Here is a 288,358-nt window from a genome sequence, read left to right on the forward strand (position 1 = left end):
ATTGAAATCTTCTGCTGATGCAATGCGCTCATTTCGGAAATTAGGAAACCAAAGCATCTGGTCACAGAAGATGACGTGCCTCTTACGAGATCACTGGCGTGCTGACAGACTCAATGGAAACGGTTTCACGACAGCCATATATAATGGCTACCCAACTCAGTTTTCATCCGTTATATATGTCCCGTTTGGAGAAGGATGTCTTAGCTATATCCTGAACAGATCATTGGTTTTGTGTTGCGCTAACAAAAGGGGATTGTGGTTGCAGTTGAAAACACCAAGATGATGATATTCCGCTGTGTAGGTGTGGTTCAAGAGCACACCAGCCCTCGCACCATTCATTGATAAACCCAGGTATTTACGTTCCAGTGTGGGCACATTAGCTGGTGGAGTTCCTCTGTTCTCTATACTGAACATTTGGCAACCATTTCTATGATTCTTTTTACTCCAAGGGTGAGACTCAAGCCTTTGGTAATGTCCCGAAACACAGCTCTCCCTGTGTTTCATTGCCTTTTTGTCTTTCTCTTCTTTCATTAATGCCTCCTGCTCACGTTTTACTGCCCTATCACTGGTTTTCTGCTTAAAGAAGGATTGAATCTGCTGGAGATATCAAATATTCTAAGTAAACTAACCATTTGTGGCTCAACTCCACCATGTCAAAGATGCGGCTCAGTCAAATCAAAAAATTATGTAATTGTGGGCAACAAGCCTAATGAATGAGGCATAGTGAATGATAATCACAAATGGGTCAAGTCCAGATTTTGCTACAAACCTGCCCTGATTTCTTTGATATTCCAAGACATTTCTATGGTCCCCCAAATCAACACTTTTTTAAAAAAAAACTGACATTATTTTAATACTATCATTTCGTAAATGATAATCTATGTAAAATTTGCTTACAAAAAATGGAATGACCTAATAAGGTTCTTAAAAACTATTATTAATAAGTGAAAAGATATTAGTAACAATATGGCCAAGATTTCATCAATCAGTGTTAACTATAGGGCTACTCATGAATATAGGGCGATTCTGAAAGGCATATTGTATATTACATAGTTGTGCAATCTAGTTTAGAAGAGACTTTTTTTTAAATTCATTTGACAGAGAGATCACAAGTAGGCAGAGAGGCAGGCAGAGAGAGAGAGAGGAAGGGAAGCAGGCTCACCACTGAGCATACAGCCCGATGTAGGGCTTGATCCCAGGACCCCAGGATCATGACCTGAGCTGAAGGCAGAGGCCTTAATCCACTGAGCCACCCAGGTGCCCCTAGAAGAGGCTTTTAAATATAGGTATGTTTTTAATTGCAGTAGAGTTAACGTATACAGTGTTACATTAATCTCGGGTGTACAATACAGTGATCCAACAATCCACGTTTTACTCAGTGCTCATCCTGACAATGTCCTCCTCATCCCATCACCTGTTTCCTCATCCCCCACCAACTCTCCAGTGGCAACCACCAGTTTCTTCTCTGTAGCTAAGAGCCTGTTTCTTTCTTGATCTCTTTTTTTTTTTCCTTTGTTGGTTTGTTTTGTTTCTTAAGTTGCACACGAGTGAAGTCATGATGTTTGTCATTCTCTGACTTATTTCACTTAGCATTACATCCTCTGGATCTATCCATGCCATCAGATGTGTCAAGACTTTGTTCTTTTTTATGGCTGAGTAATATTCCATTGTAGATGTATTCTACATTCTTTTTTTATCCATTCCACTACTGATAGACTCTTGGGCTGCTTCCATATCTTGGCTTTCATAAATACTGCTACAATAAACACAGGGGTCCATAGAGCTTTTCAAATTACTGGTTTCATATTTTTGGGTAAAATACCCAGTAGTGGAATTACAGGATCCTGTCATAGTTCTATTTTTATTTTTTTGAGGAACGTCCATACTGTTCTCCAGAGTGGCTGCACCAGCTCACATTCCCACCAACAGTGCTCAAGGGTTCCTCTCTCTCCACATCCTTGCCAACGCCTATTGTTTCTTGTGTTACCGATTTTAGCGTTTCTGACAGGTGGGAGGTAATTTCTCATTGTAGTTTTGATTGGCATTTCTCTGATGATGAGTGATATCAAGCATCTTTTCATGCTTTTCATGTGTCTTCTTTACAAAATGTCTATTCCCATTTCAGGTCTTCTGCCGATTTTTAATTAGATTATTTGTTTTTTGGATGTTGAGTTGTATAAGTTTTTCATATATCTTGCTGGAGTGCTGATGGGTGGGTGAATGGTGTAAGTGGGTGATGGCCTTTAAGGAGGACACATGATGTGATGAGCACTCGGTATTATATGCAACTGATAAATTATTGAACACTACATCTGACACTAAAGTACTATAAACTGGCTAACTGAATTCAAATTTAAAAAATAAAATAAAATAAGGGACTGGAGCAACAGAATCTGGTGCCTTCCTATTCTAAACTTGTAGGACTCTGCAAGTCTAGGTGAGCTCCAAACACTAAAACAGAATCTGCTCAAAGCATAGATCTGAAGAATTCATACCATACCAAAGAAACGTAATGATGACGACAATGGTAAAGAATGTGGGAGGACACTTTGGGAGGTGATGGACACACTTATGTCCTTGATAGTGGTGATGTTCCACAGATGTTTGCTTACTCCCAAACTCACTGACGTGCACACATGAAACCTGTACCACTTTCTCTATCAATCACATCTCAAGAGAGTGGGTTTTAAAATGTTTTGGGAAACAGTCTCACTACTGAAAGAGGAAGAAAAGGAAGGAAGGGAGGGAGGAGAGAGAGAGGGAGGCAGAGAGGTGGGGAGGGAAGGAGGAAGGAAGATGAACACAAGACATTTAGTTTGTTCAAGTCACAAAACTTTTGTGAAATTCAGGCTGTCCACTGTCTGAGTGTGTCCGGTGGATCTTAATGGAAACTTGGCAAGCTCTCAGCGATAGGTGTCTAGTCTTCACGGATGGGGACCCTCCTCGTACGGCAATTCCACATTTGGAAATGTATTCAAAGGATATGAAACATAAAAAGCTATCATCATGTCAAAATGAACACATATCAACAAACATCCAAAAAATCTGTGAGGGTCTTAGTCAAAATAGTAAATATTAGCCAAAGGAGAAAAATCCCTAGCAGCAGAAAAGTGCGTAAGTAAAAACCTAAGACAGTCTATTATGCAATTATTAAAATGTTTGTCCTGGACACGGTAACAGAAACTGAGAACACAAAGAAGGGTTTTGATCAATACAGAACAAATACGCAGCAGTACAATTAGTAGATGTGGAAGGCCGTTTACGGTAACCATCAACAGCTAGCTGACCAGCTTTTCAAAATTGCTTATAAGTAATATGCATTAATTTTATCATGTAGCACCATTAAATTCATTTCATGTAGAAACAGGCTCTATATCAAACCACGTCTGCCTTTCCAACACTGCTTTAGACTTTTTGTGTGGCCAGGAGTTTGTTGTGACATTGGCCCTCAGCCCTCATTCATAACACACACGGGGGTCCAGGCCGACCTCTAGCTTTCTACTCCATTTGTTTCTCTCACTCACTTTTAAAGGAGATCAATGAGTCGTGCTCCACAGGCCAGCGTGACAACCCAGAAGCCACCTAGAAGATGAAGGGAGAAACCATCTAACAAGGTTTTCTCCAGTTGCTTGGAAACCAACCCTAAGCCAGTTGGAGTCCGTTCATTTCACCCAGCGGACAGACGGATCAGTCCTTGAACTTGGAAGGGTGTGGTTGCACTGCGGGGTGAATTCAAGCAAGCTTTGTCCATTCCTCCCTTCTGTGTTGGTGATGGAGCCACGTCGCTGAGTGCGCTGCTACTGCAGGGGGACTGAGTCTCAGCCTGTAATCCATCCCTATGGCTGGTGTCGGACGAGGGCGGCGTAAAGCCCGAGTATCAGACAAGAGACGGGAAACGGGGGGGTCTCCTCTTTACTGCCCCAAAGGAAGGGGAGGAAACACAGGGAAACTCTGTGTCACTGAGGACTGACCCCTGCCTAGGCTCAATCTACTTTAAGGCACAGTTGCGAGTACTTTGGTTCCGGCTTTCAAAATCACGTTTCTTCAGAATATTTTGAGAGTCACTGGTCTCACGTTTTATGGAGTTAAATGGGACTTGGTTCAGTTACGGCACGTGAATACTAATGAAGACTAGGACTGACAATCGGACAGCATGACATTTGTGTTCTAGCTTGAAACCTGAACGTTACTATCACGTTATGTTGTTTGGGTTTCCCAAGGACACGGTGACATTGCTATCTCTTTTCCACAATTTTACAGGGCAGAGAAGGCACGCGGGAGGTTTGTAGTTTCGTGTTCTTCACAGAAACACAGAGGATGCCATATGGCTTGTATTTTCTTAGGAATTCGTACGTTCAATTACTCAGAACTACAGAGCGTCGCTCCCAATTGGCCTTTGTACCCTGTCACCCCCACTCATCTGTGTGCCCTACAATAAACTGTGCAGAGCCTGGCACACGTAATGTGGGGCATGTTTATCCACAGACTGAAATCCGTGCTGGCATTGACGGACGTGTTTTCTCTGCTACTTGGTATTAAACCACTTTCTCTGAGCAAGGACGCCATATCACCGAGCTGCCCGTTCTCAGTAGCTCTTCATGTGGACATAGATTTCTTTACCCAGAGCTGCCGTGTCACCATTTCATGAAGTTGATTATTATTATACTTTTACAAAACAGTGTTAAAAGAATTTCTGTATGTTTGCCTTGTGTGATTGTGGTTAAGATTTCTGGGAAGCAGCCACGGAGTCACTCCGTCCCAGGGATGCGCATTGACAATGAATACTGTCCGGACGTGCCCTCCGTGAATGCCACGTCACTTTGCACTCCCACGAATGGTGCATAAGATGCCCGTGTCCCCACCATTTCCAGTATTGTCCAGTACCTGTGTATGCTGATTTTCTTCAAGCTGGATTATATGGTGTCTCCTGTGTTAACGCAATTTTAGAAATATTTTATTTATTTGAAAGAGAGAGGACACGCACTCTCGAGGAGTGGGAATGGCAGAGAGAGAAGCAGACTCCCGGCTGAGCAGGGAGCCCGACGTGGGACTCGATCCCAGGGCCCCAGGATCGTGACCTGAGCCGAAGGCAGACACTTACCGAATGAGCCACCAGGACCCTATGTTAATGTATTTTTAATTCTACTCATTTTGTTGTTGTTTAACCATATCTTCAATAAGTATTCTTTAATAAATACTTTATTTTTACATAGTCTCTATACTCAGTGTGAGGCTTCAACCCACAACCTCGAGGTCACGAGTCACACAGTCCCCTGACTGAGCCAACCAGGTTCCCCTTCAGTAACTATGCCATATGCAATTTGTAATTTTGAAAATTGTCTCTTGTATCCCTCCTTTCCTTTCCTAGAGGGTTTACCTTTTTCCTACAGATGTATAAAATCCTCTATAGAAAAGTATGTGACTTGGGGCGCCTGGGTGGCTCAGTGGGTTAAAGCCTCTGCCTTCAGCTCAGGTCATGATCTCAGGGTCCTGGGATCGAGCCCCGCATTGGACTCTCTGCTATGCGGGGAGCCTGCTTCCCTTCTTCTCTCTGTCTGCCTCTCTGCCTACTTGTGATCTCTGTCTGTCAAATAAATAAATAAAATCTTTAAAAAAAAAAAAAAGAAAAGTATGTGACAGAATGAAATTCCAAATTTGATACTCGTAATTACCATCTCCCTTGCATATCCCTTATGGTCATGTTATCACAAGAGAAGGGGAAAGGATGAATTTCTATATACTTAAAATCTACCCAATGTATGGTAATTTTAATTTATAGAATGATCAGAGAAAATCCCAAAGACACTTATCAAAATATTGTTTGCAAAGTCTCAGACAGAGACATACTTTTAGTGACAAGTTAGCTTTTCCTACTGTCTTGTGTGGCCAACAGATAATCAATTCATAATGCTAACCAAATTCAGTAACACCAATTTATTAACTAATGAAAAAGAAGTAGCCAAACTATTTCTAGAAAGAGAAAACTACTAGTAAGTCACCTTTTCCCACTTTCTAAACCAATATTGCTCGTATTTAAGAAAAATAGGTACAGTGGAGGATACATTTTTGAAAATAAATCTGGGGTTGGGGCGTCTGGGGGGTGCAGTCAGTGGAGTGTCTGACTCTTGACTTCGAGTCAGGTCACGATCTCATGGATTGTGAGATCGAGCCCCACAGTAGCCTCTGGTGCCAAGAGTCTGCTTGAGTTCTCTCCCGTTCCCTCTTCCTCTGCCCCTCCCTCAACTGGTGTTCACATGCACGCTCTCTTTCTCTAAAATAAATACATCTTAAAAGAAAATATATGTAAGATATGAAAAGATATGTAAGCACTGAAATTAATATTTGAGTCTCAAACACAGGCTTTCATCAGTAACACCTAACCTGGGCATGACGGAGTTTGCAAATGCTCTCGCACTCCGGGACCCGCACGGCACCTCAAACTGGCCGCCAGCCTCTTGTAATCAACCAACAATCAAGAACTCTTTGTCAAGGCATTTCTCTAATGTCACCAGAAACTGCAGTCCCTCCCTTAGTTTTATTGGCTTTAAGGGGGCAACTTGCAATGTATTTTTCATGGAAAAGACAGAAAATATATTTCTGCTGTGATTACAAAAACCACAGCTTGTAACTCTGCCCGTTATTTTCCCTGCACAGCGTTTGGTTCATGCTCCCAGACATCTATCTGAACACAGCAGAGAGGCACGGGGACCATCAGACAGGTCTGAGATTTACAAGGGCATCCAACATGTCTGGTCTGATTGATCCAAATTGAATGGAGTTAAATGGAGAAAAAAATCTGAAAGCCTTTCCATTTTTCCAATTTATTTAAACGGAACAACAGGAAACTCCAAGCAAACAAGTTCAGAGCTGTGACGTCATGTACCACATGAGCTCCAGGCTTTGCTACAGCCACCAGCATGCAGGGAAATGATGAAACAACTCACTCTGCAGTTATGGGCACTGACTTTGAATCATCTGGCTTGTTCTCCACATACTACAGAATTTCCCTGAATAAACACATTCGAGTGGAATCAGTCATTCCTTGAAACATGGTCTCCACCACTGCAAATCACAAAGCCTACCTCCTTGTGCTACGGTGTGTCAGCCATTGTCAAAAGTAGTGTAACTTGTGTGTAAGGATTTGCTTCTTCTTCGGGGTACGTGGAACACTTGCTGTGATAGAAATGACCAGGGCCAAGTGTATCATTTGATTCCTGTTACCCAGGTCAATTCATTTGCCGATGTGATGCCGTTTTCCGTCTGACCTAGAAAGGAGCTATTTCTGCCTTGCTGCAAACGTGTGAAAATGGACAGTGAGAATTCTTGATTGAGAGGAATGGACACTCCATCAGTCTAGCTCACAAAAGGGGGAAGGTGGTATTAAGAAATTTCATGGGAATCCAGAAAAAACTGAACAGTCTGTACTCGGAAAACTTAGGTACCAAATGAACCATGTACTCACTCATCTGTCCCTGCTATCCACACCTCAGCTCTTGGAAAGATCTGCTTTATTTTTTTCCAAATTGGGACCCTTCTCAAAGTCAACCTTCTCCTGGTCCCAGGAAGACCGTACTCAGTCTTACCATAGTCCAACCTTAAGTCAGAAGCCAAATTGGAAGACGTGTTTTTCAACATGATAGAAAGATTATGACCAATTCTTGAAGACTTCCCCCAGACCATGTTATATACATACACACACACACACACACACACACACAAACACACACAAACACACACCCAACATGGGGCTCAAACTCACAACCCCAAGTTCAAGAGTCACATGCCCCACACACTAAGCCGGCCAGGCATCCTTCTGTGGTCATGTTTTTATGGCAAGAATATTAATACAAAATAGCATGTATTTGGGGAAAACACATGTCAACCTCCTTATCCCGTAAGACAATTTATGAAGGCAGAGGGTGTGAATCCTTCCTCTTCTGGACCAGAAAAGAGGACTGGTTTTCAGGGGATACTATATTTTATTCTCCAGCACAGTGATCCGAACGTATTGGGAGAAACACAACTGCAAGATGTTAGTAAATGGAGGCTGCTTTCCTCACCATGAGGTAGACATCTCTTATATTTCAACTAAAGAGCATGTGTTTTTCAGAGACTGTGGACTCTGAGAAACAAACTGAGGGTTTTGGAGGGGAGGAGGTGGGGGGTTGGGTGAGCCTGGTGGTGGGTATTATGGCGGGCAGGAGGGCTCGTATTGTGTGGAGCACTGGGTGTGGTGCATAAACAATGACTTTTAGAACACTAAAAAGAGATACAATAAAATAGGAAAAAATAAAGAGCATGTGTTTTTTACTCTTCTGGACTCAACTTAAAAATTCTTTTCTAAGTGTTCATTGCTTATTTTGCTCACACAAACCTTGCCTCCCCAATGACTACAGAATAGATGATTTTCTTATTCAGATACTTTCACTTGAACCATGCCTATTATTACTTCGTTTTCTTGTCCTCAAAGTAATACACATATATGTAAAGACAAGTTTTTAAAAATTCTAATTATGCACTCATATTCCCCCATAATTCTTCCTCCTAGATACAGACACAGAATATGTCGTCAACCTCGATCTGCGACACTGAATCTCATTATACATTCTCCTAAAGATACACTATTCATATCTTTCCATAGCATCGTTCATTTTCATGGCATCACCTCAAAGTTCGGGGCACTGTTCTATTGGATGAATATAAAATAAGTTATTGAATAATACTCTATTGTGAACAATTACGGCTTTGCTTTTTTGCTGTATAAAAATAAACAGCTGGATTTGTGTGTCTTACATATTTTACCTATCCTTACCTTCTAGATAGCTGTATGTTTGGGCATTTTTGCAAATATTTTTAAAACTAGCTCATTTGAGGGTGTCTTTTTTCCATTGGACATTCTTTCCTGCTTTGTCGAAGATGAGTTGACCATACAGTTGAGGGTCTATTTCTGGGCTCTCTATTCTGTTCCATTGATCTATGTGTCTGTTTTTGTGCCAGTACCATGCTGTCTTGATGATGACAGCTTTGTAATAGAGCTTGAAGTCCGGAATTGTGATGCCACCAACTTTGGCTTTCTTTTTCAATATTGCTTTGGCTATTCGAGGTCTTTTCTGGTTCCATATAAATTTGAGGATTATTTGTTCCATTTCTTTGAAAAAAATGGATGGTACTTTGATAGGAATTGCATTAAATGTGTAGATTGCTTTAGGTAGCATAGACATTTTCACAATATTTATTCTTCCAATCCAGGAGCATGGAACATTTTTCCATTTCTTTGTGTCTTCCTCAATTTCTTTCATGAGTACTTTATAGTTTTCTGCGTATAGATTCTTAGTCTCTTTGGTTAGGTTTATTCCTAGGTATCTTATAGTTTTGGGTGCAATTGTAAATGGGATAGCAGCAATGTCTACAATAGCCAAACTATGGAAAGAACCTAGATGTCCATCAACAGACGAATGGATAAAGAAGATGTGGTATATATACACAATGGAATACTATGCAGCCATCAAAAGAAATGAAATCTTGCCATTTGCGACGACGTGGATGGAACTAGAGGGTATCATGCTTAGCGAAATAAGTCAATCGGAGAAAGACAACTATCATATGATCTCCCTGATATGAGGGAGAGGAGATGCAACATGGGGGTTAAGGGGGTAGGAGAAGAATGAATGAAACAAGATGGGATTGGGAGGGAGACAAACCATAAGTGACTCTTAATCTCACAAAACAAACTGAGGGTTGATGGGGGGAGGGGGGTTTGGAGGGGTGGTGTGATTATGGACATTGGGGAGGGTATGTCCTATGGTGAGTGCTGTGAAGTGTGTAAACCTGGCGATTCACAGACCTGTACCCCTGGGGATAAAAATATATTATATGTTTATAAGAAATAAAATTTAAAAAAAAAGAAATACACAATCAGCTCATAGTAATGATATCAGAAAAAAAACTAGCTCATTTGAAACAAATCACACTATCAAAAACTATATACGCTTTACATATACTGTGTGTATATGTGTGTGTGTATATATATATATATATATATGACAGAAATTTGACTATATTCATAAACTTAACCCAAGATTGTATAAAGTTTTCCATTTTCCCCAGGTTTTTTTTTTTTTTAAGGAAAATCATGTTACTACTACTTTGTTGATTTTTTGCCAAATAATAGGAGAAAAGTAAAATCTTGCAAAATTATTTTCTGGCAGGAGGGAGAGTAGTGAGTTTGTTTTTTAAAAACGTTTATTAGTTAATTTCCTTCTCTTTTTCTGGAAATTGCCTGTTCACAAATTTGCTCATTTTTGTTTTGCTGACTGTGAAGGAGTCATTTTTGTTTGGCTGACTGTGAAGTGGTAAATAAGAGATAACAACTTTTTGTTTTTTGACATAGGACCATTTGTTTCCAATTGTAATTGTCCGATTTGATTTTTACATCCTTTATTTTGCATACAGAATAAATAAAATATCCAGGTTTTTCTTCTCACTTTCATTTCTAATTGCCATGCCTAGAAATGCCTTCCTCAGCAGAACATTACCATAATTTCTTTTGGTACTGTTGCAGTTTTGTTGCATGTAATTTTAAAAAATCTATAATTTGCTTTGTTGGGTGGACTGAGATAGGAAACCAATTTTCATGAGAATAATCCATCTTTTCGTGACAGATTTGGAGTACTAGCTTTATGACCTTCTATTTATCTGTTACTCTATTCTTGTTTGTGTGATCTATTCTAGCATATGCTTATTATTGCTTCAATTTTATGGTCCTATATGTTTCAATGCCCCATCATTTCCATTCTCAGGGTGTTTCTGGCTATTCTTCCACTCTAGATGAATTTTAAAAGTCAATAAAAGGAAATTGGCTGGGGTTCTTTGAATTTTTATAAATTAATTTAGGGAAACCAACATTTCTACAATACTGAGGCATCTCAGTGATAGTTTATGCCTTGTTTCTGAGGCACTACAATTTTCTTTAGCTTTTTGGCTTTCTTTATGTTCTTCATTCATAACACTTGCTGAGTTTACTCCTGAGAGTATAATTATTTTGTTTGCTACTGTGAATACAATATTTCATACATGCTATTTTTTGACTGTCATTTGGGGATAGAAACGTTTTCATACAAGCACCTTTCATAAATGAATTCTTGAGGGTTTTTTTTTTTTCCCCTAATTCCTTGTCAAACTCTTTGAAAAGGTTTTTTAGTTACTAGCCCTTTTCAGGGGATTGTGTAAACATTTTGGTGATAACAGAATACTTCTCTTTATTTCTATCATGCTTAGAAAGATGACCACGTCTCACTGTCTGGCATGAGGGTGTAATTTGCCCCATGTCATCTCTCCGATTAAGAAAATAGTAAGCTCTTCTGACTTAACTGAGGAATTTTGTTGAATGTTAACTTTTTTTTCAGAGGTCTATTTCTGTGCAGCAGCAAGAGAATCTTATTGCTTTGACTTTATCATTATGACCAATCTCATCGTGTTTACTAGTGTTAGCCTGGACGGGTTCTCAGATATCTGGAATGGAACACTGTCATGACATGCTCTTTTTAAAAAGTATAGGCTATGCATGATTTCTGTGAATGCGATGATGAGAAGGATCTTGCTTTGAGCCGGCAGAAGCACTCTGAGTTGAGAATGGGTCTGGCCTCTTCCATGAGCAAGAGGAGTGTGAGTTTGGTGGCGGGTTACTGAGCAGTGCTGGATTTACTATCACACGGATGAATCTTCGCAAGGCACCTTTTAAAACATCGCACCTAGATTCAGGTTGTGTTATTTTATATTCTTACTACAAATAGTTCTTTGAGCTTCAGATGCCAAGAAGCCTGCATATGTGTCTGCGGATAGATAAGAGCTGTGAAGATGAGTTCCGATTAGCGGATGGCCAGATGACACAGACGACTCAAGACTTTCCTTGACAGATAATGGAAGTCTGATAAACAAGGGAGTGGGCTGAGTAAATATATGTATACTTATTTACTAAATTATACACTTAGTAAATATACGTAAATATATATTCTTAACTATATCCATACACACATCGATTTCATAGCCTATTTTTAGAGCAGTTTTAGGTTCGCAGACAAATTGAGGGGGGCAGGTGAAGAGATTCCCCATTCTTCACTGTCCACGTCCCCACCAGAGCGGGACACTTGTTACAACTGACGGGCAGGCACTGGTACATCATTACCGCGCCGAGTCCAGAGTCTGCGTGATGGCTCCCCCTCAGTGTCTCCCCTCGTGGGTTTAGATGAAGGTATCATGCTGCGTATTCATCACTCTACTGTCACCCAGAGCCATTTTCCCGTCCAAACGGTGCTCTGTGCTCTGCCCAGTCATCCCTCCTGACTTCTATTTTAAAAAGATCATTCTGGATGTCAGTCAGTAATTTATTTTATAAGGCGGACATCAGAAGAAGGAAACATGCTTCTATGAGGTGTTATTTTGGTTTGTTCCTTGCTTTACTATTAAAAAGATAAAATTAATATGATTTTTTAGGGGGGTCAGATTTGACACTTTGAATACTTCCAAAGGAGGGAATTTTAAACCCTTCCTCCAAAAGAAGGCTACGTCTGTGTGAAATCGTGGGCATCACAGTATTCAAGACAGTATTTCCAATCTCCTCTCTACTGTTTAGCTTCAGCGGACCTGAAGGGACCAGACGGTGGTTACTGTCCTTGTCTCCTCTCAGCAGGCAGACGTGCAAGCCAGAGGGAGGCCGTGCTCCCCAGATGAAGCGGACAGCGGTTCCGCCACTGGGTGTGGATGTGATGGAGAGCTACGCTGGGCCCTGACCATGCCCTTCCTTTCCCAGGTGGGGCTGTTTCGTGTGCTCCCGTGCTATCTACGCACACTTCCAGTAGGATAGTCCCGTACATGCACATACATGCGCACACAGGAATGCTCATATACATGTATCCGTAGACACACACACACACACAGTCAGTTCTTATTATCTGTGACACTCGTGCTCTATACATCAGCAAGCACACTGAATTTGCAAATCCTGAGCCATTGCTCCTAAGGGAAATGCAGAGGGGCTGCCCCCCACCCTCTGGTCATGTTCATCAGCTGATCAATACATCTCCTTGTTTTATGTGTTTCCCGCTTAAACGTTCCTTACTGAGGGGCACAGGCAGGCTGAGTAGGTGCAGCCTGTGGCTCCTGATCTCAGGATCATGAGTTTGAACCTCATGCTGGGTGTAGAGATTACTTTAAAAAAGGGAAAAAAGGGGGTAAAAAGAAACAAGACAGTTAAAAAACAACAGATTCCTTATGGAATGTCTAATGTTGCCTCATCCACACGGAACACACATCGTTCAGCCCCGCATAACGCATGCCTGAACCAAACTGAGGTCACACCTGTTCTCCCGTGAAGGCCCATCACAGCCGCCCTACGCGCGGGAAGGCCAGGCAGCACGCCAGCACGGTGCTCCGGTCCCTGTACACCCCGCAGTCACCCACTAAAGACACAGAGCTGAGAACGACCTCAGACCGCACAAAGGACACCCGCTAACAGTACAAGAGCGGAAAGACGAAGGCAAAGCCCAGACTGGCTCCCACTGGGCGGGGAGCGTGGGCGTCTGTCGATGACCAACGTTCACGGCTCGCCGTGTCCACGCGTGACTACAAGGACACTGCAGGTGTTGGTCTGGGGATCACAACGAAACACCAGCGACTAAGCAGACGTGCACGCACAGACTCCACAACAGCGAGGACACACCGAGTGTCTCTTCTGCAGCGTCCCGCAGGCTTTCTGAGGGCAGGGTGCAGACGACACCGTCCTTCCCTGTTCCCGGGCCAACAGCCTCATGCCTTGCCCCAGCTCACCCGCAGACAGACCCGTTTCACTCAGGCGCCAATTACAGACACTGAATGCTGAAACTCAATAGAACAAAGAGATCAAAGTTGGTTTTCTCTGCTTGATTTCTGTCCTGCTCCGTGCCCCCTGGGAGGGCATCACGAATGGTACGAGACGTGACTGCGTCGGCAAGTGCCGGCACTCTAGAAATCACGCCGTTCAGATCGGAATCCTGGCGTGGTGCGTGCCTCCTGACCCACAGCTGACTCACTCCCCAAGGGCTCTTGCAGTAGAAGAGAAGGATATTTCCTCCCCTGGAAAACGGGGGATCAGACACCACATCCAGCTCCCGGTGACGCGCCAGTCCGGAGCTATCTGTACCGCGCAAGTGTCTGAGATGCAGCAGCTGGTACCGCAGGAGGGTCTTACCGCCAACTGTAACTTGTACACTCGGTGTTTCAAATGCTCCTTTTCCCAACAAGAACCACTGGGTAGAATGGCCTCCTGGACGTGAGTCGTCTCTGCTCGCAGTGGAGCCCAGTTAGGGAGATGTGACCCCACAACCCCAGTTAAGACGCGTGATTGAGAGGGAGCCGCGGGGAAACCTGCCACAAACACAGCCATGTACGTGGGAGGTCCGCTGCAGTGTTTTCAACACATTTTTGTGTTATAACTCACCCTGTGATAAGTTATAGAAGGACTGCTGACACAACTTGAGGTTTGATAAAATAAAATGAAGCAAAATTAGACCTTAATCTGTGTCAACACCGAGTCCATGAAGTTTTCAACATACTCCGTCCAAGCGTCTGGCAGACCATCAGGGCACCACCGCCAACAGCCTACACGGCTCTGCCAGCGCTGCCTCTCCCTGCCTGGGAGGGCTGTGCTAGAAACTATTCCCACAGATCCCGGGGCTCCAGGAACTGTGGCCACACGGCCCTTCCCAGAGCCAACGTTCTGGAAGTTGTGCCGACAAAGACACTGTGAGTCCAAGAGCCCTGGTCACCCATGTGCTCATTCTTCTATCCCCTGCAAACCCACATGAGGAAGCGTCTGGGGCTTCCTGCTCTGCAAACGCGAGGACTCACAAATTCTTAAAGAGAAGATCCTAAGTGAACTGTTCACAATGAAGGAACCAACTGGAGAAGGCCAGGAGAGCTGGACGGCCCAGTGACCGGGAGAGGCAGGGCGTGCTCCATCCCGTTACTGACAGGTTCAGAGCAGAAGGCCCGTTCACAGCAGGGGGGCTGGTGGCCATCTGCGTCCTGAGACAGGCGTCCACTGGATGGATCACAGCAGACCCTTACGGTCCCTGCAGCGAGACACATTCCACATCTCAAGTGTAGGCAGGGCTGGGCTTCCACACGCCAGGAGCCATAAGCAGGACTGGCTCTGGCCTCAGGAGGGGCTGAATTCCCCCCTGGGCCGGAGCTGGACAGGATGGGAAGCTGCTCAGGACAGACGACACGGAAGTCAACTGTGCCCCTGCTTGGGTCCCTCACGGGACTTGCCTTTGTTTCTGTTTGAGGGGAAATCAACTGGCTTCCTAGAAAAGTACTCTAGATCCACAGTTGTCCTAGGACTCGAAACGAATGCTCTTTGAAGTAGGAGAATTCTGGCACTCACACAGTCACCTACGGCTACTATGTTTATGACACGATTACAGTGCACTGGGACACAGACACGTTGCTGCTAAGAAGAAATGCCGATGAGATGCTCCCCTTCCTGGTTTTGCCCAGTCCATTGCACGATCACGTTAACGTTAGCTGACAGTAAACTTCCAGCGGGGCGAAAATAATTACGTACACTGAAAATGTCAGTCCAGAACCAAGAAAATTAGGACCTTGCTTCCTCTTCATTCTCTAGTCTTAAACAGTTCCTTGTGGCGGAAAAGCATGGGGGCAGACTAACGTATCAGTCCTTTGTTCTTTACTTTTCAAATTCCACTAAGTTTACCATTTATAAGGCTGTATGGATCAAACACAGAATTTAAAATTTTGTTTTTAGGAATATTAGTTTTTATCATTCAAATTTATTTTTATTTCTGATGTAGGCCCGTAACTCCTTTCCCTAAAGTCCCCTAAACATCTGATACGTGAACTAGTGCCGAAATATCTAGTGGTGTACTTTGTTTTCTCAAATGCTCTATCTCGTGAATGATAGGGTCAACCAAGAAGATTTTTTTTCCTGTTTTGTTTTGCTTTCTGTAAATCTCAAGGGTTAGACTCCTGATAATTTTGCCACAAAAGCATGTTTTGCTAATAAATCTCTAGATATATCTGTCTTTGTTCTTGTCAGGGGGCAAAAAAACCCAGCTATGACACATTTCTCAGCATTTTTTCTAAAATGTGTTTTGAGAGGTCAGAATCCTATGGAATTGTGATGTTCTTGCATCGTACACGTTTTCTGGTGCTATTTTAACAGGATAGATTTAAATAATATAAAATGAGAGCTATTTGGGGGTTGATTGAGTTTGATTAATAATTTACTTCTGTCAAATGACAAATGCACGTATATAAATGACATCCATACAGAAGAAAGCTGAATGAAATCCCCCAAATATAAGTCAAAGATGTTGCACATTATTAAACCACCTTAAAGTTTTTTCTTAAGTCAATGAGCAGAGAACATGTGGTATGATGGGTACTGAGATCTTAGTCCCCAAGGTGACTAAGCACAGCACCACAGGGCTACATTTCCCAGGATCAAGAGTATTTGAGGCACTGCCTTAGGTGACTTTGTCTCGACACAGAAATCTTCACTTGACTCCATCTGATCTCCGATCAACGTTACTCCCACAGAACATGAATCCTTGATTCCCAAACGCATGCCCCCCAAATTACCCCATCTTGTCACAGAATGGATACATAATTCACATTTTAAAAATCATTTGCTTAACCTTTGATTGACCAAGAGGCTATACATTCCATGATGCAGAAAATGGAACGTTTGTTTGGATTTTTGGTTTTACTCCCTCTCTTCTCCCCAATGCTTCCTCCTTGGTACACAGTAACTGCTTGACAAATACTCATGGTAAAACGGCCAAGCGAATGGTGAGTGAAAGAGTACTCACGGTTGACAATAGCTGTTCCGTTTTCATGCTGAGGAAAAAACGCTAAGTGGCATTTTCCCCGGCAATCAACCACACAGTTTTTAAATCCTTTTCTCTATGACTACCTTTGTATCTGTTATTTTAAGGAGCCAATAACCCTCAACAATTTGCTTCTCACGAATGGGTGTTCATAACACTTTTTCTGGATGAATGCCTTCCCGTGTTCCTTATCATCTGAAACACCAAAAGGGATGGAGCCAATCTCCTTTGTCTGAGTTCACCGATTTCATCCTGACCTTGGAACTTTCCTGGTCCTTACCTTTGGGGGGGTGATTCATGTAACACAGACCGAGGTTCACCCCCCCCACCCCCCCGTCGTGCTTACATCAAGTCTCCATGCTGTCTCATAGTGTGTCTACGCCTACTAGCACGGTAACGGCATAACTCATAGGATTGGTTTTTCAAATCCCATCTCTAAGTGTTATTGCCACCTGGCCTGACCCCATTCATGTGTTGAAACTGTAAGCCCTAGTGTTAGAGACGAGGTTCTCTGGGAGATGACTATGTGGGGATCGCACCCTAGTCAATGGCATTGGCACCCTTCTCAAGGAGACCCCAGAGAGCTCCCTCGTACCTTCTTCCATGCGAGGACACCAGGAGAAGACGGCTGTCCTTGACCCAGGGAGCTTGCCTTCATCAGATACTGAGTATGCCAGTGTCATGATTGGGGACATTTGGCCTCCAGCCTGTGGGAAAGAAATGTCTGTTGTTTATAGGCCCCCCAGTCTATGGAGTTCTGTGGGAGCTGCCCTAACAGACTAAGGCAGTAGCACACTATCATCATTCAGAACGGTCCCGGGCAGAGACAGAGGCAGACCAGGACCAAAAACCTCCTGACATGCACCACATTGTGGGGTTGGGGGAGAAAAGGAAAACAGAGAGATGACTCATTCCTATCTCAGTCATTCATCAAACTGTTGTATCTAAGAAAGTGTTTCTCGCTGGCCGCTTTCTCTAATTTTAAGGGGAAATGACTATCCAAAAACAAAAACCCAACAGAACAAAAACAAATCACCAGGCAATTCTTTGCAACAACCTTCCTGAACAATAATTTAAAATGTCAAGTGGCAATTTAGCCCCAGTGTCTAAAAGCACTGGAACCACTAGCTTTCCATGGTCAATGGCCATTTCAGCCGCTCTAGGGACTACACTGATTCAAGCCTTGGACACTTGCGTTTACTTTTTTGGATATTCTTGTTTCAAGGTCAGCATTTTTATGATTACTGTTAGAAAGCTCCTTTCTCTGGGCTTTAATGAAGTCCCTGAGTTTGCAACCATGAGAACCCAGCTTCTATTAACCTTCCTTCTTTCTATTCCTCGCTAACTCATACTGCGAGAGAAAGGTGGACACAGGTTCACCCACACTCTGTAAAACATTTCCTTGCGTCCAGGGTGAGGGATGTGGCTGAGAATCCGAGAACTAAGCCTGCAGGAAGAGAGCCACAGTCACAGAGAGTATGACCTTTGCCGATGTACTCACGTCCGTCGGAAACGTCGGCCTCCCAGTCCTTCAGCGAGGTGGCGGAGACAGAGACAGAGCTGGCTTCCTACAATAACCATCTTCCTTCTGAGAGTCATTGCTCTTCTGTTGTATCTGTTTTGCTGGCTCCCTGAAATAAAATAATAGATAACATCATATATCGCCATATATGTATATTATAAATATGTAGTATTAGATACTATAAAATGTGTATGTAATAAAGTCATATAGATTTGCCTACAATCCACATACACATTTGGTATCTAATGTTACTTATACAAGAATTCAACTACTGCCCAAATCGTGTTTTTTGTATACTTGGCTCTTGATTGTAATATTTTATTTTATTTTTAAGTTTATGAATTTTTTTTGCAATGTCTATACCCAGTGTGGGGTGGACATTCACGACCCTGAGATCAACAGCGTCATGCTCTTCCAACGGAGCCAGCCAGGTGCCCCTTGATTGTACTATTTTACAGACCCTATTCGAATGAAATCATGGTGTCCACGGTCCCTTGGAATGCTCTGACACTTGCCCAAGTCTAACAAGGAAATGTTTCCGTGGGACGAAAACATAAGTGTTTCATGTTTATGAGTAACTAAAATGATGTGGGGCATTTGATAAGAACCTACAAAATCATATATTGTTTATGATGAATATTTACTCAAACCCACACTTAATCTCACATGAATCCCTGTATGAGGCGGCAGAATACACAAGAGGAGATAACGTTTGTGAGCCTCTGTTTACTTCACACGACAGCACCGCTTACATCTCAGCGCTGGAAAAAGAAGCTTTTTAAACAGAATAATTACAATAATGTATCCTTAGGTTTTAGGGACATAGCAGACTCAAATACTGCCCACACTGCATTTGCTAAGGTGACATGTTGGTGTCAAATCTTCTGTGAAAAGAGAACAATTCACCTTATTTCCTGAAATCAGGGGGTGTAGAAGGGGACTGGTTACTCTGAGATAAGAATGAATGTTTTCTATTCCAAAGCAGATAAGGCCTGGGGTTTTCCACTGTTCACAGGTGAATCATGACTCTATAAACGGGGAGCACTACTGGAGATAATCTCAGGGGCATCTGGGTGGCTCAGCGGGTTAAGTGTCTGCCTTCGGCTCAGGTCATGATCCTGGGGTCCTAGGATCAAGCGCTGCATCGGGCTCCCTGCTCAGCTGGGGAGTCTGCTTCTCCCTCCCCGTGCACCGTCTCCCCATGCTCTCTCTTTCTCAAATAAATAAATGAAATCTTAAGAAGAAAAGATAATGTCACTCAATTCTTTTATTTTTTTTAAAGATTTTATTTATTTATTTGACAGACAGAGATCACAAGTAGGCAGAGAGGCAGGCAGAGAGAGAGGAGGAAGCAGGCTCCCTGCTGAGCAGCCCTGATGCGGGGCTCGATCCCAGGACCCTGGGATCATGACCTGAGCTGAAGGTAGAGGCTTTAATCCACTGAGCCACCCAGGTGCCCCTCAATTCTTTTAATTACAGGACCTGAGACCTCCTGAAATTTGGGCCTCGTCATGGAACGCGATCCCCAGCCAACGGATGTCAAAGGGAATGCAGAGAAGCTTACTGACCACCTTAGCCAGGAGCTTGATCTCGCTGCGTCTCTGAAGTGTCCCCACGCTGCCCAGTGGCGCAGCCCCCGAGTTCACCCCCCTCCCGCCAGCCTTTCCTATGCTTGCGGTTGGCCCAGGAATCCCAGGAACTGCAAGCCTGCGGCAAACACTGCTGACAGGCAAGCATGTGCAGCAGGTAAGGGGCATAACTTGAAGAAGGTAAACGTTAGCTCCACTTGGCCTGACGTCGAATAAGGTAGGCACTGCCCAAGCTCATACCAGGGCTGTGGAGCGGGGGACCGTCCACAGACCCCTGCAGCGTCGGGAAGCACACCGCTCGGGCTTCCCTCACGACCCTGCCAAAGAGCTACGACAACGCTCTGCGGTCTGGACCCGGACAGCTAGCGAGACCGTAACACACCGCTGAGAACTGAAATGTCCCAGAACCGTCCCGACAACGGGTCGAGTGGGAGTCAGGCTGTGCCCTAGCAACACAGACAGCTGTCCGCAAACGAGGAACAGGGACCTCCCGTCCACGGCGGACGTGCTGAGACACAGAGAGAGCTGCAGGACGTCTCCGGGGGCTTCATGTGCTTGAGGTTGGGCCCAGGGCCAACTACAGAACCTGAACAAGGAAAACAAAACACACGTATATGACTATGTCCTAGGACAAGCCTTATCTACATCAGCCATTGTGAACCACAAAGAACAAACCACGGGGGTCCTGGGGGCTCAGTCGGTTAAGTGTTGCCTTTGGCTCAGGTCATGATCTCAGGGTCCTGGGATCGAGTCCTGCATCGGGCTCCCTGCTCAATAGGGAGCCTGCTTCCCTCCCTCACTCTCTGACCCTCCTCCCCTGCTCGATCTCTCTCCCTCTCCCTCTCTGTCTCTCCCTCTTAAATAAATACACAAATTCTTTAAGAAAAAAAACAACAAGCCATCGCTCCTGTCCTTCAGGAGCCTGCATGTAACTAAGGACAATGAGCCTCTGATGACCAAAGAGGTTTTTAGTAACAAGCTGGACAGGCCCCAAGAACAGACAGATTTTAGTCGGTCTATGGGAGCCTCCGGGTCATGGGACAAGGAACATAGAGTGTCTAAGCCTCGGTTTTCTGCAGACTGAACTAGTTTGGATACGTGACAACACTGGCCCCGCTGATCTCCGTTCATCGGATCAGTCACGGAAGCCAACGGACTGTCAGGAATAGCTCATGTCACCTCCTAGAACACCCGTGAGAGTTCTGTCCCCAGAACTACATCGTCCATGAAGCCGAAAGGGAGAAGGCATCCTCTCTGACGCTCAACCCCGTCAAATTCCTTCTCCCGGTTCTCATTTCTCATTGCCCTTAGACCTGCGTGTCTCAAGGTCCGTGGGGGACAGGGAGCCCCTCCCTCCCCGGAAGGCATGCCTCCCACTACACCATGCCGGGGGGGGCCTCTGCTTCTGGCCCCAATGGACGGATTTCCTCCCAACACCAGAACTGGCTCTCTATTGATTCACGCTGGCCCATTCGCTCATTGAGTATCCACGAGATGCTTAAGAGAAAAAGCTCCTTCCCCACACAGGGTTCTACAGGTACGATGTTGAACAACACAGGCAGGGCTCCTGCCCTTAGAGATTTTGGTGTGGCCTCGGTCTGCTTTCCAAAGAGCAAAGGTGTGGGTGCCGCAGTATTTAACCATTGCCTATGGTGCAGCCCAGACCCTTACCCTCCACACATCTCTCTCAAGTCTTTGCGTGTGGAAATGACGGTTTGCACTGGGACACACACAGCTGGACTAAGACCACGAAACACCGGTGACTGAATATCTTTCATCATCACGGCTTTTATAACCATATGGGGAAAAAGCATCATCCTTCTGAAAAAGACACGCACATTCCATCGCTTTGGTTCAACAACTGACTTGGGTCACAGCGAATCTTATGTTCTGGACCTCGCCACCTCCAGAGAAGGAGTTCTTAGAAAACAGTCCCGGAACTGCTTTCAGGAAAGGGCAAAGCGTCGGGAAGTGTCCTTCTACCCTGACGTGAGCCTGGCGCCATCGTGGTAGGGGGTCACCTGGATCCAATGAGGAGGCTGCGGTTCTGCGTGGGAAGGAGTCTGCGGGGGTGGGGCTGGTCACGTGGGGTATGTGGCAGGAGAGGATGTGCTCCAGAGTCGGGACCAGGCTCACCAACAGTCCGTGCACGGGGACAAGCGCTAGGAGGTGACAGTACACCCCAAGGCTCGACCAAACCAAGTCCTGAAAGTCAGACCCCCTTTGGCTGCTTTTCACTTCTCCCCGAGCACTCTGCAGTCTTGCCTCTCGAGTGCAAGGGTGTGGCTTTCTTCTGGAGAGACCGAGGACGCAGGAAGACAATCCCGAAGCCATCCGAGCATCAGCACAGGAGGGACGTGCCTGTGTGCCGTCACCTGTGGGGTTTCCAGGACCACCCGAAAAGGCCGTGGCCTCGTGGTCCATCCACCGGCCCGTGTCCCGGGTTGCTGGCCTTTCCCCACCCGGTTTCCTTTGGACACACAGTAAACTGAGGGCATCGGTCTGCTGCAACTTCCTGTTTGCGGAAGAAATCCTGAGCAAGGTGCTTCAGGCGCAGAGCAAGGGCCTTCTGACAGGTGCTTTACTGGAAGGGCCCGTTTCACGCTGGTGCGAAGCGGTGAACAAAACAGGTCAGGCCCGCGCGGACATCCAGGCACGAAGAACATCGTGGTGACCGTATGTGTCCGCACAGTGACATAGTCACTGCTGACTCTTCTTTATTTGACACTTGTTACCCAGGACGGTGGTAGCTCCTTTCATAAACCGTTTTTTCATCTTTCTGCCCAATGAGACACCAGTTAGCAATCAAGTGAAATACGGAAATCGCACAGAGAGAACCTCGCTCCACCCCTGACCGTGTTTTGCTGAGAGACTGCACTGACGGGAAGGAAGGGAAGGGCAGTCTAGAGCTGCTGAGCACCAAGGTCAGGTCCAAGTAATTGTCTCTAAGTGTGTGTGTGTGAGTCATTTCACAGGTCCCCGAGACCCAGCGCTTGAAGTCTTAACGGGTGAGCTCTCGGGGTGCAGGTGTGCGGGAGAGACGTGTGCACACCACCTCCCCGTGCCAGGGCTCAGGCTGGGCAGGCCGAGGACCACCTTCCTAGCTGGACGGTTACAAGGCCCTCCAGTCCTTGCAGGCTGAGGACCTGTTAATGAGTGTGTCCCTGGGGCCCCAGGCTGAAAGGGGCACTACCTATAGCTTATAAAACAAAGACCTTTTGAATTGCAAATTTGGAGGTAGACTCCTGACTCAGGAGAAGGTTCCACCACATTATTTGCAACCTGGGATGGAAAAATACGCAGCAAAGTCTAGACCTGTTCTGTTTACTTTTTTGCTGCTGCAGAATTTTTTTTTTCTTTTCTCTCTTTCTTCTCTTCCCCTTAGAAGAAAGTGACGGGGCTGGCACGTTCTTCAAAGCAATTTCGCGAGAATGCACTTTGACAGACTGCATTAACAATGTTGACTTGTGAAAACAAAGGGGGTTTTTATAATGCACATAAATTATATGCTTTTAAAAAACAGAAGGTTCCGAATTCTTTAATGATACTCAAGCAGCCCAGAATGGAGTTTTGCCTATTTTTCATATTAGCACTTCAAAAGTTTTTTTTTTTTTTTAAGGATTCCACGGCTGACAAAACTCAAACAAAAAAGCATAGCACATTACGGTTTCCTATTTTCACTTATTAAAATTAAGTCAACACATATTTATTAAGTATTACCTGTGAGCCCAAGACTGTGCTGCATACTACTAGGGATACAAGGATGGACCCCACGGTGTCAGGAGACACTTAGGGGAAAGGATGTCTTCCCATGAGTAGTCTACATGACGCAATGACAAACGTAAACTATATGACTCAGAAAAGTTTTTTTTTTTTTAAGATTTTATTTACTTATTTGAGGAACGGGGAGTACAGAGAGAGGGAGAAAGGGAGAAGCAGACTCCCCAGTGAGCAGGGAGCCCGATGAGGGGCTCGATCCCAGGACCACGACCTGAGCCGCAGGCAGATGGGTTAACAGACGGAGCCCCCCAGGCGCCCCTGACTTGGGAAAGGATTGCACGATTTCGAAGAAGCACTTGACTGTATTTGGTTGAGGGTTCACAAGACAGTTTACTCAGGACCAAGCTATGATCTACACATTTCCTCGGGAACGGGTACAAACGAAGCAGATACGGAGAGAGATTCTGGGAGCACAATCAGCGTGAACCAAGGGCACGTCCAAGCCGCGGTGGGGCGGATGTTCCGATTTCGTGTCTACAGCACATTTAGAGGAAGCAGCAGAGACAGAGCTGAAATAAAGGGGGGCAACGAAAATGCCAGAATGCCATGAAGAGGTGGTAAGGAAACGCTATGATCAGAGCTGGGCTACCGAGTAACTACTTAGAATGGTGTGTGGCCGGACTGCTGTGCGACAGGGCGAGATCCACCAGGGGCAAGGTCCGAGAGTCCTCTCAGGATTTAAGAACCTGAAGATGCTACAGACCACAGTGAACTTGAAACGGACAAATAAATACGTAAACAGACATAATTTAGAGCAACATCAAAGATACCAAACACCAAGAAATAAATTTAATTATACGAAAACTTTTACATAGGAAACAACCTAAAAATGCTGAAAGAATTTAAAGAAGACCCAAGTAGAGACAGATATCATGGTTACAGATGGGAGGACTCGGTATTTTTAAGGTACTCACTCCCCCAGCTTGAGTTACGGGTCCAGTGTTATCCCAATCCAGATTTCGCTGGGTTTTTGTGGCAATTGAGAAGCTAAGTTCTAACATTTACACGGAAAGTCGAGGGCCTAGGTCCTCCTGGAGATCAAACGTCAAGGGCTTATGTTACCAGATATCAAGACGTACAATGAAGCTGCCGTGATTAAGACAGTAGCACATTTGTAGAACCCACAAAACGGGAAAAAAAGAAGTAGCCCATGAGTGGACAGAAAGATGTGTGAACAACAGTGTAGACTCTGCATGATGACCCATTTACACAGTCAGCTCCCGTACGAGAAGGTGCCACGTCAGTTCCCTGCGGGAGAGCACGGCCAACTAAGTCATTTTGGTTCCGCTGGACATCAATCTTTTAAGAAAGAAATCGGTACCTTTACATCAAATAATTCGATACGAAACAGATCAAAGACCATCTGTAAAGTATAAATAGTGCAATGCATAAACCAGGAGAATATCTTTACGAACTTGCGGTACACAATTTTTAACGAGAACACACAAATCAGTAGGCATAAAAGAAAAAAAATAGTAAACCGGTTTTCGTGAAAATTAAGAACTTCTGCTCATCAGCAGAGATCAATAGAAAAGTTAGACGATAACACAGAAAGTAGGACATCATAGTCTCAAAAGAAAATACAAATTAAAAAAGCCAAAACCCCGTATCCATAGCACATAAGCTACTACTCCCACAAACCACAAAAAAGACAGCTGAATTAAGCATTTTCAGAAGACCCGGAAGGGACACTTTCCAAATGAGGATTTCTGAATGATCAATAAGCATATGGGAAGTTCTGCACATCACGACTCAGCAGGAAAATCCAAATGAAAGCCAGAACGCACACCACAGTCCAGACACGAGAGTGGGTGACATTGCAACCAGAAGTCAGACCCCTTCAGGTGACCCCACGGCTGTGAAGGACGGACACCACGCATGGGGCGGGCAGAGCGTGGACCGGTACAAGCGCTCCGGGGGAACCGTGTGGTCGTTTCAACGAAAGCCAACACGGAGTGAGCCCCCAGGCAGCAGCTCCCATCCCGGGTGTGCAGCTACGACCGCCACAGGCACGTGTCCAAGTAAGGCAGCGGAGCGCTCCCTGCGCCTTTACTCCAAGAACCCAACTGGAGGCCAACGTGCAATGGGGAAGAGCCGCTGCGGTCTGCTTTTACAAGGAACGATGCCGAGCGCCGATGAGAGCAGAGTGAACTAGAGCTGCAGGAACAACGTGGACGGTAGACACAGACATGACGCCGTGCACACGAAAGCCAGACACAGACGTGTGCCGCATGACAGTCCTCTGCAGGGCATGGACGCCATGCTGGTCCGTCCGTGCGTGTGGGGACGACGGTGATCCGGGTGGGAAGCTGACACTCCTGGAAAAGGAGCACTGTGGAGCCTCCTGGGGCCCTTGGGATACTGACAGGTCAACCAGGGTGACAGGAACATAGATATATTCAAATGGAAAATGACACTGAAACTCACACAGATTTGTACGTTGATGGAGGTTATGCCTCAAACATGGTAACTTTGAAAATCTCTTTCGATAGTTTCGATAATCTTTTTGATAACTTTGAAAATCTCTTGATAGTTTCAATAATCTTTTTGATAACTTTGAAAATCTCTTGATAATTTTGATAATCTCTTTGATGACTTTGAAAATCTCTTGATAATTTTGATAATCTCTTTGATGACTTTGAAAATCTTGATAATTTTGATAATCTCTTTGATAACTTTGAAAATCTCTTGATAATTTTGATAATCTCTTTGATAACTTTGAAAATCTCTTGATAATTTTGATAATCTCTTTGATAACTTTGAAAATCTCTTTTCCCACCTACTACGTTCCATTTGAACAACAACAAAAAAGGTTTGTAAAGGTATTTTTTAAAGAAAGGGGACAAAACAGTGATTTCTGGTTTTTCTTTCCCAGAATCCCACGCACATATACATTTTCATTTTCAAAGACTGTGCATTACAACAAAATGATGGAAAGCAAATACATTTTCTTCACTTTATTGAGGAAAAGGGGGTTCTGAGGCTATTAGGGGTTATTACGGTCGCTGAAATGAGTGGATGCATAAAATGAAACTATCTCTTTTTGTAAAAATGATTGCCCCGATGATAGTATATATTGATATTTCAAAGGAAATGTTACCCAAAAGAATTATATTGTACTTGACCATTCACAGCCCTCATTTCCTTTCAAATACATCTTAAAGTCATCCCTGGAAAGAAAATGGCCCTTGGGTAATGAATGTGACATCATGTGCTGAATTTGCAATGACAGGCAATTCTGACAGAATAAATTCATAATAGCAGTAATCGCTTTCAAACAGATAGGCCAATATTCACGTTATATGCCTTCCCTCCACTCTGGGGCACATAAAGACATTTATGGAAAACTTCACGGCGCATCGCAAGGCTCACACGTGGTTCAAATTCCACGGATTTTTAAAGCACGTAAGTGATGATGGAGAATGCAGTCGCATCCATGGAAACTTCCTGTTGGCCAGGAGTTTCGGGGTTTGCAGGACTTTCAGTATATTCTATAAGGCTCTTGCCACCGAGAGATATCATCTGAGGATTTTTTTATTAAGGCTTTTGTTTTATTTCCAGTATTCTTACCACACTGTGTCGAATCAGTCTCAGGGGTCCAATACAGTGATTCCAGAACTCTGCACGTTACTCAGTGGCTCATTGCGGTCCGTGCGCTCTTAATGCCCATCCCGGGTTCCCCCATCCCTCCCTGCCCACCTCCGCTCTGGCGTCCACCACCTCACTCTCTGCAGGGAGGCGTCTGTTTTTCAATTTCCTCTCCCTCACCCCCCCCACTTCTCTTCCCATCGCTCATTTGTTTTGTTCCCTAAATTGCACATCAGAGTGAAATCGTACGGTATTTGTCTCATTGACTCCACATAGCGTCCCACTCTGTAGATCCAACCGCATGGCTGAGAATGGCCATCTCAAGATAGGTGAATAAAAATAATTTCAGATAAACAGAAACAAACAGTATCAGAGGGCTCGCCACGTGCAGGCACGTCAGATGTGGGGACGACAGGTCCGTATGTGCAAGGAAGCAGAGCCCGGACTCCAAAGCACGTCTTCCTGGGGCCAACCCTTCGACGGTCGATTCTGTCTTCCCTCAGATCATATCGAGAGGCAACAGGGCACCGCAGCCAAGATCGAAGGTGGCAGTTTTCAGGTAAAGCTGGCCCCCTTCCTGGCTCGGCCACTCATCGTTTCTGGGAACGTGGGCAGATCTCCACCTAGCTCCTCGTATAAAACGGGCCATGGTCATTCTCAGGAGTTATCCTGAGAGTCTGTTGGCATAGCGCGTGGCAAGTCGGTGGCAGAGTGTCCTGCCTCATTCATTACCCCATTATGTTTGCGTGGGGGCAAGTCTTCTGTGTCCCCAGAGGGCCTTTCTTCGTGGGCACACACTTCTGGTGTCCTTCTGTGTGTCCCGATCGCTTCTTAGAAGGATGCCAGTCGTGCAGGATGCATTCTACCCTCATGGTCTCGTTTTAATTTACCCCTTCAAAGACCCTGTCCCCCCTAGCCCGGACAGCAAGCACACTCTGAAATACTAGCAATTTTAGGGGGATGCAGAGAGAAATTAGGGACTGCATAGGGACAGGAAGCTTAGGAGAGAAGAGGGCGGTCTGTGTCACAGAGTGTGGTCAGTCCCTTCTGATAAAGGGACACTTGGTCCCAGATCTGGGGACATTAAGGGCCAAGTCAGGCAGGTGTCTGCAGAGAGGCTCTGAGCAGAAGGACGGGAGAGGGAATTTCAGAGGCAAGAGGAAGCGTGGGTTGGTCACGAAACAGTGAGGAGAGCACGCGGCTGAGCCGAGCGCGATGCTGGTTTCCTGGACGCCTGTCGTGAGTCTGGGCTTTGGTATCCATCCGTGGAAACATCACCACTACCACGGACGGCCGCGCTCACTGGCCTCCACGTGCCACAGGGAGAACGGAGCCCGGTGTCGCTAACCTCCTAGGACACGGAGGGAAACCAAGTCTTCTACTTGAGGCCACCATATGATTTCTTACTATCGTCTCTGTAGGTTTCCTTGTTTTAACCAAAGCAATGATTGGGTCTTCCAATAACCTGTACCACCCTATTTTACAATATGCAGGAGGTATCTTGTAAGCTGATCCCTGCATTACAGCTGGTAAACGCAGAAAGCAAGGTGTTTCCACGGGCCAGTGTACGTCCGGGGGTAAAATGTATCTGTGCTTTACAAGACAAGACCCACCCTACCAGGCCAGAAAGTGTTACTGCTCGGTGATGTCTAGAAGAGATCTGCATTACAGCGTGGCATGACTGAAAACCCGGTAGATGTCGACTTCAGTGATTTTCTCCCCTGAAATACGGCAGATTGTCAATACACCAGGTTCTTTATAGAAGAGCTATATTTCACTTGAAACAAATAGTGTGTCCCAGAAGCTTAGACTGGACAGTGTAACGAGTGAGACTCACCATTTCCTTTCTCTTAGAGTAGTGTGATAGGCAATTCAATGGCACATCACTGCGATTAGTAAGTCTCCCTTTATACTATGCTCCTGAAATTAGTGGGGCCTGCGTAAGCTGTTTCAAGCAATGAGAATAAGTGAGATGTTGGAAAAGAGAGGCTACATCAAGGCTGGGTATCACCACCATGAAATTATGTACGGCATAACCTGATTCTCCTGTAAGCTTCTTCTATAGAATTCTTTGGGGAGAAGGAACCAGTGTTTCCATTACAGGTCCAAGATCTTCCCTTGGCTCGCTGACACAACCTATCAGCGACCCTGATTACGTTCAAGAGACTTAGGGAGACTCTGGGTTTCATCGTGTTTGCAAGACGTTACTCGTAGAGCAAAATGCCCGCTAGCATGGCAGCCTGCTGAAAGTGTAAGGTCACTCTGCTTAAGCTGATTCAAAGCCGTGTGTTTCAACACACACTGGAAAGGCTATGCTATAGGAATGGTAGACAATAAAGAAACCGCACTCACACTTGCTCCCCGTCACAGGGTATCGTGCTCCCTCCTTACAAAGATGGCAGTGACATTTCAAGATTCCTTTCTCGTCTGGATTTTGTAAGACAATGTGCATCCACGTTTCTGAAAGCATCACTCACGGTGAAACGGCCGGGAGGATGGTTCGCACGGCCGACTTTTAATCAAATATATTCTGTGACGTTAACGCACGTGCGTTTCGAATCGCAAAGGCCATCGTTCAAGAAACTGGTTATCTGTCTAGCACTGTTTTCCAGCTTTTTCAAAAGCTGCCTCTGTGGGTGAGTGGCAGTGCTGGCTGGGGGCTGTCTGCATTCCCAATGTCGTTTCTGGACATTAGCACCAAATTCAGACAATGCTGTACTTTGGGTTTTTTATTATTTTTTATTACGATGGTAGGATAAGATATACCAAAATACCATGATCTGCTGAGTTTAAGCACAGTAAGAAGTAAGACCATTTTGGTGCCCACATTCTCATAAATAGTCAACCCAGGAAGCCTAAATTTCTATCCATTTGGTGTGAACTGGAGTCTGTTTTCCTCTTCTCCTTCTGATGAGCCATTAAATCCTGCCTTGGGTGGCACCTGCCCAGAGCTGTCCTGGATCCATTTCTTGGTATCAAGTAGCTATTTCTCCTTTCTTTCCCTTCCTTTTACAGAAGAACGAAAAATGCCACTGTTTCTGCTGCCTCGTGCCCTCAAGCAGATTCTTTCTAAAGTGGGCAAACATTTTCCAGAAACCATTTGGAAAAAAACAGGGACCCTCAGAAAGCAGCTCAGAGTTCTTGACAAGAGAGAGCTGTCTGCCTTTATCCCAGAAATGACCCGATAGGGGAAGGGAGAAGCAGGTGCCACGGTTGCCACTTTCCACAACAAAACACGTGCAGAGACTATGCAGCTGGGTGACGTCCAGGCAGCCACTGGTGGGGCGGACGTTCGGGTAGACGTGGCCTTTGGACGCCTCACTTGGAGAGTTGTTCTGATTCTATGTACTCAAGCCATAGCTTTGCAGTTTCAGAATCCGTGGTTTGCAAGCTTTCCGCTCAAGTTACATCTGCACCCGCCGGTCTACGTGGTCAGAGATAGTGCTCTATCCCCAGATTCCTATGTGGAAGCCCGAATCCCCAGGGAGACTGTATGTGGAACGAGGGCCTGTGGGGAGGCAATGCAGGGTCTGTGGGGTCCCGTGGGTCGGTTCTCATCGGACAGGGCTGGCGCCACACTAGGAAAAACAACTAGAGACCGCGGTCCCTCCGCGCCCGAGTCGGGACATTCTGAGAAGCGGCCAGCGGCCAGCCAGGAGAGCGCTCACACAGCAGACCACGGCCGACCTGCACCTCGGACCTTCCAGCACCCAGACCTGCACGGAAGTCAGTTTGTTCTTCAAGCCACGAGGTCTGTGCTATTTTGTTACGGCAACCGGAGCTCTCTAATATGCACGCGCTGGTACGATTACAAACCTGTCCACTGTTTTCTCACATAGGAAAGTCATGCATTGTTATTGCATCTATCATACACACACATAGGTATAATGTGTATAATAAATACACACACACGTACATGTGTACGCACACACCCACGGAGTCGAGGTAGGCAGAAGGACAGCCTCCAAAAACGTCCATGTCCTAATCCCCAGGACCTGTCACTACGTCACCTTCTGTGGAAAACAGACTCTGCGGGTGTAATCCCTGAAGGACCTTGAGATGAGGAGAGCGTCCTGGCTCCCCCAGACAGCCGATGCCATCACGGGGCTCCTCGCAAGAGGGAGGCAGGAGGGCAGGAATTGGACAAGGACGCGTGACAGCAGGACTGCAGGCGAGTGTCGGGAGGGGACCCATAACCCACGGCAGACAGGAATGCAGGAGCTTCTGGAAGCTGAAGAAACAGGACCTCACTCCTGCCCCGGCCTCAGAGGGAAGGCAGCCCCGCCGCATCTCCCTGTTAGGCCAGCTCGGCTGCACGAGCTCCAGGACCCTAACAGTGTGTTGTTTCTCACCACAGTCCCCGTGGAGCTATGAAAGCAGCAGCAGGAAAATGGTCCATTACTCCAAGAGGACATCCGGGGGCATCTTCGGGGCTCAGTCTGTGAAGCGTCTCGTTAAGGCTCAGGTCGCGATCCCGGGTCCTGGGACGGAGGCCCGTGTGGAGCGGGAGCCTGCCTCTGCCCCTCCCTGTGGACCCGTCCGCACCCGTTCGTGCTCCATCACCTTCCCTCTCCAATAAAATCATTAAAAAAACAAAGAAAAGGAACTTCTGGGAGCAGACTTATTGAAATAAAATGCTAAAAATTACTGTGAATTCAGAACCACCATTAAGGCTGGAGGAGGAGCTGTTGGCAAGCGTCACCTACAAAGAATCGGGCGTCCGCCTGTTTTCAAGGGTAAGTGAGGAAAAAAAAAAAGATGTAAACTGTCAATGCACGCTCCCGGTCTCTTCAGAAAACGACAGCTCGAACCTTCAAAGCCACACTCTGTGTTTCGGTAGCGTCGGGAGAAGCCGTGGCCACACGCACGGACGTGTGCTGGGATGGAAGGCACAGCAGGGGAGGCAAACTGGGACGGCCTGACCTCCGCACTGCTGTGACCAAGGATCCAAGCGTGGCCTCCTCAGTCACACACGGAGCCTCTCTGTTGCTGCTTCGCGTGGCTGAAGAGGGAGAGACGCCCCTTCCGGATCATTCTGGAAACCCGGCCCATCGCGAGCTCGTCATTCGTCTGAGTCTTGCCCCTGGGGGAGCGTTTAAAGTCAGCAGGAGGCGGTGTGAGAGGAAACACGGCACTTTTAACACTTCAGGTGATCTTTCCAACCTTGAAACCCTCACGCCAGTGAAATCAAGGCCTTTGGAAGAGAAGAGAGAGCAACGGGTGCCGTCCTCTACGGCAGATGGGAAGAAGGAGGTCCTTGGAAAGCAAAGGTCAGAGGTCACAGACTTTCAGCCCTGACCCTGAACTCTGCGCTTCTCCCTGTCTGGGGCCTTGCCCGGACCCACCATTACTCCACATGCCTGCGGCCGTCCGTCGTGACCTCCTCCGTGATGGCTCAGGCCTTGGGGATCCTCCAGTCGTGATGCTGAACGTAGCCCACTGCCTTGCGGTGACCAGTTCCGAGTCCGTCCCCCTTGTTGGCCGGTTCGTAAACCAACGGCCTTTAGGGAACAGGGTCTGTGTCTGAATTCTGCAGGGTTTTCCCCATGTCTCTCCATGGCACGTGCGTGTGCAGTATTTGGTATACAGCAGGCACTCGACAGTGCCACTCATTACCTGCTGTTCCTGCTCCCTGCAGGCTGGCGTGGGCCCTGCACTGCTCAGTGCCTGGGAGCCCCTCCCCAACCTTCCTCCTGGGACCTCTGTGCCCACATAAGAGGAGGCACCAAGCTTCTCCTGCATCAGAACCGGGGGTCCTGGGAGGGACCCAATCCTGGTCCCGCCGCCGCGCTGTTCTCGGACTCGGAACCCGCCTTCTCGGACATCGTACCCGCCTTCAGCCCAAGGTTTTGAATTTCCAGCTTCTCCCCTCACTCTGGCGCCTTCCAACGAGATCATTCCGTTAGATCCCTGAAAGAAGACCCCGGCCCTCACAAAGACGGTGTTGGGGATAACACGCTGTCCACGCAGACACTGAAAGACACCGAAGATGCACCCAACCTCCCTCCCTTTCTACGACGCTCATCTGTGAAGCATGGTGGCCGGGGAATCCCCACTGCAGGGAGCGAGACAGACAGGCTTTGGGGAGACGGCAGGGTAAGAGGGTCCCGACCTGGGAAAAGTCTTACGGTTCCGGGTTGCCGGGGGGCGTGCCGCCTGGTCACCGTGGGGAGCAGAGAGCCACCAGCCAAGCACCAGACAGCAGCTGGAGGCGGGGAGGTTGTGGGGATGCGGGGGAGGCGGCCCCGAAGGACGCAGGGCCCTGCTTGGGGCACACCGGTCCACACAGCAGGAATCTTCTAGACTGAGAAGAAATATGCCAGTGACCTTGTGAGTTCAAATACAGGAATTCAGAAACAAGCGTTACAAACAGAAATGCCTCAGAAGAGCCCTGCTTGATCCTCAGCCGGCCACTGCCAAAGGCAGGGACAGAAGCCACCGCTGGTGCGCTCATGACTTTCTTGAGGACCAAATGCTCTCCGGATTGCTGTCCGTGTTGGTGCCCAAACTACAGGTGCACTTTCCCACGCCGGCAACTGTCCTAGTGTGGAAACGCGCCTCCACTTCACCTGTCACCGTGCAAGTGATCCCATGCTTCCAGCTCTGAACTTCTGAAAGAAGGGACCAGTTCTAACGTTTAACAAACACGTTTCCTTTTTCCAGAAGAGTCTAACATCATCACATCTTGGCCTTTTGGCTAAGATCAACTGTAGAATAGTGTAACATCACGATGCCTATCGGTTGATGATTTAATACCCCGTTACATCTTCACAAGGTAAAGTTTCATTTACTGTACTGTATAAATGCATTTTAAAATACTGAGAAATCACTAATTCGGAAATGCATCTGATCGTTCTTTTTTTTTCCCCCAAAAATTTTAACGCAGGTTTGTTTTTCTGTTGTTGTTGTTGTTGTTTTTTCTTGTTAACATAGTCTCTACACCCAACGCGGTGCTTGAACCCAAACTTGAGGTCAAGAGTCGCATGCTCTAACAACGGAGTCAGCCAGGCACCACCCCATCATTCATTTTAAAACTTGAAAGAAGTTCGACAGAGTAAGAGAGAAGATCTAATGGAAAGGAGTCTCTTCAACAAATGGTGTTGGGAAAACGGGACAGCCACATGCAGAAGAAGGAAACTGGACCACTCTCTTACACTTTTATACACAACAATAAGCTCAGAATGGAGGAAAGACCTCATATGAGACAGGAATCCACCAAAATCCTACAACATAGGCAGCAACCTGTTTGACATCGGCTGTGGCAACTTTTTACTAGCCATGTCTCCTGAGGCAAGGGTGACAAAGGCAAATACAAACCATTGGGATTTCATCAAGATAAAAAGCTCCTGCACAGTGAAGGAAATAACCCAAACTACAAGGCAGCCTACAGAATGGGGAAGATATTTGCAAATGACCTATCTCACAAAGGGTTAGTCTCCAAAATATATAAAGAATTAATACAAGTCAACACCCAAAAAAACAAATCATCCAGATAAAAAATGGGCAGAAGACATGAACAGGCATTTCTGCAAAGAAGACATCCAGTTAGCCAACAGACATGTGAAAAGATACTCCATATTACTCATCATCAGGGAAATTAAAATCAAAACCACAATGAGACACCACCTCACACCTGCTAGATGCCTAAAATTAACAGCACAGGAAATGACAGATGTTGGCGAGGCTCTAGAGAAAGGGGAGCCCCCCTACACTGTTGGTGGGAATGCAAGCTGGTGCAGCCACTCTGGAAACAGTATGGCGGTTCCTCAAAAAGTTAAAAATGATCCTATGATGTAGGAAATGCACTAGTAGGTATTTAACCAAAGGATTCAAAAATACTAATTTGAAGGGACATACGAACCCTGATATTTTGAGCAGCACTATGGACAAAAGCCAAACTATGGAAAGAGCCCAAATGTCCATCGACTGAAGAAGATGTGTGTGTACACACCAGAACACATCTCAGCCATCAGAAACGATGAAATCTGCCATGGGCAACACCAGGGATGGGACTAGATAGTACAATGCTAAGCTAAGTAAGCCAGAGAAAGATAAATATCCTATGATTTCACTCCTACGTGGAATTTAAGACACAAAACAGATGAACACAGGGGAAAAACAAGAGAGGGAGGCCATCAAATGCATTCTTAACTCTAGAGAACACAGTGACGGTGACCAGAGGGGAGGTGGGTGGAGGGGTGGATTACACAGGGGCTGGGTATTAAGGGGTATCCTTGTTGTGATGGGTGTTGGTCATTAAGGAGGGCACCTGTGATGAGCACTGGGTGTGCATGGAAGTGATGAATCACTCAATTCTACTCCTGAAAAAAAAAAAAAAAGAAAAGAAAAACCCAAACTTGACAGAAGTCAACATCTTTAAATGGAAATTTCCTTTGCACTCCTAATTATTTACAGTATTTGTAATTATTTTATACTTGTATTTTCACCAAGTTTAAAGTCTTTTATTAATTATAGTTTCTCGGCAGGTGGGCTCGTACATTTCTCTGAAGTGCTGGGAAAATGAATAAAAATTCTGTATAAAATGAATGTAAAGCCCACTTTTACACTTAAAACAAACTTATAACAATGTAATAATAAATACTCCAACAACTACTGTAACAGCTCTGCTTTGCTGCTCGTGTCTGCATGTTGGACACGTGAGCTGAGCCATCCTGAGGCCACAAGTGGGCACGACTCGTCTGCGGGGAAGGGATGATGCTTCTAGTGAGTCACCGAACATCCACTCGACACACTCAGGCGACACACTGAACTTGGCGGGCCACTGCAGCGGGTCAGGTCTCGGCCGCCCTCTTTCAGCCCGGACTCGCGGAAAGAGCAGGTACCGGCCTTCTTGGGGCCTTTCCGTACAAACACAGAGGGCAGCTGGCGTGGGAGCCCTCCAGCACCCTCGCCCCGTCCGCACGGGAAAGCCTGGAGAGGAAATTGAGATCAAAGATCCCCGACGCCCCAGAGCAGAATCAACATTACTAGGTCAGGGGGGCCATCGCGACTGCCTCTCCACCCCACCCCGCTCTGATTTTCATGGTTTAACGTCAAACTCGATTAGCATCTCGACCCAACAGCGGGTTTCTCCAGACGCTACGATCACCGTTTCTTTCGATCGGCTCACAAGCCCGATTCCGGCTCTCACTGTTGTACAAGAACGCCGCCCTGGAGCCTCAGGAGTCCACGTGTGAGCCGGCGCGAACAGCAAGGGCACCTGCTGGTGGTCTCCATTCCGTCCAGACACAACACGGCAGGTCTGTGTGTTTGTGTCGGTGGAGGACACCCCGGAGACATTCCTTTTAATGGTCATCCTGGGTATTTGAGTTCGGTTTTTAGTAACACACCGCCCTGCTCACCCTTCCTTCAGCCCTCTGCTGCTCCTTCTTGGGACCCTAGAGGTCACAGCCACCTGCCCCACCTGCCTGCCCTCTGTGGACAATGTTCAGGCCTGGCGTTTTCCAGCTCCCCTCCTGCATCCCTGCACACGGCTTCTCTCACTGCAGTTTTTATAGCACAAGCAAGTGCAGGGAAGGATGCAGAGATCTCAAGTCCCTGTCACCACTGCCCCCAAGGTAACACCTTCTAGGACTGCAGCCCGAGCCCCCAACCCCCCAGGGCACTGACGGCCACCCCCCTCACGCATGCTTCTTGGCACCCCACGTGGCCAGCTGTGTGCTGTGTGCCGTGCAATGCCATTTTCTCCTTCCTCCCTAAATCTGTGACCCTAGTTCACTGACCACTCACTTGCACTGTCTCGACATTCCCCGTTGTCAGAACCTCCCCAAACTCTCAGGGACCCAATGCCCAGCGTGTATCCCTCCGGAGGTGGACAGGAGTATTTTTGGACTCTGGAATCCTTTTCACTGGATCAGCTGTCAGTCCTTTGCTGAGCAGGATCCCTGAGGAGGTGCAGACAGTCATCTGCCCCGATTTCTCAACTGTCATTCACCGTGACCCACACTATCGCTTTTTAAAAACTCGGCCACGGTCTGGTTTTGGACCACAAAACACACATATGCCAGTACAGAAAAGTGTTGATAACTGAGGACAAACGTTCAGAAGGTGGGGAAGGAGACGCCTCACTATTGGTTTCAAAGCCCCAGATTATGACGGGGACAAGCTCTACTATGGGAAAAGTTTTAAAGAGACCATTTCAGATTCCACCCAGAGCACGAGACGCATTCTGCGGGTGCAAAGAAACACACACACAGGATTCGCTCTGCCCTCCCGGCAGGAAATTTCCCGGATGTGCCAGAGCGAGGACAGACTCACACAGAAGACACACCCCCTACGTTGGGATAGGTGTAATAAACTGTGTAATAAACTGCATGTAAGACGTGGGGGGACATTTGTGGGAAGTCAGCGATGACTTCCTCTAACGCTGACAGGTTAAAGATCTCCCCGGAGACAGACAGGGGCTCTGGAGACGCACAGACCCAGCCACACTCTGGGGGGCCGGCACAGAGCGCCCCCTGCTCCCCGGGGTTGAACAGCGGAGGCGGCATGGAGTGACCTACAGTAACAACACTTCTCCACCTGTTTTTTGTTCCAGATGGCTGTGCTCACCACCCCCCGGACAGCCTGAGCTCGAATGGTGTTCTGACGGAGCCACGAGATTTTGGCTGAGTCCGTCCCTTCCCACCCGGTGTCTGACCCAGGGTCAGTCTGCTGCGCTGAGGCCTGGTGAAGCGAGTGGCGGTGTCTGCCTGGGCGCGAGGGCCAGCAGGACAGGGGGGCTGGGACAATTCACCTGCTGCTCTCTTGATACGAAAGACTAGCACAAAATACTCTATTTTCAAGAATACATACCCCGGGCACAAGATAATTATTAAAGCAAGAACAACGACGACAGAAGCCAGTGCTACATTTTCATGGTTTCAGTGGAACTATGTGGATCAAGGAGTCTAAATTTCTAAGAACAACTCCTCTGATGGAGGGAAAAAAAAAAAAAAACAGGGAAAAACAGAATCAAGGATAATCTTTAGGGACACCACATATACTGGATACAAATGATCTTCAATCTGCATGACCTTGACTCCCGAACCCTCTACGCAATGACATCCCCCTATGACCTCAAGATCCCAGCCTTCCATGGTAAGGTTCTCTAGAGAAATAACAGCTCAGACATCCTGTAGCACAGCGTTACAGGACGGCAAAGACCATTCTGGATTTCCCTTTTGCCCGGCCGCGACATGAGCACTCCAGAAACTTCTCTGCACACACAAGGAGAAGAAAACGTCTTGCCAAAGGACATGATTGGCCATGCCAGTTGCGGTCAGAGCCGAGGGGTAGGTGATCCTTAACACGGAGGCTCCAGACACAGGACAGAAGTGTCCTTTCTTCCGTGTCCAGTGTTTGCCCTTGGGGACGGATACATTTCGTCCCTGCATCACAGGTACACTGGTGTTTCTGTCAGAGGATGGGAGCCCAGCTGCCGCAGTGCCCACCTAGGAAGCCCCATCCAAACAGAACACAGGATGCTTAGTTTCCCCGGCAGGACCTCTGGAACTCGGAGAAGGTGATCAAGGAGAACTCGCCAAGCTGTGACCTATAATTTGAGAACGTCCCTAACGGCCAGCATTTTGGTCACTATGTCCCCAGAGCCAGCCAGCAAGCAACGGACACATTTTTCCTTGGGGTGGGCCTCACGTTCTCACCTTACAGGCAGGGCGGTGCTGGCTCCCACCCCATGTTATCAGGAGGCTCGACACATTGGGACACATTCTTAGGTGTCTTCTTGGCACAGGGGCCCGTAATACTTTGGCGTCCTAATCTCTGTTGCCTTTCAGCTCAGCAAACACGGGCAGCGGCTTCAAGAGCGAGGCTCTGCCTGGCCATAGGGCTCTGCAGATCACGCTGCTGGACAGATGAGAATCACCGGGTACAGATAAAGTTACATCAAGACACACATTTTTTTGTACACTGTAGGCCTGGCAGGCTGAGAAGGAGACGGTTTGAAAACAAGAACCGGAAAACTTTTTTTTTTCTTTTTGCCAAAATAATATTTGTTTCGGAAGCTACGTCTTCATGTTTAGGGAAAGATTTTTGAGGGAAAGGACACTCCTTTTAAATATTTCCCGGGAGACACAGAAGCATGGGTTTGGGATTTTGAGAACACCTTAGGGGATGCTGTTCCTCATTTGGGGATTTTTCTGGCAAGAAGCCACCGGCTTAGTTTCTTAGAGAATGGGGCCGCTCTTAGAGCAACAGAAAGAGAGCAAGTAGAAGGTGGTTTTGTTACTATGCCAGAAAAAGGGGTGTTTTAAGGACAACTTTGACTAAGAGGTTCTTTAAAAGGTTTGAGGAAATGAAAGAGGCCTGTTTGCTGAGTTGAAAGAAAATCCCTCCTCCACCTCCACAAATGTGGGGTTTTGCCCATTTCTGGAAGATGGCCCCGGAACATGGAAACACTCCCTGGTATGAATGAAAGATTGTGTCCAGGTAGGGTAAAGGAAAAAAAAAAAGAAAAGAAACACAGGGTCTGGGCAGGTTAATTTTCTGCAGTTAAACTTAGCTGTTGGAAGAAGCTCCATCATGGTCAGAGGATGCGTCTTTGCACCAGAACCCTAAGACACAGACTCCTCTTGGATACCAATCTCACAATGGGTGAGGGTCCACGTGGGCTCTCCTAACCTCATGCATACTTTGGGGACCCCCAGACTGATGAACAAAGCCATTCCAAGCTGTGACTGATGGCAAGACAACTGCCTGGCCCGTAAAGGGTGCGGAAGTCCCCAAGCCACGGGCATCTGGGCCCTACAGAGTGAAGCATTCCAATTATTATTCCAATAATGCCCTGGTGTAGGCATTAGGCTCAGTCCTGGACAATTTTAATAGCTCCAACTTGGGATAATTTCAGTAAGTTCTTTTTCCTTTGCTTTCCTTACCTCACATCCTGAAGGAGATCTTCCTTTACATTTGTTCACCTCAGAGTTTAGGTTAAAATCTTTATTCATACCCTGGTCCAAAAGTTTTTGTGCAGAATTTTCCTGCAAAGCGCTAGACAATAAATAGTTTAGGCCTGGAAGAGCAGCTACTTGACTCTGTCATCATAGCACGAAAAACAGCCGAAACAATGCATAGAGCAATGACCGTGGTCGTGTCTCAATAAAACTTAATTTAGTAAAACAAGGGGTGGGCCGGATTTGGCTCACAGACTACAGTCTATTGTTCCTTGCTGTAGAAGCAGGTATTATCCAGGTGTCCTAAGTCTGGGGTCCTAAGCACTGAGATCATAGCTTCCAGCAGGAGTGGGTCAACGATGACCCGCCAGCCAAACGTGACCAGTTTACCCAGTGAAATGTTACACAACGAGCAGAATAAATGAGCTACGGTCCACCACAGCAATGTACAATACCTGAGAAACTTGGTACTAAAGGAAACAAATAAGTCACTACACACTGCATCGATTGGGTACTGTTTTTTTTGTTTTGTTTTGTTTTTATAAAGCACAAACAAACGTGATCTGTTGAGGTGTTATCACACGTCAGTTCCCCTCGTCACTGCTGGTTTGGGACTAGCGTGACCACGGCTGCCATGACATTTGCGTAGGCATCTTTGTGCGGACCTATATGTTACCATCTCTCGGGGAAATCAGGAGATGACTCTGGATGGCACGGCGGGGTAGCACGACAGGTAGCATGACTTTTTAAGAAAATGCCAAGTTGTTTTTCAAAGTGCTTGTGACAATTCTCATCCATTCCCACCACGCGAGGGGACTAGCTGCTCTAAATCTTCACCAGGGCCTGCCATGGTCACTCTTTTCAATTCTAATCATTTGGGTCAGTGGGTACTGATATCTCACTGGGATTTACATTTGCTTTTTCCAATGATTAATGAGAATGAGAATTTTCAGTCAATGGTCTCTGGGAGGTAAAAGGGGAATGTTGGCTATTATTCCTAAAGGAGGAGGAAGTAACATGTTGGGGTGATAGAAATATGCTCCCAGCACATTACGGTGGTCATTACCAGTACATACTCATGAACTAAAAAATAGATGCATCTCATCATACAGGAAATAACCTCAACGACACCAGTACCAATATACGAAAGTGATTTGAAAACCCAAACAAAACAAAATCTAATCAGGGACAAATGTACACGTAATAAAACTCTATTAAAAAAACCCCAAGATATGGGCGCCTGGGTGGCTTAGTGGGTTGGGCCGCTGCCTTCGGCTTGGGTCGTGATCTCAGGGTCCTGGGATCGAGTCCCACGTCGGGCTCTCTGCTCGGCGGGAGGCCTGCTTCCCTCTCTCTCTCTCTCTGCCTGCCTCTCCGTCTACTTGTGATTTCTCTCTGTCAAATAAATAAAAATAAAAATCTAAAAAAAAAAAAAAAACCCAAGATAATAAAAAGCACAAAAACTCACTGCAGTGTCTGTCACTAGGAAGAGGAAAGATGATATGAGAGAAAAGGAATATAGAGATAAATTTAGTTCCACGGGTGTTTGAAGGGTTCATAGGGGTTCCTTTTATTCTTATGGCTGGTAACTTATACAGATGTAACCCATATGTTTTTTGGATACACAGAACATTGCATAATAAACTGTACTTATAAAAACAAGCTCTTCTTAGCATTTGGGTTAGAATCTTACAAATGGTGCAGTCCAACTAATTTTTGTAAATCCCACATCTATGGGATGCGGGACACACTGTGGTGGTCAATGGCGTTGGGGTCTTTCTAGCAGGACAAGCTTGCCCAGAAAACATGTTGGAAGACGCTAAGGACATACTAGTAAGTTTTCAGTTAGTAAGTAATTTAAAATTGAAGGGGGTCGCGGAACCTGATCCATGCTTTTAAAAGATCACTAGGGACACGGAGGAAATTTAAAAACTATTACTAAGCGAAAGAAACCAGTTTGAAAAGATGACATGCATCCTGTAGGACTCCAAGTATAGGATGTTCTGGAGAAGGCAAAACTATGGAGATGGAAAGAAAAAAAACAAGTCGTTGTAGGAGTTGAAGGGGAGCCAGACATGAGCAGAACACAGAGGGTTTTAGGGCAATGGAAATACTCTGTAGGATTGGATAGTACGATGATGCCCATATGTCATCCCGCGTTTGTCCAAACCTCCAGAACGTACACCACCTCGCGTGAACCCCAGGGTCAACTATGGCCTCTCGGCGAGGACGACGTGACAACATGGCTTCACCCTCCACAAAAAATGCCCGGTGACTGGTGACTGGTGACTGGTGTTGACCACGGTGGAAGGATGGACGTGTGGGGGTACGGCAGTGTGTGGGAAACGTCCGTATCTTCCTTCCAGTTTTATTAAAAGCCTGAACCTGTTCTAAAACAAAAAATGCTTACAGAATCACGAGGACTTCCCAATCGTGACTGGGCACAGCAGAATCTGCGAAGTTATTCAGGTGTCTCCTGTGCTGTGGCCTTGAAATGGGTGGGAGCCGTGAGGCCAGAGAAAGGGAGGTGGACCTCAGTCACCACTCCAGAGTGAAAAGTGTCAGGATGTGCTGATGCTAGAATAGGACTTTACAATCCCTCTCCTATGATCCGCATCGCCTTGCCCTATCAAGCCTCTGTGTAATGTTTGACTTTCGTCCGGACCCGCTGGCCGGCGAGTGAGGTCACTGCTAGAATTCCTAACAGTCGCTTCTGTTTTCTGTCAATATGAGGTTGCGAGTACAGATTGGACAGCAAACAGGCAGAAATGATAACCAAGTGCCAGTTCGTGGCTTCCCCCGGACATGCATCTTCTAGGTCTCCTAGAACAGGCGCAGGTGACAGATGGCCTCTTGGAAAACCCATCAGTGCGTCCTTCTGCATCGCTCTCTGCAGCCTAGTGAGGAGGGACTCCCGTTGCTCAAAAGTCATGAACCCGAGCTCCACCTCTAGAGACCACGCTTGGCTCCACAGGAAGAGAATTGTATTAAAATCTGAACTTTGCACATTGTAGCACCGCAGGTCGTCACAAAAAATGTCTTTTTCCGACGCTCTGGGGCCAGCACAGCGGTTTTAAAATGAGGGCGTTGACACACGTTAGTACAGGACAAGAAGAGTGACGCTCTGACACTTTCCGTGCCTGCAGCCCCGGGGCCGCTGACTCCAGCTGCCGTGCCCTCCGGCCCCCGCGCCACACCGGAGAAGGCCGCACTGTCTGGTCCCCACGCGAGGCTGACGGTTACGCAGGTCCACGCTCCGGTCATGCCTTCTAGGTGGGTACGTGGGTCTCAGACTCGGATGCTCAGGTCCCCGACTTTCCTGCACTGCCTCTGGCCCTGGCTGAGGGGTCCGTGTTCGGGGAAGGCAGGGAGGACATGGGACGTTTTTGCAGGAAGCACCACTTTCCATTCAGTAAGTGACGACCTTCAGTAAGTAGGTGTTTTCTCGCAAGGACGCTTCAGTTCCGGACTGAGGCACGGAGCCCCCGGGGGCGCACCGAGCACGAGGGTCCCCGCGAGAGCGGAGTCGGCCACCGCACACGGTCGCGCTGCCGGTGAAGCAGGGGCGGGCGGACGTCAACGAGCCCCACGGCCCGTCCCCCCAGGCGCGCGTGCTACACTCTGGCTTGCAGGTTATGAAGCTTGTGCCGAACCCGAAGGCTGCTCTGTGGGTGAGGAACGTTCCAAGTGAAGAGGGACGTTTGCTGACTTAGTTGTGTGGAAACGACGGGGGGCGCGGGCGCGTTCGGATCTCTTGCCTGCCAGCGGCTACGGGTGGGCGGGCGGCAGGGAACGCATCGTCCACCCGCGGCGCAGACTGGACGCAGACGAAGCCCCACGGCCTCGCAGGGGACACTGAAGACAGAGCACACGAAGGCTTAACGAAACAGCGGCCGGCAAAGCAATACATTTCTCCGAATAACCACCACCCGAGGTGGCATCCCGAGGGCTGCGGCCAGCGGGGGCAGTGAGAATTTGGCTCCGAGTCGTGTCATCTCATCAGCAGCGCAGGTGCACGAGCCCGACCGGCATCTGCCCTGTCTGCACTGGCCGCAGCCACGTCTGCTCTCGGGGGTCGGGCGGTCCCGATGCCACAAAACCAGACACTCCCGCAACGTGAAACGCTTTATCTGGCTCTGGAAATACCACGGCCTCGTCTCCCCCACCCCGGGAACGTGCACCCGTCTTCGGTGTGTGGCACTGTGAGCGCTACGCGTGTGCGCTCGGGACCACGTGACGTGGGTGACCGCACAGGACGGCTCCGTCACGCAGAGGAGCACGGCTCTTGTCCCGATACGGCACCAGATACCCCCTCTCTCTGGACTCCTGTCGTCATGGATTAGTCCAGACGGATTAGAGATTTCCAGTGACTCTTCTGAACCGTGCTAGCCCCCACGCACATGTCCAGAAACTTGCTGATGTGGAAACACGCATGTCTGCGCTCGGCTGTCCAGGAGCAAACGTGGCTGTCTCCAGCTAACCCTGGCGTGGATTCTTCTGGCCTCTTGCTCGGTGGCCTGCACCGTCCACTCCGACAGACAGAAACGGGCTCCCACCACACAGCGCCTACCTACTCTGCGGCTCAGTTCCAGGACACGCATATCGCGGTATCACAACCTTCCCCTTATGCTTGCAGAGAGAGCTGTCCGTACCCAGGAGACTGCTGTTTCTCTTGCCTTCAGCCTCGGAACCCCTCCTCGTTTCCAAAGTGACCGAGGTGAGCACCTCCGGTCCCTTCCCCGAGGTCAGGTGGTTTCTCAAACTTGTAACGCGCTCAGGATGTGTCGTTCTCAGTTTTCTATCCTGAACCTTCCCAATGTCCCATGACTTTGGGAAACGTTGCAGATAGCCAGTGCACTCTGTGCTGTCCTGTTCTATGGGTTCTGTCAAATGGGCAGTAGCACGTACCCTCATGACTTACAGGATCCGTGCCTTACCCGTTGGTCCCCCCCTGCAGTGCACTGATGCTCTACTGTATCTGCAACGTTCCCTTTCCCAGAACACCCCGTGAACGGAGTAACACGGACGCGCCCTTTCAACCCCGGCTTTCTCGCCCGGCAACATACATCTCAGATTCACCCATGTTCTTTTGTGGCTCGACGGTTTGGTCTGTGTTTTTCAAGCTCCAAACGACGTACCACGGTCCCGACAGACTGACGTACCACGGTCCCGACAGACCGACGTTGGCTCAGCATTCACATTCTCAAGGGCATCTCGGTCCCTTCCACTCACTTTGGACGATTATGACTAAAGCTGCTCAAAACATTTACGGGCAGGTTTTCGTGTGCACGTGTTTTTAAAATGGGTTGTGTAAATATTTAGGGGCATGGTTCGCAGGCTGTACAATCGCCCGATGTGGAACTTTGTTAGAAAACACTGAACTGTACTTGAAACGTTTCTGTGCTCCCGCCACACGGAGCAGAAGCTCGTGTCATTGTACGTGTTCTCCAGCAACTGGAGTTGTCGCGTTCTTACTGAGCGATTCCAGCAGCGTGGAAGACAACTCATGTAATTTTTGCTCCCTACGAAAACGGGGCTGGACATCCTTTCTCGCACTTGTTTGTCATCTGCGTATCTTTTTTTGGTAAGGAGTCTGTTCAGGTTTTTGGCCAATTCCCCACTGAGCTGCTTGTGCTGTGAAGTAGAGTTTTAACACTTCTTTGTATATTTTGGACGTCATTTCTTTTTTGTTATTGTTCTTGAAAGATTTTATTTATTTATTTGACAGGGAGACAGAGAGAGCACAAGCAGGGTGAGCGGCAGAGGCACAGGGAGAAGCAGGCTCTCCACTGAGCGCGGCTCAGACCCAGGACCTGGAGATCACGACCTGAGCCGCAGACAGGCACTTCACCGACTGAGCCACCCAGGCACCCTGGACGTAATTTCTTTATCACATACGTGCTTTGCAAATATTTTCTTTCAGTCTGCGTCTCCTAGTTTCATTCTTTAAAAAGTGTCTTTCATGGACTGGTTCCAAGTTTCACAAGGTCCCACCAACGTGCTTCTTTTACAGACCAGGCCTTTGAGGTCACATCTAAAACCTCATTGGCAAACCCACAGTCCGCAACGTTCTCCCCCTACGTTACAAGTTTTCCAGTGTTGTGCCTTACACTGAGACCAACGCATCATTCTCAGATGGTCTGGACGGCCATCGCTTCCTTGACAGTCTGGGTCTAGGTCTTTTCGAGTGATCCATGTAATGACGGCTAATTGTTCCAGCCCGGACGACACAGTCCCACAGAGGGACCTCTGCTCCCTTGTCAACAGAGCATTGACTCTGTCTGTGCAGTTCCGTTCGTTGGCTCTGCATTCTGTCCCCTCAGTCCGTGTGCCCTGTGTCGCATGAGAGCCCACATCAAGGGTCACGCACATGCTACGCCGTGTGCCCTCTGTGGACGTCAACCACGATGATTCCGGCTCTTCTCAGCTCAGGCTCTCCTGTGACCGGATTTACACAATCTGACCTTAAACAATCCGTATGTCCGGCGATTTTTCCTTCAGCTCAATAGTGATCACAAGCAGCGTTAGTAGTTGATGCCCTATTCTTTACTTCGTTATAGAAATAACGAGATCCTGGGGGAGACTGGCAGGGAGTGAACACGAGAAAGCCAGGCTGGACATTCACCGCCCGGAAAGCACGAAGGAAGTCGCCTCTCGAACCTGGTGGCAGAGATTTTAATTCTTGCCTTTGCTCCAAGTTTTCTAATAGGACCTTTTTATCTCATTTTAGACACGGATGCGCTTTTCTCGAAGACCCAGGCATGGAAGGCCCCAGGTTGCCTGATCCCACTTATATTCGACCAACCCACAGAGACGGGAAGGAGACTGGGGGCTGCCTCGTGCTGCCGCGGTGAGGCAGGGGTCACAGCTCAGTGTGGCGGGTTCTTTCTGGGGTGACGAAGATGTTCTGGAGTTACATGGCGGTGAGGACCGCGTAGCTTTGGAAACAGACAAGAAACCCTACACTGTGTACTTTACAGCAGTCAATGATGTCGCATGTGGGGTGTATCTCAACCAAAAAGAAGATCAACAAAGTATTTCTTTTAAAAAAAATCCTCTTAAATCAGCCAAAACTCCATGAGTTTAAAAACATATTAAGTGGGGGGCGCCTGGGTGGCTCAGGGGTTAAAGCCTCTGCCTTCGGCTCAGGTCATGATCCCAGGGTCCTGGGATCGAGGCCCACATCGGGCTCTCTGCTCGGTGGTGAGCCTACCTCCCCCTCTCTCTGTGCCTACCTCTCTGCCTACTTGTGATTTCTGTCTGTCAAATAAATAAACAAAATCCTTAAAAAAAAAAACATATTAAGTGGCGTGTCATTTATCTTTACAATAAAAGGGGCATTTTAGAAAAAGAGAGGTAAGAAGATACCACGGATACTTACCTCCGTTCGTTTTCCCAGTTCTGTGTTGACTCCCGGTTGAGGGCGAGCTCGCCGTCACACTTCAGCCTTCTGATTTTCACCCGGGGGACTGAGCGTTCTGAACAGAAGCCATGATCTCGGAGGCGCTCCCGGAAGCCACGGAGACGCAGTGTCATTTGCCTGGGCCACATCACGTGGCGGGCCTCACCACAGCCCCCCGGCCCCAGGTTTCCCGCTTTCCTCCGCGGGCGAGTCCACCACGTGTGTATTTGAGCTCCCTTCCTTCCCTGGCCTCCTGCCTTCTGTCTGAACAGGGCGGAGAACAATGGAAATTAACTCTCCATCTTCTGTGTGCTCCAGACTGACGCCCTCTGCACAAAACAGAGGGCTGGAAGCAGTCTCTTTCACGCGATCAGGTTAAAGAAGCCACAACTCTCTCAACCCAACTTTTCTTTCCGGAGATGGGTCTTGCCACGGAAACCGCAGCCACGCAGTGTTGGGGGTTAAGGCTGGAAACATGGGACACGCTACAGGGGTTCCGCTCAAAACAGCTTTCAACAGAACATCGGAGCCTGGAAAGCATGCGTCACCCAACACCTTACCATGGCCGATGCGAATATAATTAAATTTCCTGACAGAGTTTTGTGCCAAGAGTGCACTGAAGCCACAATCAACGACTTTTTGAAAGATGTCCCACCATGCTAGTGCTTTATTACGCAGAACTGCACTGAGCTCGCGTTGCTGCAAGGCGTGGGCTAGCAGAGGACCGTCTTCATGCTACCGTCGTTCCTCCTTTCCCAAATATGGGACCGAGGCCTTCAATGATACGGCCGAGGGCGTGCATTTCTCCTCAGTGAGAGAAGCCAGAATCGTAGTGCACGTCGGAGGGGCTCCAACACACCGTCCAAGCCACGTGGGACGGCCGCACTACAGAGTCCTTGCCTGACGGAGAGACATCAGCATCTCCATAGTTCGGAGGAGAGCGTATCCTAAATTACCCGAAGCCCCTGGGGCCACAGGGGGATGTGAGAACAGAAGGGTCGAAGCCACCTCAATTGGGTGGGTCTACTTTTCAACGGACCATTCCCCCAGCCGAAACAGGTTCTAGGACGCCTTGCTCTGGTCTCTTGTCCAGCTGAAGAAGACAAGTGCAGTCGACAGAGAAACAGGCAGACCCTTCCAGGTGTTTGTGACTAAGCCATGTGTCAAGCGAAAAGCAGAAAAGCATTTTCCATGAGGTGAAAAGACTGGTGTAGGAGAGCAAACATATATTCAAACTGTACACTGCGTTCGGAAAAACATTTTTTAAAGATATGTGTTAAGTATGCCAAGTGAAAAGAAAGTTACCTTCACGGGCCTTTTCTGTGTTTTCAGGAATAACTCGCTCCCTTGAGACCAAGAGATGTTCAGAACGGTGACATTACAATCAGAACGGTGACATTACAAAGTTTGTCTCTGTGGTCCAAAACGGACAAAGTAGGAGAGCGCTGCAAAGAGTGACGTAATTTATTACCATATTGACGCACTGGTGGGTTTCATTTCCAGCCGGGTAATAAGGTTAAAAATCTTCATGGTGACCTTGGTATAAAAAAGACGCCAACACTTACTACCTAGGATCCATATCTTATACTGATGGGAGGTAAGCTTTCTACTTGACGATGAAAATAATGTCCCCAATATGTAAAACCGAGTAGTTTTCACCTGCTGGGAAGAATATTATTAGTGCTGAAAATCCGGTATCGTGGGGAGCCTGCAAGTCCTCTCCTCTCCTAAAGGATAATGAAATCCAGCAGGAGAGGGTTTCAGTCATTCACCTAGCAAGCAAATAAAGCAGGCACTTAAAATTTAGTGTCCTTGTAAAAAGGAGACTCATTTCTGGGTTTAATTCTTCTTGCCACCCCCTAAAATGTATATCGCCTTTTACTGTTTAAACAAATGAGATTTTCTTTATTACCAGTTTTATGATAAGCAAGTTGGCCGGACGTAATTGGCCACAGCAAAAGTGAAAGACATGGGTTTCATGAATGAATAGCGTCAAGAGAATGTTCTATCAAACGAGAGAAAAGACAGCGGCAGCCTATACTTGCCAACGAGCTCCCAGAAACTAGGAGCTATGGTGAGGCCACTGGGTGTGAAGTGACAGACGCCACCATTCGTGATGCGTCCTTGACGTGCTCGGTGCATGCACACTTCCTGGAAACCAGGACTGGTGGACGCCACCGGATGTCACGTATCACAGCCGTGTCTACAGGACCACGGGCACTTTTCCGGTGGCCACCGTGGAAACGGCGGCAAGAATTAGGCAGACTTCAAAGGCACATGAGAACTGTCCCATGGATTTGAAGTCCAGAAGACCATGGATACATTCATTTCCACAAAGTAGACATTTAGGTAAAAATGCTACTTTTCATTCCACTGCCCAGCAGAAAGTACGATCTTGAGGATTCTGAGCTGTAGCAGGAGTTTTAGGCCATGTTTGCCAAAGTGCTAGTGAGTAAAATATTTCTGCGGAAGGTTGCTGCGAACAGGGGAATTAGGAGCTACTGAGGCACTTATTTCTAGACAGAAACCTAGGACCTTCCTCTTGATCGTTTCTCCTGACGAAATATTGTTGGTGCGCACGTGTCTTCACATCTCCCCAGGTTAATAAGCAGAAAGGATCAAAGGCACCCGATAGGCTGTAAGAGGCAGTGCTCTCTAACATTTTTAAAGCAGATGCAAAACGCATAAGTGGACGGAGTTTCGAACACTGAACTTCCCCACACTGTCTCTATGCAAGGATTAAGGCTGACCAATCACTCTATTTTTGGGGGGTGGGGGTAGGAAACAAACACTTTTTCAGAAGAAGCATTTTCTCTTTGCCTTTCTTGTCTGCACACAATCACCGACGTTGAACACGTAGAGTAGGGATCCGAGACTTTGACCACTGATCCGGAACAGGACTGCTGTATGGGAATGAGCCGTTCTGTGACACAGAACACGGCGACGGGAGCTCATCACTTCGTTGGGGAGCACAGACCAAACACAGTCCGAGGAGGGAGAAGCGTGGACAGGAAGGTGAACGCCGGGAGGCAGGCTGGGTCAGCGCCATTGAGAAGATGCTACATTCTGTAAAGTACAGACCACGCATCTTGACTTAAAAACTTGCACTTACTTCATACAAACCCAAATTTACATTTTCCCTTGGGATGTAAAGAACTAGAATTTGTGGATGGAACAAGCGATGGTTTTAAGGCTTGTGTGTGTGTGTGTGGGGGGGAAACCAGCATGTCTTAGGCTCAAGTAAGAGTACACATTCTCTTAGAAATATGTTTGGTCCTGCCAACTCTGAGATGTGCTGTGCCAAAGTCAAAATTCCTCTCACTTCCAACTCTAGAGAATTCTCAGGAAATTTGAATCACAAAGCTCTTGTTCATTCCTTTGTCAACTCATCAAATATTTTCCTGGAAAAGCTCTTTAATGTCCAAAAATTATTCACATCGGATTTCTCACAGACAGAGGGACATGACTGCCAGGAATATATCAAGTTGTACACACAGAATTTGGGGTTTGGTTTCTATTTCCTACCTGCTCGGAAAGTTGGATGTTGGCCCTACACTATTTGTTTACAATTCTGTTTCTCTTCAAACCCTTTCTAGATATCTAGATGTCTGTTCTTGTTATCCACAACTTACGTGAAAAACACCAGCAAAATATAAACATAAGGACAATCCCCAAATCAATCCAGAAGCATAAGTCCCTGAAAAAATAAAATACGAGGAAGGAAAACCCAAATATATTGGCTATCTTTTAGAAACCATCCCCCAAGGATGCCCATGGATGTCTCCTTTCCTTGTCTGAAGGACCTAAATGCTGAACGTTTCCATCTCGCATTTGCATGTATATAATGAGGAATCTTCTCTCAAAGCCAGGAAATCACACCTCAGAACCCTTGTCAGCCCTCTCTAATAACTGCTTATACATTGTTTGACTCTTGCCCTACCTTGGAAGAACTCTGAAATCCCATTAAGAGGCCCCTGATCCACAAAGAAGGAAATTAGATCCAAGAGGAACATGGCCTGGTTCTTGGAGTCTGAGCTCCAGAAAGTTGGAACAAGAGTTCAGAGCATTAGACCCAAACCCGCGTCAGCAAAGCCTTCTTTAGGAGAGGAATGTGGAACCAGAACTGCATTTTAACCATGAATCTGCTATTGTGAAGTTGGGAATTCTCATTAACATCTTAAAATACTGTTTTCTACATCTATGATAATAGGAGTAGCGAACACGTCGCCATCACTTACTATATGACATCAACTGTCCTGTCAACCTCTGGTTTCAGGTGCTTTCACGACAATGCCTTGTGTGGGGCTACTGCCATCCTCCCCACATTACAAATAAGAAAATCGAGGCACAGAGAGATGAAGAAAGTTCCTTGTGGTTGCTCGGTGGATAAAACATGAATACAGTGTCATCCCACAGTTTGTGCTCTTAGCTGGTATACCCGTGTCCCTTCCTTGCAATCCAGGACGAGTTGTTTGAGAGTTAAAACACGAAAGGAATTTTGAGACATAAGGTAAATCTGTGGGCCTTTTCTTCCTTCCTTAAGAGTGAAGCACTCGGGCTAACGGGACATAAAAGATGTCCCTCAACAGGTACCATCAGGAACACTAAGTCACAGAGACACATGCAGCCCGTGTCTACGGCAGCATTATGTACAACAGCCCAACGACGGAAGCAGCTGTGCCCATCAACAGACGGATGGATAAACAGGAGGGGGTCTTTCTATACAACGGAGTACTACTCAGCCATAAACAAGAAAAAGGAAAGAAATCTTGGCATTTGCAATGACATGGGTGGAGCTGGAGAGTATCCTGCTGAGATCAATAAGTCGGTCGGAGAAAGACAAACACCACATGATCTCACTCATATGTGGAATGTAAGAAACAAAACAAATGAGCAAAGGCACAAAGAGAAAGAGAGAAAGCGAGAAACAGATTCCTAACTCTAGAGCTCACAGTGACGTGAGCCGCAGGGAGGGTCACAAGGGTGATAATGGGGGACAAGGGTGACAGGGACGAAGGAGGCCACTTTCTGGGATGGGCCCTGGGTGTCGCAGGAAGGTGCTGAGTCACTCTCTTGTACACCTGAGAGTGATACGTCATCTGTGAAGTCGCTGGAGTTAAAAATAGAAACAAACAAAAGGGCACACAAAACAAACAAGAGGTTAAGAAACGAGACGTGAACGTTTCGATGTAACTGTGTCCGTCCCTCCACCCACACCGGGATCGACTCATCCGTCCGACGGCGTCGCCCACGCAGGGATGCCACGCACGTGGTTCCACAAAATGGGAAAGGAAAGTCTGATCCCCTGCCATCGACAGACACCAGAAATTCAGGGGGGTTTGTGAAAGTTGCCTTTTCTAGAAGACATCAAAGCCACAAAGCAAATGAATAAACGAGCTATTTCAATGAAAGAAAATCCAAGACAGGTCAAGGCATTTCAAACTCTCAACGTGAAAACATCGTCCATCTTAGCTCTATCAATACCCATCGGGAAGTTAGCAGAACCCCAGTTCCCTTCCAGCATGCACTGGCTTGCTCTGCACCAGAGTAAAGACAAACGAAACACACCATTGGTAATTCACGGCATTTACTTCCCAGGACACAGAAGGGCGCATCACCAAGTTTCCTGAGGCACGCTGAAAACAAAAGAGCACTTTTCTTATTTGGGGACTGACCGTACACATCACGCTGCACACTGAAGACTTGATATTTGCTAGAAGTGGTTGGTTTGTTGGTTTGGTTTGCTTTGCTTTTTCCCCTCAGAGTCAGAATTTTGACCAGGGAGAGGATGTCAGTTGTGTTCAACCCTCCGTCCCGCATCTCTCTGGCTCCGTCTTGGACCTGGAGTACCGCTGCCTCACCAGGGGATCCAAGCTCCTCACGGAGGAGAGGCTGGGACAGGACAAGGCACCTGGCCTTCGCGAGGGCCGTGTCCGTGGAGATGCACTGCCCACCACAAAACCAAGTGCCTTGGCTGTCCGTCTCCGAAGCAGATTAAGGACAAAGTTTACAACCTACGGCACTGACAGCCCCCCAGCGCGACCCGGACTGGGTATGACAAGTCTGCGTTATTAAAAAGTCCACGGTGGTTTGCCCATATGGTACCTTCAGTGGCACGGACCATGGAATTTGTCGTTCTGCAAGAGCATCTTTCCGGAGGGAGCTTAGGTGGGAAGCGCATACCCTGGCATGGGCCCCTGCTTCTTGTAGGAACTTCTGTTTGACGGTTGAGCTCCGCTGGCCTTTCCACGGGGGAGCCTGTACCCGTTTCACAGAGCTGCGGGAGGCATACACGTGTTGTGCAGAGGAGTCGGTATTTTACTGATTTTAAATGACACCTTTATTTAGGACTCATTGTTCGGAGCTGACGCTTCATGCTAAGAAAGCTAGCGGCTCCCGTACACCTGACTGAGGAGACATACCGGCACTTACAACGGCTGTAGGTTTGTGGTGTTACTCACTGAGCCGTTAAAAAAAAAAAAAAAAAGTGAGCATTCCAGGAAATAATGCCAGAGATGTTTTATAAGGAATACTATTCTAGGTCCTGAGGCTTTAAAGTATAATCCTTTAATTTTTTCCTGCTGTATTTTTCATAACTTTGATAGCTTTATTCATTTTTCCCCCCTGACGAATGCTCTCTATTCTGACAAAATGAAGTGAGGGCACTTCTGGCCTCTCTGTGAAGTCATCTGGACGGCCTTCATCCTCCCGGCACCAGAAATAACAGAGATGACATTTAATTGAATGTGACAACTTTGAGGCAAAGCCCCGTTTGAGGAATAAACAAAGAGATTAACTCTTGATGTCGCTATTAAGTTCCTGACGGTGTTTCTCAATGTCTGGAATTCAGCCTTTGTGCAAAAAGTCTGGCTGAAGTAGAAGCATTAGAAGAAGGAGAAGGAGGAGGAGGAAGAGGAGGAACAGCAGGAGGGAAGGAGAAGTGACAGCCTGGGTTGCCACCGGCAGCGTGGGGAAATGACAGCATCAAGCCCCGCTCGGGAGAGAAGCTGTGAGAGAAGCTGCTAATTAGCGCAGTCGGCCACGTCCCGTCCCCCAGTCCCGAAGGATGCCCGCGGGCGGCACGCGCTGGTCTCTCCCGCTCTCCTGACAGGGCGGCGGGCCGGGGAAAGCGCTGACGCTGGCAGCGGGGTGGGAAGCGTCCCCTTGGGAGTGGCTCGCTTCCTCCCCCCCAGACGTCCTTTCATGATGCGGGGAACGGAAAGGCAGAGCCGAAGCCTGTTGGGCTCTCCCCAGCAGACCTGGCGGCCTCCACACCACATCAGGTTCTCCCACGGCCTGTGCTGTCCCTGAGCCCTTGGTGGAGGGACACAGTGCTCTCGGGGACATCACTTCTCTTTGGGACCCATATCAGTGAGGCCCGGGACCAGGGAGCCCCTCAGGGTGAGCAGATGACTAGAGGAGCACATCTGGGGACCTTTCAAGAGCATCAGTGCCAAGGCGGTGTTTCTGAGAACTCCTAAAAAGTGTCTTTGAAAAACTCCATTCTGAGGCATGAATTAATGCAAACTGAGTCTACACAGAAAAGGAGGGTAGACGACACCCAGTATTACAGCAGCACGATAACATTTTCTGCTTTAGGAACTCTTCCAAATTACTCAAATCTGAAAGTTACGTCTCAGACACGAACTCATCAGTCCACAGATACAGGCAGAGCAGAACTTTGGCCAAACTTTCCTAGCAAAGAGCATGGCTGTTCCAGTTATCCCTGGTTGTAGAACAACGCAGTGTTCCCCAAACACTGGCTTCGGACCAGAAGAGCTATTTGGCTCAGATGGTTGGCTGACCAGGGTAATCTGGTTAGGTAGGCTGTTGTCCCCAGAGGTGCAGTCCTGCAGTCGCTGTCCCACAGGGGCTGGGGCCAGGCCACCCACGGGTCTGTCCCCCTGTCACTGTGGGTGTGGTCAGGGATGGCTAGCGCAGCGGGGACGACTCACCAGCTCCCTGTCCTGCTCTCGTCTCTGCACGTGGTTTCTCTGCACAGTGGCGTCTGCATACCAGACCCCTTACACGACGACGCAGAGCTCCAGGAGCCCGTCCCAGAGACCCCAGCAGCAACGCACTGACTCATGTAACCGGGCCTCAGAAGCAAAGCACTGAAGGTTCGACTGCACCCCGTTTCTTGATGGTGTCCCCAATGCCCGGCCAGGCTCAGCCCGGCCAGCTCACAGACACCATCCCTCACGCCCCACCTTCCGGACGGGAAGGGGTCAGGAGTCTGTGGACATTTGTTAAACCAGCAGGCTCTGCTCCTCAGTGACCAATTATTTCTATTCTTCATTTTATGTTCCTTTTATGAACCGTTCTATGTTGACTTCTTCCTTTTCAAAACACTGCAGGTGGCCCGTCTCCTAGAGCAGCCAGTGCACAGTCAAGGCCCAGGATGCCAGCATGGAAACAACAGCTGTGGAGTCACATTGTGATCCAAGGATCTGCGACACAGATCAACTCACTGTCACAACACAGTGAGAGCCTTCCACGTGCCGGAGTGCGGAGAGAGATCTGGGCTGATGGAGCAGGCCTGTGGGGCCGTCCCCCCCCGAGTACGGACAGTCCTGGTGTGTGAATGCATGTGACATCTGTGGAGATACGGTCCAAAGACGTATAGCTAGAGACACACCTGCACACATAGCAGTGCTGTGATACGTGTGTGTGTATACATATGAAGACACACGCATGCGTGCATAGATGCATGTGTACATACGGAGATGGAAGCATGTGTATGCGAGGAGGCTGCGCAGTGAGGAAAAGTGACTGTGTCTCCCCGTACACGGTACCAGGCTCTAAAATAATTCATGGAACAACCTGCTTTGCTCACTTGCTCCCTTCCCTTTCCCAGTTCTGTGTAGGCCGAGGCTTGTGTTTTTGGTGAATACAGCCACTTTCCAGGACTTGGTGCAGCTGTCCGCGTGCGGTTTCTGAAGACACGCGGCAACAGGCGTCCAGTGCTGCCTCGGCGGGTGACAGTGCCCACCACACAGGGGCTGCCTCAGGGTGGCCCGTGCAACTGCTGGTCACATGCGGCTCAGAGGGGCTGCAGGCAGGTCTCGCCCACCTGCCACGGACGGCTGTGAACCACCACTTCTCCAGCTGGGCCCCGGGGCAGGGTCCCCGTTCGCTCACACGGAAGCCCGGACGGCGGGAAGGGTGCGTCCTCGGAGGAGAGCCCCCAACTCCCGCTGAGAGCCGCCGGCGGACGGGACATGATGGAGATCTTGAACGTGACGGAGAGCGGATGCATTCACTAAATGAGTGCACAGCTTGATCTCCGCGCGAGCAAAGACGCCCGCAAAATCTGGAGAACCTGGATGACTTCAACGGTCATAAACGTCATAGTAATAAGTAACGGCTGACAACGCTCTCCCTCCACCCACGAATATACACAATCACTTTATATATTGTGTCTGGATCCAACTTCCAGACCATGACATCAGCGTCAATATATCATCCCCCTTTGCCGGCCAAACACCATCATGTGTTGCTAAAGAGGAAATATGTTCCCGGCGAAAGGGGAGCTCACGGGGCAGATTGGTAATTGTGATTTCAATGGTAAGACATATGCAAGCTGTCAGGAAAACAGTATTTATTGACTCTCCCCGGGGTCACGGGATCCAAGAATTCAACAGTTCTCCATCCGTTACTGTTGGAGACAAAGCAACAGGCAATTTCAGGACGTTCCTTGATTTCTTCTTGAATGTGACCTCACATCTCAGTATTCTTTCTGTCGGGAACAGCTATCTGTATTCTACGCCCGTTAGGAAGGGATAGATAGAAATGAATGAGTCTATTCAAGCCGCAAGGACCTGGTTCCCCCAACCAAGGAGAAGAGATAAATTCCGCCATAACTCTAAAAAAAAAAAAAAAAAAAAAAGTAAGTTCTAAAAAGCGTTGTTCAGTTCCTCAAATGTCTCTACGGATTCCCATTTCACACCCCTTGCTTGTCCAGCCTACGGTCCTGCACCGTAAAGCCAGCCCTCCACGTTCCATGCTCCGTCTTCACCCGAGTCTACACCGAGCGAGAGGAGGCCGGTGGCTGCTGGGACGCGCCGAGGGCTGGAGATCATCAAACACGTGGGTCCGTGCTCATCAGAGGGTCTGAGCGGCAGGGACGTGGACGTGGAGGGTGGGAGGAGCAGCTCTGGGGGTCGGAGATGAAAGCCAGGGTGACCCCTTGAGACCACTGTGTCAGGGAGGTCCTGCTGCGGCCACCACCGGGGGCTCATCTAAGAGTGGCCTGGATGTGCCACAGTGGGGAGGACAACTGGAAGCCACGTCAGGCCCAGGAGCCCCAAGGAGCGGCACTTCGTCAGCCTGGCACCCATCCGCCGTCCTCTGGCTAGGTCCTCCGCAAACCCCCGCCCGGAGAGAGAAGCCAGAACCAGTCGCCTGAGCCTGGATGCCAATCGCCACCACCTGCAGCTTCCTTCCTCCTCGACGCGTGCCCCCTCTGCCTCACCCCTGCTCAGTGCGAACCACATGACAGTGGGAACACGGTGTGGACCCGTCACTGCTCTTCTCCCTCTGCCCACCACGTACTAGCGGCCATAAACCTACTTCTTAAAAGGACGGCCCCTTCATGCACGAGTGATACATGTGGCTAATAATGAATTCTTCCTCACCCAGGAACAACTGTTTTACCCTCCCAGTCCCCATGTTGCGATTTCAAACTCTGGATCAGAATTTTACTGCTACATTGTTACGAGCATCTCCGCTCCTCCTTGTAAGGGACGCGGAATTAAAGGGAATGGCAGACGGAGGCGAGGAACTAGCGCGTACGGAGAGCCAGTCCCACGCCCAGCTCCCCGCGCACCACCTCACGGAACGCTCACGACAAGCCTTGGAGGCGGGGATCCGTTCAGAATGTGGCCAGCCGAGGCTCAGGGACAATAATGGCCCCTTTGCACCTTATAAAAACCCAAGTTATTATCACCACTCCCATGGGTTGGAAGTTGGGTACGCGCTGCGTCATCCCAACATATCCCAGCTGCTTCCACAGTTTGGGATGGCGGATTTTACAGGGCATGTGCCAAAAGGGGTAGGAGGTCCCCCTGTCATATTAATCATCTGAAAATATATGCGAGATATAAAGCTCAAATCCTTAGGCGTGTTGCTGGGGGGCCCGTTTTCAGTCTCCGGGAAGGACTTTACAAACGGCCAGTGCTTCTAAACAAGAGTGGAGTGAAAACAAAGCCGCGCCACTGTGTCCAGTCAGGTGGCCCCGGGGAGAAAGGGGCTGCACTCGGGTGGCTTCCCGGAGCAGACTTCTGGGGCCAAGTTAGCTGGACGTCAGACACGCACTCCAGGGCCGTGTGGGGCATCTCTTGCTACGGCCGAGCCAAAGAGCAGGAGGGTCTGGACCCACACGGGCCTCTTTCCCGGAAGGCTGGGGGTCAAGTCTCCAGGGAAGTGGTCTGTCGCCAGTGAAAACTCAAAGCCTCAAGAGATGAAAACCAGCCTACCTCTGGCCTTGGGTTTCTCATCCTTGGACAGTTGGTGCTGGGACTGCCCCAGGCATTTGAGGACACTTAGCAGTGTCTCTGGTCTCCGCCCACTGGACGCCAGCAGAACCCCTACTCCCTTGGGGCAAAATGTCTCCAAACGTTGTCCCCTGGGAGAGGCCTTAGGTCACCCCCAGCTGGGAACCTCTGCTTTAAGCAAACAGATTAATTCTATTCTCGGTGCCCACAGAATTACAATATAATGATCGAGCACGTATGGGATCACACAAGCTAAGGAAGGTGAGGACTTGAGATGTGTTGCTGGGATTCTGCAAGGTAAGACTTTCCTACACGGGCCACACCTCACGGTTCTTTTAAACTGCTTCCGTGACTCTAAAGACAGAGCCAAGAAACAAGGTCCCCGATCGTGGCTATGGGTTTGCTCTCCTCACGGGTTCGTGGTTCAAAGTGCCGACGCGCTTTGCTGCAAAGTGTGCAAGCCTGACGGTTCACAGACCTGTACCCCTGGGGCAAATAATACATTCTGTGCTAACAAAAAAATAAATAAATTTAAATAAATTTAAAAAAAAAGTGGAGACTTGCTTGTGGATGTTCTAGGGAGGAACCGACCATGAGTGAGAACCACAGACTATGCAACGTCCACATTTCTCTGCAGCATCCTTCAGAGGAATCCCGTTTTATTTTCCAGAATTAACTGCTTTAGCAGATAGTGCCCTGTCTTCCTTGTAAAGAGGGTTATTCTCTTGGCCCACATCATCAGCTCTGAATTGGGTAGCCTGAGTTCAGGTGTCTCTGTGCTACGTTCCCACCAGAAGCCTGGACCTCGATAAAGACGGATTGTGAGGACATGAGTCTTGGTCCTTGGGACACCAGAATCATAGTTCATCACATTCGCTGTCCACATAACCAGGAAAACCTTTACACGTCCTTTGGGGAAAGTCAACTCATTAAGGTTTAACTATTCCCATGCACATCTTTTATTTTATTTTAGAAAAATGGGAAGCAGTTTGGTATATGTTGTGTTCTATTCAAAATTTTCCAAAGCAGGACACAAAAGCAACATGGAAAGGAGGTTATTTTGAATGACTTATTTTAGATGAGGTTAGTATTATCTCAAGCTGCCATGCTGAAATGGCAGGAGCATTCTGATCCTTGTTGGACCTACTCCTAAAATCAGTACATTTCTTTCTAAACTTATTCCCACATCGATAAATGCATATCACAAGTATGTGATGGCATGTTAAAATATTCAATTATGTTTGAGAGTCTATTTAAAATAGACTGAATCCCAGAGACGTGGGTTTTTATTAATAGGATTTGCCTCCTCGCTTGAAGCAGCCTGATGCTATTTTCGGATTGAGGATTGAAAGTACATGTTCAAAAGAGAGAAGGGAAAGTATCTGTCTCTAGCATAGTCATGGTATGGGTGGACAGAAACTGGGGGTTGGAGGATTTCTCTAAAGTCATGAAGTTAGATGTGGCAGAATCTGCCCATATTTAGAAAAAAGAGAGAACGAGAGAGAGAAATAGGAGAATCCATGCACTACCCACTTGATTTGCATCCAACAGCTTACTTACCGACGAAGCACGAATATCGACATGTACGACCTTCAGAATAAGTACGCGCCTTGCACTGAATTCTGTATTTCAGACCCTTTGCCCCTGAGCAGCTGACCTTGGGCATTTGGCTGTGGAGCAGTTCCCAGCCTCTTCTGCTCAGAGGGACAAGGAAGCGTGGTCTTCTGCCCCTAAACTTCCCCACATGGTGTATCACAAGCACACAAGTTTTAGACTGGCGTCGGCCAAGCACGCAGAATCCACCAGGCAGACCGTGCTACCATCTCAGGACTCAAAACCATGCTTTACCACCAAGACTCCCCTCCAGCCAGACACCGGGACTGTCGGGGTAGGAGCGCACCAGGGAGCAGAGGTTGCAGAAACAAGGGCTGTTCCGACCCAAGCACGGAGCTGAGGGCTGTGGGCTGCGTGGGGGGCTGCTGTTCCCCTGCGCCCGGCCCGGCACGCCTGCCCCGGCTGTCCTAACCGACACCATCGTGCTCTTGCTGTGTTTCTGCTATGGCCAATGCTCTTTAACAGACTAACCGCTATGGTTTTAAATAATGTTCAGTCACAACACGTAGGTGTAAGGAACCAGGTCTGCACTGTGGCCTCCTTATGGGGGCCTCCTGCGGCCACGGATCCCCGACCAGGGTCGTGAGTTTGGCTGATGAGAGTCCTTCAGACGTGAAGTATCCATCCCTGACATACATAGTGACTGAGTTTTTTACAGAAAATTATAGACAATAGAACATTTCTCCTTCCTGTACTACAGACACAGTCCTAAGACCCCAGTGGAGGTCCCTATTTCTATAAATGGGTCACTTAGAACTAGCAGTCAGAAATCAGAGTGTGTAAGCACGCGGCACACGGCCTTTCCCTCCGTTCAATCCATCTCTCAGAGCGTCCGGTCCAAGCGCACCGCTGTGCCGGCTGGGGTACCGGAGCGCTGGAAGCCACATCAACCCCGCAGGTAAAGCTGAGGACGTACCCGTAAAAGGTGGGATTTCTGGCCATCAAACAGGAGGAACGGCTGAGCCCAACGACAAAAAGAAGATGGACAAAACGTTTCAGGCGAAAAGAATGTCAAAACGGCACATGATTTAGGGGGAGGCAGGAGAGCCAAAGGGATGCAGGGATGGGAAGAGTCGTCACTTTTCAAGTTCTGCCTCTTTACCTAATTTGAACTTACGCACAACGTGCTGCAACGTTGTCAGCTTTGTTTTCAGTCTGGGATACGTATGGACACGGTGCTTTCATCCCATGTTAGCGACTGTAGACTAGTAAGAAAGTAGCATGGAGAGGACTTCCTCAGGACACGTACAATTTGTGACGTGCGGGTACTGAGCGAGGTTAAGGTCCTGTGTGAATACTGAAACCAGAACCAACGGTTGTGCGAGGGAAAAACGGAGCAGAGAATGGGAAAAGAGATTTGCATGACTTAAGTGAAAAAAAAAAAAACAACAATAGTGCTTGCTTCGGCAGCACATATACTAAAAAACAAAAAAACAAAAAACATTTCTGGAGGAGTTCAGACCCCAAACTAGTTAGAGTTCTGGGAGAAAATTTTAGCTATCACATGAAAACATTTAAGAAAAAAATAATTTTTTTCCTCTAAATCTGAGAAAAAGGGGCAGATGGCACTTTCCACTAGGATTACAAAGGACAGAGCTCTACGAACAGACCGCATGTTCACCTGTCTGAGACAGCCTGTAACTTCTCAGAATACCTCTTTTTGGCTCTTTTGAAGTAAACCACTGGCACATATGTACCCGTTCACCAAAACCCATCCTGAGTGCAACGAGCTATTAACCCAAGGGGGCCGGGAAAGCCAAGGGCATCAGAAGAAAGCAGGTCTCGGACACACACGAAGCTGAAATTCAGGCACACCGAGGGCCACGGAGCAGCTCCCTCGAACACTGCCGCACGGCCAAGTCCCCAGGCTCCTGAGTCCGGGCAGACTGACAGCCGCCCAGTGCAGTACAGTTAGAACGGCTTCAGTAAGCAGAAGCTGCTTGCAAATAGGAAAAAAATTTGGTTGTGACGCAGTTTAAATCAATATGATTTCCTAACAATGTGTCCCCACGTGGCCCCTGCCTGTGAAAGGGTGAAGAGGACGTACATGGGACACAGATATCCCCGGCCTCAGGAGATCTGGGTCCTTTGTGGTTTCTTCCCATTTCTAAACCATGACCTTTCTGCGTCTGTCACGGATCCCGAGTAAACAGAGTCACCAAGAAGCATCGTTAACACGGAGCTCACGTGTTTACGAGTCTCTCACGCTGGCTCATACCACGAGGACGGTTCGAGGTCGGTTCCCTAAGGAACATCAAATACTTCAACAGGCAGTGGGGTTTCCCCTCCCCTTTACGGAGGCACATAGAGCACCTCGACAGGAACGGCGCTTGGTCACGTCTTCACGACGTTGGCCGAGAGGGATGAACCCTGGCTGTCCGAACACACGTGGCCACTTCCACACAAGACGGAGAGTTCAGAATTCAGACAGCTCCCCTCATTTGGGGATTTCAGGGTGCGACGGCTGTCCAAGAGCGTTCTCCGGAAGACTGACTCCTGGGGTGGTGCTGGGCGGGCGTGGGGTGTCAGGTGCGTGGTTTTTTTCGCACGTCCCCAACTCTGCTTTCATCTCGTCCCTGTCTTCCTTGCACACTTCAGACAGTGCCGGCAACGGGACTCACGAGGAAGAGCGGCTTCGACGCGAACAGCATTGTGCTCGCTTCAGCAGCACACGTACTACAGTTGGAACGATAAACACGAACGGTATTTTCTGAATGAAAGTAGCTCTCAGCAAGTGCAAACATCCACGCTGCCTTGACGGGGGTACGATCGTTTCTTAGATCAGTGATTCCCAAACTGTGGTCCCCGGACGAGCGCAGCGTCATCGATGGTCCTTTCACGGCCGCCAGAATCCTGGTGCCCAGCCCGGCCTTCGGCCGCAGGGCGTGTGTGCGGGCAGCTGGGCGGGTCCGTTCAAGACCGCAGTTTGACACAAGTGTGCGACAAAGTTTAAGAATTGCCGTTCTCCGTGCGAATCGGCAAGGTAGGTCTTGAAGAAAGGACCCTCTGGGAGGACCGGAGGGCTCAGTCGGGTAAGCGGCTCACACTTGACGGAAGCTTAGCTCGTGAGCGCGGGTCCGGCTCTGCCCCGCGGCAGGCTCTGCGCCGAGTGTGGAGCCTGCCCGGGATTCTCTCTCCTTCTGTCTCCCAACCGCCCCCCAAACCTGCTCACGCCTTCTCTCTCTCTGTACGGCTGAAAAAAGAAGAGCTTCCATGGCAATACAACGTTTTCAGAGATACGCAGTGAGATTTCTCTATGTTTAATTCACACCTACATCTCCTTTTCTATAAAAGAGACCGTGTGTTTCTACATGTAATGCTGACGTGACTGATCCTGAGGTGGAAGTCGTGACACGTATGTGGTCCTCCAATGACAGCAATACCGGACAGCCTGCACGACCTTCTCTTCCTCGGACGCTGCTCTGAAGAACTCGCAAAACGGAAGAAGGACGGATAAGATGTGCCGCGTCAGGAACCAGGGGGTGCACCCAGGATCTATGCCGTGCGCAATGCTGGGTCACCGCGCTACGGGTGACGGATACTCACACGGCTTGCATCGGACACGGAGGAAGTGAGCTGCGGAGGGGTTAAGTATCCCGCATGGCCAGCCCACAGCCTTCACAGCCCAGGCCGGAAAGCCCAGGCTTTCCCCCTCTGCAGCTGCCCCATTCATGAACAGAACTATAGTCACCTTCTTTCCACCACCAGGTCACGATTCTGTTTTCCTCCCCTGACCCCTTCTGGAAAACGTCGGCCTTGCTGTCCTCGTTCTGACTGAAAGCACTGGGGCCAGAAGCACAATGGGGCTTTCCAGCGGCACTCAAGGTTACGGTTTCGACGTGAAAAGAGGTCCCTGTAAACTAGGGCAAAGCAGGTGGGGAGGTGAGGACGGGGAGTTCGTCCTTCCTCTGCCCTGCATGGGGCAACGCGTCTATGCCCCCTATGCCCCACGATGCTCTTAGCGCACTCTGGCTGGGAAGCGGCTTCTCTCGGAAGCAGCGTCTGCTCTAAGGTGTCACCTCTCCCAGCCACCTGTCCGCACCTTAACCTCCAATGACCCCTAACGCAGAAGAAAAATTAAGTTTATTCTAGAAGTAGAAAAAGCCACTCGGATAAGGCAGAAGACTGTTTACTGAGAGAGCGAGCGCGCACGGGCAGAGGTCAGAGGAAGAAGGAGAAGCTTAAAGCAGCCTCCACGTTCAGCGCACAGCCCGGTGTGGGCGGAAGCTCACGGCCCTGAGATCACGACCCGAACTGAAATCAAGAGCCAGACGCTTATCTGACTCGGCCACCCAGGTGCCCTGGTATACGAGTTTACATGAAGAATTCAATGAATTCAAACGATGGAACATGGGGCATTTGCAGACACGTGACTTGCACCGTTACTGGTTGAACAACTGGATAGTTTGTACTTAAACTGTATATAAAGCGATCTAGTTTGAGCTTAAATTGCACAGGTTTGTGAGAGTATTTTATAGGAGAGAAGATACGGCCAAAATACACATCACCAGGAACCGTTACTTCTTCCGTCTTAATGTCTGCGATATGCTTAGGGACGCCTGATCTGCTGAGAAAGAGAGAGAGCGAGCACACGCAGGGGAAGGGGCAAAGGCACAGGGAAGCCGATTCCCTGCTGAGCAGGGAGCCCGATGCAGGACCCTGGGATCGTGACCTGAGCCGAAGGCAGACGCTTTACGACTGAGCCACCCAGACACCCCTTAATCTCCTTTCTTTTCTCTCGCTTACTCTATTGCAAGGATACAGTACATCATACACGTAGCAAACAAAATACGGGTTCATACGCTGCCTACATTACCGGTCAGGCTCTGGTCAGCAGTGAGCACTTCATGACTAAGTTTGCGAGGCATCAATAGTTACGTGAAGACTTTGCACTGTGAGGGGTGGTCAGCGTTCCTAACCCCACATGATTCAAGGGTCCACTATAACCTGGCCAGATGCAAGTGCTGAAGGAATGCCAAGTTTTACTGAGTGTAACCTGGGTTGTTGGGTTCGCGGCCCCATTGTTGGTAAATGCACCGGGAGGGGTGGGTTTCTCAAGCGTGGAGAGGAGCAGGGCCTGTGGCGGGACAAAAGGGAGAGTTAAGGGAAGTGATCCACTTTGTGGGAGGGAGGAAGGTTACTCCCCAGCTGGGAAGCATTTCCCTCCCTGAATTTAGGTTGCGTTAGATTTGAGAACTGTTGTTGACCCTGGAAAGTGTGCGTGTATGTGCACACACTGCTCGTGCCCGATCCTTCATTGTCTAATAATTATCCTCTTGAAGATCCAGAAGGTTCAGGAGCTGCGTCATCCCCTCCAGGGACACAGAGACCTTCAAAGGGACTTAGCCATGGAGCATGTCAGCATTTCCTGGAGCTGTCCTGTGCAGTCTCACGGCCGCTCACCACCCGCAAGCGGCAACCTGTACTCAAACCAATCCCGCTGGAACAGAACGAGGAGTCCAGTTCTGTCAGACCGGCCACACTCCAGCGTCTCAGCAGCCGGGGGACGGCAGTGGCTCCCACACCGCACCACACCGGGGTTATACAGCGTGGCCGTCACCGTAAACACCTCCACCGGGACGTGTGCTCCTGGACCGGTCTCGGGGGTGGGATGTCCCACCCCTTCTGCTGTCTTCAGCATAACCCGGTAACTCAAGGCTTTGCAAAAGGGAATAGATTCAACACATTGCACTTAAAGCAACAAGGACAGGTTCAAGGTGGGAGCAAGGCTGGTAACAAGGCTGGGCAGCAGGGCTGGTGTGTCCACACTGAGCTGAGGTGGGATCCGCAAAGGAGGGCTGACGTGTCTCTCTCATTTCTCTACCTCTGTCATCTCTCACCTCCACTGTCTTTCTCTCTTACCGTTCCTCTGTCTCCTTAGTTCCTACCTCGAGGTTTCAGCTGAGGTCTTTGACTTGGCCTCTTGCGCAATGTAAAGAAAAAACAGGTAACCTCTGGGATCACTACACATGGTTAGAACCGGAATATACCAAACGGTGATGCCTCATGGTCTTGTTTTCTTTCGTTTCTTTTCCTTGGGGCAGAAGCACAGAGCATGCAATCACAGGGAAGGCTTATGGACCTTTCCTGTCATTAAAATGAGCCCTAGATATTCCCAAGTCTCTCTTACACAAGTATGCAGGGAAACCGAGGGAGGAAGTGTGATGTAGTACCCCGTGCTACGGAGGTGAACAGCGATGGTTCCAACAGAACCAAGAAAGAACAGTGGTGTGTGAGCGTTCAGCCGCACAAGGTATGTTTAGACTCTGATTTCTGGAGGAGGAGTTGGGATGCAATTTTCTATTTTATACAGTTGTCAATGTTATTTCAAAACAAATGTACTGGCTCAGCCTTTTCTTGTTCAGTGTCATTACCAAAAAAATGGAAGGAGGAGTAGTTACCTGTGCTGACTTCAAATTTTCTTCTATGTATCCCACTTGTTTGGAAAACTTTTAATGAGAGCTACTGTTGGAATAAGACCCTCACTCTATCTTATTTCTTTTATTCTTATTCCAAAGAACTTAGAAGTATAAATTTCCAAAAACTTTTATGGGAGGATGCAAGTCAGAGAAGATTTTACTCACCAAATATTTTCATGATAGATTAGTTATGAATAGATACTGAACTCCTCAATGAAGATGAATGGTCAGAATTTTGTTATTGATCTCAATTTTAGGATTACATAAATCAGAACCAGATTTTGTGCCTGTTTGTTTGATGCATAAACTGCCACACAGGAGAAGTCTGAGGCTGGTTCCTCTCTTCTCTCTTGGACCCTCCTCTCTTTGGCCGACGGAGAGCCAATGTCCCAGCTGGCCTTGCTCTTCTTCTAACTGGGAACGTGAAACCACGGCAATCTCACTTGTGCACCCATGCGGTCGTGACCCATCTCACCTTTAAGAATTCAGGTCCCACTGTGTTCCTACACATTTTAACATCCAATATTTGGAATCAGCAATCCTTTGGGTATCACTTCAATATCCTTTTCTATATCTAAGGTTAAGAAAAATGCATTCATTCATTCCTATCTGTATCTCTGTCTTGCTGCCGACCCTCATGTGCCCGTGTTGAGCCAAGTCTGGAAGGACGTCCCCTGCACACTGCTGTGGACTGGGCCTGAGATGAATTTTGGGTGCATTGCTGTAACGTTTTATTCCCCCAGTACTGAAAAATTCACAGAACGGCCTAAGTTTTATACAAACAATAGAGCTGTTTGATGTGAGATATTTTGTTTGACTTATCTTTTTTTTTAAATAACAAATCTTTACACAGAGAACATCTTTGCATTTAAATCTTGGTCTACATTATTGTTTAAATGCGCGATAAGCCGGATTCCTAGATATGGAATCCCAAGGGCAAATACAGAACACACTTAAGGTATGTGCAACGCTCTTTTCCAGAAACGTGCCTTCCTCACCGCACTCCTGTTTCCTTTGACTTGGGAGCTATTGAGCTAAATCTTTCTTCTAAAATAATAACGCTGCTTGAATCAGACGACAAAACATGCAAAACATAACTTTCTTTCATGTTTTGGTTTTCTAAAGATGCGCTGGTGATGTGACTTCTCAACTGAGATCTGGAAAACCAGGTAAGGGGGGAAAGCATGCTTTTCGGTACTCCTGCCAGAGTGGGCGTCTGTCTCTGAACTACGGGCCCCTGGTCTCCAAGGCCATTACCTTACCACCTTCCCAAAGACTGCCTCTGCCTCAACAACGTACAGAAACATGCGGAGATCACACTGTTTTAAAACATTATCACTTAAAATATAAACATACTGGACCAACCAGTAGATACCAAAAGTGTCCTTTTAGGTGTTAGAACGTCAAAGTCCTATATACACACGGTGTGGATCTTCTGTCTAAACCCCTGCGATGTTCAATGTAAAGACTCACCACGGAACACTGAAGACTGTATTTTTACTAAAGCAACACCTAAGAAGTAGGCAAATACCTAAATAAATAACGGATACCTGGAAAACAAAGACCTACAAAGCCTTTACAGTAAATGATGTAAATGTTCATAATTACTCAGAATAGATAGCGCTATTTTCAAATGAGCACCGTACTTCCACTAAAACCCACATTTTATTGAGGTGACTGTTGTCATTGGTGGTGTTAATTTTACAGAGGCTCCATATCAGTGTGGAGCCCAACACAGGGCGTGAACCCATGACCTGAGAGCAAATCGTGAGCTGAGATCAAGAGTCAGACACTCGCCTGCCTGAGCCCCCCAGGCACTCCGAAACCCACATGTTACATTTAACTATTTTCACATTTCTAAGACTGTATCAAATAAACAGGACATTGAAAAGGATCATATTCAAATGACATACTGTGAGGTGACAAGTTCGTGACATAAAATGACACAATTTCTTGCGATCTGACAGTTCTGTCTGTAAATGCAGAGTTGGGAAAAGCAGAAGGAGATGTGTAAATCCCAAGAACACACTGAGGGCCACTAGGGTGGGCAGGGGGCAAAACGGGTGCCGGTGGGTGGGAGGAACAGGCTCCCAGTTATGGAACAAATAGGACACGGGAGCCAATGGCCCAGCACTGGAACCACAGCCAATGGTGGCGCAAGACTGCGGAAAACGGACAGCCGGGGGTGTATGTTCGGGGAGCACGACGTGCACGTACACACTTGTCAAATCACTACCGTGTACGCCCGGAACTGATGTAACTTCGCGTGTCAACTGTACCCAAAATTAAAGAAATGAATGTAGCGTCATGATAACCCGCTCTGCGCTTACTAAGAATTACCATGTGGCCAACGATCTGCAGTTTCATTGACTTTTGTTCATAGGGAAGCCCAAAGGGCCACAGCACGGGCACGTTTCTTTCCGTTCTCTGATCTCCTTCAGAACGGGCACAGTCCACCACCAGAAGCAAACTCGCGGGAGCCGCGTCCACCACCACGAAGCTTTCTGTCTCCACGTGCGGACTTGGCGTCTGATGCTGGGACAGGCTACAGGTCAAGGCAGGATTGAAAGGAAGAGTCGGGGCGCCTGGGTGGATCCGTCGGTGATGGGTGTGACTCCTGACTTTGGCTCGGGCCATGAACTCAGGGCTGTGAGGTCAGGCCCCAGGTCAAGTCCAGGTCTGTGGTCAGCGTGGAATCGGCTTCATAGTCTCTCTCCTTCTCTGTCTGACCCTCCCCCACCCTGATGCATGTTCTCGTCAAAAAATTTTTTTAACAATTAAAAAAAAAAGCGAATAGTTTCCAATGTATGTGCCTTTTTTTTTTTTAATCTACAACCCTGATGAGCCCCTCATGGTCACCCCCTCAGTACTATTGAGTACAATCTCACACGGGACAGTGTGGAGGGGGCTTGTGATCTGAGCATCTCAGCAAAATCCAACGTGATCAAAAAATTCTTCTTAGTTTTCCCCTCTCATCTGAGTCTTGTCGAAGCCATTTAAGTCTCTCCAGACCGACAAGGCTGGTTGGCCGTGCGAGCCAAGAGAGTGGGTGGGGTTTCAAAGCGTTAAGTTGTGCGTGGAGAGCCAGAGGTCTTCCAGCAGAATTTGGGAACCTCACCGAACTGCCTGAATTTCAACCACCCTGGAGGAGAAACAGGAAACCTATACCACATCCAGGGAGAGATTCCCTGAATTCCAAACGGACTCGGAGGATTCCTCCATTCCTTGAAGTGGTACTGGGCCCACATGCACCGCCTAGAAATTAGCGATTCAGTGTTGTTTCTGGACAGACAGATGAGTTAGTTTTAAAGCTCGTACCACACAAAAAGAATGGACTCTTGTATGAAAAGACACAAAGTCAAATTGTCATTTGGCTCAAACTTTTCTTCACATTAGGTTATTGGAGTTTATGTGAAGTCTTTCTGGAAACAAAGTCTGCTGCCACCTGGGGGCCCCAGGAAAGCGAGAGTTTGCGCTCCTAATGCCTACCGCCAAGCCACCCACGGAAGCACGGTCATCAGCGCAGCCCAGAGGGAACTGCCCCCTTCAACTCCGGGTAAGGACGTGAACAAAATAACAGACAAGGCTTCGTCCTCACTTCTGAACGGTGGACACAGCTCTCAGGCTTTCCCTCCATCTTCACGTTTGCCTTCAGTACTGTGAACGTTCAGTAAGATACACTAGAACGGGACCATCAGAAAAGACCATAACACGTGTAGGTAGGGGTACGGAGAAACCAGAGCCCGCATCTGCTGCTGGGAGGTAAATACCAGGTGCCACTGTGCACAGGACTTTGCCAATTTCTTCAGGAGTGCCACATCCCATGTGCCCAGCAATTCAACTCCTAAGGGTCCCCCCACGAGAAACGAAGACACGTGTCCACACAAAGACTTGCACACCAACGTTCACAGCCGCATTTTCCCAAAAGCCCAGCAGAAGGAAACAACGCAAGGAGCCCAGCCACTGAAGGCTGATTAAACAGTGCTTGCTGTGTCCGTTCAACACAATCGTCTGGCAGTCTGGGTCCATCAGGACACGGGAAGCATGGAGTAGGTCGGACAGGGGAAGTTCAATGCAACAAATTCTCAGCTAGGACGGATGAGGAACGAGCAGACATACAGACATGCTCCATGGTGCTCCCAGCCTCGGGGAGAGTGCCCAAGCAAAGGCGGACTGGGAAAGGGTTTAGAACTTCTTGGAGGGAGCACGGCTCTGTGACCAGCGCGTGAACACGCGTGCTGCTTTGATCAGGCCGGAGCTGGTCTGCAGCTGCTGAGCACAGTGCAGGCCGCCCCCGGAACGCAGGTGGGGACGCAGGTGGTCAGCACCCAGCCGGCAAGGCCACACGGGAGCTCGCGGAAGGATAACTGCCTGCGGTGGGACCCTGGGTGATGACTCAGGTTTCGGGGTTGAGGGGGCTGGGGTCAGCTTATCGCCAGGCCCAGGAGTCAAGGTTGCTCAGGGTCAGCGTCCCGCGGCTGGGGAGGCTCCCCGTGACGTCCTCACGTCCCCACCTTCCCTCTCCCCCATACACCTGCGTGGGGAGCTGCAGGTCCACTTCTCCTGGCCGCGTCCCTCCAGCGCCCCTACTGAGATAACTGACCACGGCGCTCCCATGCCACAGAGAGCTGCTCAAAGGGATTCCGTGGCTCATGGCGGAGCCTGTACGGAGGGGCACACCGGGGCTGAGGGGCCGTCGAGAAATGACCGACGAAACCTCTTTCCAGCAGTAAAGAGCAAGGCAGCTGGTACTTCCTCAAATATGGATGAAATAGAAAAACACGCCGAAGGAAAGAAGCCTGTCACCAAAACCCACATATCGTGTAACCCGATTTGCATAAACTGTCCAGGACAGACAAATGCATAGAGACAGAGAGTGCACGAGGGGTGGCCAGGGGCCGGGAGGAGGGACGACAAGGGTGACCACTAAAACTTCCCGGTTGGTTTACGGGTGATGAAAATATTCTGAAATGAGAGTATGATACAGGTGGTACAACTCCAAAAAATACCGAAAGGTACACTTCAAAGCGAAGTTTATATATTTATATTATATATTTATATTATATACGTAAATATATCTCAGGGGCGCCATTACAGAAATACCACCATGCGCCTGGGAAAAAAGGCTCTGATGAGACCTGTGTTAGCTATGTTGTGTTGTGCTAAACCCAATCAAGGGAGTGTTGGTGGCAACATGGAAACATTCTTTTTTTTTTTTTTTTTAAAGATTTATTTATTTATTTGACAGACAGAGATCACAAGTAGGCAGAGGCAGGCAGAGAGAGAGGAGGAAGCAGGCTCCCCGCTGAGCAGAGAGCCTGATGCGGGGCTCGATCCCAGGACCCTGGGATCATGACCTGAGCCAAAGGCAGAGGCTTAACCCACTGAGCCACCCAGGCGCCCCAACATGGAAACATTCTTTAATTAGTGTTTGGAATCCTGTGTGAGCTGGTCCTGGCTACTTAGAATGGTTTCGAAAGTCCTGATGACTTGATACTTCCCCGCATGATTGCGATGTAGACGCATGCTGGCTACAATCCCGCTTACCCTTTTCTCTCCTTTTATGCTACTACCACCTTTCAACAGGGATATGTTTACAGGACACCAATCTGTAGACGCCACACGGTAACTAACAAGAAGTCACCTTCATTCCTGGGGATTTTCTAGCACACACTGCACAGAGCCAACAGAAGATCTCGTTCGCTGAAGTTATCAGAAGAAAAGACAATGAAGACATTTGGCTCTTACAACTCTCTGTTCATCCGCTGCGGGAGAACAGGAAGGTTCTCCTTCCCTCAGGCCACCCGAGTATCAGTAGTGGAAGGTGAGCACAGGGTCCGCATCCGGAGTGCCAAGACTTATGCAGAGAGGAAGAAAGGTACAGATTTGAGAAAGACTTATTTAAAAAAAAAAGGGGGGGGGGGGAGAAGAAAGAAGAAAAGGCTGCTTTTATCCAAAGAAGATGATGCGAAAATATGCCTGGAAACTCAGAAATTCCAGACACAGGTCTTCTGACTTGAGCAGAAGGCAAAGATCCTATCGCCTGATCAGGCTTCATCACGACAGAGGCCTGCTCCCAACAGATGAGGGGAACTACGAGGGTAGACGGAGAAGGGAGAAGACACGTCAGTGAGCTGTTGTTCCAGAACCAGCAAACGGGGACTTAGTGGCGTGGAGAGGACCTGCACTTCCTTTCTTTCCAGGTGCATGCCCACACACGAAACACCACTCTCGCATCCTCTGGGCCCCTCAGAAACCTGCCAGTACCTTCAGTATAGGGCACATTGGGTTATGGTCTCACCTGCTCTACAGCCATACGTACTATGGAACAAGGGCCTTCAAACCCTTCATTCCTTTGTCCAGGGAATGACTCGGGTTGGGGGGAGAGAACTTCATGCCCAGGCAGGGCAGAGGGAAAGACACTTGGGAGCAGACGGACCTCTTAAAAAGACTAATTATAAATAGAACCAGAAGAATGCAAATCTGTCATCTCAGTGGACCACAGTAATAGCATCAGAGTTACCATACTCTGTCCAGGCCATCTGGGCTTGATTCTCATCGTTTGAAATCCTGTGGGAGCTATTTTGGTTCTGCTTGGGAAAGTTTCGGTTGAGCTGCATGCAGGACGAGAACGTACTCCTGTCGCTGAAATAGAAAGATCTCCCTTCTTGTCTCCGCCCCTCACTCTTAGTTTGAGAAAAGTGGTTTTGGGGATAATGTAGAAAATACTGAGGAGAGGAAGGACGCTGCACATGCCACTGGCTCTCAGTGTGGAGCTCAAACAGGTGACCACCATGTACGCGTAAGGCACACTATCCCCTCCGTATCAGAAGACACCCAGTCTCCCAGACCCCGGACTCTTCTGCGGCTCCTTACCTCATGCGTCTCTGGATAAGTTTCCTCCGCCTTCCTAAGAATGTTCTGGAAGACAACACAGGATCTATGGCGACAGACTCAGAGTGAAAGAAAACAGTGTCTCTCTCCTCTCTCTGTGTGACTCTCTCCCCTCCTTGTTCTCCAACTCTGGGGAAGCTCCCAACATAGGTTGTGAGTCACGGATGTAACAAACACATTTTCTTTTAAAACTCGCACACATGGGACGCCTGGGTGGCTCAGTTGGTTAAGCAGCTGCCTTCGGCTCAGGTCATGATCCCAGCGTCCTGGGATCGAGTCCCACATCGGGCTCCTTGTTCTGTGGGGAGCCTGCTTCTCCCTCTGCCTCTGCCTGCCACTCTGTCTGCCTGTGCTCGCTCTCTCTCCCTCTCTCTCTCTCTGACAAATAAATAAATAAAATCTTTAAAAAGAAAAAAAAAAAACTCGCACACATGCTTTTATAACATCAACATACGACTTCTCAAGGAAAAAAAATACCATCTACAGTCTTCCCACCCTAACACATTTTTCCTTAAAAAAAAAAAAAGAAAAAGAAACCATCTTGTCTTTGTCCCTGTGGATACATACTTCTTAACCCAGTTCGATTATAGTGCAACACAGAGTAGGAGCTGATTCATTCCTTTGTTTGTTTTAAGGAATTCCTTTTACTTGACTTGGCCTCTTGCAGAAATGGAATTTTTGCTCAAGTCATTTTGTAAAATCCAATAAATCCAGTCATATTCACCTAATACTCCCTAGGAGATCCATTTACTCAAACATTGGGGAAGAACAGACCTTTGAAATGTGTCTTTAAGGAAGAAACAGTTTTAAGGTTCTAGGAGGCATTTCAACGTTAACACCAAAGTCTTGAGTAATGCTCGAGTTTCTGAAAATACATACCACGCAGAGTTGTTTCCTTACCGCACAAGAGGGTGCGTACTTTCAAATGCATGTTCTGTCACTCTGCAAACTGAAGATGCGACGTTTGTCTGTAGAGACTGACGGCGGCCACTGGCACGATGTGAGTGAATGACAAGTGGGGCACGGGTCTTGTAAGCTACCGTAGTTGTATGAACCGCAGCCCAGAGTTGGGTAGGTGGTTCTTGCTGCGGATCCGGAGCTCTGGTGGTCCTCCGTCTGCCTCGTCTTTCCTGCTGAGCACATCGAGGGATGGAACCCAGACATCTGCCCGTACCCTTCAACGGGCCCTGCGGATCGTGGACGTGTGTTCATTCGTGCCCGTGCTTTTCTCTACAGCCTCCTACAAGGCTTGCTAACAGGGCTCTGATTTTTTTTTTTTTTTTTTTGGGGCAACTGACTCCCACCTCTTAACACACAATGTGGTCTGGGAGGCAGCAGTAGCCCTGAAGGGCCTTCGACCACCCACAGACCCTGTAATACTAACCACCGTGGCCAGTCCCAGGACAGACAGGTTACCCGATACGGGACACAGAGACAGAACGCGTGTCAAACAGCATCTCCGGCCATGAGCTACGTGAGACCCTCATTCTCCCCATGGCTGGTGTATGGTTATGGCGGATGTGGGGCCGCTCAGAGATGCTGATATAGACCCGGTGGACTGAGCAGCCACCCGTTAGTGCCTCCTGTTTACAGCAGCACTCGAAGAGGCAGAGCAGCGAGACAGAGATGTCCCCAGTGACTGGGCTGACCTGAGCTTGTTGATCAGGTCTGCTGTGCTGAGAGAGACCACGGGGTACTCCCCCCGCCCAGTCAGCCTCAGTTCCCACACATTCAGTGTGGCTCCCCGACAGTCCTGTACGCTGAGCGCGAAATACAGACTAGATTCCGGACGCCATAAAACAAATACTTCCGTACCGACTATGGGTTGAAATCATAATATCTTAGATGAACTGGGGCAGTGAGCTGTGCTGCTCAAATTACTTTCGCCTGCTTCTTCTAGAAAACGTAGAGTTATGTAAGCGGCTTGTCTGTGTGACTCTCAGTGTATGGGACAGCACCGGTTTAACCCTCTTGCAATCTGTCTATGATAGGAAACGTGAGGCCTCTTTACGTGCACCGTGACTTATCCCTAAAAAGTCAGGTTCGCTAAGCAAGCCTGCCCTTCATCCTTGAAAACCACTTGTGAGTTAGAGGCGATGTGGACAGCCGCATCCCACCAATCACAGTCTGAAGTCGCGTTATTCTGCACGTGGTCTGATCCGCCCTCTGCTTCTCTGGCCGACGTGCTTTACCTGTAAGGCCGTAGAAATGACAGAGGCTTCGTCATCCCTCAAAGTGCCGTATTTCACTTGTTCCCAAACTCACAGCAAGGACAGAAAGCCTACAGCGATCCCTCTTGCTCGGTGTCCGTGTGCCTGCAGCGTCCCCTGCCTTGCCGGGTAGGGCTGGCTGGCATTGGCAAGACTGCACAGATGACAGCATGTGACCGTCCAGCCTTGGGTGGAGGGCACTGTAGTCTCCCTTCCGCATTCTGCTGGATCTCTCGCTTGGGAGGACACTGGGGGCCTCGCTGGGAGAACACTCACGCAGGTCTGATGGGGAAACCCACGCAACGAGAAACCGGGGGCCAGGCCATCAGCCACAGAAGCGGAGCGCCGTCTTCCTGAGCCGTCAGAGACTACAGCCTTGACCGGCGACTCAGATTCACGGTCCCCAGAGACTTCCAGCCTGAACCACACGGCCACGTCTCTTGCAAATTCCGGGTGCACAGACTACGACTGTGTATTCCTAGCAACACCGATACATGAAAATATATACCCACACCAACGTCAAATGTGTTTACGGCTCCATGCAAAGTGCTGGGATCATCGGCTACACGGTGACATTCACTAGAGCCCATTTTTTACTAGAGGGAGACATTCCATAAGCGATTGCTGGTTTTCAAGAACAATTCTCAAAGTCGTGGGCCCCTTTCCCAAGCCACCTCCCCTTGTCCCCTGCCTCTGCGTGAAATTCCGTCACCCTAGATGTGCGGCTACATACAGGCTCCAGACTTCAGAGTAGTCTGGGCTACTGAGAAGCTGTTCCAAGGAGCCAGATACCGTATCTCCGTAAGGTTTCACGGGACTGGAATTGGGGACAAATTATTTTAGACTTCAGCGGTCTCTTAGTGGTGAGTGAGTCCACTGACCCCTCCAGATGCCTGAAAATCGTCATTATTTCTCCCAGAGGTCACTCAGAGTGTGTTGAAGTAGGTGTCAGGGCCTCTGCGCCTATCACAGCAGCCTTGTCTCTGTGCGCACTGTCTCAGGGGGTACGCATGCTGGCTGACCAGGCGTCCTGGGAGCGTGAGGAAATATACAGACAGACTAGAAGCCTCTACGAGCCCCCTTAAGATGGCATCTTCATGCTGTGAGACTGGGCTGCTGGGAGTGTTTCGTGGACGTTCATCATAGCTTTACCAGTTCATGAGATTGTCAAGTGCTTTAAGAACCGATATACAGGAAGCGATTGCATACATTAAGTTAAAATCAGTTCTGCTACTTTTATATATGAGGGCTTCATGTTCCTTAGAGAGACACATGTAATAATCATTAATAATAGTAATGATGATGATGATGGTGATAGCAAAAATCCTTCTGGCCTTGCCTGGTTCCCACATTCTTCTCTCCTCCCGTTAGAGATGTTTGCGTCACCTCCATGTCCAGCTGTCCTGGGGTCTTGTACTAATCTAGACCTCCGACTCAAGGGACTGGAGGACCCAACCCAGCACACAGAGGAGGTCACTCTGTGGCTACAGGGAATCCCATGTTGACCCTTTCCTGGACCACCACCTTTTACGCTAGACCAGATGACTGGCCTATTGGGTCTAAGTGCTTGTCTTGGAGTATTCCTGATGCCACAGTCCTCTTAATACCGGTTCAGCTTGCTCTAGTCAGTCACCGTCCATGCCCCGTGGCCCCGTGACCCAGCCGGGGCTTCCATCTCAAGATGTGAACCCCACTTCCTGTGGACATGTTTTGCTGGTGTACACTTCTGTCTGCCTTAACTAGTAGTTCCTTCAGTTTATTAAGGTGCCCCCCCACCTCCCGTTATCTTCCAACGGGAATGCAAGTCATCTCCACCATGGGAGACTGAACCAGATCCCTTCCCTGATCCTTAGGTTTGTGTCATCACACTGCCGATTCCGGACCCTCCCATCCCCGCTGACGTTACGCTGACCGTGCCACACAGAATCCTAAGCAGACATGGTATAATCCTTATCAACCGTTTGAATATAATCATGGACGAATTAGAGCAAATCATTTATCTCATCATCATAGCTAGCAAAAAAGGCTGGGGTAGGTGACTGTTGAGATTTTCTTAAAAACTCTAAATGTCTAGACTCTTCTCAAATTTTTCCACTGATCTCTTCCCCCATTATTCTGCCTGTCCTGTCTTCTTCACACTTCCCTTTTTGACAAAACAAAGTAGGTCGGAAGAGTAAATTACAGTGCTAAGTGGGCTGTATTTTATACCAATGCAGCCCCTTCGCCGTGGTAGGTCTGCTTGCTAATTCCTTATTACAATGCTCTATTTATCTCCATAACGCACGCGTGCTCGTCACGTACTCTTGGTTAGGACTCGAATAAAAATAACTTGGCATCCATTCCCTGTCAGGTTCGTACGAAGCTCGTCTAGTGTCACGGCAGTCAAACTGAGAACAACAAATAATTATATTGGGTTTGAGAGACAAACCAGGCAGTATTTAAATGTACACTGAAGATAGCGTTTTATCTACCGTATACTAAATAAGATTAAAATAGTCCCGGATCCTAGCAGTACATACTGGCTTGATTATAGTCCTTAGTCCCAGAGGCCTATCATTACTGATCCTTCCATGGCCACCTTTCAGGGTCGTTATTTTTCCTTTTATTAATGCAAAGAACGTCCACATCCGGTATTGTGAGCAGGCATTGTTTAGGTGATAGCTGAGATGCAGGGAGAAAGCAGATGAAGACAGGGGCAGAAAGCCAACGTACACCGTAGGGACAAACAGAAAACAAAGCAAAGTGAAAACGAACAGAATTACTGGGGCCGAAACCCCAAACCTGTGAAAACACATTCCCTAAACTTCAAAAAGCAAAGAGGAAGAGACAAGCGTCCAATGAACTCAAGTGTCAAAAGGCATGGGATACTAGTACCTTCGCTTCTCAAAAGTATCAGAAGTAATGGAGCTTGAAAATGAAAAGCAGGTAGAGAATTCGCAGATCCACCGAGTTTTTGGCAAAGTTGATGAAAACGCATGTATGTGCTCTACGAAGCTTTTTAAAATGAAGTAGAAAGGAACGCAGTCGTCAAACGCCAGGTGAACCCGTTGAAGGCGGTGTGGGATGAAGCAGATTATCTTGGTGTAAACGAGCACCAGTGAGTACCGGAAGACAGAGAGCCCATGTAGTCGGAACTTCGACAGGAGGACGTTACGCCATCACGGTATGTGTGTGTGCGCGGAAGAGAGACACGCCAGCCTGGAGGAGACCACAACTCGGTGTGTTTCATCCGCCAGGACGCACACACTTGTCCTCTCTGCAGACGTGTTTACTGAGCACCTGTTATGGATGCGACACCATGCTGGAGCTACGACACAGGAACAAGACGCACTGACCAGGGGCAGGTAATAACCAATCAGTAACCAGTTAGTTCTACTTCCGATTATGAAAAGTGCTGTCACGAAACAAGTCCTACGGTGGGGGTTAGCGATGGCCACGGACGGGAGTATGGTGTGCGTCCGAGGAAGACTCATTGCTTCCTGCTCACACGGGACGCACGGAATGCTCTTCCCAGAGGCCGAGTGCATGCTCAGGCAGGAAGTGGCAATTCAGTGAAGTCTCCCGTGCAGACGAGGTACCGTTCGGAAAGAGAAGGCTGATGCAACGTGATCCCAGAGAGCAAGAGCCCAGAGAACCGGAGGCCCAGGTTCTTGAAAGCTTAGAGACCATGAGGGAGGCTCAGATTCACCCGAGAAACTCCAGAACGTCTCAGACGACCTCTCGCTACTGCAGCGACCAGATGTGTCTTGTGTGTCTAGCAGATCTGCCTGGCGAGCGGACAATGGGTTGAGGAGTGGAGACAATACTGGGAGACCAGTGAGGAGGGGGCACAGGTGCTGTCTTCAAATGGACAGGAGCAGGGGTCCCATGGGGCACATGCACGGTCCCGGAATGAAGAGGAGGAGGTGTCCCATCACTCCAGTGAGCCCGCTGAGTCATGAGGAGTATTTGCAGCAGGGATACCGGTTGACACATGGCATTCCCGACACTCTCGGTCACTCGGTCCACACGCAGAGCAGCGCCATGTGAAACTGTCCTTTGCACTCATCATCTTGGGGTGTCGGGGTCGAGCAGACGGTGAGCTCTGTTTGTTGGCTGGCTGTCTGATTCACTCCACAAGCACTCACCTAGCCGTCGGACCCTCGTCTGTAGGGTTCCATATTGACCCTCGAGCCCCATGTGCACATCGAACGTGCGAGACAAATCCTTGTAGAACACGCATGCAAGCACACGCGCACAGGCAGGCACATACGCACGGCTGTGTGTACGCCAGTCCACATCCTGCTCGGTGACGGCGGTGGACAGGAACACCGTTCTCAAGAAGCCTTCCATGGAACAGACCTGGGAAGACAGCTCCACGAGCTGCAGGTAGAGAGGCGAGCGGCAGAGAGCAGGGGCACGGCAAGCAGGTGGGCGGTCAGCGAGCTTTCTCGTCCCCGCCCAGCCTTATGGTGGGCTCTGGGAGGACAGAGGATCAGTAGAGAAGTGAGGGAACAGCGATACCGGCAGGAGGAAAGGCCTTTCATGTGGGTCTGGAGGCATTTATGGGTACAAGGGAGAAGCCGGTGGTGTGGTTTTCCTCGTGGGGAAAAAAAGTAGCAGACGCGGATGCTAGACCACATGGGTCACGGGAGAGTCAGAACCCGACCCTGACACGGCACTGAGCTTCTGAGAGGGAGTGGAGCGTGGCAGAGAGAGCAGCGGTGAGGGGACTCTGGCCTCCTGGTCTGGGGGCTGGATGCACACGTGTGCTCAGTGCAGCAGCGTCACTGACCTTCCTGCTCACGGCACGTGCTCTTTCCACAATGCCTTCCAGGAACATGTTGGAACAGGCAGGCACGCTGGAGCACGCATCCCGTCGGGGGCCAGGGTGGGCGAAGCATGTAATGAGGTCCGTGCTGTGTGCAGACGGCCCGACTGCAGGCTGGAGAGTGCATAGGAAGGCTACCAGGAAATCCCCGTGTGTGTGTCTGCAGGGGCGGGGGGCGGGGGGTGGGGGGGGAGGCGAGGAGCAGGGGCGGGAAGCAGGCAGCACTTTAATGCAGAACAGGGGAGGGGAAGTGCTGCGGGGAGAGCTGGCAGCCAGAGGGACTGAAAGACGAGGGTCCCCTCCCTGCACGTTGGTTCATCTGGCCATGCTCCCGAGCACAGACGCGGACACCACTTTGCCACGCGGCCTCGTCGGGAACATGTGTCTCCCTGTGCGTGTGACCACGAGCGGCGCGGAGCATTCGTGGGGTAAATCTGTCCCTGTCGAGTTGAGCTGGTGGAGCTTGCCGTCCTAGAGCGGTTAGTACAACCTGCCGGTGCGGGTATAGATGCAAACGTGGTGGGTGGGTGGGTGGGCGGGTGTGTGTGTGTGTGTGTGTGTGTGTGTGTGTGTACAGGCACGATACGCAGCAGCAAGAACACAAACCGCTCCAACACGCTCACACTCAGGGGAGCCCACATTTGTTCCTACGACCGTCCCACCGCGACAGTCAGCCGGGTACTGTGTTCTGCACGAGCTGACCTGCTCCTTCTTGGAGGATGTCTGCCTGTGTCCGCCCCACGGCGAGGGGCTCCCAGCACAGGAAGCCCCCAGGCTCGCGCTCCCAGGCACCATCTAGGGGTGCTCCAGACTTAGGCTTACGTGCGGGGGTTGCACGGGAGAACGTGGCACCCGCAGCAAACAGCCGGGTCCCTCGGGTCTGAGCAGGGGCCCAGCGGGCTACAGCAGGTGCAGAGAGGGGACAGGCAGCAGGACAAGGAAGGCTGGCGACGCGAAGAGACGCTGACTCTGGGCAGCCCGTGTGAGGCAGACTCCACACCTGGGCGGTGGTGTGATCGGGAGAACAGGGATGTCGTCCCGCGGCCGCCAGACCCCAGCTCCAGCTGCTGAGAGAGAGAACACTGCGTGCGCACCCCCTCTGAGACGGCTTCTCCAACAACGAAAGGACATCAGTGTGCTCAACAATACACCGGTCTGAGGACTGCAGTTGTGAACAGGCCTGCGGTCCTTCAGGGGCTTCCTTTAACAAAACCAAGACCTCCGACGCGTGCAAACGAAGTGACAGCAAACACTATATTCACCAAAGACACACACCTGCCGGACGGCACAGACAACTCCCAGCGTCAGGCAGCCCCTCGCCTTCTGCTGGGGTCCACTGGTGTCATGCTGCACGGAACAGTCACCTCCGCCCCCAATCCGTGTCTACCTGGACCCTCGGAGTGGGACCTTATTTGGAAACGGGGCTCACAGACGGGATCAGAAACACCAAATCAGCTTATACTGAATGAGGTGCCCCTAAGCTCCATGACTGATCTCACAGGACACAGAGAGACAGAGGAAGACGGCCGCGTGCTGCTGGACGCCGAGAGAGCACGGCTGTGTCCGCAGGACAGGACAGGACAGGCACTGCAGGCAACCCTCAGAAGCTACGAGACAGGCTTTGTCTAGAGGCTCTGGATAGAACCTGCCCCCACCAATGCCCGCATTTTGGGCGTCCAGCCTCCGGAACCTCGAGACGGTAAACGTCTGCTGCTTAAAGCTGGGGTTAGTGGGAATTTCTCCCGGCCTCCCTCGAAAGCGGACATTTGTCTCTCCGTCATATATATCACACTGCAGACCTCCTTAAGCACATTTACGGTAAACGAGTTCCCATCAGCGCTGGGGAGGAGACGCACCAGGATCCCCACAGGTGCTGAATGCGCAAGAGGCCCCAGGCCCTCAGCAGGGGGCTGACAACTGTCACTTCTAAGAATCTCCGGGAACAGCTCTTCCCGGGATCTGTCTTGTCCCCATGGCTGAGACGGAAACACAGATGGCCACGGCACCATGGTCCTTTCTCAGATTTCACAGGCTGGGTCCCGAATCTGGTTTTCCCAAATTCCGACCCACATCCACTTGTCACCGGCGACAGGTGTCCCGGCCATCTTGACACTGTGTATTGCCCAAAAAGTTCTGATTCGGATGGATGTCATGTTTGTAAAATTGAAACAGAACAACATGGAGTTTGTTCAAGAATACAGAGCAAGTCGTCAAAAACAAACAAAAAACACCGGTCAAGTCGTATCAGCTTTGTTTACTCTGTCAGCTCCTCGGATCAGGAGGCCGTGAGCTCCCGGGGAGAGCTTATCAAATGGGATCAAACTGCAGAGACTTCTAAATGAGAGCCACTCATCACCCTGGCAATGCCTGGGTGCGGCATTTTAACTAAGAACAGCGCCTCACACTTCACACAAGCCAGGAAGACAGGGGCCATGGGTGGAGACATGAGCCTCCTGGCCCCAGGCTTCTGGAATGATCTGTTCCCCTGCGAGACGTAGGGTGGGAACTGGGCTTGTATTCGAATTCCTTTCCCGGGGCTGCTGGAACACACTACCCTTACAGGAACACAGATTTCCCTCTTTCACGTCTCTGGGGGCCACAAGTCCGAGATCAACGCATCGGCAGGACCGTGCTCTCTCTGGAAGCTCCAGTGGAGGGTCCTTCCTTGCCTCTTCTGGGTTCCTGTGGCAGCTGGGAGCCCGTGACGTTTCCTAGCTTGTAGAACCTCCCCGCGACGGGTGCCCCGCTGGTCCTACAGCGTTCTCCTCCATGTGCGTCCACGGTTCCCTCTGCTTGTAAGCACAGCAGCCACTGTGTTGGGGGCCAGGGTCACCCACCACGGCCCTGTACTACCTTCATTACATCAGCGTCATTACGTTTTCCCACATGAGATCGTTCCTGGGGCCAGGGAAATGTGAATTTTCGGTGATATCCAATCCAGTCCAAGACTGTATCATTTTTTTAAAAGCAGGAAACGAAGGTTTACTTACTTGATAGAGTCTAATTAACCTTTTACTTTCGACCCGTGCACAAAATTGCATGTTTCCCATCAAAACTGTCTTCAGATTCCTTGAGGGAAGAGAGAGGCCCAGGTGGGGACCTGAAGGGTGTTCTCTCTCCCACATGGAGGGCTGACTGTCCGCTCCTACAGAAGAGCTCTACGTTCTCCCGTTCCGGCACCTGTCGCGGGCTTGTCCCAGCTACCCGTCCTCACCGCTGCGGGCTTCCTGCAGGAACAAACTCTGCTTCCTGCCGTGCCACACCGGTCCCCAAGTCTCCTGACCACCTGCCAAACCCACCTTTTTCTCACCACAAGAAAACATGAATCCTGTGGTTGTGTTTGTGTCCCAGAATTGAAATTATTCCTCCCTGCGACCGAATGGGACTGTGCTGTGAGACAGCTCACATCCCTGTGGAATAAATGTAAAGCACATTTGATGCACGTCCACATTTAATATGGTCATCAATTACAAATTCACAGCAAACAAGACTAGAGACCTCACAAATGTTGTTTTATACTTGTATTCCTCTTGTTTATTTTAAAAAGCTTTTATTTATCCACTTGAGAGACAGAGACAAAGCACAAGCATGACAGGCAGAGGCAGAGGAAGAAGCAGGTTCCCTACTGAGCAGGGAGCCTGACCTGGGACTCGGTCTCAGGACCCTGGGATTATGACCTGACCTGAGCTGAAGGCAGACGCTTAACAGACGGAGCCACCCAGGTGCCCTTGTTTATTTATTTTAAAGATTTTATATATGAGACAGAGAGAGAGAGAGAGAGAGAGAGCATGAAGAGGACAGAAAGGCAGATGGAGCCTGACTCGGGGCTTGATCCCATGATCCTGAGGTCATGAGATCATGACCTGAGCCGAAGGCAGATGCTTAGCTGACTGAGCCACCCAGGCACCCCTGAGAGCAGAAATTTCTTAGGAGTCCCATCTCCAGCATAGCAACTCCATTTCTGAAGTGACGTACACCCCCTGGGGAACAGAGGTTAAGGGTTTAACCATTAACACGTATACGTCACACACCACCACGCCTGCAAACCACATGCCACCACCCAACCAAATACAACAGCTGTGACTTTATGAGGCAGACAGCATGAATGAGATTTCTTATTCTGAGACATTTCTTGCTCCGTTTTAAACCAAAACTCAAAAAAAAAAAAAAAAAAAAACATTTCTCCTCCTGTCTGTGAATTACTTCGCTGATTATGCTCTGCCTAAAGCATCATCTATATACATATGAGTGGAGAAATGAGGAAAATTTCCAACTTCATCATTTCTGGAAACAACCAGATGTGGAAAATCTGATGTTGCCAAAGCGTTTCTAAATGAGGTTTGTATAAAGCAGAACACAGAGCTTAAAAGCTTCACGTGCTGGGGTACTCTCTTCAACACCCTGAATCACTAGGAAGGCTACAATTTTTTAATCAAGTGAATACATATTCTCTTAATGGAGGATGCGTGGCCTTTTTTTTTTTTTTTTTTTTTTTTTTTTGCTGGGAGTGCAGTGGGCTGAAAAAAGGTAAATAAGGAGTTAACGTTTTTATCATTTTTTTTAAGAAAAAAAAAAAAAGCCATCAAACTTCCTACCCTAGTATGTTCGTGGGCTAAAAGAATATTATTCCAAGGGCCAAGAAAGACAGTGATGAGATACAGAGAATAATTCTGCCATGAATTCCCTATTTCATCAGCCCCAGACAAGCAAACACAAACAATGATACAGAGAAACACTGTTCTTTTGTGAAACGATGTCTTATAATTACAGTGATTAGGTCCAGAAAATTCTGTCCCCTTACGGTGATTTCATGAAAGCAGAAACTCACCTTGTCTTGAAAGTTTCTTTCCAAAAAGACGACTCGACCCAAACACACCATTGGCTACCCAGTCGGCAAAGGAAAGCAAAGAGGCGACCTGGGGCCACTCAGGAAGGGAAGACATTTCAGACAAGATAAAGTTTCTTTACCCTCTGAGATGACCAACGAGAATAATGTGGTAGAAACCCATGGGAAGACTTCCCCGGCCCCCACATCCATCCCAAGTTTATGTAGGGAAACAACCACACATTCACTGGGTCCCAGGAAAGAGCAGAATTAACACGCGTCTTTTAAAAAGTCACTACTGGGGCGCCTGGGGGGCTCAGTGGGTTAAGCCTCTGCCTTCAGCTCAGGTCATGATCTCAGGGTCCTGGGAGGGAGCCCCACATCAGGCTCTCTGCTCGGCCGGGAGCCTGCTTCCCCCTCTCTCTCTGCCTGCCTCCCTGCCTACTTGTGATCTCTCCCTCTGTGTCAAATAATAAGAAAAAAACAAAGTCACCCTTGTCATGGGTAAAGGTACAGAGACCATCGCTATAGAAACACGCTGCTTGATGTCCAGGGAAAGCAGTACGAGATTTAGTACGAGATTCTGGAATCAAATAACTTAGCTGTACACAAACGGAGTGTTTTGGAACTATTTAAAATGGAAACACCTCTAACCTCATGAGCAGAAACAGGCACATGGTCCGCAAACCTCTTCGCGCAAGAGGGTGAGGGGTCATTATGCACCGTCGTGCAAATGTGTTCACTTTTGGCAGATTACTAAACCCGAGAAGGCCTTTCCTGTTGCAAGCGGCTGAACGCTGGCTGTGGAAGAGAGATCCCCTGCTTTCAAATTCCAGCTCCGCACGCTTGGCGGGGCAACGTGAAGTTGGCCGTTCATCTCCAAGGCCTCAGTCTCCTTACTGGTATGGTTGGGAAAATAAAAACTGGCATCCCCCTGATAGTGTCGTTAGGATCAGGCACATACTAAGTACTTGATGAAAAGGTTATGTTTACAACCATTCCAAAATGCTACGTTTCTCTCTGATTTAAAAATGAAACACATTTGGTGGTTCCTCAAAAAGCTGAAAATAGAGCGACTCTATGACCCAGCAATCGCACTACTGGGTATTTACCCCAAAGGTACAGATGCAGTGATCCAAAGGGGAACGTGAACCCCAATGTTTATAGCAGCAATGTCCACAATAGCCAAATATGGAAAGAACCTAGATGTCGATCAGCAGATGAATGGATAAAGATGTGGTTTATATATACAATGGAATACTATGCAGCCATCAAAAGAAACGAAATCTTACCATTTGCAATGACGTGGACAGAACTAGAGAGTATTATGCTGAGCAAAATAAGTCAATCAGAGAAACACAATTATCATATGGTCTCTCTGATGTGAGGAATTTGAGAAACAAGACAGAGGATCATAGGGGAAGGAAGGGAAAAATGAAACAAGACGAAACCAGAGAGGGAGACACACCATAAGAGACTCTTAATCTCAGGAAACAAACTGAGGGTTGCTGGGGGGAGAAGGGGGTAGGGATAGGTGGGCTGGGTGATGGACATAGGGGAGGGCATGTGCTATGGTGCGTACTGTTAATTATCTAAGCCTGATGAATCACAGATCTGTACCCCTGGGCAAGTAATATATTCTATGTTAATTAAAAAAAAAACTAAGGAAAATTTTTAAAAACCACATTTGCATACCCGTTTCTGACAATGTCATTATATGAATACTATTTAAATAAAAAATCTTCAGGAAAAAGATATGCGTGTACCTTTCCCTAGACACTCCCCTCTTGTAACATAACATGATCATGTTCCTGATCTTTGGGAAGGGGTTTCGATCATGTGGGCTGAGGGATGAACAAAATTCCTTCGACGGCCAGTTGGCGCCCTACCAGGAATCTCCATCCTGTCGATCTCTGAGCAGAGTGTTGACATTCGGGAAGTTACAGTGTAAATGAGGTTCATCTGTAGCATCCTTTGCCTTGTTCACAAGACCACAGAAAGCATTCCATGGTTTTTGAGGTGAATTCCAGCTCGACAATGTCTCTTGGCGCTAACATTTCATTGACTTGCGAGTCTTTGCTCATCAGCTTTCTCTGCTAGTTTTACTACCTTTAGCCTGTCTTACCAAATGTTCTTACTGCATTTTTATTTATTTATTGTTTTTGGCCACAAAGCACGACAGTATTACATGCGCTACTGAATCAGTTTCAAGCGACTGGTCCATCAGGGAGCTAACGCCAACGGCCTCTTTCCACTGGGGGCTGAGAGGACACGACCCCCTACCATAGCTGAGGCAGTCAGGGATCCCAGGGGTACAGCCTCTTCATAAATTGGACCCCACACATGCATGCTCCTTGTCTGAGTCCTTCCACGTGGACCCACCTACAAAGTATCCAGTTGAGCGACCGGGCGAGCTCTGCTCCCCGTGACCTGCACAACCGTGCGGTACCCCTGCACCAGGTCCTTTCTTACCTGCTCCCGATTTTCACTCAGGCTCCTCCTGATGCCTGACCACTCATTTGCAGTCAACCCACGTCTCTCGTCAAAGACCCAGTGGTGTGGTAGAGCTTTCGGCACCTCTTAGGCCCACGCCGCCGTTCCTGAACTCCATGACCGGGGGTTTTCCTTCCGTGACCCCTCCTGGCACAGATCGCGTCCTGTGTCGTGTAATGCAGACCTGTATCTGCAAGGTGCATGCGCAATGGGACGCCGCGTGTGCTTCTCCAACTCCGGGCCACACTGGAGCTGCGGAGATGTCTTCAAATCTGGTGGAACAAGCCAAGAAGGTGTACCGAGCAGCCAAGGGCTCCTGACACGGAACTGCTCCGGGTGAAATCTGTGTTAACTGGGTGATCAGGAGGAAGTTATGGAAAGGTAACACTTCTCAATCCCACGATCCTGACCGGGATTTCGCACAAGATTTTCCGAGTGTTTTCTTGTTCATTAAGCAGTGTAACTGTGTAAGTGAAAACTGAATCTTGACGGAGGCACTGAAAATTCCAATGGTAAGATTTTCTTCAGGCCAGGCTACGTTTCAGAATTACATGTGGGATTAAGAAGAGATGCAGGGCCCGGGTCACCCAGAGGACATGATGAAATCAAACGCTACAGGCTCTTCTGAGTCAGTCAAGTTCGAGTCTGATGAGCATCTAGATTTTGCAAAACAGTCATTGAACACCCAAGTTTGAGGTGTGCACTGTGGTCAGAGGAAACGGAAAAAATGCGAGAAACACTGATGAATTCAACAGCTGATTTCAAGAGCCGTGAGTGTGTGAAGCCCAGAAATCAACACAATTGATTCATAATTACAGGAAAGATTCACCGTCAGGGGGGTTGCTGGGCTGTGCTAAGGAGCCTAAGGGCGAAAACACAGCCAGGTCATGTGCAGACGCTGCTATTTCTACTCAACAACACCAGCAGGTTTCCACGGCTACACTTCAAGGGACCCTGACCTAACTCAAGATGTCTTCACGACAAACCAAAGGTCTGTCTGCTGGGCACCCATCGAGTAGGTTGAGAATTTACTTTAGGATCTTTAAGTTTCGTCATAAATTATCATCATGGCACTTACTTTCCTGATACTGAGACGACATGAATGATGCCCCTTGAGAACACAGGGCAATGGGGGCGCCTGGGTGGCTCAGACGTTAAGCGTCTGCCTTCGGCTCAGGTCACCATGTCAGGGTCCTGGGATTGATTCTTGCATCGGGATCCCTGCTTAGCAGGGAGCCCGCTTCTCCCTCTGCGTGCAGCTCCCCATGCTTTTGCCCACCCCCCATCAAATAAACCAATCTTTAAAAAAGAAAAAACAAAACAAAACACAGGGCAAAGGGACAGTTGGCTGAGTTCCTAGTTGTTCCAGACCAGGGCCGAGCACCCTACCTGTATCACTGGGGTCTCACCATGGTCTGACAGCTGAAGAATCATTCCATGATACAGACAGGTAACATAAATAGGGATCTCACCACGGTCCAACCGCTGAAGAATCATTTTGTGGTACAGACAGGTAACATAAATAGGGATCTCACCATGGTCCAACCGCTGAAGAATCATTTCGTGGTACAGACAGGTAACATAAAATGTCTGCACTTCAAGTATTAATCAGAAAGTAAACTTGGATAGCTTCCTACATAACTTGACGCAAGGAGGTAGTGCACGTGGTCTATGCATTCCAGACATTATTTAAATTTCATTCATGCAACGGGGTGGGTCACTACCCAGAGACCATGCACGTTACGTGGCTCACATCATTTTCACAGAGAAAAGCTTTCACAGAGCTGTAATTCATCACCATGCTTTGACTTTAACGGACATCTGTCTTAGCCTGGGATTCCCCAAAGGAGACCCCGTGTCCAGGACATAAGAGCAGACCGTTTACTTGGAAAGGCCTCCTGGGAGGTACTGCTGAGGAAGCGAGAAGGTCTAACACAAAAGGAAGCAGAGCTACAAAACACTCTTACCGTCAGGATAGAGAGCTTCCTCCAACTGAAGACTGTCCAGAACACTCAGAATCGTCCCACTGAGGGTTACCTAACCCCTGGGGGCGGCTACAGGGGAGCTCACTCCTCTCCACTTGCTATTCCCGACTGCCTAGGGTAGATTGGGCTCCAGTGAGCCCAGGGAGAAGCCTTTCCGAACAACAAAAAAGTAACCCAAGACTGAGCAGAGTATCGGCTTCCAAGAAGCCGAGCTCACGGTCAACTCCTACAGCATCAAGAGCTTCAGCTACGAACCCACAGAAGTCAACACTATGCTGCATTTGGAAACACCACCATTGACCAGATCATCTCTGCCTAGCTTCCATGAAGTATGTGCCATATATACTGCTCAGACCCAGATTTGAGATGCGTCACTGAAAACCAGCACTTTCAAGTCATTGTTTCTCTCCTTGCCGTTGCTCCCAGAAACTTGAGGTTAACTTTCCAGCAGCCCTGCAGTAACTCACATGTCCTTGACATTTTTCTGTAATTACTGCTCATCTCTACCTTGATGTGGAGGTGTTGCCTACATGTTCTAGATTGTCTATGCCATCTTGGGACTTATCTATTGCCTCAAGTACCCTGAGAAAAGAGAGCTGGATTAGGAATCATAAATCAAAGGGCAATAGGAAAAGAAGTAATTTACTACATATTTTATAGGAGTCAAGAGAGTTCAGTCGAAATGGAAAATAGTTGCGCTATGTCCATACTTTGTTCAAGGCATGATGCATTACGTTTCCCTTAAACCCCACGTCTTCCTGGTGCAGATGAGAAACTTGAGGTCCGGGGTTCAGAACTACCTACCCTGAAGTTTATCATGTGGTGGATGGAGAGCTAAGACAGGAATACAAGTCCTTCTGGCTCTGTCTGCTTCATGCTATGACCTACAAATACTGAAGATGGTATCAGATGACTGCTAATAATGGAGAGATGTAAAATACGTACATAATAGTTCACTGCCTAGTTTTCTTTCTCCTTTCCTTCCAGCGTTGGAATTTCTCCTAACATCACAGAGATGGTGGGGAATGAAAGCTTCAGTCTGGAGTCAACATTGCAGCTGCTCTTGAAATGCTTCTAGAGCTCATGGATCATTGTAAGATGGCACACTACCCAGTTTCTCATACTATTAACAGCTTTTGTAGGCTGTATATATTACTGAATATAAACATTTAGAGGCAGTGGCAAACGATTCAGAATATCAATCATTTTAATCTAATGTTATTTATTTTGGAAAGCAGATTCATGATGGTGGAGTGCTTATGAATTTCAACTGACATCTGCTCGTGTTTTGGGGAATTTGGCTCCTGCACAGGCTTGTCACAGGGAGAAACAATCCCGAAGAAATCACTGCTTCCCGCTGGCCTGCACCATTTGTCCCGAATAACGCTCAGGCGAGGGGGGCCGCCCTTCTCAAAAGTGAACATTGCCAAATCCCATGACGTCGCAGCCTGGGCTTCACAGTGAGTATTAACAGATTTCGATCTCATAAGGCCATTTCACGGAGGCTCCCGGGTCTTGATTTTCAGATAACGTTCCTCCGTTTGTTGGAAATGGACATTACTTGTTCAAGAGTTGTCTGTGAAGCATCAGTCGGTTCCAAAAGACTTTTCTGTCTCAGTTACTCAAGGTACGTACGTTCGCAAATACTTATACTGGATTTGAGGCGCTCCTGGTGGAGTTGGGAAAGTCTGTGTGAGAACGGAGGCGTGGAAATGAGCACCAAGAGCCAGGGGGGACGTCGACTATCCGGGAAGTAAGAGATTCGGGGCACGCAGGGATCGTGATGGCACGGGCTTGAGCACCACGGCCTGCAGGACAGACCAGAGCGACACCCGTACCCGCATATGCAGCGGGGACAGCCGCAGAGGAAAACACAGCACAGACCCCTCCTCACAGGCTGGATTCCATGGAACTCAAAGAGGCAGAGGGGTTCAAATGCGTGACTCAAAGGCTCAACAGGAAATGTGGGCTGGACACGGTTCCGCTTCCATGCTGGACTGAGGTGTGGAATGTGTTGACCCGCTGCTGTGCAGTCACCCAGGGCCGCGGTTCGCCCAGCTCGGGCAGAACCCCGTGGGCCTGGGAGGGGCAGCCACTGACCATGCGTCAGGTCCTCTGTTACTTCTGAACAGCCGGCACGGGTTAGAGACCAGCAAAGGCGTCTCCCAGCCACAAGCTCAGCGTCCAGCTTGATGGATGAGCGCAGTGTATGTTCCCACCTGCCGGCCATGTCCGCAGCGGACGGCTGACACACCGGGGTAAGCTCAGCGCTCGTCCCCACGGGCGGAAGGGGACGAAGCTCGCACCCCAGTCCGCAACATGAAGGTGCCGTGACACAAGAACCGCCGTCCCACAGCTCAGCAGAGGCCGGGGAAACACGGGACGTCGCCTTCCGCTCCAGCTATGGCCAGTGTTGGCGGCATTCGGTGCTACGGCTGGAGACAGCAATCCCGGGGGCCTTGGCCGTTAACGGGATCGCGGTATAAACGGAGAAAGACATGAGGCAATCCTATGTGTCCAGACCACACAACGGTGCACGGTCGTCCGGTTTGGAGAGGAAGATAGAATCGAATTTCTTCACGTTTGCGTCAAGAAACTAATGCCGATAGTGGCTTAGGATGCCAGGGGTGCTGCACGGAGAGGACAGGGGTGGGCGTCACGCCCTCCACGAACCTCTTTATCCTCCAATCTCTGTTCCTTCCTGTCGAGGGCTTTCCAGACACACGGTCCCTCCCATCCAGGTGCTGCTTCCCAGACAGTAAGTCTCGGGGAAACGCTGCTCAAACGTTTGGCCCGATCGCTTCACCAGTTATGGGAGCCCCGTACTTTTTCTTCCTTGCAGTGCAGGGGCGTGTGTGTGTGGATGTGTGTGTGTGTGTGTGTGTGTATGTGTGTGTGTGTGTGCGCGTGCACGTGTGGACTGGACACTCCTCTTCCAACACGAGGCTATGAGCCCCTGGACGAGGGGTCATGGCTTCCGCCATCTCACGGCGGACTCTCCAGCCCCTGGCACAGGGTCTGAGTCCGAGTGGCTTCCCTGTCCCACGTCTGTCCTACGGACAAGCAGCACCGTGTCCACACATCCCAACACAGACACACCGTCATGGGTTACCTGTATGTGTTCTCACCCGTTTAACTGGAAAACGAGAGGACGCACTGAGAGCCACAGAAAACTCTTCAGAAACACGTACTCATCACTATCCTTTTGTGTCCCAAATTTTTTTTATCTGTACAGTTCTGCATATGTACCTTGTTATTTAGAAAATACCTGTTTTATTTTATTATGAAGTTTTCAAATGGTTCCAGAGAATAGGCTTACCATAATCCCTTCTTAAATGCTTAATTTTCCCTGTTATATCCTTAATTTTATTTCAAATTTCGGATTTGTACTTTAAACAACTTTTAAATCATATTATCTACTGACTTTGTGTTACTTATTTTCCCAAGGAGACAACACTGGGGTTTATTTATCATTTGTCTGTTTCCTAATATTATTTTCATTTTACTTCTTCATTTCTTGTCTTTTCTTTTTTAAAATTCAGAAGTATTTTAGTTTAAGGTTCACAGCAAAATCAAAGGAATAACAAATTCGCATTTAAAATGTGAATCTACTGTTCCAACTGCAAAATTTACGAAATCTAAATACAGATCAAGCATTTTTGATGAAAATTTACTGTTCATATCGAGCTATATTGTGCTTTCTATATTTATACACACACACACACCAGATTTTGAAGACTTAGTACCAATAAAAGAATGTAAAACAAAACAAAAACAAAAACCAAACCAAAAAAAAAAGAAACAAAGGAAAGTATTAGTTTTATTTTCAACTAACTTTAGTTGAATTTCTTCACCTATTTCCTTTCCTATTTGCTAATTATTGAAAGTTATGAATTTCTTCTGAGCATGTTTTAGCCACCCACAATAACATGTGCTATTTTCTATATATATTGAGTTTTTATTTCCTCTTTTATTCAGCAGTTAATTAGTTGGACTTCATTTTACTTTTCATTTTTCAGGTATTTTTAAAACTTTCCGTTTTGTTATTGATTTCCCATTTTACTGTTTGTGAAGACATGGTAGCACTTACTGTTTCTGCTCTCCGGAATCTTTCATGTTGTGTGTGCATGGGCGTGTGTATGCGTTCGTCTAGGTGCCAGGAGCTTTTGTTTTGGACACGGGGATAAACTTATCTCATGTACATTTACTGCTGTGACGTACATTAGCTATTTTTCTATATTTTGAGTTTTTACTCCTTAAACTTTTTTCACTGCACACACACACGCGCGCACACACACACACACACACACACACACACATTTAATAGACTTTTGACAATGGTAATAAAAAGAAAGGCGTTCTGGAAGTATTTTCAGTAAGAAAGGGAGGGAAAAGCTGCTATTGGGCCCCTCTAATAAAACAGAGCTAGAAACTAGAACTGAAATGGATTGCAAGGAAACTTTAGAAACTGTTTGGAAAGGAGGCTAATCTGCACTTTTCTTTTGTTCTTGATATTCTACTTCTTTTAAAGGCAAACATCACTAAGGGTGAACCTCTTCTCTTATGTAAATAAGACAGGAGTCATATTGGCTTTTGATCTTGACAATAATTCACAGAGATTTCAGAAGGAAATCACTTGTATGAGATAGTTTCTGAGTTTTTAGGAATAGCTTCCTGTTTAAGGGAAAACAATTTAGTTTTGTTTTTTCTTTTAAGTTGCTTATCACTCTACCCAGATGGGCATAATTGATTTCTCAAAGGAACATTCTTGCTTTCTACCTGAAACGACCTGAAATGTGCTACCTAAGAAATTCTGTACAAAAATTCACTGTCTTTGACAGAACTTTACATTGTTTCCTCTATCATGATGGCGCATCACCTTCTTTTGCTGTATTAGTTGGTTTACCATCCAATTATTCTGCCTAAATATCTCCTTTATATTGAAATTCCCTAAGCATACAACTTGTCTAGCATTTCATTATGCTCCATTGAACCCGCTGTGTTTAATTCATTTTTCATTATTACTTTTTCAAGGCAGGTAAAAAAAACAGAAGAAATGAAGCTGAGGGTCCTGCATTTAAGGGTGCATGTAAGTCTGCATTTAAACCCACATTGTTCTTAGAGGGTCCATTCTTACAGAAAACTTTCAATAAATTTCATCGTAAGACTTAAAAAAAATCAGTATTTCACAGACTCCTCTGACTTACGGATTAAAAATATTTAATAGGATCTCTGATGTTGAATATGTGTTTTAAAGTGTTTGCTAAAAGACAGGTAGCTTATATTATGAAAACAATCATCCATGGCATACCCAGGGCCGGTTTCCTAACTTCTCTGCAGTCATCTTTCTCTGCAAGTAACAGTTTCAGGCAATGGTTTCCTTGCTCTCTAACGATGTAAGGGGAACAGACCCTGACTCTCCGCGCTATGCCTGTGGGGTGTAAGGATGACCTTGAGGCTTGTTACTGCTAAGAAACAGCACAGATAGGAGCTCAGAAAACCCAGCAGAAGCTGTCATTTTGTAAGAGAAATTTGCATGTACTAGAGGCATCTCCCTTTGTCGGGGCGTCTCTCTCTCTCCGCAGCAGGACCAGAAGGAGGACTCAAACTTTCTAGAGACTGTGATGAGCGGAGAAGACAGAAATATCGTCAGACAGTAAGTAGCGAAGCAGGGGGAGATATTACTTCCCAGGCATCTAAAGTGAAAAAATCACTTTCCATTACTGCCGTTGACCATATGCATTAGGATAACAGTGATTAACACGAAAATGGCAAATTTACGGTGCAGGCATGGACCGTTCCCAAACCTGGTTAGCATTCCACCGGAAGTCACAGCTAAAATCTTACCAGCGAGGATTCAACGTGTTACATGCTGCAGACACGCCGTCATGGAAAACGGGGAGAATGGGCGACACCGTTAAAATCTGTGGACATATCCCCAAATCCAGAGATGGGAAGTGATTCAGTCCCCTCAGAAATGATTAAAAAGTATCTGCTGGAACAATAACCTAGTCTATAAAGAAGGAAAGAGTGTTCTGAGTGTGAATACAATGACTTTTCTCCTTCGAGGCTGAGGCCGAGGTGTGGTCGTCATGTCTATGTCGTGGGGCGCTGCCGTTACAGACGACGCCTGAGTGTCCCTGGATCCCAAGGAAGAACCCTAACACCGAGATCCGCTGTGGGATGAGAAAAAGAAGCCATGTGATGAGCAAGGGAAAGGATCACGACGCAAAATTTAAAGAAATCCCAAATTAAAGAATTTTTACTTTGCCACGTTTGTTTAAAAACATTTTCCCCCTTAGAGACGTTCTCATCATCCTTGGGATTTGGCCGGAAGGATAAAAATAGCGAGGTGTTTTAAGACTTGCTGACGTATGTTATAAAAAAAAATGGCTTTCTTTCATGAAATGTGTTTTCCTAACCAACACACTAGTAATAATTCAATATCATCTCTGGGCTACGCTTCATTTAAAACATTAATTGCGAAGCAACAGGTTTCCAAAGAGGTTTGTCTGTGAGCTGTGGCTCTCAGAACGGGTGCACGCTGGAGAGGCGTGCTCTAACGGTGGCGAGCTTTCCGCACGCACACACTTCTCCAAGTGTGCACAGCGCTTGTGCTGTGTAAGCGAGCGACAGAAAGATAACACGAGACCGATCTCATGAAAAACCGACCACTGCGGGAGTGAAACACATCACACTTCCAGGATAAAATGAAGCGATGGGAAACGGCACCACTGAAATGGTGCCTCATGCATTAGGTCAGAAAATGTGTGGTTTTCATAAATGTTTTAATTCCTTCGAGTGGCTACAGGTACAATCGTGTGGATTGCAGAAACACAGGATTATCAGCCCTTCTCAGAGATTCGTGTATCTCAGGAAGGAACTCTTCAGCTGGGCTAAGCCTAGAATTAAATGATTTTTTATACACGCCTTTGGACGATGGAAGAAATTAAGGGTCTTTAATCTAGGTCTAAAAAAAAAACAGTAAAACAGGCCTGCTCATGATTTAAAAAAAAAAAAAAAATCCCCTTTCCCTACACCTCCCATTATGTACGCCACTCCAAGGATCAAATATGATTAAAAATAAATATTTTTAATTAATCTACCATTCTGTCCCACTAACTCTAAACATGTATATGGCTATTTGTTGATTTATTATCTTGACATAGACGTTATTAGCTTCTAGCTTTTCCAGCTGCCTTATGTCATCCCCTCTTCCGTCCCACAATCCTGCAATTTAGTTAACTCAATAATTACAGTGAGTTATCTGTCTAAATTCCCACCGCTATGGAAATCCATACAGAGAATGACTTGTAACGGCCACTTCCACAGCTACGCACGTTGATAAAGACATTCCTTTCCCTTCTTTGCTGACCTCCAACCGCTACCTAAAAGAGTCCTGTGCTTTCTTGAACCCACTGACTTGAACACTGTCAATGTTCACACCATGTATGTTTATTTCTGTATATAATTATTCTGTATATAATTCTATAATTATATTTATGTATATTATATTTACATATAATAATTCTATAATTGTATTTTCTGTGCCTCCTATGTAGGTTGATTTTATATATGGAAAAAATCAGTCAACACGACTAACATTAGCATTATAAAGACCACTGTCGCATTTCTGCTACAAGTGTAATAAACAAATTCAATAAATAGTATATTATAGATTCAGAGTATTTAAAGACTCAAACAATATATTTAATTATATTGTATCTTTTTGTAGAATGCATTTTGTATTTGTATTTATTTACTTTTTTAAAAATTTTATTTATTTATTTGACAGAGATCACAAGCAGGCAGAGAGGCAGAGAGAGAGGAGGAAGCAGGCTTCCTGCTGAGCAGAGAGCCCGACGCGGGGCTCGATCCCAGGACCCTGAGATCATAACCTGAGCCGAAGGCAGAGGCTTAACCCACTGAGCCACCCAGGTGCCCAGCATTTTGTATTTTTAGGTTCATAACTGTCTTTCCTTTCTCCTTCGTTTCAGTATATTAATCATATTTTAAAATTCTTCCATGTTTCCCGATTACATACAAAAGTGCATGGGATTTTTTTTTTTCTTAATAAATGAAATTCCCCCTTGCTGGAGACCACTGCGCTGTACTCCAATCACAGCTTGTCAAGAGCACGAACGTCCTAGAACATCTCACTGTTGCTCTTCCATTTTCTTAAGAGTATGAGGCTTCTTTTCTCCCCAACTGTGTCATTTTACCAAAGTGCAAATCTAGAAAGGATCGATGGCAGGTGTTTTCGTCACCTATCTTTGCACCTCCAATGAGCACTGGACGTCAGCAGGGTTCCACAACGAGGATGTCACACGGTGTGTGAGGTCAAGAACGCAAGCGGCTTTGCTGGGCCATTTTTGACCGGGGTGTCCGCTGCCGCTGCCTGTGAGCTTTCGGCCGGGACCAAAGTCACCCAAAGCTCTTGTGAAGGCTCACTCACTGGGCGGCCAACAGGACAGCTCTGTCCCTTGCTGGCTGGTGGCAGACGGCTGTCCGTCGTTCCTCACCCCCACGGCCCCTCCGACCCCAGGGCTGCTTCAGGACATGACACCTGACTTCCCTGAAGACAAGGGATCCCCGAGAATCGAGAACACCCATGTGGAACCCGCAGTGCTTTTCTGTGAGCAGGACTCAGAATGCGCACACCGTCTCCTCTGCCTTCGGTCATCCACATGAGGCAAGTCATTCAGAACAGCCCCGGCTCAGAGGACAGGATCAGGCTCTGACTTCAGTGACCTCATGAACATCAATTTAAAGCCACCTGACTCATTCCTCTGTTCCAGGTTGAAGAGGAGACTGAGTGGGTCATGACATGACAATCTGAGCATCAATGTCACCCAGAACATGGCAGGTTCCGCCCCATGGTGCTTTTGGATGAAGTTGTGCCTAAGAAAAGTCTAAGTTGTAAGACATGAACAGACATTTCTGCAAAGAAGACATCCAGATGGCCAACAGACACATGAAAAAGTGCTCCACATCACTCGGCATCAGGGAAATACAAATCAAAACCACCATGAGATACCACCTCACACCAGTCAGAATGGCTAAAATTAACAAGTCAGGAAATGACAGATGCTGGCGAGGATGCGGAGAAAGGGGAACCCTCCTACACTGTTGGTGGGAATGCAAGCTGGTGCAACCACTCTGGAAAACAGCATGGAGGTTCCTCAAAATGTTGAAAATAGAGCTACCCTATGACCCAGCAATTGCACTGTTGGGTACTTACCCTAAAGATACAAATGTAGTGATCTGAAGGGGCACGTGCACCCGAATGTTTATAGCAGCAATGTCTACAATAGCCAAACTATGGAAAGAACCTAGATGTCCATCTACAGACGAATGGATAAAGAAGATGTGGTATATATACACAATGGAATACTATGCAGCCATCAAAAGAAATGAAATCTCGCCATTTGCGATGACGTGGATGGAATTAGAGGGTATCATGCTGAGCGACATAAGTTGGTCAGAGAAAGACAACGATCATATGACCTCACCGATAGGAGGAACTTGAGAAACAAGACAGTATCATAGCGGAAAGGAGGGGAAAACCGAACAAGATGAAAGCAGAGAGGGAGACAAACCATAAGAGTCTCTCAATCTCACAAAAGAAACCGAGGGTGGTGGGGAGGAGGGATGGGGTGTCAGAGTGATGGACACTGGGGAAGGTATGTGCTATCGTGAGTGCTGTGAAGTGTGTAAACCTGATGATTCACAGACCTGTACCCTGGGGCTAATAATACATTCTATGTTAATAATAAAAAAAACAATTGTAGTAAGTTTTGTTTCTCAGTTTTCTTCCTGTCTGGATTTAGGATACACATGCAGTCAACTCTCATGATTCACGGTCACAGTGTTCCATACTCTGTCTGTGAACACAGACGTGCAAATCCCGAAGAGTGGCTTGCATGGGGAAACACCGTGTCCGCTCTCTGTGGCCCCTGGCCACCGCATTTTCATCAGCCGGTAGACACAGAGCCTTGTCTTACACGCTTTCCTGTTGACGGACACCTCACTCAGGACGTACTGTTGGTGCAGGAACGAGGACTGCACAGCCAGAAGCACGGTGATGGCCCAGTGAGGCCGAGGGAGCACGGTCAGCTGCTCGTGCTTAGGAACGCTGCCTAAGCTCATCAGCCCTGCATCCCGGGGCCGCCTCCCACGACAGGATCACGGCCGCAGAGCACAGAAGCGCAGGAACCCGGGGCTGACGCGGCCAGATGCGCAGGCACCGACCACCGCAGGGAAGCTGCCACAGGATGGCGGAGACTTGCCTCGTCTGATCTCAGCTGGGCCAAGTGTGAGTCACACGATACAGAATTTTCCCACTGTGTGTCTGCAGGGAACAAGCTGGAGGGATCCGTGGTGTTGGTGCGGAGCAGTTCCATGGTGACGCGCACGAGCTGGGTCTGTTCCAAGTCACCGTACCTGGCTTACCGCAGTTAGGGGGGCAGCAAGTACATCCACTTGTCCGCAGTGCCGGCACTGTCCGCTGCACTGATGGTTTGACATGTGCCCCTCTGTTTTCTCCGATCACCCTACGGAACACACGCGGGGCCCCTCTTCCTAAGTTAGAGGACAGGAGCGGTAAGGAAAAGAGAAAAACGTTTGCAAAAGATGTGCCGGAAAATGGGGAAATGGTACGACCGTGCGAGAGGGGGACAGTCAGGAGACCTTCAGGCAGTCAGGTGTAATCCTATTAACGAAGAAAGGAAACGTGTCTTGCTTCCCATGTGGCAGGCAAGGAGCCCACCCCACTCCGTGAACGCACGCATTCAATTCTTCCTTCCGGCTCCGAGTGACGGATGAGGGAGATCGGGCACAGGGCACAGTGGGGCTTTGCCCACATCACAAGCCGGACAAGGCAGCGCTCTGCTGGAAGCCAGGCCCATCGGACCCCAGTGCTCACGTGCTGACCTCACTCCTCATCGACGTGCACGTGTCCTTCACATGCAGGCCACCACGTGCAGCCAGACCCTCTGGCCAGACGGGGACACGTCTGTTATACACACTCCCCGTTCTCCAGTGGGACTGGCCTCAGTTCTTCCTGTGGTCACTCATCCAACAGCTCGCCCCCTCGGGGGCTCACGTCTCCTTTCTCCTACCAGTCTTTCCGCAGCACGCCAGCACGGCACCGCGGGGTCACTTTAAACAGTGAAGTCGCTGAAATCCGGTACAAACCTCCAAACCTAGCCCCCCCCACACACTGCAGAAAACGCACTTGCTTACTGCGGGCAAGCGGAGACAAGAAGGCAACCTCAGGTGGGAAGTGAGTGTCGAGTGACTAAGTTTTCACCACTCACCTAGGTCACCTGTCTAAGTAGCTACTTGTACTCAAACCCCCTCTGTGGGTCCTGCTGTCGAGAGAACCCAAACGATGTGCGTGTGATTCCTGGGATTCCCAAGAAGCTAAGCAGAGACAGCGATGTCCGTGCAGGCAGAAACCGTGACTGTCTTGGTCTTCATGGTGTGTCCCTTCTGCTCCACGCAAAGTCTGGCTGGAGGCAGGGCCTAAGAATTATTTCTGAATGAATCACCTGCAAAAACTAAGAATCACTGGTGTCCTCTGTCTCTCCCGCATCGTGTCTTTCTTTTGTGCACAGGAAGCCACAGCAGCTTGGGATTTAACACAGAGCGCAGAGCGGACAGAATCCCGTCGACGACGTGGTGGAAAGTCTGAACACAGCAGATACAAGAGTCTGAAAACCCAATGCCTTTCATTTCCAGTCACGAGACTCTCGTCAGAGAAACAACAGCGTCTGTGGGTTTTAAGGAATCAGGGTCAAGAAAAGCCAAGTCTCTTTTTCACACGCGCAGCAGAGCTCAGGGAAAGATGGGTGATAGCAGCAGAAGTGTATTTCCTTCCGCAGAAGTAAGTGTTTGCCCTAAAAGCCGGAATAAAGTAACCCACTAGAACATGCGGCATTTGGGCACCTGGTGATGGCAAAGCCATCTCGAGGGCTCCTGCTCTGTGTCCCGTCCACAGCCTGGACACGCGGAGGCCCTGCTGCTGTTCTCTGCATCCTGCCGCACAACGTAAGGACATGCCCACACGTGCCTTTCCTCCCTCCCCAACGGGCCTGCCTTCAGGTTTATTTCACTGTCCCTGCCAGATCGGTACTTCAGTCTATGAGCCCGGACCTCCACCTCGGCCTCGCGGCTGTCCCACACGCATCACACCCTGCATCGGGCCTCCCTTCGCGGCCGGTCTCCGCAGCACACACGCCGCCCTCCTCGGCTCCCCGGCTGGCTCAGGTAAGGGAAGCCGACAACACTCCGGCACCGCAGACGTGCACGTCATCTCAGCGTCCACCGCGTCATCACACTCCAAATGCAGTCGGTCACCGAGTCCTGTGAGTTAGGCCAGAACGCGGACATACGGGTGCACGCCGGGATTTTACAGTGGAGGCCGCTGGGCGTGCTCTCACCCCCGCGCACACAGAGCCCGCGTAACTGTCTCTTTCCTGCCCTGCCGGCCCCGCAGGTGTCCCGCCTCTTTCTCTGGCGCATCCTCCGCACCGTTCGTAAAAGAGCCGCGCGCGTCGGTGAGGATGACTGAGCTGGGCTCGGCTTCACGAGTCTGCAGCGGCTGAGGCTTGGCAAGCAAGATCCCTCGCACGGGGCTGTCTGCGGCACAGCCTATCTTTCACGGACTGGCCGAGGAACTTGTCTTGCTTGCCGCTGCTGCCCTGTGTTCTGTGCCACACCCGCACTGAGCTAAGCCACGCACCCAGCGCTAGAAATACACCCCCAGGTCATGGAGGCACAGCGCTCCCATCTTAAATCCCATCTCCCCTGGCCAACTTTCTCTATTTCAGGCTTGGCTCAAAACCATTCCTTTTCGGGTGTCTGGGTGGCTCCGTGGGTTAAAGCCTCTGCCTTCGGCTCAGGTCATGATCCCAGGGGCCTGGGATCGAGCCCTGCGTCAGGCTCTCTGCTCAGCCAGGAGCCTGCTTCCTCCTCTGTCTCTCTGCCTGCCTCTCTGCCCGCTTGTGAGCTGTCAAATAAATTTTTTAAGTCTTTAAAACAAAAACAAAAAAACCCATTCCTTTTTTTTTTTTCAGATTTTACTTATTTCAGAGAGAGTGAGAGACCACAAGCAGGGGGAGCAGCACAGGGAGAGGGAGAAGCAGGGTCCCCGCTGAGCAGGGAGCCCGATGCACGGCTTGATCCCAGGAGACTGGGATCATGACCTGCGCTGAAGGCAGAGGCCTAACTGACTCAGCCACCCCGATGCCCCTCAAGACCATTTTTTAAGTCAGTTTCTCTGTGAATATGGACGTCTCTGTGTCTCCTCTTCACGTTAAACACAGCGCATGCAGTGGTGATCACTTAGCCTTTCCTTTCATGTGAACCATCCCACTGGGGACTGCCGTCTACGCAGAAGGAACCTTCTGTACGTCTACTCCTTTCCATCTTGTGTGTGCCAAGCACACGCCCACTGTTGTCTCAGAGAGTCAAAAGGGATGTTAAAGTGCATATTATCTGCATTTTTTCCCCCTCACCTCGAACTCCCGTCATATGTGGAAAACCAACAGAGAAGTCTGCCTCACTGATCACAGAAGTACCTGAAATCACGGAAGCCACTTGTGCGGACTGAAGCTCACGCCGGCTGCCCTCGTCCTCCTCTACCGCAGGTCCAAGGCCTAACACTCACCGACAAGCGTGTGTACGACTTGCTGAGGCCTCTGCGGGCCCACGGTGTCCCAGCGTGAGTTTGGCTAAGTCGGATCTCATCCGCACGCGGCCTTCGGGCCAGAAGCAGACGCTCACGCGGCTCCTCTTGCTCTCTGCCCCTCCCTGCATCTGTCCCGAGACTGGGGTGCGGAATCTTCTAGAGGGTGTGATCGAGATCAACCGATACAGCTCTGACACCACGGAGGCCAACGGGTCCGGCCCAAATCCGCGATTCACATCAGCGGCCCTGAGCCGTCGGCCGCCCTCGTTCCTACGACGCGCGCTGCGGGGCCCGTCCTGGGGTCGCGCCAAGGACTGAGTGGGCAGCGCAGCGACATGGCCACGCCTCACCCTGCACTTCCCAAGTACTCACGGGACGACAACAGCATGACCACCGCTTAGCCGAACTTGGGAAAGACTGTGGGCTACCGAGAACACTGGGTTCTCAGCCGATCGACGCAGACGCTGAAAGCAGTAAGTGGAGAGAAGGAGCCCCGTTATCTGAAACCCATGAGGAAGGACCAGGGAAGGAAGACGAAGGGACCGGTGACGCCACCCCACGTCTGCAACGGAGGGCGACAGCACTGGGTTTCCTCCTGATGGGCGGCCCTCATTGGATCGACAGGAGTATCAGGCACTGGCGGCATCAGGCCCCTCAACCGGAAGGCAGGCTCCCCTGCACCGGAGCAGGGGGACCGCTGGGACAGAGCGCAGTGTCACCTGGGACCCCGTCACTCACTGCACGGTTCTCGGCGGGGAAGGTTCATGTTGCTGCAAAAGCTTAAACCTCGAATGCGTAACGTGTACGTGCGAACGCGGCTAACTGAAATCCCTCACTGAATGACGTGACTTTACACAACTGCGTGTGTTCACGTGAGAGGGGGCTGCAGAGGGACCGCTTCTGAGCACCAAAACTGTGGACAGGAGCGACCCTCGTTGCTCCTTCCCGAGGCCTGCAGGCATGAAACATCTCTCCTCCTTTCCTTGCAGGACTTGGCTCCCAGTGGCAGCCGCTTCTCATGGTTCTGATTTCTGGGTCTGACTCCCTGTCCCTGAGTTTGCCATCAACACCATCTTCCTGGGGCCTCGCTCTATGATCTCTGCAGGGATCATACCCGAAGGCCTCCTTCCTCCCATAAAACCACCCCACGGTCCTGCCTAACGGGCACTTTTGAACAGGATAATGCACGTGTGTCACAATAAGACCAACCTTGTCATGCACCATGGTGGCGGCAGAGACGTGTCAAGGTGGTTTCCATTATGCAACTCGTGAGTAACAGCATGGGAGGAAGCAGAGCCCTTGTCCCCGGGCAGCATGCTGCAAAGATGGGAACTGTGCCCAGAGCGGAGGGCAGAAACACAAGTGTTCTCTGTTACACAGAAGTCATGGTATCACGTCGGGGACAGGGACTATGACACAGGCCCCCCCTCGAGCTGTGTAAGTAAAAGCTGACTAGCACACAGGCATCCCAAAGTTTCCTTTCACGCAGTCCATACTTCCACAAGCTCACCTGCTAGGACGGCGGAGACTGTCCTTGGGCAGAAAGCCCAAGCTATTGACTCCCTGACCCTTGACATGAACAGCAGATGGACCCCTGCCCCGGTTTTGGAACCAGCGAGGACCCCGCTGGGGCAAGAACTTGACCTTGTAAGGTGGAATTTTTGACTGGACCCAAAGAGACAGAACTAGACCCAGCCCACAGCATGAAAGTTGCTCTCTGAATGACAATTATTTTCCATTCCTTACGCAGATAATTTAACAAACAGTAAATCATGGTTCAGTACCTTTCAGTGGGTGTTACCTCAGAGAAAAGACGTCACTTGTCAGTGCTCTTCTGCATCAGCCAAACACGTATTTTGTCCGTCAGATTCCCTAAATGGAGGTCCAGCTGGGAATGTCCCAATATATTAGACCCTCAGGATAGACAGGCACTACATTTCCCGGTAATTTTTTGCAGGAAAGCGTCATGTGCGTGGGACTCAAATGCAGGGGAAGGTTTACTGGAATGTCAAGCTGGATGACGACTGCTGCTGTCCTTCGGTGAACGGGATCCTGACAACATCGTTGGGGCAGAGCACCTGTGAGCCTAATCTCTGGTGTTAAACTGTAACGTACAATTTCAGGGGAATCAGGGTGACTGTGTGGTTGGAGCATGGGAACACTGAGAAGCAGAAATTACTAGTCACCAGAGGGGACACTGGAGAGAAAGTCGCACAGAACACACGGCAGGCGTTGGTAGGATGTGGATTCTGCGTGATGGGCCAGCACAGCACAGGTGCGCCGCGGCTCCCGGACCAGCAGCTCTGGGCACAGCCCCCTCAGCAGCATGGCTAGGATGACACACGGTGCTCTTTGTTACCTCCCCCATTCGACTGCACTTCAGCAGGGACGCCCCCAAAGGAAGGTGACCTGCCACGGGCACACCTCTGGTGTACGTCCCGAAGCCGCCTCTCACCTCCGGGACTGAACGCAGCTGCTCCCCCACCCGGCACATCTCCAGCCGCACTGCCCTCGAGGGCGCCGTTTCTGTCCCCCCTGCTCATGCACAGTGATGTGTGCCGGCCTGAGCTTCATCCTCACAGCCAGGGAAGGGGACACTTCTCCAGAACCGCTATTCAAACGGCCCCAGAGCCCTGTGAAGGGCTGCCAGTCCGGGGACACAGGGCTCATTCAGGATGCCTGGCCGGGAGAATGCAGACGGCTAGAGCTCCCTCTGCAAGGACACGGCGGGCCGCGGCTCCTGGCGGGGACTCAGGGACTCCGTGTGAGGGACTCTGTCAAGCTTGTCAGCTGCCCCGCCCCTAGGGGAGCCAACAGGACCCACTGGGCCGGGGAGGCCGTGTCTGTCCCACTGGAGGCACTCCAGCTGGACGAGACAAGCATTGTGCTACAAAGTGCCCACTGGGACGAGGGACTTGGAACGGAGACGCAGCTACGTGAACACGGGCGGACGTGCCGGGCGGGAACGTGTGTCCGAGCCCCACTTCTCCGCGTCTGCACTCACCCGAGTGTGGCTGGCTGAGCCGTCGGGGACGGAGGCGTCCGTCCTGGCTTCGGTCTCGCAAGTGTGGACTCTCTCCAGCGATGAACGGGCTGGGCTGTTTGCGTGCCAGGCCCCTCGGCCAGGATGGGGACACAAAACAGCATTGTGGGCAGCGGACAGGAGGCGCCCAGGGCGTGAGACTTTCCAAAGACTGGGGGCACAGAACTCGATTCACGCCAAAATACCTGAAAAGCAGGAAAACAGGAGGAAAAAAAAACCCACTTAGCATTTTACATGTGTTCATTTTAGGTGAAGGACGAAGAACCATATGTGCGGCAGGAGCCCCGCGGGAAGGCGCACTACCTGCACGGAGCTACGCTCTGGAACTCATCTCTCTTGTCTTGCAGCACGGAGTTCTGAGCAGTGAACCAAACTCAATCCATTTTTTCCTCTGGAAGCTTTTCGGCCGCCAACATAATAATAATAATAATAATAACAACAACAACACTAAGCTGCTCTCTTTCAAAAGAAACAAGCAATGCTCTGTGCAGAAGAAAGTTGGCCCATGCCGCATGACCCACAAACTCAGGAACGAGAGTCAGATGCAGAAACACGACACAACAGAACACAACAATGAACGGTATAAAGGGAAAACAGAATCCAAGCGGCACATCTGGGACCGGACTACCACGAAGACAGATTCCATCCCGTGGTGGGGTTTGGGGATCCCGAGGAAAGCTCTCTGCGAAGATCTCCCTGATGACACGCCTCGAGTCTGCCACTCGGGTGTCCTTGCTGGGACTGGAGCCTCGGGCTGCGCCGAGCTCTCAGAGCAGGTCCGCCACCCCCGGAGCGCAGTGGCTTCTAGAAGAGGCCATAGCTGTACTTGGGAGGATGCTCTGTGCACAAGTTTAAAAGCTGCTGTGCAAACCGCAGGTCTCTGGGGGCCCTGAGGAGACGGGACCCGTCCAGGACATCTGTGTTCACAGTCCTGGGAGAGTTGAGGCTGGGGACAGGGGAGGCAGCCGACCTGGAAGACGGGCTGGAGGAGCTGAGAGGGGCCGGCTTGTTAAGGAGACGCTGGCCAGAAGTGGAAGGGGTAGCACCAGGGTTCTAAGACCAGACACGCCCAAGCTCGTGACCGGCTTTATGCCTCGTAGCGGCAGTTCTGCTTCTGCTTCCTGGCTACATCCCGCGGAACCCTAATGCACGGTGCCTGACAAACAGCATTTTTCCTTCCCTTGAAAAAGACGCACCTGATACGTTAAACAATTTAAATTTACTTAGTTAGGGTACAGTTGAATTTTATCACACTGATTTAGAATTTATTACGTCCAAGAAGTCAAATGCTTCCCGGTGGCGTAAGGAACAGTTTAAAACACTGGATTTTAAAATTCAGAGTGAAGTCAGTTGGCCTAAATAATTAAATGAGAGTGAAAAAATATTCCCGTTAATGTAGTTAAATGCCTTCACCCAAACCTTGCCATGAAAAACAGGCCTCAGGAACAGGCCACTGTCACTGTATCGGCAAGCCCAGTGGGGCTGAGCGTGGCAATCGGGAAGGATACATTCACGAGAGGAACACATTCCTTCATTCATTATAATAAAGACGGCAGCCCTGCGACTTCCTCCCACTCACCCACCTCTTGCCCATAAAAAAGAGAAAATTGGGAATTCAAGGGAATTTGGTGACCGCAGTGAGCGTCTGCTTGTAACGGGTTAACCCCCTAAGGGACGGCTTGTGGCACTAGGTAGGGAGGACAGTGCCTCTATGACGGTGACTCAAAAAATCTAGGGACCGAGGGATGACAGGCATGCCGCGTCTTAGCTGCGTGCCTGCTGATGTGCAGAACGTGACTTCTTCTCCCGCCCCGTGCGCATGGCCATGTGTGTCGAAAGGTCTTAGGAGCCTCGCCGCTGTCGCTGAGAGTTTGAGGGTCTACACGAACACAGGGAGGGGTGCCTGCTGACGAACCGGGAAATCCTGGGGGCCAGAGCGGCTCTGGATAGCGACAGCAAGGGCAGACGGCCTGGTGGGGGTTGCCCACCTCCCCTCAACGAGGTGAGATGAACAGGCCTTTCCTTAGGTTACAAGGACAGTGAGAAAGGGCACCAGTGTCTGCTCTGTCTTGACAGTCATACACTCAGCTGGCACAAACCCCGAGCGCTCCAGCGGTAGCGCCTGTAAGGGGAGCACTTGCTGAAGGAGCGTGAAAGGTCAACGGGAAGCCAGCCTTGTTGGTAATAGGGCAGCTGTGCAGTGCTGAGGACCACACGGGTCCCTCCAAGAACTCGCACTGGCCACTCTGGAGCAGACCAGCATTCCCTGCTCAACCTTCTGCTACAGAGGCGCCCAGATGGCTCAGGGGGTCCAGCGTCTGCCTTTGGCTCAGGTCACGGTCTCAGAGTCGTGTGATCGAACCCCGCCATCAGGGTCCACACTGGGCAGTCAGCCTGCTTCTCCCTCTCCCTCTTGCCTCCCTGTGCTCATGCACATGTTCTCTCTCTCTCTCTCTTCCAAATAACCAAATCAAATCTTTCAAGGACAAATAAAAAACCACCTGCCACGAAGTCAGCTCTGACTACCAGCCAACATGAGGAAAGAGAACCCTGAAACAGCAGGCCCGGTTGGGTGAACCTGTATCTCCACATTCCTTAAGTTCTTGTCTCCCCTGCTCTCAATCTGTAAGAGGCAAAGTGGGAAAAGGAGGCAGGAGAGGGGGAGTCAACCATGTACACTTCTCTTCTGCCCATCCTTGCCCTCAAGACGGCGTGAGGAACAGAAGCTCAATATTGTTCCAAAGGCGAAAGTGGATGAGGCTTTTTTTCAGACCAGCAAATGAGACTTGATGGTAAAAAATGAGACATTTTCTCAGAAATGGAAATGTCTCGAAAGAAACAGGATAGGGTCAAGGTGTGTTTAAGGATAGGGACAAGGTCTCTAAGACGAACCATGCTGCAGGAGACGTTAAAGGCAAACACAGCTGTTAGTACAGAAGTGCTCAAGTCACTCATTCTCTAGCAGACCCACGGGGCATTTCCTCTCTCTGGTGTCTCCAGGAGGCCAACGTCTCCAAACGGGGTTTTCTCACTGTCCTTCACCTTCTGTGCAATCAAGCTTCATGTTCCAGGCAAAGAGCCTTTCTGTTTCTTCATTACCACCTTCCAAGAAGACTTCAGAAACATTGTTTCCTAATGAACACCCCATGAGATTTTCATAGCAGGATATATGATATCTGTTTGTACATTGTATCATATCTTGCTTTATATGTATATAAGCAAGATTTTTTGAGAATGCCTGGGGCAAATAACTCACTCACTTGCACCTTGGGTAAAATGAAGACGTGGGTCTGGAGTCAGTGGATTCCACGGGGTTGCACCGCGTTGTCTCCAGGAACACCCAGAGGGGTGAGGGCCAAGCCAAGAGCGAGTGCCATTTTATACATCACCCAGAGGGCCCCATCCATACAGTCCTCTATGTGAGGACAATGAGCGGCCCCTGCGATTCCACACGACCAGCTCTGTTTTTATATATCCGCCCAATGGGGTTTTACCCAATATGACACTGTATACCAAAGCTTCAGGATTTAAGATGAAAGGTGAAAAAATCCTTGTCTCAATGAGCCAAAACGTCCTCTACACGATCCGCTTCTGGCCCTGTGGTTAAGGAGCCCATCATGCGTACTGGAATTTTAACAGAAAGGCCAGTACATAGTCAGGAAGACTCAAAAATGTCTGTGGGATTTCATCCGACAAGGAAAACACATATTTTATGGAGATGGTTCTGTCTGCCCCTTGAAACACTCCCCTATGACCGTTTGCTGATGAGTCTGACTCCATTAATTTATGAGCGAGTCCTGCCACTGACATATATTCATAGCTTTTTATTTTTTTTAAAGGAAAAGAAAAAGGAAATGAAACCTATAGTATAGCATGTAACTTTTGGGGGCTGTTAGTTTTGTTAGTTTATTCAATGCAACATCATGTGGTTCATTGAAGTTAAAATAGGACAGTTCCGTGAAATCACGTTATGATATATTTGGGCTCTATTTCATGGTGAGAAAAGCTCTGTACAAGAGGTCAAGACCATATTCATGTTTAGTGCTCTCCCCACGTGTGTCGCATGCAGCGTGATGATCCAACCAACGACATCATTCAGCCTGTGACACAGAACCAAAAGGACGGTAGACACAGATACAGCGTATGAGTCCAGCTGACATGTTTGCCCTGCTGTGACGTGCTACCACGTAAGGAAAGAAAAGAGTCACTTGTTAACACAGGAAACGCTATGGACTGAGGGGACACTGAGTAATGGGGTTTAAAGGCGCTTCCAACAAGGTCAGGTGACCTTGAGCTGGTCTGGTCTTGCCAAGAAGAAAGTGGAGTCAGATCCCAGAAACAGGAAACAACTTGACAAACGTGTCTCTTGTGTTCGTGATTTCCATCTTGTTCTTGGCTTTCTCGGGTGAAGGTGATAGGAGCCATGGCAAGACCAGTGGGGGGATGGGGGAGGTCCTGCTGGACACAAGAAATAGGTCCACACGTGACTTCTCACATGATGCCAGCATGGCGGAGAGTGCCCCAGCCATGATGGCAAGGGCCGGGAAGGTTCAGGAAGGGGCTAGAGCTGTCGTTCTCTCTTCCACTGGCAAGTCCGAGTTATGCACAAGAAAGAACATGCACAGAAGACAGCAGACACACAGTGGGGCTGTGTCACGGTGCGAGGTGGCGATTCTTAGATCCCGGAGGCAAGGTTATGTGCAAGTTCAGGCCACTGAGATTTCTGTTGATAATAAGAGAATTCAGTTTTGCCTGTAATAAAGTCATTTGAAACTGTTTAGATGTGAGTGACACACTGTCTGGTTTAAAGTGCTTCTTTGTGGGGCGCCTGGGTGGCTCAGTGGTTAAAGCCTCTGCCTTCGGCTCAGGTCATGATCTCAGGGTCCTGGGATTGAGCCCCACATCGGGCTCTCTGCTCAGCGGGGAGCCTGCTTCCTCCTCTCTCTCTGCCTGCCTCTCTGCCTACTTGTGATCTGTCAAATAAATAAATTAATTAAAAAAAATAATAAAGTGCTTCTTTGTGCACAGGCACATGCATATAGACCCAGGTGTAAACCAACAGCTCAGAGACAGAGAGGGTATACATATAGATATCTATCTATAGATAGATTTTTTCAAAAAAATTTTTTATTAAGATTTTTTATTTATTTCACAGAGAGAGAAAGATCACAAGTAGGCAGAGAGGCAGGCAGAGAGAGAGGGGAAGCGGGCTCCCCACTGAGCAGAGAGCCCGGTGCGGGGCTTGATCCCAGGATCCCCCTGAGATCCTGACCTGAGCGGAAGGCAGAGGCTTTAACACACTGAGCCACCCAGATGCCCCTACATAGACAGATTTTTAAAAAAAACAATTGATTTTATGCTATTTTATTTTACTAATATGTCTTTGAGTGAGAAGTTTTGAATTCTATATTAACCCACAGAATTTAAATCCCAAACAAATGCCCTGAAATGTCAAATGTAAAATGACTTCAGGCAGAGTCCTAAAGATTGTTCAAACTTACAGAGTTACAGAAAGAAAAAAAGAGCAACCTTCTTAGCTAAGATCGAACAACTACCAAGTGTATTTTTCATGGATGCCAGTACGAGACTGGATCTTTATGAACACAAGGATACAGCTAACTCACGAGCTGTCTCAGTTTCTCTTGCTCTGATGAGGACAGGGACGGGGATTGTGCTCTACCCCTGCTTTATGCCAGCTAGCCAACCCGCAGTCCTCTTACTCTCTCTCGATGGTAATAAATCAAGCCTATGAATCAGCGCTACGCACCCATGTTAGTAGCCAGTAGACACAGCCTGGGATGTATTCCGCTGGGCAGGACACATCTCAGGATTGCTGTAAATCTAATTCCTGCTTGAGTATCACACTCTGTGCTGAAAAGTTCTGAGCTGTTGCCAGACCATTGCCGATAACAGTGTATTTATTTTACACGTTCGTAGATAAGACCTGTTCCCAGACAAACCTGTGTGAACATTTTCCAAATACAGGCCTGATGGCAGGTGTACAGGTGAGGTGGGGAGGGAAAGTCTCCAGGGTAAGGACTTCTATCTACAAGCTCCATTACCCTCTCGACTGAGCAAATACCACTGCTCTCTCGTCTTTAAAATGATTTCCTCTTGACAAACAAAAGAGAGCTTTGTGTCTTTGCGATCTCTAGCAAACTGAAAGTAGTGATTCTTCCAAAAGGAAAATGATTTTGAGCTAAATTTTCAAGTGAAATTAATGTTTGAAGTGGCTCTTTCTTAAGAAAATAAGACACAGGAGCACGAATGCAAGTTTACTGGAAATGAGACTGATGACTGACATAAAAGAATGAGAAATTAATGTTTGAAGTGGCTCTTTCTTAAGAAAATAAGACACAGGAGCACGAATGCAAGTTTAATGGAAATGAGACTGATGACTGACATAAAAGAATGAGTTCTTCCTGCATGGGAATGAGTGCCAGCAGGGTCCCTTGACATAGAGAAGCTGCCTAGTGCCCATACGGACGGACAGAGTTCAGACTCATGATACGGGCATCCAGCCTTGCACTCTATCATCAAGTAAGTAAGTTACACGTAAATGCAAAATCTCGTTTCCACTGAAACTGTAACAGCCTCTAGCAATTCCCATTCTTAGTGTTTGTCCACATCAACTGGGAATGAGCATTATGACCCACAGCTGCTTATGAGCTTCTACAGTGAAGATGGCTCCAGAGAACCCATCTCAAAGGTACCCCAGGGTAGTGCAATCCATGGTTTGAAGAAACGGCTTGTAGGCTGGAAGGAGCTCCAAACCTGGAGTCTCTGCCTTACGTCCCTCTCACGAGTCTTGAGGCTGGAGTTTCTGTCCGTGATGTCACGTACCACGGCTCCCCGTCCAATCACTGGTAACCAGAAATGACAAAGCTGTAGCGATGTCTAAGACAGGACCGTAAGCTCATCATACGGAACGGGATGTTATTGTCCGAGGAGCTTATAGACATGACATCGCATATAGAGAAAGGCCAAGCATAACCTCATTTGACTCGCACTTCGCTGACAGTCCACGTTGACACTAGAGGTACTAGGCACGCAGCCCATGGTCCCAAGACAAAAATCAAACTTAAAAAGTTTGTGAAAGTACAAGCAGCCAAGAAAGCTGCAGCACTCTTGTTATGAAAAGAACATGGGACTGTGTTTGGAGCAGGGAACCCAGAAGAGGCGTTCATGGCTCACCTTTGCCCGCGAACAGCTTCCAGGGTAAGGTAGAGCAGACACAGTACCTTGTCCCATGACGCTTTTCTCGCCCTGTTCCTTTAAACAACAGCTGTTTATTACATCTGGACTCAAAGTTCTGTCTTACAGAGGTTCTGCCATTGACCTTTTGACCCTCAACCCACTCAGATCTCCTAATTACAATGCGCATGTCATCTTTCTTGAAATACAGAGAAATTTCGTGTCTCCGGTCAGGCTGCTGTAGGAGAATGCCACAGGCTGGGAGGCTCATATGAACTACGGGCCCTTCTTCCACTCCGGTTCCGGACGCCGGAAGTCTGAGCTAAGGATACCACCACGGTTGGGTTCGGGTGCGGGCCATCTTGCGTGTCCTCTACGGTGGAAGGGCAAGAGAGTTCTCTGGGGCCTCTTTTAGAAACGCACTAATTATTTATGGGGGCTTCTCCCTTATGACCCAATCACCTCCCAAAGACTCCAGCCCCAAATACCATCGTACTAGGGGTTAAGTTTTAACATATGAATGGGGGGGACATAAATATTTCATCCGTAACACTCGGCCTTTAACAAACTTTAATAGCTAAAAGAAGAATAGATGAGAAGTCATCCCTTTTTTACTCACTCGTATAAAATTGCCTTAGTACACCAGCAGTCCTTGAAAATGACTCCGCGGAGGTTTATGTCTCTATCATTTTGCTTGCAGATGACAGATAGGATAGATGAGATGACAGATTACACCGCGGATTCTCTAGAGAGAGAGGGAGAGAGACAGAGCGAGAGAAGGAGGGGGAGAAGAGCGAGAGGGAGCGAGAGGGGACATCGAAGAAGGACACAATGGACATCAGATCGTCCCGTGCTGTTCGTCACTTCTGGACTAGCACGCATGGCCGGAGGTCTCCCCTTGGTCCTACCAAGCACAGGCTGAGAAGGGCCAAGGTAGAACACCTAAGAGGAACACCGTGCCCTGGGTGGGAGGCGCTGTCGGGCAGAGTGTACGACCCCTTGGAGGAGTTCCCAGGTAAGGTCAGAGCTCGTGCGGCTGCCCACAGAAGGGCGGGGAACGGCAGGTACTGGAATGGACTCTTCTGGGTTTCTCTCGACAGTAGCGCTCGCGAGAGGACTTCAGGCTGAAGACCATTTCTTCACAAGTGTCATTCGCAGACGGAGATGCCCAGCTCCCCCTGGAGCGGGCAAAGGTCAGGGGCATTTGGGGAACAGTTCCTGGGCTATTAGTGCTAAGGCTTGACCATGAGCACCAAGAAAACTAGGTGAAATACATGCTCTTCTGGTCTTTAAAACGGACAGAAATGTTCAGTATAATTGCTCTGCATCATAAGTACAGTGAGCTCACCAGGGATAACCTATGCCGTGTTCTGACACTGGTAACACGTTGGTCATGTCGTTTTTAAGACAAGGAGAGGACTCAGAAAGGTCACTGGTCAGTCTTGAAATTTAGGATTCCAACAGAATTGGAAACATACCGCGTTTCTACTAGGCTCCACCAACAGCAGGCAGGACCGACACGAGTTCGGTGCTGCCCGAAAACAGGAAAATTACTCACACTTTCCCAAAGTTCAAAATGTATCATTAGGAGCCCAGAAAAATAAGTCAGTCACAGAAAGACAAACGCCATGGGATGTCACTCAGATGTGGAATGTTAAGGAACAAAGCACATGAAGAAATTTAAAAAAGATGAACCAAGAAACAGACTCTTAAACACAGTGATGGCCGCCAGAGGGGAGCTGGGGGTGGAAATGGGGGTAGGAGGTGCTGGGGATGAAGGAGGGCGGCTGGGATGACCACTGAGTCCTACAGAGAACTGTTAAATGACTGTGCCGTGTGCCTGAACCCAGTACCATACGGTATGCTAACTATACCGCATTTACAATTTAAAAAATAAAGATAAAATCTATGGGAAACAAAAAAATAAAATTAGGTTTCAGTTCTTAGGTTCTGTGTCCGAATGATGCCAGGTTGTGGATACATTGGTCGAGCCATCATGAAAAATGTGAGGAAGGGACAAAACCAGTAAAAGCCAGAGTCCTGGTACTATGTCATCTGTATTTTCAAAAGACTGGCACGATATAAAATTAGCTTGTATATTTATATGCATTTATCATAAAATGTGAACATCTGCTCTTCAGTGAAATTCAAAAACAAATCACAGTGTTCCCGCCAGAAGCTCTTGCCTGTCAATGTGCAAGGATGTGAGGGGCAGGCAATTGTCTTGGAAGAGACGAGTAAATAATTCTGCCCTGTAGCCAAAAATGTGGAAAACGACTTCAGTTTGGGGGTTCTGGATGGTTGAAATTCATGTTCGGAGCCCACAGAACCATCTCGCGCTCTGCCTGTAACAGGTTATAAACGTTATGCCTTAATTATGGTTCCTTGGTCATTCAGTCCGTCGATGGGCTCTGGGCCTTTCGGCTGACGTTTCCTTAAAGGGGCCGGCGGGCCCTGTGGGCACTGCTCAAACGCCCCGGGGACGGGCTGCCCTCAGGAGCTACTTTCAGGGACAGAAGAGCGTCTGTGTTCCGGTAACATCGAAGGACTCCTACAGAACGCAGGCCCCGGGCACACACTTGCCTCCCGCGAAGTACCTAGTGGAGTTCTCTGTGTTCGCCTTTGTAAGATGCTTTGCAGGCACCAAAAGAAACAAGGGAACGAGGTCTTCTGGTTTCCCAGGAACGACTTGGGGCTGAATAGGACGTATGTATGATTCAGTGTCATGAGTGTCTACCTACGGCTTCTCAATTTTCCGCGGATTAGAAAACGCACGGCCACTGTCTTATTCGGGCTTTTTTCCCTCCGAAGCGCTTCTTGGAACAAGGCTGTGAAGGCAGCTTGTTCCCCGGAGGTGATCAGGCGCGTGGGGTAGAGCAGCGACCTAAGACAGAGAAGGAGGACTGCGGATGGTCACGGAGTTGGTCCGCGAGGGACCAGGACGATTTGTCCAGCGCCGGAGCAGGGCCAGGCAGGGCCGTCGTCCCCGCCACGTGCATGGGCCCGGCAGGCGTCCAGCAGCCGCAGAAGGGCCTCGGCTGGGGAGACGCGGGTGCGGGGCTCGGAGCTGGGCGCGGTTGGGAGAGCCGGGGCACCCGGCGGCCCACAGGGCCGGAGACAGGACTTGCCGGAGACCCGCCGTGGGCTCCGCGGACATCACCAGTGCGCGGCCAGCATGTCCTGCATGGCCGAGCCTCTGCCGCGGTGGGACGTGAGAGGAAATGGACAACTTCATTGTGTTCCTCCCCTCCTGGCAAGTTTCTGATGGTCTGAAGGAAACATACTCTTCCTCTGTCCCGTCTTTTCCCACTGTCCAAACTGAGGACACTCGACCTTCCGTGTCCCGCAGCATTTCTGCCCCGTAACTAAAAGGGTAGGTAGGAAGCATGTGTCATGTGTCCAACGCTCAACATGTTTTTTGAACTAACGAGTGGCATGTGTCCATTTTCTATCCCAGCTGTAACTAATTATCACACATGTAGTGGCCAAAAAGCCCGCAAACATTTCACCTTCACAGTCCTGAAGGTCAGAGAAGGCCGACACAGGCCTCACGGGCTCCAGGCGGGCGGTGGGCAGGGCCGTGCTCCTCTGGAGGCTCGAGGGGAGGGTCTGTCCCTGTGCGGCCGGCTGCCGGAGGCTGGCTGCGCCCGAGCTGCACGACCGCTTCCCCCATCAAACAAGCAGCGATGCTGCACGTCCCTGACCATTCCTGCCCAAGTCCCGTCTCCTCTCGGACTACGGTTCCACGGCGTTCCAGACTGCCTGCCGGGAGACACATGGAATTCACGAATCCCACGTTTTACGCACAGAGAGGAAGTCCATGATTCTGTTCTTTGGGCAGAGGGGTGCCACGCACAGCACACGGCGGTTCCTGCTTGCGGGAACGGGAGGCCACCACCGCCCCTGGCTTCTGACTCCTCCTCTTTCCCATACCTTGGCCCGTCTCTTCCTTCATGCCGTTCTGCTGAAAGAGGACCGTGACAATAATGCCTTCTTCGTAGTTTACAGCGCATGGGACGATTCCTTCCTGCTGCTCACCCCGATTCCGCCTGCTCTGGTGCGACACCACTTCAGGGGCTTCGAGGGAAGAGCAGGGACACAGCAGGTCAGAGATCATTTGCTTTTAACACTTTGTAATGAAGCGGTGCGGTTCTCATGAGCCCTGACGATCTCTTCTTAGGGAAGAAGGGATCCAGGAAAGAGCAGTAAAGTAGGGCCGTGCTCGGGGCTGTAAAGGTGTTTACACCGTATCTTGCCGACTCTGCCCCCGATTCTGCCCCCACATGACTCGTGTGCCACCGCGCCGTTATCGCTCGTGTTAGAAAGAGACCAGACACACAGTCCATGGTTAAACACACACGGACACACCATAAGGCGGAGGTAGGACATTTAGTGAAATATTTTTCATTCTGCAGGGAGTGATAACGTCATGTTAAGAAATTAAATGAAATACGTTGCAACTGCAATATTAAATGTTAAGCAATATTCTTTTAAAACACTGGTATGAATTAGAATAAAAACGTTAGATATTAAACATGTTGTAAGAGGAATTATCAATTGTGATGATAGGAAACTTAGCAATGGGTATCTTATAATCAAATATTTAATTCAAAAGGTCATTAACTGAAACTACTTCCATTTATTCAATAATGCCCCTGTATGCATTTAAAATGACTTTATGCGTATTATTTACTCCCTCTATGTCACACTTCTTCAAGCTAGCTCCCATTATATGGACGTGAAAGTGGACACAGAGAAGTCAAGAAACGTCCCAACGGTCACATAAAAACCAACTCCTCCAGCTCTATGTATGTATATATATTTATTGAAGATTGTATTTATTTATTTGAGAGAGGGAGACAGCGAGAGAGAGAGACCGCGCGCGCCTGAGAATGAGCAAGGGGAGTGGTAGAGAGAGGGAGAAGTAGGCTCCCTGCTCAGCAGGGATTTGATCCCAGGACTCTGAGACCATGACCTGAGCTTAAGGCAAATGCTTCACCGACTGAGCCACCCGGGCTTCCCCCTCCAGATGTATTGAAAAGGACCCAAAGAGACTGAATCAGTTCATTAAATTTTAATAGATGTTAATGATGGCAAAAGACTATGAACCATAATAAGAACTCTTCCTTTCTTAAAAACAGACCTCATTTTTTGGAGCTGTATTAAAGTCACTACAACACTGGGCAACAGGCACTCAGAGTTCTCATGTACGTCCAGCCCCCACACCCCCACAGCCCTCTTTGTCAACACCCTCCGCCGGAGTGGTGACTTGTACCATCGCCAGCTTACTGTCAATAACCTTTCACTGACACATCAGCATCACCCTGAGTCCACAGGCTTCATCAGGGCTCCCTCCTGGTGCTGGGCATCACATGCACTCTGACAAATGGGTAATGACACGCATCCACCATTCAGGTACAATGAAGAACATTCTGGGGAAGATGGGTGAGTGGGAGGCTCCTAAGCACACCCCATCCCACGGCTATGTCTAGATGACACCCCATCAGTGTAAATAACCCAGAGAATGACCCTAGCATTATAATGGTCATAAAGATCCACACTGGACTTGAGAAAAGAGTGGAGGATCTCGGTAGGACCCTCAACAATGAAGTAGAAAATATAAGTAATAATCAGAGATGAAGAAATCAATAACAGAAATTAAAAATACAATAGAGGGAATGAATAGTAGACTTGAGAAAGCAGAGGAATGAATCAGTGACCTAGAGGACAGAATAATGGAAAGCAATGAACACAACCGGTACCACACACCCTCCGTAGCCTATCCCAGCCAAGAGGCCACACTGAAAATGGTAGGAATGGTAGAAACATGGTCTGGAACCAAAGCAAGCAGCAGGACTGACCGCAGGAGGGAGGGACTCCACAAACACAGAGAAAGGAGAGCGGGAGAGGAACGGACCCCACACCAGGCACTCCAGGCTCAAGGACCCGCTGGGGAAGATGAATTCCTCAGTAACAACTGGTTTGGAAAAGCAGAGGGGATTAACACTGCAAGGGGATTAACACTGCAAGGGGAATAACACTGCAAGTTTTTACAATCAGTGGGGCTTAACACCCAGAATTTAAAAAAACAGAGGTCTCTGTCTTTGTGTTTGTGGAGAGCTGGGGGGCCCAGGAAACTGAGGCCCCATCCTTAAAGAGACAGCATACCAAACCACCCTGCTGACACACAGCACAGAAGCAGCACTTTGAAAAATGCCTGGGGTGTCCTGGAGGGAGATCCATTCATTCACCTCAGGGCGTGTGCTGGAGGAGCAGGGATCTTTAGCAGACTTCTCCAAGAAAAAAAGAACTGGTGGGTACCATCTGCAGCCTGTGTACACCAATACCAGCAGGAACCAGCACAAACAGTGTCTGCTTCACTTGCCAACAGCGTGCCCCTTCACGAGGCTGTCCTGTGCACCCCCCACCCCATCTAGACTGTGTGCAGCAGAAATCCCTCCAGAGCCACTCCAGGTCCCTCCCACAGCACACCTGAGTTCTCAAAAGCAGTGCCAAAATAATGGCAGCGTGCAAGCAGCCACAAAAAGGGGCAGCACCACTCCAAAGTGACTCCTGCCGGGGGAGAGAGAATGATCACCGCACGCACCAGCCCTCTGCAGCAATGACAATGGACCAAGGGCAGACTTCTGGTCCGACTGCTTGACCCGCCCACCAATGAAAGCGTCTCAGGGGACAACACAGGGACAGCGCCCCGCAGTCTGGTGCTACCACAGCTGTGGCAAACACCTGACCTGACCCGACTCAAGCCCACAGCAGCCCCAGACTGGTCCACTAACGACACAGGGACAAAAACCTGTCCACAGCAGCCAACACAGCTGTTGGAGATGACTGGACTGAAGACAAACACAGATTAACAACAATAGCAGGGCTCACGCAAGATACCTAGGGACACCCCTGACGTGCCCGAGTCTGGTAAACAGAGGACACGGACCAGCAAGGGCCCTACAGGAATGCTTCTTCAACAGGCTACTGCTTTTCAGAGCAGGAGATGCAGCTGACTTTCCTAGTACATAGAGAAGACAAAGTTAGACAAAATGAGGACGTAGAAGGAAATATCCCAAATGAAAGAATAGGACAAAATCACAGCAAGGGAGCTAAAGGAAACAGAGATAAGCAACATGCCTGATGAAGAATTTGAAATAATGGTCATAAAGATCCTCATTGGACTTGAGAAAAGAGTGGAGGATCTCGGTAGGACCCTCAACAATGAAGTAGAAAATATAAGTAATAATCAGAGATGAAGAAATCAATAACAGAAATTAAAAATACAATAGAGGGAATGAACAGTAGACTTGAGAAAGCAGCGGAATGAATCAGTGACCTAGAGGACAGAATAATGGAAAGCAATGAACACAACTGGAGAACTAAATAAGAATTACAAAAAATGAAAATAGACTTAGGGAACTCGGTGACACCATCAAGCCTAGTAACATCTCTACTATAGGAATCCCAGAAAGAGAAAAGAGAGAAGAGCATGCAGTCAATTTATTTAAAGAAATAACAGCTGAAGAATTCCCTAGTCTGGGGAAGGAAACAGAAATCCAGATCCAGGAGGTACAGAAAGCCCCCAACAAAGTCAACCCCTGGGAGGACCACACCAAGATGCACAGTAATTAAAATGGCAATAGGTAGTGACAAAGAGAGAATTTTTTTTTTAAGATTTTATTTATTTATTTGACAGAGAGATCACAAGTAGGCAGAGAGACAGGCAGAGAGAGGGGGAAGCAGGCTCCCCGCCAAGCAGAGAGCCCTATGCGGGGCCGATCGCAGGACCCTGAGATCGTGACCTGAGCCGAAGGCAGAGGCTTAACCCACTGAGCCACCCAGGCGCCCCAAAGAGAGAATTTTAAAAGCACCAAGAGAAGAAAGTTACATATTAGGAAAACCTATAAGGCTATTAGCTGATTTTTCAGAAGAAACTTGGCAGGCCAGAAGAAATTGGCATGATATATTCAAAGTGCTGAAGGGAAAAAACCTACAGCCAAGAATACTCTATCCAGCAAAGCTTTGATTCAAAACAGAAGGAGAGAGAGTTTTCCAGGCAAACATAAATTAAAGGAATTCACCACCACAAAACCAGACTCACTAGGAATGTTAAAGGGGATTCTCTGAGTGGAAATGAAAGACCATAAGCAGGAATAAAAAAAGAAGGAATCACAAAAGCAGTAAAATCAAGTATCTCTTTAAAAAAAGAAATCAGTCAAGGGATTCACAAAATAAAGGATGTAAGGTTTTATACCATATGCCTATAATGTGGGAGGGAAGAGAGTAAAAATTTAGTGCTTTCAGAATGGGTACAAACTTAAGTGACCACCAACTTAATATAGACTGCTATATAAATAAGATGTCATACACAAACCTAATGTGAGGCCACAAAGCAAGCCTCAACAAATTCAGAAAGACCGAAGTCATAGCACCAAACCTCTCCAACCACAACCCTATGATATTAGAAATCAGCCCCAAGAAAAGAATCTGAAAAGAAGACAAATCCATGGAGTTTAGTAATACACCACGAAACACGAATGGTCAATAAAGAAATCAAAGATGAAATTTAAAAATCAAATGAAGACAAATGAAAATGAAAATACTGGCCAAAATCTATGGGATAGAGCAAAACTGTTCTAAGAGGGAGTTTTAGAGCAATACAAGCCTACTTCAAGAAGAAAAACTTCACACAAACAACCTAAGCTTACATCTAAAGGAGCCAGAAAAAGATGAACAACAACAACAAAAAAAAACCCAAAAAAGGGGCGCCTGGGTGGCTCAGTGGGTTAAAGCCTCTGCCTTTGGCTCAGGTCATGGTCTCAGGGTCCTGGAATCAAGTCCCGCATCGGGCTCTCTGCTCAGCAGGGAGCCTGCTTCCCCCTCTCTCTCTGCCTACTTGTGATCTCTCTCTGTCAAACAAATAAATAAAATCTTAAAAAAAAAAAAAACAAAAACAAACAAACAAACCCCAAAAGCAGTAGAAGGAAGTAAATAAAACAGAGCAAAAATACATGAAATAGAAACTAATAAATACATAAATAAACAAACAAAACAGAAAACCCAGTAGAACAGATCAAAGGAACCAGGAGCTGGTTCTTTGACAAGAGAAACAAAATTGATAAACCTCTACAAAGCCATGAGAGAGAGAGAGAGAGAAAACTCAAATAAAATCAGAAATGAAAGAGGAGAATTAGCAACCCCCACCACAGAAACACAGAGGATTATCAGAGAATATTATGAAGAATTACACGCCAATAAACTGGACAACCTGAAAGAAATGGGAAAAATTCCTAAAAACATATAAGCTACCAAAACTGAATCAGGAAGAAATAGAAAATTTGAACAGGACAATTAGGAGCAATAAAATTAATAACTTCCAGGGGCACATGGGTAGCTCTGTTGGTTAAGCAGCTGCCTTCAGCTCGGGTCATGATTCCAGGGTTCTGGGATTGAGCCCTGCATTGGGCTGTCTGATCAGTGGGGAGTCTGCTTCTCCCTCTCCCTCTGCTGCTCCCCCTGCTTCTGCTCTCTTGCTCATGCTCTGTCAAATAAATAAAATCTTAAAAAAAAAAAGAAATTAAAAACTCCCAACAAATAAAACTCTAGGACCACATGGCTTTATAGGTAAATTCTACCAAATACTTAAAGAAGAGCTGATAATTATTCTTCTCAAACTATTCCAAAGAATAGAAGAGGAAGTAAAACTTCCAAATACATTCTATGAGGCCTGCACGACCATGACACCAAAACCAGAAAAAGGCATTACAAAAAAAGGGGACCTGCAGAAATTCCTAACAAAATACTAGCAAACTGAATGCAACATAGATTAAAAGAAAATCATTCACCACAATCAAGTGGGATTTACTCTTGTCATGCAAGCGTGGTTCACTATTTGCAAATCGATTAACATGATACATCACATAAACAAGAGAAAGGATACAAATCATATAATCATTTCAATAGATTTGCAAAAAGCATTTCACCAAGTACAACATCTGTTTATGATAAAGACCTCAACAAAAGGTTTAGAGAGAACACACTTCAACATATTAAAGGCCATATATGAAAAACCCACAACTAACATCATACTCAATAATTAAAAACTGGGCTTGTCCCCAAAGATCAGGAACAGGACAAGGATGTCCCACCACTTTTATTCAGCAGAGAACTTAAGTCCTAGCCACAACAATCATATAAGAAAAATACATAAAAGACATCCAAATTGGTAAGGAGTAAAACTTTCACTATTTGCAGATTACACGATACTCTGTATAGAAAGTCCTAAAGACTCTACCAAAGAACTATAAGAATTGATAAATGAATTCATAATGTTGTAGGATACAAAATCCATATACAGAATTTTTCTTCCATTTCTACACACCAACAATGAAGTAGCAGAAACAGAATGAAGAAAATATTATCATTTACAATTACACAAAAAATAAAAAAAGACCTAAGAGTAAATTTTTTTTTTAAAGATATTAAGGTACTTTATTTTATTTATTTATTTTTTATTTGACAGAGAGAGATCACAAGTAGACAGGCAGAGAGAGAGAGAGAGAGAGAGAGAGAGAGAGAGAGAAGCAGGCTCCCTGCTGAGCAGAGAGGCCGATGTGGGACTCGATCCCAGGACCCTGAGATCATGACCTGAGCCGAAGGCAGCGGCTCAACCCACTGAGCCACCCAGGCTCCCAACCTAAGAGTAAATTTAACCAAGCAGATGAAAACTTTACGATACTGATGAAAGAACTTGAAGATGGCACAAATGGAAAGACACTCCACGCTCATTTATTAGAAGAACAGATAGCAAAATGTCCATACTACCCAAAACAATCTACAGATTTAATGCAATCCCTGAATAGCCAAGGCCATCTTGAAAAAGAGGAACAAAACTAGAGGTATCATGATCCACAATTTCAAGATATACTACAAAGCAGTAACAATCAAAAACAGTATGATACAAAAGTAGATACACAGATCAACAGAACAGAACGGAGTGTCCAGAAAGTAACCTACAACTATATGGTCACTTCATATACAACAAAGTCAGCCTGGACATGTAAAAAAGTTCTTTCAACAAACGGTGTTGGGGAAAATCGGACAGGTACACACAGAAGAAGGAACCTGCGCTACTTTCTCACACCATACACAAAAATAATGTGAAACCTGAAGCAATAAAAATTCTACAAGAGAGCCCAGGCAGTAATTTCTCTAACATCAGCTGCTGCAACTTTCTAGATACGTCTCCTGAGGCAAGGGAGACAAAAGCAAAAATAAACTCCTGGGACTGCATGAAAATAAAAAGCTTCTGCACAGCAAAGGAAATGATCCACAGAACTATAACATAACTCACAGCATAGGAGATATTTGCAAATGACATATCTGATAAACAGTATCCAAAACATCCAAAGAACTTATATAACTAGAACACACAAACAAGCCCAAGTAATTCAGTTAAAAATAGGTAAAAGAGAGTGTCAGCCTGAGGATTCACAGACCTGTACCCCTGGGGCAAATAATACATTATATGTTAATAAAAATAATTAATTAAAAAAAAAGAAAAAAGAAAAAAAAATGGGTAAAAAACCTGAACAGACATTTCTGCAAAGAAGATATACAGATGGCCAACACACATATGAAAAAGAGCTCAGTATCGCTCATCATCAGAGAAATGCAAATCAAAACCTCATGAGAGATTACCTCACACCTGTCCGAACGGCTAAAGTAAAAACAAGACGTTTTGGCAAGAATGTGGAGAAAAAGGAACCCTCGTGCACTGTTGGTGGGAAAGCAAACTGGGGCAGCCACCGTGGAAAACAGTATGGAGGTTCCTCCAAAAAATAAAAATAGAGCCATGCTATCATCCAGCCATCGCAGTTAATACTGGGTATTAACCCAAAAATACAAAAACACTGATTTGAAAAGACACATGCACCCCTATGTTTATAGCAGCACTGTCTATACTAGTGACGATATGGAAACAGCCTGAGTGTGCACCGACTGTGAATGGACAGAGGGGGCACGCGTGCGTGCGCACGCACACACACACACACATACACACGCAGTGGAATATTATTATGCAGCCGTACAGAAGAAAGAACTCTCACCATCTGCAAGGACATGGATGGGCCAGAGAGTATCACAGGAAGTGACCAAAGTCAGACAAATAAATATCGTCTGATTTCACTCACGTGGCATTTAAGAAACAACACCCACTCAGAGGAAAGAAGCCTAATAATAAACATGAATGAGAAATAAACACAAAACAGAGACCTAACACAGTAATAAACATGAAAAGGAATACACGTGAAATCAGACTCTTCGCTATAGGGAACAAACTGGTGGCACCAGTTGGGGAGGGGAGGGGCCCGCAGGTGCCAGAGATTAAGAGGATACTTACCATGATGAGCAGCGAGTCACGTGGAGAACTGCCCAAGCACAACATTGCACACCTGACACGAACAGGACACTGCATGTTAATCATACCGGAATTTTAGAAAGTAACGAAAAACGGAAAAGGAAATACAGTATCACGCGGAACAGTACCACTGCTCTGAAACTCCTGCGCTCAGCCTACTGCCGTATACGTCCTCTCAAATGTTCTCTCCTACAGCATGTTGTAAAACATCTTAGATCGCCGTTCCCTCAACTGTAAAATGAGGACTCAAACTAAATCATCCCTTGGCTTCCTGCGAAGATACCGCGCATGTATTTCCAAGTGGAAAAAAATGGATCTCATCTGTAAGGTTTTCAAAAAGATGTGGGTATGTCTCCTTTCATCTCACAGAAATTACTCAGTAAAGCTATGGATACATCTTGTTTACTCTCACAGAAATTATTTGGTATCAGCTCCGGCTCTGTGACCACCAGCCCCGCTGCTGCACAAGGGTAGGAAGATGTGGAGCCGCAGGCTCACTGGTCTCGGACAGTCCGAGATGGGAGCTGAGCCCCGCCACGGACAGCATGTCCAGTCAGTCAGTCCAGTATGACTGACGGCACCCGCTGAAGACACCAGACTCCTGCAAGGTCTCAAATCATATATCGGTGTCGACACGGACCTGACTAAAGACAGCATTAGTTACGGGAAAATAAATCATTTTATTCCAAGCATGGAGTTAATAACACGGCCAGAGGGAGCTGCGGCTAATGGGTTTTTCATAGTCAACCCAACCAAAATCTACCAAGTGAGCTGTATGCAAGGGAAGTGGGAAAATACTAAAACGGGAAAATGGAGACTTTAAATAAAGTACAGTCCACACACTTAAAGAACAAAGTCCACAAATAAAGATGTAATTCATTCAAGTATGTCAAACTTCAAACAGACCATGTTGTTGAAGAATAATGCTTGTAACAAGCAATTTTTTCCTTCAGTGTGCAATGGAGCACTTTGATTTGGAAGTTGGGCGCTTCCAAATAACACGGACAATGTTGTGAGGTTCATGCCTAGCCCCGAAGTAACTCAGTAAAACTACAGGCATCATCTCAAAACGGGCCATGGAATGATCACGTGCACGAAGCCATAAAACCTCTTCCACTTCCTGTCCTGTGGTTGAACAGTGTCTGAATTTCCTTCCATGATCTTGTCTTTGAGGCAAGTCAGTGACATTTTGAGCAGGATTAAACTCATGAGAACACGATTAATTATCTAAATCGGTATAGGGCTCCATTGTCGGTTCTATTAAGCAAAGAAAATCACTGAAGACAATGGTATCTGGAAGAATCACGGTGGTCCCCCCTGGCTGATTCACCGTAGATCATTTTCATGGGGCCATTTCGTTCGAGGTAGAGGGCATAAGTTGCTGCTTCTTCAACTTCTTTTCACTGTCACTTCCCTAAGGATCCTTGCTAGGCATTCTTTTCTCTACTTGCCATTCCCAGTGAAATTTTAACCCCTCCGATATTCTGTATATTTATTTATGTATTGTAGGTACACCTGGATTTTACATATAAAAGAGTGTGAATTTTTTTTTACCCACAAGAACAGACTCATACCCCGTCGGTGATGATATTGGTCCTGCTGAGAATGCGTGGCATGGAGGAACCACCCAACAGCCACGGAAAAAGGAGACACCATGCAGAAGTCTTCTTCAATGTCTACAGCACTTGCGTATACTTACTATGATGTGAATGAGTAAACCACCGAGGGTCTACTTCCGGTCAGATATGGTATCACATCATAGAAAAGTGCCAATTTATTTACTTGAACATGATAGATCTCCTATCGGAACAAACACTTCTTAAGGCAAGCAGTACCTCATTTTCATTTTTGCGTTCATCAAAGATCGAGAAGCACAGTGCACAAGTCAGCTCTTCCTGAATGGATGGAGGGAGGGAGGGAGGGAGTGAGGGACGGAGGACCAATGGATGGAGAGACAGATGAATGAGTGAGTAACTGACCTAACAGAACACAGAACAGCATTTACAAAAGCTCACTCATCCCTGGGAAGTGAGAGGATGGGACTGTGCGTTGGTAGGAAGGAACATCTATCGAATTGTGTATCCCAGGACTCAGTAACAGATCATTTCTAAAGCAGATTGCGTGCCTGGGCTACACTAGATGGGCAACCAAAGTCAGTGTGGTCAGAGGAGTGTATGTGATGCAAAATCCTTCTTTTTGTGCGCATGACCACGAGCCATTCCCAAGCACCAGTGCTGCCTCTTTCGCCTGACGAGCTTATTAGAACTCACTTTCGAAAGACACTTGTATTTCTCTATTTGATAGACTTTAGTTTTTACAGCAGTCTTAGGTTCCTGACAAATGAGCATAAGGAACATGGAATTCCCATACGTCCCCGCCCCAACTCACACATAGCCTGTCCTGGTAGCAACACCCCCTGCAAAACAGCTTCATGATGTGCCTTTAGACCTTCACGGACACATCATCGTCCCCAAAGTCCACAGGGACCGTGAGATGCTCTCCTGCTGCTGCACACTCTGTGGGTTGGGACAAGGGTAGAACGCCATGTAGCCAACATGACGGCATCATATGGAATGGTTTCATGACCCTGACGACCCTCGGTGCCCTGCCTGTCCATCTTTCCCTCCCCGCACTGCCGGGCTACTACTGATCCCGTCCATCATCTCCTACACAACACAGAGAGCTGGAGACATACAGTATGCGGGCTTTTTACACTGCCTTTCCTCACCTACAATAGTCACTGAAGGTTTCTCCCGATGTGTTCACGGCTTGATAGCTCATCTCCTCTAATGCTAACTAACATTCCATTGTCTGAACCTATCAGTTCATCCATGCAGCTACCGAGGGACATCTCAGTTGTTTCCCAATTTTGGAAAGTAGACATAAAGCTGATAAGAATACCCACATACAGATTTCTGTACGGACACAGAGCAGATGCACGAACCGTGAAATCAAGCAATATTGTTCTTTCGTTGTTTTGGCAGAGTTTTGAGGCACTTACCAAAGTCATAACCCTGGCATCAAAAATATATGTAACACACACACACACACACACACACACACACACACACACACACAAACGTGACATACACACACTTAGTTTTGCCATATAAATGTATTTCATTTAGTTTGTATTTCTCACTGGAAGGAACAGATTGTCACAAAGTATATGTTTTCTCTTTCTTTGGGAAATAAATGAAAGCCTGTTAGAAATTACGAGGATTCCCCTTTTGTAGGGTGTGTCTTTAAAGTCTATATTTTCAGGTCAAGAAAATTGTTAGGCAAAAGTGAGACTTGACTTATTTTGAAATACCTAGTGTTTCTAGAGTCAAGACAGACTACGAAAATTCTATTAAAATGCAAATTGTCCACAATAAAATCACAGATTTTTGTTGGGGTTTAGGTTCCCTGATAATTCAAAATGCTGTCATTTTAGAGCACTGGTGTGTTGGTTTTTTTGATAAATATCAGACAGTACTGTAAATATATTTCCTCTACCTTATGATTTTCTTAATCATACTGTTTTTAGCTTACTTTATTGTAAGAATGCAGCATATAATATACATATATCATTAAAAAAGTGTAATAATCTGGGGCGCCTGGGTGGCTCAGTCATTAAGCATCTGCCTCCGTTCAGGTCATGATCCCAGGGTCCTGGGTTCGAGCCCCACACTGGGGCTCCCTGCTTGGCGGGAACCCCGCTTCTCTCTCTCCCTCTCTGTCTTCCCCTGCTTGTGTTCCTTCCCTTACCGTGTCTCCCTCGGTTAAATAAAATCTCTAAAAAAAACAATGTTCTAATCTACTGTTTATGTTATGGGTCAGATTCCCATCCACAGTAGGCTATTGGGAAAGCTTTCAGAGAGTCAAAAGTTATCTGTAGATTTTCAGCTGTACAGGGGACCAGAACAACAACTTCTGCATTCTTTAAGGGTCAAGCGCCACTGTCCTTAGCACAAAGAGGTCAGAAGAAACCTACCTTCTCTCATCAGTATGATTTAAAAAGAAATCCTCTTTCACAAATGGAAACTAGCACTAGGTGAACAAATGTTCGCCTATCAACTGATCCAAAAATAAAATGTACTCTTAAGATTTTATTTATTTGACAGAGAGAGAGACAGTGTAAGAGGAAACACAAGCAGGGGAAGTAGGAAAGGGAGAAGCAGGCTCCCCTCTGAGCAGGGAGCCTGACCCGGGACTTGGTCTCAGGACCCTTGGATCACGACCTGAGCCAAAGGCAGATGCTTAAAGGACTGCATCACCCAGGTGCCCCAAAGATAACATTTATTTTTTAATATTTGTGACTTTCCCTTAACCTCTTTGAAGGAGCTGTAAAATATATTATTCCATGTCCCTTTTTTGGAATGTACATAAAACAAGGGACTTCTTAACTTTGTAAGTTATTCTTACAGAATACCGTTTTATAATAAAAGAGGAAACAGGATAATACGGCTTCTATTCAACCTTAAAGCTCTCTGAAATTAAGTAGAACATAAAATGGAACATAAAATAATGTCTCAAAAGCATTGCAAATTTGGAATTTCATGAAGAAAACTAATACAAAATTAGATTGACTATATCATTCCAGATGGTGTCAAGTAAACTGAAACCTTTTTTCTTTTTGTGACTCATTACCTCCCCACTCTGCCATCACAAATGAGACTGTCAATTACTATTTTTGGAATTATGTTAATGATCTGAATGGTATTTGCTGGTATTAAAACTTCTTCAGAAGACAACACAATTAGGAAAAATACTATGACAGTAAAGATTTCCAGAGCAGACATTTGATGAGGAAAAAGAAGATGACAGGCGTGCACATTCCGTTAGGATTTCTAAGTCCTCAATGCAGTAACTGTCAAATGATACGGCTTCAAGCAGGAAGCAACCTTTCCAACCCCTTCACATCACAGAACAAGCAACAGTTTAAAAATTGATTTTTAAACTAAAAGGTACTTCCCAGAGGAAAATAAACAGTCGTAATTATCGGGAAAGGAATTTTTCTGTAGAGCATCTTCTTATCCTGTATTTTTCTGGGTTTAGTTTTCCCTCCCCTTTGGGGAGTTCCCACGTTGTTTTAACCTACGGAATATGGCGCCTTCTGAAACCCAGCGAGAGACGTCTGAACGTGAAGAGACGGGGAGGCAGCCCTGCTTCCGAGGGAGTTATTAACGGGCAAAGACCGGGTTCTGTGTCTTGGGTCTCACTGTGCGTCCTACTAAGGAATGAGAAGGGTGAGAGGGATCCATTGCCCCTTTCTACACTGGGTGGAAGATGGGGAAAATGTGTTTTTGTAGACAGAAACCTGAGGAACCAAGGAAAACTGAAATTATTGATGAAGGCACTCGTGACGGGAGACCGAGCACGCCTGTCCCCCATCAGGGGCCCTCCCCAGCACCTTCACCACCACGTCCCGGAGTCTCTCCTCTATCCCTGATTTCCCCCTGGCAGGAACCACTGGCCAATCCCTTCATGAAGAGTGTTAGCCCTCCAATGGCAGTGCCACAGACAGAGGAAGTCAAGTCCGGCTTCATCACCCAGGATCTGCGTAACCCGGTCCAAACCAACCCACAGCGGCTCCGAAGATGAAAGGAAACATGAGTGCTGAGAGTGCGCCAAGTACCGGCTGAATCCCATGTTCAGACAAGGGGCGTTCGTACGCAGGGCAAATGGGGGGTTCCATGACAAGTGGATGGTATTACCAGTAGACAAGGTTGATCCCATTTTCATCACATAAAACCATGATTTATCATCTCATGATCAAAGAGATTGTTTCTCACAGCACTGGAAAGGCAAGGTAAGTTTAGCATTAAGAAAGCACTGGTTCCTGAGACTGGAATGATGTTTGCTTCTTTGCAAGAGCTCCTCTGTCCTACAATCTCTTCTGAACATTCCCTGAAGGCTGCGTCATTTCAGCCGTTCCCTAGGGCGTGCGAGCCAGGGCCAGTCGCGGCCTACCGCTGACCGCTGCATCAAGTAAATACGGGGTCCAGCGCTAGGAGACGTTTGAATGACCAGTAAGAGCATCCCAAAACATGCTTCCCTGCCCCACCACCAACCACAAAAGGCTATCCCAAGAGGAAATGGCCAGAATTCTTGTGGGTATTTCCTGATCATTTTGATTTTTAAAAGAAAAAATTTGAAGATTTTATTTATTTGCCGGAGAGCAAGAGTTGAGCAGGGGAGCAGTGGGCCCCACTGAGCGGGGAGCCTGAGGCGGGGGCTTGATCCTGGGATTCTGGGATCATGACCAGAGCCAAAGGCAGATGCTTCACCGACTGAGCCACCCAGGTGCCCCCTTTCCCGATCATTTTTAAATTCACCCACTTGAGGTTCCCATGAAACTATGACATCGATTTCTTTAAATTCTTAAGATGAAAACCTTAATGGAGGTGAATATTTTAGATAAGAATATTCCCTCAAAATCATCCAGAAACCCTAGGTAGAGTGTTTTAACTTTATCTTCACTCATTTTATGCTTTCATAAAGCATAATTTCATAAAGCTTAAGTCAGTAATTAATTTTTGAATAGAGTATACCTGGTTATCAAAAATACAATTATACTGAAATATTCTTATTACCAAAATTTACGAGACACAGTCGTTTGACCATCAAAACAGTGGAAGTCTTAATGTTTTCAGGCAAACCTGGTACCAGAGAGCTGTAGCTAACTTCACAGCAAGATGGATTTTGTACATGAAGCGACTGTATTTGAATTTGTCCATAAAGCGATTGTATTTGATGATATTTGGTTAACAGAAAAGGAGAAACTGAAATATTTCAATTTCAAAGACACCACTTAGAGTGTCTTTTTCTTCATCTGCAGAGCAAAGAACATAATAGTTTTCTCTCTGACAAACTGCCTGTGAAATTCTCTGGAACTTATTTATTTCCAACAGTGTCTGGTAACAAATCTTTCCAATGACGATCAGCCCATCTTTCCCAGCAGAGGACTCCTAAGGTGGCTCTGATACCAATTCAAAAAATAAACAAAAAAGGTTTCAAGAGTGCTTGGAGCCATGATCACGTTTTTGGAATCCACATGTCCAAGGAAAGTACTCGTTCGCAGGTGCAAGTTCTCACATACCTTGTGAACAGTCATCCCGGCAGGCGGACTGCATTCCAGAAGCCCTTGTTTGTAGACGTGAGACTGAGGGGTGCTCGGTATTCAGGGCGCGTAAAGGGAAGGTTCTGAGAGGTCAAACCTTTCTGCTGTTCCTCATTCTCACTCTCCTGAAACACGTCAGGAATGGGGAGGTTTAAGGACCGACCAAACCTAGGAATGCCTTCCCTCCTGGAAGGACCTTGAAGTTTTGAAATGGAGGTGTGGCTAGCAAGAGCATTTGTACAGACACCGTGTGCGTGCAGGGCTCAGGACTTGGAACCTGGCGGCTTCCAGATCCCTTCCGCAGGTGAGTGTCTGCTGCTGGAATGGTCCAGGCCCCGCAGGAAGGAATGTTTCACGGGGAGCGTGTCTGCACGTGACATGACCTCCATGGGGAACGATGTGAAGATGCTTGTCATCCTACGCAAGTAGCAAAGTTCCTCTGTTCTCCAATAGGGCCATCACACAGCAAATACGTGTCTTCTGGGAACCAGAAGACTCCTACCCCGGCCACACTGCACTACACATTCTCTTCCCTCATTGCGTGTTCTCTTTCTTCCTCTGTTTTGTAGAAAAAGACACACAAATCCTCGGAGTAGCTTGCTAAGGCAATTCCATCTGCCGCATGAAGGAAGGACGGGAAAACCACACCATGGGGTACGCCGCAGCAGATTCCAGAGGTTGTCCCGGGAACGACTGGTAGCAGCAAAGAACTCTGAGTCACTCAACAGACTGTTTTGATTTAAACGTCCCAATCGTATTTATGCTCGTATTTATGGTCGTTGGGGAAATGGTTCAGTTGCATTTTTACCTGAGATCGTTCTATTTACGTGAGTGGCTTTCGGACACTTTAATTTCCCCTCCAGAACAAGTTCTGTGCAAAGATACACCCCAGGGATTATCTTTTAATTAACCCTGGACCTGGTCTTATTTAGCCTGGTGTTTCTTTCCTTGTTCCCGGCTTCTTCCAGGGAACGGACTGCTTGTGGACTGCAATTTGATGACGAACTCTTGCTTATGTCGTCCTTGGCTTTCCGAATGTCGAGAGCGTGACTCTGCTTCTGCTGCTTCTGGCGTGGCCTTCCTGCTTTATGCCGACCTCCCGGAAGCTGGCGCACCCCGTCTTTCTCACCTTTCTTCCCCGCCTAGTGTTAGACGTGACTTTTGGACCCGAGGAGCAGGGACGGGCTTAGTACGTTAACCTCCCCTGAGTGCCCTGTCTCTGGACTGGATGTTGCCCTGAACTCACATGAAGACTGATCACTGATATATGTGCTTTCCTCCTCTTCATCTCATTTTATAGTTTTCTGCACGTGTGCGGTTTTGGTGAGGCACCGTTTACAAGCAGTGGAACGCACAAATCATGAGTGTGATGGTCAGTAACTCCCGGGAGAAACCAGCTCCAGGAACTGTGAGCCAGATCAAGATGCAGAGACGGGACCATGACCCCCGAGACCTCTGGTGGCCCCATGCAGTCAGCATTCCCAGCCGAGTCTCCACAAGTTTCTGTAGAATGTGCTGTGGGAGTTTATCACACACTGTGTGGTCTGCAGCAGCATCTGGGTTCCCTCAGAGCACGACTGTTGGCATTGCTTGGTTCCTCTTGGTGTCTAAGCATTACCCTGCTGTATGAAGGCATGACAGCTCTTCATTCTGCAGGTAATGACTGCTCCACTCATTTTTGTTTTGGAATCAGAGGCTTCTCTCTATATTCTCATCGACCCGTTCTGTGGTGGATGGCATTCATTTCTTTAGGGTACCCGCCTAGGAGCGGAATAGCCGACTGTTTAGTGAGCAAATACTGATAGACTGTCAAGTAATTGCCCAAACTGTATCACTGTATACTCCCACTAGCAAAACACAAGAGGTCCACTTTCTCTGGATCTTCCCCAACACTTCATATTGTCAGGTTTGGTGTTTTTTTGTTTTGTTTTGTTTTTAATTTTTAGTTACCAGCTGAGTATGTTCTGTTATCTCACTCTCTCTTTTAAAAAAAAAAAAATATTTATTTGACAAAGAGGAACAGCGAGAGAGGGAGCGCAAGCAGGGAGAGTGGGAGAGGGAGAAGCAGGCTTCCCGCTGAGCAGGTCCATTTCCTCCAGTGTGGGGGGGCACTATCCATCCATTGGGAGCACCAATATAAAAACAGGGTAGCGGGGGAGGGACAGACGTGCTCTCTGTTCAACCAGAGACTTTCCATCTCCTGCCTCTCAGGCCTCTGGGTTTGGAACCACCCATCACCTCTCCTGGGCCTCCAGCTTGCACAGGGAACATCAGAGGACTCGGCCTCTAAAACCACAGGAGCCAGTCCCTCATAACACATCTCTTTCTCTTCATTATCAATCTCCTGTTGGCTCTGTTTCTAGGGAGAACCCTGACTAATGCATTACCTTTTCCAGTGCCCTAGTTTTCTTTTTGGTTGGGTCAAGTCTGCTATACATCCTGTCAACTGAGCTTTTCTAAATTTCAGGAATCCCAGTTTAATTTAGAGGAGCTCTTTTCTTAGTATTCAAATGTTTGTTCTCAGGCCTAACAATCTCTAGTTCCATTCATATTTATGTGAACCATTTTTCTTACTTCTCTAAACATCTTCTACCCATCCGTACTATATTTGATATCTAAAGGTTGTTTGATCTATAAGAAATCTCTCTGTGAACTCCCACCACTGTGGCTTTCTTTCCTTCCTGGGCACCCAGAAATCTCAAAGTGTGAGCTCACTGCTGATCTCAATCATTAGAATTTCTGTGGGCCTAATCTAAAATACATTCTTTCAAAATTCCATAGCCACTTGTGAGAACAGGTATATTATTTTCCCATTATTTTTGCACCATTCAATTTTTATTCTGAAATGAAAAATATGTAATCATATTGCAACATTATATATCACACTGCACATGATAAGTAGGTAAATACAGCCCGTTATAATGGCATACTTAAGATTGTATCTGTTACAAGGCATAGGATACATTTTATACATATTAGATAGCACCTATGTTAAATCGGAATCATTTTAAAGTTTACTTTCTTTTCTTGCATTGTTTTTCCTGTATTTGATAATACTTTCTATGACGACACAACACCCTATCAATTTTCTTCTTCAATTCCTAGAAATAAGCACAATGCTATATCACAACAAAAAACGTATTTTAAAATGAAATGTTTGAACTTGTGATGAATTTTTTCATTCTAAAATTGTATACTTTTATGAAATACTTATCAACAGTCTGATGGTCTTAGTGTTCAACTTTCCTTTACTCATTCTATTAGGATAAACTTCTCTGGTGGGTGGATTGGAGGGACTTGATAATAAAATTATCGCTTGGGGTAAAAGTTAAAAGAAAAAGTTTTTTCTTTTTTCCTTTAGGCATTTATGGAGTGGTTTGAATTTGTACTTAACTGGAACAATGTATAAAGGACATCTCCTGATTTAAGCCAGGAGTTTTAACAATCAGAGCCCAAGCAGACACGAAAGCTCTTTGCTTGGTTAGGTCCACTTAACACAACCCAAAGGGAGAACTACTGTGGATCACTTTGAAGTGCCTCCAACGTTTAATCTTCCAAAAATGGAACTGACACTGAACTCATTATGTAACCCCAAATATCAGAATGCCACTGCTTCTACACAATTTTTATCGTAACACCTTCAAAAACATCTTCATTTTATCATCCTAAATGTCTGGATTATTTCTGTTATCAGCAATATTTCATCCATGGCAGGGCTTAAAGTATATTATCCAGGAAATACAAGTTTACACAATCTGTCACTCAAGAACACTTGTGGATAAGTTAGATAGAAAGTGAAAATGATAAAAACTGTGTAAGAAAATCAAATCTGGCTCTTCTCATTTGGTATCATGCTCATTTTCTTCACAACAAGGTCCGCCTTTTTAAAAGTTCAAGTACTAGCTTTCCAATGAATATGATACTTCAACAATATAGAGTGTGGAAGAAATAATGGAAATAGGCAGCTTTACAAATGTTTAAAATCATTTGAATTGAATTTTGTATACATTTATAGGCAAAAAATAAGACCTATGGAATTTTTCATGAAGTAAAACAGTGAAAAATGACCAAAATAGAGTCTTCTTATTGATTACGATTTTCCTAAAATTTTCATCTCTCGTTGTTTAAGCAGCAAACACTGAAATGTTCCATCATTCAGTTTTAGGTTGTGATATGAGCTGTCTAATGTATTATACAAATTCTGCTGGCAAGTTCTTTCTAGCTGGGTTAACTGCTCATCTACTCAATTTCTTCATGACAGTGCTGTTCTGAAAGCATCTTTTTTTTTTCTTTAAGATTTTATTTATTTATTTGAGAGGGAGAGCATTAGAGAGAGAGAGAGAGACCGTGAGCAGAGGGAGGAGCAGAGGGAGAGGAAGATGCAGACTTCCCGCAGAGCAGGGAGCCCAATGTGGGGCTTGATCCCAGGATCCTGGGATTATGACCTGAGCTGAAGGCAGATGCTTAAGTGACTGAGCCACCCAAGAACCCCTCCCTCTCTTTCATTTATAATAGGGAGATTTCATAACGTTTCCAAGGCTCATCTGCTTTTGGTTCTAGTCTCATAAATTCACCTGTGCATGCATGCTGTGCAAACATTTTGAACCATGCTTTAAATACTGGTGTCTCCTTAACACCAAGAAGGCTGGTGCATCTTGCAGGCTGGCTATTTTGAGCCAACAAAACATTAAACTCAGAACAGGACACAGCAAAACTTATACACGGCCTTTCAAAATATTTCTTCATATTTGTGCAAATGTCCCAAGATTATTTTATGAGAGATTATGGATTTTCCAGTTTTGGCCTCCAGATCTTTCTTCCATCGCATGTCTGAAATGGCTCTTATTCCTGGCAGGAGCACAAGGCGGTGCACCAGCCAGAACTTCCATATCCCCACCACCCTATGCACGGGGACGTGAAACTCTTTGTGGCTGCAGAGGGATTACACTACCTGCAAAACCACACAGCGTGTTCTTCAGGCTCACATGTATACCTGTGCAGCAGCCCAGGTCCCTCAGGAGCATGGCTCACACATGCAGCACTCCCCCCACCTGCTGTGGTCTGACTGCGTGACCCATCTCGGGCCAGTGCAGGTCTTCCTGAGCTCACTGGTCTCTCCTCCTTCACTAAACCTAAAGGACATTGTCCCGACTTCATCTGGTCTTACTTTTTAACAGAACCATCCCTATTGGGTGACATTTCCTTCTTGAAAGATTACTCTTCTTCCATGTGTTGGGACAGATAATTTGGGAACATTAAGGTTGCTTTGGGCATGTATAAAATATCCTTAAACTCTCAAAATGTTGAATTGATTGAAGGCCACCAACCATACTCGTTCCCCATTTCAACTGCCTTTCATGAATTATTCAGTCATTTCTACAGAGTAATGTGACGTTATTCTCAATCTCAGGACTTAATCTTAAATCAAGGAGAGTAATCCATGGTTTCATCTAAGCATTCATTGAAAACCTATCCTTAGGATAGTATCTAGCACATAATAGCTTCTTTATAATTATGATGTCCATTTACCAATCATACCTTAAAGACACTGTTGAAAGACCCTATTTCTGGCAATGGAGAGATGAATCAGATATGAATACTGAACTCGAAAGAGTAACGTCTAATAAAGAAATTGAAACATATATGACAAAAAGCATTCATTCCTATACTACACACACATGTGCAAGCATGCACACACACAATTTATAAAGATAAATAGCACCTATAACATGGCAGGTCCTGTCCTAAAAACAGACATAGATCATGTGTCTATGGTCCCTACAATATATATCCTGGGGCAAACAACTTAATAAAACCAGGCTAACACATACGAAGTTACAACTATGATGAATTCCCTGCCGTGGCAGGTGCATGGTTCTTTGACAGCTCGCACGGGAGCTTAACAGGAGCATCCTTTTAAGAAGGGACACTGATTTGGTCTCCAGTGTCTGACTAAGAGGTAATGATGGGTGGAGGGGAGGCAAGAACAAGATTGGATTTAGAAGACATGACGTGGTACAAGAGAAGCACAAGAAAAGCATGACTGACTCATAATAAATCAGTCACCCAGAGATACAGAATCAACAGAATGTATGTATATATATGCAGAGAGAGAGAGAGAGAGAGAGAGAGATCGTAAGGACATAGTTCACCTGATTGTGGGAGCCGGAAAGTCTGATCTCTAAAGCAAGGCTGGAAGCAACCCCCAGACAAACATGAAAGAGTGTTGGGTCCGAATCTGGAGGGATGGCTGGCATTTGAACAGAATGGTTTTGGGGTGTGAGCAGAGGGACATACTCCCACTATTCCAGGGGAGTAAATTGGGGGTACACAGGAGGCAGAGAAAACAATCCAAACCAAGAGTGTGTGAAGTCAGTCTTGGGAGGTGAGAATGGAAAAACATGAGGGGCCAGAATGAGGTTAAGGAGTTTGGATTAATTCTGTAGGCAATGATATATATATATATATATATATTTTTTTTTTTTGAATAGGGAAGTGACATTGTCAAAGCCAGAGAGATGGAGTTCTGTGCAGAAGATGTATTTAGATAAAAAACAGTGACTGAAGATAGATAACTCATTGGTACATGAATTATTTAAGGAATAGAAAGAAATTTATTGCACCTTATATACCTTTCCAATTTACTAGGTAACTCAACATCTCTTTCCAAAATGCAATTATTAATTTATTTCCCTCAACAATGGTGTCTCATCCTTCCATGTCCTCTCATACTTATGAGACATTTAGATTTCAAGCCAATCAGTATTTCAGCATAGCTTAATTTGCATTTCCCCATTAATAATGCAAATGAAACATCTTTCCTTGTTTTTGTTGGCAATCTGTGTTTCTTCTATGAAACACTTTCTATTTTGCTATTTTTCCTTTGACTTGTATGAATGTTCCTTATTGACATGCAGATATTATTTACCCATTTTGAAGAAAAATTCTTCCATTGGCAATACGTTTTGCAAATATTTCTTCTCAGCTGTGACTCGTTTTTTTTTTTTTTTCTTCTCTTGTGGTACCATTTTCATAAACTGAATCATGCCTTATGAACAATAAAATCCACTCATCTCAACTGCCACGTTCAGAGAAGTTTGACAGATACCTTCAACCCAGTAAACCATTTATATTTAATATGATAACTAAAGTAACCATTTATATTTAATGTGATAACTGAAGTAACCATTTATTACTTAATGTGATAACTGATATGTTGAGGTGTAAGGGTCCCATCGTGCTACTTGTTATCTATCTGCCTATTCCTTATGGCCTCTTCCTCTTTACCTTCTTTCTTTTGGCTTGTTTTTATGATTCCATTTTCTCCTCTTTTTAGGGTATCAGCTATAACTTTTTTTTTTTACCTGAGGGTTGCTGCCAGATTCGTACAACGGATCATTAACTTATTATTCTCTACCTTCAATGCTATTATGCCTCTTCACATTTAGTATAAAAACCTTAAAATAGTTCACTACTTTATTCCTCATCCTGGAATTCATGCTGTTTTTGGGCGTTTTACTTTTACAGGGGTTAAAACCTCGTAAGATATTCTTATTAACTTAGGTAAAACAATCGACTGTATTATAAAGATATTTAGACAATTAAAAAATCATACATTTACTGTCATAATTGCTATTTCCAGTGCTTTTCATTCCTTTGTTTAGATGCACGTATTATTCCAATAACTGACCTACACCATACCAGCTTGGGCCTAATACCACACTCTTTGTGACTTCTCTTTGTTTCCCCCAGTTCTGTTTTTCTCGCCTCCTGATCTTTCCTTGTATCTCATTCATATTCTTTTACTGGCTATTTTATGGGACTTAACTTACAAGTTTACCTTAACAAAGCCTGGAATTAATGATTATCTTCACTTTTATTCTACCTGACCTGTTCTAAAATCATATGCGTAATATCTTTTGAGAGCTAAAATTTAAGACAAACCATCAGAGACTGTAGACTCTGAGAAACAAACTGAGGGTTTTGGAGGTGAGGGGGGTGGGGAGGTTGCGTGAGTCTGGTGGTGGGTATTAAGGAGGACACGTATTGCATGGAGCACTGGGTACAGTGCATAAAGAATGAATTTTGGAACACTGAAAAAAATTTAAAAAAGAGAGCTAAAATTTAATAAACAAAAGAATATAGTGGGAAGATTGACTATAAAATCAAATAGTTCTGCTTTTTAAAAAGACTTATTTATTTTAGAGAGACAGAGAGTACATGAGTGCAGGGGAGGGGCAGAGGGAGAAGGTGAGAAAAATTCCAGCAGACTCTGCATTGAGTATGGAGCCTGATGTGGGGCTCAGTCTTGTCACCCTGAGATTATAACCTGAGCTAAAATCAAGAATCGTTTGCTCAACCAATTGTGCCCACCAGGCGCCCCAGATAGCTCTGATTTTTAACCCAAGATTCCTCTTTTCTTGACTAGAAACTTGCGTAAATAAGTTACCTTCTTTGAGACTTGGTCTTCTGACATATAAAAGTGGGACATAATATTTAATTGCATAATTTACAGGATAGGATTAAAAGGCACAGAGCAAGTGCTCCTAAGTGTTAGTGACTGTTTCTTTCCTATAAAATTTAGTGAAGCAGATTTTAATAAGGAATAATAATAATAGATTTTATCCACCTAATTTGAAATACTCAAGATAATACTGAAACACATTTCTAACAACCCATGATATAATGTGAACCTGACATCATGGTTACACAGAGAAGAAAATACAAAAACAGTGCTTCAGTGAATTTAAGAATGAATGAATACATGGCATTTTAAGTACCAATAACCTACCATCCTTTAAAACTAGAGACAGGATCATGGAAACGAGTCTATTTTCATCTTGTTTGTCAGATTATTACACTCGTGCCTTTATTTCAATTGGATTCAGTTTCTTAGCCTATGAAATGCAAATACTGAATTATGATACCTTTCATATAATGTGGATTTCTAAATTTGGGGGATTCTCTAATTTGACTTGATAATTTGGGAAAGTAAACTATATGTCTCATTGTTCAGAGAAAGCGTGAATATGTCAAACATGTCAATCCATAATATAAACCCACAGATGTAATTTTAGAAATGATGTTACTATAAAGGAATATGTTATGGAAATACAACTACTCTCTGTGTTTTAACTATTTTTTTAAAGTAGAAATCAGTAGCTTAGAATCAGGAAGCACCTTACTTACTGTGCTCTGACGTCTTACAAAAACAGGTTTTACTGATGTACGTTACAAGGCTGTGAAGTTGCGTCTTTCAAACAGAAAACTGCACACTTTGATGAATATTTGTTATTTCTCTTCAGAATGCCGGTGCAGTGAGGCCTCCTCTATCTGACAGTGCGCCAGGCTGTGCCTTATTAATTGCTTGTCCACGTTAGGTTTACATGGCGTCGGACATTACTGATTTCCTTCCTGATGAGAGGTTGAACCCATTACCGTCCTAACTCATGATGATTTCTGCAGATTAGCAACTACAAATGAAAGTATGTTGTTACCAGTTGACTGAATGCCTCAGAATATGACACATTTTTAACATCAAAGTAAAATCGTTTTATCTGATTCTTTTTCCAAAAACGCAGTACTGTTTGAACACCTTATTACAGAAGTTGTGCCAGTTTCCCCTACTATGGCTTGCTCTTAACCATACCAAGTGGAATAAATTAATAATTTATTGGCCAAAATAAATTATTGGCCAAAGAAATTTTTGGCCAGCACATATCTGTATGACCAGACTGAAGCTTCAGTTGAGTTTGTTGTCTTGCTGTTTTGGGTTTGATGTTTTAAATCTCGTTTCATAGCATAATAATGAACAATTTTTGTACCACTGAATAATGAATGCTAATTCACTGATACTCAGGTTTGTGTACAAAACGAATTCTATTTTTATAGAATTCCCATTGCTAACTTCCCCCAGATTTGAAGATAAGCTCAACTTCTCTGCGTTGAAGGAGCTCCACTTCAATTCCTTTTCTTAAATTTTTGCACCTGTTCTTCTACCCTTTCAGGAAAATAATAAAATTGTGAAATGGCATTCTAACGTCAGCAAAGCTGTGCTTTCCCCTTTTCAACACTGTTAGCTTTCTGCAATACAAAGTCCTCCTCTACTGTAGGGCTGAAACTGTTTTTGGAGTTTGCTTTACAAGATGATTTTTTTTTTTTAACCTATCAATGCTTAACCTCATCAGTTTGGCAGCATTGGAAACCATGGACTACGCTTCTCTTTGATTTCTGCTTTTCTCCAGTTTCCCTGCCTTCTGTCATACTCTGTGACTGCACTTTCTAAATCTTTCCAGCTGGATCCTCTCTCTTCCACTCCCACCTGCCCCTTAATGTTGACACTGATTCAGGATTTATCACCAGTCATCATCCTTCTCTCTAAACTCTTGGCAGTATCACCCACCTCCATGGCTACAACTCCATCTCCCAGACAGTGGATTCCTCTCCTAAGTCTCAGATTTTCCTTCCAGACTTTTCTTTCCCAGCTGCCTCCTTTCTCAATTGCCTCCATCCCCATCAGGCTGTGCCCGCAATGACCATCCTGAATTCTGCTGAGGAGAGAATTCCTCTGCATCTGTCCACACATACTCCCCTTCCTGGAGTGTGCCTTGAATATGAGCACCACTAAACACCCCCTAGCCCTGAAGAAATGCAAGCTTGCGTTCCTCTGATGCTCTCTTTCGAGGTCTACTGAGCCAGCTGTGACTCTGTCTCCACGCTCCCATCTCGCTCCCCATCCTCCCTAACAGCATTTGTCTGGGATTCACTACCTGCTCTCTGGACTTCTCCTCATTTATCTGTTTATTCATCCATAGGCATTAACTGAGAGCCAACAAGGGGATTTGTGTCACTGCACACTCTACATAGAGAAGAACTTTAGGGGGTAAGAGAAAAGAAGAGATAAATGCAAGTAAACACACAAATATAAACACCAGTGTGAATGCTTGGAGGAGACATGTGTAGGGCAATAGTGGTGCAAGTATGGAACCAGTGTGTATACCCACAAAAGCTAGCCAGGGAGGTAAGATTTAAGAAGAGATTTAAGGATGAGCATAGATAGGTAGAGAGGGAGACTGCAGGAGGACCAGAGGGGCCTCTGGGTTGCACTGTCCGTTAGGTGTCTGACTCCTGGTTTTGGCTCAGGTCAATGATCTCAGAGTCATGATTTCAGGCTCATAAGACTGAGCTCTGCATTGGCTGTGCTCAGCATGGAGTCTGTTAAGGATTTTCTCACCCTTGGCCCCTCCCTGTGCAAGTACGTTCTCTCTTGCTCTAAAATGAATAAATTGTAAAAAAAAAAAAAAAAAAAAAAAAAAAAAAAAAAGACCAGAACACCCAGCTATGGAGGGCAGAGTGGGATAGGTGGAAATTTATAGATTGTCAGGGACAGGATTATAAAAGTTCTTTTTTGGGGTGCCTGGGTGGCTCAGTCATTAAGTGCCAGCCTTCAGCTCAGGTCATGATCTTGGCGTCCCAGAATCAAGCCCTGCACCGGGGTTCCTGCTTAGCAGGAAGGCTGCTTCTCCCTCCCACTCCCCCTGCTGTGTTCCCTTTCTTGCTATCCCTGTGTCAAATAAATATTGAAAATATTTTTTAAAAAATTCCTTTAAAAACAAAATTTCTTTCCCAACTATATTAAAGAAGCAGGATTTTATCTTAAAGTTAATAAGGAACCACTGAAAGAAGTGAACAAAGGGATTTATGTAACATTTCTTTTTGCTGCTCACTCCTATAGCTGCCTGGAGTATGATTTGGTGTGGGAATAGTTGAAAGATACAGAAAGACATAATTTGGAGTGTGTTACAGTAATCAAAATTTAAAAACTGACAGCTGGTGCCATGCGGAGGTAGCTTGGAGAAATAATAAGGAGGCAGAATCTTAGGACTTAGAATGTGATTAAACATCAACTTATTAAATGTAAGGGGGAAGACAGAAGGTGCAGATTTGAAGGAAATAATAAATTGGTTTTGAGAATCTATAATTCAAGGGACTCTTGGTAAAACCACAGGAAAAGTCTAACAGTTTCTGGGTTATAAGGATGAGTAAGTTAGAGGGTTTCATGACAGGGCTAGATATTTGGGACTTTTCCAATCAGTGGTATCTGTGTGCTACCGGGAACTGTGAGGTTTTGGGAGAAAGTTTCCATTACTGGAAAAATATGGAATGTTTCTCAGTCTTAAGGGTGAAAGTGTAGCTGAGAACACCATTCTGCTGAAAGCACGATTTACAGGAGTTTGTAAAGAAGTACATCTTGAAAAGAAAATTGAGATGGAAGAGCCAAAGAAGTAGAAGGGAAAAAAAGCCTTCCCAGAAAATAAGAGTAGGGTCACCGGGAAGAGGTCAACAAAACAGAGCCTGGGCAGACTTCCCCTCTGACTCGGATCTGCCTGACTACACATCTCCATCAGAGCTACCCCCATCATCCTCTGCCCCAAGCCAGTCAAAACAATCCCACAGAGATCCTCTTCCTCCAGCGGAGGGCTCTGCATCATATCCCATCATACAAAACGTAATATGGTTCTGGCAAAGTTCAGGAATCGGCTGGGATCGAGAAACTCCTTAAGTCAATATTCAAAGCCTCTAAACACTTGGCGCCAACAATTTGTACGTCTTGTAAAAAGCAATCCCCCGTGCCCCTTTCCTCTACCTGTGCATCCAGGTCTGTGGAGACACTCGGACAGAATTAACAGTTTTATAAGCCACTGTGTCCAGACGCATCTGTGAGTACTTCTCTCTGCCCCACTGGAGATAGGAAAGGTTCACTTGAGTGTAGTGTTTTTGCACTTAATAAATGGAGAAATTACTGTCAATTTTATTGTTTCAAGCAGTGAATCCCACCCGTTATTTAGAATTGTAGAAATTTTAAAAGGCAAAGGACTTCAGAGACCCTTTAGTGCAAACAGCTCATTTTCCAGACAAAACCAAAGCCCAAAAGTTAGACATAAACACCAGCTCCCGATGTGGTGCAAAATGGAAGTGAAAATTATTTCAACTCCTGTGATTACTGTGATTTTGGTAAAATCCGTACTGAGAGATCTCAGATAAAGTGTCATAAAGTACAATACGTACGAAAGCCTTTTGACTGAAATATACTGAGAGTTGTCTGTAGTACAGAATAAAGTGTGTTACTTAGACATATAAAATTTATTATGATTACCTTGCAAACCAGACCTTACAGGTTAGAAAAATATACGCTTCTGGTTTAACTTTTGTCTAATTTTAGGGATTTGTAATTGCATTTACAAAGTGCCTGGTTTCACCCAATATCTTAAAAACCTACTTAAATTACTTCAGGGTCTTAAATGACTGACAAAGGTCAGTTATGTGTGTCAACACTGATAAAGAAATTAGTCCCAAACCGCACCATTTGCCTTCAACAGAAACAGCTATTTCTTGCAAAGTGGAAGAAAGATAGTGCTATGTGTTAAACCACAATTGCCTTTTATAAATATCACTGCCTCTCGGAAAACATCACTATAGCTGGAAAGACCATACCCACGACTCACTCTCGATCCCCGAAACGACATTCTGTCATTCTCGTATGTGGAGTACTTCCTTCTGAGTCAGTGGTTTTATCCTGGACGCCCTTTACAGCCCTATTCCCGGATGTGGAAGTGATGTCGAACTTTTTATTACACTTACAGCCAATCTGCTGATACACATACTATATCCAACAGTCCCCTTTCTCGAGAAGAAAGCCCTACTTTCAATTTGCATGTTTAGAAAGTCATATGCTTGAAGTTTTACATCATGTGGTTTTACAACTTTAGCTGGTGAGTTACATGTAATCTTGTGAGGCAGAAAAAGTTGTATTTTAATGTAAATGTAACTTCATGGGCCCCCGCTGTCATCTTGGATTTTGCAAAACAGAAAATGAGTTCCTGTTTTTAATCTACCTCCCTGCGGTCTCTCGCTTACGTTCACGCTGACGGTCTCTGGAGAGAAAGGGGAGGCCCTCAAGTAGGTAGGTTGTCTGCAACCTATTAGTTCTAGAGCTGAGTGTCGACACTCGGCTGCCTACTTACAGCAGAGAAGAAGGTAATTACCTAGTTAACAGGAAAAATAAAATTTGACCCAAATTATCAAAGCGACTGCTTTGTTTGAAAGTGGAGACCGGACTGGTATGTATACGACATGGAAAGACTGAGAGATAAAAGTCCGAGGAGGAGATCAGGTAACAGAGCCATGCGAGGACATCCCCTGCTTGCTCCCAGGACAAAGTCCCTTACAACACTGTGCTAACAAGGTCAAGGGTAGGTCAGAAGCCCCTAGCGGGAGGCTAACCGTGCTCTGACCCTGGCCATACGCTGCACGTTTCACTTCAGCTGTTTCACAAGTCACTGCCGGAGAAAGCGATGCTTCACGACAGGAAAACACGTATTACACAGGTAGGCACAGGTACGTCACTGCGAAAAGGTAGACGTGGCTTTACCATATAAGCGCAGGTAACTGGGACATAAATTATAAAGTCATTCCATTGCCACGGACAGTTTCCTCCATACGGATACTGTGTGAAGACGGTTCTTCAGTCGGCTCTCTGCTGGGCTGCCCACGGACACCCACTTAAAATCGTATGTTTTTGTCTCCAGGAGCAAGACTTTCTTTAAGAACGTGATGACTTGGCCCTCTGTGTCAGTCAGGGAAGTCACCCAGACCATCCTTTCATCGTGAATGTATGACACTCCAAACTCCTACCTGCGCAGCAGCTCACAGCCTCTTTGTGCCACCCAGGTATCCTCGAACCAGGCTGGGGACTGTCACGGTCACCCAGGTATCCTCGAACCAGGCTAGGGACTGTCACAGTTGCCCAGTTCTCCCTGAACCAGGCTGGGGACTGTATGGTCACCCAGGCATCCTTGAACCAGGCCGGGGACTGTCACAGTTGCCCAGTTCCCCTCTAACCAGTCTGGGCACTGTCACGGTTGCCCAGTTCTCCTCAAACCAGGCTGGGGACTGTCACGGTCGCCCAGGTATCCTCGAACCAGGCCAGGGACTGTCACAGTCGCCCAGTTCTCCTCTAACCAGGCTGGGGACTGTCACAGTCACCCAGTTCTCCTCTAAGCCACGTTGAGGACTGTCACAGTCGCCCAGTTCTCCTCAAACCAGGCTGGAGACTGTCATGGTCACCCAGGTATCGTCGAACCAGGCTGGGGACTGTCACAGTCACCCAGTTCTCCTCTAACCAGACTGGGGACTGTCACGTTCGCCCAGTTCTCCTCAAACCAGGCGGGGGACTGTCATGGTCGCCCATGTATCCTCGAACCAGGCTGGGGACTGTCACAGTCGCCCAGTTCTCCTCTAAGCCAGGTTGAGGACTGTCACAGTCGCCCAGTTCTCCTCAAACCAGGCTGGGGACTGTCACAGTCGCCCAGTTCTCCTCTAAGCCAGGTTGAGGACTGTCATAGTCATGGAGAAGTGCTCGAAGGACACGGGGGCTTCCTGAGCTTCTTGGGTCATCCCCGGCTCCTGCCTTTAGAAGCAGCATTCAACAGTACAGCTTCTGTCACTGCAAGCATTGAGCTCCTCCTAACCTCACTTTCCCGTACTCCAATTACATTATTTCCCGAGGCCATTGTAAATGTTTCTGCAAGTTACCACTAACTGTTTGAGGGTGAGGTAAGCCGTGTAAGCCCAACTGAATACATGAGTTAAAACCAGTAAGGAAAGTAACTGCATACACAGTGCCCTTTGGGAACCAGTAAGATCAACTTATCCATCCTTTCCTTTCCTGCTGCTCTGCCTCTGAAATCACAGGGACTCAAGAACACTGGTTACTTAAAACGCAGTGAAAGGGGCGCCTGGGTGGCTCAGTGGGTTAAGCCTCTGCCTTCGGTTCAGGTCATGATCCCACGGTCCTGGGATCGAGCCCCACATCGGGCTCTCTGCTCCGCAGGGAGCCTGCTTCCTTTCATCTCTCTCTGCCTGCCTCTCTGCCTACTTGTGATCTCTCTGTCCAAAAAAAAAAAAAAAAAATTAAAAAAATAAAACGCAGAGCAATGCACCTTAGAAAGAAGGTTTCAAACACACTGACCCTGACAGTGGAAAAGCTGGGGAGAGGGCAATGCTGGCATTCTCACGGTCAGCGGCCCTGCCTCCTGGAGGAGCCTGGCACAGCTCTGAGTGCTGGGAAACAGATCCTTCACCCCGCTGGTGCGTATCCACACTGTAGCAACAAGACAGTGTCCTCCAGTTCACACGATTCCATCAAGAGGGAAGGCAAAGTGTCCTTAAAAGAACTCCTTGGTTGCGGAAGTTGACGTGACAGGAAGAAATTAATTGCTCCTTTTAATACTACTGGTTCCAAACACACCAGCTACTGGAATAGCACAAGGAGGAACCCTTCCAGGGGTTGTCCAATGGAAATCTCTACAGTGATGGCAATATTTTATCGCTGCACTTTCCAAGATGGAATCGCATTTGGAAAGGCAGCTAGTACCACTGAGGAACTGATTTTTAAATTTTACTTAATCTTGAATAATGCAAAGGTGGTCCCAGGTGGCTAGTGGCTAGCACAGCGGACAGCACAGGGGGACACTCGAGATGCACGAACACGGACAGTCCAGTGTGACGTCTCACTGCTTACGTCGGCTGCCCGTCCTTGCTATCTTCTCTAGTTATTTAGTAGTTAATTGGATTAATAAAATTCTCCAGTCCTGTATTCTTTTTTTTTAATTATTCAATTCATTCCTAGAGAGAGAGGAGAGAGGGACAGAGCAGGGTCTGGGCAGAGGAAGACGGAGAACCCCAAGCACAGTCTGTACTGTGCGCTGGCCCTGACTCAGGGGGAACTCAGGAACTCATGCACAGATACCCTAAAACCCCCTTCAAGTAAGCCAGGTCATTTAAGCTCTAAGATCAAGTCCACTACACCTATCTGCTTGGTTCACACAGATTTGAAAACAGAAAACACCTGAAGATATTCCAAGACTGCAAGTTGTGCCTGAAGACTGCGCCTATCACTTTACAAATATAAAAACGCACACGACGACGAAAATGTCTCCCTGCTACAAATCTCTGTGCAGTCTGCGTTCTGGGAAGCCACTCCCCTTCCACTTGTACGACGCACTAATGCAATCTGTGACAAGCTGATGAGGTCCTAGTTTCGATGACTCTGGAGTATCCCTGAGATGCGGCTGACGGCGCTCACGAGTTACATGCTGGCGTCCAGCTCTTCAGCTCTGGTTTTGACCGAAAACTGGAATTACCTGTCCTGGGGTTACTTACAACTTTCCTAAATGGGGCTAGGGTGTGGCGGCTTTTCTATAGATCCAGCCTAGAAACCGGAAAGCCATTTGACTCCTATTTCACGTTTCTCCTCGCCCCACGAATCCACACACGCCCATCAAGTCCTCCCCGGTCACTGGGGTCTGCACCGCCCCCTTCCCGGAGCCCTTGCTGTGCTTCTGTCTCAGCACGGACTGTTTACGCTTCCTCAACACCAACCAGCCTCTGCTCCCGTCCTCCGCAGGACCATCACCGAGAGTTACTATCGCTTCCTCAAGGTACCGTCATACCATCATCTACCGTGTTAAAAAGTGAACAAAACGAAACACACACACAAACTTTACTTCCAGAATAAAACACAAACTTTCCTCTTTAGCTTCATATTTACTATCCTCCAACACACTAATGATTCATTAACTCCTTCAAACAACACCTTTGCGTAAAGACACAATTCGTAGAACATGGGATAATAATAATGAGAACGAATGTTAAGGAAAATAATAATAAAATTTAAGGAAGTTTATGGACTTTGTTAAATAGCACACAGGAAACTGAACAGTGTTGACAAAAAGTGGGCAGCCTCATGGCTGAATTTAGGAGCTCAGAAGGTCCTTTATGGAACCTGACCTTAGAATGGAGATCTCATGAATGCACAGACAAGCAGTCTTGCAGAGGAAGAAGGGGGAGAAGAAGATTTCAGGGGTAGGAACAGTGTTTCTGCGCAAAGGGGTTTAGCCGGAGGAAGCAGGGTGTGCTCAAGAAAGTGAAAAAAAAAAAATCTATGTTGTTGTTGTCCTGAGAGAAAGACCAGAACGTCGTACCCAGTGAGCCCGGAGCGGTCCCTGGGAGTGAGAGCCTCTGCAAGTGTGTAGGGGCGGTGTGCAAGATGAAGGACTTTTCCAGCCGACACGGGAGAGAGGTGGGGTATAATCGCCTCTGCAGAGATCCTGGTTTCTGCGGGACTGAGAAAGCACTGATCAGTGGTGTCCAGAGGAAGCCCCTCCCAGGAAACACTTGATGGCAATGAGCGACACACTCATGGACATGGGGTAGCAGGTGGCTGTGAGAGGTATTTAAAGGGTAAAACTGGCAGGACTAGCAGATGGATGCAAGGTGACCAGCAGGAAGTGGGAGAGACAGTCAGGGACTTTGTCAAGGTCAAGTACTGGTTCACTCAGTCAGGTTCAAGTGCCAGGTGCTGCAGAGATACCCAAGGAGAGATGTGAGGGACACAGGAGGAAAGGAGAAAGCACAGGGCAGACATCCACATGTGGACAGCAGTTGAAGCCTGGGGCATGGAGGACACTGCCTGGGAAGAGCATACAGAACGGGGACGAGCTCTAGTCTTGAGGCTGGTTTTCAGAAGGTGAAAGTGGCATGTGGCATCTGTGGTTGGGGAAGGGGGACCTCCACCTGCCCCATAGGCCTGCTTTCTGGCCACCAAGCCATTATAAAGTATGATTTCGCTTTTGATTAGCTTTGGATGGGCCATGTAATCTCCCTTGGACCACGGGCCCCCAAATTCCCAATCTCATTGTCTACTTCACCAGCTCCCCGTTTTGCTACCTCCTTGACTCTATAGGTTGGCATCTGCCTTTCAACTTTCGCTTTTAATCGCCGTAACTTAATTGTTCAAGTACGTCTCATCCAACAGTCTTTCTTTGCTCGTCTCAGGTCCTGCTGCCAGAACTTTTCCATACTTTCCTGAGCACGGCAGGACGTTTCCCGATCCTTCGCTCACTCTGTCCATGTTCAGATGTCTCGTTTCCCATCTTCCTATCCTGGACACCTTCCTTCTGCTTCAAGACTCTGATGAATGCATCTTTTCTCTTAAGACTCATTGGACTCCCGTCCCAGTCAGAACGTTCCTCGTCCTCCCGTCCCACGGCGGTCTGCCCTTATTTTATATTTAACTAATTATACGTTTTTGTGGACATGCGTGTTTCACACACTGTGAAGCAGAGTGTGCCAAGGGGACAGGGAGGTGTCTGAGCCAAAAAGTCCTTCACAGCACTCGTGTAATGTTAGGCTCAGAACTCAACAGCTGTGCACTCATTCAGCTTTGCGGCAACTACTAGGAACACTAGGTTCCTGAGTCCTGCCTTTGTGTCTTGGGACAAACAGCAGAAATTACAGTGAATGAGGCATGGTCCCTGAATGCTTTCATGCTCCTCATCTGTAAAAGGGGGATTTGGAATTATCCTGGTGGGTCCTAATTTCGTCAGTGTGCTGAAGTCTCGTGAGAGCTGGAGCGTGTTTTCTCTTAAAACATAGACTGTTAGGAATAGCATCAGATTCTGCTAATGTGGAATTTAAGAAACAAAACAAATGAGCAAAGGGGAGTAAGAGAGAGCGAGATAAACTAAGAAACAAGCCCTTAACTCTAGAGAGTAGGCTGAGGGTCACCTGGGGCGAGGTGAGGGGGGAGATGGGGGAGACAGTGATGGGAAGTAGGGAGAGCACTTGTGATAAGCTCCAGGGGACGGACCAAAGTGCTGAATCGCCACCTTGTACACCTGAAACTAATATTACACTGTATGTCAGCTAACCGGAATTAAATAAAAAATACAGATTGTTAGGCTCCATCTTGGACTTTCTACATCAGAATATCCAGGGTTATGTCCTGGGAATCTGCATTTTCAAAGATCCTCTACAGGACCGTAATGTGGGGGGCGAGTGGTAGTTCTGCTTTTTAAGGCTTTCCTTGCACAATTTTTAAGCTATCCATCTATTCATACTCTAGCCTCCTTATATATATTTTTAAAATAAGATTTTAATTATTTACTTGAGAGAGAGCACGGCAGCAAGAGCATGAACGCAGAGGGAGAAGGGGAAGCAGACCCCTGCTGAGCAGAGAGCCCGACGTGGGACTTGATCCCAGGACTCCAAGATGATGACCTAAGCCGAAGGCCTATGCTTAGTCGACTGAGCCACCCAAGAGCCCCCATCCTCTTTTTCTTTCTAATAAATCATTTTCATCACACACTCAAGACAGACAAGGATAGTGTTAGACAACTAGTCTTGGCCATTTCTCCTTTCATAAACAAAAGCTGTATATTCTAGAATTTATGACCAAGCAAACATTACTAAGGATTGTAAATGTATCCGTTCCTTCCTCCTCTTCCCCACAGATTTAAAAACACAGACTATCTCCTTTTAACCAGTCAAGCAACAGTATTTGCGTGCACGGTCTTGAAAGAAAAAGAATCCATCTGAAGATATTAAGAGAAACACGTAGGAATAATTCCAAGTAATAGTTATCCTATGGAAACCGTAGATTCGTAATACAGACTGATATGAACGGTTTCCTGAATTTCACAACTGTACAAGTCTAAGTTGGATCTGACTCCTGGCCATTTCCTTGGTTACACTGGGCCAACGTGAGCGCGGAAGGAAGCAGTCAAGAAATACTCCTTTAGCTAAAGGCTCAAAGGCGCAAACATTATTTCTCCCAGGGTGCTTTGTCCATGAAAAATACATCTGAGATTTCCTTAAAGTTCCGTACGATTCGAGCAGGATCGTTCTGGGCCACTCTTTTAGTCTTTGGTTGTGCTAGGATTTCGATGTGCTTTCTCGGGTTTCCACGGAGTCTCCAGTGAGTTGGATGAGTCTAATTTCTGTGTTCCCATGGCTGGAGCCTAATGTGATTGACAAGTGTTTGCAGAGAGGCTGCTGTGTGCCCAGGAACTTGGCAGAAGGACCAAGAAATAACAGACAGCCTCTTTCCACGAGGAGACTCACAGGTCCATGCCCTAACCACAGCGCAAATACTTACTGTGACCACTAGTGCTGAGGCCAGGTAGGACTACTGTGTTCTAACTGAATTATTCGGTCCAAGATACACAGAAGTGACGGGGAGCACATGCGACGACATGCGTCCTCATGGACACGGCCGTCCATCCTCCCCAGTCTCTGTGCGAAAATGCAGCAGTACTGAGCACTTACCTGAGGGAGGGCTCCCTTGTGGATGTCGCCATTTGTTTTGTCTCCAAACTTAAAATTTCAGGGGTGGAAGAAAGTAAACAAAATTAAAATACAGGACAGGGTAAACCCTAACTTTAAAGTTACAGTAGTAAACAATCAGTCCGAGATTCACGAACGTTACACCGTAAGCTGACACACAGATCCATGAACAAGAAAGAGTTCTCTCTCGAGATAAGAGATTCTGAGGGCTTCAAATTTCTCCTGGGATTTCACGAGGTCTCACTTCCTTATTGATTATATATTAAAAAAAAAAAAAAGTAGTAAGTTTTTCTGGCAGTTCACTGCAGTCCAACTGCCCGTGAGGCATTTGCTGACAACTTTGTCAGTGGGCCCCCCTGTTAATGGACATACAGTGGACACACAATGGTCTATTAGTTTCAGGCGTACGACAGAGTGGGCTGACAACATGATATGTGATGCTGCATTCACATGTGTAGCTATCACTCATCTGCCACCCTACCAAGCCATCACCGCCCTACAGACCCCGTTCCCTGTGCTGAGCCTGTATCCCTGAGACGTGTTCATTCCACGCCGGAAGTCCGTACCTGTCACCCTTTCACCCGTTCTGCTCACCCCTACCACCCTCCCGTCTGGCAATCATCAGTTTGTTCTTTGAATTTATGGGTCTGTTTTTGCTTTTTGTTTGCTTGTTCATTTGGTTTGTTTTCTGGGTTCCACATTTGTGCTTCTCTGTCTTATTTCACTAAGCATAACACCCTGTAGGTCCAGCCATGTCATTGCAAATGGCAGGGTTTCATTCCTTTCGATGGCCGAGTAATATCCCATTCTGTACATACACACCATCTCTTCTTTGTCCAGCCACCAGCAGACGGACACTTGGGTTGCTTCCCTCTCTTGGCCACTGGAACTAATTCTGCAAGAAACACGGGGGTGTTTCTACCGCCGTGCACATCCTTTCCTACAGGTCCCCTGGAGTATCCATCATGTCCCTTTAGAGGATTATGATTTTTCTGCCCCTGTATCCGAGGTTTTCCAAGACAGAAATCATGCCTTACTCATTTCTTCCTTGGTGTTTGCCTCTGGGCCTTTTGTTTAACTCATCATTTCTCTTATGAAGAGTCTAAACTCCTCCAGTGGCCAAAAAGCCATTTCTGGTCTGCCCGTCGTCTTCTTCCTCCACTCTCACTGGTCATGAATCCTTCCCAGCCCAGCCCCTTTCGACTCCAAAAAAGCCAACAATGCAGTAACCGTTCCTTTGTACTCCCCCCTGCCACACGCATGTCACCAGGGACGCACCACTTACTCTCCACGGCCCCGGTTAGACATTAAGGCTTCAGACAGTTCTCCCCATCCCCGATGGCGATCCTTACTATATCCCACGACAACCCATCATGACACGTGATGCTGTGTAACGTCTTCTCACAGCGCTCAACTACACATGGAGGTCAGTGATAAAGGTCCTATCTGTTTCTCCAAAGTAACTGCAGGTTCCTTATGCATGACCTTATTTCTTGCACATTTTTATTTTGAACCCTCGAGCAGAGTGAATGGGCAGAGGAGGTGCTCAGGACACGTTTCTAAGTGAGTATGAGCATCTATAATATCACAACGTATGTATCAACCGATGGCACATCCGCTCCTTCACAGTGAACTTTCAGACTTGAATTTAAGTGCCCCTCGGACAACGACGAACCAACTTACAACTCTGACGGAACGGAACTCATATGCACCTTGACAGCTCTCTGCACTTACTAAGTAATATCCACAATAAAAATTGAAAGCACGCCTTCTCAAAGTGGTCAAGAGTGTCACTTCAGATTTTAAAATCTTTAATTAATAGGCAAATTATCAGGAATTTCAGGAAATGTTTGTCTTCATTCATTTGTGATCAAGATTAGGCACTGAGGGGCGCCTGGGTGGCTCAGTGGGTTAAAGCCTCTGCCTTCGGCTCGGGTCATGGTCTCAGTGTCCTGGGATCCAGCCCCACATCCGGCTCTCTGCTCAGTGGGGAGCCTGCTTCCTCCTCTCTCTCTCTCTCTGCCTCTCTGCCTACTTGTAATCTCTGTTACATAATAAATAAAATATTTAAAAAAAAAGAGATTAGGCACTGAAATTATACCAGATTGGCATAAGCTATCTTCAACTTTTAGTTGAACAAAAAAAATTTTTTTTAATAACCTCATTTTATATAAAAATAAGTGAAAAATTACATATGCAAAACTGTGTGGAATTTTCCTTTCCATCAGTGATTGTTACAGAGCATGCTGGAATCCATTAATTACTTAATCTGTCCCAGCTACATAACTATACCCTAGAAGCATGTGAGGAACCTGGCCAGGCCGATCCTCGGGCTGCTAAAAGGCAAATCTCTGAAAGATGTGACCCGGGCACCTGTGCTCTGAAAATGTGTAGGGTGAGTCCCGTGCGCAGCCAGGGTGAGAAGCGTGGGACTTGGTCTCACACTTCTGTGTGCTCACACGTCCCCCGGGCAACTGGCTGAAATGCAGATTTCGTGTTGGGGTGCAGCCCGAGAATGTGCATCTTAATGAGCTCCGAGGGATGCACAGCCTCCACTGTGAGGAGCAGGGGGCTGGGAGATCCTATCGGGGGAGAGACGGCCTCATTCCAGGCACATGGAGAACAAGTGCTTCCTTTTTGGGGGGAGGACACGTATGATTTATGACCAACCTACTTTAGGAAGGAGCTTCCAGGAGGGAGGTGTGCACTGTCAAACTGTATCACGCAACGTGAGGGGCTGTAACACAAGAGTGGTAAGCCAGCTGGAAATAGAGCCCCTCATGACTCTCACCTCTGGCGTTCAGGCCTCCGTGTCATCCCCTTCTTCTGCGTGGGCTTGTCCGGTGACCGGAACAGGGCGAAGGCCCTCCTGCAGCAAGGCTACCCAACGCCGTGGCCTGCACCTTCCGAACACACACTCTGCACTATGTTGTCGGACTGCAGACTTCGGTAGAGCGAGGCGCCATGTTCGAGAGGCCAACAGGGCAAGGAACGGGGGTGGTTCAGCCGCCGTCTACCAAAGAACTGACGCTCGCAGCCCAACCCGTGGGGAGGACGTGAGGCCGCCGACAATCACCTGCGCTTACACTCCAATCTTGGCACTCAAGCCCCGAGACTACAGCCCTCGCAGACACGAGAAACCCCAGAGCCAAGGACCCGTCAGTCATTCATGAGTGGGGGTTTTTAAAAGTTTTTAAAAAGATTTATTTGATGGGGGTGGGGGAGGTCGAGGGAGAGAGAATCTGAAGCAGATTCCCTGCTCAGTACGGAGGCCAAAGTCTGAGGCTTGAGGACCTGAGGCTCCATCTCAAGATCCTGAGATCATGATCGCAGCTGAAATCGAGTCGGGCACTTAACCTACCGAGCCACCCGGGGAGCCCGATGGGTGTTGTTTTAAACACTGTGATGCTCTGTGGTAATTTGCCACACAGCAACAGAACCCTGGTACGACGGGCAACATATACGGTACGAGAGATGCGTCCGGACAAACATAAAGTCTCGGGAAAGCGGCAGTGGTCTGTTCGGAAACGGAGCGTGCATAAATTTGATACACTAGGCACGCTCGTCGGCCCCCGCTCCGGCCAAAACGACAAGGACAAATGATGAAACAGTTCCTTTTGTGCAAAAATACAGTAGTGGTTGTGAAACAACAGAGACGGACACTGACGTATTACCGACAGAATCCTAATAGGAAGAGAGGACTCCTAGTCATGGGGTCACGTACATGAAGAAATAAAATGGAAAAACGAGCAGAAAACATGCCCTGCTTTCGTCAGAGTTCTACAGGGAACGTACAGGCCCAGACCCGCATCCAGGAACTGAGAGGGGAGCCAATATGATTGATCCTCAGCTTAATTTTATCTGTCATTCTCTATCCATTTATTGATCTATCTCTCTATCTATCATCTTTTTTAGAAGTAAGCTCCACGTCCAGCACAGAGCCCAATGTGGGCCTTGAACTCACGACCCTGAGATCAAGACCTGAAGTGCAATCTAGAGTCGGATGCTCGACTGACTGAGCCACCCAGGCACCCCTCAGCTTAGTTTTAAAGCCATAAACAATGATGCTGTAATTGACTTGGATACTACGAAACATCCAGGTTATGAAGTGTCTTTCGAAGATTATATTTTAAACGCTTTCTATTTAAAGATATTGTTCTCAGGGTGCCTGGGTGGCTCAGTCATTAAGCATCTGCCTTCAGCTCAGGTCTCGATCCTGGGGTCCGGGGTTCGAGCCCTGCATCGGGGCAGGAAGCCTGCTTCTCCCTCTCATACTCCCTCTACTGTGTTCCCTCTCTCGCTGTGCCTCTCTCTGTCAAATAAATAAAATCTTTAAAAAGAATTCAAAAATGAAGATATCGTTCCCTCTCTCACAATGCATGCCAGTAATTCTAAGAACCTGAAACATCTTTCTTGAGATCTACATCCTACCCAATGGTTCACTCCTGAGAGTGACGCTCTGAAGATATTAAAAGCAAACAAACAAACAAGGAAAATATGAAGACCAACCAGAGAGACCAAAATGCAAACGGGTCCGAAAATCAACAATCACCAAGAGTCAAAGTGATTTTCAAACCACAAAAAATGATGTCTTATGACTCATTATAATTGATGTGTGGGTGTGAAAGTGTGACTCTGCCCAAGAATTTCTAAGGCTTCCCTTTCCTACGTACACAGTAGAGCTGTTTGGTGGCAAGTGTGTGAATGTATCCCAGTCTCCCCGTTTGGGTCTCAGCTGCTGTCCTGTTGGCAGGACATAAACCAAACCTGGGCTCTGTCTTGTTTCCTGTGGTGCTGATCATCACCAGGATGGCCACACTCGCCCACCTCTCCCATTTCTAAATACTGCCTGTCCTGTGTGTCCTGAGCTCACCTCCTATGGGCCACTCTCACCCAGGAAAAGCATAATCGAGCCTCATCTCTACCAATACACATTTCACTTCACTTTAAGAAAAACGAAATTGTCTCTGGAATTGGGAACTGGTGCACGGGACTTAGCAGGGCTAAGACATGTGGAGAAGGAAGAGGTTTAATTTTCTTTGGGGGTAAATCATTTCTGAAACAGTATTTGACCACTGATTAGTCATTCCACACTGCCCTCTTTGTTCTCACTCCTCTGTTTTCTTCTACCAACCAGAGGCATTCAAGCATGGATTCCAGGGCATTCCAAAGCTCTGAGCCGGCTTCTCTCTGGGCATGTAGATAGACTTCTTGGGTCCACAATTTATCCATGTTTTAGTTCTAGAAAACTAAGACGACCACTAGCTAGAGGCTACATTTAAGGTTTTAACGTTTCCTTTAGGAAAATGTAGGCAAATAACCCTACACACATCTTTCCGATTCCCACAAGTAAAACAGGGACTACATTCCAAAATGATTTTCCCTTGGGCCAAGAAAAAAATGTAAAACACACAATGGGAAATGCTTCAACTTTAATATTGTGATCTTATTCCAAATCCAAACTCACAACAACTAAGAAATGTCATATGGTACTGTGTTTACAATATCTACCAAATGTCACTTTTATGCCATCATCTTTGAATTACTTAGACATTACAAAATATCTATATTTAAATAATTTACCTCTTCAAATTCAATTACATACCTAATGCCTAAAAAAAGATTTGAGACAAGCACAATGTGATTTGAATTTAAAATGTGATATAATTCTATTAATTGTACCACATTCCTATATTAAAGAGAGTAGACTCTGAAACCACATCTTAGTTTTAAAAAAACAACTTAAGGGGCGCCTAGGTGGCTCAGTGGGTTAAAGCCTCTGTCTTCAGCTCAGGTCATGATCCCAGGGTCCTGGGATCGAGCCCCGCATCAGGCTCTCCGCTCCTTGGGGAGACTGCTTTTTCCTTTCTCTCTCTGCCTGCCTCTCTGCCTACTTGTGATCTCTGTCAAATAAATAAATAAAATCTTTAAAAAACAAAAACAAACAAAAAAACAACTGAACTCCATCGTATACATCTGTGACATTTGTCTCCCATGTAAGAAAATTCATACTTCTCAAAAGTGTCTTTCACATTCACATGGCTTTTTAGAGTCTCAGTGTCAGGAACCTGGGATCATGACCTGAGCAGAAGGCAGAGGCCTTAACCCACTGAGCCATCCAGGTGCGCCAAGTGTCTCAGTCTCTATACAGGTTTCCAGTGAGCTAAGTTTAAAAACATAAACCATAGTTCTGTAGTTACAAAGAGGTCTATTATTAATATCATAACTGTATTTTTAAGACCTTGAGCGGATCTGAGACACACGAGTCGTTGAGAGGCAGCACTTCTGCAATTATGATAAGCAGTGGTCATACAAGCCAGATCTACTGTGAAAGACGGGGCCCCAGGAGGAATACGTTGAAAATAAATACAACCATGCTGATCTGTAGAAGACCTCTCAGAAATTTTATAGAAACGTGTGACCAAGGCTGAAGATTCTATGAGCGTCTTCAAACACCTAGAAAATCTAAACAATTAAATGATAAAGAATTTTTTTCTAAAAAAGAGACAGCAGAACATGTGGAGAGAAAGGTGGGGAAGAGAATAAAAGCAAATTATGAACCAAGAACGTGTGCTTTCTGATGGGTCTTGATGTCACTGAGGAGCCCCACTGGCTGTCTCGTCGGACAACGGTCTTTCTAGCATTGGCTCCAATGTCACAAGTCACCATTACAATGTGATATTATAGCATTAAAGTAAAAAAAAAAAAAATTGGAAAGAAAAGTCCCATTAGCAATTCTATTTCTGTTCAATAGGAGTCCCGTTTCTGACTCTACTCTTTTTGCTTTCCTAAATACGGAGCCAGGCTGATTGCCCATCGGGGAATTCACTTGGGTAATTCCTCAACGTGAGCGGCAAGAGATGGAAAGACACGCCCGGTCCGCACAGACAGAGACAGACGGCGGCGAAGGCTATGAGGTTCCATCCATCTCTCGGAGATAGGAGATTGTAACTGCCACATACACCCAGAGAGTCAGAATTTCACATCTGCAACTGTTATACATTTCAAGTGACTGCCTTTTTTTTTTTTTTTAATACTGCAGCCATAAAATAAGCACTGGGAATTCTCAGGTTGATGTGGCCAGTTCTGACATCTTCCACACTTATAATTCTCTATTTTTATCACATTCCTGCAACCCAGTTCATAGCCTCGTGGCCGATGTGGCCTGACGTTTTCGCCGGCACGTGCCGAGGGGCGACAGACGCCTTCAGCTCCGAGCATCCTCCCAGCCCCAGACAAGCCCGATGCTCTGCCGACTCACAGCATACGTGCTTATCCCACACTTTTCAGCGAGAGCACTATTTTCGGATACCACTTTTGCCTGATTACAGCTCTTTATCTCCTTACCTGTGCGTTTCCTTTGCCTTTGCTTCCAGAGTGAACATGTAAAAGGCAACAAATGGCACAGCTGTTGTGAAGGAGAACACGGCACGGGTGCACGCGGCTCCCGCAAGGACAGTCATTCCTTCAGAGGCTGTGGCGGGCGGCGCTGAGACACAGCCGGACCGTGACAGTCCCTGCTTGGATGCCCGGAACCCCAAACGTACACGTTCACAACCCATCCAGAAAGATAGAAGTAAGATGACTGACCATTGGGTTTTGAGTTAAGTAAAAGGGACGCCATCCCCGTGGATATCCAGTCCTGTCCCAGGAGTCCTTCATAAGCAGGGCATTTGCTCAGCGGCAGGGGAAGCCACGGACATCCTAGCAGGAGAAGGCGTCAGTGCATTGTGGCTGGCTTTGAAGACAGAGCGGGCCACACGTGGGGACAGCTCAGAGGGGCCCTTGCCCAACATCCAGCCATAAAGCGAGGCCTTCTGTCCTACCAGGAGCTGGGACCTCCAGGCCTGATCTCGGGCGGTACTCTGGAGACATCTCTCCTCCAGACCCCAAAGGTCAGGGCCTACCCTTGCCTGGCCCTGTGACGTCAGCGTTCTAAGACGTTCAGGAGAGAAGGCAGCCAGAGGTTGCTGCATTTCTGACCTCCGGCCCTGTGAGCTGGTAAGCAGGCGTTGTTTGAAGTCCCCCAGATTTGTGGTAATGTGATACACTGTGATTAAAACTAAGACCAGTGTCTTCTATTGAAACTCGGGCTCTGCTGTTTGCAGAGCAAGCATCTACCTGAGCATGACTTCTTCAGTGTTTCGCTTATCGTCAGAAGCCATTTGGCCTTCATTACCTACACATTTGTCAAATGCTCCCTTTCTGACCTGCAGCCTGAACTCCATTTAAACTTCTGGAAGTCACCCCCACCCCCAACTCCTCACCTGCAGCCTCTGCCCTGAGCTCCCTCATATCCTCCGCCACTAGAGTCACCTTCCAGAAACCCAACTGGGACCACACAAGCCTGCTAACTGGAAGCTTTTCATGAATCATTACTAGACACTTTATTAACGTTAACTCCTTCCAGAGGGGACTCGAACCCTCCGCGACCCGTCTGCGGGTCCACTCTTTGGGCGTTCCTTCCCGTCTCTTCACATCACTCACTGCTTGCCCCATGCAAACGGATGCGTCTCTCTTCTTCCAGCACGTTCTAAGTTGCGCCTGTACTCAGGGAGGTAGCGGAAACACACGCCGGATCGTTCCTCACACGGCGTTCAGATGTGAGCTAGCACATGCAGACCTCTCACGTAGTACGGGGGTCTCTTCCACTTCCGGTTTCCACGGCACAAGAACGGGGCCCTGGGAAGTCTAGGCCTCACGGTCTAGCGTACCTCGTAGCCCTTCTAAGCTTGTAAAAGGCAAAATCTAGATGGTATGGTACTTATCCTTGTGTCCCTCTGAGCACTGGGTTGTGCAGAGGCCCCAACAGGACGAGTCTCCGGAATACCTACAGATGTCAGGGTCTCCTCCAAATACGTCCACCATATGCACCTAAATGTAAAACACGCCACGTGACAGGGCATCGCATACCAAATGACTGAGGTTTTTGTGGTGGTGGTTGTTCTCTGTTCGTTGACTTTTCAAAGACAGGATCAAAGGAAAAGAGGAAAGGAAGACTGGACCGCAGGGGCACAGAGATAGCACATGCTAAGAGCGGCTGCTTCCTAGCAGTGAGATGAAAGGAAACCTAAAACACCTTCCTTTCGCCAGGCAGAGAGCTCACAAATGAAGTCTCCAATGTTCTTTCACAGATTAGGCCTGCTTCTAGCAGTGAGAAGGCTGTTTATGGGTCCCAGGTCACAACACCGGTGGATACATTCTCTGCTCTTTTGCTCAAACTTTCAAAACTGTGTGGTCCTTTGCTTTGGGCATCCTCTGCTCCTTAATTTCCAATCTAATTTAGGCAAATGGTAGGGCTACGGTGTAAACTAAATCTGATGAGTGCAAGATGGATACAAACTCCAAAATCTAAGAGTCCTTACTCGGAAGGCATTTTCTTTTCTTTTTTTTTTTTTTTAATTTAAGATTTTTATTTATTTATTTGACACATCACAAGTAGGCAGAGAGGCAGGCAGAGAGAGAGGAGAAGCAGTCTCCGCTGAGCAGAGAGCCCAATGCGGGGCTCGATCCCAGGACCCTGAGATCATGACCTGAGCCGAAGGCAGAGGCTTAACCCACTAAGCCACCCAGGCGTCCCAGAAGGCATTTTCTTTGCTTTCATCTGCAGAGAGAGAATGCTTCATTCTGCAGCCTTAAGTTCATCAGGCAGACTCCCAACTTCTATTTCCATCATTCCAGGAAAAACTGAAGACAACTGAGATTTAAAACAAAATGGCTGGAAAAGCGTTTGAGATGTGCGTTCATATTTAGAAAATAAAAATATTTTCGTTAAAATTCATACCAAAAGTGTTTATGTTCTGTGCTTTCAGAATGTTCTCTTTTTATTTATGAACCTTACTTCCAATAAAATAAGGTCAAGTTATAAATGATTAGTGTAAATGTCACATAAAATGGAAACATTTCATAGGAAAAGGTTACCATTAGTAACTGTGTCTTTTTGTTTGTGAATCAAATTTCAGAAAGGGCGTATTTTATTTAAGTGTTTTAAATGTTTCCTTATACTATGTTACGGTGGCAGGACAAAGAACATTAGTACTGAAGAAATGTTACAGAAGATTTGTCCAATCCCTTCACTTCATGGGAGAAGAAAAACAAAGTTCACAGAATGTGGCTTTATTGTGCAAACTGTTCTGCGTGTCTCAGGTCTGAATCATCAAACCGCACTACATGTACGGGGGTGTGGTCACGGACTCACGGTTCTGTAAGTTCAGTGATGTACACAGAAAATCTTGGGATCTTCTGGTTCCACATGGTGGGTGGAGAGCAAGGAGAGGTCCTCCTTCCCTCTGAGATGCCCATGTAGGAAGAACAACAGCCCCCAGGAGGAACAGATGATCGGCAGGAAATGTAGAAGGTCAGCTCTGAACAACAGATACCGACAGGTTTCTGGAAGGACACTCTGTGGACCCAGCTTCCAGAACACGTGTTTGATTATGTAAGGACATTCAGACTCAGAGAACGAGCGGCAGAGGCCAGAGGATAGGAGCAGGAGCTGGGTAATGCCAGCTGACCAGCAGTGATTTCCTAGGCAGTCTGTCTAGCTGCCTTCCTCAAGCCTGCACAGAACAAACACCAAAGGGTTCTTGTCTTCCAAAGCTGAAAGCACGCCTGGAGAAAATGAATAAGCAGGCTGAGTTCTGGTGTCCCGGGGTAGAGAGTATCCTTATTCTACCGTTCAGGAGCTCTGTGATATGAAACCAACCCTGAAAAGCTCCACCCAACAAAACCTTCCAAGTCCACAAGGCTCGTCTGCACTGGATCCTGGATGGCTTTCACGTTCACTGGGGGAAAAGTAGTGGGAAAATGGAATGTTACAAAACCAGAGGAGAAGGAACTCCCACCAACCACTTTGTACAATCAACCCCATCTCGTGAAAACCCCCAGTCATGAGTAAGAAGTGAGTTGGGGAAAATCAGAGCAGGACAAATCATGAGAGACTGTGGACTCTGAGAAACAAACTGAGGGTTTTGGAGGGGAGAGAGGTGGGGGAGCCTGGTGGTGGGTATTAAGGAGGGCACGGATTGCATGGAGCACTGGGTGTGGTGCATAAACAATGAATCCTGAAACACTAAAAAGAAATAAAATTAAAAAAAAGAAGTTACGTAGAAGATAAGGTAAAAAACAAAAAGCAAAAAACCCTGTACATTAAAGATAAAACTGATCTCAAAGAAAACAGATGTATTAGGGAGGAGAATGTGTCTCGCTCGCTCTCTCTCTCTCTCTCTCTCACACACACACACACACACACACACACACACACACACACACACTGACCTTGCCCTCAACAGCATTCAAATCATTTTGCATCCATTAACAAAAATTAGATTTATATGAAAGGATTTGTATGAAGTCATGGGAAAGCCAGAAAGAAAACTTGCAAATTAAACATGTAAGGATGGAAATAATCCACTGGAAGGCTGGAGGACAAAGTAAGGAAACTCCTACAACATTCAGCTAAAAGATAAACACATACGATTTGAGACGTAAGCGATTTAGGTGGCATCAAGAGCGCAGATCACAGCAGCACAGCTTACAGAAAAAGCAAACAAAGGGAACAAATTATTTTTAAAACTATAAAGTCAGAAACGCATGCTTTTAGGTCAAAGGTGGTATGAATGAATGAGAACCCACACCCTTGCGAAATTTCAGAAGGTCAAGAACGAGATAAAGCTCAGAGAGAGCAGAGCGTCTAAACAGCCCAGGTTACGTACAAGTGAGTGAGATTAAAACTGACTTTAGACATTTCACATGTGAGTGTAGTTATAGAACCAAGAATACTATCTCCGGGTTCTTAGGAAAAAATGGAATGAACTCAATCAAACTATTAATCAAGTCTGAAGAAGGAAAGCATAAACATATTCAGGCTTCTAAAATCTATGTCCTGCACGGTCTCCCGGGTGACACAAATGGAAGACATAATTCAGGAAAATATAAAAAAGAGAACGTCTTGGTTTCAAGAAACGGGTGAAGTCACCCAGGAGGGCGGAATAGAAGGGAGAGAGGAGGGAAGAGAGATAGGAAGGAAGAGATGGAAGGAAGAGACAGGAGGAAGGGAAGGAAGGAAGGAGCGAGGGAGGGAGAGAAGGAAGGGAAGGGGGTAGGAAACAAGTAAGCCAGTAAGCAGCGTCGGAGAAGCCATCCTGGAAGCGAATATCCCAAAGCAGGACTGAAAATTGATGGGCCTTTCAGAAGAAACAGCAGCAATGACTAAATGAAAGAAAAATGGGATGGATTCCACCAAAGTCCTAAGGACGAGAAATGTAAGGGAGTGCGTCGACGCTTCCGAAAGCACGTGCTTGTTCCCACAAGGCCCCGACCGCGAGACACGTCCGCCAAGAGGGCCGCCGCCAGCCGGGGACGGGCCGTCAGGACGATCGTGGGTCAGACCGGAGGGGGACCAGAGTCGAGTGCATACTGAAGACGAAAGAGGCACCCGTCCATGTGGGACGCTAACTCCCGCCACCCTGTCGTGGGGGACGCTGGGGACACTCGCGAGAAGCGCAAGCGAGTGGGCCCCGATCACAAGGCCACAGCGGGAGGAAGAGCTCAGCCAAGGGCGGGCGCGCTACCCGCGGCTCTCCCAGCATTTTCAGGAACCCACAAAAACGCACCGACTTAATATCAGAAGGAAGAAACCACCTAGGAGGCTCCAGTGAAAGGTTTTCATTTGTTTTCTCTTTCTCCCGTCTGCAAATACGCACACGAATGAGTACCTGGGCTGCAGACGTACCTTTCTAGGGCTGCCTGCGGGGGCGTCTCTCCCTACGTGAGGACCAGACCTCCCAGGTCCGGGGCTGCCGTGGCTGCGGCTTTGGGTGTGTGTCCCTTCAGGATCGCCTGTCCATGGTCAGTTCACAGCTGCCCTCCCGGTGGGTTTCTGCGCGTTACACTGCCGGGCCTCCAGCTTCACCGGGCACGCTCATTACAACCAGCTGAAGGCGACAGAGACAAGTCGCCCCTTTCCCTATTTGTTTTCAGACACATGATTGAACTGTTTTCGGCTCCTGAGTATTTATACATTCCTGGACTGTTACACAGCAGAGGGATGGTTTCTTAATCTCACTGAAATTTCCCACCGCTGCAGCTCCCAACCGCACAGCGGCCCCTTCACAAGAAACAAAGATCAAGCAGCTGACGGCTGCGTCCAAGCCGGTCCTGGGCGTTCTGCGATCCCATGGCCACCTTTTATTAATTTAAAGTGGGGGAGCCTGGGACATTTTCCTCCAGACGATCATGTGGGTCGCTCCTCAGGGAAAATGCTCCTCTAGAACGCATTCCGAGCGCGTTCGGACGTTACACTGCAACACGCCAAGATATCTCTGAAACGTATTGCAAGGGGACAGTTTATTTCTACCGATGGCCCCAGCGGCTCTGGCAGGCCTCCCCCCATTTATGACTGAGGCCCTCCTCTCTGCTCTACATGCACGTTCAAACCAACTTTCAAAAATGAGCTCAAAAAGAACGGAGGCATTTCCCACCAGCTTCCTACCCTGTCACCGCAGACTTAGAACCCAAACCAGCATTTTTACAAACACGTGTCTTGTTGGCCTTACCGTGCCACAGGACAGAGGGGAAAAAAAAAAAAAAAATGAAGCAACAAAGTTACTGACCCCACACCCACATGATATCTTGTCTAAGGAACGTAAAGATCTGGGGCTGTCAGCCGTCGTCCCTAGAACCCGGGAATGACGCATGCCTTCTTACGTCCTCCGGCGAAGGCTGCCCCTCGCCTGCGACGTCTTCCCTTTAACGCACCACACGCTCCGTGAGTGTCACAGACATCACTAAATCCAGCTCTAAAGCCTGTCCTTGCAACTGACCCGTCATCACCTAACAGCCATGTCGGGCCTGTTCACAAACTGTAAGGTTGGGTCTCCCTAAGAACACCGTGAAGCTGAAATGAGACACACTGATTCATGTGGTTAAGGCTGAATGGCACTATAATGGTTTTAAAAAATCTCATTCCGTTAAAAGCTCATGAAACTGTATCCCTTTTAACTCATTTTCCAAATCAATTGGCCATTCTCTTTAATCAATAGAGTAAAACCAGCACCACAAATCAGGAAAGTTGATTTCCAAATAGAAGGCCTTGTCAAAACATGGTTCAATCCCATTTTTCCCAGTTTTAGTCTGTATTTCCTCCAAAGACTTCATTATTTTCTGGATTTTAGAACACGGTTCTCCGTGTAACACTACCCTTTACACTGCTGCATTTTACAGACGCTCTAGTGTATGCTGCTGATTTAATTGGGTGACCTTCCCTCTCTCTCATCACTGGCATAGTTTCAGATTATGCGGGTTTTCAAACACCTGCTTAGCTCTGGGTCCCGATCTTATTAGCTTCATTATAATACAATTAAAGCAAGCAGTCCATATTTCCATTTCCTCCTCCCTCTTCCACATTGTGAGGTATTAGTAAAAAATCATTTTGTAAAACTTACTTAAACATCTTTAAGTGACTGACAGATGTAATGGTAATACATCGTGGTCACATGATCTTATCTGAGGATGTCCAGAGTCCTTTCTTCTAAAATTTACCAATCTTAATTCCATTAATCTTAGATGTCTGAAACCCACCGTTATGCACTGTGCAAAGGAAGACTGACGGATACAGGGCTCCCAAGGTTTAGCAACACTGTTCATAATATCCAAGTTATAAATCTTCCTTGGCAATTTCTGTGGCATTCTATTTCTTGTCACTTAGTTTCCAATTTGTATTTAATTCTATTAAAGGATGACAGTAATATGCATCCACCCAAAAGGCACTGCTGAGGAAGAAAAATGACTGTGTTCACAAGCATCTTGAGGAAGAATTTATTTTTTTTTCTTACTGCAAGTTAACACCATACACATTTGTGTATTTTTACACATTTAAGGAGAAGGGAGGATAGGTAATTATTCATTTGATGGCTGACTTGAGTTTTCTGCTTCACATTTCTACAAAGTACTAAAGTCTGTATCTTTTCAAAACAAAATGACTATGAAAAGGGCACATTGCATTAGATACATTAAAATATATTAAAACAGTCTCAGCGGACCATGGAAAGGATTACAAATTACACTTTTAAAAGTGAAATCAGTGCGTACTTATGTGTGACCTTGCCCTCTGTATGCATCTCTAAACACATAAACATATTTTCCTCACATTCCCACGGGAAAATAAATCAAGAGAAACAACCACAAAGAAAACCAATTACAATGCCTACCATTTTATTTTCTGCACATAAGGCAGTATTGGACTCGCTAGCGGTTAACGTGAAAGCCATCCTCGCGCCGCTCTGAGACGCAGGCATGGCTGTGACCACACCGTGTGAAAACGGGAGCCCGTGTTTCCAAAGCCGGTGCGTGTATAAAAGAGAGGAGAAAGTGTTAACAGACTCTAAAAACGTCAAGGGCATGGATGATTTTCGATTCTACTCTTTTTCTGTTTTTCATCATCATGTGTGACTTTTAATGAAAAACAGTGTTTTTTCAAAAGCATTAGGTTAGGGAGTGCAGGACATGGACAGCACACAGAGGATGTCACGGAGGGCCGTGAAGCTAGCGTGTGAGACACGATCATGATGCACACGGCATTGCACGTTTGTCCCAAACTGCTGCACGTACGTACCGCCCCCACGGCGGGCCCTCTGGGAAGCTGCGGGTGCTGGGTGACCGCGATGGGTCAATGTAGGCACACCTTCGGTAAAAAGTGTACCATTCTGGGAACGGATGCTGACCCTGGGGAAGGCCGTCCCCATATGAGGGAGCACGAGCTACATGAGAAACCTCTGCACCTCCCTCCCAATTTTGTTATAAGCGTAAAGTTGCCCTAAAAAAAAAAAAAAATAAAACCTTAGAAAATCACAAGGAATGGTGGCTCTGAGTTCAAAGACAGTTCAGTCCCATGCAGGACATCAGCATCATCTACTGGTCTGTTACTCCTGAGAGTGGCTCACTACACGGAGCTCCATGGCTCTGGAAACAGCCGTGGTCCCTCTCAAAACCTCAGAATGCAGGCAGTACGGTGCCCCCCACCCCCCAGCATTACGGGGTCTCCAGCTCTCTTCAAATGCCAGGGAGAATCCCAAATCTCTCCTCAGATGTCCCGGGCTTGCCTTTGTTTTTCTGGGCTCTCAATGTCTAGGATCCAGTATTCTATGTTCACATGTATGTCGGCTCAGGATTCTCAGGGCCACTAAAGTCTGACAAACATTCATTACAATATCATCTGGTGCTTTAGTTGATTTATGTGATGGACAGTCTCTTTACCCGTTACTTTTTCCTGTAACTCAGTAACTATTTGATTCATTTAAGAAGGGCAAAAGCAGAGAAAATTAGAGAAATCAAAATCAGAGCAAAGTTAAGCACAGATACATAAAGCACAGATGTTAAAAAGAGAGGGACCCCAGGCAGATGGTGGGAAAGAAAGTATCGTAATACTGTGGAAAAGGATATTACAAGGCCCATGAAGAAAATATTAAACATCATTAACTGAACACTTAGCATATTTTACCACTAGATGAAATATGTCATATGTTGTTAGCTATCCCAACCAGATTCCTGTTGGAAATGTGTGTCTACGCTCATCTCCTAACAAGAAAACTACAGTTCCAAAGTCTCGGTACTTGCCGAGGTCCCACGACTGTACAAGGACGGGACAGAAATCACCCAAAGGCCTCTGCTCAAAATATTCTCGAAATATTCATCCCAATAACCTCCCTCCCAAATCTTTACCAAAGGAAACTGTTTTAACGAATCCAAGGTTATGTGCTGGGAAATACGCAGGGCAGAAAAAATTGTGAAATGGCCACAACAGAGATTAGTAGGCAAGGTTTGGTATCTCGATCAAAAGACACCCATTATAATCCTGAAACACATTTGGGATTACTGAAAGCCACGCTGATAAAGTGTTAAAGCAGAAAGCACACTAAAACACCTTGGGAAGAACATAACTTCTCACAGAGAAAACCCAACTCTAAGACAGCATTTAAAAAACCATTTAAAAATTTCTGTGTTTGGGGGCGCCTGGGTGGCTCAGTGGGTTAAAGCCGCTGCCTTCGGCTCGGGTCATGATCCCAGGGTCCTGGGATCGAGCCCCGCGTTGGGCTCTCTGCTCAGCGGGGAGCCTGCTTCCTCCTCTTTCTCTCTGCCTGCCTCTCTGCCTACTTGTGATCTCTGTCTGTAAAATGAATAAGTGAAATCTTAAAAAAAAAAAAAAAATTTCTGTGTTTGAAGCAGGTTAGAATTCTGACGCTTTTAAATTTGAATACTCTATAGCTTTTGATGCTGATACAATATTAGTGGGAGCTGGGTGTAACCTGAACTTAATGAAAATCTTGAAGAGTGTAATTTGTATCACAAAGCAGACCCATTAAGCCTACAGCTTTAGAGCCCTAGGAAAAACCTAAGGGCATTGATACAGCCGTGGCCCTTTGCAGGGGCGGAGCTGCCGAACGCCTGAGCTGCCTTCCTCCAGAAACTGCCCTGCTTCTGGGGATGGTTGTTTCCAGCTCTGCGTATGTCTCTTTCCTTACCTGAAGAAAGATGGTTCTGGAGATCATCTCTTCACTCGCCTTCACTGGGTATCGTCCACACACGCATACAGCCTAGGAAGAAAACGCAAAACAAGAAGCAAAGTCATCGGCGTGGCACTGCACGTGAATAGTCTGAGAACAGTTCTGCTGTTCGGGAGTTGAGACAACCCGAACCACTGACGTTGCAAACAGCTACGGATCCCTTACCTGTCCCTGGGCCGACTGCTAGGAGGTCCTAGCAAGGTTGGCGGGGCTGTGATAGACACAGCGGGTTAAACAGATGGCCGTGAGGGCTACATTTGCATCCAAATACTGGTGTGTTAACGTCATAGGTTCCCTGCGACAGGACTGCCTATGACACTCCTGAGCTCCCAGGCACACAGAGAAGAGTCGGGGCTCCCCGTGCTTCATGCTGGGGACTGGTCTATGTGGGGGGAGGGGAGGTGCGGAGAGTGACGTGCATGTGCCACTAGCCGAAGGGTCGGAACGATCACAGGGCCGGAGAGACTGCAGCACCTTGCTGCCTGTCTCCCCTGCCCCCCAACATTCCATGTCCCATAGCTCACCCCCAACTCAAGGACGTGGCTCTCAGTTTACCCACACAAGCCCATCCTCGGAGTTTACTGGCTCCGATGATTCCTGCTGTCCCACTGACACATGAAAGGCAGGTCTTCAGGGGCGCCCAGGTGGCTCAGTGGGCTGAAGCCTCTGCTTCGGCTCGGGTCATGATCCCAGGGTCCTGGGATCGAGCCCCGCATGGAACTCTCCGCTCAGCGGGGAGCCTGCTTCCTCCTCTCTCTCTGCCTTGCTCTCTGCCTACTTGTGATCTGTCTGTCAAATACATAAATTAAAACAACAACAACAACAACAACAAAAGGCAGGCCTTCACATTCTCGCGGGCTTACAGTTACACCAACGAGATTCAGGTGTGTGATGCATGCTTTAAGGTGTTCACTGTAATTATCCATGGCCTAGGTCCATCAACAGAACACAGTGTATTTTTCTATTCATGGGTATTGGGACAGTTTCTAGTTTGGGGACTGGAACCCAAAAATGTGGACGGAAACTTCAGCTTCCTGTGTGTACATCTTGCCTGATTTAACAACACAAGCAAACGATGTAGCAAATGATGTCCCTCAAAAGTGATGCATGAGGGGTGCAGTCATCCAGGGTGAATGTTTTCAAATCTTTTTGGCTATCTTGAACTCTGTATTCTTGCCATGAGTTACATATTCAAATGCTCTAAAAGCGGGTTATAGTCAACAGCCTGGGTTGCAGTTGTGTGATGCCAAAATCACAGCTTCTTTGAGAATCTCCCACTGGATGAGCTCCGCTCCTTTCTGTCTCGCACGAGTGTTAAGTGCTCTCTTCCGACCTGGCTCGTTATAGTGCAAATGGTGCGGTCTACACGGTACCCATGTCTCCCAGCTAACACCAGGAGCTTCTACAGATGGGTCAAAGCAACGCTGATATCCCGATCACACTTCTGGACACACATGAAAGAAGGAACATCACATATTTTTCCACAGAAGCCACGAAGAAGAGTAATTCCGGAATCCGGGGTTTGTGCAGTGGCCTAGTTGTAAACTTCTTTCAAAGTGATTGAATTTCATCTTGTCTGAAAACTAAAATAACAGGAAATAACTCAAGAGGCCCAGAAATGAATTTATAACACGATAACTTATATAAGTTTTACATAAACACTTTGAAGAATGCAGTATGATTTTTAAGTGTCTCCAATAATACTTGAAAACCAAGGAGATATTATGGTTTTGTAGCAGCAAACTGGGGCAAAGAAGACTGTGACCGCAGATATCCTTAATTCCAAGTCTGCCCCGCAATTTGCCTACTTAGGAACTCTGATCTACTGTATATAGAAAATTCCTACAAAGACCATCACTTCCAAAAATGTAAAATGATCACCATGGTCAACCTCTTTAATTCAGTTTAATTATTTATTATATTCTCTTCCTTTTACCAATATTCAGGGTGCCATCAGGAAAATTCCCATTTCTACCCTTTCTTTAAGCAAATATTCCCTGAGTACATGGTATATCCCTACCTCTGAGCTAGGAAAAGTGTGTATCACAGCGGGGACAGAGACGTATGAAGTTTTAGAATTTTTTTTTAAGTGAAAAAGCACCTGTAAAGATTTAACCTCTTTTCAGGTTTTCAGACGAGGACATGCTTAAGGTCTTTCTGCTTTAAGACTTTGAAATCCTTCCTATATCCCTAAAAGCCTCTAAATGAGTATCTATGCAACAGTTTGAAGCCCACAGCCATTGTCTTTGTATCCGAAGGGCACGGTGACTTTTTATCTTTGCTCTAACGTTCACTTCTCTTATTTTCCATCTTCAGACTCTGCTTTCTTGGTGTGGTTTTCAGTGGACTTATCTACAAAGAACTTACTCTCAACGTCATCAATCATCTCACTGCTTGAATGCGCTCTTGAACTTTTCCAACTATCAGGAAAATTCCACTACTGGTGTTGGATTAATACTGACCCTCTTGTTGTGGCCATAATGAACTTCAAATAATTTAATTTGAAAAAAAAATTACATGAATTTACAAGAAGTACACATAATTTATTTCCCGATGTATTTGTGCCTGACAACCGTAAGGCAAGATACTCTTTTTCAAATGACAATCATCTGTATCTTTGTAGACAGCTCTATTTTTTTAGCCACTCAGAATGATAGTTTTCTAGAACTTGGAACCTCCTCATTCTGGAAGCTGTTCAGACACAGCTGGGGGCCTGTGTAACAGGGATTTCGTAGGAAGCACCAAACAGTGCTGTGAATTTAATCTAGGAAACATCCAACTTCCCTTCCAATGCTCATATATCCCGAGGTCCTGGGAGGCCACAGATCAGTGTTTTTGCCCGATTTATATTTTTTAAAGATTTTTATTTATTTGACAGAGAGAGATCACAAGTCGGCAGAGAGGCAGGCAGAGAGAGAGGAGGAAGCAGGTTTCCCGCTGAGCAGAGAGCCCGCTGTGGGGCTCGATCCCAGGACCCTGAGATCATGACCTGAGCCGAAGGCAGAGGCTTTAACCCACTGAGCCACCCAGGTGCCCCCTGCCTGATTTATATTTTGAATCCTTCTTGGGGAATAAAAATCTTCTTTTCTGGGGATCCATTAAATACAGAAGGACCCAATATGCTGATGAAATTTTACGGAGGCAGAACTACGAGCTGCGTCATTAATGTACGCAGTATCTTATTTAAGATACCTCGAGTATCTTATTTAAGAGGCTGAAAACTGTCCGCCACGTTGACTGTTTTTCGGAGGCTTCCTGCCCAACACGGGGCTTGAACTCATGATCCCAGATCAAGAACTACGTGCTCCAACAGCTGAGCCGGCCGCGCGCCCCTATTTCTGTTTGTTTCTAAATAATGGAAAACGTTGGATATTTTTTTAAAATTAAGTAACGTCCATGCCCAACGTGGGGCTCAAACTCCTAACCCCGAAGTCAAGCGTCACAGGCTCTACTGACTTTTACTTTGGCAAATGCAAAGGAGCCAGAGGCAAGCCCGTTCTGTCATTTCTTGCAATTTGTTACTGAACTATCTCCATGTTACACGGCGTAACTTTGTTATTTCTTAAGCAATCACTTGTAGCTGGCCAGGACACAGGAAGAGGAGAAGAGACCAGCAGTCAGCACGCTGGCTTCAGAAGATGTCAAGAAAATGTATGGTTCCCACATTCCAGCAGTTTCTTCCAGAAACAACTAAGAGGGATGTTCAAAACGAACTGATTTCAATAATCAAATATAAACGTTGGACGGATGGGATATTTAGTACACTTACAACATGCATTTGATACGGAGTGATTTCTACCATGTAGCTTTTGTGTTTCTCCTTCACGAAACCCCCATAAAGGTTCTAAACAAGTCTGGAAACAAAGTTTATCCATTCCGTCAACAAAAGCTGTTGCAAGTACCTATGCGGTGGGAACACTGAGGCTTTACACAAGAGCGAGGGTGCCAGACCTACCTGCAGGTCACTGAGTCTCATTGGATCTACTATCCATGTACCTCTGCCATCTGCCTGTCTGTCTGCCTCCCTACCTGTCTACCTGGTTACATGGAGGACAAGAGGGTGGCAAAGCACAGAGGGAAGTCACTGGTCTCTGGGGAGGTCAGGGTACGTGTCAGCACAGAATGGATAAGCAGGCTTGCCCTAACCAAAGAAGGGAGTAGTTCACAGAGGGAACAGCATCTGCAAAGCTAGCCAGGAACAGATGTCGTGAGGTCTGCCGTCCGTATTATGTGATCTGGCTGTGACTACCGTCCCCGAAAGTGGTGCTCTGTCCCTGCCATGTTACAATCGATCCTAACACTTGGTATTTTACTAGAACAATGATTGTATTCTCTGTCATGATTGTGTGAGTCAGCTGGGCTCAACCAGTAGTTTAGTTTTGTTTTTTTTTTTCCCAGAGTGCTGGATTTGACCTTGTCCCCTTGTCCTCTGCATCCACTGGTCTTACTGTAGTGCCTTAAATATGCAGCCAGGAGGGACCCAAGGACACGGGCAACAATCTCCATGAAGCTCTGTTCCAGTGCAACAACTTATTAGGGACATTGTCTATCTTCCAAAATTGCCAGAAACAACAACGTTCCTGATACCTGTGAGAGGCCCTGCACACTCACAATCTTTTCGAGCATCCCAGAGCAGTTTCCCTGACATGTTTATAGCCTCCTACGTTTTCACAAATCCTTCATTTCAGGTTCCCTCTTGACCACACCCACAAGGTGTGGCCCTCCACAGAGACGTTACTTTGACTGATATGGCACAAACCCACACTTCGCCACACCATTTCCCTTGTCTCTGCTAAGGAGCGTGATTTAAATACTAAGTTGTCTGGAGGCCCTGGATTGGAGAAGGGTTAGTTTGTACTCTTCTGGGGACACAGGACATGCCATTCTTTGGGTGATAGACCTTGGCTCTTTGCACTTTTCTGTAGGGGATGGATTTACTGCCGGAAGATGCTTCTCACAGGCATCTGGTTCTCCTCTGAGTTCAGCTTCAAACCCTGAAGGCTTTTTCCTTCCATCACAGTCTGCTTGGATCTTCTGCTGACCAAGCTCAATGGCACCACTCGAACCACTTCCACGTACCGTGTGGAGACTGAAGGGACGAGCCAGAGCTGGAAGCCGGCCCCAGCTTTCCGTCTTTGAAGATGGGGAAGGACACGCCCTGTGGGCTCTCCCGGTGGCCCGACTCACATAGCGGATTTTGAACTATTTGATTTCTCTTTACCCTTCCTCTTCCCTATGTTCCTGATATTTAGAAAACCCGGGGAAAGAAAAGGAAGAGAGTTTGTTCCTGTTCCGTTTTCTCATCATAGCCGGTACTCTACTGGTCTTCTCACGTCTTCGACGGCGTGGGGATCTCCAGAAAGCGGTTCCTTTCCGTGGAAGATTTCCTCCACTCCATCTGGGGCGCAATTCTCCATCTATCCTGATGCCACTCTTCCCAGCTGAGGGGTAACTGTGGGTCATTTAACAGGTTCAGATTCACCAACGTCTCTCCTTATAGAGATCCAAAGGAGAGAGGAAAGAGAAGCCACGTGCATGGGAAGGTGCCAAGCGAAGCTTTACAGACACCTGGAAATGTCAGGCTTCACAGCAAGCTGGTCACAAATCCTCTCCTTTGTTTGAACGCTGCTGGTGTTGGGGAGTCTGCTGGTTAGTGTTTGGTTTGTGTGTTTCCAGATTTTGGTCTTGCTAAGTCTATCCCTCTTTTCCATAACCGTTTATCTGTTGCAAAACCGGGGCTGTCTGGATCATAGTGTTCCCGCCGTCTGAGTACTTATTACTCACTGCCTACAGATGTTGTTGTTAAACAGGTTGATGTGTTTTCTGCATTCCCGGATCGTCCTCAGCTCAGTTCAGGGACTCGATCAAAGTCACATTGGATCTGTTTGGCGAGACCATTGCTGGCACTAAATTTTTCAACAGGACGTAAATATTTTCTGGTTTTTGCGCTCTCTCTTTCTCTTTTTTTAACGTTATCAGCAGAGTGTTCAGTGCCTATACCCATTAATTCACTGAGGGCAAAAAATGGTGATGTTCTAATTTGATCATTTATTCATTTATTTAACTGTGGTAACTGTAATTCTCAGCAAACATTCTGTTGCTGACACAGAAAACGCGAGATGCACGTTAGATTTTTATGTAATAAACTGACTACCTCTTGTCTCCACAATGTGACCAACCAGTTTTTTTTTTATTATTATTTTTTTTATTATTTGAGAGAGAGACAGTGAGAGAGAGCATGAGCGAGGAGAAGATCAGAGAGAGAAGCAGACTCCCCGCAGAGCCAGGAGCCCGATGCGGGACTCGATCCCGGGACTCCAGGATCATGACCTGAGCTGAAGGCAGTCGTCCAACCAACTGAGCCACCCAGGCGTCCCAACCAGTTTTATTTTTAAACGTCTTCATGAATTCATGGATGTCAGTGTATTTGACGGGTTCCAATCTGTTCCCAACGTCACGCTCAGCGAAGCTCTGTTTCAGCTTGGGCTGGCGTCGCGTTCTGTCAGGTTTTAAAATCCCTTCCCTATCACATCTTTGTTCCACATGGAAAATCTTCATGCTCAGGAACACGGGAGGACAGAATTAAAACATCTTACAATTATTTATGCACATTATCTCCACGTCGCAAACACAACAGCACCAACACAATGGTGTTGTACCAGACCAATTATCACTGCTAAAAACACTTCAATGATTTACATGCTATTGCCATTATCTCTCATTTTCAATCATGATACTGTATCCATGGTGTCAGAGTACAGGCAACTGTACTAATTCTCTCCACTTTAACTTATATTTTGTCTTCGTCTTATAATGTACCTATAATTAGTGATGAACAGTGTTCTTAAGGTGATGTCTCTAGTAACTTCTGCTGTTTCCTAAGACTAAAGACTATTTCCTAAGTAGGTTCCTAAGGAAAAAGGTATGGGAACAATGTTCCTTGAGTTCTTGAGTATTTATAAGAATCTGTGCTATTATATATGAAATATTTAACTCTGTTATAAATTCAATGCTATTTAACTACAGGATCCTCCATGTATATGTCTATTTTCTAAAAGGCTACTGTATTTAACATACTTATGTTTTCTGTTACTTTATTATTAATAATTCTTTCGACTTTCCTAGCTTCAGTGTTCATTTTGATTTCCAAAATTTTAAATAATTGTGTTGGCTAATCCTTCCACACTGACGTTAATAAGAAAAATGACAGGCACCCTTTTTTCTTTTTCTGTTTTTTAAATTCCTGTTAGTTAACATACAGTATAGTATAAGTTTCAGGTATACAACATAGTGACTGAACGACTCCATACAACACTCAATGCTCATCACGACAAGGGTCCCCCTGAATCCCCATCACCTACGTAACCTATCTCCAAACCCACCTGCCGTCCAGTGACCCTCAGTCCGTTCCCTAGAGTCTGTTCCTCTTGGTTTACCTTGCTTGCCTCCCCTTCGCTCATTTGTTTTTAATTTCAAATACGAGTGAGATCATATGGTTTCTGTCTATCTCTGATTTGTTTCACTTGGCATAACACCCTCTTGTTCCATCCACATTGTTGCAAATGGCAAGATTTCATTCTTTTTTATAACTAAGTAATATGCCATTGTGTATACAAACCCCATCTTTTATTAATTTTTTTTTGTAGTTTAAGTAATCTCTACACTCAAAATGGGGCTCAAACTCAAGATCCCCAAATTAAGAGTCATAAGCTCTTCCAAATGAGCTCGCCAGGTACCCCATACCACATCTTCTTTATCCATCCCTTAACCGATGGACACTTGGTCTGCTTCCACATCTTGCTATTGTAACAAATGCTGCTATAAACATCGGGATGCATGTATCCCCCTGATTTAAGTATTTTTCTATTTTTTGACTAGATACCTAGTACCACGATTGCTGGGTTATACGGTAATCCTATTCTTTAAAGAAATTATTTATTTTTGAGAGAGAGAAAGAGCGAGCACAAGCAGGGAAAGGGTAGAGGCAGATGGAGACACAGACTCCCCACTGAGCAGGGAACCCGATTAGGGACTCGATCCCAGGACCCTGAGATCATGACCTGAGTGGAAGGCAGAGGCTTAATGGGCTAAGACACCTGATAGTTCTATTTTTAACTTTTTTTAAAAGGATTTATTTATTTGAGAGAGAGTACACATAAGCATGAGTGGGGGGAGGGTCAGAGGGAGAGAACCTCTAAGCAGACCCCCCCTCCGCCTGAGTGCTGAGTCTGACACAGGGCTCAATCTCACAACCCATGAGATTACTATCTGAGCCGAAACCAAGAGTCAGACACTCTACTGACTAAGCCACCCAAGCCACCCTAATTTTAACGTTTTGTTTTGTTTGTTTGTTTTTTTTTTTAAATTTTAACGTTTTGAGGACCCTCCATGCTGTTCTCCAGAGTGGCTGCACCAGCTTGCATTCCCACCAACAGTGCGAGAGGGCTCCCCGTTCTCCGCATCCTCGCCAACCCCTGTCGTCTCAGGTGTCGCTGACTTCAGCCATCCTGACAGGTGTGAGGTAATATATCGTCGTGGTTTTGATCTGGGTTTCCCTGGTGATCAGTGATATTAAGCATCTTTCCAGGTGTCTGATGGCCATCTGTAGGTTTTCTTTGGAGAAGTGTCTGTTCATATCTTCTGTGCATTTTTTAAATTGGATATTTGTGTTTTAGGCGTTGGATTTTATAAGTTCTCCATATATTTTGGATACTAACCCTTTATTGGATATGTCATTTGTAAAGATCTTCTCCCATTCTGTAGGATGCCTTTCAGTTTTGTTGATGGTTTTCTTCATGGTGCAGGAGCTTTTTATTTTGATGAAGTCCCAGGAATTTATTTTTGCTTTTGTTTGCCTTACGTCAGGAGACATACCTGGAAAAATGTCGCTACAGCTGATGTAGCGGAGGAATTACCGCCTGTGCTCTCTTCCAGGATCTCTATGGCTTCAGGTATCAGATTTAGGTATTCAATCCATTTTTAGTTTGTTTTTGTTTTCTTCTTTCTTATTGACTCCAATGGGATATCTCAGCATCAAAGCATATTTGGCCAAATTTACTTTTAGTACTCTCATTTCTATTCTGCTTAGACCTTTAATCTGAAATAACTGTTGGGTTGTATGAAATTACTTGTGATTTACTGAAACAGGAAAGTTATTTCTTCCATTTAACTTAATAATGTCTTGAATTACATTAATCGATTTCCTCATATTGAATCACTCCACAATTCCTAAAATAGATACTACTTCATAGTAGGGTATTACTTTTTAATAGATGGCTAGTTTAAATGCCCACTTAAAGAGTTTGCATTAATATTTATTGTAATTGAGATGACAGATATATACGCATATAACTGTCTTATTTTCTGATCTCGCTCAGATTTTAATATGACTGTTAATCTACCTTTATAATATCTAATAGATGTATGCCTTCCTTTTTATGGTCTTGGTCAGTTTTAGTACCCTGGGGATAAATTGTTCCTTTAAAGTTTAATAGCATAGAAATTTTGCTGTCTTTATATCCTGGGCTAAGATTCCCTATGTAATAACCTTCATCTGTCACTTCATAGGTAGAGAGAGTTGGGGCCTCTTGGATATCTTCCCTCAATGGAGACCACGACTCTCATAGAGTGTTTCCTGAAATCCCACCAAGAAAAAGGTCATCCTCACAAGCATTCTACCGTTTTCCCTATACATGCCCATTTTACGTTCTTTTTTTAAAAGATTTTATTTATTTGACAGAGAGAGATCACAAGTAGGCAGAGAGGCGGCAGAGAGAGAGAGAGAGAGAGGAGGAAGCAGGCTCCCTGCCTAGCAGAGAGCCTGATGTGGGACTCCATCCCAGGACCCTGAGATCATGACCTGAGCTGAAGGCAAAGGCTTAACCCACTGAGCCACCCAGGCGCCTCCCCCCATTTTACGTTCTTAATTTTCCACTACACTTTCTTCTTTCTCCCGCATACCCTCTCTTTCTTTTCTCTGTCCTTCCTCCGCTGAGACCAGCATACACAGTATTTTCTCTGTAGGTGTGTGGTGTGCACCATGCCTTCAGAAATGAAACCCTATGAGTAACTGTCAAGGGTGTTTCTAGACCACACGGCCCGTTCTGAGACGGCAAATGTAAACCTTGGCTCCGTCTGCAACCTTCTCCTGACCCTAGGCTTATCCGTCATTGCACTGAGAGCCTCCCAGGAACCGACGTGAGACCGTCCCTAAAGCTAACACAGTCACGTCATCATGGAATGAGACAGGCTCCGAAACCTAACGACAACCAAGGAAAACACACACAGAGCCCTCTGCGGGACGAAGGCTGCTGCAGGGACATGTCTGCTTTGTCATCTGATGGCTGCGGCCAGACCTGACTCTGCTCTGAGTCCCTACACACACGGGTCTGGAGCGGGTGCCCCGCTGCCAGCAAGCCGGCGTCACACCCATGTCCTCTGCCAGCCACGGGCACCCCACATTCAGCCCCGGATCAGGGGAGTGCCCGGCACGGGGACGGAAATTGACGCTGTCCCTCGGGTCCACCTGGTCTCTTTCCTCTGCCACTAAATAAGTGTCAGCAAAGAGGGGATCCCTTAGAATACTTTGTTCTGCTCATGTACAGATGCTGGGCAAGCCGGACTGGTCTAACGCAGTCCTACAGTGGGCGAGACGGTCCTTCCCACGTCCCTGGAAGTAGATGCAGGGCCTGTTCTCTGGTAAGAAGCTCCCAGATGAAGCCATACGGAGCCAAATCAAATTCCGGGACCGCAGGGAAACTTCATAGCCCCCACGCTCTTAAAATTAGGCCAAAGTACTTGTCACTGAAAGGGACCTGAGTTCTAGAACAGAGGAATGCAGATAAGCCTTCAGAGTCGTCTGAACCCGTCCCCATCGTCTCCCACCAGCACTCCCCGGCATCCTGTTCTGGCTGCACGTGTCCTGTTCCCCACGTCCGAGACCTTCTCTCTCAAGACCGCCGGGGTCGACGGGAAGGACAGCCCTCACAGGTTGACGTTGTACACGCTGCCAGTGTGCTCCAAGAATCCACTGGTGCTTATTAATAAATCTCACCCATTTTCCTACCTTCCAACTACTGTCTTGTTGTTAGCTATATTAATGTCTCCTTTCTCCTATTTTTATATATTTATATAGTTATCTATATATCCTATATTAAAAATATATCCTACATTTATATAGTTATCTAGTTCAATTACTGTAAGGTTCACACTTTATTTTATTGGATTTGAAATGAAAACATTAGATAGTGTGAAGTTTCTCCTAAGAACACTTTGAACCGGGCTGCCTGCCTGTCACGGGCTGGAGGCGGCGGACAGTGACTCGCTCCTTGTCGGGAGTCCGGGAACGGCTGCTCAAAGCTGTCCCTAGCAGAAATGACGTCATGGAAACATACCTGAATTACATGATACAAAACAAAACAAAAAATCACATTCTATAAGACAAAATTGTACTAAAGCCATAGTAATACGTATCCAAACCTACGATTCTATCATCGTCCTGTGTTTTCATGACGTAGCAGGTCTGCTTGAGGTTATGGACGTCTACGGCAGCAATGTTAAATAGCGCTGGCTCCTGCAGATCTCTCCCCGTTTCCGTGCGCAGTGACCACGCTGGTAGCTGGGAACTGGCCGCGGTGGGAGGATTTGCACCACAGAAGGCAGCCAGCGCTACAAACCAGGACTGAAACCGACCGCTTGGGGTATTTTCCTTGGACGTAAGAAAATGGTACAGAAAACGGTAATAGTGCAGATTGACTACGAAAGGGCGTCGAATCCAAAGGCGTTACGTTGTGAACAGAATACAAACACACACACACACACACACACACACACACACGCACGCACACACAGGAAATCTCTTCCAGGACCCAAGGACTAGGACCTACCCAATTCAGCAAAGACATTTCTCCATTATTGATGCGCAGGTTGTGACGTACGTGCTGTGTTATTTCTGACTTCCTTGCTCATATAAGCAGATACACAAACAATACTCGGGCCGGATACGCGCGTGGGGAACCCGCTGTTCAATGTTTGTCTGCGAACCACGGCCCATCCCTAACGCGTTTGGATTTACGGCCTGCCTGGTAGCACTGTTTTGTAAGGAACCTGTCATTACACTCTACACGTCCTCTTCCACTTTTGCTATTTAAATCGTGCTGTTTCTCAAAGAACACACCAGTTCAGATTTAATTCATTTTTTTTTAATTAGGTTCTAATTTTTGGTTCCCTAAGTCACAAAATGTGGTGTCTTTTATTGTCCCCTTTGATTCTGGGAGGGTGTTCTTTGTGGTCAAACATAGAGCCAGATTTTGGCAGTGTTCTGTGGGCGCTGAAACGGAAGGCCGGTCCGCCTAACTGTGGCTGCGGACACGTACTTATTAAACAGACACGTACGTTCCATCCTGGTAACGATTTCCCTTGGTTCTTCTACGAACTCTGCAAATCCTGTTTACGTGATCTCTGAGGTCTGAGAGTGTGTGGAGGAGCCTCCCTTCTCCTTGTCCTTATCTGTAATGGGTTTTACTCGTGACGGCTGAGCAGAGACACATCTTGGGGCGCCTGGGCGGCCCAGTCACTCAGGCGTCCGACCTCCATCTCCACGCGGGTCCTGATTCCGTCCGGGTTGTGAGTTTCCGCCCCCTGCGCTGGGCTCCGCGCTAGATTCGGAACCTACTTCAGTAAATAAATAAAGAGCCCATTCCGACCTTATTTACACTCGTTGACACTTTCCCTAGCATGCAGTCTTTTAGGTTTTATCTACACCTCTCTTTGTCCCTTTTCATACTAGCTTTTCCTCCCGAATATACGCACTGCATCCCTTTTCAGTAAAAATGCCTGGACCGAATCGTTTCCAGTGTGTCTCCAGCAGACAATTCATCATCTGACGTCGCTCTGACACGAGTGCGTTTCTAGATCCATAGTGATCTTACTCACATTTATGGTCACGACTGTCGTTGACCGGTTGTGTTAAGGGGAGTGTGGTGCGTCTCTGTGCCTTTCCTCCCGACCTGCGCTCGCAGAGCTGTGGGGAGCGGGCAGGGAGCAGCGGACACGCACGGCAGGCCCCGGCTGCTCTCAGGGACTCTCGTCTCTGCGTTTGCTCAAGCGAGTGACAGTCTGGTCCCGCGTACCCCGCGGAGCTGCTGGGAGGCTGTGTGTGTCTCTCTCTCTCTCTGCATCTGACCTTCAGTCAGCCCCTCCAGCAGATCAGCGGCGTGGACAGGTCGGGCCTCACTGATGTCACTACCTCATTCTTCTCCTTCTGGAATGAGTGACACTTCCTACTCCAGGGACAGCATGTCAGCCCCCTGTAACAGGAGCCCTGCCACGGTAACAGAACGAAGGTCAGGGGGATGCTGGCCATGTCAGTTTTTCTGTCCAGTAAAGCTGAGCTTTCTCAGACCAGCAGAGGCTCCTCTTCTGCGACCCTCCCCAGAAAAGACAACTGTGGACGACTTTACGGCTGCTGAAAAGTACCTCATCACAGATGTCATGTGAAAGTCTCACCTCAGATGTCATGATGTCATGCAAAAGTCAAATGTCTTACAAGGATGAAATCACATCTGCTGCATTTCCACGTCTCCACCCCCAGATGACCTGCCTTGCTTGGGGGCTCACGGCAATACCCCACACGGGCCGCCCTGAACCCCAGGGCCGTGTCCCGGGTACACACGGAGTTTCAAGGCACGTGTCATACACTTGAGGTCTGCTGCTCGCTACCTTTGTAAACATCTATCACAGCTGACACTGTTTCTGTAAAAACGAAGGAACGGGATCTAAAACGTAAGCTAAAGTCAATCCAAGCTTTTAAACACTGGAAGTGAATTGCTGAAAAACTCAGAAGAAAACGCTAATACACGAACAAGCAAATACTCCACCACTTTCTCTTCCCTTTTTCATTTCAGATACACGTATTGTCTATATATGTGTTTTATTCCATATATAGACGTCCTTCCTTGTGAGACAGAGATCGTATACGTGTGTGCGCGCACGGGATCCCATGAAAGTATGCTTACGTGTCTGTATTTACACCACATCTTTCTTCGTCACTGTCTCTTCTTTAGGTTCATTCCTTATTCTAGACCTTATTCCAGACCCAGCGGCCTGGCCCTACCTGAATAGTAATAAAACCTGTGTTTTAAGGTCCCCCCACCCCACACCACGTCCTGACCCAAGACAAGCAGAGCAGGGCTTCCTATGAAGTGCGAATGCTGAAGGACAAAGCGGGAGGGTTTGGAGGGGGAGCAGGGTGTAAGCAAGACAGCCAGCTGTTGCCAGTGTTTGGATGGGAACGTGGCCTGGGGTGGGACTTCCAGACACACAGGGAGCAGAGTCGGAGGGTCTGGTGGCCGCTCAGGGTCTAGAAGAACAGGACTGGGAGACTAGGACACAGCACGTGTGGGGCAGAGATGCGGGTAGATGTGTGAGAATGGGCACAGAGTGGGGCTAGATCCCTGCCCGACGGCATCACTTGCGGGGAACAGACTACGGAGCACTTGGCCGCTCAGAGAACAGGTGGATGCCAGCTGGCCTTGGCCCACCCACATGGCACTCAGGCACAGGGCGCCACGGGGGACCACAACCGTGGCCGTTCCTTATGGAGCAGGAACGACGCGCCCTCATGAGGGCTGCTCTGCCCTCCAGCACTGCCCCAGCCTGCCAAGGGCACATGCCCCTCATCAGGGCACAGGGAAGCGTGGACAGTGGATCTGGAGAAGCGAATGGAAGCTTCCTTCTCCACCGTCGCCCCGAACACCACAGCTGGATGGGCCCAGGACAGAGGCAGGAACAGGGCTGACCTCATTCCCAACGTGCCGCGTGTCACCCAAGTCCTTCCGGTATCTTTCTTTTACATGGAAATCAGAACCCAGAGCTTAGGTTTTCTTTCTGGTATACTCGGGTAATTTTTTCCCATTACCGTCTAGGGCTGTTTAATGATTGTGTTATTACTCAACGAACTAACGACTCCCCGAGCACCTGGCTGGCGGGTCCGACTCATGTGCTCGGCTGGGGTCACTGTCCCCCGGGGCACCGAGATCGAGCCCCACGTCAGACTCTGCTCTGAATGCGGAGCCTGCTTTGACTCTCTCTCTCCCTCTCCCCCCTGTGCTCATGCGCACTCTTTCCCTGTCTCTGAAACCGCACCACAAACAAATGAATCCATTAACCCTTGATGGGTTTTTTAAAAACACGTTACATATGACAACCAAATATATGACTGGAACTTACACCGTACTTACAATCTCTTGGTGCTGGTCCCTTTCAGGAAAATACATTCAGTTTTGAGAAAGGAAGATACTCAGATGGTAAAATGTTCAAGATTTAAAAACTAAAAAAAAAAAAAAAACCTATACAGATGGGAAAAAGAAGCAGTGGTTGCCCGGGATCAGGGGAAGGTCGGAAGGGATGGTTAGGTGGCAGGGGAGGGTCAGAAGGGATGGCTCAGTGGCTTACAGGGGACCTGGGCATTGAACTTTTCTGTATGTTACTGTGATGGTAGGTACATGACATTATCTGTTTGGTAAAAATCCATAAAACCGAACGACTCGAAAAGTGAGCCCTTATGTAAGCTGGGGACTTTAGTTAACAAAGAGGAATTAATGTTGGTTCACCGATTTTAACAAACGGACCACACTATGATGTAAGATGTTAGCCAGAGACGACACTGGCTGGAGGAGGAAAGCAGACGAGATAGGGGAACTCTGTACTTTCTGCTGCAGTTTTCAGTAAACCTAAAACTGCTAAGAAATAGTCTACTGATTTTTTAAAAAATTCCATCCACAGAATGCAGAAAATGGTATGTTTGTATGGTAGGAAATGTAAGGGATGCCTTAACCTGTAGGTTGCTGGGAAAACGCCACGGGCACGGCGTGGTACAGGGTGTCAACTACGGTTCTGCAGCGCACAATCAGAAACATCAAAAAAGCAGTTTTGTGAACTACGGACACACAGAGGGTGTCCTGTGCAGTGGGCAGAGAAACCTACCTGACGCGCGTCTAAGACAGTTTCGCAGGGCTTCCCCTCCTCCCTTGCTGTCTACATTCCCCTTCCCGCCTCCGTTCTTTTGTGCAAAGAAGGCATCGTCCCGTAACCCACTCCGGACTTGCAAAGAGCACATGAATTGCAAATAACGGAGAGTTAATAAATTTATTAGAGGGCTTTGTCCTACGGCAGGGGAGAAATCAGGCCACTGTGACCTCGATTTGAGGGCAGCACAAAGCATGGGCGGCACAGTCCCCAGCGCTGCTCTCGTGGCGGGTCCCTGCCTCGGATGGGAGCGCTCACAATAGCGCGTCTGGAGAAGCACTGACTTCTCCCCCATCCCGGGGCCTGAGAACATTGCGGAGCCGACGGACTGGTCTCTAAGGCGGGCGTGCCAGCCCCGAGCATCCTAATTCCACACTCAGCTGCTGATAACTGAGCAGCCTGGGCTCCAGCTCCCAGGCCTTCCAACAGGCACCAAAATGCTCCTTCAAGCCCATTAACTTTGAATGTGGTCCCCATCAACAAGGCTGCCCATTGTTAACCGCAGCTGAATTCCGTGAAATGCTGGTTTTGAATGTTTTGAGTAAAAATTCTTCCCAAGCTGTGAAAAGTTGGCAAGAGCCTGATTAATGGGAGGGGAGCTGAAACCATGCACCGTGTGGCTAAGTAATTGGGGACGCTTGGAAAAGGAAGAAGAGCTTGAAACACAAGACGCAGGCCAAGGCAAACACCGGCCACCAAACCAAACCCGGTGACGGCATCCTCGGGGGAAAGGAGCACACGGATCAGCTGCTAAATGCTCCGGGTGATTTAAAGATGAAACAGCCATGCGCTCACATAAGAACCAAAAAACAAAACCAACCAAACAAACAAAAACAGAACAAAACAAGCCCCAAAAGAGTCATCATTCTGAGACTGTGATTTTTTTTTTTTTTTTCCCCACAACTAGGAGCAGGATTCCTGTTCTACCCGAGGGAAGCCGGCAGCGTATGCGTGCACAGCTCCTCAGACCGGCATATTTCCTACAGGGATTTAGGGAATTTGCCTTGGCCTTTTCGGGGTGGACCCAATCTGTTCTGTCCTTTGCATCCTATCTCTGAGACTTTCAGAATCTTTTCCATTTGTTTATTTTCAAAGCTCCCCAAAAGCTCTTCTCACCTGACCACCCTCCCTCTGACATCACTGGAAAACACGAAGCCACCAGCCTAGGGCTCACGTGCCCACTCTAAGACTCCACAGAGCATTCTCTGCATCCAGACTCCATGCCGCATCCAAGAAATAGTTCTTGATTCTAGAAAACAGGTACCAGGACGAGACGGTTCTCAGAACTTCTGCCCATCATGTATCCTCCGTGGGTCTCTGACTCAGTCCCTTAGCCTTCCCAAGCCCCAGGACTCAACAGCACGTCCTGCCTCCTGGGCTTGTTTTCATAACTGAACCCTCTACCACGTGTGAGCTGCTCGGCACCGAGGTATGCGACACAGAGCATTCCTCCAGAAGCCGTCGGTGAAGGTCAGGTCTAACGAGCACCACAGACACTAACAAACACTGTCCTAGAGAGAGTCAGAGGGGTATCATAATCACTGCCTCATTTCCTGCTCGCCCCCATGAATGGCCCATACCCACACACACGAAAAGTCAAGGCTATCCCCAGAAATATCCTCCCATGCTCTCCACCTGGCACAGCTCGCTCATAATGTTATGATAACGACATACCACACATAGCTCGGGAACTACTTACTGGATGTCTGCGGTGGATCGTGGGTTCTATATTTTAAAAAAATCATTCCAGAAAAATGAATGTATAAGTGCAACTCAACTCATTCACCCAGCAAATATTTACTGAGCCCTCCACATTACTCTGGTGACCTGCCAACGGTCCAAACCAATCAGCTTGTTCTTACTAAGAACCGGTTTGAGCGTAAAGAGACAAAAAATGTCGACAGTATGTCAGTATGTCCGGGGGGTGGGTAACTGCTACGAAGAACAGATCAGAGGAGGAGCCAGCGGCTGTCGGGAGTGTAACGACCTCGTGCGGTCATGGAGGAGACGTGTGGGGAGGAGTGGGGTGGGGTCATGTCTCACAGAGCACTGCCTTTTCTCTATTTCATAACATTTGACCTGACGCATGCAGCAGTGCCCTCTGATCAAAAACTAACACTGGGAAAAGAAAATCAGATTTCCCCACTGTCACGAAATGCGTTATGAAATGGATTTAAATACTACTGGCTGCAAGGATGGCCCATGTATGAGTCTGCTCCAGAGGGCACAAAATGTGAACTCTCCCCGACTCCACGGAGAAAGGAGCATGTCCCTGACACTTCTGGTGTTCTATCCCCAAGGTCTCGTCCTGTAGTGGATATGGTGAAAGGTGAATAGTGGAAAATACAGCAGGTCTGTATTCTTCTCCTTGAGCCCAAGATGCCCTCTGCCCACGACACTGAACCACCCACTCAGTTTGGGGCCGGTTGGTAGGAGGTTGCTGTTGCCCAAATGACAGACTGTAGCTTGGTAACCAGAGTCCAAACCAGACTCAACCTTGCTTTGGCACTGACACAGATGTATGAGAAAAATATGTAGGAAAAATCAGGCCGATTCCCATTTATACAGGAATATGCATACTTATATTTGCGTTCCTAAATAAACATATTTAAGAAAAATTAGGTCAATAACCCCCAAATTAGGGTCAATTCTTCTCATCCTCCTCTTCCTCTGTGATCCTTTTTCTTTTCTCTCACCATAAAACAGGAGACACAAACTCCATGCCAGATTAGAAACAGAGCTGCAGGGGGAGAGAACATGAGATGACCACTCGGGTCACAAGAGAGGCTGTTGCCTCCTGATTCCCTCACACCAAGGCAAAGGGCTTGGGGCAGACGACAGACCCCCAAATGAACTCAGGAATCCTAGGGCAGACGGAACACATGTTCACACCCTGGGGGCCAGAAGCAAGGATCTGTAGGTCACCCAGAGCTCTAGGAGCACTGGAGAAGAAATGGCAGATACAGGCAAAGATAAGGTCAGACGGTTCACTATGTCTCCCACAGCCTCTGAGAGACAACATAACCATGGCCAAAATTTCACTTCCCCAAAATGATGTGGATGTCACTGAAGACCAGACAGAGCTGGTACGAGCACTCAGATATCACCTGTGTCAGAGGGACAGAATATCCTATTGCCTTTCAGCACAGGGCCAACCAATGGTTGGGAATTGAGGACAACAAAGGGACAAGCCAATAACCAGAAGTGATGCCTCCGCTCTAGTGCAAGGACTATAAATAGCCTAGGATTTCAGATGTCACTTCGCTGAAGAGGAGAAAGAAAGCAGGAAATGATTTAACGACTCTAAGTGAATGAGCTTACCTAGAATTTTCCTACAGCCTAATTGTCTGCCACCTCGCAAAATGAGAACTCAAATTTAGCTTACAGCTTTATTTTTATAAAAAAAAATTAAAAAGCATTTTTATACAGCTGTGTATTTGATCTAAAGTTCCCCATCGACTCAGTCTTTAAAGGACTTGGTTGGTGTCACTGTGAACAGTGGTAATAATAATATCACCAGTGTTAGGAAGCCTGGAAAACCTAGAGAAATATTTAAGTCCTGGTTTTGATTAAAAAAGAAAAAAAAAAACTATGCTTGCACTGAGCAGGCAAGGCATTTACTTAATTTGCAAAAGCATTTACAAATTACCAAACAGGGCTTCCAGGAAGGGAGAGTCATCTGTAAGGAGCGAAGCGCCCTTGCCCTCAGGGTGACTTCCCCTGGCATCACCGTCGACAACTTACAGTTCTGTCTCACGGGAAAGCTGCCTTGGAGGAACAGCCGACAGAAGTAGAGGGGGTTCCCGTAACACAGCCCTCAGAAAGGCTCTCCTCCTCCTCTCTCCTACTTGTTCTTTAACCACAAGGTTCAAGGCTTTCTGTGCCTGAAGTTGACCCTTGTCTCTTTCCATTTCTTTTCCAATCTGTTTTTGTTTTTCTTCCCTTCTTTCCCTAGATAGAAGCAGAAAGACTTGGTCTAGGATAGCATTCTTGCCTCTGTATCAGGGCTTGGCAAACAGCTCACGGACCTATTCAGGCCCATGCTTATTTTTGTCAATGCGGTTTTATGAGAACACAGCCTAGCCTGTTTCTTTGCGTACGGTCTAGGCCGCTGGCTTTCACACAGCAGCAGAGCTCAGCGACTGCACCAGAAACCGTGTAATGTTCACAAAGCTGGAAATACTTACTCTGAGGCCTTTTACAGAAAAAGTCTGCCAACCTCTGCTCTACAGGGCCATACGAGTGACATTCTAGAAAACACCTGAGCAGTACCCTCTCGAAACAGACAAGGACATCCAAAATAAGGGACGTCTGAAAAACTGTCCTAGTCTAGAGGACTATAAACAGTCAGGGCACCTAAATGTAACGAGTTATCCTGGAACAGAAAAAGACATTCAGTAAAAAGTAAAGAAATCTGGAAAAAAGTTTGGACTTCAGGTAATAATATATCAATATATATTTTTAAAAGATTTCATTTATTTATTCATGAGAGACAGAGAGGCAGAGGCAGAGGGAGAAGCAGAGTCCCGCTGAGCAGGGAGCCCAATGCGGGACTCGATCCCAGGATCCCGGGGTCATGACCTGAGCTGAATGCAGATGCTTAACCGACGGAGCCACCCAGGTACCCCTTAAAATCCATCTTTTAACAGTATCTCTAAGGATGGGAAGATCGTGTTTTACTTCAAATTATTGTTCAAAGTCCTACGTGACTTGGATACATTGCATAAGGCTCGGTTTCTTCAACTGTAAGAAGAGGAGAATGTAACCAATCATATTATTAGGTCCCTGCCAACTGTTTCCAGAGGAGTTGAGCAGACGTCCGCATCAAAAGGTTCATCTTGGGGCGCCTGGGTGGTGCGGTCAGTTAAGCATCTGACTCGGTTTCAGTTCAGGTCATGATCTCAAGGTCATGATCGAGCTGTGTGTTGGACTTTGCACTCAGCGTGGAGTCTGCTTGAGATTCTCTCTCCCTCTCCATCTACCTCCCTCCCCCTGCTCTGCTGGGTAAAAAAATAAATATAGACATCTTTACAAACAAAGTTTCAGCTTGGTTAGTCCTTACAAGACTAGCAGAGTGCATGCGGGATGGGCTTCCTGAAAGTCAACTGCTCCCCACCCACCGCACGCGTCTCGCAGGTGGACGTCTCCGTGCCCACGGACACACTCCGTGGACACCCTGCGGTCTAGCACTCCCCGCAGGGCTCCGAGAAATGCCTGATGCTGGTGAAGGAATTCAGGGTGGAGGTCTTGTGCGGGGAAGCTGTGGGGGCTTTGCTCTTCTCTAAGAGCATTAAGTCAATGGCACAACATCCCAAGAGGGCATTTCACAGACAATCAGTTCTACTAGCCGTGGGGTGGGGTAATGCGGAGGCCAAGGAGAAGGCCAGTGTCCACGCTGCCTCCCCGCACCAACGGTCATTAGAGCCACCTGCCCAACACGGTCGCCACTCACCCCAGGCACGTGGAAGGGTGGCACCTGCGGACCGTTCCGTCAACGGAAAATACGCTGTGACCTTGAAGAGCACAGATGCAGCAAGGAGTAAAGTGTGTCCTCGTGTTTTATGTAATGACCTCATGCAGCGCTCACAATAGCGTGGACACACTGGGCTACATACACGGTCACGTGACGTCCATTTCTCTACCATCTTTTTACCGTCTCGCTGTGGCTACCAGAAATTTTACAGTTACGGAGCTACCTCAGACTTTGGCTTCTACTGAAATTCTATCCGTCAAGGATGAGGTAGAGGAACAAGAGAAAACTTCCACGTACCGTTTCCAGCACTATCTCATGTTTTCAAAGAAAGCTTCCCAGTGTAATAGAGGAGATTCACCAGGAAATGAAGCACTCCTACATCAATGTCAGGGTGACACAGATAATATTTGCAGGAAAGTCTAATAATGTGGAAAAACCACAGGCAGCAAAAGCGGGGTTCACTGAAAAGGAAGACAGCACTGTCTGAAATTCCTTTTCCCTAGGCCTGTCCATCTTTACAGCTCGCTAGACAGAACACTTGTGTTTCTGTGTTCCCTCCTCTGAGGCAACACTGCTGCTCCCCCTGAAATGAACACCGACCTTGTGCTGCAGGCTACTGGGCTCTCCTGACCACCGACCACAAACCCAGGCTACATCCTCAGGCTTCCCCCAAAGCTGGGCACGAGTCCCTGCAGCTGAGAACCGGCAACAGATTGGAGGTCGGACCCCGAAAGGAACACGCTAGTGTCTCTGTGGGTAAAAACAGTGAGCGTCAGGGTGGCCGCTCAAACAGCCCGTGACCCCACATGCAAGTGCTGGGCGGCTTGACTGCACCTTTGCCCACAGTGCCCACGGTACCCACAGTGCCCACGGCACCCACGGTGTGTCTTTGCTGGGACTCAGGCCCCTCCAGCATCCCCGGGAGACCTACAGCCTTCCTAGGCTCCAGTGCCTGCGCTGAACGGCACAGCTCCCCCGTCTGGGACAGACACAGACAGAACAGGGATCTGGTCACAGATACGTGGTCTCCACGTGAAGAACGGCAGAGGCACAATCAATGCGAGATGCATCATAATCATATTATTGTTGTTGTTGTTGTTGTTTTACTTAAAGGCACGCTTTAACTTTCTGCCTTTTCAGTGAAACTCGTGATGTTGAGTTTTCAACCTGACTCCTTACTGTAGACTGGGGAGTTGGCGGAGTGGGCCATTCTACAACTTGTAAAGAAGGTGCTAATTCTTGGTTTCGATATTTCTTTACCGCAACAAATAATGAGAACATGCTGGTCTGATGAAACAGCTGGCCCTCGCAGAAGTTATGACTGGTCTGTCTTCTGTATGTTTTTACAATATGTTTTCACTTATATAATGGTTCCAATTATCTGCTAAGTGCCAAGGTCACACAAAGTTCATATTTTGGAAATACCTGTAGAAGGAGCAGTGTGAAATGACTTTTTCCCTCGGGGGGATGGGGAACTGTGGGCAGGCAGGGGCTGATTCATGCTCCTACTGCATCCTCTACGCAACGGACCTGCGCCTTAGCCTCCCCTCACTGACCGCAAGCTGTGTGCTAGCCTCTGAATGGCCAGGAGAGATAACACCTGAGAAAAGATGGTTGGAACATGAGTCCTAAACATGACAGAGAATCGGGAGCACAGCAGACCCACTCCCGAGTACCGCACCGAATCACTTTACACACTCTGTACACAAGGGCCGTGTTTCATCACGGATGACATGTGTGCCGGCAACCAGCCACATGTCCCGTTCTTGCCATTTTATTTTATTCTATTTATTATTATTTTTAAAGATTTTATTTATTCACTTGGCAGAGAAAGAGACAGCGAGAGAGGAACACAAGCACGGGGAGTGGGAGAGGGAGAAAGCAAGAGGCCTCCTGACGAACAGGGAGCCCGACGCAGGCTCGATCCCAGGACCCTGGGATCATGACCTAGGCGGGAGGCCGACGCTTAACGACTGAGCCCACAGGCGCTCCCATTCTGGCCATTCTAACGTGCAGCACAAACGCACTCCCTGCTGCAGAAAGCAGCTCCACACACCAGAGCTGCACTATTACTCAGTGGGCCCAATGATCCACTATCTGGTTCCAACGTTTCTCAAGTCCCAACACTCTCTTTTTATTGGTAATCTGAGTAAGTAGCATCTTCATCTGAAAATCTGTTTCAAATGTATTCTTAAAAAATTAAATTGTGTTTCTTAATTGCGCTCCCCACAGCCCCTGCGCCGTCTGGAGGCTCTGAAGAAATCACCTATTTAAGAAACCATGATTCTTACAACGGGAAGAGTGTAGGGCCCTCCTTTTTACAGGGCACCAATGCGAATTAATATTCAAAAGGCCGTTACTCCCACAGTATACAGAATGCCACTCAAAAGACCATTGCCATCCTCACTTTCCACCACGATTTATTTAGAAGTCCTTTCTCAGAGGAGAGCCAGCGTAGAAAGCCTCCTTTGGTAGAATCCTAGTTGACATAGCATGGGGACCACTCACAGGAAGAGCTGGCATTGGTTTCCTCTCCCCCATCTCCTGCAACACGTGGCCTTGTGAAGACAGTTAACAGTTCTTCATTGTACTTGAAAGTTGCTGAGAGAGTTATGTCTAATACTTTTAGCACGACACAGAAATGAAGTTAGGGGACAGGGTGGTGGTCGCTGATGCTAAGTGGTTATCCTACAGCAACATGTCAGTGCATGCGATCAAGGGCGTCGTACACCTTGAACTTATACAACGCTCTATGTCAACTTCATCTCAACAAAGCTGGGGACACATAGGAACAAATTCTCCCCACCCCCAGACCTTGATTTCCTTACCCCTCTGCCTGCACTGGCTCTTTCAGATCTCCTCTCCCCTACAACTCCTGGGAAGACCCAGTTATCGGTCTCCAAGCAGTGCCTCGGTGCTCTGAATTGCATGATCCTCAGGACACCCCTGATCTGGCAAGCAGGGCAGGCAACTCGTGCTACCATTTCTTTTCTAATGTGCATATTTGCCTCTCTGTTCCCACGTGCATTGTCCTTAAGACCATAAAATGTGTTTTATCGGTACTTTAACGACTCTGCCCAGGAATATGCAAAGGAAGACGCCTGATGATTGAGCTCAACAGGAAAACGATATGGACTGCGTATTACAAATGGATTTTTATAGGTTGGTGACACGACTGTGCCTTTCAACTCCTTTGAAACACTCCCGGATGACCACCTGAACTCTGTCTTTTAGAACCTCACAGGAATTTGTATGCCCTTCTCTCATAGCTCCACATTCATTGCTTTTCATGACACTGGTTATGTTTCCTCAGTCATTTATCATGCACCCCTATTTATGGCACTTGTGACTACGAAGTCACACCTACAACACACATTGTAACGTGGACAGCCAACTGGTTAACTAGTATTTCAGGACAAACAAATCACACACTGATGTCTGAAGAAGCAACTTCAGCCATCCCACTGTTCCTAAATTTCTCACTGCAGGACAGAGAAGTTCCTCCCCTCCCTGGATAGTCATCTCAGAAAAATACACGAGGAATTTTTAGGGAACATGAAGTAAGCATTTAAATGTGTTTCTCAAGATAACTAAACATGAACATAATAATCACGCTTTGAGCAAAATTTGAAAATACATCTAGAGACATTTTACCTTTAAGTTCAATTTTCTCCCTAAGTAGCTATAAGAGTAAATCTAGAACGAATAACTCTGTAAGCACATGAGTAGATCTTTTCACTTGATTTCAAGAGTCTGGAGTAAACCAATTTTGGTCTCCAGTGGTTAGAGAGTAAGGACAGTGAAATTCACCCCTGTTCTTTTTCTTTCTAGAAAATGATCCATTTATAACAATGTGTTGCTATAATCCTATATCCAGATAGAACAATTATGTTATTATCCAGGGTTGCTTAAAAAAACATTTAGGTTGTTTTGGTACACATGTTCATAACCATATGAGCTGCAAGTGGTGGAAGAATTGCGTTTCCTTATGAACTAGTGACAGTTCTCTAAGATTTCAGGGGAAGATGGGTAGCAGGCTCCTTAAAGAAGTAAAAATTCTTAATTCCAAGTTATTGTGGTCACCAGGCACTTTTGTAGAATCACAACACATTTTCATAAAACAGAAATAGTACAGGTTTTACAGTAATAAGGGACTCGAAAATCAGTGAATATATCCTACGCGAAGGCAATGCGTATGTGTCAAAAAGTATTCTTTCCAAAATGTCCTAAAGGAAACACCACGTTTTAAGCATCATGTTAGCGAGTGCTTCAACCCTAGATCCCCAGAGACGGCAGCATGCTCAATCCATGTCTGATGACACCTCTTGTCCACTCTCACTTTTTATGCAGGCTGCCCGCACATGACTCCCATACAACCGACACTGCTTTTAGATCTATGCATTCTTACATGAGATTTAGCAAATTCTATCACACAAGTAACTTCATTATCACAATTACATTTTATATGGAAAACAGTATTTTGACTACGGAAGAAAAACAAGGAGTCAGGTAGATGTGTCACTCAGGAAAGTCATTCCATGAGAATCTACGTCCGCTTATCCCTGCCTTCTTTGCTGTCCTCATCCTTCCCCATTCCTTCTCTGTGTTCTAATCTATCTCCCTACGCTGTGCTCAGTCTGGGACTACAGGGGACATGAACACACGTCTGGCCTCGGGCATGAGTCATATTTGAATAAGGACCCGTGTGGGCCAAAGGTTTTCACCTCTGGGAAGGGCAACAGGGGCGGGATGTTCCAGAGCACGCCCGATTGGCACACAGTCTACGACAAGCAAGGAAGTCGGCTCTCCTGCCTTTGAAATCGATGGGCTCAGGAATAACGTGCCACCATTCAGGCTAATGAGGGTAAGAGGCTTCCTGAGGTGTTCCTCCTTTCTGGCTGTGAGAGCAGACGTCCTGAAATGTTCTGCCCACTCTGGCTCGACCACACAGGCAAGGAATGACTTGCTCTCAGAGTTTCATCAACAAACGTCAATGCGTTAAGACATTTTCCCAAGAAAAAGTATCTTTTTCTGAGAACTACAAAATACCAAGACCGAAGGAGTGGGAATTTGAGAATACTCTTAACGAGCGTCCCCCTTCACTCTTACTATGCTGCCCTGAGAAGGAGCTATCACGTAAGCAACGGGAACCCAGAATTGAATTCCCAAGTTGTGCCCCCATCTGCTTTTACTGGCTCAAATACCCCCCCCCCCAAGTGTAAACCCTGCAGACCAGAATTTCAGACCCCAGAGGGCTGAACTGAATTGGCCATGGGATGGGGTGTTCTTTGCCCTCTTTGCTTGTAGTGTTCTCTGCATGGAGACCTCATCATTTGTACTGATAGATCAAGAAATTTCGATAAACATTCTCATTGTTAGGTCATCTACAGCATCTTAATTTTTTATTTTCCACTTGGAAATGTAGAGGATGTAAATTAATAACTAGTTTTCCCATTGTGTGGTAACCCAATTCCTAAGTATCTCATACTGTCAATAGACACTTTAGGATATTCATCCACAAACTGAGAGTTCCTTGCTCCCTCCTTGCCTCTTCCTTCTTTTCTTCTTTCCTTTTCTCCTTCTTTCCTTTTCTCCTGACTTCCTTCCTTCCATCCGTCTGTCCCTTTGTCCTTCTTGGGTGATTGTGCTGAGAACACGAATTATTGCTTTCTTCTAGAATACCACTGAAGCAATTTCTTCTAATTAACACAGTTATTTTGTTCAACCCTGTTCTCTCTAGATGGTGGGCAAGATGAAGATGCCTGAAGGTCCACACAGAATAGGACTGGGGTCAAAAGTGTGTATCCTGATCTACTGGTGACCACATTAACTTTAAAGAAGTGGGACCCCACCTCAAAGATCATCAGTAACAGGTCAGTCCATTTCCATGGGCACAATCATGAAAGTCTTCATGTGGCCGGTTGGAATCCCTTGGTTTGACTGGATTTCCCTAATTCTAAGAGTCCCTCCCTGTTATTTTGTTCTCGCCTACGGTCTTCCAACGCACGTTTTTCCTCTCAGAGTGATGACCTTCCTGTGTGCACACATTTCCTACCTGGACTGTTCCGCCCAACACCTAATCAATTACAGCAGTGCGAATCTCGGAGCATGAAATGACTTTCCGGGGAGCTACGTTTCTCTCAGCCAGCAGAAGAAATACACCCTCAAAAACGAGCTGCCACCAAGGAAAGCATGTTAAAAGGCTGAGGGTATGTGATAAACACTACACGAAAATGTTCAATTAAAATTGGTCAAGTGACTGTAACAGGTAGAAAAACAGAAACCGTGGATTGCTAAATTACAGTGGGCCAGAGACCGCTGGTCTATCGCACCCAAAGGGTATCCTTCACACTGTGGCGAACTCTGAGTTCCACAGGAAGACAGGCACTTCCTGAAAATGAACTTGAGAGAATCAGAAGTGGGAACAGGAGAAACTTCCCGACCTCAACGGGACAGCATCTTGTATTATTTACGATGGTTTACAAGTTTTTTTGTTTCCAGTCTATATTCTTATATAGCTAGGCTGTCTGATATGGTAGACAGTAGCTACATAGGATGATTACATTCATATTTAAATGCAATAAAATTAAACGTGTATGGTTATTTTTTTCCCCTTTTAAGGATTTATTTACTTTTTTGAGAGAGAGAGAAAGTGCAGGGAGGAGCAGAGGGAGAAACTCTAGCACATTCCTTGCCGAGGTCGGTGCCCTACGTGGTGCTTGATCTCATGACACTAAACTTGTGACCCGAGCCAAACCCAGGAGTCAGACGCTTAACCAACTGAGACACCCAGAGGACCCGAGTATGCTTTCGTCGGTGAGCATGAAGAAAAGTACGTGATTCTTGAATCACTATACTGTACACCTGAAAGTCATATGACCCCATATGCCAACAACACTTCAATAAAAAATAAAGAAAAAACTTAAAAATAAAAACCGTATGATCAATTCAAAAAAATAGGTTAAAAAATTACGTTTCTCAACCATTTGAGCCACACGTCAGTGGTCAAAAGTCGCCTGTAGCGAGCGGTCATCACACTGGATGTCACAGCCAGGAACGTCTCAGTCACCACGGAAAGCGCCAGTGAACACACAGGTACACAGCAGGTCAGCGTATCTGAGGCTCATTCTCCGTGCGTGTGTTTCTGCTCTGTGCGGTGGGCCGTGGATGACCATCTGGAAGATTACCAGCGATCTCTGCCCTCAGTGTGTGAACCCCACTTCTCTACCGGAGCCACGCAACGTTCTTCTTCAGCTCCAAACCATCCGCTCTTCCCCTGAGCCCTCAATGCCCACCCCACCCTCAGTCTGAACACGAGCTCTTGCAGATGCTTCCAAGCCGTCTGCCTCCATCCTGAGTCTTCTGTCCTCCGCCTGCACTGGCCTGGGGGTCGTCAAGCCTAATGAGACCTTTTCCCTATTTTTCCCACTTATAAATCCCTGAATCCTTGTCCTGGCGGAGCAACAGAAACTTTGCTTCCTACAAGATCCCTCTCAGCTTTTCACTCCTCACGGGTGTTTAGCGGTTTCCTGGGAGTCGGGCAGACTCTCCCCCATGTGGGAACCCCTGAATCACTAAATCCTTCCACGTTAGAACATGCGTCGTATTCCTCATGCATCTCAACGGTGAGCAGACTTGCCTTCCAGGGCCAGTTTCCTTCATCTTTCCGTGCCTGACCCGTGTGAGGCATCCAAGCCATGCATTGGCAGTTACATCTCATTTAACCACGAAGGTAAGTTCTTAGAAACTTATTTTGGTCTGCACAGAGTTAAGCACAAGTATTAAAACACAGATGCTGCATTGCACTCCTCCAAAATGGTAACCTCATGTTCTCTTACAATTTGCACAGCACGATACTCCAGAAGAAGGACACAAATGTACCATTACAATCATCATGGTACTAGGACTTTATAATTGGGTGGCTATCCTGATACAATGGACAATATGTTACGGAGGGCTGTCCTCCCTTTAGCGTCTCGCAGCAAAGCGTTGCTTGTCGGAATGCAGACTGCTGTGGTGTACGGCCGACAACACCCTCCCCTCCTGTGTCTGCTCCTCTCCCGGTAAATCTGTCTATGCACATACATGCACATGCGACAGGCACGCATGACACACGTCTTTTGCTTTCTCTATCTGTTGTCCATGTACCTTCTCTGTGGAGCCCATGCCCCTCACTCTCTCCCGCTTACACCGCAGTCCTTGTTTTCTACTGTCCTGACTGCCCTCCACCAGCCTCTGACTGTCATCGCCCTTGTCTGCTCCAGTCGCCCGCTGTCTTTGATCCTCTCCCCTGGTTTTCTGCTCTGATTCTCCCACCGCGCCGAATGCCCGCCGCGCTCTGTCTTCTGTGAGGGTAGTAGAGCCCCGTCACATGGCCCGGGCAGAGCTCCTGCTGGGGGCCAGGGGAGAAGTGGGGGCCGGGGGGTCGTCCTTCCTGACACATGCACTAGGCTGTCGCTTTGCCGGAAGACCCAGCCCCTCTCAGCTGTTGCAGATGCTGGGTTTCAGCTGGCGAGGGGGCAGAGCAAAGGTCCACCCAGGCAGGAATCTGGAGCAGGCACAGTGCGGCAGGATACAACTCTGGGGAACCTGAGATAGGCACAAGACAGACCCCCGTGGGACAGGGGAGCGCAGGCACAGGAGCTCCCACTTGGCACCTGAAAACCTCAGGGTTATCGCCCTTGTTCAGACTCGCCCGGGGTGCCTGCTGGTTGGATCAGGACACGTACTTAAAAAAGCTGTACCAGATGGTGATGACCATGATTGATCTGCCTGTGACCCAAAGAGCACCGCACCTCTGATTTTCACAGGAGTGCGAGGGAAGTGGAGAAGTCGCCGTGACTCACAACTGCGATGCCCGCTGGTAAGCGTCCTTCCTACTGAGCCAGTGACCTTCTGTCGCCCTTCAACCCGAGACACTCTTGCAAAGGAACGCAGGAATTCGTTCATCCCGAGACACATCTCTGGGCACACACAGACCCTGGGAACAGACACGAGCATGGTCTGCTTTAGCAATGTCACCATCGCCCCTGCGGGGCCACACGACCTGGGAGAAGAGAGCCGCTCTGCAGGCCTTTACGCATGGTTCATTGCGTAATAAAGAAACGTGGGACACATCCATAGAAATCGTCCTGTTACTGCTCAGCAGGGAGCCCCCGCACTCGTTTATAATGACCGGGTGCAACGACACACTGTCCGTCCCCAGCAGATGTGCCTGTTGTGCCTGCGAGGCGGGGATTCCTACGCAGGACACGAAGGGGCACAGCTGCCTGCCAGGCTTCAGGGGGCTGACGGCTCACGGCCCACACACAAGCCGCGTCCCACAGGAACTCGGGCTGAAGACCAATTCCAGGTGACACATCGCGTAGCAGTGCTATTTGGAGAGGGGACGAGAGGAGACGCAGCCAAAAGTCGGGACAGGTAAGGCTAAGGGCTGCGCTATCCATGGATCTGGACCGGGCCGCACGCCCGCCTGCTGCGCTGGTGAGCTCGGCCAAGGCGGACCAGACCGACAGACTCCGTACCCGCGCACCGCAGCCAGGCCGAGCTGACATGGAAAACGAACTATGACGCCGTCCCTCGCTGGTATTCCTTCCGAGATTCAGACCAGTCACACTATGTCCAGTCCGTGTTTATCTCCGCCAGGTTAAAGATCACTCTCGTCCACTATTTCCAGAGAGAACGCAAAGCCTTTCTCTGCAGACCGCACCGCTTCTGCTCGCCGATCTGTGCTTGCCCGTAATGCACAGCAGAAGCCTGGGGTATGTCCTTGGACTCCCCTCACCAGCCTCTTCTCTCCAGCAAATCACCACCTATTAACCTGGTCAGTTTTAACAGGGAACCGCCTGCCAGATGCTGCCGTCACCTGACGACTAACGTCTAACCATCGCCTCCTGGCTAGTTCCAGTGCCTGGTCTAACCCCTCTGTCACTCTTCCCCCTTACGCTTCAGGAATGGCTACGACTCGCAGTACTTCCTAGAAAGCCCTGCAGGATCCTTCCTCCTCCCCGTCTCTGCACATTCATCCGGGGCTGTGCCTCCCCTTGGAACACCCAATTGCCTCTCCGGCCCTACCAAGTCCACCTGTGCAAACAGTCCATCGGTTCCCCAACCATCCCAGCACCTCGCCTGTCACGAGTATCCCCTGAACAACTCACACCACCTCGCCCCCGGCCCTGCTCCCCCAGCCTTGATGAGCGCACTGCACTGCATCAGGGACACGGTTCTGTGCCCCCGAACCAGACAGGCCTCCCAAGAGAACGTGTCGCATTCTGAAAGACTTACTGTCTGTGACTATTGGTCCATTATCTGACTATCCACAAGCCTGCAGGTTCCGTAAGGAGAGTCGTTTTGTTGGAAGTCGTTTTGTTGGATGAAAGTTTACTTTCATCCGTACGGGAAGCACACCAGAAATGTCTGCTTAATGCGTGGTTTTTCATTTTTCTTGTTTTTTTCCTCGTTTACAATTTTTTCCTATGTGGCGTTGTAACCAGGAACACCACCACCTTTCCCTGTGTCGGCGCTGTCTGATTCCTCCTGCATCACCATTCCCACACCCAAAATTGAGCGTGGATTTGAGACACGTGGGCGTCTGCTGTGTTTTCACAATACGGATAGAAAAAAAAAAATCCTCTCATTCAAACGAACGCTGGCCTTCCGACAACCCAGGCATTTTGCTAACGCCCACGGCTGTACCTTTCTCAGTCGTTCTTGAGAAAGAATCATGACACTGCTGTCAGCCCCCTTCCCAACAGAGATTGGCGTGACTAGCAACAAGCCATTGTTCAACACCCGTGGACGAGTGAGAATCAGAATACGTGGAAATTACCATTTAAAGATTCAGGCAAGCAGGAGGCCCCTGGCTGGCTCCGCTGGCAGAGCACACGACGCTTGGTCTCCGATGTGTGAGTTCGAGCCTCTCGCCGCGTACAGAGATCACTGAAAAATAAAATACGAACGATTCCGTCAAGGATTCAGTGTTACGCACGGAAGTGGAACCTGGAGACTTTCCACGTTTCATTTTGAACAGCGGCAACAAGAACAAGATAATGAGGTAAGACAGGTCACGAACCCGTTCCTCTTTCCCAACACTTTGCCTGCGCACAGCCCGTTATGGGGCTTAAATGCTGCGTGGTCCGTCTTCCGGCCGTTCTATCTTGAACAGGCTTTCCCACACGCTGGGTGGCACTTCTGTTATGGAGCCAACACCCGGGACAGTCACGGAACGCACTGCTCCCATCCTCCTGGGCAGAGTGGACCATATTCACAAGGCTGCCTGCTTCTGGTTGGTTCTAGGGTTTGTAACACACCTGCCATCACGACACACACACGAGGAGGAAGGCAAGAGCCATGCGGCGGTAAAACACAAGAACTCCATCTACCAGTCAGCACATCTCGGGAGTGTGGCGATTCTGTGCGGCCAGGAGCTTTTGAACAACCCGACCCAAGCACAGGCACACACGCACCACACACACTCCTCAGATCCGGGCCGCGGACGGTAAAGCTAAAGGACGGCCGACACCATCACACCATTCCTCGCCAGGTCAACTCCTACAGTTTCAACCCTCATCAGCAACTTTCAGGTAGACGATGCTACCAGTCATGTGTTTCACACACAGCACAGTCACCTGTTAGAAGACGAGCTGTGCACGGTTTGACAAAACTTTCCATTTAGGGTGCGACAATGTTAACACTGAATATTTCTGCTCCAGAAACACAGGAATCCTTCAGTATTAGGGAAGGGTTAACGATTACGGGGGAAAACCATGACACCCAGTGGCCAAAGACTTTCAATGCTGCATAAATTTCTGGGTGTCCTCTGTTCTTTGTACCAACGTCATAAATTTATCTACCTGTCAATACAGCTATGTATTTACTGAATAAAATCCATAAAGTTGAAATAGGTGATGTGTTCATGAATGACTTTGTATTTTCACATACGTGCACGAAAACTATCTTCTTAAAGTGAAAAATCGTGGACGCTAACGTGGTGGTATGGTTTGTGGGTCAATGCGTGTACGTACCCACGTCAACAGAACTCTGAACGGAGTTCTTAACACCCATTTACAAAGATCCTCCCAATCTCCATTCAAGAGTAGAACTCACTCTGTTCCAGCCCAGTTTTTTTTTTTCCGCCAATGAATTATTCACTGGGTGAACCAATGATGAAGGTAGACCTTATTCATATATTAAGCAGCATGCTGCATAATAAATAGAGAAACTTTATGATAAGCAAATTTATTCATACATTTATTGCTTCTCTTTCCCTGGCCAGTGGTACTTCTTGTTATTTTTCTTGATTGATCTCATTACTTTCTTAACTTAGGAAGGTAGATTGTAATGATTCAGGAAAAGTTCAAATCCGATTCCAATCTTTTCTTACAGTTGAGAAGTTCCCTAAGCCCCTGAAATTCTACTGTCTTTATTTGAAATGGGGGATTCATTTTTTATGTAAAATATAGTTAAAAATAATGGACTTAAGATAAGCCGTGGGTAACATACAGCATTGCTGAAACACTGTATTGTACACCTGAAACTGACATAACATAGTAGGTTAACTACACTTGAATTTCAATTAAAAACTTTAAAAAATATATGGCATGTGGGTGGCTCCATTGGTTAAGTATGTGCCTTCAGCTCAGGTCACAATCTTGGGGTCCTTGGATCGAGCCGCATGTCGGGCTCCCTGCTCGATGGGGAGGCTGTTCCTCCCTCTCCCTCCGCTCCTCCCCTGGCTCATGCTGTCTCTCTCTCTGTCTGTCTCATTCACTCTCTCTCCTAAATACATCAATAGGCATTAAAAAAAAAAAACTTTAAAAACATGGTATAAATAATTCCTGCGTCCCCATGTGTTACAAGGATTATGTCACACATGGATACGCATCTACATGCCCTGTTAGCTCAGGGTCTGAGGTCTGGTTTTACCCAGTACGTATGGTGACCATTAGCACACACGCTAACCCGTACCCAGGAGATGGACCGTCCAGCAGCTGGGTAAAATTAGGGGGACTCTGAAAGAATCATTCCCTAGTTCCCCTAATTCTCTGGAATTAATCATTTCATTAATTTCTTGTCTTTCCATTTCAGTATTATTCTCCAGGAGACGTAGCTGAAATGGGGGCTCTCTGGGTGCCTGCACAAAGGACATTCAAACACGTCCACCGCCTTCACACTTTAACTTATCCGGGCACGTTATAAATACTCAAAGTGAACCAAAGTTCCCAAAAAGAGGTTGGGTGGTCTTCAGGGTCTGAAAAAATGGCCTTTGATGACCTTGTCAGCTTTGGTTTCCGAACTGTCCTCGGGGATTTTTGATGGCTCAAGAGGCCAATCAACAAACACATTTCCAGAAACAATCATTTTCATCTAGAACAGTTTTGTGGATTTGAGGTTCACGTGTTTGCTTCTTCGGTTTCTGCTCGGAAAACCGAGTAGGCCGCACGGCCCCCGCCCTACTGCCCCGTGCTGTCTCCCTGTCCCGTTTTGTCGCCGCCCTACACCCCAGGGTGCTCACGGCATGCAAGACGGAGATGCTCCGGGTTTTCCAACTGTCTGAGCTGCGTCCCCGTGGACGACATGCAGCGCAGACCGGGGCCACAGAAAACACAAGTGCGAACGACCCCTCCACGGCGCTCCAACACGTCAGACAGCACGGATGTGAGCAACAGCGGCGGCCGTCAGCCTCTCTGAAAGACGTCTCCAGTGACCTCCATGCTGACCTCAAACCTCCTAATTAATGAGGTTCTTTCCAGCTGATCTGTTCAATGAAGCGAAAGACCCGGAGACCAAAGCATTCCCTGATACCAACAAAAGTACCCCCTCCAGCCATAAGGACTGCTCTGAGCTAGCAAGACCCCAGGACTGACCCCAAGACTACGATCGACCCGACCTTTCCTGCGCACCTGTTTGCACCCACCGCCCTCTGTCCCACATTCTCCTTCTACAGCCCTGGAGGTATTTTCCGCACCCTGGACACGGTCTTAGATGGTAGTGCTCTGTCTTCCTGGGGTTGGCCTCATCAACATGAATTTCTTGTTTGAACCCCACTGTCTCGCTGCCTTGGGACTGTGTCGAGCAGCGAGTGGCTGGGTCTGGTCTGTCTTGGCCCCCCGGAGCCAGGGCTCGGTCAGTCCCATGCCATGGCTACACTGCTGTGTTCCACACAGAAGGGCTGGTCTACACAGAACAACTCCTGAGAGGCCGTGCCTATCACCACGCTGACGGCCCCTTCTCAACCCTGAGCTGTTTCCGGGGGCTCCGAGGCGCACTTGGAGCTCAGGAATGTGAAGCATTTGCTAAGAAGTGAAAAGAGCTTCCACTCTCCAATTTCTGTTGATTGCGTAGTGCCACGTTCTCGTACAACCAGGTCGGGAGTGAGCCTTCCGAGCCGTCCGCTGCTTTATCACGGGCCACGCACCTCCAGTACGCACCAGGGGAAAACAAGCATCAGCTACTGGGAGAGATGGGAAGTAGGAGAGGGAATCAAAGGGCCAGAGACAGATCAGTCAAGAGTGGACCCGCATCCCATCCCATCTTCCTAAGGAACGTAAGAAACACAGCTGCTTTGTGGCTGTGACACTGGGATTTACAGTGGAGATACGCATCTGATCTCCGTCCTGGTTCCTGCCCACGGCTCCTGAAACTCCGGCTGTTGCCTCTGCAACAGCAAAGAGGCATCTTTTGTTACGGAACTTAATTGTATTCCCAGTTCCTGAAACAGCTCCAGAGCCACCAAGGTGACGTGGGTGCTTCTGTCCTTCCTCGCAAGCCCCCTTCAACCACACCTGAGGCCAAGTGCAGGCGTGACTTCAGGAAAGCCCCTGACGCGGGAGCTGGTTGCCAGGGGAACCGACCTGCTGCGGAGCGGGTGGGAAGTGTCAGCCGCACGTGGCTCTGGGGAAGGGAGAGGGGCTGCGGACCGACTCTGCGGGCGGAGGAGTCGGTGAATCTGGCCCGCGTGGTAAGGCCTCCATAAGCAACTGAGAGGACAGTGCGAGGATCTCGGGGGTTGGTGATCATCATTGGTGCCAGCATGGCCGGGAGGCTCCCAGCCCCTTTCCACATCCCTCCTTTTACTTAGCCCTCGCACCACACTGTTCCTGGGTTGTATCCCGTTAGGATAAACCAGGGTCCAGTAAGTGAAATGTTTTCCTGAGTTCTATGAGCGGCTCCAGCAAATTAATCACCGCTGAAGAGAAGGAATCTCTGATTTACAGACAGGCAGTCAGACACGGGCAACAGTGTGGACGTCAGGTGGTTGGACAGAGGCCACACTGGACCTCAGGTGGTCGGACACCGGTGACAGTGTGGACGTCAGATTGGCCTGGGGAGGGTGGGAGGATGCAGTCTTGTGGGACCGCACCCTGAACCTGTGGGATGTGACCCTATCTCCAGATGGACTGGGTGTCACGGAGTGAGTGTGGGAACCCCAGGTGCTGTCACAGAAGTGCTCGGTGAGGGGGGGGGACGACACACATTTGGAGCACAAAGTATCCTGTAAGTAATAAACGTACAAAAAACCGGAAAGAAGGGCTCTCTTCCTTTACACTGAAACAATCATTTTTATGATGCTTATTTCATAATTTATATCATATTAAATATGTTATTTATAGGCATAATTCACTTTTCTGGTATTTTTATTTCCATCACAATAAATATTTATTTATTTAATATTTAATAAATATTTATTATTATTTATAAGGGCATCAGATCCTTTGTAGTAAATTTAAAAAGTTTGTGAGAATGACATTTGTTTAAATTAATAAAATGACTTGTTATTTTTGAATGTAAGAGAGATGGTCTTTCCTTGGCACTGATTAGAATGAAGTTTGGTTACGTTTCAACCATGGCTTCCCTCTCCCTGGGACACTTGCACCTTTCCAGGCCAAACTGTCGCTGGTTTTCTAAGGACAAGGTCAGCCAGCAGGTGCGTGACAGTCTGGGCGCTCGGCAGACTCGTGTCTGTGTTCTACACACGTCTCTGTCAGGCAGACTCTGTAACGTGAGGCTGTTACAATAATTGCACCAGCAAAAATTCCCACAAACGAAACAGCGGGGTCAACAGTCAGTCCCCAATCAACACACATTCAGCGGTGACAGATCCCGCCACGTAATGCTCCTCCGGGCTTGCGTGAGTTTGTACCGACATCAGAAATGCGCAACAGTTACCAGCGATAACTTAAACGAATGTAACAGTGTATCCGAAATATACAAGAGTTGAAATTTTTTAAAAAGAAGTTTTTTGCAATATGTGAATTACTTCCTGCCTCTGCTACACTTCCTGTGGTTGGAAGCCCCAGGGTGTCTGAGCACATGTCATTGCCTGGGATGTCACCCGCTAAAGGAACTCCTTCCCTGACAGGGTCTGCTGGGGCATAGGAGGCCATGCACATGCCCCCAGAGACTGCCAGGCGTGGGTTCCTCATGGCACTTCTCCCACTGCCTCGTCCTGCAAGGGCTCCTGACTTTCTTCCCATCCACTTCCATCTCACACACTTTCTCTTCTTGGGGCATCACACTCTGCCTCACCCAGATCAGGCCCTCCCCGTGTGTTACAGGAACACTGGAAAAATAACTGAACTCTCTATGGGTTATACAATCTCTAAATCAACTTTAAAGTCATAAAAAAAAAAACTGGCAAGAAGTAAAAAGTGTATATTAAAAACATGTATAACATAATCCAATTCAGAAAAAAAGTATAAAAACAGGGTTAAATGATCCAAAAGTAATAGTTTTCAAATTCTGGATGCAATGGGAATGGAACTAATATCTATTTTTGTTGGTTTTTAGTGCCTGTGGAAACTTTATTAGAGTCAAACATAGTTTTATAGTAATTTCACTTAAAAACAAAAGGATACAACATAAAATGGATACACTAACCTAGAGAAAAAAATATGTATACCCAGCATAAATAAATATATACACGTATTCACATATGGACATAGGACAATCATCTATCATGATTTTGGAGTAGTTACATGGAGCTGTTTTGTTAAATATACTTCAATTAATGTTTCTCAAAAAAAGAATTTCTCCTATATTCAGTCCCTGCTTCAGTGACTGACTGATGGATTGAGTCTTTCATTCACTCAGTATCTCAGCAAATATTTATAGTGGTTCTCTTCTTAGTAAAAGACTATGTCAGTGCCATAAACTATCCAAAATACGTTATAATAATCCTGGGTTCTGTAAATGTAGAAGAGAATAGGAAACAATTTTCTATTATCAATAAATCATGTAATTGCACTTAAAAACAATCCCATTTACAACTACACCAAAAGCAATAACATACTTAGGAATGAACTGAACTGAGGAATGAAAGACCTGTACTCTGGGGCGCCTGGGTGGCTCAGTGGGTTAAGCCGCTGCCTTCGGCTCAGGTCATGATCTCAGGGTCCTGGGATCGAGCCCCGCATCAGGCTCTCTGCTCGGCAGGGAGCCTGCTTCCTCCTCTCTCTCTACCTGCCTCTCTGCCTGCTTGTGATCTCTCTCTGTCAAATAAATAAATAAAATCTTTAAAAAAAAAAAAAAAAAAAAAGAAAGACCTGTACTCTGAAAACCATAAAAAACTGATGAACGATATTGACTCTGACAGAAACAAATGGAAAAAGAGCCCACGCTCATGGATTGGGAGAACAAATACTGTTAAAATGTCCAGACTACACAAAAGCCATCTACATGTTCACTGCCAACAGCATTTTTCACAGAACTAAAACAGACAATTCTAAAACCTGTATAGTTCAAAAGAGACCTCGAATAGTGAAGAAGAAAAGGGAAGACAGTACCACCATATCCCAGATTTTGAGATGTAGTACAAAGCCATAGTGATCAAAATGGTACGGTACTGGCAGAAAAACAGACACGTAGACCAACAGAGAGGAACAGAGAGTCCCGAAAAAGTCCCACAGCTCTATGAACGACTAATCTCTGACAAAGCAGGAAAGGCCCTCCACTGGGAAAACAAGAGTGTGCTGAACAAGTGGTGTTGGGAAAACTGCACGGACACGTGCCCAAGAATGAACGTGGATCGCTTTTTTAAACCACACACAAAAATGGACTCAGAATGGATGAAAGACCTAAATGTGAGACCTGTACCCATAAAAATCCTGGAGGAGAGCACAGGCAGTAACTGCTCCGACATCAGCCATGACAACATTTTTCTAGATACGTCTCGATATGTCTCCTGAGATGAGGGAATCAAAAGCAAAAATAAACCACTGCAAGTACATCAAAATAAAAAGCTTCTGCCCAGCAACATTCATAATCGAGAAAACTAAAAGTTCATCGACTGAACGGAAAAGATATTTGCAGATGACATATCTGATAAAGAGGGAGTATCCAAGACACGTAAAAAATGTATACACCTCAACACCAGAAAATCAAATAACCCAATTCATAGTGGGCAGAAGACATGAGAAGACATTTCTCCAAAGAAGACCTATAGATAGGTGGTCAACGGATACACGAAAAGATATATGAAAAGATGTTCAACTTCACTCATCCATAGGGAAAAACAAATTAACAGACATCGCCTCACACCTGTCAAAGGGCTAAAATCCCAAACAGAAGAAACAAGGAGCGTTGGTGAGGATGTGGAGAAAAAGGAACCCTCTGGCACTGTTGGTGGGAATGTGAGCTGGTGCGGCCACTCTGGAGAACAGTATGGAGGGTCCTCAAGAAGTTGAAAATAGAGCTGCCCTACGCCCCAGCAATTGCACGACTGGGTATTTATCCAAAGAATATGAAAACCCTAATTCAAAACTTACATGCACTCGTATGTTTACAGCAGCATTATTTACAACAGCCAAACTATGGAGGCCGCCCAAGTGTCCATCCATCGATGAATGAAGGTGTGTAGATACCTACAATGGAATACTGCTCAGTCGTAGAAAAGAATGAAGTCTTGCCACTTCCTACAACATGGGTGGGTCTAGAAAATATGATGCTGAGCCAAGCATTATATGATACCTTGATTTCACTCATACATGGAATTTAAGAAACAAAGAAAGGAATGAAGGACGGAAAAAGACCAAAAAGCAGACCCTTAACTCTAGAGAACAAACTGATGGTTACCGGAAAGGGGGGGGCGGCGGGGAGGAGTGAAAGAGAGGGAGGAAGGAGATGACGAGGACAGTCCTCTTGATGAGCACTCAGTAAGACACAGAACTGCTGAATCACCACATTGTACATCTAAAACTGATACTCTATGTTAACTATACCAGAACTAAAATGAAAATTAAAAGAAATATCTCCCATCATCCTTGATTTTAAGAAATGGAAGGGGAAATAGCTTACATTTCCCATGTCCTGCAAATGTACACATACAAATATTTACAATACATTACTACAATTTAATCATGGTACCTACTATCAAATCATATTTATGGATTTAGAAAAAGGAAATTATACATATTGAGAACACTTCCTGGTATTAACAACAACTTCTGGAAGGCACGAATGTGAGCTATGTACATCTGTATTTCTCTGATCGGCCACACGGCGTCACAACCCACAGGGGAACGAGTGGGGCAGAGGACTGGGCCATCGTGCCATGCCTGGAGAAGTGAGGGCTGTCGCAGAAACCGCTCTAAGCACAAGGTGAAACCACCGTGAGTCACTCAGATTCTGCTTCCTGGGCTTCTGTGGCAGCTGACGGGGCTTGGAAAGATGCACACTTCCCTCGACTGAACGTGACATCTGCTCCAGAAGCACGACAAAGCCTTGTGCTAAACAGGCAGCCAAAAGAAATGATCTACCAGGATACGCTTAGCCCTAAATCAGAAATGCCATGTATTGAAACCTAGGGCTGCGACATGAAACTATTAGAAAACGAATCTCATGACGTTGTATCATGAATTAATCTTGGACCGATACATTCTCTGATTCCAAATTGCTGGTTTCCACGCCTCTATGTGATCAGGAACACTGGTGACAGTGAGCTGTGTTTGCCGACATAGCTTCCAATGTCGGACTCCTCAGATGATCAACGGCGTTTTGTTGAGCGGCGAAGGCAACGACGTGTATGAATCCCCCGTGCTAAGAGGAGACGTGAAAACTCTTGCGAGGATTATGACATATGACACATGGTCCAAGGTAAGTAATAAGATCTAAGGCAAGATTGTGTTCATTATGTATTTGTAATGAATCCACATAGACGATTAATACTTTAAAGAGAGTACTTACCTTCCCTAAATTAATCTTATCCTAATTATCTCTTTTTCTGTTTACAAAGAAAAGCCTTAGGAATTTAAATCATGCAAAATCATGTTTTCACTTTGTACTCGGGAATAAAGAGACTCTGCATAAAAACCAACGTTTTAAAAAAAACATGTGTGGACAAATGCTTCAACTCACAGAAAACAAGTCCAAACGATCTAAAATTAATGAGCAGTTTTCAAGATTTATTTTTTACATTTATTTTTAAGAACGAGAGAATGAGCAGGGAGCAGGGCAGAGGGACAGGAGACAGACTCCCCGCTGAGCCGAGTGCAGGGCGGTATCCCACAACCCTGAGGATCAAGAGTCAAACGCTCAACTGACTGAGCCAACCAGGTGCCCCAGTAAGAGAACTTTTAAGTAAGGGTGTGCGATGACAGCCCGCTGAGCAGACCCGCCCCCATCTTTTAATAAATAAAGTTTTACTGCAACACAGCCCCATCCATTCCCTCCTGCACTGTCTGTGGGCACTTTCAGGCCAAAGCAGCAGAGCCATGAGGCTGAGGCGGAAACCCTACGCCCACAAAGCCAACCCTCTGTTATTATGCGGCCCCGGACAGCAAACCTCTGACCTCGGGTTTAGAGCTGTGGGTCTCACTCCTGAACTGGACTCAGAATCCCTGGAGGTCTGTTAGTGCACAGCGTGCCAAGACCCATCAGCAGAGGCTCTGACTCAGTAGGTCTGGGATGGGGGCCTAACAATTTGCATTTCTTTTTTTTTTTTTTTTTAAGATTTTATTTATTCATTTGAAAGAGAGAGAGAGAGAGCACAGGCAGGGGAGAGGAAGAGGCAGAGGGAGAAGCAGACTCCCCATTACGCTGGGAGCCTGACGTGGGGCTCGATCCCAGGACCTAGAGATCATGAACTGAGCTGAAGGCAGACACTTAACAATCTGAGCCACCCAGGTGGCCCTAACAATTTGCATTTCTAACCAGTTCCCAAGGAATGCTGACATTGTGGGTCCGAAGACCACACTCTGAGAACCCCTACGTAAAGACAAACACAGCCTTCTCCATGGCTACATCCATTCCTGCTGCCTGAATAATGCGGCCATCATGTGCTTGAGAACATGTTGCTAAATTAAATTAGCAGCTTCAGGTGCACCTTTAATCTTAGCATGATCCATCACAAGTGGTTCTCCTCAGCAGCTCTGCAGTGTAGATAACGATCAGCCACGTTCCTCCCTAGACCCCTGGGGAACGTACACTATCCCAGAGGCTGAATGTCTCATCCTGGAATAGACCCAAAGTCAACAGGGGCAGATGACGGTAAGCCCAGATCTCCAGCAATGACTGCAGTCTCAGATCCTGGGGTGTTTTTATAGACATTCTAAAATCGCATGATGCAAAAAAACCCCCAGAGGTCAACTTGTCAGTTGTCTTGCTTATAAGACCCTGGTAGACTAGAACTTCCCAACGACTCAGGGTCCTCTCTTCTGTTCGCCAGCAACACCGAAATGGAAGAAAGCAACTTCCCATGCACTTTTAAAATGGAGGCTTTCCACAAATTACAGGTGCCATTTGCTTCCAATTTTACAATAATTCAGTAAACTCAAAGTGACCTTGAAAAATAAACCAAGTCTAGCAATAAAGTTAAGTGGTGATTCTATTTTCTGTGATTAGATTCCATTATTTGGAAAAGGATTTTCAATGTCCGTCTTACCGACATTACCTGTTACATTATCAGTAAGGAGTTAAGTTTTTAAAGACATGATCCTGAATCAATTACATTAGGTAACAGCTTTGCAAACTGTGAGAATATCACAGGTCTTTCTTGAATGTCACATCTAGTCAAAATACTTTGAATTCCAGAGCCACCCAGAGTAGCTGCATTAGGACCCTTCAAAACTCTTGACAGAAATGTCCCTTCAGACAGAATCACATTTGGTTATTATCTTTAAAAAGAAAAAAAGGAACAAAAAATAGTACTTCTGAGGTCAAGTTCACAGCCAAGAGAAATAACTGAGAACACAACGAAAGATTCAACGTGTCATATAACATGGGAACGCTGAACCCATCCGTTAATGAAGGATTTGGACCTTATCACATTCTCCATGCAAAATGGTGTCAGAAAAATTACAAGAGGAAGAACCCCAATTTGGTTACAATCACTTAGCCTTAGCAACTCCACCACGTCCCCATAAAACGTGCCCTTTTCCTGACAACTGGCACCTCCCACAAGGGGAAATGTACTAGACATGAACATGAAGACCCTGGGAATTACGATGCTCCTCAAAGGCATCATCAAGCATCCAACGTATAATGAGGACACGAACCTTCCAACGCAATACACCGATTTCCAGAAACCCACAATTACTGTTCACGTTACTCGTCGGCTGAAGGGAATCTAACGCCGTGTCATCCATTATACCTTAAGAGGAATTTGCAGATTTGCATTTCCCTTCGATGGCAATCTGGAACCAAACCAGTTCCAAAAAAAGTAATTTACTGTGCTATGGTGCTGCAGTAGGTCAATTTCTTTCCTTTTTAACACGGCTAAATTCTGGGAATGCTGTATCGATTATAGTGCCAACACTTCAGTGGGGTGATTTGCCCTCTCTGCACACCAGCTGCTGACCCCTCACCTTTGCCGAACTTCCCTGTGCTCATCCGTCCGTGGCCCTTGTTGTCATGCCCACACCGTTCTTCCTTTTCTGTCTTCCCTTCATGTTTCACTTTGTCTTTGCAGAAGCAGTACGCCATTATGGCTCGTTGTTGTGACTAGCCATCCCGCGGTGTCCCCAGATACTGACTTTTCCAACATGCCCTATCTTTCCTTCAATCCTGGTCATCCTTTGGGATGGCTTTGTCTCCAACGCCTTCATATTGAATAGTCCTCTCTCTCTGGGCACTAAGCTCCCACCCTTCTCCCTCATGCGCTCATACAACACCTTCCATCTCCAGTCCCATAACCCCTTTACCGCTCTTCCCCACCCCACCAGGCTGGCTCCAATTTCTTCTTCGGGTATCTAACCCAGTGCATCTAACAACGCCGATCCCGTTTTGCACATATCCTCCCATCAAAATTCCAACTCCGAACTGATCCACATGTCAAAAGCTGGTTTGCTTATGTGTCCTGTGTTTGTCATTCGTTTAATTACCACAATTCTTGGGCATGTGTACTGTCTTCGTTTTACAGATGAGCAAGAAGACACGCTTTCAATTACATCAAAGACTGGAATCAGGCAGCCTGGCCCAGGGCCCTTCGTCCTGCCTAGAGGGCCAGTTCTCTGTCTAAGTGAACAGCACTCCCACCTCTCCGGTGAATCCAGGAATGGGGGTGCAGAAGCCCTGCTCCCCATCTTTCCTGAGCAGTGACCAACATAGCAAATTAAACCAACAACCAGAGAGAAAGATACAACAGAGAGAGACTCAAAAGCCTTGTGGTATTTAGTCTTCGGTTCTGGGGTCTTGGAGACTTCTTACTTTTCTTCCATTTTCCCGAATCTTTGGACAGACGCTTCCCCCACCCCCAAACCTTTGACCCCACGACTCTCATTCTCAGCAAGCTGTGTACTTTTCTGTAAAGGGTGAAAATAGAAGTCCTTGGATTGGAACTCCTTAGTGTACAAGGACATTTTCTTGCCTGGGGAAAGGACAGTCTTTGGTTCCTTATGTCCTACTGCAATTGCAAACACGTTCTTCCTATTGCCTCCCTGATTCCGGGTCCCACTGACTCCTAACTTCCCGGGACAGGCATTCTACCTCTTATCTAGTCTCCTCCCCGAGGTTTGTCCTCCCTTGCCGTGCTTCCTTTCTACCCACCTTTCAACACGCACATTCTACAAATAAAGTGTCTCCTTCACCTTCCGGCTACTTCCCATACTGCTCTGTGTTATAAGGAGGGATCTTGGCATAGTGACCCTCACTTTCTCACTTCCCACCAAATGTCCCCTTTCAACAAAAGAAATCACTTCAGACCAGGAGGGAAAATGTGGAAGGGCATTTTGAAACATTTAGTAAACCTCAGCTAGCTTTAAATTTACAGAGAAGTTGCAGGAATACTCATGTTCTTATATACCCACCCACACCCAGGTCCCCCCACTGTTTGCATCTTCCGGTCGTCTGCTACATTTGTAAAAACCAATGAACTGATCCTGATACATTATCAGTGATGAGAGCCTGCACTTTGATTTTCCTTATTTTCTTCCCCAATGTTGGTTTATTGCTCCAGGATCCCAGCCGGGACATCCCATTATGTTTACGGTCATGTCTTCTTGGTCTCGTGTATTAGACCATGACGGTTTCCCAGACTTTCCTTGTTTTGGATGACCTTGACAGCTTTGAGGAATGCTAGTCAGGTAATTTGTAAAATGTCTCTCAATTCTGTTTTTTTTTTTCTCATGTTTTTTTCTCATGCTTCAGCTGAGGTTATGAGTACTTGAGAGGAAGATCACAGAGGTCAAGTACGTTTCTCATCACATCACATCAAGGTTACGCTGTCAATGTGACAACGCGGTTGATGTTAACCCTTTCCCACTGGGTTTGTCGAGTTTCTCCGCTGGAACATGACCCGTCTTTATTTCTGAAGAACATTTTGATCTTAGGGTATGTACATAGTCAGTGGATTTTGTGACACCTACGTGTGTGTGTGTGACTGTGTGTGTGTCTGAGCTGTCCGTTGTGGGGGTGAGGCAGTGTGCCTTGAGTCTGCACTGCGACGGTGTGGCACAGTAAGAGAAACCCAAGCACTCTGAAGAACAGGGTGTCAAAGTGGCCAAGGAGACCTAGGCTTCTGGGATTGAAGACGCATCCCAGGCTGAGTGTGGAGTAGTGAATTTAAGTGGAGAGAGAGTTGTATTCTCTGTTATGCGGGCATCGCACTGAACTGCGGTCACGCAGAGTCTGTAAATGCAATCGTTCATGCAGATGGATGTTTGCTTCCCTCCTGTGCAGCAGCCCCGAGATGGACGCGTAGCCGAGGGCCGCAAGGACAGCTTTGCCATCCCAACATGTGACTTGACATCCCTAGGTTAAGGTCAGCCGCTCCACTAGCCAACACTGTTAAGGCCACAGGAAGGAATCACGAACGGAAGGCACCCGTCTTCCCTCCACAAGAAGGGAAGGAAGAAATTTCTCATGGCACCACCGTTCCTGTTCCATCGGCCGGAACGTAGTTAACAAGACCACATACAAAGTGGGAACCATGCAGGGTCTGACTCGAGGCCCACAGGTCTGCTCAGACTTGGTTACGCTGATGTGGAAAGGGCATCTGGGAGAATAAAGAGAGATTAGAAAACGGGCATTAACTGACTCACTCACTGACGATCTGGGCCAGGCTGTTTGTTCTGTGTTCAAACAGGACAAATGATGACCCGACCAAAGCTGCAAACGGAACCAGTGTCTCTCTGTGATTGTGACTCTCTGTCATTCTTCAAGCCCCAGGCGTCCACCACAGTCCCAGCTTTGCCACACAGGCATAGCTCAAACAAGCCGTCCGATGGGGCTGTGACAGAACACACTGCACCTAAAATTTCTGAGTTTTGGTGGAGGCACTAATCTCTACCTTTCTCCCCACGAATGCAACCTTAATTTTGTTGCGGTATTTTCACAGGGAGGCCAGCTCGATAGGCTTCCACTCGATGTCTTCCTATCATGACAATCTGTACTCCAGGCATCACAAAGCCCCATGTGGGGGTTGTCCCACTCGCTATTTCTGTTCCGACTGTGCACTCAGGTCTCGGGAGAATGGCGCCAGGATGGGTTTGCAGACACATGGGCTCGCTGCCCCCCCAATTGTATGTGTACCCAACTGCCAGAATCCTCCACTCTGATGGATGGAATTATCGGCATTTTTCAAACCCAGAGCTTAGAATCGGCTCGGAGGTCGTGTCCACAAAAGCTAGGGTGTGGTATGTTCTCCTTTCACAGTGTTCAGACACGCAGGTGAAAGACCAGCAGCTCCTTGCGGGGGAAGGTCCAAGGAGGATCTAGAATCCACACAAGTAGCATCACCCCAGATACCTGGTCGGAATGACCTCGCCTTCATGCCGAAGCCTTGGGACTGACCGCTGACACTGCGTTTGTGCTGACCTGGCTTCTGTTTGCCAAACCTGATTTGCTTCATGTGCACAGATAGAGAGGATCAAATGGAACCCCAGTAAGCTTCTGAACTCCCCAACCCAGAGAAAATGTAAAAAGAGTGGGATGGGCAGTGAGTCACGACGTGCCTGACGCCAGCTGGAAACACAGATGACGAACAGATCACAGAGACAGGCAGAAAGAGAAGAGAAATCAGGCTCCTCGCTGAGCAGAGGGCCCGATGCGGGGCTCGATCCCAGAACCCTGGGATCACGACCTGAGCCGAAGCCAGAGGCTTTAACCCACTGAGCCACCCAGGTGCCCCAAGTTTCACCTTACTTTTAACCTAATTAAAAATAAACAACTTGATATACTTTCTTCTCTGTGAAAAGACATGAAGATGGTTTTGTTCTGTTATATTGGAAACAATTTTTATTAAGCAAAGACAAGAATCATGTTTCCTTTACTGATGTGGGCAAAATATTTACACACGATCTCCATCTCTCGCTACATAATTGCTACTCTGACAGATCCAACTGAGTTTTAAGATCTGCTCGGGCACTGACAGAATGTTAAGCATTTCATTGCTGTATTGATCTGCAATATTTTGATTTTTTTTTTTTTAATAATGAAGTTCCAAAAAAATAGCTAACTATAAATGCCATTTCTGAGCTCAAGGTTGATGGATTACATTCAGTCATTCTGGTTCGTGGGGCACTAAAAAGGATGAGTGGAGAGACCTAGGGTCGGGGGCTGGTTTGCAGACGACTTCCCAAGGGAGAAATGCACAGAGACACATTCAGGAGTCAGTAACCACCTCACCACATAAACAAGTGCACGGACATGGGAAGACAGCAGGGCGGGCGGAGGTAAAGATGGAGACGGACACTCTGCCCAAGACCCGCCCCCCCCGGAATGTGGCAGCTCCCTCTGCCTCTCCCAACTAGGGGAACCAAAGGCTGCTCCCCCTTTCCTCAAGCAACTGGACTTCGGTTCTACTCACCGGAGACTCCCTCATCAGTATACAGCTAACATACCAGGTTTAATTAACCCCTTCTACAGAGCACGGTTTCCCATTAGGATTAAACGTTATCTATTAAAAACTGACCTTGGGGAGACATTAAGAAATCTTCCCCTTCCTAGACTGGTGTAATGAGAACAGAAACGAGGGGCATGTTTTGCATCAATTCCAACTCCGTGAAGACCAAGAAACTAACAACACGGATACGCGCTGACATAAAACTCAATAACGGTTTTCATGATAACTCTTAAGGTTACAGAAAAACACAGAGAAGTAACAAGCCAACATAATTTTGCTGTTTGAATATTAGGGGAAAAAATGCCCTTTGAAATTATTTCAGACACATGAAGAACTATAGGTTTCTTTTAACTTCTTGGCTTGCCTCCTTTTGACAACGAATTGCACATAATTGTCCTTGCAAGTGTGTGTGTGTGGCGGTGGCGGGGGGGACTCCTATAAGGACAACCGAATTTAGTAATTGCGAGATACTTCTCTTTAATTAAATTTATCCCTGTGTTTGAATGTATAGCCTCAGAGCAGCACTGGAAGTAGGAGAAAGAAATCACTGTCTAAATTAATACGACCCTCGGGCAGCTAGAGGGACTGTGGCCTCTCGCCGGTGCTGGTAGCCAGACCACACGGTGACTACAGGCTTTCCAGACTGGAGACTGTCAACGTCGCTGTTTCTTTCCTCCTCCCCAGACCAATTTATTACGTGGATTCTGTATCATGTTCTGTTTCTTTCCTTTTAGTTCAGTCACAATGTCTACTTTAAACTGTTCCTTTTTTTTTTTTTTTAAGATTTTATTTATTTATTTAAGAGAGAGAAGAGTGCGCACAAGACGAGGGAGGGACAGACGGAGACAGAGAAGCCCCCATGTGGGGCTCAATCCCAGGACACCCTGGATCATGATCCGACCAGATGCTTAACTGACCGAGCCCCCCAGGTGCCCCTAATCTGTTGCACATTTGATGGGGTTGTAAACCGAACCGTGGAGATGCTCTCCGCACAGCTCTGCACTTCTGCGTGCCAGGCAAACGCCCCACGCTCCCAGCTTCTCTGTGGATTTTGGCCCCACAGATTGCCCTCTGGCTCAGGGGACGGGCCATCCTGCCCCACGCCGATAAAAGGCCGCTGCACAAGGACCTCCCCAGCCCCTCCAGGACGTCAGGGTCACAGAGCATCCGCTGTCTTCTCGCCACCTTCACCAGCACCGTCGATAAGTGGCCTCCGGGGGAAGAAGAGGTCCCGGCATTGCTAGAAGAGGTATAGGAGCGACAGCCAGGAGCTGTTGTCAAGGCCAGAATCTCCCATCCTCCAGGGCCCATCCCTTCAAGCACTCTCAAATTGCCTTTCTTTGTCATTCCCTGAGCTGGGGAGGCAGGATAAGCCCCCGACCCCCAAGATGTCCCTGTCCCAATCCCCAGATCCTGTGTGTCCATCACGTTACGGGGCAAAAGGCACTTTGCTAATGTGATTTTGTTAGGGGTTTCGAGAAGGGAGAGTATCCTGTGTTATCCCTTCAGGCCAACGTAATCTCTAGTGTCTCTCAGTGACGGAGGAGGAGCGGGTCAGAGAGAGAGACTGGAGGGGGCAACGTGACCAGCTCTGGAGGAGGAGGAAGGGGCCAAGGGACCAGGAATGAGTGCGGTGTCTGGAAGCAGGAGACAAGGAAACAGATCCTGCCCTAGAGCGTCCAGAAGGAACACAGTTCTCCTGTCCCGGTGACTTTGGGCCATGTATCACCTTTCAGGAATCGGGACGCCCAGAACAGTAAGACAATGCATCAGAATGGGCTTGAACCACTAAGTCGGTAGTAACTGTCTACACTAGCAACAGAAACCTCCTACGCTGGGCCCCTATACTGCACACTGACAGGGCAGGGCACGTGCCAGAAAGGCCTCTGCCATTCTAATGAATTAATTAACGATGCCTCAAGTTTTCACTGGACATTCAATGTCACTTAATGAGATGGTAGGCGGGATTTAAGAAGAGGCGGGGTTCCATTCATGTAAACACCTTCCTACAGCTTTTACAATGGGATCCAGAAGTGTGGAACCCACGTCCAGTTCTCGAGTGTGAGAACCGAGAACCACCTGTTTTCACTTCTTTGAGTAATTAATTACCTGTCACTGAAGAATACATTTCTGCCGCTAGTTTCTGATTCATCCACTCTACATGAGGATGTTCCGTTATGATACATGACATTGACTGACATTCTCATTTCTCTTTTGCCCTATCCCATTCCTTTTTATCATTATGTCAGTGACGAGGCTTTCTCTATTAGTTACTGCTCTGGGTGGAACGGTGCACCCCCAAAGGTCATAGCTGGGGTCCTAGTCCCCATTCCCTGAGAACGTAACCTTCTGTGACACCGGGTCATTACAGAAGTGATTGAGCTGAATGCAGTCATTAGGGTGGGTGCTTGTCCCATTAAAGTGGTGTCCTTACAAGGAGGGGACATTGGGGCAGGACACGGATGTGCACGAGGGAAGATGACAGGAAGGAGCACAGGAACAGTGCCCGATGCAGATGGAAGCAGGGAACGGATGGATGTTTTTCGAGGTCAAGTCATGCCAAAGACCACCAGAAAAGCAGAAGCCTAGGTGAGGACCACAGAGCAGATCCTTCTCCCAGCCCTCGGAAGGAAGCCACCGTGCCCACACCTTGATCGTGGACTTCCAGCCTCAAAACTACAAGACGGTGAAGCTCTTTTCATTAAGCCGACCCCGCCGGTGGGACTTCAAAGCACCCGCAGCAAAATAACACGTTTACCCATCGCACCTGCAGTAACGCGTACAGCAAAGCCCACGGCCCTGCTGGGCTGCATCAGAGAAGACCAGCTCACAGCTGTCCGGGGACAGACGCGGACCTTGCCCTTACTGTGTGCTCCACTCTCTTGTCTACGAGGCTGGAACATGGAGGGGTGCCGTGTGGCTAAGAGCGATACCATGGAGGCCTGCCCCCAGGGGCCTCATGCACGCCCCTCATGCGGGAAGTAAGACGAAAACCTAAGACGAGAGCAGGAGAGAAGGGCAAAGGCTGGGAGGACACTTGCCTGCTCCCCACCAGTCCTCCCTACGCCCCACACGACAGCTCCCGTCCCTGATCCACCCTTCCGAGGACAGCAGTAAGTCACCGGCGAGGATATGCACTGCTCCCTGGACCCCGACCATGTCATTAGACCCGGGCTTCTCACCCGGGGGTGATTCTGTTCCCCAGAAGCCACAGGGCAACACCCAAGGACACTTGTGGTCGTCCCGGCTGGAAGAGCGCTCCTGGCTCCCGGGGTGGAGAGCCAGATGCTGCTAGCCCCCCATCCCCCAGAACAGTGCAGCAGCCCTGCGGCAACGGTGGGGGCTCTGCAGGAGAGAATCGCGGGGCTCCCGAAGTCCCAGTGCCAAGTTCAGAAATTCGGTGAGAGGAGGGGGTGCGCTCTGACCGGAGAGAAACCGCGAGAGGCTGCCAGAGTCTCCCCACAACCCTCCTTCCCAGCGGCTCCATGTCGGGGAAGGAGCGAGGGGCTGAGCACAAGGAGGAGGTGCGGATCTGCCCCCCGGTGCTCCTGGGGACCCCAGCACGGGGCTCTGCGTTGCGTGTCGCCATCCCACGCCCGATGCTTCGTCACCCCTGACGGTTCAGAGACCGCCGGCGCAGGCAGCGCATGTCCCTGCTGCTCCCCACGTTTGTAGCGCGGATCCCGGCACAGGGCACACACGTCACCCTTCCTAGGTGAACGGACCGCGTTCCCAGTCCCCACACCGGGTCCCGAAATAAACACCAGCGGCGCTTTCTACAATTTAACACGGAGTGTCTACGGCCGTTTTCTGTGACACCCACTGCCCATTTTCCGTTGGTTGAAACCCGTAGCCCCTCCTCACCGCCCGAGTCTTCTTCATAAATTCCGTAGGGGTATCGACAGGTGAGTCAAACGAGGAACCTCAGAACCCCACAGCCTTTCTGGTCATCTCCGCATGGCCGTTCAGAAATCGTCTTTATTTGAATAACCAACCATACACAGTACAGATTTAGAAAGCGAGTCATCATGCTGAATATTTTACATGCGTGATCTATGAAGGTGCCACGGGGTAATGGCGGTCATTAGCCTGGTCTGACATGTGTCCTCCAACACAGAGAAATGAAGACACGGCATCCCAGGCGCGGGCGGAGAATTCTTTTTTTTTTTTTTTAAAGATTTCTATTTATTTATTTGACAGACAAAGATCACAAGGAGGCAGAGAGGCAGGCAGAGAGAGAGGAGGAAGCAGGCTCCCCGCTGAGCAGAGAGCCCGATGCGGGGCTTAATCCCAGGACCCTGAGATCATGACCTGAGCCGAAGGCAGAGGCCCAACCCACTGAGCCACCCAGGCGCCTCGCGGGCGGAGAATTCTAACCCGGACAGCGGCCTCTGCTCTCCAAACCTGAGCCCTCGCTCTACAGAAGGCCTCCGGCCTCGCACAGGGATGAGCGCAGTTATTTTTTACGAGGTCATTCGTGTTACTCCCGTTCCAGTGAGGAGAGGGGAATCCAGTGTGGCCGGGCAAGTCGGCCCACAGCCCCACGCAGGGAGTGGCAGAACGGGGACTCAGTCTATGGAAGTACAGAGAGCAAGGCCCCAACTCACGTCTCCCATCTCATGCCTTTTCTGTCTCACCTGCGTCCACACAGGCCGCTCTCCTCCTCTCGAGGCAGAGCAGGAACCTCCTGCTTGCCAGCGCCCTCCGCCCAGTGCCTCTCCCACAGCGTCCTTCCGCTCTGGCTTGTGCCCGCCGACTCATCCTGCTTCCAGGCCCTCCCTGCGATCGTGGGCTTTCTGTCCGCCGGGAAGCTTGGTGCCCCCAGCCCCTATCTGCCCCTCTCTGTGCCCAGTGCTCTGACTCTACTGGGCCTCACCCTCCACCCAAAGGCTGGTCTGGAGGGTGAAAGGGTGTGGAGAAAGTAGAAAGGGGCCCGCACCTGGCTCTTCTCCCCAAGTGCATCCATTAGCAGCAGGGACAGCCACAAACGACAGGGGAGCGAAGGCAGGGGACCCCTGTCCCCTGTTTCTCCGGGGAGACTGCGTTGCCATAGACGACGCCATCATCCAAAGTGAAGCAAATTAATGATGGTTACCGGATTACAGTAGATTACTAGTACATTATGCAAGAAGGGGATTGTGGTGTCTTCGCCTGGTATTTTTTAAAATTAATTTTAATACTAGTTGAAAGTGTGATCAAAGAAGATCTTGCTCTCTCCAAGCAGAACGGAACGTTACTTCTAATCTTCTATCATTAAAGTAGGTTCTGTTTGATGTTTTGTACTCACCAGTGAATCCCGTTGGACTCCAAATGCACTTGGAGCTCGGTTGACTTGAGTCAGAAATCTCCTGTGTTCCCCTGGCATGAGTCATGGCACCCAGAACAGTTTGCTGGCGTGTTTCTCAGTCCCTTTCACTCAAGGAAAGTTCATACGAACGCTGCTTACGAAGCCCTTCAGTGATGATACTCGAGCTTTCAAAAACGCTTTTAAATCTCTGTTGTTCGGTTTACTGTTAAGAATCCCCTCCTTAATTTTAAGAAATATTTTCTTAACCTACCCATGGTCGAGCCAAGCTTTCAAAAACGATATTTAACTGAAAGAAAAGGCAAAGAGATTGTTTTGGTTTTTTAGAAACAATTCCAATTCATGAAATCTAACAGACGTTAGGAGTCAGTGTTCCTGTTCTAAAAGCAATAGGGAGACGTACGAATTTCTGTTTTGACAGATTTATCATTCTGTCCATCACTTACAAGGAGAAATACGAGTTTTCTACGAGATCCTGAGTGTTTATGAGTAAGAATGCGACTGTAGTGTGGGAACCTAAAACACAGGCCGGATTCGTTGCATTTTATATCCCATGGGCCCTCCTGTTCTCGCAGTCATGGGGGGGCCCGGCCCCACGTCTCTGTCAGGCTTACTTGGCAGGAGTGGACTGAAATGAATTAGAAATAAAGCACTGTTCTGCTTGGAGAAAGCCAGATCTTCTCTGATCACAGTGTCAATGAGTATTAAAATGAACTTTAAAATACACTAGGCAAAGACGCCACAATCCCCTGCTTTCAACTTGCGATCAGCCAGAGAGCCAAATAATTAAGGTATTTATGCTTTTAAAATGCAAAGCCAATTTCATTTTTCCAAACGAGTTATTTCCACGGAAAGCCTCCATCTCCCCGCAGCACCAGGCTGTAAGCATTCTATGTTAATCACAGAACTAAAGAGCTAATTACAGAATCCTACATGTTTATACCAACTTTAAATCAGAACTGGAAAATGTGGACAATACTCTGGCATAAATTGTTTTGCTTTTGCTTATACCAGTAGTCCCTATGTGCCAGGGACCCTGTTCTTCTGCTCATGTTTACTGTACTTATAACTTTGCAAAAAATCTATGAACTACAAAAAAAAAAAAAAACAAAACAAAACTCTCCCATACTAAACATCACTTTGTGAACCTCCAGTGTGGGATTCTGGACCCCTACAATATAAACCACCTCTCCCATCCCCCTCCTTGGGCCATAAACAATTTGAGAACATACCTACTTGGTCTTTGCAGTTTTCTAAGAAGAAGGAAAGACTGAGAACATTTTGAGGTTCTGGACTCAGGTAAGGGAACTGGAAGCATTAAGCACTTTTCTGGGCACTGCGGTATGTGATCGTGACCCACGCTGCCAGGGAAGACATGGGGGTCGGAGGCTCTGGGTGCCTGTATTAGGGCGATCAGGCTGCTAGAACAAAGTATTATCCACTGAGTGGCTAAAACAACAGACCTCTCCCTCTCACAGGTCTGGAGGGTGTGAAGTCCAAGGTCAAGTGTTGGCAGGTTCTGTGATCTCTTTCTTTGTTTATGAAGCCACTAATCCCAGCATTAGGCTCCTGCTCTGTGATCTCATCAAACCTAATTACTCCCCAAAGGCCCCTGTCCAAATGCTCTCACGGGAGGGCTTAGGGCTGCCACGCAGGAATGGGGGTGGTGGTGGGATTCCGTCCACGGCAGCACGCTAGCATCCCCAGTTTCCAACAGAAATCAGGATCTTGAGAATGAGAGAAGGATGCCAACGCCTGCTCAACAGCCTCGGAGAATTCTGTACAAGAAACCTCGGTCGCTGTGGTCCTTCGGCTTGAAGAGAAGAGTTCCCCTGGCCACAGAAGTAGGGAACAAAGCTGCCCCTTCCAGGAGAGGATCCCACAGTGCAGAAGGCTTGGGATCAAGAGTGTGGAATGGGCATCGGCCTTGGAAGATGGGGAACATAAAGGAAGGAAACTACCAGGGACCGTAACACACATTTTGACGGACAGAACAAAGACAGGGACCCCGTTGATGGGAAGAGCATTCCTCAGGAAAGGCAATGTTCATCTGACCTGCGGAGCACAGACATGATGAAGGGACAGGAGATGGTAGGAATGTACACAGGCTGCGGTCAAGGGGCACACAGAGGCCAGCGAGCAGGAGGACGGAGCTCTACACATGTATCTTGGCACCACTGGACGAGAGACACGTGAGACAGAAGCAGGCGAGGGCGCCGGCGGACGGGCACTGGGCTCCAGACTTGTGGGGAGGAAGGGGACGAAATGCAAAAGCAGATTCAAAGGCCTAAGTCGCTTAAAGAAAACAACAACAACAACGACAACAGGATGGAGTTTCTAGAACATTTAGCATTCCCAAGCATCAAGAACAGGTTTCACTACGTGGAAATCACTTACATCGTGAATGCTGTCATGCATTCTTGGGAGACGGTGCGTTTACTGGAGTCCACATAATCAGTGCTGGGTGTTCTGCACCGGTCACCTCTGGGTCTCACAGGACAGCCAGGGCCCGCCTCTCCAATGTCCCGCTTCCTAACCACGGCACCAGCCCGGCAAGTCTGCGGCATCATGTGACCCAACTCGCTGTCATGGTCAAGCAGTCTCCTCTCTCCTCTCCTTGTCTTCCTCCACGACGGCCCACTACTTGCAGAGACATGACGTGCTCATGACCGGTAGCGTCCCTCAAGAGCACCTTGGAATTCTCAGAGAAAAGGAGCTCAAGGAATTGAAGGAATATAAACAAATATGCCTCTCCGTTCTGACATGAACCAAAAGTGTCTTCCAGACCCACCCAGCTGCACCAGTAAAGGTTGCGCTACAGCCTTGTTACACCTCTCAAATGTATGCCCGTCCTCGTGCAAGGATTCTGCTGAGACAGAAAGTGCGACTGCAGCTTTAGCATTAGAAAAGCACCAAGCTTCTCTGGCATAATAATGTGCATTGTAGCTTCTGCCGCGTTCTCAGAAACATCGCCTTGCCCTCCTGCTGCTTTGCCGAAAGACACGTCATGTTACCCCAGAGTCTTTAAAGGAATGTTTCTGAATCACCTTATGCACGATCCTTGATGTGTGCCACGTCTCACCCTTCTAATTAGTTCAAAAGAGAGAAAAAGGGTTCCAAAACTTTGTGAGTCGAGTTTTACTGACGTTTTTCCCCAGCATGGTCTGCTTAGGTCAAGTTCACCCTTCCCGTGTAAATACTGAGACGTGGACCAGACTAGAAGCTCCTGTTAAGAGAAGCGCCTGGGTGGCTCAGTGGGTTAAAGCATCTGCCTTCGGTTCAGGTCATGATCCCAGGATCCTGGGATGGAGTCCCGCATTGGGCTCTCTGCTCAGCAAGGAGCCTGCTTCTCTTCCTCTGTCTGCCTGCCTCTCTGCCTACTTGTGATCTCTGTCTGTCAAATAAATAAATAAAATCTTAAAAAAAAAAATAAAGAGAAGCAACTGAGTGATGGAGGTCTTACAGGACTGAAGGGTTCTGCAGGGCTCAGACACTGTGAAGTGTACCGATGTCATCAACGTGGACCAGGCTAGAAACTCCTGTTCAGAGAAGCAAATGACTGATGGAGGTCCTGCAGGACTGGACGGTTCTGCAGGGATCAGACACCGTGAAGGGCACTGAGGTCCCCACTAGACAGAGAGGCTCCTGATACGACAAGGACTCTGATCTCGTGTACTTCACAAACAACTGTTCCAGGAAGAACTGCTTTGTCCCTGTTTGTTCTTTCATTGTTTATCATTTCCCCAATCACTACGACTTGACTGTATGCAGGCAGTTAGACACGTATGGTTTGGGGGAAGAACAGAGAACTGGGATCGCGCATCCCTCTCTCTAGACTTGACAGCGCTCTTCACATGGACATTCTTACACGGACACCATGGATGAGCCGGGTCCACACACAACTTGTGACGATGCAACCACAACCTGAGACTTTTCCCCAGTGATGCAGAAGGCGTCCACGGATCCGACTGGTTCTTTTTTTTTTTTTTTTTTTTTAAAGATTTTATTTATTTATTTGACAGACAGATCACAAGCAGGCAGAGAGGCAGGCAGAGAGAGAGAGAAGGAAGCAGGCTCCCCGCTGAGCACAGAGCCCGATGTGGGGCGCGATCCCAGGACCCTGGGATCATGACCTGAGCCGAAGGCAGCGGCTTTAACCCACTGAGCCACCCAGGCACCCCCCGACTGGTTCTTAACACGACATCCACGAAGCACGAGCAGGAGACTGAGGTTGCATCCAACTGGAAATGGATCCTTGTTTCCATCCCAGTGGACTCTGCTCTCCTCTTGCTAAAACACACAACGCACAGACACCTACCCCTCTGACCCTTCCTTACAGTAGCAGGAAATCGTTCGTTCATCAGCGCCCCCGCCCCATCACGACTCCCTCGATCTGTATCACACTAAAACAGGAAACCTCTGTGCCACAGACAAGAAGCAAAACATGGACCAAGGATTCACTCGGGAAACCAACAGGTAGATGGAAAACCCTATCTATTTTTAACATGATATTAAGTTGTAATTTTCAGAAGCCATCGGAGAGAACATTGTTTTCCTTAAACCAATCCTAATATTTGAACAATGAAATGTTTATTTAGGGGCAAAAAACAAACAAACAAAACCCCATAACTGGCAAAGTAGGCATTGGCTCCAGCCAATTTTGCTTTGAGGTGACTTTGGAAAAATGTAGGACATAAACGCTTGCCACCTGCAATTTCACTGTTAGGTACATACGGATGGACAGAGACAAGGACGCGGGAGGACAGGTCAGGCGTGTTCTCAAACGCACTCACGGGGAGCACTTCCGCAGGCTCAGACGCACGCACCCCCGCCCCCGTGCCGTGGGACACGTGCGCTCAACCGGACTTCAGAGCATTCAGCCCTCGAGCTGACACGCCCCATGCTTCCCCACTTCCCTCAGAGTAAGGCCTGACTGCCGCCTCACTGTCTCCAGAGGTGTCCCCCGTGGGACTGTGGTCGCTGCTCCAACCTCACGATCCGCGGCCTGACGGCGCGCTCGCCCCCTTCCTTCCAGAGACTCTGCCTGCAGCTTCGGCCGAGCCTTGCCTCTCCCTGGAACGCCCTTCGCTGTCCTCTGCCAACATCCTCTTCTCCTTCAAGGCCGAGCTCCAATAGTCTCTCTTCCATGAAGCCTTCCTGAAATCCCTTCCCGCAGTCGGAATTAATTAGCTCTTTCTCTGCGTTCAGCGGAATTATAAATTCACTCCTCTAATAACTTGCAGAGTCGAGCTCGAGTCTGTGTCACAGGTCGGCCGCGACCTCGGACGACAGGGAGCGTTTCTCGTTTGGTCGGGGGTCTCGTGCTCCGGGGCCAGAGTCCACAGGAGCACGGCGCTGACGTGCTGCTGGGAAGCGGCACACGTGCCTGAAAGCAAGCGTCCACAAACGGGCTCCGCGATGCGACATGTTACTGCTGCTTCCCGGGACAAGAGGCTGTGCTGATGGCCTCTAGCTGAGCTCCCGGGAAAAGGAGAAGGAGGGACCCTCCAGCCAAACGGTACCTAGAGGCCGAACACCGACACCAAACACCGGAGGCTCGCAGCCCTCTTGGAGGCACGTACACTCACGATCTCGGGGAGGAGGGCACGGCAGACGGGCCCACACTGGGAGTGCCCTCGGGAGCAGAGCGCACCCACGGGGGCTTGGGAGTCTGGTTCACTAGTAAGAAGGTGGGAAGGTGCGCTCTGTTCACATGGGAGGGTGTGAGTGTGCCTTAGGGGAGTAAGTGTGCAGGTGGGCAGGGAGGTACAGCCCATTTCGTCAAGCACCACGGAGATGCAGCTGGTCTAGCTGGGCAGGGAGCCTTTCTCGCAGCATGAGGGACCTTTCTGGTCGGGAGGCACGACCTGAAATTCTGGGTACCACAATACACAGTCTAGCAAATTCTTGTTTCTCTTGTTCTATAGTTCTGTTCAGCTACGACGCGGGTGGCTCTGTCTGGACCAATGTTTGCAGACACTGTTTAATAAAAGTTGTAAGATGCGCCTGGGTGGCTCAGTCGGGTAAGCATCTGACTCTGGATTTTGGTTTAGGTCACGAACCCCATGTCGGGCTCCCCGCTCAGCAGGGAATCTGCTTGTCCCCCTCTCCCTCTGTCTCTCCTCTTGCTCACTTTCCCTTTCTCTGAAATAAGTAACTCTTTAAAACTAATAAAACGTTTTGAAATTAATCAAGATCAGGGGCACCTCTGCAAAGCCCCACATCACGTGCTAGCATTTCACTCCGTTCCCTTTATTCCTCAGGGTGACCGGTAACTTGGAGACGAGTCCATCCTTCCATCCCCAAATCGCCATCCTGGCCACACACATTCGTCTGCATTCGAGGCACTTAGAGAAAAGCGTTAGTGAACGAAAACTAGGGGTTCAGTGTCCAGAAGAGGCTTGCGGAAGAGGAGGAAGAGTCAAGTAAGCACCCAGTAACGGCCGACTCGGAGAAGTGTGGGTCCGGAGTCACCTAAAACCCGAAGCAGCAGAGCTCCACGCACGGCAGGAAATACCCATCTGTCACCAACGCCGGATTCCATCTCTGCCTCATCAATAAGTGATGGCTGTCGTTTCTATGAGAATGGTTCTGACTCGAAATCATTCTTGGAGAACCTTGGGGCATGTGCAAGGTTTCACTTCCGAGACGGACATAATTCACCAGGAGGGGACTAGGGTCCATCGGGAAAAGCTCACAGGATGTCTCCACATTTGCAAGTGCAAACACGGCTTAGTGCAAAACTCCCGGGGAAACGGGGGGCCCCTGGGGTGGACTTAATTCTCCCTCGTCTGTCATGCCTGTCTCGGGGGATTTCATCAAGGGTGAGGAAACGACTGGGGGAATTTTTAAAGACATAATAGAGTCGACACACCACCGGATTCTCTGCAGTTTCCCTTCAGAACTGGATGCCCCTGCGCCCTCCTAGTGTGCGTCCCGGCTTTGGGTGCAGGGGAGGGACGTGAGCTGGCGCTCTCGGACCAGAATGCATAGATAATGGATATAAGAATCAGAACATGTGAATATAAGACGGTGATAAGATGTGTGCTGGGAGTTGGGGCTAGCGTACCGTGCACCTGCCAGAGTCTGACGGAAAGGCATCCGCACCGGGGACATGCAGAAGGCATTTAAAGTGAGCTGTTCAACGCAGGGTAGAGGCCCAGAAACGCTCAAAGGAGAAAGGGGAGTGGCCGGGAGATGAGCAGCTGCTGCAAGGTCCTGCCACGCTTGTGTTGCATGAGAAGAGGAGCCACGGCACTGATGATGACAGGGAAACACTAGCCACACACCCAGAGGGCACCGCAGGAAATGGGCTTTCCCGCCTTAAAAAGGAGAGGCTGACAACGGGTCAGCACGGGACAGGAGCGTGCTGGCGTCTGGGCTGGTCCCAAGTCTGATTCCGGCGGGTGTACAACAGGCTGGCGCGCTGGTCACCTGCACACGCTCCTTGCTCAGCACTTTGGCAAATCCTAGCCAGCCCAATGGGGCAGAAAATGGGGCTACGCTAGGGTTTAAACAGTCGCAGTCTTCTGCCTCAGTACAACGACCAGCACGTCGGCTCAGAGACAGTATCTAGAGACATTCGATTTAGGCAAAGGCACTGTGACGTTATTCAGCTGATGCACGACCGGTGTCAAGTTTCTGAATGTGGTGACGGGGAGAGGCCTTTCCTTGGGCCCCCAGTAGCCTGCAGGACACTGAGCCCAGAATCGCAGACAGACGGTAGGCAGGCTCATTCCCGAAGGAGCGCAGACCGTCTCTGCATGGCTGCAGGCAGAGCCGGAGAAGGCCTCACGGAGGCGGACGTGTGCGACTGGAAGGAGAAGGGCCCTCCTGAACCCCTGCTTGGGTCTTGGGTCCCAATGTCAGCCTCGGTGTCAGGCCGAAACGACTGACCTGGACACCCGGGAAACAGATTCACGACACTGACGGAGGCGGGGGGAAGGAGTTCTGGGTTTCGACACGTCTCATAGCTGGAGCAACTCACACACAGGCCGCCTGACAAACAACGAGGTCCAAGGCTGGAAAATCGAGTGGAATCTAAAACCAAACCAGTCAGTGGGGACCTGTCTGCTGGAATCACTGCTGGCTGTGAGTCTCCGTCCAAACACAGCATGTGTTTGAGACTATGTCGTTTCCACACTGCTTTTGGTTTTCTTTCTTTGTCAAACTTGGATTTTATTTTCCACCCAGAACCTAAAACAGATCAAATTCAAATCAAACCAAATACAATGCAGGCTAAAAGCCCTTAATACAGCCAGTCTGGCTTCTCCCTGCCACCAACACACACACACACACACACACACACACACACACACAGTGGGTGTTTAGAAAGTATATTTCTTAAAAAGATAGATACCACGGATATATGGTTTTATTATAGTCACCAAAAAACAGATGTGGAGGTAAAATACAACCTAAGTTTATATTTATTCAGCAAAGATTTATTAATCATCCAATACTGGGGAATGTACTAAATTAGAGCTTTTTAAAAAAAAAAATTATTTAAGCAATGTCTACCCCTGATGTGGGGCTACCGTGGGGCTCAAACTCGGGACCGCACGCTCTCCCGACTGAGCCAGACGGATGTCCTGAGGACCTACTACATTAACATCAACTTTTTCTCACCAGAATTTGGGAACAATTAAGAGAGAGGGAAGATAGGCCATTGGAAATAAAATAAAATAAAAATACAGAACATGGGTCTGATAAACGTTGAACTGAAAGATACAGGTTAGAGATGCAGAAACTGGATGTTGTCGTGATTAATCTCTCAAACTAGATGTCCAATCGCCCTAGGAGGGACGCAGACCTACGACACCGTGGTGCAGACACACACGCTACAATGTCTGCTTGTGGAGGGTAAGGGGGGACCAAACTTTGAACAAAATATCAAAATCCTATATAAAGGCAGGACTGCCCCTGGTCTTGAGTGCTTTTCCTACCCCTGGCCGTGGACCCCAATAATGTGTTCAGTTCACACCAACAGTTGTTGAAGTAACATTTGCAAAAGTGAGATACTTTTTCTGCATTCAGTTATCATTTCTGTCGTCTTTACTCCTAACTTCTCTCCCATATCGCCGTTCCTATCACATAGGACCTGCACGATGACACCGGGACCTCCTGAGTCATCCAGGATCACCTCTCATCTTGAGGTCCTTACCTTAATCACATCTGCATTCGTCCGGCATGGAGGATAACCTATGTACGGACTCTGGGCATCAGGACAGGGACATCTCTGGGGGGCCATGACTCTGCCTCCTGGAAACTCCTGGCACAGCGATGGCTTCCAGGACAATCTCTCACTGCCTACTGCACTGATTCTCTCAGTGACGTGACCCAGTGGTGCCAGACCGGCAGTGTTTTCTCTCTCTCCGTGACAGTGATCAGTGGGTCCCAGCACTTTGGTATGTCTGATGTGCAAGAGAAACAAGGTGTGAAATGGAGAGAAGCTAGTCTGGAGAAATGTCTCCCAATTTTCCAGCATCCATATATATGAAACAAATGTGCTAGACATTTTGCTCGTTCTGAACTTCAATCGTATCCCACTGAGTTCCAACACCTAGGGCCATTTTCTGAGCTTAAACGATATTCACACCCAAAGCCAACTTGGGCCACATGTTGCTAAGAGACTCTTAACAGCCCCAATACAGGGTCCCAGAGGTGTGCCTGCCACCCTTTGCTCAGGTGACAGCAGTTAAGAAAACGGGAAATGTGGCAGAACTGGCTGCAGCCACTCCCCTCCTGCCAAAGTCAGCCTGCTATTGAGTTTCTAACGCTGGAACTCCACACGCTCAGGCGCCCTGCCCCCCACAGGCATGGAACTCAGGTGCAAGTTAAAGGCCTGGCATGGAACCATGAAACCCGGACTATAAAACACCTTATTAAGAAAAAAAAAAGGCAAATGATTGCCAATATCTGTCCCCATAATATCTAAAAGTGCTGAATATGAAGATGAAAATAGTGTATTTTCCTGGAATCAAGTCCTTTCCTCCAGCAGCTGCCTTCCAAGTCCTCAAGCAGCCCAGAGGCTGCGAAGGTCTTTGTGCACAGGGCCTGTGCGAGTCTCTCCGTCAACCCATCTCCACGGGTCCCGGGGCCCCATGCTGAGTCCCACACAAGCTCACTTAGCTGGCATCCTTCTTGAGGCTGGTTTTTACCTAAGGTAACCTATTACTAGGAAAACATTTTCTTCTCTATGGTTAACATGCCCAGAGCTGGGTTGGCTCACCAAAGGGAACATTTTGAAGTGTCTCAAGAAATTCAAATTTTCCAGGGGTGCCTGGGGGGCTCAGTGGGGTAAGAAATTCATATTTTCTAGCAAAGCCACTCGGTAATCTCCAGGCCAGAAGCCTTGAGCCCAAATCACCACCCTCCTTGAAAGTTCAATAACTTCCAGTCGACATAGGTCCCAAATGACAACTGATGACTCTTTCTCAAGGTCCCTCCAAAAAAGGGCCCGAGTTTAGTATCTGGGCTTTCTCAAACGATTCCACTTCTCCCCCCCCCCCCCCCCCCGAACAGTAGACAGACACATAGCTAAATAACACTTTTATTATCGATAAATGCTACATTAGAAGAGAAGTATTTGATGTTTATCGATAATAGGCTAAAACCAAACCCTAGAAGACTTCATTTTTTCCACTCAGCAAACAGCAGTGCTAACTGATCCCAGGGGCCCTCTTACGTTATGGGATTGAGATTACACAGGATCAGAAGAGAACATATGATCTCACTGGGTGGGCTGCCTCCTAGGAGGGAAGAAAAAGAGCTATGTAGCCCCAATTCCTTCTCCCAAACTCACAGGGGATACATAATTCCTTTCCCCTATGGGAGCAGGGAGTGAGAAGCAAAGAGAGACCTACAGTTTGTGCTAATAGACAATTGAGTACATGCGAAGAGTAGAAGGGAAACTCGATTCTCGTATCACGGTGTCCTTTCTGCCTGGAAGTCCTCTATGTAGCCACAGACGGATTCTCCTTTTCACTGCTGACGCACGCAAGTGATTAAATCCACCCCGAATGTGAAGAAAGGGGAAGCCTCTTACACTGTTGGTGGGAATGCAAGTTGGTGCAGCCACTTTGGAGAATAGTGTGGAGATTCCTCAAGAAATTAAAATTAGGGCTTCCCTATGACCCTGCAATTGCACTACTGGGGATTTACCCCAAAGATACAGATGTAGTGAAAAGAAGGGCCATCTGTACCCCAATGTTTATAATAGCAGCAACGGCCACAGTCGCCAGACTGTGCAAAGAACCAAGATGCCCTTCAACAGACGAATGGATAAGGAAGATGTGGTCCATATACACGATGGAGTATGGTGCCTCCATCAGAAAGGATGAATACCCAACTTTTGTAGCAACATGGACGGGACTGGAAGAGATGATGCTCAGTGAAATAAGTCAAGCAGAGAGAGTCAAGTATCATATGGTTTCACTTATTTGTGGAGCATAACAAATAGCATGGAGGACAAGGGGAGTTAGGAGAAGGGAGTTGAGGGAAATTGGAAGGGGAGGTGAACCATGAGAGACTATGGACTCTGAAAAACAATGTGAGGGGTTTGAAGGAGCCGGGGGGTGGGAGGTTGGGGGAACCAGGTGGTGGGTATTAGAGAGGGCACGGATTGCATGGAGCACTGGGTGTGGTGCAAAAACAATGAATACTGTTATGCTGAAAATAAAAGAATTTTAAAAAAATCCACCCCAAAGTGTCAAGATAGCATGGACAATTTCCAAAATCTAAAAAGCAGAGTTCAAAATAAGCTTGTGCTCCCAGTGTTACAAGACTGTGTCCAAACTAAAGTAAACAACGCGTAAGCTGACATCACAGAGTCGGTCGAGAACACGCAAGAAACACAAGTAGCCAACCTGACAGCAGAGCCGGCACGGTGACCTCTGAAAGAAATACTGTGGGCAATTATTCAGGACTTTCCACGAGAGAAAGAAAAAAAAAAAATCCTCCCCATCCTAGAATTTAAAACAAAGAAAAGCAGTACCCGTTCCTTATAGTACAAATAAATATTTGACCTTGGAAAAAACGGAAAAGATGCATTTTTCAGTTAGAAAATATTTGTCTTTCTGGCTAATGTCAGTTACCACAAAGTAATACGATGATGATAAATTCCTCGTTCGGACTCATCTTTAAAATGACTTGAAATTCACATTGGAAATCACATGTCCATGGCTGCCTTCGGTTTCAATTAAGTAAGGGAAAACTATTCTGCAGCCTCTCAAGGGGAGAGATTTAACGAACCCGAAAGTCAGGCAGGGCTCTTCTTGTCACACTCATTAAGAGAATAATGATGCACTTTCCCCAAAGCAATCCGAGCATCTCAGTACGGTTCATCAGGAACGGGACACTTCTACATCGAGACTTCGTGGAAATGCTTCCCGAGACCAAGCACACTGTGTCTGGCCTTTATCCATCAACCAAACCACTCCTGAGAGCACGACCGTGACACGCTGGCCATCCTGTTCCGGGTGTTTTGGGTAGCTTGTGCTGACCCTTTGGAACTCACTCGTACGCCTCCCATTCCCTTTCTGCTCTACTTCTGGCCACAGACACTGGCTTGTTTTAACAAGCTTTAAAAGCGGCCCTGGAAAAAGACTTCTCAAATATAAATGGATCCAACCACTTGCTAAAGGTCAACCACTTTTGATGGGATCAGCAAGATTTTTCCGACTCTTTCCAACGACGGGTCCAGGATTCTACAGTAACTGTCTTTACAATGCTTGTATTTCATAGTGTTCACTGAGCACACAGCATGTTATCCTACGAGAAGTCAGGACCGCTACCCAGTATGAAAACCGGGTCAGGTACGGTGCTGGGTAATAATAACCAACGAGGCCCAGGCTTACTGTTTGGGGAACGGGGCAGCCCAGAAACTCATCTAGAAGGGTAGAAAGCTGAGGACCTTGGACAAACCTTGACAAGAGTTGGTGAATCTGTCACCTATGATAAGTTAAAAGATAGAGTATGTAGTTTCTGCAGGATGTGAATGGAAAAGAGAAAAGGTTCTTACGTTCGTGGTCTCTAACTGCTTTTATTAAGGCATTACAGAGAAAGGAGATTAATGGGGGCCATAATTGGCCAATTTGCAAGCAGAGGATGTAAGGAAATAGGGAGGTCAGACATTGAGGTTATTAAGAAAAAGAAAACTGTGTCTGTTCACCAGCAGGGATTACAAATGTTGCTGGAAGCCTCCCTCAGAGACCATCTTAAACCATTTGAGGCAAATAAAGAAATCAGGCCTAAAGGCAATGCCGTGCTTCAGGATGTCACCCAATTTATTAGATGACCTCATGGCAGCTAGATTAAGATGAGAAACTTTTGTTAAACTTTTTTTCCTTCACTGACTCCTTCTCAGAGGCCTTATGAGGCCGACTTGAAACCTTCCTCTAGAAAAGAGCTTTGGAAAAACAACAAGCACGTGAACCTCCTGGGGAGCAAATCAATTGGAAAACTACGGTGTTTTTGAGGAATTTCTGTTTCGTAAAACCACAGTAAGATTTCTTTTTTTTTTTTTTTTAAGATTTTATTTATTTGACAGAGAGAGATCACAAGCAGACAGAGAGGCAGGCAGAGAGAGAGAGAGGGAAGCAGGCTCCCTGCTGAGCAGAGAGCCCGATGTGGGACTCGATCCCAGGACCCTGAGATCATGACCTGAGCCAAAGGCAGCGGCTTAACCCACTGAGCCACCCAGGCGCCCCACAGTAAGATTTCTTGAGTGCCATGTGCCTGCTCCTTGTTCTTCATTCCGCGCGGAAGCTGTCCGTATCAACCTTGTTACTGCACTGACGTTTCCCATGTGAGACGGCACGGAACTCAGCCTGTCATTTTTTAATTAAAAAGTGAGCGATCAGCAGCCTCACACGGATGTGAAGAAGAGGACTGGGTCTCTCTCAAGAACCTGCGTTTTCAGCCGGACGCTCTCACTGCATGGGACTCGGGGTTGTCTTGTAGAATGAAGTCCAAGTATTTCCACGAGTGGAAGTTAAGTGAGGTGCCTCTGTGTTCGTGCCTGGAGACTGGAGTTTGGGTGAATTCTGCATATTTCCCTAATTTTTTCCTTTTTTTTTGTTTTTTGTTTTTTGTGTGTTCTGTGGTTAGAGTCACTGCATCCTTTATTCCTGGTCTCTGGGCACACGTGTGGTCTGCATCTAGTTTTCCGAAGGGGGGAGCACCCAGAATTACTGCACGAAGTTCCAGGTCCTTATGGGTGCTTATGCTGAACTCTCTCCCTTTTCTTTCTTGCTGGCTAAACTCCAGGACACCCAGAATTGCGTGGAGAGTCATGGGAGGAGGGTGAGGGTCTCCTGCTCCCTGGGGTCTTTCCTGGATGATCCTTTGGAGCCAGATTGACCTTTCCAGCCTGGACCCCGGAAGAGAGAAAGGCACAGCTGTCTCTTGGATCCCTGTGATATGCTTCCTCTGTCTTACAGCTACGGGCCTTTCCCCTTAGTACAGTCACAGTCAGGAAAGGAGCTAAGGGAACACACAGTCCCCAAACTGAAAAACAGGATGTTTACGAAAGACTTGTTAATTTCCACGGGTTCTCGTGGTCTTTGCCCCTTCCTGCTCAAAAGGATCGCCGAGGGAAGCCTTCTGCAACCTTGCTTAGTGAAACAAAGATCCCTTGGAAGGAAAAGTGAGCTCACTCTCTTCCTGTTATCCTGCGCTATTTAAGAGACGGCCGGTTGAGAAGAAGCTGTGCGCTGTCCACAGACGTGTGCTTCCACTGCCTCAAAATTTTTAGCTAGGGAAGAAAAGTTGTGCCTTCCTTGTATGCGGACCCTCGACACCGTTCTCCAGCTAACCCATTTTGGTACCTTTACTCAACATTTAGTGCGTTGAAGTTCTTGGGTCACACCATGGGAAGAATCACCACCAGCCTGAGGAGACCCCTCCCACCGGGCCCTCAGAACGCATTTATAAAAACAGAAAAGTCTAGCACGCGGCAGCTGCCGGTCCCCAAAGCACTGCCAGGAAGGTCAGCATGCCCAAGAGAGGAGGCCTCGTCCGTATCTGAGCTGCCTGGAGGCTACAGGGAGAAGCAGCAGGCTTGAGGGATGGAGAGAGTTTTCACATTATGTGAAGAGACCTGTTTTTCCAGAGAGGGAAAATGGAGAGAGCAAAAACACTCAGTTATTCCTTGATTCATTCCCCATGTACGCACCACGCGCCTCTCCCAGGCTGCCAAGCGCGGAGGAGACGGGACATACAGACAGCTTGGCCTCTGGAGGAAGAAAGAAAACAAAAGCACACAAGATAATTACATGCCAGCAAACGAACGGCCAAGGAGGTATAAATGGCAACGCCATGAGGAGAGACAGAACGATGGCGCCTGGATGGCTTCATCGGTTAAGCATCCAACTCTTGCTGCTTTTTAAGGATTTTATTTATTTATTTGACACAGAGAGACTGAGAGAGAGCGAGAGAGAGCGAGCACAAGCAGGGGAAGCAGCAGGCAGAGGGACAGGGAGAGGCAGGCTTTCCACTGAGCAGGGAGCCCAACATGGGGTTCAATCCCAGGACCCTGCAATCGTGACGTGACCTGAAGACAGACACTTAACCAACTGAGCCACCCAGGTGCCCCAAGCGTCCGACTCTTTATTTCAACTCAGGTCGTGATCTCAAGGTTCTGAGATAGAGAACAGCGTCAGGCGCCATGCTGGGTGTGGAGCCTGCTTAAGATTCGCTCCCTCCCTTCCCCCTCCCCTGCCCTCATCCCTCTCTCTCTCTTTAAAAAAAGAAAAAAAAGAGTTGACTTAAAAAGGGTCCCCAAGTCCTCTCACAAAAGGACATTTCCTTTGGGAACTAAAGGATAAAAAGACAGTAGCCAATAGCCATGTGAAGGGATGGAGGGAAGCATTTCCAGGTAAGCAAGAATGCCACCTACAAACAGTGTTAACAGTCGAAGGGCCCACTGTGTTTTCATACAAAAGACTGTGGTGGGTTGGTGGGCACGGTACAAGGGAAAGGTTCTCATGAGCTGAGAACGACAAGAAAGGGCTGCTTCACAAAGAACCTTGAGGTCATAGTAAAGAATCAGGAGACAATGAATTTGCCTGAGAGGACAGCTTTGGGTATGAAAAAGCTGGAATAGGAATACCACAAAAGTCATTCCCTGGGGCAGGTAACAAGAATGCTTACAGTGGCCTCACTTTACGGGTCCCTGAAAGCAAAGACATTTAAATACTACCTGTTACAACATGGGACCAACGGCAGTGTTGAGCCGAGTCGCACCTGGGGAGATTGACCACTGGTAGGTTAGGGATGGAGGAGGTCAGTAGAGTAGGATATGGGCAAAGCTATTGCCAAGTTCCAGCAGAAAGATCAGGGTAGGACTAATGAGAAAGAACAGAGTGATCATAACAAGAAACCCCAACCAGGAAGATGGTTTGGGGTTTGGTGAGAAATTAACTAAGGGAGGTCAAGGAGAAAAAAAGATTAGAAATAATTCCAACATTTCCTATGTAAATCATTGGGAAATACATGGTGGTCTTTTTTTTTTTTTTAATTTTATTATTTTTTAATCATTTTTTAAATTTATTTTCAACATAACTATTAATTGTTTTTGTACCATGGTGGTCTTCTTTATACTCAGAGCAACACATACTATTTAGAAAGAGACCCCTTTATGGCAGCAGAAATCATGATAAAGATGACTTTTGATCCTCCCATCTTAATGGAGGTTTACTGACGCAACCACAGCTTAGGTAAGACCCGTCCTGAGGACTCGGAACCTGGCCCTCGTCGGCACGTACGGTTACCCTGGCGCTCAGCCGGTCCCTCGGAGTGTTTGAAGGTGATGAAAGACGAAAGGAGTGGGCCGGTGCAGTAAGCGATTATGCTTATGTGGGACGGCACGAAACGACCTCGATGCACTGTGGGCAGGAACTACAGAGCTCTAAGGAGAGAATGTGCACCCTTGCTGGCGGCATGAACCCACACGTGCCCTCTCTTCTAGGACCTGCAGACCATTGCTGCGGCGGGTGCTCGTATCATTTGTGGAGCAGGGGCGGGGTGTCCGGAATGTCCTGGAAAGGATGTCCGCCGCAGCATCCACTGCTCGGTCAGCACCACAGCCCCTGGTGGTAGGACTCTCTTAACCACTGCGCTCTGCACAACCGAGCCCACCCACCTCTGGCGGCCGGAGCAGAGTTTCCCAGCCTCTGAGAGTCAGGTGCTCGGCCTGGGGGACGGCTGATACAATAAAGGCCATCGGCATCTGCCCCGCGGATGTGAAATCGGAACTTCTGGTCGCGCGCCCTGACAGGTGGTTCAGCTCCAGGAGCCACACCTCTCGTGCTGAATGAAGTAAAACAGCAGGGAAGGAGGGCCACGGCTCCCGTGTCCCCACAAACCACGGGCCAGTGAAATGCGTCTGTGCCCCCCACGTGCAATCGTCGGCCCGTGGATGTTCTCACACTCACAGGCAGCCCTGGTGCCCTGCACAAGGACAGCCACGCTAAGTGACATGAGCCAGCCACAGAAGGACAGATGCTGTGTGACTGCACCCCTGTGAGGCACCAGGAGTGGCTGAACTCACGAAGACGGAAAGGAGATGGTGGCTGTCAGGGGCTTGTGGGAGGAGAGAAAGAGGACTTTGTATTTCACAGGGACACGGTTTCAGTTTCGCAGGGTGGAAAGGCTGTGCGGATGATGGTGCTGGGGGTTGGTTGCTCACCGTGGGAATGTAGTTAATGCCCTTGCACGTACACCTAACAACAGGTAAGACGGCAAGTTGCAGGGTTATCGATATGTTACCACAATTAAAAGAAGGTTTTTTTTTTGTTTTTTTTTTTTTTTAAAGATTTTATTTATTTATTTGACAGACAGAGATCACAAGTAGGCAGAGAGGCAGGCAGAGAGAGAGGAAGGGAAGCAGGCTCCCTGCTGAGCAGAGAGCCTGATGCGGGACTCGATCCCAGGACTCTGAGATCATGACCTGAGCCGAAGGCAGCGGCTTAACCCACTGAGCCACCCAGGCGCCCAAAAGAAGGTTTTAATACACACACACACACACACACACCCAAACTCGCAGAACCACGAAGCCTTCAGTGAATGAATGGGTGGACAAGCTGGAGCCCACTGGCGCAGTGGGATACAATTCGGGGCTAAAAAGAAACATGCAGTGACGAAGAGCCAGGAAAAGCCTGAAGGAACCAGAACTGTGTATCGCTCGGGGAAAGCAGCCAGTCTGAAAGGCTGCGTACGGCACAGGGGTAACTGCACGGCATGTGGGAAAGAGCAGAGCCGTGGAGACAGTGACCGATCCGCGGCTGCAGGCGTCAGGGAAGGAAGGATGAACAGGCGGAGTACAGAGGGTCAGGACAGGGAGAACACCGTGTACGATGCTACAATGCGGAATCGTGTCACCCTGCATGTGCGGAAACCCTCCGATCACGGGGCACCAAGGGGGATCTGCAAAGCAAATTACGGACTCCGGACGACAAGGACGTGTCACCTGAGCTTCATCAGTCGCAACAAATGTCCTGGTCTGCTAGGGGCTACCGGTCATGGGGTCGGCTGTGCACACGTGCGGGTCGGGGGGCATGGGAAATCTCTTGCATTTTACCCTCACTTCTGCTGTGAACCTAAAGCTGCTCTGAAAAAATTGCCTTAGCAGAGCCAAATGTATCCATGAAAAAAATCAACCTTTTGATCCCCAGCGTTGGCTTAAATTAGCATCTCGTGTTGCGTAACTAGATGCCAATGTGAACTGAGGATGCCCTCCTCGATCGGCAGCAGGATGCAGCAGGAGGAGCAAACCGAATTTACCAGTTAAAAGCAAACAAACCCACAAGACCCATAAAACCCAGATTCCTGTTAGAGTCGTGTGATGGAAGCTGCCGTGTTGCTAACACTGGGTGCCTGCTTAGAACAGAACCGTGGGGCCAGCTCCCACGCGCAGATGCGTGGACCTGGCGTACAAAACCGCAGGGTGCTGAGCTCAGCTACAGTGCCCACTCCTTACCACCTACGTGAGCTGCAAAGTGCATCCAACAACCTGTGCTGAAATCCTTTGGTCTTCTTTGGAATTAACACATCCTCTACGGGCCTGGCCCATCTCTCTTTTTCCCACTAGCTGGAATAAGGGAAGGGCCCAGAGAATTGCAAAAACAAGGGAACTGAGACCTCACAGCGAGCCTTGTATAAAGTTACCCGTCCTGATGACGCTGGGCATGCTTCATTCAATTTCAGATTATCATCAAAATGAAGACCAAAAAATAAGCAGAAACAATATGATAGAACATCAGCCAAATATCAAAAAATGTGTCTGTAGACGCTCAGACTGGATTCGAAGACAGCTGGACCAGGACAGAGCTATTTTCATTTTCTTCCTGGAATATGTTCACGTGGGTTCAGAGGCAAAGAAGTGGAAACAGGAGCTACCACAGGATTTAAATTCAGTTGCTATTTAATCACACTGTGAGAAAATAATAACAATTTCTCCAACCTGTTTTCCTCTCCTGAAAGAAAGGATGAGGTTGTGTCTGTGATCCTTCTACCTTTTTAATACAAGAGTTTTCTGGTTGGCAATGCCATATATTAAATGTGATAAAAATCTTAATTGCTATAAAATAATTAAAAAACAATGTTAGCATTATACACGAGAGCACTGCACGGATTCAAATAACTGTGAAATAAACTTTCATATATATTATGTATCAGTGTTTTAAGTTTAGGCTTCTCACAGCCAGCCACGAATCGATTTCTGTACCTTCCTCAGAAGGCAGAGCTCAACACACAGGGACAGTACCCCCATGACTGCAATCCTGAACATAATAAATCAGCTGTACTGCTCTTACACATTTCCTGGGTGTCCCATAAAGATGACATGAACTGATACATACAAGGGATTTGCAAGTATCTTCAGGAAAGGTGAGATATTAGCACATTTCTCCTTGCAGGGCACAGGGAGCTATTCAACTCAGCCACTGCAGAAAAAACACATACGGACAATACCTAAGTAAATGACCTTGGATATGTTCCAAGAAAACTTTATTTATAAAAACAGGTACCCGATCGAGTTCTGCAAACAGGTGCCATCTGCTAATCCCTGGTATGTATGAAGGACACAATAGGATAATAAAAATGTAAGAGAATGAAGAATAGTTTTGATACTCCTATAAGAGTTTCGGGTGTCGAAACACTGCAACTTCAAGGTTTAAAGCATCAGACTTTCATTGGAAATGGTACAGATTTCTTAAATGTTTCCACATAGAGTATTATGTGTATGAAAATTACCTTGAGACGGTGCAAATATGTTTATTTTTCTCATTTGGATTATGCCTAAACTCTGTAAGGGGAAAGCATACAAACAATCTAATTTCCTTTCAACATTGTCCCGGACATAAAGTGGAAGAGAGACTCAAGAATAACTTGCTGTCAATGAACAGTGAATTTCCAGAGCATTTTTTCTATAATAAGCAATCTTAAAGGATAAGGATTTGATAGCCTTTTTGCAAATGAGATTTAGGCTTTTTTCCAAGAATTTTAATAGTAAAAATTTCTTTCTTCTCCTTAACAAGAGTATTATCTACTTTGAGTTTTTCTCTTTCAAGGTTTTGCTGCACTGGGAAATCACACATCATCTTCATCCCACTGATAAAAACATGGAATGGTCTTCCATCTTTTTGTGTCTTCTTCAATTTCTTTCATGTGTGTTCTGTAGTTCCTCGAGTACAGATCCTTTACCTCTGTGGTTAGGTTTATTCCCAGGTATCTTACAGTTCTTGGTGCTATAGTAAATGGAATCGATTCTCTAATTTCCCTTTCTGTATTTTCATTGTTAGTGTATAAGAAAGCCACTAATTTCTGTACATTGACTTTGTATCCTGCCACGTTGCTGAATTGTTGTATGAGTTCTAGTAGTTTGGGGGTGGAGTCTTTTGGGTTTTCCATATAAAGAATCATGTCATCTGCGAAGAGAGAGAGTTTGGCTTCTTCATTGCCAATTTGGATACCTTTTATTTCTCTTTGTTGTCTGATTGCTGTTGCTAGGACTTCTAATACTATGTTGAACAAGAGTGGTGAGAGTGGGCATCCTTGTCCTGTTCCTGATCTCAACGGGAAGGCTGCAAGCTTTTTCCCATTGAGGATGATATTTGCTGTGGGTCTTTCACAGGTAGATTTGATGAAGTTCAGGAATGTTCCCTCTATCCCTATACTTTGAAGTGTTTTAATCAGGAACGGATGCTGGATTTTGTCAAATGCTTTTTCTGCATCAACTGAGAGGACCATGTGGTTCTTCTCTCTTCTCTTATTAATTTGTTCTATCACATTGATTGATTTGCAAATGTTGAACCATCCTTGTAGCCCAGGAATGAATGTCTATACTGCCTAGAGCAATCTATACTTTTAATGCCATTCCGATAAAAATTCCACCGGTATTTTTCAAAGAGCTGGAGCAAATAATCCTAAAATTTGTATGGAATCAGAAGAGACCCCGAATCGCTAAGGAAATGTTGAAAAACAAAAATAAAACTGGGGGCATCACGTTACCTGATTTCAAGCTTTACTACAAAGCTGTGATCACCAAGACAGCATGGTACTGGCATAAAAACAGACACATAGACCAGTGGAACAGAGGAGAGAGCCCAGATATGGACCCTCAACTCTATGGGCAAATAATCTTCGACAAAATAGGAAAAAATATACAGTGGAAAAAAGACAGTCTCTTCAATAAATGGTGCTGGGAAAACTGGGCAGCTATATGTAGAAGAATGAAACTCGACCATTCTCTTACACCGTACACAAAGATAAACTCGAAATGGATAAAAGAACTCAACGTGAGACAGGAATCCATCAGAATCCTAGAGGAGAACATAGGCAGTAACCTCTTCGACATCAGCCACAGCAACTTCTTTCAAGATATGTCTCCAAAGGCAAAGGAAACAAAAGCGAAGATGAACTTTTGGGACTTCATCAAGATCAAAAGCTTCTGCACAGCACAGGAAACAGTCAAAAAAACAAAGAGGAAACCCACGGAATGGGAGAAGATATTTGCAAATGACAGCATAGACAAAAGGTTGATATCCAGGATCTATAAAGAACTCCTCAAACTCAACACACACAAAACAGACAATCATATCAAAAAATGGGCAGAAGATATGAACAGACGCTTCTCCAAAGAAGACATACAAATGGCTCTCAGACACATGAAAAAATGTTTATCATCACCAGCCATCACGGAGATTCAAATTAAAACCACATTGAGATATCACCTTACACCAGTTAGAATGGCCAAAATTAGCAAGACAGGAAACAACATGTGTTGGAGGGGATGTGGAGAAAGGGGAACCCTCTTACTCTGTTGGTGGGAATGCAAGCTGGTGCAGCCACTTTGGAGAACAGTGTGGAGATTCCTCAAGAAATTAAAAATAGAGCTTCCCTATGACCCTGCAATTGCACTACTGGGGATTTACCCCAAAGATACAGATGGAGTGAAAAGAAGGGCCATCTGTACCCCAATGTTTATAGCAGCAATGGCCACAGTCGCCAAACTGTGGAAAGAACCAAGATGCCTTTCAACGGACGAATGGGTAAGGAAGATGTGGTCCATATACACTATGGAGTATGACGCCTCCATCAGAAAGGATGAATCCCCAACTTTTGTAGCAACATGGACGGGACTGGAAGATATGATGCTGAGTGAAATAAGTCAAGCAGAGAGAGTCAATTATCATATGGTTTCACTCATTTGTGGAGCATAACAAATAGCATGGAGGACAAGGGGAGTTAGAAAGGAGAAGGGAGTTGAGGGAAATTGGAAGGGGAGGTGAACCATGAGAGACTATGGACTCTGAAAAACAATTTGAGGGTTTTGAAGGGGTGGGGGTTGAGGGGCTGGGGGAACCAGGTGGTGAGTATTAGAGAGGGCATGGATTGCATGGAGCACTGGGTGTGGTGCAAAAACAATGAATACTGTTACGCTGAAAAGAAATTTCATTTCAAAAAAGTAAAAAAATAAAATAGTAAAAACAAAACAAAACAAAAACCATGGACTTTCTGTCAGTTTAGAGTAAGCATTAATGCAGAAAAAAATCCTTGTACTAAAAACAGCATTAGCATATACTAGAACACTGCTAACTGTCATAAGTTATTGTAAAAGTAGACACTGAGCTTTAGTGAATAACATGTTTATGTCATCTCAAATTAAGACTTAAAATCCAAGATTAAGTCAGCATGACAGTTGTGAAAGAAATTAAATTCTATTTATCGGTTATGTTTTTCAGTCAATGTATTAATGAATATAATCTTACGGTCACTCTGAAAGCATCTGACTACGAACAATAATAATAATAAAGTCTTAAAAATAAGGAAACTCAAAAGGAAATAATGTAGGACAATCTCCCTAATTCAGAAAGAAAGTAGATAAAAATGTTCCTAACTGTTGACCTTGAAGGGAAATTAAATTTGGATCCAATAATGACACTATTATTCAGAAAGCCTTTGAAAATGCAAGGGAAATCCTGACGCTGAACACGGAACACTACTGTAAATCTCCCTGATAACATGTAATGTGCGCCTCTTTTCTTAAGGGTTTATAGAGATTTAGGCAGCTGGGAAGATGAGGGAGGAATTAAACATTTACACTTTAGGATCATAGAGAAATTTAAACCCACCTATTCAATGTAATAACATACATCCTCCCCTCAGAGCTTCAGATCAGATTTAAATATTTATTTTTATGAAGAATCAACAATCCAAATAAATCTTAATTTGGTTCTAGTAGATGTTGACAAGGTACAGAATGATGGGGAAAACACGAACTCCAAAAAATGAAAAAAAAAAAAAAATTAGATGAAGTTATGAATTTGGGACCTGTTTTGCAATATCCTAAGATCTCAGATAGGACTACAATTTTCAGGTAGCATGGGTTCCAAAGATGAGTTTGAGATTCATGCAGAGACACAAATGATCGTCAGAAGAAATGTGAAGCAAAAATTAAAAAAAAAAAATCCCTAGAAGACATAGATGGGAAAAGCAGGATTTATGCATCGTTCTTTTTTGAATTACGCCTGTCACAGGCTGAGAAATGCTGAGTCCGATGTCAGTCCTTCTCTAGAAGCGTAGTGTTGCCGGCACTCCTCTCCCACTTACGCGTCTGTTCCGTAAGTTTGTCTGGATCCTGCATTCTACTGTGGAGTATCTCAGCTGCTGCGATCAAGGTGACTTTGGCCTACCCGCATGCATGTCTCCACTGTATCTGATACTCTGTTGATTTTGTCAAAGACAGTGTATACAAATTAAGTTCCCAAATAAGGCAACACAAGATCATTCATTTCAAAATAAATCAATACCACAGAATAAGCAAGGGATTCAAGGTCGGAAGATCTGGGTTAAAATACCAAACTCTCTCAGGAGCTAGCACTTAGCAACTCTGATGTGGGGACATGCTTTCTCTCCGTGTCTCTCTGTGAATATTGATCTGAGCAAACTCCCTGGAAGGAGTTTTATTCTGTAAAATGAGACGAGATACGTGAGAGTACTTGGCCAGAGGAATCTCTACACAGGGGACGGTGCACAAGAGGCGGCAGGATGGGAGGCAGACCAGCTCCTACATCTACACTTGGATTTGACCAGCTGGGTGACCATGAGGAAGCTGCGCAAGTACAGCAGTATTGCAGAATTGTCGCTGATTTGGAGAGAGGCTGATCTGCCCTCAAAGCCCACTTAACCGTGCACCACTGAACACATTTATTATCTTTTCCCTCAATGTCCAAATCTGTGAGGAGTAAATGAAGACAGTCTGTGGGGCATTAAGTTACATAAAGTTTGTAGAGCAAAGATCCCCAGTGACTGGCGCTAAGTAGCTTCTCAGGGACCAAACATTCCCGACGAATGTCCAGTACGTGAAGGTGCACCTACCAGTCTGTGTTGGTCCGTTTGGGTCTTGCACATGTCAGTCTGGCTTTGCTGATTAGCTCCCTTGGGAAGATGTCCAGCCCCTGCTCTGAATTCACAGACCGCACTCATCCCTCAAGACTCAAGTCAGATTTCGTCTCCATGGGAGAGAGAGCCTTTGCTAAGTTTCTCATCCTCAGCCAACCTCCCCTCTCAATTCCTGGAGCAATTACTGCTTTCAACTAATAATTAACCCCTGCCATCTTACCAGTGCGTCACTGCTCTCCGTTTTTTTAAATTCTTATTTATGTATTGATTTGTTGGGTTTCTATGCTTTTTTATTTTTCTATTCACCTCCACAGCTTAGAGCTCCTCAGACTGTGTTAATAATGCTGGGCTCAAGGGGTAATTGTTTGTCTTGTTTGTCCTGATTTTTCCATGTGTGCACGTAAACTCAACGGTCCTCATTTGGCTGCAGGCCCACAAAAACAGAACTATAAAATAGGTATTTTACTTATTTTTCAGCTTTTGTTTTCAAAGTACATTTGCAAAAGCTGTGTCATTTCATCCTGTACCACCCTCAAAATGAAAGGTAGGTCAAGTACAGTTAGCTCCATTTTTTTTAAGGTGGGAAATTTATCATCAGGAGGCACTGATCAGACTTGACCAACCTTTCATACAAAGGTCACTGCTGCCTTTATTATCCCTTTTCATTTCGATTAAACTTCTTGATACAAAAATCACATTAAAGGTAGCATTTCTCATGATGAAAAATCAAGATGCACATTTAATAAAAAGAAAAAGAAAATCCACACATACATACTGCTTCGTATTTCAGAAGAAAAATGAAAACATTTAATTTGCATATTCCACACCAGTGAACACACTGTTTTTTTTACTTGGAAGACTTTGTTGTGCATGTCTGCAGACCTAGCATTATATATTCTCTGAGGCTGAAAAGCAGGGGTGAAGCTGGCTGTTGTCATATACAACTGTGGAGGACGCCAAGCTGTGTGTGTGTGTTATTGTCACTGTGGACATGGGGACACCGGACAACACAGAGCACTCTTCGTACATTATATTACTCAGTTCGACCACGGCAAATTCCCTACTCAACAGCTCTTCTGGAGCACTTTTTTTTTTTTTTTTTTTGGATCTCGCTGAATCTCATATCTAGTTACTGGTTCAATATAGGCAAAGAAGATGCTGATGTTAAAAAAAAAAAAAAAACCTAACAGCTGCAGAAATAATTCATAAGGTTCCCTGGCTGTTGATGAGTCCCATAGCTGCGCGTACAGTAACTGCAAGACCATTTCGGTGGGGAAGGGCTACCTCAAGGCACTGCGTGGTACAGAGATGGGAGATGAAATAAAATTTACATCATTTGAATATTCGCTTGCTCTCACCATATTGTAATACAAACTTGAAATGACTACTGGCAATGCAATTTAAATGTTCTTAAAAGTAACACAGGCTTTTTTTTTTAAACAGGGTGGGAGAGGCATTAATTTAGGAAATGCAATCAAACTGCCTAGTTTGCATTTGAATATCTCCTGAGGTCAGAGTGCAGCAAAATCATTCTCAAAACTTATGCAAATTAGCATTTGATGTATCCCCTTCCTAATGCGATTCAGCCAGGCTACAATAGGAGATGTGCTCCCATGATAGCATTAAGTCGCAACAGCCCTTATTCACCAAAAATGTCTTAAATTGCTCATTCAGAAAAGGAGAAAAGATGGTTCTACTCCATGTAAACGATGGAAATACTGTATCTGATCACCTTTTCACTGTCAGGTTAGCCTATTTTTACTTCAGTACGAGAACAAACGCCAAGCACTTAGACGAAGAGATGAAATTAAGAGAGCCGGTTTTCACGGGGTGAGCAAGTGTCCCTCCGCATCTCCAAATGGGGGGGCTGCGCCCAACACATTCACAGCACCCTGACTAATATGGGACGGGACAATTTAACACATTCTAGAGGAGCACCGTATCCAGAGTTTTAAAGTGTAACATTTTTCAGTTACAGAATAGGCAGCATTTATTGGAAATCGTGTTCATGGTTAGAACACATGGCTCAGCTACTGGGACTGGATGAAATGGACTCTCCCCACACCATTAATCCAGCTACATATGGATTTAGTAGTTTTTTATGGGGTATCCTGGGAATATTTCTAGGATTTATAACATTATTTATATGAGCAAATGTGTTCTGAATTCAACCAACCACTTACAAACAGACTGTTGGAAGTTTCCTAATATAATAAACACATCCGCAAGACAGTATACAATATTGCTTATTATCTGCAGGCATGTTTTACTGTCCACCGAAACTGTTACCTTCAGTAATAATACGACTTGCATGGCCATGAGGTATTAACAGTAGAAGAATGATTGCCTTGCCGTGGCTGGAACTCTTATGGAACTGGTGAGAAACTGCCAATGTGCTTGAATCTTTAGGACTAATTTATAGGAAACAAGAAAAATACTTACTAGGTTCTTCCCCATATGTGATAGGAATATGGCAGAGCTAGAAAATGACAACCACATGCTCTTATCTTGAAGGAGCCACCAAAGGCCTATTTCAGAGAAAGTCTAGATCAAAACACATTTTCGAACCCTGTTCCCCGCGGGGCACTGAGAGAGAGATCACTGCATTCTCGTTCAGGACCCAGCCAGGTGCGGTGTGACTGTCAGCAGTGGGACAGGTTAGCAGCAGACTGGTGAGGACTAGAAATTTAAACATGCCCACTTGGAGAAAGTGAGTCGCTCAAATCCCTAGACACCCAGAAGCCTGACTCAACACAGAGAAGATGGGCCCACGGGTGAGCGTCAGCCAGATGCACAAAGAGAGTCAAGAGAAGTTACGCGGAAGGGGCGGTGGACTGGCCTCGAGGTTACAGACTGAGGCTCTGCAACGGATCGGTCACGAGGGCACGTTCAGACTCCCCCACACCCTGGCGGTGCATATTATGCCACAGTTTCAAAGATTTCTTTAAATTTATTTATTGGACAGGGAGAGAATGAGAGAGAGAGAGCACAAGAGGGGGAAAGTCAGAGGGAGAAGCAGACTCCCTGCTGAGCAGGGAGACCAATGTGGGACTCGATCCCGGGATTTAAGGACCCTGACCTGAGCCAAAGGCAGTCGCTTAACCAGCTTAGCCACTCAGGCGCCCCTTATGCGACAATTTTAATTAAACTTCTGAGTCTGACTTTTTTTCTTATGTAAAAAGGGAATAATACTTTAAGTTTTATAAACTCGTGAGGTTAAGGGTCACGGTGTACTAAGTATCTGATGTGCCAGAGGAACTCACGGTACTGCACCGAGTAATGTGACTCGGTGAGAGGGACCCAGGGTGTCAGCCATCCATGCACCAGAGCAAACTAGAGGAGGAGATGCAGCGACAGGGGCGGCCAAGAGGCACCACCCAGCTCTGGAAGCAGACAGCAGGGCCCCAAAGCATTCGGCTCTGAATCCCTGCCCCCAGCAGCACCAGCAGCACTGCTGAAGCTGCTTCTAAGATCACTCCCAAGGAACCAGATTCATGCCAAAGGTAAGGGAGCTATACAAGTGCGCCTTTCACGGGGCTCCACTGCCCCTTCCTTTCCAGCTACCTTCAAGCCCTTACCATCAGCACGGACATCTGGAAGAGGCTTACGAGAGCTGCTCACCCTCAAGGCAAGGTTGGAGACTTCCAAGTTTGGGGAGTTTAGGGTTCTGGGGAGGACAGTGATGTCACAGATCATGAATCACTAGAACCAGAAAAGACAGGTGGCATGTCACAAGAGAGGGATAAGATAGAACTTGTTTATTACCTCATTGGCACAAAACCAGAAGGACTTGGTCTAAAGATAGAAGGCAGTTACACCTAACACACAGGATTAACTGACCCGAGGGAAAAGGACAGCTGCAGAGACCAGGACCTCAGCTCCACCAACAAGGCAGACGCCTACACGCAGAGGACACGTTGTCAGTCGTGTGGAAATAAACCTACTATGTCCTGTCTGTACCAAATGCTAATGCACTTCACACCATGAACATGTTTAGCTCGATCTTTTCAAAACTGCTACAACACATAAAAATCACTTCCGTGCTTTATCAATGGCTGATTGGCCATCTGAAGTTACATGGTACACTTGATCTTAGCCAAAAGGCTGAGAAGCGATTGAAGTTACATGGTAAACGTAGATTCCTAGTAACTAAGACAGAGAGGCTTAAAAACTGTGGTGTTCCAAAGATTAAGTTCTTAATATATGCATGTTTCTTGAGTTGTAACTATCTGACCCCAACTTTGATTTCTGTGATCGCCCTCTTCCCTCTTCCATTTGTTGACAGCACTCTCTCAACTCTGAGTGTAGCCGGTTTGGTATCTCAGCCATGAATACAAAGAATGCAACATCCATTTGGTCATTCAAGATGGTGGCCCTTGTATGGAGACTTCCATGTGGATTCACTACTTCATACTTAACCTGCAGTTGCTTTTCTGCCAAAACATTCTTCAACACTCAAAACAAATTAAAAAATGTATGCTGATATGAAAAAAAACGATGTGAACACAGTTCTTTTCAGACAATCTGCTGCCATATTCTCACGTTTGCCTACGCTGTTCTCACTCCATCTGAGAAGCAGAGGGACTTATTCCGTTTAAAGTAGGCTCCACACCCTCCTGGAGCCCAATGTGCAGCTCAGACTAGAACCTCCGAGATCAAGACCCAAGCCGGGACCCAGAGTGGGGACTCTCAGAGGCCTGAGTTGCCCAGGTGCCCCAGAAATAGATGGATTTAACGAGCTTCAGAAAGGTGAGAATCAACCAGACCCCAAGACTTCGAGAGATGTAATTCTTTTCACCTTTTCCAAAAGTTGGAGGAGTTTCCTCACATCCATCAAACAGCTGTGGCAATTAGGCACGACAAGGTTTCATCCACATAGTGTTTTGTCTAATGAATTCCCAAACGGTGCAGCGTCCATGAGTTTTAATTACCAGACCGCCCACTGCCACACACACGGACCTATGTCATTGACCGGAGATCGTCTATCTTCTCCCTCCAAGCAGCGACTGTAGGAGCAGCAGGACGCAGTCTAGACTTCTATTCTTAGACGATCCTACATCCAGAAGAACAGCGACTACAAAGGAGCCACCACATGGGCAACGCACGGTTTTAGTTTGCTAGTGGGTCAGGCTGAAGCTCCTTCTCTCTCTGTGACACATGGGGAGAGCATCAGTCAACCCCAGGGCAGCTCACAGAAACCAGCAAGAGGAAAGAAATGGAACGCCAACTCCTGTACCAATATTTACGTGCCTATCTACACGTGCCTAGGTCTACGGAATTCCACACTGCTGCACATACAGCGTTCCAGAGAGCTGACTGGCCCATCTTCTCATCACTCATGACTCAACAGCATGAAAATGGCTCCACTCTCTACTTACTCTTGTTCCTGCCACCCATTTTGGCCATAAAATTCGTTCTTGGCCGAAACTTGCCATCCACTCAGTGATGGTTTAGTAAATCAAAGAGAAGAAACCACGAAAAGTCCACGAAGGTGAATTTAATGCCAACACAACGGAGGCAGAAGTAAACGGACCACAGACCACACCCTCTGCTCGGAGGCATACAGGAGAGCGGCCGACAGTCACTCGGGCCCTGCTCTCAACAAGCACTGGGCGCAGGCCCGAATCAGCCCTGGGAGGCCACAGACCATACTACAGGTGCGTCTTGTCTGGCTCTCACAGAAGATAAGTTCCAAATCACCGTGGCCCATCCATTTGCACGGGTGACCCCCGTAAGATCTTCTCTGTCTCAAGAAATGCTGTTTTGTCCACGTCCCAGGTCTGCAGCCACAGACAACTTGGGTCAGTTGGTGGTAAGTCATGCCCACGCTGCTGACAGGGCGGATTCTCCACCCAGCCGTGGTGGAGTGTGGCTGCAAACCCGCTTATTCACAATCACGTACGCCAGACAGACCGGCCAGCACTGTCGGATGCTCCCCCGCTGGGAGCCAAGCACCTGCTCCCCGCTCACGTGTCGCTCTGAGCACTGACACCGGGAACACCGACGTCGCACCGCTCTCAGTTAGACGGCCAAGCGGCTGGTAACTCACGTATCTGTTCAACATTCACTGGGCACGTTTGTCGCGCCAAGTGCTGGTGCGGGGCAGATGATGTAACGGCGGACGAGACGCCTCCTCTCAAAAGGCCTGGCTTTCCAGGGAGGGCAGACAGACAGACAGGTGGGGCAAACGCACGCAGGAGCTTCAGAGGGGCGAGGCTGGCACCTCACGTGTGAAGCTATTTGGGAGGCTCAAGGGGAGCCAGTGAGGGCTCTTGAACTGGAGATCCCAGAGCATGACCTGGCCCGTACTCCAGAAGCTGCGGCTGGTATCTGTCTGCGTGTGCACTGGACGAGAACAAGCCCGGGGCTCCCGCGAGGTTATCGGGCTGTAACTGCATCTCAGGGAATGGGGAAAAAGACAAGGGAGAAAAAATCCCGAGAAAAAGCTGTGGGACAACACAGGGTGACTGAGGGGAGTACACTGGGGTGGGGGGACGCTGACAGGGAAGAAAGAACCAAACAAGAATGGCTCTTCCTGTCCTGGCTTTGGCATGGCTAGATGACGACCTCTGATAACCTTGGGGAAGAAAAAATACGGTTTGAATGGGGACTGCTGTTGTGGATATGATCTTAGTGGTCCACCTTCTCTAGGCAAAACACACCAAAACCCAATTTGTCAACACTTATAAAATTAATATTTAAATCATTCCAATGAATTTGATAGTCCGACAAAATCTCCATGAAGCTGAATAATGTTTATAAATGAAATAAGATTTAGAAACCTACAAAATCTCAGGTTCTCAAAAATTCCATTATCTTCAGTGAACTTGGTAAAATACTTTAACGCCTCTCATCCTAAAATCCATCACTGAGTCGTGTATTTTGCACTGGAATTACGAGACAAAATGTTCGACGTTTCACTGGGCACTGTTCTCTTAAGGACTGGCCAGATTCATCCCCCAAGTCAGTGCGAAATGAGTCTGAGTCCTACAGGTTCCTGCAACGCCCCTACAGTCTTCGTGTCCGGCTTGCTGAGGGAAGGGGCACAGGCTTTAGGGGGGTTATGCTAACTCAGGCAATTTACTCATCTCTCTGAGCACGGTCCGGAGTCCTCTCTGCAAGCAGGATTTAGTGTGAGCCCTGGAGCACACGGGACTGAGATTCTCCAGATGTTGCCTTTCATCTCTCCAGCCCTCGGAGAAACGCCACCTCCTGTCCCCATTCTGGGGGCTCCCATCTGAGCTGCAGAATACCTGGTCTGCCACTGCAATCGGAGTTCCAAGTCCCCATTCTAGTTGCTTCAGCAGGACAACTGAGCCCATGAACTGAGTGTCACGTATTACTCTCAGTTCTTTACCGGCTCTTTCTGTCAGAGGAGCCACCGCTCTCAGCACCACCCAACGGACGGGCGGTCGGATCCTGCGTCTCTCTCAGGGCTGCGTTCGGATCTACTCTCCAACCCAAACGTCAGGCAAGAGCCAAGGCCATGAAACGGTAAATTTCATTATCCGCAGGATGCACGTGAACTCATTAAAAATGCCACTCTGTGGAGGCTGTTGCCCATAAATGGCTGAAACACGGTTTCCAGTTAATTTATGCGCAGGTTATGTAACACTACACACGAACTGTGCGGGAAGTACGAGGTTACGTTTTTGGTCAGTTTTCGCATAGGTAAGTGGACTATTTAACGACACACCCATGTGGGGAGCCTGATGGGCTCAGATGGTACCGCAGGTGCCTCCTGATCTCCAAGTCTTGAGTTCAAGCTCCCTGCTGGGCCAAGACATTCCTTTAAACAAACGATACACCCAACTGCTACGATAAGGAGGAGGTTACTGTATTTTTAAATACTATAGCTCAGAGCAAAAGGAAAAATCCTGTCTTTAAGCAAATTCATGTTTCCACGAATAAGCCAAATATTTCACAAATATTCCACAAATATTTATACTTTCTAGATATATCACTTTGTATACAAATCTGGCCACATAGCAGTGCCTTTGTAAATGGCATGTGATTCTCCGGTTTCTGTCTTTGATGTCTAAGATAGAGCTGCCCCTCAGCTGAGAACAGGAACAGAAAAAGGAGGGTAGATGGAGGATAGAATGGATATAGTTTGGGACATGTTGAGATTCACAAGAATCATATTAAACCCAGGAATTATAAATTCTTTCACTTTTCAAATATGCACTCCTTCCTTCCAGGCAAAGAGAGGAGAATGAAGGCGTACCCTACAATGACCCTATTCAACAGTCTAATGATCGATGCTTCTCCCCCACCCCTAGAAGTGAAAACCTCCCAAATTTATCAAGGGCTACACTACAAACTCCCCAAAAGTACCAGAGAAGGAAAAAACAAAACAAAACCAAACCAGAAACCCAACAGTTCACTTGGAAATGAAGAGGACTGACTCCAATGATTTACCTACTCTCGTGTCTGTGAGAACGTACTGGGGAATCATTACCTTCTTGAGACTTTTTAGTAGCATCCTCGTACTCAGCTGTAAAGATAAGCCTGAGTGGGGGGAGGGGGAACGGTGAAGGGAAAGGAAGAAGCAGGTGAGTCAAAAGCCCTCCAGGAAGGGAAACTGGAAGTCTCTTCTCTAGCCGGGCATCCCTCCCCTGCACAGGGCTGGAGAGGGAGAGAGGAAGGGAGGGAAGGAGAGAGGAGGGAGACTGAGAAGGATGGCTGGGGGAGGGGACGGAGGGAAGGGGAGAAGGGGACGGGAAGAGAGAAGGAGGGAGGTAGAGAAAGAGAAGGAAGAGGGGGGATATGGAAAGAGGGAGAAGGAAGGGGGGTGGAGAGACCAAGAGAATGGGAGAGTTGAGTCTTCCCAGGGTTGACACCTTGTTGTCACTTAGAAGGACTCTGAATGTTCAACATGTTCTTAGCAGATATTCTCACTGTAGACTGTACACACAATCTGCGGGACACGTTTAATACTCGGTAGGTCTCAGGAGTCCTGAGAATGACTCAAAATCCAGATGAGAACGTTCCTCCCCTTTCAACACCGAATGCCAAGACTTCAGGAGACACATGGTAAAATACCAATGAAAGGCACTAGACATTTTTCAATGTTATGTTGGAATAAAGCAGTGAAACCACAATCACAGAATTCATATTGATTCCTACGTCCTATATTTGAGAGCGGTACGTCACACACAGGAACGAGCACGCATATGTGCGCATGCACACACACGAACATGGGCACACACACCTGTGCACACACGAACACGCACACACATGTGCTCACATGCGCACACACATGCACGTGTGCACACGCACATGTGCACGCACGCACACATGTGCGCTCACGCACACTCATGTGCACACACGTGCACACACGCACATGTGCACAGACACACAGAGGGATGACCTCTTACCCCCTCCTCCAAATGAAGGCAATAAATCTGGTTCTCTGGAAAGTATGATTATGCAATTCTGGAACCATAAACAATTCTTTTTTAAAGTTCAGAAATTCTTAAACACTCAAATATACTAACGTGAATTTTGAATTTCTAGAATGAATTGTAATTTATGCTATTTCCCAAATTTACATGACTTTTTTTCCCTCAAACAGGTGCCTTCGAACTATGTTTTCCCACATGCTGAGCCGTTGCTATGCTGTGCTGTCAAGTCAATTTGCTTTTTTTTTCTTGACCAAGTACCTTCACATATACTAAAACATGCAACGCTGCTAGGGCTGCCAGATTTGGCAAATAAAAATATAGGTTATCACAGAAAACTTAAGATTCAGATCAACATGGGGAGCCTCAGTGGCTCAGTGGGTTAAGCCTCTGCCTTCGGCTCAAGTCATGATCTCAGGGTCCTGGGATCGAGCCCCGCATCGGGCTCTTTGCTCAGCAGGGACCTGCTTCCCCCCTTCTCTGCCTGCTGCTCTGCCTACTTGTGATCTCTCTTTGTCAAATAAATAAATAAAATTTGAGAAAATAAATTGAAAGATTCAGATCAACAGTGGCTAATTTGTTAGACGATGCATGGAGCAGGTGTTAATTAAAACACGTTTATCTGAAATTCAGATTTAACCGGGTATCCTGCATTTTCTCTGGCAATCCTGTTTAGGATTTTTTTTTTTTTTTTTAAGATTTTATTTATTTATTTGACAGAGAGAGATCACAAGTAGACAGAGAGGCAGGCAGAGAGAGAGAGAGGGAAGCAGGCACCCTGCTGAGCAGAGAGCCCGATGCGGGACTCGATCCCAGGACCCTGAGATCATGAACTGAGCCGAAGGCAGTGGCTTAATCCACTGAGCCACCCAGGCGCCCTGTTTAGGATTTTTCTTAAGAAGAAAAAGCTCAAAGAGTTCGGGCTCTGAGTGGGGAGAACAGGAACTTAAACTGCCTCGAGCAGGCACAGGCAGACTAGCACACATCGACCCCATTCTGGAAACTTGAACCTTCTTAGTTGCCCCTAAATCCTGTCTGCACTCTGTCCTGGGTGTATATGTTACTGTAAAACATAACTTTGGCCAGTTTGTTTCCTCTTTTTAACTTACTCCCCCACGGAGCTGTACCCCCACGTGATAAAGGATGTAAGGGCTGGTAGCAAACTTCGTACCTAAGAAAAGTAAAGCTGCACCTCGGCGGAACAGGAAGTAGCCGATGGAGGCCCAAAGAAGCCCTCGCGGGACAGTCTCCGAGGTATCGGAAGGCACTGCAGCTCAGAGCCATCACCAACGTTGTCTCCAAATTCTCTTTCTTCACAAAAGGACTCCCACATCGTTATTTTTCTTAAGGAATGAAGAGCTGGGAACCTTGCCAAGAGTGATCTTAGCAGATGCCACTCTCTCATTCCAGTGAATTCCGCCATGTGTCACATCCTGGTAATTATACTCAGTGCTACAATTTGTGCTGCGTCCGGCAATCTGCCACCACGGGACAGACCCCAGCATGGGCTCACCTGAGCGCTCCAGCCATCCTGGGGACTCGGGGGCCACACCTTATTTTCTGGGAACCCACGGTTTCCTATTTTGTCCTTCATCCCCACTCCCCTTTCCACTGACGCCCCACACCAACGTACTGTGACTTCCTGTGGGGAATTACTGAACTCTCGGTTTCCTTTTGGGAAGAGGAACTCATTGCCAATGCTGTGGAGTTGGAGAAAATGGACCCGAAGTTTGTATCTCATGAACTTCCCACTCTTGACCTGAACCATAATAACCTTCTCAAGGAACACCAAGAGCATACCAGGGCACACTTGGTTTTAAATGTTTGTTGAGAATGACAATAGTGTCTCATCTTTCTTCCAATACATGGAGACCTGAATCCATGCGGCCTGGATACAGAATGCTGTCTTTGGTGATATTAATCTGCTTCTTTGACAGACCAGCACATTCACAAAAGGAAAATCTTGGCTTCTCATAGTTCATTCGGCCAAATGGATGATTTGTCCCCATAGCAGGGGGTTCATTCAACACAGAAATTCAGTCCCAGATTGGCCTAGACACTGGGAATAACACTGTTTATACCTGTCAGTCTTCTTTCAAGTGAGCACGGAGGAATGAGAAGCAATCACACATCCAGAGGTGCTCACTGGTGTACGGAGGAGACCCAAAGGAACCCCGTGCTCACAGAAAAGCCCCAAGCTTGTGGGAACTGGAGGTGATGTTCCTTTTCCATCCTGAGTTTCATTCATAACCAAGGGCCATCATCCCTGCTCTGGGGCACTGGAACGTCAGTCTAGGCCAAGTCAGCTTTGGACGATGCTTTGCTTTTTCAGTCCTCTCTACATGAAAGGTCACTCCCGTGGGGACATGCTCCACTGGTCACCAGCAAGGGATCCTTGTGTGTGGAGGAAACTGAAGCTCTTTGAGAAAACAAAAATGGAAGCAAACTTCCAACTGACAAAGGCTGCATGGCCTAGAGACACAGGAAGGGAAGGAACCATCCAATTAGGAAGATGACTGGGTTTCCATTCACTTTTTTCAACTTGCTCTAAAAATTACTAGGATGTTTTCATTAGCTGCCCTTTCAAACTAGACAGAGAGAATTCTCATCCCAGGAAGCCACTTCTAAGCGAGGTTTTTGTTAGAGACTTATGACCTGAAACAAAAAGAATTGTTCTCCTTTCGATACAATCGCATTTTAAAAGTGAGCTGTGTGTGCGGAAGGAAGAACTGTTTGCTGAAGCGAACGAGAAACGAGATTGTTTCTCTTTTCCTCTCCGTGCCTGACATTTTTGTCTTTATTGATCTGTACTCTTCCTCTTCCTTTTATTTCCTTAAATCATCCTGATAGGGAGGTGACATACAACCACACTGTGGTTATATTTTTATTTTTTAATATTTTTTTATATTTTAATTTTTAAATACATTGCTATAAGACCTGTACTCAATAAATAAATAAAACTGAGATGTGAATGCCCATGGTTTAGATTCTGAAAGCAAAGAAATGAGCTCCCCCTAGAACAGGCACATAAAAGAAGAATCCATCATGATCTTCAAATCAGACGTTGTACGTATGAGGGTAGTGTGGGGGTCATGAGCACGTCTGTTCACAAATCCTTCATTAAGCTGCTAAAGAAAGAAGGAGCACTTCTCTGCTCACAGCGCTGACAGCACCGAGGAAGCTGATATTTCTCCTAAAGCGGGTGTTTCTCAGTTCTCGAGGCTCAGGGAGAAGTTGCTGATACAAATAAATGAACAGTCTCTGAGGCATTTCTAATGATACACCCGGGCATCCAGGATAGAAAAGGTTTCCTCTCCTGGCTCTCTGCCATCTTCATTCGTTGTTCCCAAGCCTCAGTCCAAAAGGTTAGAGCCTATTCTAAAAGACAGATGATTCCTTTGCATTTGGGTTAATTTGGCTGCCATCAAATAAAATTCATTTGCAAATCTGATGCTTTCCATGCTTAGAAATAAAATAGATACAAGTTATGGAAATGTTGAAAACTAAAATATAGAAGGTAGTTTGGGCCTGAACATATTGTTTCCAAATTAAACCTTATGTGTAAAAATGAAAGATTCATTTAGCATGTATAAAAACTATATGACATTATCTTTCACTTATAGCTTATAGCAATGAATACGCTGGCTCTATCTATCCACCCATGCATGTAACCATTGAGACAGCTAAAACTATAATAAGACCAGCATCAGACTACATATTATTCACCCTTCCTAGTAATAAACGTTTTATTTTAAAAATATTATTTGAGGGACGCCTGGGTGGCTCAGTTGGTTAAGCAGCTGCCTTCGGCTCAGGTCATGATCCCAGCGTCCTGGGATCGAGTCCCACATCGGGCTCCTTGCTCGTCAGGGAACCTGCTTCTCCCTCTGCCTCTGCCTGCCATTCTGTCTGCCTGTGCTCGCTCTCTCTCCTCTCTCTCTCTCTCTGACAAATAAATAAAATCTTTAAAAAAAAAAATATTATTTGAAAGGGCCAACATTTGACTTAAGTTTATTCAGGCACTTGGTTCTTCTCAGATTTAGAAATGTGGATCATAAAACACGTATACTTGTACAAATAATTGTATCCCATCTCGGCATATAAATACACAGGTACTGTTTCATGATCCATCACCCCTTAATGCTGGGGGAAAGGTATGCCAGTAGTTCCAAGCATGAGGCTTACTGGGACAAAAATACTTAAGCAAATCTGTAAGGGAGCCCAATGAGAACGGAACTGTAACACACTGAACAGGTCATATCTCAGCAATCTCTTGCAATAACAATACTGGGCGTGGTATTAACCATCATTCCTTTTGACTGTAAGAAATCCTTGGGATATAGCAAGTACGTCATGAGAGGAAAGTATACAGCAATACAAGAGTTTCTCAAGAAACAAGAAAGGTCTCAAATACACAACCGATCTCTACACCTAAAGAAGCTGGAGAAAGAACAACAAAGAAAGCCTAAGCCCAGCAGGAGAAGAGGAATAATAAAGATCAGAGCAGAAATCAATGAACTAGAAACTGAAAGAACAGGAGAACAGATCAATGAGGAGCTGGTTCTTTGAAAGAACTAACAACATTGGTAACCGCTGGCCAGACTTATCCAAAAGAAAAGAGAAAGGACCAAAATAAAATGAATGAAAGGGGAGAGATCACATCCAACACAAAGAAATACAAGTATATGAACGTATTATGAACAACTCTATGCCTACAAATTTGACAATCTGGAAGAAATGCTGCATTCCTAGAGACGTATAAACTACCACAACTGAACCAGGAAGAAATAGAAAACCTGAACAGACCCATAAGCAGCAAGGAAATTGGAGCAGTCATCAAAAAATCTCCCAAAAAAAGACCTCTGGGACAGCTTCCCAGAGGAATTCTACAAAACCTTTAAAAAAGAATTAATACCTATTCTCCTGAAACTGTTCCAAAAAATAGAAATGGACGGAAAACTTCCAAACTCGTCTTATGAGGCCAGCATTATCTCGATCCCCAAACCAGACAAAGACCCCATCAAAAAGGGGAGTAACAGATCACTATCCCTGATGAACATGGACGCAAAAATTCTCGCCAAAATACTAACCAATAGGATCCAACAGTACATTAAAAGGGTTATTCACTGCGATCAAATGGGATTTATTCCCGAGCTACAAGGTTGGTTCAACATCTGCAAATCAATGTCATACACTGTAGTAACCAAAGAAAGAACAAGAACCATATGATATTCTCAATAGATGCAAGAAAAGCACTTGACAAAGTACAGCATCCTTTCTTGATCAAAACTCTTCACAGGGGGCACCTGGTGGCTCAGTGGGTTAAGCCTGTGCCTTCAGCTCAAGTCATGATCTCAGGGTCCTGGGATGGAGACCCACGTCGGGATCTCTGCTCAGTGAGGAGCCTGCCTCCCCCCCATCTCATTGCCTGCCTCTCTGCCTGCTTGTGATCTCTGTCAAATAAATACATAAAAATATTTTTAAAAATAAAAATAAAAAAATAAAATTCTTCACAGTGTAGGGTTAGAGGGCACATTCCTCAATATCACCAAAGCCATCTGTGAAAAACCCACAGCGAATATCCTTCTCAATGGGGAAAAACTGAGAGCTTTTCCCCTAAGGTCAGGAACACGGCAGCGATTCCACTATCACCACTGCTATTCAACATAGTACTAGAAGTCCTAGCCTCAGCAATCAGACAACAAAAAGAAATTAAAGGCATCCAAATCGGCTAAGAAGTGGTCAAATTCTCACTCTTTGCAGATCATATGATACTTTATGTGGAAAACCCAAAAGACTCCACTCCAAAACTGTCAGAACTCATACAGGAACTCAGTAAAGTGTCAGGATATAAAATCAATGCACAGAAATCAGTTGCATTTCTACAGACCAACAGCAAGACAGAAGAAAGAAATGAAGGAGTAAATCCCATTCGCAATTGCACCCAAAACCATAAGATACCTAGGAATAAACCTAACCAAAGAGGCAAAGAATCTGTACTCAGAAAACTATAAAGTACTCATGAAATAAATTGAGGAAGACACAAAGAAATGAAAACGTTCCATGCTCATGGATTGGGAGAACAAATACTGTGAAAACGTCTACGCTACCTAAAGCAATCTACACATTTAATACAACCCTTATCAAAATACCATCAGTTTTTTCATAGTAATGGAACAAATAATCCCAAAATTTATATGGAACCAGAAAAGACCCCAAATGGCCAGAGGAATGTTGAAAAAGAAGACCAAAGTTGGCAGCATCACCATTCCAGACTTCAAGCTCTATTGCAAAGCTGTCATCATCAAGACAGTAAGGTACTGGCACAAAAACAGACGCATGGATCAATGGAACAAAACAGAGAGCCCGGAAATGTGCTATGGTGAGTGCTGTGAAGTGTAAGACTGATGATTCACAGACCTGTACCCCTGAAACAAATAATACGTTCTATGTTACTAAAAAATAGCCACGCAAAATGAAACACAAGACAAGACAATATGAACCGCTCACTGTGAGGAAGGGACAGCCGCAGCGGGGACTGTGCAGTGGGAACTGTGCAGCGGGAGTGGCTACAGATTTCCTAGGGTCCAGCAACGAAGGCTGCCCCCGTCACTGAGAAGCAGGCACTCTGGTAAGTGACGCAGACACAGACCCTGGTAGTGCCTGGCGGCCCTCAGTGTACAGGCGGCTGCCCGGAGAACAGCGCCCTGGGTGAAGGCAGCAGGTCATGGCTACGGTGGCACCGTTACCGCGCCGTCTGTGCCTTCCACTAGGGAAAGAGAACTCAGCTGGATGCCTGCAACCCAACGAATGTGCCCCCCGAAAGCAGACCACTGGGCTAGTTTCCCACGGCTGCTGCAACACGTGACCATAAACTCAGTGGCTTCAGCCAACCCAAACTGTGCCTTACGGTCTGGAGGGGAAAGACCTCCACTGCGTCTCACGGGGCTAACAACCAGACGTGGGCAAGTGTGCGTTCCTTGTGGAGGCTCAAGGGGAAAACCCATCCGTTGCCTTTCCCAGCTTCGGGACACACGTGCATCCTTTGGCTCACAGCCCCTCCCGCCGTCTTCAGAGCCAGCAGTGACAGGTTTAGACTGTCACAGTGCATCACCCTCACCGCACCCGTCTCCCTCTTCTCCTCTTCAGGATCCTCGTCATCACGCTGGATCCTGTTTTGTGGTCAACAGAGCAGAAACCATCTCCAAGGTCCATCCCTCCTGCCATGTAAAGTAACAGAGTCCCAGACTCCAGGAACTAGGACGTGGCCCTCTGAGGGGGAGGCGTCATTCTCCCACCCACCCCAGGAGGCTGCTCTGAAACCTGCGGTCGCCGTGGACATCACATGGGCACCTGCGCTCTGTATGCTCCCGGTACCGAGCTAGAACCACGAGAGAAGCAGAGGTTCTGGCAGAACGAGCAGAATGGGAACCGGGTTTGGGAATGCACGCTCGGGGCGGAAGAAAGAGGCCTCCATGAAGGTAAGAGCCGCTGGGGGAGCAAAGAGACATCATAACGGTATGAGGAGGTACGGGGGGAAAGGTGTTGTGGACTCGAGCTGGTAAAAATCCATGCTTGTCCCGGGCAAGACACTGGAAAAAGAGCCACAGGAGGAATGGATCTTAATTCTGAGTCACACCTAAGACACATAAACCACTGTGCTCTCTTTTCATTCATCACACTGCATCCAACGTGTCCTCCCGTGGCCAACATTTACACGTCACTTCACGTTTCTCACCCCGACCGAATCACAGAGACAATCCCATACCCACACACGGAGCGTCTGCCCGTGGAGAGCCATTCCCAGTAAGAACTTTCCGTGGATTTGTCACGGCTGGATGCTGTGAACTTGAATCAGCAGAATCCGCACGGCTACAGGGACACGACCGCAGTCCCTTTCCGCCAAATGCCTGCATGCGAAGAGGGGCAACCCCCCGGCGTGCTTCACCCTAACAAAACGTCTGTCCTGTGAGTGAGCCGTAGTTCCAACGACCAGCTTCCGGAGGGGAGGGGAAAGTTGTTCTGGAAGTTTGCTTCTGTTTCCCTTTCGTTAGCTCGTTCCAACACCCGTGTAACTTGATAATGCTTTTTTGTAATAGGCAGTCCATACATTTAAAAAAATGCCAAAACGAGCAGAGTTGATGCAGGGCTCGTGAAACGGGAAGGGAACGGTGAACACTCACGGGAAGAAACCGGTATTAGAGCTGTGGCCAGGGAAACACACTTACTCTGTTGAAACAATCAAAAGTCAAGACTTTTATAGGCTTCCCCCCACTTGTAGAAAGGGCAATATAGATATCTGAACCCCCAAAGGACAATGTACACACACATGCACATACACACAGAAAGAGACACACAGAGTAACTGTCTGTAGGAAGGGAAATTTGATACTTTTTCCTAAACTAGAAGTGCCAGTGTGACAACGAGCAAAGAGGCGATGTAAAAGGCCGTCCTCGAATCCAGCAATGCGCTCTTTATGACGACAGCCATGGACCTGGGATTTCGGTGCAGCTGACCTGTCCACCACCGCGGATGTCTGTCCTTCTGGTTTCTTTGGCACAGTAGGTAACGACTAATTGTATGCTATTGGATTACTGAACTTTTATAATGGCATCATCAAGGAGAATACAATATAAACTTTAGATCCTATTTCAGGTATATAAATGTAACTATGAGACTGTTTTCATACAGTATCAATCTTTCCCAAAGCTTTATTCAATGACTGATTCACCGCCATATACAAATGCACTGGCTAAGAGACTCGGTAGACACGGGGTAGGAAGGAAGAAGGTACTCATGTCCCCAGGTTACCGTACCTCTTAACGGGTCATAATGGACTGCACGGATTTTTCTTTCATTCAGAAACACAATTAATTCTTCATGAACCCCTCTCTTCTCAGCTCCTACATAGCGTACACCTCTAAGACCCCATCAAAAAGTGCTCTCTCTCCAACTCCAAGTTGGCCACAATAAGAAGTAGCTTGTCATCTCCTGAGGAGAATCTGAAGGTAACACAAGCCCCCCCCCACACCCTTTAATAAGACGCAATGAGCTGTAATGATACTGACCCCAAAGCGGAACAGCTCAAACACCGCTGGTGACTACGAAGAGCCGGTCAGTCCCGCTGTGTATTCAAACCTGTGCTGAGACCCCTGGCAGTGTTAGATAGGCCTCTCCTGGGAGGCCCCGGGATCAGAGCAGTGAGCAAAGGTGCAAAATGCTCAATTCCCTCGTGGCTCTTCTGACCCAGGGACCCACCTACGTGATGCTGCTTAGGGGTTCCTGAAAGCGCTCCAGACCCCAAATTTCTCAGCACCAACCAATCTCAGTGTCCAACATTTTCAGGGTCACACACTGAATTTGTTTAGTAAGGAGCCAAACTAAAGCGCAACTAGCCCATCTAAGAGAGAATACATGAATCCATTATCCGATGAGGAGTTTAGCATAAAGCGATTTTCTAGGGTGGGTACTCCCCACTTAAACGGGTCACTAGTTAACGCCTTGGTAACATCAGACAGGGCATTTCATTATAGAGAAAGTGATCAGGGATACGTTGCACTTTGGGGGGGAATGAACTTTATCTACCGGATCAAGAGAAAAATCAATGTTTTATTGAGCAGCTACTATAGGGCCAGGCATTGTGCTCAGTACTGGGCAGAGGACACGTGCGTGTGTGTAAGGACACACACACTGCAGTGTGTAGCCATCTGCGAGGCAGACAGACAGACACCATGGGGTAAGGTGCAGTGCAGATTACGATGATGCGATCAGTCAAAGGTGCGCTCAGAAATGCTGCACAGGTGGACGAACGTCACCGACGTGGGAACGTGCCCTCTGTGCCTTGAAACTGGACAGATTTCTGTGGGGCTCTGACCTGTTAGGGGTGAGTGTGAATGAGGGAAAAGGGATGCTCCGGGTCAAGCTGAAATCTGGAATCTACTCCCCAAGTTGGGGAGGCAAGTAAAAGACTTAGCTCAGCAAACTGTTTGGGCTTTATTTGGGATGGATCAGCTCGGGAAAAGAAGGGGTGCAGGGACAACGGCCAGAAAGTTAACAGGACCCGAGACAAGGTCTAACTGTGAGCAGGGAGGTGAAAAGTAGCAGCAGACACTATCAGCCTTGGAAGAGACCCAGTAAACAGGGCTTCTTCCCGTAAGGAACGGCAGACAGGAGAGCCGACATCACTAGGCTGCTCAGAAGGGGCAAATGGCAAAAACAACCACTTCAAACCTGAAAGTGAGGAAGGGGGCACGGACCAGCCAGGTGGCCGTTTGAGTCCCAGAGACCTTAGGGAGAGAGACGGAGAAGAGGCAGGTTCAAGTGGACATGGGCTGCCCAAAGGCAGTGGTAGTGGGACACGCCTGTCCTTTTAACTCGTGGGAGAGCGAGCTCTGATCCGGCCAAGCACCCGCTGCTGGGGGTCGCTGGGGTATGTGTCTGACATTTCCGCAAATGGGGAAGGTACTGAAAACCATCTCTCGTTGAAACCCCAGTTAAACGCAACGTGGGAGGATTTTATTTGCTCGTAAGCAAGTATGGTTTTAGACGAATCTTGTGATACATCGGAACCACAGGGCAGGAGTGAGGGGCTGTTATGTCTGAATCTGAGGCAACGCGTTGGCCAGACACGCTAAGTATGACTGACTTCTCCGACTAAAGCACCCACAGCGGGCCAGCGATGGAAATATGTCATCCAGTGCGAGAGTAAGTGAGGCTGACGAGGTCGACACGGTAGCTCGCTTAATCTCCCTTTCCCCTTTTAGGATTAAACTTTAAATCATCTTTGTTTGCTTCACCGACACTTAAAACTTACCTCATGAAATCCATTTGGGCTGCTGTAGTCATCCGGTCATTGTTTATCCAATATTTTGTCCTTTCTTTCCTGCAATCCTAAATAAATCCTCCCTCCTAATGCAAGCTACTGCTGTTGATTTTTTCTTTGTAACATTTATTTATACGTATTCCTTCCATGCTACGCTGTGAAAACATGAATATGTTCTCGCCCGTTCAAACTTAGCTATAAATAAATGCTAGGTTCCTTGCTGGAACCAACGCTATGTCACCAGCCAGTAACACAAACGGGCAGTGTGTCCTCCTCCCTGCGTCTCCACTGTCTTAGAGAAATTCATTGAAAGAGAGAATGATGAGTGTCCGGCACTGTGACAGGTCAATATGCAGACGCTAAGGGAGGGGAGTCCCGGTTGCTCGCCGCGATCTTTTTCTTCTGCCTCTTGGAGACAGGTTTATAGTCCGGACGGTCTGAAGGCTGTTCCAGGGCTGGCCGGGCTGCACTGGACTGATCTGGGCTCGGGAGGGCACGTCCCCTTGCTGGCCGCCCTGCCCTCGTGTGCACGCTGAGGACCACCTCAGCTCCGGGTGCCGCCCACCCCATCGTTCCGTTATTCTCGGTTCACAGTGTCCCTCTTCTCCCTTTGCTCTTTTTCATACGGCAAAAGTTTCTATTCTCTCCTGAAAGATTCTCTCTTTCAAACCAAGTCTCTAATGACTGGGAGTTATGGAAAGAATAAAGCCATTCGTTCGTTCAAGCTCGCAGGGACTAAGAACGCGCTAAGGACAGACGCAGACTCGGACGCGGGGAAGATGACGATGAACGGCACAGAGGAAACCTGCTGTCACGGAGTGCACACTCTGGCGTGGACAGGCCCAACGACCCGTCACGACAAATGTGGTAAGGGCCACTGACGGGAAAACTCTGCCAGATTACGGAGAGGAACGTGTTGTAGTTTTTGCATATGTTTAATAAAGGGTAGCTGCTAATATAAAGAACGGCGTGACTTTAACAGAGAAAAGAAGGATTCTGAGAGTCGGGATAAAGGAGGAAGCCGGGCAGGTGTCTGGAGGGAAAGCGTTCCTCGGGAGGGGAGCCAGCAGGAACCAGGAAGGCGCACCCGAGGAGGAGAGCATGGCTGGCTCTACCTCCTAACTGGCAGGCACAGAGGGGAGGGGAGATGGGAGAGGCGACAGGGCCGATCCCAGTGTGGGCTGCGCATTTCTCTTCTCGTGCTGGCTGAGAAGGGAAGCCCACAGGGCTCTATCAGGAGCGCTTCCCTGTGCCAGTGCCGCTGGAACGGGTACGTCTCAGGACTGGTACCTGAACACAGTCACTGAGGCCGCACAGTCCCCAGGCTCCTCCTAGAGACCCTGGGAGAGAATCACCTTCAAGTTCACGCTGCCTCTTGGGAGAACACTCGCCAACGCGGACGTGGGGTGCAGGCCCCCACTGTCTGTCTGGCTGCCGGCTGGGGTCCCACTCAGCTACTAGGCCCTTCACGTGTCCTGGTGTCCGAGTACCTGCCGTGCAGCCGAAAACTCCCTACATCTTACATCTCTTCAGTCCCGACCACCTCCTTACCTCCTTACGTCTCTCTGCCTTTTGCTTCTCTTCTCCGTGACAGAAAACGGCCTTTATGTGCCTGAGTGGTCAAGGGAGTGCTGGGGTGCGGATTCCCCATCTGGAGGTGATCAGTGGCATCTCTGCAAATCCTGCCTCCTCATGGTGACTGGCCTATGCATTTCCATCTGGGACAGTGGCCCTCAACCACTGTTGGCGTCCAACCCAGTTTAAGCCAGCGACATCTCGGGATACCATGGATTAGAAGCCTCAAGCCTGGACATGAATCAGAAAGGGTCTACACTCAGGTATTAGTCTCGGACAAAGAGAAACCTGAACTCGTCCTGGACAAGCAGGTCAGTTGGCCACTGGATCTCTTACCCTAATCTAATGTCAGACCTGTACTTGTCACAGACAGAAAGTGACAAAATAAGGTTTCTGGTAAGTGTCACTGTGGCAGCTGGAAAATACTGTCTGGAGGAAGAGCCTGCGGTGGTACGCGAAGGCTGCAGTCCGGAAGGCATCTCCTGGGGGAACGAGCGTTCAAAGGGAAGGCACAGTCAGCCACGTAGGCTGTCCCGCTCATCAAGGTGAAGCACGGCCTCTGGCTGGTTAACCTTTTCACTCCACGCACACTCTGTCTGGGCTACACTGTTGTGTGTTGAACACGTCGACCTATGTCCCTCACAAAACAGCCCTCGCCTACTCTCCAAAGTCACACATTCACCGGACTCTTAATAGAGGATTCCAATATTCTAGAGATAGACCCTGAAATGTGATATGCAGTTGGCTTCAAAGTAATCAACATGGAGGGACAGGACATACGGATGGGAAAACACTGGCCATGAGTCCACGCGTTTCAAAGCTGAGTGACTGGTGATTTCCTGTAGCTCTTTACTTCCTCCTTAACTTTTGTGTTTAAAATTTTTAGAGTAAAAATTGAAAAACATGCTTTTTACTAGCCCTTTGTATCTCCCATACCCAAATTCACCCAAGTCTTCCGGTCTCGGGTTATCCTATCTGAACGTGGCTTGAATGGTGGTTTCCAATTCTCCTCTTAAGCTCGCTCATTTTTTTAACTTAAATTCAATTAATCAACATATAATGTATTATTTGTTTCAGGGGTACAAATCTGAGACTCAGCGGTCTTATGCAGTGCTCATAACACATACCCTCCCCGATGTCCATCACCCAGTTACCGCATCCTCCCACCCCCACCCCTCTGGCAAGACACAACCAGAGAGGGAGAGAAACCGGTTGTAAGTGACTCTTCATCTTCGGGAACAAACTGAAGGTCACTCAAGCTCTTTATTTCACATTTGCATATGAAATAAATTCACATTTGCATATGAAATAACTTCACATTTCACATTTGCATACTGATGCCCTACTATGGGTTAGTTATCGTCCTAAGTACTGGTCTAGAATAAGTAACTCGACGTGACCCCTCCGGAGTTGAGCACGTGCTCACAAACTCACAGGTGCACATACCAGCAGGCACGTGTGACCAAGTGTCACGTACGCCTGGCTCCCAGTGCTGGGGCCGACAGGTCTGCTGTAACTGGGGGTTCCAGGTAACTGCTGGAACTGTCACGTGAGGAAGTAGACATGCAATTAAATCATTCAGGAAGAGATTCAGAAGCAACAGTCGAAGAAATCAAATAGCCTTGTATGTTAAATGCCAACTACCAACTGAAAAAAGTATGTCATTTCTATGCACCAACAATAAACAGCAGAAAGAGTAATTTAGGAAAAAATCGCATTGATAATTGCACCCAACATAAGATACCTAGGAATAAACCTCTTGGAAGATGTGACTTCCACCCTGAAAACTGTAAAACACTGTTGAAAGAACCTGAGGAAGACACAAAGGACTGGAAAGACATAGTTCTATGCTCATGGACTGGAGGAACAAATATTGTTAGAAAGTCCATGCCACCCAAAGAAATCTACACATTTAATGCAATCCCCATCAAAATACCATCGGCATTTTTCACAGAGCTGGGACAAACAATCCTAAAATTTGTAAGGAACCATAAAAGACCCTGAGTAGTCAAAGCAATCTTGAAAAGGAAAAGCAAAGTGGGAGGCATCACAAATCTGGATTTTAAGCTATATTACACAGCTGTAGTGACTCCAACAGTATGGCACTGGCACAAAACAGACACACGGGCCAGTGGAGCAAACAGAAATCCCAGAAATGAGCCCGCAACCATAGGGTCAATTAATCTTCGACAAAGCCAGAAAGAACATCCAGTGGGAAAAGACAGTCTCTTCAATAAGTGCCCGGAAAACTGGGCGGCCACATGCAGAACAATGAAACTGGACCCCCCTTTTTTTTTTACACCACACACAGAAATAAACTCAAAATGGACTAAAGGCCCAAATGTGAAAAGCAAAATCGTAAAAATCCTAGAGGAGAAGACAAGCAGTAACATCTTTGACGTTGGCCATCGCAACTTTTTCCAGATAGGTCTCCTGAGGCACAGGAAACAAAATGAAAAATAAACTACTGGGACTGCATCAAAATAAAAAGCTTCTGCACAACGAGAGAAACCTATGGAATGGGAGAAGATATCGGCAAATGACATATCTGACGAAGGGTTAGTGTCCTATATAAAGGCCTTATAAAACTCAGCACCCAAAACCCAAATTGGATGAGTAAAAAATGGGCAGAAGACATGAATACACATTTCTCCAAAGATGACAGGTGGCAGACACGTGCAAAGATGCTCCACATCACTCATCATCAGGGAAAACACAACTCAAAACCACAATGAGATACCACCCCACACCTGTCAGGATGGCTAAGATCCAAAACACAAGAAACAACAAATGTAGGTGAGGATGTGAAGAAAAAAGAGCATTCTTGCACTGTGGGTGGGAATGCAAACTGGTACAACCACTGTGGAAAACAGCGAAGAGCTTCTTCAGAAGGTTAAAAATAGAAATATTACCCTGCAGCTCTTTTCCCGGCTGGAACCAGGGAGGGTGCAGGAGAGAAGAAAAAGAAGGCTCCTGCTATGCCAGAAACCCTTAAAAACAAGCGAAGGAACTTCGCAGAGCTGAAGACCAAGCACCTGAGGAAGAAGTTTGCTCAAAAGATGCTTCGAAAGGCAAGGAGGAAGCTTATCTATGAAAAAGCTAAGCATTACCACAAGGAATACAGACAGAGGTACAGAACGGAGATCCGAACGGCGAGGATGGCAAGTAAAGCTGGCAACTTCTACATACCTGTGGAACCCAAGTTGGCGTTTGTCATCAGGATCAGAGGGATCGATGGTGGGAGCGCAAAGGTTCGAAAGGTGTTGCTTCTGGGCCTTTGTCAAATCGTCAATGGCACCTTTGTTTAGATCAACAAGGCTTCAGCTAACAAGTGAAGGATTGTGGAACCATATACGGCATGGGGGTACCCAAACCTGACGTCAGTGAAGGAACGGATCTACAAGCGTGGTTATGGCAAAATTAACAAGAAGCAAATTGCCCTGACAGATAACACACTGATTGCCCGATCTCTTGGTAAATATGGGATCATCTGCGTGGAGGATCTGATTCTCGAGATCTAGACTGCTGGAAAACGTTTCAAAGAGGCAAACGAATTTTGATGGCCCTTCCAATTATCTTCTCCACAAGGAGGAATGAAGAAAAAGACCACCCATTTTGGGGAAGGTGGAGATGCTGGCAACAGGGAAGACCGGATCAGCAGGCTTATTCGAAGAGTGAACTAAGCTATCTACCATGATTATTTTTGTAATCGGGCCAGTTAATAAAAGACTACTCTCAAATGGAAAAAAAAAAAAAGAAAGAAAGAAAGAAAGAAAGAAAGAAATACTACCCTACAATTCGGCAATCATGCTACTGGGTATTTACCCAAAGAATACAAAAACGCTCAAAGGGACACGTGCACCCCGATGTTAAGAGCAGCAGTACCTACAATGGCCAATTTACAGAAACAGCCCAAATGTCTACCCACTGAGGACCAGATGAAGAAAGTCTGGGATCTACACAATGGACAACTACTCAGGCATAAAAGTCAGAATGAGATCTTGCCAACTGCAAGATGGAGCTAGCGAGGGTAATGTTAAGCGAAGTAAGACAGAGAAAGGCCAATACCAGATGATTTCACGCACGTGTGGAATTTAAGAAACAAATGAGCAAAAGGGAAAGAGACGAGAGATGCAAACCAAGAAGCTGACCCTTGCCTCTAGAGAACCCACTGATGGTCACCAGAGGGGAAGGGGGACAGGCAAAACAGGCGACGGGGATGAAGGAGGGCACTTGTGACGAGTAGCGAGTGACGTTTGAAGTTGCTGAATCACTACATTGTACGTATAAAACTAATATTACACTGTATGTTAACTAACTGGAATTAAAACGAAAACTTAAAAAATATACGAGAAGTCTAAGTGAGCACAAGAATGTAGTTTGTTTCGCAGACTACGTATTGACAGTGATCATCCTACCTAATTAAAAGACGATTACGGAAACCAAAGAATGATCCAGGAAATACTGTCATCATCGTATGACAATATGCATTATCTCAAAACAGAGAGAACTTATAAGATGTTTCTTCTGCTTTAATTTTTCATTGTACTAACTTTGTTAAAGTTTCACTCCTTCCTTTTTCACTATTCAAGGCTTACCGCTGGGAGTAGCCGGGAGGAGAGATGTTTTATACGGGAATAATACTGCCTTCCTCTCCCGGACAATCGTGAGGGAATACGATGGATGGACAGTGATGGAAACTTCCATTCCCAGATGCCTCACTATTTTCTGCCCGCACCCGAATCACGGTGCACCACAACCTACAAAGGACGTCAAACAGAGGCCGACACCCGCTGCAGCCCTTAGAAGCCGCTGGAGTCGAGAAGGACTCTCAGGACCTGTGCTGGTGATCGATACGCTATGAAATTTCTGAGGCTTCCGTTCCTTCAGAGAAAAAATCACAGATAAGATTTAACTGGCTGTGATGTGATTATATTACATGACCTGGCAATGAGAAGATGGGTGTTTCTGCAGATTTAAAAAAAAAAAAAGGTCTAATTTTCCAAACACAGTGGAAACATTTCTGCTTGGAACGCAACGGTGCTTTTCTCTAAATAGTGACATCATCTTCTGGGAGTCTACGTTTAATTAGTTGAAGGCTTGCTTTATTATTTCTAATAAAAGAAAAGGGTATAAAACATATTTAAATAATGTCCATACCTATGTCATCCAGAATTAACAACAGAGGTCACTTTTGGTCTGGCTCAGGCATTTAAAGAGAGCACGAAACATTTCACATTAGGATGAAGTCACCCATGACCACATTTTATCCCATCCCCTCTCCTCTTGCTCCTGGTAACTACCACCAAGAATCTGATGCATACGGGTGCCCAGGTTAAGCATCTGACTTCAGCTTGGGCCATGATCTCAGGGTCCTGGGATACAGCTCTGCACTGAGCTCCGTGCTCAGTGGGGAGTCTGCTTCTCCTCCTCCTTCTGTCCCTCCCGAGTTGACATCTCTGTCAAATAAACTAAGAAATAAAGTCTTAAGGGGCGGGGGGCGGGGGGGAAGAATGGGACGCAGAGGCAGACTCTTCTTCTAAGGGAAGTTCTAAGGACGCCTGAGTAGCTCCGTCGCTTACGCATCTGTTCTCGGCTCAGGTCATGATCCCGGAGTCCTGGGATCGAGTCCCGCATTGGGCTCCCTGCTCAGCGGGGAGTCTATTTCTCCCTCTGCCTACTGCTCAAGCTCTCTGACAAATAAATAAATAAAATCTATAAAAAAAAATAATAAGGTGGGGCTCCTGGGTGGCTCAGTGGGTTAAGCCTCTGACTTTGCCGGCTCAGGTCATGATCCCAGGGTCCTGGGATCGAGCCCCGCATCGGGCTCTCTGCTCAGAGGGGAGCCTGCTTGCCTTCCTCTCTCTCTCTGCCTGCCTCTCTGCCTGCTTGTGATCTCTCTCTGTCAAATAAATAAATATCTTTAAAAAAAGAAGGAGGAATTTCCTCCTGAGTACAGTGCTCTGTGCATCTTTAGTGACTGTGAATGGTGCAGAGTTAATCTTCTCCTACAACTTGGTTTTTATTATGCTGTTGACTGATACCTTTTCACATGTACAGTGAATTACTCTTAAATGTTATACTTTTTGTATCCCATGTTACAGGTCTATTCCACACTTACCATTGTCTATTGGTAGATGTTGGACTTTTCCCTCCCAAAAAAATGAAAAACTAAGCTGTGAATTTCCCCATATAAATCTTTTTGAGTTCACTTATTCTAATTTTTGTCCAAAAAGAGTACCGATGTGTCTCTATTTCCTTTTTTACATGCGTGTATCAAACTATTGTTTGCCACTTATTTACCTTTTGACAGTTTATTTATTTTTACTTTTGGCATAAAAAAAAAGGTTTAGTTATTTTGTTGTCATCTATCTGGTCTACTCAGAATCAGGACTGCGGTCTTTTCTCATGCATTTTTACGTAGAATCCTACCACACATAACCACTTTAAGAATACACCTATTCATTTTCCATGGTTTTTTTTTTTTTAAGATTTTATTTATTTATTTGACAGAGATCACAAGTAGGCAGAGAGGCAGGCAGAGAGAGAGGGGGAAGCAGACTCCCTGCTGAGCAGAGAGCCCGATACAGGGTTCGATCCCAGGACCCTGAGACCATGACCTGAAACGAAGGCAGAGGCTTTAACCCACTGAGCCACCCAGTTGCCCCATTTTCCATGTTTTTGTGTCATTAAATTTTTTATCTATCCTTCAAACAAAACATTAGTAAAACAGGTTAACAACGTTTACGAATTCCTCAATCACTGTTAGGAACTGACACGTTCAGAACTGGGTTAGAACACAATGTTCCCACTGGGGAGAAAGAAGGTGTTCCAAGGGCCCCAGTGTCATCAGTCCGTCTCTCTGCTGTCTCCTCCAACACTCTGTGCAAAAGTCTCAGCGACCCAGTGTGGAGCTGTATGTACCTGCAGACACAACCCCATCCTGCCATCGTCACAGACAGCTGCCACGTCTTCTAATGATAATAGTGATGATTGTCAACATGAAAACCAGAGCAGCATTCACCATCACAGCAAGAGACCGCATCATCTCTCGAAGGCTAAACAGCATGAGAGCGTTTACGTAAATCACCTCACTGAGTGTCACCCCATGGCGGGCCGATGAATCATTCCCTTCACCTCACAGGAGAGGGAAATGAGACCCCGAGAGCTTGCACGTGTCGCCCCTAGTCCCTCACCCGGCCAGTGACTCGGGGGACAGCGAGCCGAGGAACACAGTGAGCCTCAGACCTGAGCTGTTACTTCCTCCCCGTGTGTACCCAGATGTCTGTCTCAGAAACAGCAAGTGCACAGAGATCTGGAAGCCAAGAAATAACGTGCTTTGTGAGGAGAACAAGATTTTAATGAGTAAGGTGCTTTTCTTGTCCCACGTGGGTAGGAACTTAAAAGCAGGTGACTGAGGGGTGCCTGAGTGGTTCAGTCGGTTGCATGTCTGACTCTGGGTTTTGGCTGAGGTCGTGATCTCAGGGGCCATCGATGGAGCCCCAAACAGGGCTCTGCGCTCAGTGGCTTTCCCCTCTCCCTCTCGCCTGCCTCCACGCACACACAGTCTCTTTCTCTTTCTGAAATAAATAAATCTTAAAAAAAAAAAAAAAGTGAGAGAGAACCAACAAAAAACACAAGTTTCAACATTATATATACAGATGAAAAGATTATGAATTCATATTCTTTGAGAATTTGCAAATTTTCAAAGGCCAAATATATTTAGCTAGTAACTTGACTTTGGTGTTTAATGGGAAAAAAATTATTTCCACAAGCACTGAGGTCATTTTGTAAATGGGTTGTGTGGTTAATGGGGAGTGAATTCCCTAAAATAGTGTTTCACTGACTTGCCTGATGGTAAGAAAGACTTGGTATCAAAGCTGGAAACTCTGAGGCAAAGGCTCCAATGGGTGAGCTCCCACCTAGCCTTGCTCAGTGTGTCCGTCCACCAGTCAGCGAGAGTTCAGGACAAGCAGAGAAAGAAACAACACAGACACATAACGTCATCCGATTTGTCTATGGTCTCTAAATTAGCTTTCATCAAAAATGCAAAAAAAGAAAAAGAAAACATGGAAACAGACACTGATCAGTTCACGCACGTGCTGCATTTGCACTCTGGCAAATTTCCCAAGACCGGATACATTAATTTTGTGACTCGAATTTAGAGCTTAATAGGAAAAAAAGATCTCCCCAGACATGTAGGCTGTTTTGTAAAATGTCATCCATCCATCCATTTCCTGGCTTGAAGTACGCTAACAGAAAGATAATTATGTGATACTTCTCTAAGCTTGAGAGTGATAAAAAATTTTCAGTTCCCCAAATTAATGTTTAAGACAACTTGCTTTTGTACAGAGAAGCAAAGTCATCTTTGGGTTGGCAAACCTGCTGCTATTTGACTAGAGGAAAACGGTCCGTGTGGGGGGTTTTGAACATGTCCCAGACACACAGGATAAGCATTTTACAGTAGTCTTTAGACTTTAGAGCATGCTGGGCCATGCTCTAAAGCAGGTCTCTAAAAGGAGCACAAGTTTTTCTGTCTGTATATCCGATCCTTCCATCAAGCAGATACAGTTGACCAACAGATTTCTCAGTTTACAGGTATAAAACCACTTTTAGGTAATATTTCTGCCCCCAGGAAACCACTCGTGCCCTATTCCGTGCTTTCCAGATACTGGGAAATTTAGGAAGAATTTCACCACAAGCCACTTATTCAGGACACAGGGGCTCATCCAGTTTGAATGAATTGCTTACGTCACCGACACATGCATTCAGCGAACCAAATCTGCTGGGCTCACACGTTTCGGGTCTTGTAAGAGTGTGTGTGGTTGCCGGGGGGTGCTTGGGAGGGCCGACTTCGGGCTTCCTTGAGATTAGCACAACGTCCTCACACATCTGTCTTCTTACGCTGCTGGAGAAAGGAACTGAGTCTCGTCCAGGACAGGGAGCATCGTGTCACCCAGCACGCCTACCTCCTACGTGCAGCTTCTTCCTAAGTGACAGAGCAGCTGCTCTGTGGCTCTGCACGGAGGTCAACAACAAGGGTTACAATAAAAATGCACCCTCCAGAAAAATCCCAAACAGATACACAAACCATCAAAAAACAGTGCTTTGAGATTTCAGGTATTAAACACGAACAAGCTGACCTCGGCAGGAATGGCCAGGAAAGTCCCCAAGTGGCCGGAGAAGCACCAAGAGGACATTCTGTTGAGAGAAGCCTTCCGCTCTGAAATGCTCCCAGGCATCAGCGGCAAAGGTAAATTCTCCTGGCGGGAGGAGCTCCCCCACACAAGCCTCATAAGAACCCCACAGAGGTGGTTTCAAGTGAAAAAAGAAGCATAACAAAAAATCATAAAACATATGATTTCCACCCACCATGTGTGATCCTTACTGGAATCAAACAGGAGGATTTAACCCCAAAAGACATCACACATGGAGACGATCAAAGCAGATGATGACATAAGTATCTATTCAATATATTTTTTAAAAAAAAGAAGGAATCAACAAATATGTAAGGGACAAGATAAAAATGGCCAGGCAGACTTTTGAGGAAAATACCAAGTCGAGCTTTAAAAATGGAAGAAGAAACACAAAAAAGATGGTTGACATTTCAAACATCAATGGCAGGATTACAGACGGACAGGATTACAGACGGACTGAGCGCGAGGAAGCGAAGGCCAGTAAATTGTAACACAGACGTACAGAAGGAAACCACCAGGGGCTGCGAGGGGTAAAGAAGAATGGAAAATGAGATACAATGTTTCGATTTCGCTGAGTGAAGGACAAGGTCCGACTATATTCAATGGAACACAAGCACATTTTTTTTTTCCTAGAGTTTGATGAAAGACACAAATTTTCTAAATCAGAAAGACCGTCAATCCCAAGCAAGACAATTCCAGAAAACTGAACCGCACGCCGGTCTAATGGATAGGATCAAAGACAAGGACACAGAAAACGTGAACGTAAGAGGCGTATATGAGGAAAACGACTGCTAAAGGCTCTCGTCTCAAGAGCTGAAAGCAGTTAAGCAAACACGGTCTGGGAAATGAGTCAACACAGCAGAAGGACGGTAATAACAGAGAGCGCGAACTACGAAGAGAGCGGACCAAGTAATAAAACAGCTCAACTTTTGATCTTTTCACAAGAAAGGTAAGAACGGGGCGCCTGGGGGGCTCTGTCGGTTGAGCACCCGCCTTCGGCTCAGGTCACGGTCTCAGGGATCGAGCGGGGCATCGGGGTCCCCGCACGGTGGGGAGTTTGCTTGCTCATGCTCGTTCTCGTGGTCTTTCTCTTAAATCAATGAAATCTTTTTTTTTTTTTTAAGATTTTATTTATTTGTCAGAGAGAGAGGAGAGCAAGCGAGCACAGGCAGACAGAATGGCAGGCAGAGGCAGAGGGAGAAGCAGGCTCCCTGCCAAGCAAGGAGCCCGATGTGGGACTCGATCCCAGGACGCCGGGATCATGACCTGAGCCGAAGGCAGCTGCCTAACCAACTGAGCCACCCAGGCATCCCAAATCAATGAAATCTTAAAAAAAGAAAGAAAGGAAGACAGTGTCTCTCACGCTTCACAACACAACCCTGAATGGGAGCAGACCCCGCCAGCCCGCCCGGCTCCCCCGGGGTGACCCAGGCGTGGCACCCGCTCACGCGCCCAACCGAGGGGCCGATCGCCATATGTAACCACGGACATTTCAACTCATTAAAAAGAAAATCCAAAACTCCATCTCCTGGCTTGGGCGGCCACGCTTCCAGTACGGTACGGCCACGGTGTCTAGTAAAAGACATTCCGGTGAAGACGTGCCCGATAAGGTGCCACGAAGGTCAAACTTGCGCGAAGAGTGGGTGAAAGGAGAAGCCGGAGCACCACGAGGCTCTTCCAGGTCCTACGTGAACACTGCTGCAGAGAACCACGTAACCAATATCTTCGGCTACACTCTGGGCCAACGAGTATCTATCTCAAGAACTCGACTCTGCCGTCCGGTGGCAAACACGGCCACGGACGTGTCCTCAAGCGGCCACGGCCGTCTTCCCACAAAAAGTGGTTCACAAAACAGGTGGTGGTGGCCCAGCATTGGCCCAGAAACGCTCGCCTGCCCACTGCAGCGAGGAGCAAGAAAGAAAGAGTTTCGCATTCCCTCAGAGGCTTTTCCAGGAACAGGAGACAATTACCGCACTGCCATGGGTCACTGTTTATAGTCCTGTGGTACTTTCTGGAACACAACACATTCAACCGAGACAATGCCAGACCAGACCCATCTTCTCTTTTTCTCCTGCCCTCCCATGAAGGCAGTCCCGCATCTGCACCGCAGTAAGGCCACCTCCACTCCCTGTCCTCTCGTTGGCCCGTGCTGGGCTTTGCACACTGCACTGAGAACGCAGGATGACCGCACAGATCAAACCGGCCTGAGTGATAAGCTACGTGGGACTGTCACATCCCTTTTACACCCGACCCAAGAGGCTGACGGGCTGTGATTAGGGCTCGGGCTCCCACAAGGCCGGCTGGAAATGTGGCAGCGGCTCAGGCTCCCACAAGGCCGGCTGGAAATGTGGCAGCGGCTCGTTAAACAGAAGCAGGCCACCTCCTCCTTCCAGTGCCTTGTCACAAGCCTCCGCAGCCTTCTGGGCCCTCTGTCTGCCTTTGCTCTTTGCTGCCCAGTGGAATAAAAGGCATCCTCCCTCTTGCCGCACGCAGCAGCTGCGTGGAAGGCCTTCGCTCAGAGCCGGGGCATAAAGACGGACAAAGCTCCCACCTCCCGAAGGCAGCCTCGAAGAGAAACCCTGGGGCCTCTGGAGACAGGAACGCGTAAGGTTCTGTGGCTCCCTTGGACACCTTTACGCACGGCAGGGGCGTCAGGCTCGCGAGGAAAAGAACAGCTCGCTGCTCCACACACATGAAACACAGCTCAAACAGAAAACAAACAAAGCTTCCATTTACTGAGAAGAACCCTTCGGAAACCAGAGTGATTTCATTCATGTCTACAGGTGGGTTTAGGCCCTGCCTTTTCTTAGGAAAACAGTGTGATACCATCTTTTCACCTCGCTCTTTCCTCTGGCCGCTCCCCAGTTTGGTTTCCCGACTGCCTGGGTGAACAAAGAAACACATTTATGTGAAGAAAACCTGGGGAAAACAAGGACAAACTCTGGACCGACTCTGGAGTCACATATTCGGGAAAGGTGTACTGTAATTCTTTGATAACGGGGGCAGTATTTAGTAACCTCTGCTGCGAGCTCTGATTCAAGTTCACACTCCTCACAGCACGCTGAACCCCTACGTGGCCGTCCAGCCGACGTTCACATGTGGCTGTGTTCCCATCACGGACGATGCGTGCGTATTCTCGACACACTGCATATTCAGAAATGCCCCAGAAATGCCGCGCAAACATGCGCAGATCAACAGACAGGAATGAAACAAATGAGCACCTCTCAAATTTTGCTGAGTCCCAAACCCTCTGCGTATCGTCGGCTTTTACGTTGTTCAGAGATGCGGCGAGTAAAGAGGAGTTAAAGTCAGATCACACGACTAGAAAAGGAACCATGAAACATACACATGTCAACATACGACACGTACCGTATACGTGCGTGTATTACATGCAACTTTTTTGGCAAAGACCTCACTCCTCATAAAGTCGATGTCAGATGCTCTCAAAATTCAAGGTTATTCAGGAATAGAAAGGATCTTTATGTGGACTATAGAGAAAGAGCCTTGGTCCAAAATTTTAATAGGCTGTAGAATGACATTTTAGATTTGTTTAGGATAACCAACTTCAGCTGGCAGGATGCAGGGACTATCGGGCTTTTAACATCACGTGTCCTAAAGAATGAAGGTCCAGAGCTCATCGGAAACTAAATATACATCGGCATGCTTTGGAACCTGTTTTCTACCACGGAAAGAAAAAAGCAGACTTGTTTCTGAAACGTACATTAAGCGCCACGAGATTACTCTCCTTTCTACCTTCTCCAGTGATGCTGGACAGGTAACCTGCTGAGACACGTCCGTTTTATGTGACCCAGAAGGACCACGTCTGCACCCAGAGAGCACCAGTCTCTGGGGACTGGGAGGAAAGGACAGCAGTAAGTGTAGAGAGTTGCCCACCGCCCAGCAGCAGCTTTCTCCAGGAGTGGGAACCGACAAGAGATACAGAGCTCGCTGCAAATGCTCCCAGCACACATCTCCCCACACGCATGGCTCCTGGGCAGGACCACACAGCAGCTGAAGCTGATCGATGAGAGCAAGGCACGCAGACCACACAAACTCTGATGACAGGGCACGGTCTTTATTCTGACTGTACTCGGGGACCGCCTCACGCATATACAGAACCACTGCGGAGTCCCTGAAAAATCTGGGAGAGGAGCCAAAGAACACGCCTACCTTGGCACACAAAGGTGAGCGCCTGAGAAAACATCGGGACGAGCCACCTCCACCACGGACAGTGGGGCAGGCTGTAGGGCGTCAGGGCAAGTCGCAGAAGCAGGGCCAGGCAAGGATGGGCGAGAACAGACGGATGTCTGGACGGCGCCACGAGGCTCCTCCCAATCCGGGAATCACCTCCTTGAAATTCGTCGGGAACACGACACGGCAAGTTCCCCGCTGCCCAGAACTGCCAACCAGACACTTCATATCCCTTCCGTGCACATGTGCACATGAGGGTTTGCCTAGAGCCTGTCCCAAAATCAGAACTTGCAGAAAGTCACAGCGTGCTTCTGCTGTGCACAAGCTGTGTGCAGACACACACGTGTACACTCTTGACACAATTGTCCATCTCACTGTACACACACCTAAGACCTACTTCAGAGTCCTAGGCCTAACTGCTGAGATGGCTAAGAGAAAGTCCACGCCAGGCGGGTCCAGCAGACAGCTGCTACTGGGGTGTGTACGACCATGGGCAGCTACACAGAGGTGCCCGCCAGGCTCCCCTTCCCTTTGAATGATCAAAGCTCACGTCAACGTCTCATGACCCAGGGACAGGATAGTTTTTCTCTCCGTGTCTGTCGGTGAGCTCACCATGTCGCTCGCCCTTCTTCTGGATTTATAGAAACCTGACTTCCTAGTGGACCAGTGTCTTTTTTTTTTTTTAAAGATATTATTTATTTATTTGACAGAGAGAAATCACAAGTAGACAGACAGGCAGGCAGAGAGAGAGGAGGAAGCAGGCTCCCCGCTGAGCAGAAAGCCTGATGCGGGGCTTGAACCCAGGACCTGGGATCATGACCTGAGCCGAAGGCAGCGGCTTAACCCACTGAGCCACCCAGGCGCCCCTGGACCAGTGTCTTTTATAAGAGTAGAGGATCAAATAACCCAATCTTTGGGGGCGGTAGGGGTAGTCAATAAATATGAATTGTGGATGAATTCAATGTTTAGAGATCTATCCAACTTGAGTGTTTACGTTTGTTTCCAAATCAAAACTGTTTCCCAGCCCAAGGGAACCCATGCTCACAGCTTGCGAAGCCTGCTGGAAGGGGGCATGACTTAGATTCTGGAAGGTTCTGTGTCCAGCCAGTTGTACACAGGTCATGAGAGGGAACTGAAAAGGTTTCGGACTTGTCTCCGTGGTTCACCTCGCTCAATGGAGATCAAGGCTACCTTTGGATCAGTTTTCTCAATACCACTCCTTCTCCTCTCCCCAGAAAGCCGATGAAGATACAGTATTCATCAAATGCATGGCATCCTATAATTTTAGCACCAGAAGTGCTTTTGTGGATCATCATTTCAAGCTTATTCTTTCTAAGGATCTTACTTATCTGAGAGACAGAGCATAAGTGTTGGAGCGGGGAGGGACGGAGGCAGCGGGAGAAGCAGATGCCCCACTGAGCGGGGAGCCCGATGCGGGGCTCCATCCCAGGACCCCAGGATCATGACCTGGGCCAAAGGCAGACGCTACACTGACTGAGCCACCCAGGCGCCCCTTAAGCTTATTTTTTATATGGATGAGAAGGCTGTAGAGCCCAATAAAT

General features: G+C 47.2%; 1 long non-coding RNA gene and 1 pseudogene across 1 annotated transcript; one reads left to right on the forward strand and one right to left on the reverse strand.

Moving 5' to 3' along the window:
* Positions 1 to 16,633: 16,633 nt before the first annotated feature.
* On the reverse strand, positions 16,634 to 172,656 carry LOC125091359 (uncharacterized). The gene is made up of 3 exons (XR_007124658.1): positions 172,585 to 172,656; positions 18,388 to 18,517; positions 16,634 to 17,593 (listed from the first exon to the last, which is right to left on the reverse strand). It is a non-coding gene; the product is annotated as an uncharacterized LOC125091359 (long non-coding RNA).
* Positions 172,657 to 276,364: 103,708 nt separating this feature from the next.
* On the forward strand, positions 276,365 to 277,164 carry LOC125091357 (60S ribosomal protein L7-like; annotated as a pseudogene).
* Positions 277,165 to 288,358: the final 11,194 nt, after the last annotated feature.

Source organism: Lutra lutra, chromosome X (assembly GCF_902655055.1).
Source record: "Lutra lutra chromosome X, mLutLut1.2, whole genome shotgun sequence".
Taxonomy (NCBI): domain Eukaryota; kingdom Metazoa; phylum Chordata; class Mammalia; order Carnivora; family Mustelidae; genus Lutra; species Lutra lutra.